Source organism: Macaca mulatta, chromosome 9, assembly GCF_049350105.2.
Source record: "Macaca mulatta isolate MMU2019108-1 chromosome 9, T2T-MMU8v2.0, whole genome shotgun sequence".
Classification (NCBI taxonomy): domain Eukaryota; kingdom Metazoa; phylum Chordata; class Mammalia; order Primates; family Cercopithecidae; genus Macaca; species Macaca mulatta.
Window position 1 is genome coordinate 16,776,531 of NC_133414.1, and position 258,470 is coordinate 17,035,000.

Genomic DNA, 258,470 nt, shown 5'->3' on the forward strand with positions numbered 1-258,470 from the left:
TTGTACTTTTGGTAGAGACGGGGTTTCGCCATAATGCCCAGGTTGGTCTCACACTCCTGGGCTGGAGCCATCCGCCCACCTCAGCCTTCCAAAGTGCTGGGGTTAGAGGCATGAGCCTCCGCACCTGGCTTTCATGCGTACCTGAGTCAGGATCCTGCAGAATCCCTGCTGTGACTTGGAAGGCACGTTGGGAAGCTGTGCTCCTGAGCTGCAGTTGTGGTGCTGAGGACTGAACGTTTGAATTAATGTATTGAATTAAGGTGCTTTGGCATTCAGTCTTTTCTTTGCTGGGGTGGGAGGGGGTGGCTATCATGGAGAACCTGTGGTCAGAGGGGAGGGCTGTGGTCAGCACTTCTCTCTCCCTCCTGTAGCTTCAGCCTCTCTGCTCACAGAAGTTTCTGCCCCCTCCCCTAACCTGGGCTTGGGAGTAAAGCAGGGATAGGGTCAGAGGGTGGGAGGGTGGCTGGAGTTCTCAGCACTGCTTTGTCCAAAGAAATCCTCCAAAATGCTCTCACTGTCTCTTGTGACCCTTTTTAAAGTGGACTAAGTGTTGTGGGGCCGGTTCCCAGGCATTTTCTTTCTGAATTCCGCACACTGACACCCTGTTACACCAGTATCCAATTCCGGAGAAGGCCTCTCCCTTTCTGATCCATTCAAAGGATTCTTAAGACTGACATTCTGAGACAGGGTCTCACTGTCATCCAGGCTGAAGTGCAGTGGTGCAATCTTGGCTCACTGCAGCCTCCACCTCCCAGGCTGCAGCGATCCTCCCACCTTAGCCTCCTGAGTTGCTGAGACTACAGGTGCGGGTCACCACACCCAAGTCATTTTTGCATTTTTTTTGGAGATAGGGTTTCCTTGTATTGCCCAGGCTGGTCTCAAACTCATGAACTCAAGTGATCTGCCCACCTTGGCCTCCCAAAGTGCTGGGATTATAGGCATGAGCCACCATGCAAGCGCCCCCCACCGTTTTTTTTTTTTTTGGTTTTGTTTTTGAGACAGAGTCTTAGTCTGTCACTTAGGCAGGAGTGCAGTGGCATGAACACAACTCACTGTAGGCTTGACCGGGCTCAAGTGATCCTCCCACCTCAGCCTCCTGAGTAACTGGCACTACAGGCGTGTGCCACCGTGCCCAGCTAATTTTTTTTTGGTAGAGACAGAGTCTCCCCATATTGCTCAGGCTGGTCTCAAACTCCTGGGCTCAAGCAATCCACCCATCTAGGCCTCCCAAAGTGCTGGGATTACAGGCGAGACTCACCACACCTGGCCAAGGCTAACTTTTTTTTTTTTTTTTTTTTTGAGACGGAGTCTCATTCCATGGCACATGCTGGAGTGCAGTGGTGGGATGTTGGCTCATTGCAAACTCCACCTCCCAGGTTCAAGTGATTCTCCTGCCTCAGCCTCCCAAGTAGCTGGGATTACAGGAGTGCGCCACCATGCCCGGCTAATTTTTGTATTTTTAGTAGAGACAGGGTTTCACCACGTTGGCCAGACTGGTCTCGAGCTCCTGACCTCAGGTGATTCATTCACCTTGGCCTTCCAAAATGCTGGGATTACAGGAGTGAGCCACTGCGCCCGGCCCAGGCTAACTTATTCTTAAGAGAGTGAAGGCTGAAGTTTGTAGTTCAGTCTGCACTTGACCTCCCTCAGGTCTCTGAACTCTTTGCCACATGTGGCTGCAACATTATTTAGCAAGAGGCATCCCCCTTCTGTGTTGTGTGGCCTCTTCAGCAAAGAGGTGCCTGAGAGTCCCCCCTGAATAATGACATATTTTCTCTAACAACCAAAATTTGTCGTTCAAAGATGCTTATGCTAATCTCAGCTGTAAGATCTCAGACAGTCCTAAGAGAAAGGCACGTTGAATCCACCCATTACCTATCCCCACAATCTTCTAGGGTTCCAGGGCTTTCACCCTGAGTGAAACCTACACTGCTTGTTCCCTTTTTTCATTATTTAGTGTGAGTGAAGCCAAAACTCAGTCATTTTCCGAGGTGGAGAAGTTTCATACAGATTTTGATGTCTGATATTCTATCTGCTTGCACTGTTAAATTTCTCAAATATGTATATTTGTTTTCTCAGCAAAATAGTAAGTTTATTGGGGAAACGAGGAATCACAGTTCGTCTTTCCATGGGAAGGAACCAGCTGCCCTGGGATCTCAGCAGCTTCACTGGTGAAGAGGATGGGAACATTTTCCGCCTAAGCAGAGGCTGTGGCTGCAGGGCTTGTTGGTGACAAGGACAAGGATAAGTCAAGACTTCCATAACTTGAACCAAGGAGGTGAATAGGAAGCTCCTGCTGTTAGAATTTCCTATTCACATCTTCAAAACTTTTACTGGCCAAGCGCAGTGGCTCACAACTGTAATCCCAGCACTTTGGGAGGCTGAGGCAGGAGGATCGTTTGAGGCCAGAAGTTCTACAGCAGCCTGGGCAACCATGTGAAGCTCTATCTCTACAAAAAGTAAAGATAAAATAAAAATTAGCCGACCGAGGTGGCATGCACCTGTGGTCCCAGATACTTGAGGGGTTGAGGCAGGAAGATTACCTGAGCCCGGGTGTTTGAGGGTGCAGTGAGCTGTGATCACTCCCCTGCCCTCCAGCCTGAGTGACAGAGCCAGACCCGTCTCGGAGAAGAAAAACCAAACTTTTTTACTGGGGCTTGATATTACTTGGAATAAAGAAGCCACAACAATATAATCACTCTGTTACTATCTAGACTATCAGCATACTAGCGATATGAATCATAACAAAAGTATAATACGATTTTATCTGTAGAGTCACACATTGAAACAACTGGGAGTAAACTTATCAAAGGAAACAGATAAGCGATTATCACACTTATGAATAATTTCACAAAGAATGCGGTGACTTCATTCACCAAGGATTTCTGGAATCCTGAATTCCAGGTCAATGGTAACGCCTCAGAGGACAGAGGGAGGAAAAGGATAGAATCATACCAAGGCATTTTTTAATTATTCCAAAGGTTATTCTCAAGTGCAAAAAAACCCGACATCATTGTTATTATGATGGTATTCCTGAAAATCAAGAGATTCTAATTCACACAAGAGATTCCATCCTTTGACAGCTGTCACGAAGGATACAATATTTTTAAAAAATTATTCAGTTGAAATAATTAAAGTTTGGTTGAAAAAGTCAAGATGTTATATGGGGGTCAGTTCAGCTCTATATTTTGTAGGTACATCAATCTGGAGTCTTAGGCACAAAGAATAGACATCCAAAGAAATCCAACTTGCGGCCAGCTGTGGTGGCTCACGCCTGTCATTCCAGCAATTTGGGAGGCTGAGGTGGGAGGGTTGCCTGAGGCCGGGAGTTTGAGACCAGCCTGGGCAATGTATCCACTGATGTTGTCTCATCCCAGGGATGATCTGAGGAGAGCTAGCTGCAGTATTACAGGAAAATGACATCTTTGAAAGATGACTGTCTTTCACATGAGGCCCTGAAAATGCTCTATGGCCAAGAATTCTCTCTGTTCTCTATTGCTACTTGTCTGAAGCTGTGCCTCTTCAGCTGTTACCCTTTAATCCAGAAAAAGGCAAACCTCGTCCCTGAGAAAGACCTTATATTCCTCTTCTCTTACTCAAGAAAAAGATGAAATTTTTACTGTCCTCTGTCCAAGAAAAATGTAACTGATCTTCAATGCAATTTGAGCTTTTCTCTGTTTCCAAGTAGATATTTTGTATTTGCCGTCATTATGCCCCACTTATGGGTCTCATGATCTCAAATGCGGAATTTCCCACTACTGGGCATTTGATATCATTTTAACCTTCTCTCTTACCTTCTCTGGCCTTTGAAGAGTGACTAATGTCATAGGACTCAAAAAAACCGACCTCAGAGAGTAGCTATCAAGTTATTTTTCTGAGGCTCGCAGGATCATTTAACATCACTATTACTGTGTTTCTGGAAGACATTTATAATTATGTTATACTATTTATAAAATGGTTAGCATTCTGGGAAACAAAACTTCCAGCTTTCCGTAATGAAAGCAGCTCTATTGAATAAGCATTGCAAAGTGGCAGAAAGCACAGTTCATAAATGAAATTACTCTGTTTCTTATAGTCTGTGAAATGACAGAAGAAATAACCTCACCAGTTGACTGTAAGGACCACAGGACACGCTCATAGCCCTTCTGGAAATGCAGGAGGTACTAAGTGTTAGCCACGGTTCCCAGCCCTGGAATTCATCTCTCTGAGGCAGCTGTGTGGGGTAGAGAGAATACTGCACTTCTGAACACAGCATGTGAGTTTCTGTGCAAATCCTGGGTCTTTGCCACTGTTTTGGTAAGAGTTCATTTCAGTGCCTTTGAATGCAAGAGTGGATTAACATCACCTGCCTTAGCTATAAAGCAGGGTAGCCATGAGAATCATAACACAATAATGTAATATGAGGCTGGGCATGGTAGCTCACGCCTGTAATCTCAGTACTTTGGGAGCCCGAGGCTGGCAGATCACCTGAGGCCAGGAGATGGAGACCAGTCTGGCCAACATGATGAAACTACTAAAAATACAAAAATTAGCCAGGCATGGTGGTGCACACCAGTAGTCCCAGCTACTTGGGAGGCTGAGGCAGGAGAATCGCTTGAAAATGGGAGGCTGCAGTGAGCTGAGATTGTCCCACTGCCCACCAGCCTGGGTGACAGAGCGAGACTCTGTCTCAACAAAAAAGGAACGTATTATAAGAAAGTAGAGTGTAAATATGAAACTCTTTAGGGAGTGATTATTATACTTTGTCTTGTACAGTTGGTTCCCTGGTTTTGAAACTGCCTTTGCAAAACCTGTAACAGAAAATGATGACAGTGAAAGAGATCTGATCCAACCAACCCCCATTTTGCCTTTAACTTCCAAGCAGCCCATAGTTATTCCTGAGCTTGGGGCAAGCTAACTTTGGGAGAAACTTAGTTTACAGTTTCGTTGATAATAGCCCTTTCTCCAAACTAAAGCATCTTTGTAAAGCTAATGAAAGACAATCAGGTTAGGAGGATGACAGGAAGCTGAGTTCTGCTAGGGTGTAGACAGAAACAGTTAGCAGCCATTGTTCCAGAGGCCACAAGATGTGCAACTTCCCCAATCACTCCTGCAAATAGCATCATATCATAGAATTTAAGATTGCCCTTTTGAGATGTCTTTTTCAGGTTTTTGCATGTCTGACAACTGACCAATGGCTTCACCTGGACCCACCAACCAGTCCTGGGGCTACACCCAGAAGCAGACTCAGTGCTCACAGTGACCATTCCCCACACCACTATGATTCCACCCCCAACCAATCAGCAGCACCCATTCCCTTGATTACCAAACTATCCTTGAAAAACCCTAGCCTCTGAATTTTCAGGGAGGCTGATTTGAATAATGATAAAACCCTGGTTTCCCATTCAGCCGGCTCTATGTGGGTAAAACTCTTTCTCTGTTGCAATTCGCCTGTCTTGATAAATCAGCTGCATCTGGGCAGCGGGCAAGAAGAACCCGCTGAGAGGTTACAGTTTCATTCCTCAGGTCTATTAACCAGGTTTTCCAGAGAAACAGAACCAGTCGGTGTGTATATAAAAGAAGATTAGGAGGAATGGGCTTACGAGATGACGGTGTTTGAGAAGTCCCACAATCTGCCATCTGCAAACTGAGACCCAAGAAAGCTGGTGGCATAACTCAGGCTGAAGACCTGAGAACCAGGGGGCCAGTGGGGGTAAGTCCCAGTCTAAGGGCAAAAAAAGATGAGATGAGATCACCCAGCTCAACAGCGAGGCAGAAAAACAAAAGGAGGCGAACTCCTTCTGTCTCTGTTTTTTGTTCCATTCGGGCCCTCAATGGATTGGATTTACAAGACAGAAACCCCCAAATTATGAATTTCAGAGATTATATAGGAACTACATCATAGCTGCCCCCATCCCTTCTAGAGACTTCGACAGAAACCTTAAACACTAACTGGTTTTTTTTTTTGGTGTTTTTTTGTTTGTTTGTTTGTTGTTTTTTGAGATGGAGTCTTGCTCTGTCACTCAGGCTGGAGTGCAATGGCGCGAGCTCGGCTCACTGCAACCTCTGCCTCCCAGGTTCAAGTTATTCTCCTGCCTCAGCCTCCCAAGTAGATGGGATTATAGGCACATATCACAACGTCGGCTAATTTTTTTGTATTTTTAGTAGAGACAGGGTTTTACCATGTTGGCCAGGCTGGTCTCGAACTCCTGACCTCAGGTGATCCACCCGTCCTGGCCTCCGAAAGTGCTGGGATTACAGGCGTGAGCCACTGTGCCCAGCCAGAAATGCTACCTTTCTAATGGAAACAACCATTGGGAAGAGAATGGGAAGGCCCTGTGTGTTACAGCAAATGCCAGTGCAGATCAATGAATGCAAAGGCGCAGCTCCAGGGGAGATAAACCCGCAAATCTCTCCGTAATAATTCACGATCTCTGTTTTCCAAGATGATTACTATTCCTTCATCCTTTAATCCAGTGTTAAACTAAGTGTAGCCTAAAGCGGCCTCCTTGTAAATTTGGCCTAAAGGTTTCTCCCGCAGAGGGAACTATAAAACAGGATGTACAAACAGATCGGAAACTACTCTTACCAATCACCGAGTTCCGGCCAGTCAAAGGGGCCAACTGTTTAAACTGCGTTCAAATGAGAGAAATGGCAAGTGGTAGCCAATCTGGCTGTCTCTGGACCTCACGTCACTTTCCTTTGCCTCTGACGGTGGCAGTGCCACAGCCTCTCTCAACCTATTCTGGTTCAGGGCGTAGGGTAGGCGCACCTGGCACTGATAACTTGAGTGTACCCTGAGAATGACCCTGTAAGGCAGGCACACCTGAATGTGTGTTCAGAGTCCATGCTAGGGAATCTGGGACTAGCCCACCCAGAGATCCATTCCTTTTCTATGAAAAACATTTGATCCCCGACCCTGGCCTGTGGAACGCAGGTTGTACCGGGGATTGAGACCGTTTGTTTTGGGTTAAATGAAGGTTGCCAGGTGGAATCTGTTAGAGGGAAGGTGTAAAGTGAAAATGCTATCGAAATCGCATGCATTTTGCAAGCGTTTGCAGTTTGCCTGCTTGGCCCACCACCACTGGACTCTCTCCCCTGTATGTAAGACCCCAATAAAACCCACGTCTCCTTCGCTGGTGTGGGATCCTGTCTTTGGCCTCTTGTACCTGATGCCATCCCTACTGAAATTAATAAGGGTCTGGCATGACAATGGGGCTGCCCGATTTGAGAATTGTTCTTTGCTCAATTAAACTGTTAAATTTGTCTAGAGTTTTCAATACTAGGTTGCCAGTAACTTTTGTCCAGGAAACTCTGGCTATGCAGAAACATGAAAACATTTATGTTGTTTCCTGACAGCAAGTGGAGTCGTAGAACTTGCTTGGATTTGGGGGTGAGGTTGACAGATGTTTGTAGGGTGATCCTGAGGTTTCTGGCCAAGGAAAATGTATGGTGAGACCATTTACTGGGATAGTACACAGGCAAAAACTAGAACTGTTTTTTTCTGATTTGTGGGGGAGTAGGGAATTCACAGGAAAACATGAAGACAATAAATAGAGTTTTAGGTGCTTGAGGATGCTCAGTCTGCAGTTTGAACTCAGTGGCAGTCCTGGGATGCAGATACGGACGTGGGAGTCCCAAACAGGCAGTGATGTGAAATTGCTTGGGCGAGATGGCAGGAATAACCTGGACCTTGGGAAGAGGATGGAGGGTAGAGCCAAGACATGGCGACGCAGAGTGTGTCCACCTTCACTTTTTCAACAGACCATTGTGAACAGGACAAAAGAGAGAAATCTGTTAGGTACTGCTGCCCAACTTGACACACTATTTCACATAAATGTCTCCCCAGCTGCAAATCTGGGGCGTAGCTGTTAATTGACCCCAGAAACAAAGAGAAAAATGAATCATTCCCCGAGGTACCCAAGGGAAGGTGCTACCAGGCTGTAAAGTAGCTTCGACGTTTCTAAAGCCGTGGTCTACAAGCCCATGTATGAGAATCAGCTAGGCAGTGTTTTTGTTTGTTTGTTTTGTTTTTAAATCAGTTTCGCCTACAGAGACCCTAATTCAATCAGTCTGTGGTGGGGCCCAAATGCTTTAGTACTTTTTTTCCAGCTCCCAGGGGATGCTAACATGTATCCATGGTTTGGATTCGTGTCCCTGCCAAATCTCATGTTGAAATGTGATCCCCAGTGTTGGAGGTGGGCCTGGTGGGAGGGGCTTGGATCACAGGGGTGCCTCTCATGAATGACTTGGTGCTGTTCCCTTGCTGATGAGTGAGTCCACGTGAGACATGGTTTAAAACTGAATGTCGCCTCACACTCTCTCTCTCGCTCCCACTCTGGCCATGTGTGATGCCTGCTCCTGCTCTGCCTTCCGCCATGATTGTAAACTCCCTGAGGCCTCACCAAGTAGATGCTGGTGCCATGCTTCCTCTACAGCCTGCAGAACCATAGCCAGTTAAACCTGTTTTCTTTATAAATCACCCAGCCTCGGGTATTCCTTTACGGCAACACAAGAATGGCCTAACACCCCAGGTTTGAGCAACAATCTTCTATAGTTACGCGTACATTTTCTTTTTTTACCATAGAACAACTCAATTCAAGAATTCAAGACCAGCTGCCATGTTTTACAAAGGTATTTCTTTGAGTAGCAAATTATGGTGATTGGGGACTTACCCTAACATTATTGCTTCATAGACAATGTCCTAATACATGTTTCTAGACAAATCTGTAAGAAAGTTGCACCTTCACAGAGCTCACTGGTTATCTTCAAACACCTGGAAAAACATCCCCTTTGAGCAAAGGAGAGATTACTCAGCTGAAGCTTGCAGAAAGCAGTACAATGGGGCTGGGCACCACGGCTCACGCCTATAATCCCAGCATTTTGGGAGGCTGAGGCGGGCAGATCACTTGAGGCCAGGAGTTCGAGACTGGCCTGGCCAACATGGTCATATTAGGGTTCTCTAGAGGGATATAATGGAATATATATACACATACACACACACACACATATATAGAGAGATATATATATAAAGGGGAGTTTGTTAAGTATTAACTCACATTATCATAAGGTCCCATAATAGGCCGTCTGCAGGCTGAGGAGCAAGGAGAGCCAGTCCGAGTTCCAAAACTGAAGAACTTGGAGCCTGATGTTCGAGGGCAGGAAGCCTCCAGCATGGGAGAAAGATGAAGACTGGAAGACTCCGCCAGTCTAGACCATCTACATTCCTCTGCCTGCTTGTATCCTAGCTGAGCTGGCGGCTGATTAGATGGTGCCCACCTGGATTGAGGGTGGGTCTACCTTTCCCAGCCCACTGACTCAAATGTTAACCTCCTTTGGTAACACCCTCACAGACACACCCAGGATCAATACTTTGCATCCTTCAGTCCAATCGAGTTGACACTCAGTAGTAACTATCACAATGGTGAAACCCCATCTCTACTAAACACACACAAGTTAGCCATGGTAGTACATGCATGTAGTCTCAGCTACTAGGAAGGCAGAGGCAGGAGAAGTACTTGAACCCAGGAGGCAGAGGTTTCAGTGAGCCAAGGTAGCGCCACTGTACTCCAGCCTGGGCAACAGAGTTAACACTCTGTCTCAAAACAAACAAACAAACAAACAAACAATAAGTAGTAGAATGGGGAAAAAGAGATGCCACTGTTTTGTCTACCATTTTCCCTAAAAAGTAGCTGAGAAGCAGCTTGTATAACCCCAAAATGACCATTGTCACACTAGAGCAACAGGATTAGGGAACTGTAAGATACTAGTAATAGTTCAGAGAAATAAGTTGTATTTGTAATTTATGACTTACAAAAACTTTGATGTGCCTTGTCTCACTTGAATTCAACTCACCCAGAGGTGAGGAGAGCAAATATCCCCAACGTCTTCCTAAAGCATCAGAAGTGAGTCACCTGTCTGTTGGTCAGAACCAGGCCTGACACCCAGAGCTGCTTCTCCAAGTGCTAGATTTTAATAATTAGCATGATGGCCAGGTGCGGTGGCTCAAGCCTGTAATCCCAGCACTTTGGGAGGCCGAGACGGGCAGATCACGAGGTCAGGAGATCGAGACCATCCTGGCTAACACGGTGAAACCCCATCTCTACTAAAAAATACAAAAAACTAGCCGGGCGAGGTGGCGGGCGCCTGTAGTCCCAGCTACTCGGGAGGCTGAGGCAGGAGAATGGCGTAAACCCAGGAGGCGGAGCTTGCAGTGAGCTGAGATCGCGCCACTGCACTCCAGCCTGGGCGACAGCACGAGACTCCATCTCAAAAAAAAAAAAAAAAAAGAAAAAAAAAAAAGAAAATAATTAGCACGGCTCACCATGCCTTAGACCCTCATTATGGAGTGCTGAATGGATACTGTAGACAGATGGCAGAGGGTACCAATGAGGTGACGGGGCAGCAGCCTACAGAGGTGGCGGCACACTGGGCCGGGGGTCGGGAGATAGGGCCCCACCTCCGTCTGATCACCCACTGCATGTGTGGAAAGGCCATCACAACACCTGTGGCTTCAGCCTTCCATTTCCTCTGCTGTGAGACCACCAAGCCTCTTTCAGGTTCTTCTATTCCTGTTCATCCTGTTAAGCTGCAAAAGCCTAACAATGCGAGAATTATTAGCCACTTAGAAGGTACCAGAATACCAACAGGAAACAAGTCACAGTGGCTGCGAAGAGTGGAAAGAACATTTGCCAGGTATTTTAGTGTGTATTTACATTTACAGCTTTGAAAATAAGGTTTTTTTTTTTTTTTTTTTGGCGGGGAGAAGACTTGCAATTTCTATTTCGACTGGAGTTTAGCTGGCTTTCTCCCTGATCTATGAGAGCAACTGCCTTTCTCCTTGTCACTGCCTTCTCCTGTTTTAAGGACCATGACAACCATCATGCCCTCTTCAAGTTCTCTGTGATGTCATAAAAGTCCCCAAGACATAATTGCAACGTGCTTTAACTATGGTGTCAATGCAGCAAGCAAGAAATCATGGAGTTGCAATATGGTTGAAAAATCACCCCCCATTTCTAACTTTACTCATTTTTATGAGGTCCTCTAGGTCTAGACACCTGCATAAGTGACGTCTACGAGAGGGTGAACATAAGAAATCACACTGAGTTTCTCGTGCTTGTGGCCTACGTACCATTCTGTGGCTTTTCTGGTTTCCTTCCGTTATGGTTCTGGTTTGATTTTCTTGGGTGTGATGCCTCTTTGTTTTTGCTTTTGTCTGTGCTAGTTTAGCCTAAATAAAGTTCCAAATACACAGGGTCAGTATCACTTAAATGATGTTGTGTATACCCTGGCAGAGCTTAGGACACACTGTTTTTTTCTTTTTTTTTTTTTTTTGAGATGGATCTTCGCTCATACTTCAATGGAGTGGGAGGAGGGGGTTAAAGTTTACAAAAATTGGAAAAATTACTGACAATTAGATACTGGCTTACTTGTTCAGAGAAATATTTTTTTTTTTTTTTTGAGATGGAGTCTTTGCTCTTTTTTTTTTTTGAGACGGAGTCTTTTGCTCAGGCTCGAGTGCAGTGGTGCGAACTCAGCTCACTGTAACCTCCGCCTCCTGGGTTCCAGTGATTCTCCTGCCTCAGCCTCCCTACAGGCATGCACCACCACCCCAGCTAATTTTGTATTTTTAATGGAGATGGGGTTTCTCCATGTTGGTCAGGCTGGTCTTGAACTCCCGACCTCAGGTTATCCACCCGCCTCGGCCTCCTAAAGCGCTGGGATTACAGGTGTGAGCCACCATGCCCGGCTAAACACTTTCATAAATTCCTCCCAAGTCCTGCAGCCAAACCTGCACCAAGAGAAGTTCTCTGATTTTTCTCCCCAACGAAGATTGCCCATCTCGCACCCTGAGTCACCACCACAGCCTGGTGAGCAATTTCACCTGGACTTTTCTGTCCTAATTAGGGGTTTCCATCTGAAGCCTCAAAAAGCTAAAAAAATCTTAATGAAATAAAAGTTATGATTTGGAGTTATCATTGCTAACATGGAAGGCCATTTAGAATACAGTATCTAGTGAGAGAAGAAGACTGAACGTGGAGTGGGCATCCTTGTGTAGAAGTATTTATATGGGTAAAGCACAAAATGTCAGCTATAGTTGTGTCTGGATGGTCGTTTTTGGTGACTGTGATTTTTAAATTCTTTTCATATTTCTACTTTCTGATTTTTCAAAGAATGATGAGTGTATTGTATAAAATACTCACTTTTTTGGACATTAGTGGAAAAATTGGTGAAGTGGAATATAGTTTGTTATTTAGTTCATAGTATTGTGCCAATGTTGATTTCTTACTTTTGACAAATGTCTCATGGTTCTGTAAGATGGTAACCCCAGGGAAGCTGGATGAAGGATAAAGGAACTCTCTGTACTATTTTTGCAACTTAAAATAATTTCAGAATAAAAAGGCTTAAAACGGTCAGGCGCGGTGGCTCACGACTATAATCTTAGCACTTTGGGAGGCCGAGGCGGGTGGATCATCTGAGGTCAGGAGTTCGAGTTCGAGACCAGGCTGGCCAACATGGCTAATATAAAAAATTAGCTGAGCGTGGTGGCCCGTGCCTGTAGCCCCAGCTACTCAGGAGGCTGAGGCAGGATAATCGCTTGAACTCGGGAGGTGGAAGTTCCAGTGAGCCGAGATCACGCCATTGTACTACAACCTGGGCAACACAGCGAGACTCTGTCTCATAAGGCTTAAATAAATAAGAATAAAAAATAAAAAATAAAAAATAAAAAGCAAGAGACTAGGTTTTGGAGTCAGGTAGACCTTGGTTCATGCATAGTTTGTTCCCTTCTAGTGGGCGGCATGCTGGAGTGGACTTAGGAGTGATGTTCTACAATTTCAGGGATTTTGCAGGTCAGTAACTAGACATAGTCATTTTTAACAATTAAATATTACAAGTTTACAATATACCAAAACAAAGGTAATTACTTAAAACTCATTTCCTATTTACTTGAGCCTATTAATGATTATCCGCAGTAGTTATGTTCTATAAAGTTGCCGGGAACACTGAACTAGTGAGTGCAATACTAGAACCCTTGCTTCTGGAGGAACTACAGAAGAAGGTATTTCCTGTGAAGGTTTAGTCCAGGCCTGCAGTTCTCCATGGCTACGCGGGAAAGGTGGGGGCCTCCTGAAATCCTCTGGACACAATATTTCCATCAACTGCTCAACATATAACCTTGTTTCATACCCTTCCATTTAAAGACATCTCATTTGATATCTATAGTCGGTTCATGAACATTGCACTCACGGCCAACAGCACTACAACTCATGCTCAATAACACACGATTTCTCCATAAGGCACATCCCGGCTTTCCCACGCTTAGGAACACTAGCCAGCACTTAAGCACTGTACTTGGAGGCCATTTTAAACAGTGAGATCACCAAGCAAAAGCATAAAAATGTAGAAAATGAAGCACAACATAGACTGTGCAAGGGACACCTGTGTACGGCGTCACAGGTGAACAAGAAGGCGAAGCATTGCTACGTTTGACCAAAGCTGAAAACGTGCATGTTGGGCAATGCATCTTTCATCCCTCTACACATCCCCATAAATGACCATGAAAACACAGTGAGTATTGATTTTGGTGCTGCAAAATACACAGTTGATCCTCACTATGCATGGATTCTGTCTTTGTGAATTCCCCTACTTGCTAGTTTCAGTTTAGTTTTTACTTGCTAAAACTAGCAAGTAGAAATTCGCAAAGATGCAATCCACGCATACCGAGGATTAGGTGTGTATTTTATTATCTGAGGTTATTTCCCTGCCTTGTATCTGTTTAGTGGAAATAGAACTGTGCTACCACGGATCTCTTCCCAACTCTTGTGTGCAGTGACTCAGGTCACCCTCGTAACTTGTAACTGACCACAGTGGGAGGATTTACACTACAGAAACTGGCAAATGCTACACATCGGGGCTTGATTTGTTGATTTTCTCCATCACTTTCTTAAACCTAGACAATAATGCAGATTCACCTTAAAACTGTATCATACCTGGAACCATTATACTGCAAATAATACAAAAAGTTGAGGAAATGTTCCAGTATTCAAAAACTACTGAATACTGATTCAGCAAAGTTGTCACTCCATGATTGATGAACAAATGACATTCTGAGGGCTTCAATTTCACCTTAATCATTAATACAATAAAATGACAAAATGAGGCCAGGTGTGGTGGCTCATGCCTGTAATCCCAGCACTTTGGGAGGCCAAGGCCGGTGGATCACTTGACGTCAGGAGTTCAAGACCAGCCTGGCCAACATGGCGAAGCCCTGTCTCTACTAAAAGAATACAAAAATTATCTGGACATGGTGGTGTGCACATGTAGTACCAGCTACTCAGGAGGCTGAGGCAGGAGAACCGCTTGAACCTGGGAGGTGGAGGTTGCAGTGAGCGGAGATCGTGCCACTGCACTCCAACCTGGCTGACAGAGTGAGATTCTGTCTCACAAAGAAAAAAAAAAAAAAAGACAAAATCATGTTTGAGCTACACTCTTGTCAATTGTAACAAGACAGGCTATGATAAAAATCTATGAAAGCATTGTGAGAACCAATCATCAAAGGGAATTTACCACGGAATATTATTTTTTTTTTTTGAGATAGAGTCTCACTCTGTTGTCCAGGCTGGAGTGCAGTGGCGTGATCTCGGCTCACTGCAACCTCTGCCTCCCGGGTTCAAGAGATTCTCCTGCCTCAGCCTCCCGAGTACCTGGGATTACAGGCATCTGCCACCACACCCGGCTAAATTTTGTATTTTTAGTGGAGAAGGGGTTTTACCATGTTGCCCAGGCTGATCTTGAACTCCTGACCTTAAGATATCCACTCACCTCAGCCTCCCAGAAGTGTTGGGATTACAGGCCTGAGCTGCCATGCCCAGCTTTATGTATTTCATTAGACAGATTATTATGTATTCCATTTGTAAGTTGTGTCCTATACATCCTTTATCAGGGACAATATAATTTAAGTGCATTCACTTCCAGAGAGCTGGCTGTTTAAGCCACGCACCACTGTTTCTAGCTGAGTGACCTCAATTAACCACTAAACCTCAACTTAAGTATAAAACAAAGAAGAATAAACAGTCCTTCCTTGAAAGATTTTGAGGATTGAATGCAATGATTTTTTCCAATACATTGTTTCCAGGTAGAGACTTCAGGAACCTCAGTCCCCTTTTCCCCACGCACCTCACCTGGGGGACAGACCCAGTGACACATTCATCCCTGTGCACGCCCACCCCTACTTTCCCAGAGTGGTCCTGTGTGCCTGGACTAAACCGTCACAGGTGGGGAAAACTCACCACTAGGGGGCGGGAGCAAGATGCCTTTGATGGCTGTGGTCCTTCAGACCATGTAACTGATTTGGAATACTGTGACATACTCGCTCTCCCACCCTCCGTGGGGAGAGAGAGGATAAATGTGTCAAGTCTGTGGCCATGGTGCTGCATTCAGAGAATCCCACTCTAGTGACCAGCATTGGCACCCTGAGAAAATGAGAACCCTTGAGCCCCAGTTTGGACAACTGTTAAAATGTGATTAAAATCTTCGGCCGACCCAGTTGCCCTTCTGCAAACTCACCTGCTTGTCGTCCTAGGCACACGGCATGCTGTGACTGCTGCTGGCTGTTTAATACATCGGGGCCCATCCAGGTGAGTCTCACCTAATGAGGAGTCAGCAAAGCAGCCTTCTCCACCCCCATCTTCCTGCCAGATCTCTCAGGATCAGCGTTTACAGTTAATGTGCTACCTGCCTTTCCCAGGTAACATGCATTAAACGAGGCTCTTCTAGAAACTGATGTTTTAAGGAGGTGATTCCATCAGCGGCAACCTTAGAGCTGCAAAGGACTGGGGTCAATGACAGCAGAGAGGTCGTCCGGCACTTCCTCCCTCGCCCCTCCTCATCTAGGTCTGGCCCTGGATTTTCCTGGAGGAGCAACTTCCTTATTCTTTTCAGGGGAGTTGACCGATGCCTTCTCCCTGGAGTCTTAGCCAGGTCTGCAAGGATGACCCTGCCACCTACTGGTGAGATGTTCGCTACCACGCAAAGGGCGTCTCACTCCTTAGCTCCCCAGGCTCCCATCTGGCTAGCTGTCCCACTGTCAAGAACTTGCTCAACTATTTTCCCCCTTAAAAGCCAAATAGGCAACATCACCACTTGAGAATGAAAATCATTCAAACCACCATGATTAGTTCTCTGCCTGCATGGAATTTACGAATACTGATTTTGTTGACTGTAAACATAGCTGGCTTAATTTATTTCTGCCAGTTATATCCCGACACCTCCATTAATTATTTTATTTTGATGAATAGTTTTACACATCTGGGAGGATTCTGGTCATTCTAATGATATCTTCTTGAAGCTCTTCCAAGATGGATTAATACTGACCATGAAACATCAGATTCTTCTAAAGTGCAGACATCCCTCTTTACCTGAAACACAGCAAAATGTTATCCGGTGTTCTTGAACAAAACTAAAGACAAAGGCGGATTTTTTATAGATTTTAACCCTAGAGGAAATTCCTAGGTGTCTAGGTGGTGGCTCTCCAAATACAAGTCTGACAACTGCATTGCAGACTGCTGCCAAGGAAACAATGACAAAGACCTTTTTTTATTTTTGAGACAGGATCTGCTCTCTTCCCCATATTGGAGTGCAGTAGTACCATCATGGCTCACTGAAGCCTGGTGACTTAAGCGACTGCAACCAGGTAATTAAAAAAAATTTTTTTTTGTAGAGATGGGCTCAAGTGATCCTGAGTTCAAGTGATCCTCCTGCTTCGGCCTCCCAGAGTGCTAGGATTACAGGTGTGAGTCACCATGCTTGGCCTGACAGTCTTAATAACAACTTTGAAACAGATAATGGCTCAGAATGAATGCAAATGACCACAAAGACAGTTTTCCTTTTCTTCAGAGTTTATTTTGAATTTTCATTTTTGGATAACCAAGCAGCTCTTTAAGAAGAATGCACAGAAGAGTCATTCTGGCACTTTTGGATAGTACATAAGATTTTTTTTTTTTTTAATTTTTTTAAGCGTCACATTCAGCCCACTTGCTCAATCCAGACTCCCACGTTGGGTGAGCAAGATGAGTCCATAGGATTCCAGAGTTAATACGTAACCGTATATACAAACAGCCAAAAAACCATAACGGTGCCACAGGGATGGAACAGGGAAGGGCATCTCTAACGTGTCCTCTAGTCTATCTTCGCTAAACAGAACCCACGTTACACATGATAACTAGAGAGCACACTGTGTTGAAATGAGGATGCTGACCCCAAATGGCACTTGGCAGCATGCAGTTTAAAGCAAAAGGGACATCCTTTAATAACTGTATAAAATCCAGGCAGTTTCATTAAACGAGTTAAGAAAACCAACAACAACAAAAAGCGAGGGACTGTCTGTTGTCACTGTAAAAAAGGCACTTGGAGTTAATGGGACCAGGATTGGAGGACTCTTAGCTGATACAGATTTCAGTACGATTTCATTAAAAGGCTTGGATGTTACGAGAGGACACTCGGCGGTTCCTGAAGGGAGACACTGAGATGGACTGCTGAGAAGCAGAACAGATGAACACAAAGGAATCAACTCTTTACAACCAAATTGCATTGAAGCGACAACAAAAAAAGGCAAACCCCAAAACGCAACCTAACCAAAGCAAAATCTAAGCAAAATCAGACAACGAAGCAGCGATGCATAGCTTTCCTTCGAGAGAACGCATACCTTGAGACGCTACGTGCCAACCTAAGTTCTCAATGACAGCTTCACAGTAGGATTATTGTGATAAAAATGACTCAAGCGATGCAAAAAGAGTTTCATCTGTTCCCAGAATCAGAGGGAGAACTGAGGTGATCGTTAGAGCGTAGCGACATCACGTGCGGTTTCTTAATGTCCCTGGTGGCGGATGCATCAAGTCCCCGGAAGGACATCTGGACACCACTTTCAGCCACCTCCTTGCAGGGGCGACATCCGCCAAAGTCATCCTTTATTCTGAGTAATAACTTTAATTCCCTTCTAACATTTACACGGCAAACAGGAATGCAGTAAACGTCCACGTCCGTCCCACGGCGGGGCTGCCGTTCTGTTTCCTCCACGAATGGGTACGCGCTTCCATGAGAAAGGATATTTGGCAATTTTATATTCCACAGTCAGGTGGCTCTGCGATAGCTCATTTAATGTTAAACGCCATCAGGGGCCTCTCCTCCCGTTTCTGCCAGGGGCTTTTCTTGTCTTCTCCTTGGTCATCATCATCATCGTCTTCCTCTTCCTCGTGGGCAGATCTTCTCTGATGGGGGCTGACGGCTGGCTCCGGGGGGGCGTCCGCAGTCCGTCTGGTTGTCTCCTCCTGCAGGCTGGGCAGCTGGCCACCACTTCTCCGAGCCGACCCCTCCAACAAGCATCGCAGGGCACTGTCCTCGGGGGTACAGACCGTGGTCCCACACTCGCTGCCACTCTGTTCCACGTCATCCAGGTACACGAGCTGCGTGTAGGCCGTGCTGTCTGGGGCCCGAGGCTCTTTCTGCTGGTGCTCTTGGACGGGCGGGTAGTTCTGCTGCAGAGACAAAGCATCTCCCCTTCCCTTCCGGGCAGATTTTGGTTCATTCATATCCACGCCAGAGTCCAAACTGGCATCATTACTTCCATTCCTTCCAGCTCTTTGGAGATCAATGTATGAATGTCTAACGTGAGCGTTGGACCTGCCATCCAAGGAGACGAACCACGCCCGGGGGTGTGGAAGTGGCTTCCCACCCCCAAGCTCCATCAGCGCCTTTTCAGTCAGGAGCTGCACCTCACTGTTCATCTGAGCCAAAGCCGCGTCGTTCAGGGAAGCTGGGATGGAGAGAGACTCCGACATGGATGCATTCTGAGGGCTCCACTCCCGGGTGCCTGCGTCCTGCAGGTGCTGCTGAGAGATGGCCTGGGAAGCCAGGGGCTGGGGCTGGATCTGCGAGGACGGGTGTGGGAAGATCCCGGCATGGGGACTGGACAGCTCAGCCTGTAGTCTTTCTAGTTCAAGCTGTTGATCAGCCGGGACGACCAGAGGCTGGCTGACATAGGAGTGGTCCCCGGGGAGTTTCATATAATGAGCCGGGATGACCAAGGCGGGCAGCACCTTCCTGTAAACGCTGTCATTGACCTGGTCGACAGAACTGCAGCAGATCAACTGGCCGGGCCGCGGGAAGGACGTAGGTCTCTCGAGGTGATCGACCGATCGTGACATCATACATTCAGTTGGTCTGCGGTCCAGCAGCTGTTCTTTCTCAGGCGATGAAGGTGCGGGATACAGATGTTCCTGAATGGTGAGTTTGCTTCCTGCAGACGCTGGACCTTCTCTGTCCTGCTTTTCAAATAAAGGCTGTGAGAGCACGGTGTTGTAACTACCCCTGTAGTCAGCATTGCCCGAGGACTCGTAGCCTTCTCTTTCCATAGATTTTCTTGCCTTTAAGGGAAAAACCTCCACTGACTTATGGTAGTCTTTCCCCAGCGTCCCGCTTGGCGTGAGGTTATCAAAGGAGATCTGGCTTTTATCCTCTTCCTTGCAAGACAGGAGCTCCTCCCGGGAGCTAAATTCCTGGGAGGTGCTGTAGGAGAGCTTGAGCATGGGGGTGTGCAGGTCCCCTTCCCCGCCAGGAGACATCATTTCCAAATGGACTCCACTCATCAGCTCCTTCGTGCCTGGGGCCTCGGGGCGGCCGTGGCTGGTGACGGACAGCGGGCCAGGGAATTCTGATGCTCGGCGCGAAAACAGCAAGTTGATGTGTGACATGGAGGTGGACTGGTCTCTTTTGGAACTCTCCAGTCCTGCAGGGAGCTGCAGTTTTCTGTGGTGCTGACGAGGTTTCAAGCACTTCCTCCTGCGACCAAAGACACAATCCAAACCCAAAGATTAGTGATTCTCACAATGGAAAAGTTTCAAGTTTCAGGTAAAATCCTAATTCTCAATTTCCACAGGGAGAAACAAGACAAAACAAGTCATCAGCAGCCAGAAGCCTTCTCACCCCACACCCTGTTCTTTTATTTTTTTGAGACAGCATCTTGCTCTGTCGCCCAGGTTGGAGTGCAGTGGTACGATCATAGCTCACTGCAGCCTCGACCTTGTGGGCTCAAGTGATCCTCCCACCTCATTCTCCCAAGCAGCTGGGACCACAGGCACACGCCACCATACCCACCTAATTTTTGATTTTTAGTTTTTTGTAGAGATGGGGTCTCCCTGTGTTGCCCAGGCTGGTCTTAAACTCCTGGCCTCAAGCAGTCCTCTCCCTTCGGCCTTCCAAAGTGCTAGGCCACCATGCCTGGCCCTTATCCTTATTTTAACCCAGAGTAGGATAATCCAGAGATTTCATCTTTTACTGTCTGGAAAGCCCTTTGCCTAAATGAATTAAATGTATGACATACATTTTTCTATGACTTAAAAAAGTCAACAACTTATTAAAGAGTGTCAAATGTGACTAAAATGCTTTGCATTTTTAAAAAGAAAATTTTCCTCTATAAAGCCTTTTTAAAATAGCTAAACTTAAAGGCTTTTATAAGCCAAATTACTTATTTCAAAGGGGTTCGTCAAGAGTTGACAATAAATATTCTTGCAAACTGATCAGACACAGCATCCAAATAAGAATTTTTTTTTTTTTTTTTTTTGACTGAGTTTTGCTCTGTCACCCAGGCTGGAGTACAGTGGTGCAATCTTGGCTCACTACAACCTCTGCCTTCTGGGTCCAAGCGATTCTCCTGCCTCAGCCTCTCGAGTAGCTGGGATTATAGGTGTGCGCCACCATGCCCAGCTAATTTTTATATTTTTGGTAGAAATGGAGTTTTGCCAAGTTGGCCAGGCTGGTCTCGAGCTTCTGACCTCAAGTGATCCGCCCACCTTGGCCTCCTAAAGTGCTGGGATCACAGTTGTGAGCCACCGTGCCCGGCCCAAATAAGAAGAGTTCTGTTTTGCCCTTGAGAGTATCATCTCTTAACCAGCGTTTAGGGATACTCTAAATAAATCATATGACCATTGTTAAACTCTTTTTCATAATTCCCCTTCTAAGCAATGTTATCCACGCAGCATGCTTTACACATACTATTTGTTAAGTTGCAACTTAGATCACAAATGTGAGTTCTTACTTTTTCATGGGAAGAAAAAGTACTTCAATTTAGAAAAATTAAAAAAAAAAAAAACCCACCTCCATATCAATGCTTCTAAGTATCAATTGCCCAAGAAATTGTGAATTAAAAAAGATATTGCCAAAATGGTAAAACTTTACCTGCAATAATATAAAAGGAGACACAGCAAAACCAAAAGTATGAAAGCCATTCCTCCTAAAATGGCCAAAAGAAACACCGTGTGATACGTGGTAATATCCTGTGTTACAACGGGACCTAGAAGGTCAGAAAATGGCATTTAGAGTTTTGAACACCTTTAACTCAAAAGAGGGATCATTCATTGAGAACACAGTGTCTTGTGCTTACTCTTCTTGGCTGGGGCATAGAGCAGTGGCCAGAGGAAAACACTCTTGGATCACGCACTTGGGGTACCACCAGCATTGCATTAGTGATTAGCACGACTATTATGGAAGCTCCCATGGCCAGGTGAACTTTGAATACTCAAAGACAAGATGTGGTTACGTCAAGGGCCCCCCACTAAGCGGAGAAGTGTGCCTCACTTGGTAGCATGTGCCTTCTTTGAAATACATGACCTTTTTATTTTAATTTTTTTTTTTTGAGACAGGGTCTCATTCTGTCACCCAGGCTGGAACACAGTGATATAATCATGGCTCACTGTAGCCTTGACCTCCTGGGTTCCATCAATCCTCCTGCCTCAGCCTCCAGAATAGCTGGGACTACAGGCGTGCACCACCACATCTGGCTAGTTTTTGTGTATTTTTTTAGAGGCAGTGCTCTCACTATGTTGCCCAGGAGGGTTTTGAACTCCTGAGTTCAAGCAATCTGCCTACCTCGGCCTATCAAAGTGCTGGGATTATAGGCATGAGCCACTGTGCCCAGCCATGTGATCTTTTAATGCAAGAAAATGAACGCATGATGATTTAATGACTGGGACTCTCACCTTCAGAAAGATGGCCTGACTATCTGGGAATTTTATATCGCAGGGGAGCAAAAAAAAAAAAAAACAACCCACAAAGTTTTATTCTTGCTTTTCCCGGGCAGTCAATCATTACTGTCTGGAGAGCCCTTAGTCTAAATAAACCAGTTTAAATGTATGACATAAATTTCCTGTGACTTAAAAAAGTCAACAACTTTTAAAACTTAATACAGGTATCAAATATGACTAAAATGATAACCATCTTTAAAAACAAGATCTTTTTTATGCCTTTTCAAAATAGCTAACCTTACATGGCCACAGATCTCTTTAGAACTTATACATAAGGTTACCAAAGGTAAAAATATTTTAAGTTTATGTTGTAAACAATCCCAAGAGGTAGCTTAACTCACATTTTATGTTCCATAGTAGTACAAATCTATCTTAATGTTACTAACAACAGATCAACGACAACAAAAACCTCCCCACATGCCAATATTTAGGTATTTATTAGTGTCCGAGTTTCCTGGCAGTGTATGGGTCATTTTGACATGGGTCAAAATGAACTGGTTCCTTTTTTTTTGAGATGGAGTCTTGCTCTGTCGCCCAGACTGGAGTGCAGTGGCCGGATCTCAGCTCACTGCAAGCTCCGCCTCCCGGGTTCACGCCATTCTCCTGCCTCAGCCTCCCGAGTAGCTGGGACTACAGGCACCCGTCACCTCGCCCGGCTAGTTTTTTGTATTTTTTAGTAGAGATGGGGTTTCACCATATTAGCCAGGATGGTCTCGATCTCCTGACCTTGTGATCCACCCGTCTCGGCCTCCCAAAGTGCTGGGATTACAGGCTTGAGCCACCGCGCCCGGCCATGAACTGGTTTCATATTATTTCAGAGTAGCATGGTTTTGATTACTAAACACCACAGACACCCATTTGCTTATTTTTGATTTTTGATATTCTAAGACACAGATTTCTTTAAAAATCTTCTTAAGGGGACAAATCTCCTAATTTAAGACCTAGATAAACCCAAGATTTACCAGTTTTTGAAAACAGTGATGTTACTTAAATTCACGAGAAACACCATTCTCTTTCAGATATAATTACTTCAGTGGAGTGGGAGGAGGGGGTTAAAGTTTACAAAAATTGGAAAAATAACTGACAATTAAATACTGGCTTACTTGTTCAGAGAAATAATTTTTTTTTTTTGAGATGGAGTCTTTGCTCTATCATCCAGGCTAGAGTACAGTGGTGTGAACTCAGCTCACTGCAATTTCCGCCTCCTGGGTTCAAGTGATTTTCCCGCCTCAGCCTCCTGAGTAGCTGGGATTATAGGTGCCCACCATCATGCCTGGCTAATTTTTGTATTTTTAGTAGAGATGGGGTTTCACCATCTTGGCCAGGCTGGTCTTGAACTCCTGACCTCGTGATCCACCTGCTTTGGCCTCCCAACGTGCTGGGATTACAGGCGTGAGCCACTGCGCCCGGCCCAGAGAAACAATTTTTTTTTATGCAAAGACAATTTCCACGGATGTACCAAAGCTTTGTCAGGAGTCACCAAGACACTTAGGGTACACGTAAAAATATTTCCAAATACTGATGCTTTGTCCTTTAAGTACTCCAAGCATTATTTTTTTTGTTTTGTTTTGTTTTGTTTTGAGACGGAGTCTCACTCTATCACCCAAGCTGGAGTGCAGTGGCATGATCTCGACTCACTGCAACCTCTGCCTCCCAGGTTCGAGCAATTCTCTTGCCTCAGCCTCCTGAGTAGCTGGGACTATAGGCGTGCGCCACCACGCCTGGCTAATTTTTTGTATTTTTAGTAGAGATGGGGTTTCAACGTGTTAGCCAGGATGGTCTTGATCTCCTGATCTCGTGATTCGCGCACCTTGGCTTCCCAAAGTGCTGGGATTATAGGCATATGCCACAGCGCCCGGCCAGCATTATTGTTTTAACCTCTGCCAGTGCAATTCTTTATAAAATTCACAGCTATATTTCACTTCCTTCTTAAACAAGGAGTTAAGGAACACAACCTACATTATTTTGTTGTTGCTTTTGAGTTCATAAAAGTCCAATATTAGTGTAATTTGTTGTTATAAAGGTGGGTTGTGAGATGACTGACATATGTATCCCCACATTAAATACCATTAGAGGCTGTAGTGGGTATGCTTTGTGTTACTTTTGAGATGGGGTCTCACTCTGTCATCCAGGCTGGAGTGCAGTGACATGATCATAGCTCACTGCAGCCTTGAACTCCTGAGCTCATGGGATCCTCCTGCCTCAGCCTCTCAAGTAGCTGGGACTACCGGTGAATGCTACCATCCCTGGCTAATTTAAAAAAAAATTTTAGAGATGGGGTCTTGCTGTATTGCCCAGGCTGGTCTTGAACTCCTGGGCTCAAGAGATCCTCCTGCCTTGACTCCCAAAGTGCTGGGATTACAGGTGTGAGTTACCATGCCCTGGCCGGTGTATGCTTTTTATAGCCTTGAGTCTCTTCCTTCACTGCTAGGAAGCTCTCAAGGGGACCTACGTCTGGCAGTTCCTTCATCCTGCCTTACAAAAGCATATAATGGCAGGGCACAGAGGGTCACGCCTGTAATTTCAGCACTTTGGGAGGCTAAGGCGGGTGGATCACCTGAGGTCAGAAGTTCAAGACCAGCCTGACTAACATGGTGAAACCCTACCTCTACTAAAATACAAAAATTAGCCAGGTGTGGTGGCGGACACCTGTAATCTCAGCTACTCTGGAGGCTGAGGCAGGAGAATCGCTTGAACCCAGGAGGCGGAGGTGGCAATGAGCTGAGATCATGCCATTGCACTCCAGCCTGGGCAACAGGAGCGAAACTCCATCTCAAAAAGCAAACAAACAACAACAACAACAAAACCAAAACATACACAAAAGCATATACTAATCTGCAAGATGGGAAAACTGATAGCTGAGACTGAAATACATCTAAAATTAAAGTTCACTTTAATGCATGGGCTTTATGGCATTTATTTTGGTACTTAAGATGTTTCTTTTCCTTCCTTTGTTCCTCTTCAGTCATAATCTAGGTATTTCAGATTCAGAGCGTGGGACATTTCTGTGCATGGTTCATGCTTATATCACGACAAAAACAATACCATCAAGGGAAACACATTACTCTTTTTTTTTTTTTTTTTTGAGATGGTGTCTCGCTCTGTCACCCAGGCTGCAGTGCAAGTGGCACAATCTTGGCTCACTGCAACCTCTGCCTCCTGGGTTCAAGCGATTCTCCTGCCTCAGCCTCCCAAGTAGCTGGGACTACAGGTGTGCGCCACCACACCCAGCTAATTTTTGTATTTTGAGTAGAGACGGGGTTACACCATGTTGGCTAGGATGGTCTCAAACTCCTGACCTCGTGGTCCGCCCTCCTCGGCCTCCCAAAGTGCTGGGATTACAGGCATGAGCCACTGCGCCCAGCTAAGGGAAACATATTACTTTTAAAACAGATGTGAAGTGTAAATTTTCTTAGCATGGTGATATAAAGTCATTGTGACACATTTTTCAACATCTGTTCAGGAAAGACCTCCGTCAAATCAGTTACTTTGTGAGTCTAAGTGCTAATTCCAGTGATAATTCCATTTGCTAAAATATTTGAACTTTCATTTCAGAACTGCCTTCATGGTTCATTTGCAAGAGACACCTTTTAATCACAGCACATTTCGACCTAGCTCAGTCACCTGCTTTATTCACCAGTCTTGAATGTGCATGACTTTTAGATGTGTTTAAAAAGAAAAATCATAAAGATTTGCCATTTGAGCATACAGATTTGCCACCAAGAAAGAGATTCACTAACGAAGGCTAAAGGCAGTGCAAATAATATAGATTCTAAAGGCAGCTTGAGCAACAGAAGCCATTGCTGGAAATAATTCTCCTGAGATGACTATTTTGAAAAAAAAAAAAAAGTTCTAGAATATTTATGGGTGTAACATAGGTTAAAAAAATAAACTGTTAGTCACATTCTGAAAGATATGCATTAATGGACATATCCTAAATGGAGGAGAAGATTCTCTTAGACACAAAGCAACTGGTTTGCGTTTAAGCCTTTTTGGAAATGTCCCACCAGGCTTTCTGCCCTCAATGGTGACTTCCCACTAGCATCTCTGTGGAGTGCTTTTCCCTACATATGTGCCTACACCAGGCCACAGCTGTTTCAGGAATTAGGGAGGAGATCTTGCTGGTCCCTGTGGGCTTTTGATGAAGAATTCCCTATGGCAGCTGTCTGAACCAAACAGGCACTCAAGACTATTTTCTATGCATTATTCTTACCCTAGATGGAATATTTCCAACCAGAAGTCCCCCACCCCCACGAAATACCTTCTTTCCATCATTTCATTTTCAGACTTTTAGCCATTTTTGAATAAGATGTGATCTCCCTGTTGAAGTTATTTCCAAAAGCATACTTAGCCTGAACCCTCAAAGACCAAAGCAACTGAGCCGCATCATCGCAAGTGTTGGCTCCGTGTTACCTGGGATGGGAGGGGACATGGCGGCCACCCAGTACCCCAACTGGGGGGCAATGTACGTCCACGTCAGCTGGCTGCCTTCCTGGTGCACAAGACCCAGACCGCTCTTCAGCCACGTTCCTGTGGAATTGAGAAAGAGATGTTAGCTACAAGCACACCAAGCTCCTTTGTAAGGCTTAAGCATATTGTAAAAGTCATCTTCAATATCTTAAATGTCATGTTTATGACCTGTAAGATAACTGAGGTGGCCAAAGTGTCATCTAGGGACCCCAGGCAGCTTTCTGGAGAAATTCTTTTCAATTTCCTTTCAGGGAAAGATGAGCAACTTTAGTGTTCCTTTGCCTTCTCAATTAAATTACTTTCAGCCACTTTATCAAACACCCCTCCTTCCAAACACAGACGATTTTAGCAGAAGCCTTTGGACCTCAGAAGCAGAATAAAGGTAGCATGATGGGGGCTGGTGGGAGTGAAAAGAGAGGGGGAAATCAGGCTCCATTCAAGCTCTTTGTCCTTCAGCAAATTTTCTATCCACAACTGCAGACTGGCTATATCAGAATTACCTAGGGGTGTTTTGAAAAAATAGATCCCTTCACCCCATCTTTGCAAATTCTCACCCAGTAACCCTGGCTTCGGTGAGCAGTTTTAAAAGCTTCCAGTTTGTTCCAATGCTGGGAAACGCCAACTACGTCAAGGTCTCTGCTGTGTCTCCCAGTTATTACATTAGCTAGCATCTGAGAGTAACGCGCACCTACTATGCACTAGCTATTTGCAGCATACGTGTCTTATAATACACCATCTATAATTCTCACCACAACACTGAAGACTGGTGAGTTACAAAACTTTTCCAAGGCCTCTCGGTGGCCAAGAGCGGAAAAGAACCTGGGGCTGCCTGACCTCGAGGCTGTGCTATTTCTTCTGCTCTACCACGCTGCATTTCCTAGCAACCTTCCCAGCATTTGATTGCATTTTTACTTTGTGAAGTTTCTAGGAGCAGACTCATTGAAGAGGATGAACTTGCCCAAGGTTGTTGGGCTATTTCCCAGCCAAAAATGGATGCCTTTCCTGGGCTCACCTGCAGAGAGCCTTGCTCTGAGGCCTGCGATGGCAGCTGTGGGGGCAGAAGGCCAGGGAGAGGCGGGGCGAACCTCTAGACGGCCCGCGCACCCACCCTGATCTATCAGCATGGAGATGTCGCAGCATACACAGGGCTCCTGCGCAGCTCACCTCCCTCCTATAGTCATCCCCACCTGAAATGGCCACGTGGGTGACCCTGTGGCTGTAAGGCCTAAATAGACCAGCTGTGCACCAAACGCAGGCATGTGTCATTTAACAGGGATACATTCTGAAAATGCATCGTTCATCGCTGTGTGAACATCATAGAGCGTCCTTATGCAAACCTAGATGGTGCTGCCTCCTGTACACCTGGGCTACACGGTCTAACCCATTGCTCCTAGGTTACAAACCCGTACACCATGTGACTACGCTGAATACCATAGGCCACCGTCACACACGGGGAAGTATCTGTGTATCTAAACATAGAAAGGGTACAGTAAAAATACAGAATTATAGTCTTAGGGGATCACCATTGTATATGTAGTTCATCATTGACCCAATCGTCATCCTGTGACTCATGCCTGTATTCTACCCAAATGCTCGCCTTGCTTAGCTACATGCCTCATGCAGAGGTGGCGGTAGTGGATTTTTTTTCCCCCTGAAGAAAGAAACAATACTTGGGCTGCTTCGAGGCCTTATCGGTTGCCATAGCAACATTCTAATGCAGTGGGTGGAAGAGGCCCTTGGTGATGCCTCCTCTGCAGCCGCTCCTCTGCTCACACGGCAGCCGCACACAGCGGGCAGGTGGGAGAGGTCGGGCATCAGCAAGGGCTCGGCATCGCCCCCTTCCCATGCCACAGGCTGGATCACTGTGCCAGCGGGTTTGGGCTCCAGAAAGAGCAGAATGTAAGCAAGGTTTTGCAAACGGGTATGAGGGAAGGGATGCCCGGTTCTGGTCCATTTCCCGAAGTGCACCCTTCTAGAGATCACCCTGTTCTACAGGGCTACTGTACTAGGGGAGCGACAACGTAAGATGTTTGACACATTGAGGAAAAGGGGCCAGGCATGGTGGCTCACGCCTATAATCCCAACGCTTTGGGAGGCCAAGACAGGAGGATCACTTGAAGCTAGGAGTTGGAGACCAGCCTGGGCAACAGTATACATACACCTCTTTAGTTCCTGCTAGGCAGTCTTTACAATGCATACCTCTATCCATTCTGTGACTCTGCCTGCAAATGTAGCTCTAACCTCATGTAGTTTTTCTCTCTTCCAAAAATCTACCCAGTCTTTCAAGATTCAAATCAAGCCCAGTGTTTTTCCAGAGGCCCTTCTAGGACACATGGGTCTTCCATGCCTCGGCACATCCTGGGCAAGTGTTACTGCATCATCCATTTGCCAAACACACATGTTGCCTTCGGTGGCCAGCCTGTGGCCCTCAGTCTTATCTCCTTTCTTAGACTGTAAACTCCATGGGTGTGGCCTGTGTCTTGTGTTGCTTTTGTCTTCTTCTCAGCGCCTAGAGATACGCATAGAGTAGGAACTCCAGAGAACTTCAGAATGAGTGGAAGCTACAGGTGCAATAAAAAATAATATCTGGTAACCTGTGAAAGGCTGGGTGTGGTAGGCAGGGAAGGATATCCCCATGGCAGTGTGACCATGCCTGGGATGCTGCCCTTTCAAACTAAAGGGAACAGAACCAGCCGGGAAAGAGCCTACCATGGCTAAAGTGCGACACTGTTCGGGGTTTCAACAATCGTGCTGTTACTGGCAAAAGCATTTCATGCTTTCCGTGTTTTGTGGGAGGAAATAAGCCCCAGGGAGTACGGGAATTAACAAATTGTGTACTAGAAACACATGCTTCTCATGGCGGAATCCTGATGCCACTGTGGGAGGCAGACAGTTTCACCACCAGAGCAGTGGACACCAGGGCCAGGATTCTTTTTTTTTTTTTTTTTTTTTTTGAGATGGAGTCTCGCTCTGTCGCCCAGGCTGGAGTGCAGTGGCCGGACCTCAGCTCACTGCAAGCTCTGCCTCCCGGGTTCACGCCATTCTCCTGCCTCAGCCTCCCGAGTAGCTGGGACTACAGGTGCCCACCACCTCGCCCGGCTAGTTTTTTGTATTTTTTAGTAGAGACGGGGTTTCACCATGTTAGCCAGGATGGTCTTGATCTCCTGACCTCACGATCCGCCTGTCTTGGCCTCCCAAGTGCTGGGATTACAGGCTTGAGCCACCGCGCCCGGCCTGGCCAGGATTCTTTACTGGTGGTACCAGATGGCAGAGCACACAGACCTCTGCAAAGTCTCTTCTGCTGAATATGGGATCACTGGGTGTTGCAACCAGGAAGGGTGCCCTTTCATCACATGGTGAGAGCCTCGGGTACTGCTGAGACACAGCAAGGGAGGAACCAGGTTGTTCCTGCTGCATGGACCAAAGAAAGCTCCACTGCAAGGCCTCTTAAGTCAGTCCACCTGCCCCTGAGTATGGAGACCGCGGGATGCTCCTGGGTGAGGACATCTGCCCAGAGGGCTGTCCTGCTTAAGCCTGTCTCCTTGGGATCTGACAGACAGCAGTCCCTAATGTGACAGCAGCCCAGCTGGGCTACCTGCTCAAGCCCCCTTCACCCTGAGCTTCTCTTTCTGCCCTTCCCAGACTCTTCCAGGGGCTTACCACTGCCTCTTAGTGTCCTCTGCACAAGCAGGCAGCCGAGGTGGCTGCTGGGACTTGCAGACTCAAGGCAAGGTCATGTGGTGAAGGCAAGCAGGACCTTACAGCCTCCTCCTTCCTCACCCCAGAAACCCGGGCTTCTTCCTGCAGAAGCCACACCGCTGCAGCTACACAACCTGGTCGTGCAGCCGGCATTTTAGGAGGTGGCTGGACAATGACATGTGCCTCTCTGTTCCAATCAATGCCTATGGCTGGGCCTGTTACCGGGACTGCACGTGTGTGAAGGTTACAGGGTGATCTCTCTGGCAGCATCAAGGAATGAAATTCTGCATTACTGAAATTTCTAGATAATTGATTATCAAATAGTTTTTAAAGCATTTGAACTCCCTCTTTAATGGATTCTTAGGCGGAAACTAACATATGAAACAGATAAAAGATAAGCTTCTCTGCATGAGGGCAAAGAGATGTCCCCCCACTCCCCACCAGAGCCATCCCCAGGACACCTCCTGAACCATCTGGGAGCTACTCTTCTATATAACCTGACTCTTTGCTGAAACTTGAAAAGGCCATTTATAAAAATTCTAAAAAGCATCATTTCCCCCTGTCCTGTGAATGTGAATACAATGTTGACTTTTCTTCATCCCTCAGGGTCATAATTATGATCAACTACAATGCTAGGTTCTGACATATGAATGTCCTTAAGAATACAGAGGTGGGGATTAAAAGTTGTTTGCTCCTGTGCTGAATACTGCCACCTACCCTCATGTTTATTTCTTTTTTTTTCTTCCTTATAACTTGTTATCAGTGTTCTGTTATCAACTCTGCTCCCTCACCACCACCAACCCCCCAGCTTCCCACCTGAAGCTGTATGCTACTGGGAAATACACGACTTTGTTACAATTCTGACTGAAATAACATATACAGGAAGTGTGAGGGACAGGAGGGCAAAATCAGATATGGAACAGTGATAAATCTCTATATACCTATATCTATTCTCTCTCTCTATATATATTTATATTTTATATATATATATATATATTTTTTTTTTTTTTTTTTCTGAGACGGAGTCCTGCTCTGTCGCCCAGGCTAGAGTGCGGTGGCTAGATCTCAGCTCACTGCAAGCTCCGCATCCCGGGTTCACACCATTCTACTGCCTCGGCCTCCCGGGGAGCTGGGACTACAGGTGCCTGCCACCATGCCCAGCTAATTTTTTGTATTTTTAGTAGAGATGGGGTTTCACTATGTTAACCAGGATGGTCTCAATCTCCTGACCTCGTGATCCGCCTGCCTCAGCCTCCCAAAGTGCTGGGATTACAGGCATGAGCCACCACGCCCAGCCATATATACATACATATATCTTTTAAGACAGAGTCTCGCTCTGTTGCCCAGGCTGGAGTGCAGTGGTGCAATCTCACCTCACTGCAACCTCTGTCTCCTGGGTTCAAGTGATTCTCCTGCCTCAGCCTCCTGAGTATCTGGGATTACAGGCACCTGCCACCACAACTGGCTAATTTTTTGTACTTTGTTTTTGTTTTTGTTTTTTGAGACGGAGTCTCACTCTGTCACCCAGGCTGGAGTGCAGTGGTGCAATCATGGCTCACTGCAGCCTCAGCCCCCTGTGTTCAAGGGATCCTTCCATCTCAGCCTCCCAAGTAGCTGGGACTACAGGCACATGCTACCATGCCCAACTAACTTTGTATTTTTTGTAGAGACAGAGTCTCAATATGTTGCCCAGGATGGTCTTGAACTTCTGTACCCAAGTGATCCTCCTTCCTCTGCCTCCCAAAGTGCTGGGATTATAGGCATCAGTCACCATGCCCAGCCTTGAGTTATTCTTTAGAGTTACACCTTACACAATGGAAAGACTCAAGAGATATTTTCAAGAATAAACAATTTGTTGAAATATCTTACTAATTTTTTGAAAATGAGTAATGCATCCAGCTGGCAAGGTTCATTGGGTGTAAAGCATCATGCATTCTTAATTTGGAAGCTACATTTAACTACAATGATTATTACACATAACAACTGACAGGCAAGGAAAGATATGTCCTGCAAGATCTGATGGTATCTCCCAGCAATCACCAAGTGTGCTGCTTTCCTGCTTGGTTACCAACCAGTAATGAAATCAACTTTTATTTGCAAAGTATAAAGAAAAGTGAGTTCAAAAATTTAACAAATGGCCATCAAAAGAGAAAAGAACTCTAAAATATGAAAAAGAGCTCAAAACAATGTCTGATTTGAATATGGTCTAAGGAGTTCAGAGTTACCTGGCTTTTCCTGTCACATTTTTTCTGCCTGGAAACTCCCCGATAGCAGCCAATTACCTTCTCACCACTGGGTAAGAAGCAAACAGACCTGATATTATAAGCACTATTGATTCTGAAAAGAAAATCATACCTGAAACTCACATGTTAAGAGATGCTTAAAATCTCTTTTTAAGAAAGAGATTAGCCAAACTACAAGAACAAAGTAGGAGTACTTTTTATTTATTTTTTTATTTTTTAAAGAGTCTTGCTCAGTCATTCAGGCTGGAGTGCAGTGTTGCTATCTTGGCTCACTGCAACCTCTGGTTCCTGGGCTTAAGCGATCCTCCCACTTCAGCCTCCTGAGTAGCTGGGACTACAGGTATGCACCACCACATCTGCCTAATTTTTGTATTTTAGTAGAGATGGGGTTTCACCATGCTGCTCAGGCTGGTCGCAAACTCCCGGGCTCAAGTGATCCTCCTGCCTCTTCCTCCCAAGGTGCTGGGGTTGCAGGCATGTGCCCCACGCCAGCCCAAGTGACTGTTCTTATGCTGAGATCTGTTAGCACGTCAGACCTCAGAATGCTGGGCAGATGAACACCCAGCCGAACAAAGGGTCAATGGACCATACAGATGACTTCCCTGGATTGACATGATTCTAAATGTGATTTCCCAGTCTGCCACTTCCTAGTCATGTGCGCTGAGGACATGCTGAGGATGACACAGAAGAGGAGCTGAACATCCCTGTGACATCGCTGAACCACTGGTGCAATCCTAGAGCCACCTGCCTCATGTTTCTTTGTCATGTAAACACTAAATGGCCTTGTCATTTAAACGCTTGTAGCTGGGTATTGTACTTCTTGCAGCTAATGTATTCTAATGGATGTATTTTTCCAGAAAGAGGCTGGAGTGAATTCTACTAGGTCTATACGCTGGGACTCGGAAAGAAATTCCACAGCCACTCAGAAATCCTATTGCCAAAAGTTCTATCAATGAAGACGTGACCGTCCACACTGTGAAATATAGCCATTTCTACTCCTACAGCTACATTCGTTCAGTGAAAGATTTGCGAACATTTAGGATGGGGGGCAAGGTCACTTGTGCTGGTGCAGGCATGGTCTCGGATGGGGAAACCTGCTGTTGTTTCATTTTTCAGCTGTGGGCTCTGCCTAATCACTAGCTTTCTTGGGCTGTCATGGCTCTGGCTGAATAATTAGCATGGAGTGAGCACTAGCTCATCTGAGGAATAATCTTAAGAGGTATGCACCTCTCAGATCCATGGCAAACCCTCATCATCATCAAAATCATCATCACCACCACCATCATCACCATCGTCATGACCATCATCACCATCATTGTCACCCCATCATTGTCACCCCATCACCATCACCTTATCACCATCACCATCATCACCATTGTCACCGTCATCACCATCATCACCACTGTCACCCCCATCACCATCATCATCACCACCATCATCACCATCACCATTATCACCACTGTCACTCCCATCACCATTATCAACATCACTATCATCACCATCACCATTATCACCACTGTCACTCCCATCACCATTATCAACATCGCCATCATCACCATCACCATTATCACCACTGTCACTCCCATCACCATGATCACCATCACCATCATCACCATCAGGCCTTTCCAGATCCCTGAACATGCTAGATTTCTCTAGAAAACAGATGACTTGCTTCCTAGGGCTTTCATCTGCATTAAGCAATAATCTCCATAAGTTTCTACCAACTGTATATATAGAATTATCAATACCTAAGTCTGTGTTATTGTGTGCTTTAACAAAATCAGCACAGAATCACATTAAAATCAAATAAAAAGCCATCAGCCCTTAACCCACATTCTTCAGTATGGCAGAAACAGTGACAATTTCTACATTTATGACACTGTGGGGTAGTCCTCTTTTTTTTCCAAATTAAAGTCGATGGCTTTGAGTAGCTAGGTTTCCTTCTTTGGAATTATTTTTCCATGAAATATGTCAGGAGTAAACATTCCTTGTTAATTATATAGCAAAGTATTTACCCAGTGGTCAATTATCTAATCATTCTTGTTGAAAGCAATCAAACTGAAGAGCAAAAGTTATGTGCAGATGGTTGGATTCTCATAGCTGTGGGCAAGTACATTTCAGGGCTGGTTTAAACAAGAATAAAATTAAGGGCAATTCATTGTAACCAATGACCTTCTGTTTGAAGCATGAAATCATGAATGTGTTGAATATTAGAAATTAACACGATGACTGTATTCAGCTGCAACACATTCCCTGGGTATTTTTAGGTAGTTTTTGAGAAAGATTCTTAAATTTGAGCAACTGATTTTTTTTCCTTTAAGCTTTAGCTGAGCTGTCATAAGACTTACTGAAACAAGTTTTAGGAAAGAAGCAGTTATGGGAAACCATAAAATACTGGCAGACTTATAGAAAGCTTATTCCTTAAATAGATAGCTAGAGGTATTAGGATACATAAGAGCATTAATAAAATTTAATGAGAGACTTCTGAATTTACAATAGATATATATATACATTTCCTGAAAGTAGGTCAGAATACAAGCTAATTAGTCCCATCTGGAGAGAAATTTTGTTAATTACCCACCGAGGCCAATACCCATCTTGCAATTACATGTCAGAAGGGACTGGGTGGGGAGCACACAAGGATTGCGGGTGGCACAGGCATTAGTCCCCTGCATTGGAAAAATCCTCAGAATAAAAGACAGCATAACAGATAATTTACAGAGAATAACTGGGTGTTCTCATAACAGAGAAATTACAAATCTGGAGACATGTGGTAGGACGCTTGCTAAAGAGCTTGTTGACATAGCGATCTTGCTAAGTGCAGGTTCTGATCCAGAGGTCTGGAGGAAAGCCTGAGAAGGCAGTTTTTTATCTTATCTTATCTTATCTTATTTTATTTTATTTTATTTGAGGCAGGTTCTCTCTCTGTCACTCAGGCTGGAGTGCAGTGGTGCAATCACAGCTCACTGCAGCTTCGAACTCCTGGCTCAAGTGATCTTCCCACCTCAGCCTCCTGAGTAGCTAGGACCACAGACACATGCCACCATGCCTGGCTAAATTTTTATTTTTTATAGAGATGGGGTCTTCCTATGTTACCTGAGCAGGTCTCAAACTCCTGAGTTCTAGCGATCTTCTTGCCTTGGCTTCTCAAAACACTGGGACTACAGGTGTGAGCCACTGTGCACAGCCCTGAGAACGCAGTTCCAACGAGCTCCAGTGATGCAGGTGCCGTTCATCAGCAGATCTCACTCGGAGTAGCAACGCCTCTCTAAATTATTTGCCCGTTTGTGGGTGTGGCAACTCTGTCAGACAGAATTGTCACACCCACAAAATGCCCTAATGCCATTTCCCACCACGTGGCTGTACTGCGTTCACTAGGTGGCTAGGGCTTGAAGCAACTTCAGAAATATGTCTGATATACTCAAGAAGGAATCTGGTCACTTGTCAGACTACAGGCCAGGGGTCAGTGCACTCAAATGCCTACAGATGGCTGGACGTGGTTGCTCATGCCGGCAACCTCAGCACTTTGGGAAGCCTAGGTGGAAGAGTCTCTTGTGCCTAGGAGTTTAAGATCAGTCCTGGCAACACAGCAAGACCACATCTCTACAAAAAATAAAAAATTAAAAAATTAGCTGGGCCATGGTCGCAGGTGCCTGTAGTCCCAGCTACTTAGGAGGTGGAGGCAGGAGGGTCGCTTGAGCCCAGGGGCTCGAGGCTGCAGTGAGCCATGGTCATGCCACTACACTCTAGCCTGGGTGACAAAATGAGACCATATCAAAACAACAACAACAACAACAAAAATTTCAAATGACTACAGACGCCATTGTGTCCTTGCCAAGAGGGACGTGTTGCTTAGTGACGTAGCTGGTCCCAAGCTTGAGACCTCTGCACTGACCATTGTTCCTGCCAGGGATGTCCTGTCCCCAAGATAAGCCTACGTTAGGATTCTGGGTGTTGTTAGGATCTCAGCTCAAATATCACTTCTCCAAAGGTTCTGACCAGCTAATGACTCTCTCCACCATCACTCTGCTTAATTGTTTCTCTGCCATCTGAAATAAACTAGCTAATTGTCGGTCTCCTTCTTCTAGAACAACAGCTTTGTAATTATAGGGCCCTTCCCCGGCTTGTTTTGCCATTGTTTTATCCCAAGAGCCTACAACAGAGTAATGTCTGGCACAGAGAAGATGTTCAATAAATATTTGCTGACCGAAGGAACTGTTTGATTTTTTTTTTCCTAAGTGAAGCCAGGAATAGAATTTCATGGGAAATCTTCCCATTTTTTAATGTTGGCAGTAAATTCAAACACAACAAACAAATATCCCCAAACCAACCGTATGGACCAAACAAAACACATCTGGGAACGGGTGGTTGTTCTGCATTCTCAGATCAGCCCATTATTCTATTCAACCACATTAAGTCTTGGCATTGAAGCAGGAATCCACAAAAATCTGATAAACTGGGAAAGGAAGGGGATTTGGAGTCTGAAGAAATCACGTTTTGTGTCTCCCCTTTCCCTAGGACATCCCATGAGTGTGGGAAACAGATGATTCTACTGAGCTAAAGTTCCTTTCTGATAAAGACCGGGGCCCCCCACCTCCAGGGCTGCTTTGGGAATAATGGTGTAAAATGTTGGTTTGTAGGAATACCTGTTTTTCTAATGGATAAGCTCAGCTAAGAACGAATAGATAAAAACTTTTTTTTTTTTTTTGGGCCGGGAGCGGTGGCTCACGCCTGTAATCCCAGCACTTTGGGAAGCTGAGGCGGGCGGATCACGAGGTCAGGAGATCGAGACCATCCTGGCTAACACAGTGAAACCCTATCTCTACTAAAAATACAAAAAATTATATTGTACATAATATACAATAAGAAATATACAAAAAATTGTAAATGATATACAATAAGAAAATAAGCCAATTAAAAATTGGGCAAGGCCAGGCACAGTGGCTTATGCCTGTGATCCCAGCACTTTGGGAAGCCAAGGTGGGCAGATCATGAGGTCAGGAGTTTGAGTCCAGCCTGGCCAATATGGCAAAACTCCCGTCTCTACTAAAAATACAAAAAGTAGCTGGGCATGGTGGTGCGTGCCTGTAGTCCCAGCTACGCAGGAGGCTGAGGCAGGAGAATGGTGTGAACCCAGGAGGTGGAGCTTGCAGTGAGCCGAGATCGCAAAGGAGGCTCTGTCTCAAAAAGAAAAAACAAAACAACAAAAAAACTTTTTTTTCCTAAAGGATCTAAGTTGTGATCCTATTTGTCTTCCCCTTCAATTTAGGAAAACTTCAAACTGCATACTGGAAATGGCTGGGCTGCAAGATACAACTACACATACACGGCATACTGCAGGGGCAAGCCAGACGCGTCTGTGGAAGCTTCTAGTGAAGTACATTCTGCACATGCCCGGTGTATTCAGGGTGTGTGTATACGTGTGTGCATAAAAATAATTTTAAAGGGGTGATTCAAAGGTAGTGGCAAAAAGAACCACGATGGCCTGGCATGGTGGCTCATGCCTGTAATCCCAGCAATTTGGGAGGCCAAGGTGGGTGGATCACGAGGTCAGCAGATCAAGACCATCGTGGCCAACATGGTGAAAAACCATCTCTACTAAAAATACAAAAAGCAGCTGGGCATGGTGGCATGTGCCTATAATCCCAGCTATTCGGGAGGCTGAGGCAGGAGAATGGCTTGAACCAGGGAGTCAGAGGTTGCAGCGAGCTGAGTTCGTGCCACTGCACTCCAGCCTGGTGACAGAGCAAGAGGAACCACGACATTAAAAATGTGATACATGGCTGGCAGTGTACTAGGTGCTTTATGTAAATGATCACACTTAGGTCTTATACAACCTTGGAAGGGAGATTTACAGATCTCATATTTGAGGCCAGAAGCATTAGGTCCACAGACATGAGTAATTTCCCAAGGACAGGCCCTCTCCTAACATTTACAGAACTTAAGAAGTTTCAGGCAGGATGAATGCACAAAACTACATTAGAAAGGAAAAAAAAAAAGTGTTGATCTTCTTTTAAAAAATCACGTGTTAAGTGAGTGCTAATATAAAAGAGATTATAGCTCACACAAAAATATAAAACCAAAACAAACTTACAAAAGAAACAAGAAACAAAGCTACAGTTTCAAAATAAATTTCAAATTAAAAACATCAACTGAATGGTGTACCTGATGACAAATTGTTACCCGTTGAGGGTCGTTGCCCAGGTTCTTGGCGTTTAGAACAAAGAATTGGACAAAACACACAAGCAAGGCAGCCAAAGCAGAGACTTATTTTAAATGAGAGTACCCTCCACAGAGTGGGAGCAGGCTACAGCAAGAGGCTCAGGAGCGTTGGTTACAGAACATTCTGAGGTGTAAATACCCTATAGCAGTTCCATACTGGTTCACTCTAGTAGCCCATAGCAGTCTATTTGGTTACGGGAGGGGAAAAGTAGGCTAGCAACCAGTCTGATCGATTGTGGGAGGTTTTTTTTTCTTTTTTTTTTTTTGAGACGGAGTCTTGCTCTGTCGCCCAGGCTGGAGTGCAGTGGCGAGATCTCGGCTCACTGCAAGCTCCACCTCCCAGGTTCACGCCATTCTCCTGCCTCAGCCTCCCGAGTAGCTGGGACTATAGGCGCCTGCCACCACACCCAGCTAATTTTCTTTTTTTTTTTTTTGTATTTTTAGTAGAGACGGGTTTTCGCCATGTTAGAATGGTCTGGATCTCCTGACCTTGTGATCTGCCTGCCTTGACCTCCCAAAAGTGCTGGGATTACAGGCGTGAGCCACTGTGCCCGGCTGATCAGAGGGACTTTTCATTTTCGAACTTCCAGGCAGCAACTGCCATGCACAAAAAGGAGAGGTTAAAAAGTAGCCCCTGAGCCGGGTGTGGTGGCCTGTAATCTCAGCAATTTGGGAGGCCGAGGTGGGCCAATTACCTGAGGACAGGAGTTTGAGATTAGCCTGGCCAACATGGCCAAATCCCGTCTCTACTAAAAATACAAAAATTGGCCGGGCGCGGTGGCTCACGTCTGTAATCCCAGCACTTTGGGAGGCCGAGGCGGGTGGATCATGAGGTCAGGAGTTCGAGACCATCCTGGCTAACATGGTGAAACCCCGTCTCTACTAAAATTACAAAAAATTAGCCGGGCATGGTGGCGTGCGCCTGTAGTCCCAGCTACTTGGGAAGCTGAGGCAGGAGAATGGCGTGAACCCGGGAGGTGGAGCGGAGCTTGCAGTGAGCCGAGATTGTGCCACTGCACTCCAGCCTGGGCGACAGAGCGAGACTCCGTCTCAAAAAAAAAAAAAAAAAAAATATTAGCTGGGTAGGTGCCTATAATACCAGCTACTTGAGAGGCTGAGACAGGAGAATGGCTTGAACCTGGAGGCAGAGGTTGCAGTGAGCCAAGACTGCGACACTGCACTCCACTGCACTCCAGCCTGGGTGACAGAGTGAGACTCCATCTCAAAAAAAAAAAAAAAAAAATCACACACTGCATGTGGGCTCAATAATAGCAGCGATGATGATGATAAGAGTGGCAAACACATATGGAGCCTTTTCCAAGGGCCAGGCTCTGTGGTAGGCGCACTCTCCATTCACAACAATTCTATGAGGGAGGGGCTGGGGCTATTATGATCCCCATTTTACAGCGGAGAAAACTGAAGCCCAGAGAGGAAAAAGGACTTGCTCAAGACCACACACCGAGTCACCGGAGGAGGAGCCAGCATTCAAGACCGAGCCGTCTCGGTGGCTGGGCTGCACGCGGCCTCTATTCTGTTCACGAATGCTATGAGCTGTGTCTCATTCAGTGCAATATTCACATCTATCAAAAATATTCTACCTTTTAATTACCCACTCAAGTGGAGGCAACTGGAACCAGGTGAGACTTAAAAGTACTGCATTCTGAAATAAAGTGGCTTTACTTTCCTAGTTCTTTTTCATCCAGGTTAACATTAGAATGAGTGTGTTAGATGCTGTCCTTAAAATCCAGGCCAGGCTGGGTGTGGTGGCTCACTACCTGTAATCCCAGCACTTTGGGAGGCTGAGGCAGGAGGATCACTTGAGGCCAGAAGTTCGAGACCACGCTGGCCAACATGGTGATACCCCCATCTCCACTAAAAATACAAAAATATGCTGGGTGTGGTGGCACATTCCTGTAGTCCCAGCTACTCGGGAGGCTGAGGCAGGATAACTCCTTGAACCTGGGAGGTGGAGTGAGACTCTGACTTGAAAAAAAAAATCCAGGTCAAATAGCAGCAAACTAAGAGGGCCTTGCGGCTCCTGGGTGACAGGGAAAGTCCACAGGAAGACACGAATTTGACACGGATAATCCACAAAGTGAATACTCCGTAAGTGGTGACTAAGAATGAAGTATAAAATAAAACCTCTACAACTCCAAGAGCACAAAAGAGGCTATACTAAGCATGGGAAACTGTAGTTCTACATAAAATGATACATTAAGAGACCTAAGTCCCTAAGAATAGGGTTTTTAAACGGAAGTGCCCCCTGAACCCCATTATACTAGAACTAATGGGATGCTATTATTTTCTGAAAGTTCTCATTTTTGGGGGAGACAAACACAAAAGACTTAATGATTCCTAGGAATGGATTGATCATACAAGATTATTTTTTGAGTTGCTAGGCAACGCTGAAAAACAAATGTCGATGTTCTGAGATCACGGCTTGGTTCTTCTCCCAGGGGCAGGAGCAGCGCTACCCGGCCTTCCTGCTCTCTGTCGGAGAACAGGAGCACAGAGACACTGCGATGCTGAGTCCACAGTGGCAACAGATACCAACTGGCATCTCCAAGGACCAACCACCACTGACGGCCTGGCTGCCAAGATCTTTGGCGAAACAAAGTTTTCACTGAACTGCCATCGCACCCAAACCAGTCCCAGGCTCTCCGTGTTCTTTGCTATCTGTGATCACTTCTATTGCTTTTTTTTGCGGGTACACTGCCCCCTTTTCCCCCTACCGGTCTCATTAAAGCCCCATTCACCCCTAAGGGATTTTGACATCTGGGAAAGTACAGACACTCGTCCTGAGAATTACTTCTTTATTTCTAAGCAATAGTCTTAACTCTGAATATTTCCACTGTAAAGAGGCCTATTTCCAATAACAGCTTTCTTAGGGATATGTTGATATTACCTTAGGTAAGTTGAATTCCTCCTTTGCTGAATGCCCTGAACTACTGCATCTGTTCTTTTTCAAAAAAATAAAAGATGATGCCTAAGGTTCTAAAATCACATCACACATCTACTCACAGACTTGGTAGAGAAATGAACTCCCTTCTTTCATTCTAACGTTTGGGAGCACAGTGCAGTAATGTTTATTCCTATAATCCAATCACTCACCTCAGTATTCCAATCTGGGTTACTTCACCTAGACATGTGGCTTGTGATATATAGAGACAAAGATAAGCTAATATAATAATGATTTCATTGAAGACTATTTTTCAAAGAGCAGATTTAGGTTCACGGCAAAACTGAACAGACCGTGCAGATATCCCACATAACAGCCCAGACTCAATATCCCCTACCAGAGAGGTGCCTTCGCTACAATTGATGAGCCTGCATTCACATGGCATTATCACCCAAAGCCCATCATTTACATGTTCAATAATACTTTCATTTTCTTCACGTTGCAAACATAATCTTGTGCTGTAAGAACTCCCACTCTTTGCTGCCCTTCCCCCCAACTCAATTAAAAACCCAATGAGGCCGGGCGCGGTGGCTCAAGCCTGTAATCCCAGCACTTTGGGAGGCCGAGACGGGCGGATCACGAGGTCGGGAGATCGAGACCATCCTGGCTAACATGGTGAAACCCCGTCTCTACTAAAAAATACAAAAAACTAGCCGGGCGCGGTGGCGGGCGCCTGTAGTCCCAGCTACTCGGGAGGCTGAGGCAGGAGAATGGCGGGAACCCGGGAGGCGGAGCTTGCAGCGAGCTGAGATCCGGCCACTGCACTCCAGCCTGGGCGGCAGAGCGAGACTCCGTCTCAAAAAAAAAAAAATAAAAATAAAAACCCAATGAATGGAAAAACAATCTTAGATCTGTATTTTAAATCACGCTCCACCTTCAAAGGTAAGTTGTCCGTGACTTAGGTAAAAGGACTAGTTAAACGGGCTCATCATAGCCGTAACATTCACCGTCTGAAGTGGAGACAAATCTACTACAGGCCAATTACGAGTGGGTATTCCTGAGAGCCTGACACGAATGCGTCGCGCATGGCAAGAGGCTGGCTCAGTAACCACCATTTCTATGGCAACCCACACACACTCTCCTGCTGTGTTTTGGAGAGGCAGTTAAAACTGGATTCCACGATGTAGCTTCCCTCTTAGAATACGCTTTTATTTCTATCATCTCCTTAGAATGCGAGTATCCAAATCCTATAATCCAGGTTGCCATTAAACAGCAGAAACTTATCAAATACAGGATCCATAAATCTTTATTTATTTATTTTGCCACTTGATGTCCATCGCTTTAAATTCAAACCACTGACCTGGTTTGCTTGTGACCATTCCCCAGGGCAACAAGTCAGACGTCAGTCTGACAACCTGTACATCAGACAGCCATCTGCTGCCCCAGTTACAGGATAAAGAAAGAGTAAATGTCTGTAAAATAGAGCTAACATGATCATCTCTTACTGTCCAGAAAGGCTCAGCTAAGAGGTATTTACCCTGACTAACAAAACTTCCTTTGCCAGACACGGGAAGGAAAACTGCTTCTTTCTTTTTTTTTTTTTTTTTGAGACGGAGTCTCGCTCTGTCGCCCAGGCTGGAGTGCAGTGGCACAATCTCGGCTCACTGCAAGCTCCGCTCCGCCTTCCGGGTTCACACCATTCTCCTGCCTCAGCTTCCCAAGTAGCTGGGACTACAGGCACCTGCCACCACGCCCGGCTAATTTTTTGTAATTTTAGTAGAGACGGGGTTTCACCATGTTAGCCAGGATGGTCTCGAACTCCTGACCTCGTGATCCGCCCGCCTCGGCCTCCCAAAGTGCTGGGATTACAGACGTGAGCCACCGTGCCCGGCTGGAAAACTGCTTCTTTCAAAGGTCAAATTGGTCACTGCACAATACATATTCACTTTATTTATTTATTTATTTATTTATTTCGAGACAGAGTCTCACTCTGTCACCCAGGCTGGAGTGCAATAGTGCAATCCTGGCTCACTGCAACCTCCACCTGCCAGGTTCAAGGGATTCTCAGCCTCAGGAGAAGCTGGGATTACAGGCACCCACCACCACACCCGGCTCCAGCTAATTTTTGTATTTTTAGTAGAGATGGGGTTTCACTGTGTTGGCCAGGCTGGTCTCGAACTCTTGACCTCAAGTGATCTGCCCACCTTGGCCTCTCAAAGTGCTGGGATTACAGGTGTGAGCCACTGTGCCTGGCTACAAATTCATTTTAATTCCTTCTCCTCACATACATCTTGACACCCGGGACACAGAGAGCACAATTAGATCATTACATATTCTGCTGATTCTTTCAGGAAAAGAGATCCACTAAATAGACTGCTTCTTTGCTCTACAAATCACAGTATTTTAACAAAATAGCTTTAACAAAACATGCCAATGTGACAAAAGTCTCGATTCCAGTATGGGTGGAATATCCTTTATCCAAGATGCTTGGGACCAGAAGTGTTTTGGATTTTGGAATATCTGCATGATACTTACCCACTGAACATACTTAATCTGAAAGTCCAAAATCCAAAATCCAAAATGCTCCAGTGAGCATTTCCTTTGGGCATGAACTTTGAGTATCATGATGGTCCTTAAAAAGTTTTGGATTTTGGGACATTTCAAACCTTGGATTTTCAGATTTGAGATGCTCAACTTATATACGCAAGTCGTGCTTCTTAAAAAAATTTATTTTAGGCTGGGCGTGGTAGCTCACGCCTGTAATCCCAGCACTTTGGGAGGCCGAGGCAGGCAGATCACTTGAGGCCAGGAGTTGGAGACCAGCCTAGTCAACATGGTGAAACCCCATCTCTACTAAAAATACAAAAATTAGCCTGGTGTGGTGGCACGCACCTGTAGTCCCAGCTAGTTGGGAGGCTGAGGCAAGAGAATCACTTGAACCCAGGAGGCGGAGATTGCAGTGATCTGAGATCATGCTATTGTACTCCAGCCTGGGTGACAGAGCGAGACTCCATCACACACACACACACACATACACAAAATCATTTTTATTGAGGGTCCATATAGCAATTAGACAACTCATGCTGTTGTAACATACTAAACACATTCAACGTTATTTGTATTCTAAGATGGTGTTAATCTAGTTGATCACCTTCTAATGAATATATAGGTTGAAATATGAAGATGCCAGTTTCAAGAATGGGAAATTATTTGCCTGTTCCAAAAGAAAAAAATTAAAAGACAACTGTGATAAATGGCAGCATCAAAAATTGATCCCACTCTCACGGGGTTTGAAAGGAAGCATCTCTAGGTCTCTCTCCTAAGAGTAAACTTTCAAATTTCCTGGCAGTCAAGGATTAAAGAGTGTGAGTTAGAGTTAAAACACAGATATACTGATTTAGTGTTAAAACGTGATTTTGAGGCAGGGTGGTGGCTCACAGTCATTGTAATCCCAGTGACTTGGGAGGCTGAGTTGGGAGGATCACTTGAGGGCAGGAGTCTGAGACCAGTTTGGGCAACACTGCAAGACCCTGTCTCCACAAAAAAAGAAATTTACAAATTAGCTAGGCATGGTGGTGCACACCTGTCATCCCAGCTACTCAGGAAGCTGAGGTAGGAGGATTTCCTGAACCCAGGAGTTCCAGCTCCGATTGTACCATTGCACTGCAGCCTGGGTGACAGAGCAGGACCCCTTCTTTAAACAAACACAAACAAACAAAAGCTACCACGTGATTGTACCATTTGAACAGAAGTCCCATCGAACCATAAAATAATTTCATCTTTCTTTACAGAGTTTGAGGTCTGGCCCTACAATGAAGGTGCTGTCACTCTGAGCATCAATTGTCAACCCTGGCAAAATACAGGGGGGCTGTCACCTAACAGGAAATATGGAAGTTATGGCTGTCAACCCTGGCAAAATACAGGGGGGCAGTCACCTAACAGGAAATATGGAAGTTATGGCTGTCTGGGCACCCCAGTTTGCTCCTGTGGAGTGTGGAATACACTGGCGCTGTAATATTAGAATGGAAAGAACGTTCTTTTAGAAGGCATTTAGACAAGAGGTCACAATTTTTTGTTTTTTTTTCCTGGAAGAGGCCAGATAGTAAATATTTTTGGTTTGTGGGGATATAAGTTTCTGTTGCAATGATTCAACCCTGCGTTGTAGTGCAAAAGCACGCACAGACAATATGCCAGCAGACAGGCCTGGCAGGGTTCCAGTGAAACTTTATTTAGGGATGCTTACATATGAATTTCATATAATTTTCATGTGGCATGAGATATTCCTCTTCTTTTGATTCTTTATTTCCCCCATATTTATTGACGTACAGTTGAAAAGCAAAAATTTTATATACTTAAGCTGTCTAACCTGATGTTTTGATACATACATCAAGCTAATTAACATATCCATCACTTTACAATTACCATTGTTTTTTCATCATCTTTCTCTCGGTGGTGAGAACGCTTTGAATCTACCCTCTTAGTAAATTTTAAGTATACGATACAGTCCTATTAACAACAGTTAGCAGGCTTTGCCTTAAGTCTCTGGAGCTTAATCATCCTGCAGAACTAAAACTTTGCACCCCTTGATCAACATTCCCCCATTTGATTCTTTTCTTCAATCATTTAAAAATGTAAAAATGATTCTTTGCTTTCAGGCCACAGTTGGCCAAACCCAATTTAGATGAAAAATTATTAATAGATTCACAAGTTGCTATCTGTGCTATTTCTGGCTGTTAAACAATTTGGAATTGGCAATTATTTTGATTTACCTCAACAATAGATAATTTAAAGTATTAAACAATTTGAGGTGATTGATTACCGTAATCATAAACAGCAACTAATTATTAAATTGTTTTATGTGCTTAAGATGTGTTGGCACATTCCCCATTTTTTTCCTGATCTAATACCGTCTTTAGAATTTTTTATTTAACTAAAATATTTTAATTTCTACTTAATAGTATAATTAAATGTAATAGCAACAAAAGTCTTAGGAAATATGCAGGTTTCTATTGAGTTTAATAAGTGAAAAAACATATGGTTTCTTTGAAATGTCCATCTTAAAGTTTTCAGAAAACATATTTTAATTCATTTGGTTATTTTTGAATGACTATCCACAAATGTTGGCTTTTTTCTGCATACATGCAATCTGTTACAACCAAGAATTTGGCAGTTACGTTTTTCACAGTAAATGCTAAGTTAAAAAGACCATTTAGGCCGGGCACGTTGGCTCACGCCTACAATTCCAGCCCTTTGGGAGGCTGAAATGGATCACTTGAGGCCAGGAATTTGAGACCAGCCTGGGCAACATGGTGAGAACTTGTCTTTACAGAAAATAAACAATAAAAAAATTAGCCAGGTGTGGTGGTGTGTGCCTGTAGTCCCAGGTACTCAGGGGGCTGGGGTGGGAGGATTGCTTTAGGCTGAGAGGTCGAGGCTGCAGTGATCTGTGACTGCACCACTGCACTCCAGTATGGCTGACAGTGTAAGACTCTGTTTCAAAAAAAAAAAAAAAAGGTGGAAATAGGTCGACTATACACAATGAAGATTCCCAATGTACCATCATGGGTAGTTTTTCTAGAAAGGAAACAGAGAATGGGCTAACTTATACTTCAGAGGCTTCCTAACAACGCGCACACCTCTGTCTTCACCAATTTCTGTATTGTATTCATTTCCTATTGCTGCTATAAAAAATTACCACAAGTATAGTGTCTTAAAACAGCACAGATTGACTTTCTTATATTCCTGGAGGTCAGAGGTCCAAAACCAGTTTCTCTGGTCTCAAGCCAAGGAGTCCGCAGAGCCGGTTCCTCCTGGAGGCTCAGAAGGGAGAATCTCTTCCTTGCTGATTTTGGCTTCCAGTGGCTGCCTGTATTCCTTGGCTTGGATCCCCTTCCCGCATTTCCAAAGTTCATGGCTCCAGCCTGTGCTCCCATCATCACTCTGCTGTCTCCTCCTCTGATTCTGGCTCCTCTTGCATCCTACTCATAAGAGCCCTTGTGATGGCCGTGGGCCCAACCAGAAAATCAATGAGAATCCCCCCATCTCCAGATTCTTCGTCACTTCCACCAAGTCCCTTGACCACATAAGGTAATATCCACAGGGCCCAGAGATGAGGATGTAGAGATCTTTCCACCTGCCATGGACATCAAAAACTTCTTTACGTAAGTTTGTTGTTTGTGAACTGTATATAAAGTCCACCGAGGAAAGCAAGGATGCTGCTTTTATACACCTGTGCCATATCGTTACAGTGCACACGACCCACACAGGAATCCCTAGGGACAGCTTCCTTATATTAGGAGCCCCAGCCTCCACATTCAAATACACTCACTAAAAAAGAGAAGGCAAAAATGAGGAGAAAATAAACAGCAGGGATGGAGGCTCCAAGATTAAAAAAAAAAATCCAATAGAACTATCCTCCCTCTAAACAAGAGCTTAAAGCATCATCCTTCTATAACGTGTACATATACTTATATACATAAAGGTAACTTCTATGTATACAGTCAACTTAAGTACAGATGCTATATCAAAGTATCTTAAATTGCCTTTTAAAGATACCTAAATTGGTTAGACGTGGTAGCTCATGCCTGTCATCCCAGGACTGAGGGAAGCAGAGGCGGGTGGATCACTTGAGCCCAGGAGTTCAAGACCAGCCTAGGCAACATAGTGAAACCCCATCTCTATTAAAAAAATACAAAAATTAGCCCGGGGTGGTGGTGGGAGCCTGTAATCCCAACTACTTGGGAGGCTGAAGCACTAGAATCGCTTGAACCTGGAAGATGGAGGTTGTAGTGAGCTGAGATCTTGCCACCACATGCCAGCTTGGATGACAGAGTGAGACTCCATCTCAAAAAACCCCCCAAAATTAGCTGGGCATGGTGACCACCCTTGTAGTCCCAGCTATTCAGGGGACTGAGGTGGGAGTATTGCTTCAGCTCTTGAGATCGAGACTGTAGTGAGCTATGACCACACCATTGCACTCTAGCCTGGGTGACAGAGGGAGACCTTGTCTCTGAAAAAGAAAAGAAAGCAAAAAAGCCTAAAATTATTCTCATGTGATTCAACCATTCGACAGACATTTTAGTTGGGTACCTAGCATTATGCCCGAAACTGTTCTTGATCACAAACATTCAAAGATAAATAGACTTGGTGAGGGCACAAGGAGTAACTGGTACCCGTGTAGACTTGGCGAGGGCGCAGGGAGTAACTGGTACCGGCACAGACTCGGTGAGGGTGCAGGGAGTGACCAGTACCCACACAGACTCAGGGAGGGCACAGGGAGTAACAGGTACCTGCACAGACTCAGGGAGGGCACAGGGAGTAACTGGCACCCACATACCATGCCGTTCCAGCTGCTAGGACCACTGCAGCGTGCACAACGTGCTCAGGATGAGGCCGGGGAGGGGACCGGAAAGGATCGGCTGTGCTCGTGAAAGTGACAAACTGTCATTTACTTTTGTGATGACTAATTTTGTCTGACAACCTGGCTAGGCCACAGTCCCCAGAAATGTGGCCAAATATGTCTGGATGTTACTAGGGAGATACTTGGTTTAGAAGAGATAAACTTTTCAACCAGTTGACTTTGCTTTTTTTTTCCTTTACTTTTTTTTTTTTTTTTGAGATGGTGTCTCACTCTGTTGTCCAAGCTGGAGTGCGGGGACGCGATCTCGGCCCACTGCAACCTCCGTATCCCGGCTTTAAGTGATTCTTCTGCCTCAGCCTCTGGAGTAGCTGGGATTATAGGCATGCACCACCACACCCAGTTAATTTTTTGTATTTTTAGTAGAGATGGGGGTTTCACCATATTGGCTAGGCTGGTCTCAAACTCTTGACCTCATGTGATCTGCCTGCCTTGGCCTCCCAAAGTGCTGGTATTACAGGCATGAGCCACAGTGCCCGGCCCAATCAGTTGACTTTGAGTGAAGCAGATCACTTTCCACAGTGAGGGAGGGCCTCATCTCATCAGTTGAGATGAGGCCTCCTGGAAGCCCAGCGTACCTGCCAGCCTACCTTGCAATTTTGGACTTGCCAGCCTTCCCAATTGTGTGAGCCAATTCCTTAAAATCAATCTCTCTCTCCAAATACATATATATATATATATATCTCCTATTGGCTCTGTTTCTTTAGAGAATCCTAATACACTCATTGTAACAACAGTGGGTACTATCATAATTGCCATTTCACAGTGGAAGAAACTAGACCAGAAAGGTTAAGGAACTTGGCCAGGGCCACAGAGCCAATGGGTGGCAGAGCTGGCATTCCACACCACTGTGTCCCCCAGATTCCCTGCTCTCACCCACACTCTCCACTGCTTCTCAGTGCATTGACCTGGGTGTGCTTGAGCGCCCCCTGGGAGGGCTAATGGGGACAGGCAGAATATACAAGAGGGTGTATATTCAGCTCTCTTACAAATGCAAATAGAGGTAAGTAATTTGCCCAACGTGGGACTCACAGTTTTATAAGCAGCAGAACCCAGGTTTTCAGGAAACAAAACACAAGCTCTTTCCATTCTCTTGTCCACTTTCTCTGTGTTTTTCTTTATCCATTTTCTTCCTCCCTTTAGATTTCTGACATTCTTCAGAGACTCTTAGTCACACATTCCTCAGCCTACTCCCTCCTGGAGGCCCAGTGTACCTCAGGTCCCCACCATGACCTTGATGCCCCCCAAATTATCAGGCTCGCAGAGAACACACACCATCAATAAAGGGCCCATCTCATTTGGTGCAGGATATGTGAACAGACAGCATCACAATCCACTTAACAATGTCAAGCTTACTACGGCTGGTAAAATCAATGCATTCCACACAAATAATTACAGAGTCTCTATTAATTATTTGGAAAGTAAAAATAAGACCGAACAAAAATCCCCTCCAAAAGCCCAAAAGACGTTTCTTTTCAAATATAATTCCTAGAACTCTGTTTTAACTGATTCAAGGAATTAGGTATCTTTGAAAATACACAGACATCAAAAATCTCCCGATTATCTTCATGCATGGTCTAACAGTTTTCAATTCTGAACTGGGTTATTTGAAAACTGATATTTTCTTTTTTTGAGACAGAGTCTTGCTCTGTCACCCAGGCTGGAGTGCAGTGATGCGATCTCGGCTCACTGCAACCTCTGCCTCCCAGGTTCAAGGGATCCTCTACCTCAGCCTCCCAAGTAGCTGGGATTATGGGCACGCACCACCACACCTGGCTAATTTTTTTGTATTTTTAGTAGAGATGGGGTCTCACCATGTTGGCCAGGCTGGTCTCAAACTCCTGACCTCAAGTGATCTGCCTGCCTCGCCTCCCAAAGTGCTGGGATTACAGGTGTGAGCCACCATGCCCGGCAGAAAATTGGTATTTTCAAGCTTGACTTTCAGGGCACTAGGAAGCAAAGGGGGATAACAGCCCCCATGCTGCCAAGACCCTCAGCCCAAGCACATGCTCCTGGGCTGGTATCATGAGTGGAAACCAATACAACTGTCTGGAGGGAAATCTGGAAATACGTTTTAAGTTTTAGAATTTTGTACATTTTGTAACTCAGCAATTCTTCTAAAAAGTCATCCTAAGGAAATAATCAAAGCTGTGCATGAAGATTTAGCTACAAAGATATTTTCTACAACACTGGTTAGAATAACAACTTTTTTTTCTTTTTTTCTTTTAGATGGAGTTTTGGTCTTGTTGCCCAGGCTGGAGTGCAATGGCATGATCTCGGCTCACCGCAACCTCCGCCTCCTGGGTTCAAGCGATTTTCCTGCCTCAGCCTCCCAAGTAGCTGAGACTACAGGCGTGAGCCACCACGCCCAGCTAATTTTTGTATTTTTAGTAGAGATGGGGTTTCATCATCTTGGCCAGGCTGGTCTCGAACTCCTGACCTCATGATCCACCCGCGTCTCCCTCCCGAAGTGCTGGGATTACAGGCGTGAGCCACCACGCCTGGCCAATAACATTTTTTGTAATTGCAGGGGATTGATGAACCAAAGTGAAGTATGATATATCCACAGGATGGAATACTATGGACTTATGAAAATTGATATGGCAGAATAATGATGCTATGGAAAGATGTTCATGCTATACAATTGTATTTTCATATATGTATTATTGAGTGAGTGAGTGAGTGAGTGAGTGAGTGAGTGAGTGAGTGAGTTGTCTTGCTCTGTTGCCGAGGAGGTGCAGCGGCCTGATCATAGCATCACAACTCACTGTGACTTTGAATTCCTGGGGTCAGGCAATCTTCCTGCCTCAGCCTCCCAAAGTGTTAGAATTTCAGGTGGGAGCCACTGCACCCAAACAGTACCCAGCACATGATCTCATTTCTGCTAAATATGCTTTGTAGAAGGCAACCTCTCAGACAGCCAGCACCAAGTGACCCCTACCTCCTGGTATTCACCCGCCTGTATAGTCTACTCTCAGTACTGGTCTATACCAGTGTGCGTCGGTGTGACCAACAGCCTACGGAAAGAAATGATGGTATGCTGCTTTTGAGATTAGGTTACGAAAGACTATGGCCTCATTCTGGGCACTTGGCCTTTTAAATTACTATATCTGTATGTATGTATGTATGTATGTATGTATGTATGTATGTATTTTTGAGACAGAATCTTGCTCTGTAACCCAGGCTGGAGTGAAGTGGTGCGATCTTGGCTCACTGCAGCCTCCACCTTCTGGGTTCAATTGATTCTTCTGCCTCAGCCTCCTGAGAAGCTGGGATTACAGGTACCCGCTGCCACACCTGGCTCCGCAGCATTTTGTATTTTTAGTAGAGATGGGGTTTTGCCATGTTGGCCAGGCTGGTCTTAGACTCCTGGCCTCAAGTGATCGACCCGCCTCAGTCTCCCAAAGTGCTGGGATTGCAGGTGTGAGCCACCACACCCGGCCTACTATATCATTTTTATTTACTCTTGGATCATTTGCTCAGGGGAAAGCAAACTGCTGTGTAGTAAGCAGCTCTACGGAGGGGCTCGCGTGGTAAGGAGATAAGGCCTCTGGTCAACAGCCGGCAAGGAAGTGAGGCCTGCCTTCAGCCGTGTGAGTCACACTCACTAGTCCTAGCTGAACCTTGCTGGAGATGACCACAGCCTTGAGTCACAGCTTGATAGCCGCTTTGTAAGAGACTCTTAGCCCTACCACCCAGCTCAGCAGTACCTGGATTCCTGACCCCCAGAAACTCTGAGGTACTGGAGCTCACTGTTGTTTTAAGTGGCTAACTTTTAGGGTGGTGTGTGACACAGCAGTTGATAACTAATACCTACGTGCACTGTGAAAGCCCTAGAAGGACAGAATTCAAGGTATATTAGTGGTTTTCTCTAGGTGGTAAGACTTATGGGTACTTTTTATTTTCTTTGTTTTGTACAGTTTTGGCAAATGTTTGTCCTTTTTCAGAAACCAGGAAAAAAAAAAATACCACACATGACCAAGAGCAACCATATGACCTTCTGATGAATAAAAGGATGAAGATTAGGAGAGCCAGTTTTAGCTCTAATAACGTTTACAGATTCTTTACGAGTAAATTAGGTTAAATGTGCAAAACAAAACAAATAAGAAAACAAACAAAAAATGAGTTCCCGAGAGAGGGCCTGAATGGCACGGGAAGGGTGCCGTCCCCACGAGAAACCACACAATGCAATGTGAGCAGCGGCATTCACTGACTTCAAGGAAAGGAGACTTCCATGAGCTTCTTAGAAGGAAAACCAAACAGTAACGAAGCCATCTGGTAGCCGATCGTCGGCACAGAACTCTTGCTTACCCAGCTTCTGGTCAAACCGCCACGCCGCGACATAGGCATTGTGCCTCAGGCTGCTCTGTGTGGCCAGGGGCACAGTGACATAGATGGGACCATCCACCAGCACCGGCGTTCCATTACTGCTCAGCAAGTGGACACTGACGGCTGTGACTGGGGTCAGGTCATGCCTGGTGCTGTTTCCTAGAAGGAAGAGGCATTTTCCATCATTTGCATGCAAAGTACCCACGTGGGCTGTGGAAACCTTTGCAAAAAAAATAAGTTGCAGCTACCATTTACCGAGTACAGCACCACCTATGTGCCAGGGACCGCATTAAGCACTTTACATACATAATCCTCACCACAACCCAGTTAGGCAGGTAAAATCATCACTTTACACATAAAGAAACAGGCTCAGACAGAGTAGTAATGGTAGGTGGCCTAAGGGCATACACTCAGTAGGGGCTGAGCTGGAATCTAGGCTCAGGTTTGTTTTTTTTGTTTTGTTTTTTGAGATGAAGTCTCGTTCTTTTGCCCAGGCTGGAGTGTAATGGCACAATCTCAACTCACTGTAACCTCCACCTCCTGTTCAAGCGATCCTCCTGCCTCAGCCTCCCAAGTAGCTGGGATTACAGGTGTCTGCCACCCTGACGGATAATTTTTGTATTTTTAGTAAAGATGGGGTTTTGCCATATTGACCAGGCTGGTCTTGAACTCCTGACCTCAGGTGATCCGCCCACCTTGGCAATCACAGGCCTGTGCTGGGATTACAGACTTGACCCACTGTGCCTGGCCAGGTTTGCTATTTTTCATTACTGTGTTTTGCTTTCAAAAATGATCTCAAAAGACAAGGTTTTTTCTATAACGTGAGACAAAGGTGTAAGTGGAAATCGCCGGAAGTAACTTTTACACAAAGTGAGCCCCAGGCACATGTTAATTACTTGGCAGATAACCTCAATAAAACCAAATGTTTTAGAGTAGAGGCTGCTTTTTATTAATATAGCAAATTTCTTCAAAGATTGCTTCAAAAATACTAACTTCTGCTAAAAAGTATGGTATTGAGGACTGGACTTGAAATATTTATGAGTTATTTTAGTTGCCATTGTTATTTTGGTCTGTTTAAAAGGACCTCAATACACCAATTACTCTCCATTAAAGGTCTTTGGTCCAGGCCAAAGCATTAATGACTGCCTACAGATAAATGAGAGAATGCTTATGAGACCGATATATTTATGCACTCAAGCAATCCATTTTACATTTTCCTCTAGTGAAATACAATATCCCACAAAATACGTTCTGTCATAATTTTACATCTTTCTTTGAGCAGAATAACAAAAACACAGTGATAAAAAACTTAAGCTGCATTAGAATACAATCTATAGGATAATTTTTTTTTTATATTCAGTTACTTATATACTTACCTATCTACCAACCTGAGCTAATGTAAACCTCCAATCTGGTCTACATTTAAACATTTAAAGCAAACCTAGTGAATTTAAGAGTCTCAGCAACAAATTACAGCTAAATCCTTCATACAGCAATTTCTACACAGCTAATGCCACTCTACCTTTTATCATTCATACCCATCTCTGTTTTTTAATGAAGGCAAAGGTGTGGGAATGGAGATTTCATGGAAAGATCCAAGTTGGAATCTGAGATCCAAGTTTTGAAATCTTTTAGTCTGGTTATGTCATTTTACGGTAAAAAAACAACCAACAAAACTCAGAATTTACCATGTTTGTGGTCCAAAGATTTTGTGTCTTGAAACATAAATGTGCCAGCGGCTCAAAGTTGATACAGAAGCAAGGCCAGGTCTACAATTTACCGCTCTAGGTTCTGTTAGACCCTCTCGAGAAGATGGAACTTACAACTACAGAAATGCTGGCCAGGCGCGGTGGCGCATGCCTGTAATCCTGGCACTTTGGCAGGCCGAGGCGGGTTGCTTGAGCCCAGGAGTTCAAGAACAGCTTGGGCAACATAGTGAAACCCCGTTTCTACAAAAAAATACAAAAAATTAGCTGGGCATGGTGGTGCATGCCTACAGTTCCAGCTACTGAGGAGGCTGAAGTGCGAGGATCACTTGAGCCTGGGAAGTGAAGGCTGCAGTGAGCTATGATCACACCACTGCAATCCAGCCTGGGTGACAGAGTGAGACCCTGTCTCAAAACAAAACCAAACCACACACACAAAAAGAGAAACTACAGAGACATTAAATAGCTTACTAGACAGTATAAACACCTGAGAGAAAATGTTTTCCATCAGGGAGTGCTGTTTCTTTCATCAAACTCTAGGCAGCATGTCCCAGTAGGCAGGTAGCAGGTAGGTAGAGGAGAAAAGCCCTAGAAATGGTGTCACCCTTCTCCTCCCTCATCACCTTTCAACTCTCCCTTCCTGCACATTCCCAGTCCAGGAAGAAGGAGTCCCAGTACCAGATCTGCCACTCACTGCCTATGTCACCTCCAAAAGTGACTTCGTTCCTCTGGGGTCTGTTTTTCTTACCTTCAGAACTAAGGAGGGTAGACTAGATGCCTTCCTGCATCTATGGAAGTAAGTATACTCAGCCTGAAACATTCAGAAGTAATAGAGCACTGCAGAAACGAGCAAATTAATGGACAGCAATGTGCATTAGGTTCATGGAATTTCATGTCCCTTTAATGTCCTCTAGCTGTCTTAAGACATTGTGGGGAATTAGATCTGCTTTCTTGAGGCCTCTTTCCTTCCTCAGGGCTCCATTAAATGCCTGCTTCTCTGTGCCTTCTGAATGACTCTCCCTCTATGTACCCATGTTGTTTATTCTGCAACTTTTTTTTTTTGTTTTTGAGACAGAGTCTCGCTCTGTCACCCAGGGTGGAGTGTAGTGGTGCAATCTTGGCTCATTGCAGCCTCCGCCTTTTCAGTTCAAGCAATTTTTCTGCTTCAGCCTCCTGAGTAGCTGGGACTATAGGCACACGCCACCATGCCTGGCTAATTTTTTTTTTCTTTTTTTGTATTTTTAGTAGAGATGAGGTTGGTCAGGCTGGTCTTGAACTCCTGACCTCAAGTGATCCACCCACCTCGGCCTCCCAAAATGCTGGGATTACAGGCGTGAGCCATCGCGCCCGGCTGATTCTGCAACAATTCACATTTTGAAGGGCTGAACTATTTTCCGTCTCTTTGTTACGAAACTCCAATTTTACACAGAATACTGAGTTCTATATAGAAAGTGGCTTTCCTTCCTGTTCCACCTGGATGTTGCCTGGCTCCCTTTAAGTCTGCATAAAGACAAGCAGGTGGCAGGCAAATGCAGCGGAATCGTGTTGCGGGGCGGAATACCACTGGCCCAAGCGAGGAGAGGAGCTGTATCACCTTGGGTCATCCACCTGGTCACTTGCCACGTGACAGGTTCTGTTCCGCTGACATTTAAGGTTCTGTTAGGCTCTGTATTCTACCAACTTTGTGGAATTGCAGGAAAAGTCTGCACTTGTCATTTTATTGACTCCTCTCTGTCTTCCTGGAGTTATTAGTGAAAGCAATTTTTGTAAAACCCCTTGGGAACACCACAGAACATTCTGTGCTTTCTCAGCAGCCGGGGGAAGAGTGCAATGCTCTCTGGTGAGAGGAGGGGGTCCCCAGGAGCTAGAAAGAGAAGATGCTTCTCTACTTACAACTCTCGATCCACCCTCTAAACTAAACACCACAGCCTTCATGGTACCCCCAGAAAACAGCCCTTCGGAGCCTTTTCCAGTCTCTTCCGCAGCCTGTTTCTATCCACCTTCACTGAACTCTGGTTATGACTCTAGTCATTTCCTGGATCTTCAGGAGATGAACTTGTGTCTTCTCCCAAAGACACATCTGGTCCAGGCACGCTCTCTTTAGGCTGTGAGCTCTTAGACGCCTTTAGTAAAACAGGAGGTAAATGACTGTGGGCAAAAGACAAGCTGTGGGCAAACTGACCCTGGGGGCCGGCACAGAGCTGGTGAGTTACTGAGGTGCCTGTGCTCAAGGGAGCCCAGGTTCCAAGTCCCCGAGGGTGCCTGTGAATTCACTATGGGTGGATGCCTTCGCTGCTAGGTCTCTGAGAAATCCTAGCCATTTCTAGGTCAAGTCATTCATTCTTTCCATGGTAGAGAAGTTTCATGTCACCTTGCAAAGCCCTTTCTCTTCCCTCTGAAATCACGGAATGATTTTAAAATAAAACAAACTCCTCTAAAATCGATAGTTCTGTCTTTGTGTTCTTTTTCCCCCTTTTCTCAGACTGCCTAATTTATTCAAGAGCTACTGGAAGTGGGACACAGAAAAAAATTAATGAGTCCCAAGCACGGAGGCTGTCCCTCCAAGTCAGCGTTTTGTGGATCCTGCACCATTTTGTCCAGGAGGCTGGTAGCTGGTTATGATATTTTAAACCTTTGTTGTTTTTTTTTTGTTTGTTTGTTTTTGAGACAGAGTCTAGATCTGTTGCCCAGGCTGGAGGGCAGTGGCACGATCTCAGCTCACTGCAACCTCCACCTCCCAGGTTCAAGCGATTCTCCTGCCTCAGCTTCCCGAGTAGCTGGGACTACAGGCACCTGCCACCACGCCCAGCTAATTTTTGTATTTTTAGCAGACGCAGCATTTCATCATGTTGGCCAGGCTGGTCTCAAACTCCTGACCTCAAATGATCCATCCACCTTGGCCTCCCAAAGTGCTGGGATTACAGGCATGAGCCACCGCACCTAGCCTTAAACCACTTCTTCATGCTCCCCAAAACAAGACTTTTCTCCCAGACTGGCACATTTCAAGTAATAGTCAACATTTTTTTCCTAATAATGTTTACTTAACATGACAGCTATGCCATCTTTCTGATGACAAAGTACCGACATATTTGCTGACATGTTAATCACATCCTCATCAGCACACAAAAATTAAAGGAGAAACATTCTGGAAAACAGAGGGAAGAAAAATGAGTAACAAATCACCAGGTTGCCTTTATGTCTAACCAGAAACTTATTAACATGCTACAAAATGGATCAAATATTTCAGGTTTAAAAGCTTTTTCAGAATAATCAGTTTATGTAAAGTACTGGAAAATTAAGTGAAATTCAATCCAAGTATCCCTGGGAAATGCAGTAAGTTACTCACCTAGCAGAATGGAACTCAGAACGGCCTTTGATTTAAAATTTTAATGCAGTGATTAGTCGAAAGTGTGGTGGAAAGGAAAGCAGGGTAGACAAGAAAATAATTCAGGACTCCAGAATCCTGACACCTCTTCCACCAGGAGGACTGGGGACCACTCCAGTGCGAAGGGGTCCAGAGAATGGTGCAGTTGGACATAATCAGAGGTGGAAGGTACCTGTCAAGCGTCTTTCTCCGATAAAGAATTATCACCTATTTTCTGGTGGACGGCTTTTAGTTTCTCTGATCTTTTAGCTGTGGCATACCGGAAGAGTGATACTGACCCAGCTGACTTAGAGACCTGCCAGGGGAGGGTGGATTCCAAAGCAAATTCAAAGCCTGGCCACTCTATGCCCAGTTGAGGGCAGAGAGAGCAAGTGCAGAGAAAGAAGTGACGTGGGAAAGAGCTGGGTGGGCATAGATGGCAGAGGGAGGAGGCTCCCATCCTAAGTGGCCCCCATGCTGGTGGGGCACGGAGCCAAGGTATGCCTGTCTCTGAGTTGGACCAAGCGCCACCTCTTCCCCTCCTGGCTGTAGCATGGGTGAGTGGGGTGGTGTGTCTCTACCAGCCCCACCCACCCACAGGCTACCCTCTCAAATGGGGGCTTGTGGCATGAGGCAGAGGGCAGCTGGGCCAAAACCCTTAACTCTGATTTTACACTTAAAAAAAAAATTGCAATTTCAATGACAAGAATTTCTCTGAATTGAATATACTTAGTCCACCAAAGGAGAGCTCAGAAAAGGTGCTTAAGGCAATTGGTAACAGCAGAAAAGCTTGAGGAGACCAACGCGCTAACATGTAATTCTGCAGGGCTTGTACCGATGGAACACAGTTGCAATGCACTTGAACTTGTACCAAGAATTCCCCTTCCGCAACTTCAGTGCCTTTCTCCCACGTAGTGCTGCAACTTCCAATCATACCTAAAATCCACATGTAAAGACGGAAACACAGAAACTCCCACTGAAAAGAGAAAAGACTCCAATTACCTGTTCCATTTCCGTCTAATCCTCGCAAATAAGGAAAACTGTCCACCTCCGAGGGGGAGCTGGCGGCCGTGAGAAACGCGGTCAGGTCACTGTAGCTGGTGTTCTCCGGCAACCTCAGAGCCCTTCTCTGGAAATGAACGCGAGGCTGTGGCCGGGCACCTGCAGAGATTAACCTCTGAGTTACCTCCCCCAGGAGCAGTTTCTGTTTTTAGAAAATGCAAAACCAGGAAGTGCCTCTCCAAGGTTTCAGCACGCCTCCCCCACCCTGCTCCCTCTCACAAGGCCTCCCTTCCCCCATTCATGCAGGACGCAGAGATGTGACAACATGCTATTATGGGGAGAGAAATAATAGCCCATTGTCACATTTGTTTTGACACAGGATGTTATTTAGGTTTTTAACAAAAAGCTTTTTCCAAGTTCTATGTGCAAGCAGTCTTGTCACTGCCCGGCATTTGCCTGTGGATCTGGGTAGCATTTTGGGAAAGTCCATGTAAATAAAACAAGTAGATGACAATTAATCTCTTTACACAAACAATGTAAGAGATACTCTTTGATACTGCTGCAAACCCATCTTTAATCTCCCTGGAAAAATCTGGTTTAACGTCATGAACCAAACTGAAGGAGGGCAAGGGAATTCACTGTGCAACCTTGAAAAGAATTGCACACGATACCCCAGCGGCAATTAACCTTCTCTTTCTGTGGGAGCTGCCATTCGTCATCATCCAGTCTATTCTGGAGGCGTGCTTCCTACTTGTGATGGATTATGTCACAGAATTTATGACGAGACTTTTGAAATGATGCAAAATGATGCTTCTTCACCAAACTCAACTCCTTTGTGTAGGAGGATGGGTTGGGCCGACAGACCCTAGACAGTTGTGTTGTGCCATCATCTGCAGCTTAACTTCGCTCCAAATTTTCTTTTTGAGACGGAGTTTTGCTCTTGTTGCCCAGGCTGGAGTGCAGTGGTGACTTCAACTCACTGCAACCTCTGCCTCCCGTTCAAGCGATTCCCCTGCCTCAGCCTCCCAAGTAGCTGGGATACAGGCGCCCACCACCACACCCAGGTAATTTTTAGATTTTTAGTAGAGGCGGGGTTTCACCATGTTGGCCAGGCTGGTCTCGAACTCCTGACCTCATGTGATCCACCCACCTCAGCTTCCCAAAGTGCTGGGATTACAGGTGTGAGCCACCGTGCCCAGCCCAGATGTTGTTTTGATCATAAAACCTGAACTTTTTTTAACCTAATGCTGCAGTAATATTTGCAAGACGTAAAGGTGCTAGGTAATTTTGTGCAAACCTGCCAAAGCATTGTTAAGAGAAATGCTGTAGATCCAACCCCAGGCTTGAGGCAGACCACATTCCACCTGTGCTCCGCTGGGGGTTCCTTCTCCTGGCCCCCTGCTATCCTGCTTCAACAGCCCTGCCCAGAGCCGGTGGGCTTTATCCCCACTCCAGGGTTCCTTTTAACTCTGGATCAAAGAACTTGGAAGGAGTAAATAAGCCTATCTAGACGTGTTCTAGAATAAGGGAGTTTTAGAGCTCCAAGAATCCACTAGTCCAAGCCTCTCTTAAAGGTGAGGCCACTGAGGCCCAAAGGAATTCCACAGATTTACGTCTGGGGCAGCCTCTCTTGGCTACATACTGCCTAACTGGCAGGGAGTCACAATGCTCCCTCTTCCTTCTAAAAACTACCAGCTAGACTTCGCCAGGGGCTGGTTCTCCACTCTGTGAAATCCAGGCCCAGGTGTAGAGCCCAGCGAGCAGGTGCCCAAAATCATGGGCGTCCTATCTAACTCCTGTCATCTCTGCTGAAACTAAACAGACATAGACACTGGTCCAGCTCCAGACCATCAATTCCCTTTCTTTATCCCTAAAACAAACCCACAGCGACACACCAGCCTCTGGGGATCTGGGTATTTTAACATTATTCTATTCTTCTTAGTTTGGTCTTACTTTCCCTCGATGTTACAGAATACTCATGTCTTACTCCTGCCACCTCCTTGGTCTGCGGAGAGTTCAAACTCTTTAGGTACCCCACAAGTGCTGTGTGTCCTGCCAGGGGCAGTCTGTTTCTGGTCCATTCTCCCCCTTGCCCACACACGGCACACAGCTTGCTTTTCTTCTCCCTTTCCACGCTGCCCTCCGGGTTGGAAGGTCAAAGCCAGCATTCTTTCTCAACTCCTCATTCCGGATGTTATAACAACATTCATTGCTTCAGTATTTTTTTCAGTGATCAGGAAATATACGTTCTCTACTGGTTTTCAGGCCAAACAATGCTGCTAATAGCATTCAGTGAACAAGCCCCTATGTAGAGGCCTGGGTCTCCCACGGTGGAAAAGTAAAGCACACTGCTCATAGGAAGAGAAGAAGAACGGTGAGTCTATATGCAACGGAGCAAAGAGAGGGTCCTGGCAGAGGCAGAAGCTGGGCTGGTGCCCCCAGAACAGGGAAGGAGAAGTGCACCCCTCCAGGCCTTAGGAGGAGCCCCTGTGAGATGGGCTGGCAGAGACCTGTGTGACAGTAATGGGGCACAGAAACCTCCTCCGACTGGACTGAGGGTTGCTGAAAGACAAGGGGAGCCTGGGAATGGGCCCAGGATACATATCCTAGCCAGGACTTACGCGGACTGGCCCGGGACCCAGAGAACCAGAAACCCAGGCTGCTCTCCCCAGCTCTCAGGGCCCTGGTGTCTCACCCCGATCCTCTCCTTTTCGTGCCTTCTCGAGCAAATCAAGTGTTACATGCATTTGGGTGGGAAACACATCTCTCTCCCTTCCCTGCCTCTGCTCCGCCTCTCTCCCCACTTGTGCAGGAGAATTTGGTCCCTGGCCAGACATCCAGGGTCTATCTGCTGGGGCTGGGGGCTGGGGTAGGTAGCAGGCTATGCTGGGGCAGATCCTCACGGAAAGGATACGGCCGCTGCAGCCCGGGACTGGCACGACATGGGTGCCATCCACGAGGGGCCAAACATGCCACCACAAAGTACAGGCGACACCTATGGTGACGAAAATGACGGAAGTAGCACATGAGGAATTTAAGAGTGCAAGCTATGCTAAGCCACGGCACAAATAAAATCGAAAGAGGGTATGCATGGGGTTGGGGGAGCGGTTACATGCTTAAGCCTGCCTTCATGTACTAAAGCTGCTAAATAGTTCTGTACTTCAGAAAGGAATATGATTGGGTGGGGGTGGCAGGGCAGGCAGTGGATAAGCCTGTAGGGCTCCATCCCCATCCCCAAAATACTCAACTCTGGTTTCCCAAAAATACAGGGGTCCCTGCTTCCTCCCGCTGCCTTTCTTTCTTTTTTCTTTTCTTTTTTTTGAGATGGAGTCTCACTCTGTTGCCCAGGCTGGAGTGCAGTGGCACAATCTCGACTCACTGCAACCTCTGCCTCCTGGATTCAAACAATTCTCCTGCCTCAGCCTCCTGAGTAGCTAGGATTACAGGTGCCCACCCCCACATCTGGCTAATTTTTGTATTTTTAGTAGAGACGGGGTTTCAACATGTTGACCAGGCTGGTCTCGAACTCCTGACCTCAGGTGATCTGCCTGCCTCAGCCTTCCAACTCTCTGGATTTCAAAAGCTGTTCTTCCCTCTTCTCTTCTGCCCCTAACCACCTCCAAGGTCAATCCGAGCCTCTAATTTAACTTTTGCTTATTCATTGCAAGACTTGCCTCAACCAACTGTTTTTGCCTTTGTCAGCAATCTCTTTCTCTATAGTCTTTTCCTCCTCAACCAACAAAAATACTCCAGTCTACAACAATAACAAGCAAACATCACTTTAACTCTGTTATCCCCATAAGCGAAAGCCTTCTGTCCTTCCATCAAGCTCCAGTGATGTGGCTTCTGCCCACAATGCATGCTGCCCTTGGAGACATCGACTGTATGATCTGCAAACCCCATGACCACAGCTCAGCCTCCATCCTCGTCGACCTCTTCACAATGGCTGACACTGTTTGCCACTCCTGCCCACAATCCCCTTCTTCCTTGGGATTCATGGTACTGTACTCTGGTTCTCTCCAGTGTCTGCCTGCTGTTTCCTTTACAAGTCCTTCCTTTCTCGTCCTACCTCTGGATGAAACAGCTCCCAGAGGGCTACCACCCATCGCCTCTGCCATTTCTGTGCTTTGCTCACTCCCTGTGGGTTCCCTTTCACTGCTACTGTCTTGGCTGGTACCACCCCCTCTAGCCTTGAATTCTTTTCTAAGCTCCATGCCTGGATTTTCCTCTGCCTTCTAGACACTTCTACCCAGATGCCCATCTGACACTCTAAAATTATCATCTACCTTCTCTCTCACCTAATAATATTCCAGTCTCCCCATCACCCAGTTTTGAGTCTAGGTCACCAACATCATTCTCCCTATCTATCATCCTACACATTCACTCAAGTGCCAAGACTGGTCAGTCTTCCCTTACCAACATTTCCTGCATCATATTTCTCTCTCTTTTTGCATTCAACAGCATATGTTACCTTATACTGCCTCTCACCTCAACTATTGTGAAAGCCTCCTATCCAGGCCATCTGCTTCAGCCTAACTCCCTTTTCATCTACTGACACTGTGACTGTTCAAAGATACTACTCAAATCATGTCCTTTCCCTGCCCAGAAACCACCAACGGATCTCTCCCACTTACCAAATTAACAATGATGACAAAAGCAACAACAAACATGAATAGACCAATATAGACCCAAACTACAACTACACCTCTTCTCTAAGTGAGAGGCATAGATCAGTGCTTTAGAATTTACAAAGTGCATAAATAAAAATATGTTATTTAATATTTACAACACCCCTGTGAAGAAGGAACCCTCTGCTCTCTTTACGGATAATGAACTACAGCTCAAAGAAGTAAATGACTTGCCCAAAGTCATTCTGCTTATAAGAGGTAGAAAGGAATTATTTTAATTCTAACTCTGTATCCCTTCCTAGCATACCATACCTACCTCAAAATAGATGCTCTACTGACTGTCAACCAGTTCTCATCCTCTGGCCAAACAGGACTGCATGACTAAGTCTGATTCTTTCTTTCCTTTTTTTTTTTTTTTTGAGACAAGGTCTTGCTCTGTCACCCAGACTGGAGTACAATGATGCCATCACAGTTCACTGCAGACTTGACCTCCTGGGCTCAAGTGATCTTCCTACCTCAGCCTACCGGGTAGCTGGGACTACAGGCACATGCCACCACACCTGGCTAATTTTTATATTTTTTTGTAGAGATGAGGTTTTGTCATGTTGCCCAGTCTGGGTCTCAAACTCCTAGGCTCAAGTCATCTGCCTGCCACAGCCTTCCAAAGTGCTGGGATTACAGGTGTGAACTACCACACCTGGCCTCTCTGTGTATACACATTCATGCATCTTCATTTCTGAAACTTCTTCCCCTCATCCTATAGCTCATCCAAAATGCATGTCAAAAACTACCTCTTCTATGCAGCCTTTGTTAATCCTACCCTAAGCTCTACTTGAATCTCTCTTGTAGCACTGCTCTATGTCCTGCATTATAATTATTTGTATATTTGTTCACCTGCCTAATGAAGAGCATCATGAGAACATGGGTAGTGGAATCACTTAGCTCCAGGTTTAAATCTTTCCTCTACCACCTTCTAGTTGAGTGATTTGGGCTTCAGGTTCTTTATCTTTAAAATGGGTATGAATCATGCCTGTCTCATAATACGGCTGTTGTGATGTTGGTTCAGAACACATATGGCTGGTGTCTAACAGTGTCTCCTGGATAAGCACTGCTTTCCCATCTCCTCTTCCCATTATAGACTGAAGCTCCTTAAACCAGGTGTTCTGTGAAATGCATGGCACTATGTTCTGCATACAGCTGGTGCTCAATGATACTTATGTGAAGATGAGTTACACCTCGCAACTCACTATGTTCCAGTAATGCTCTGTCTCCACTCCAACTAGATCAGGGGTCCTCCATCTCAGCACCGTTCACATTTTGAGCGAGGTAGTTCTTCGTTGGGGGGGTGTCTCATGCATTGCAGCATGTTTAATTGCATCCCTGACCTCTACCCACTAGATGTCTGTAGCAGCCCCCAAAATATCTCCAGACCTCACAACATGTCTCTGCGGTGGGGGTGGGGGTGGTGGTGGGGAATCACTCCCAGTTCTGAACCACTGCACTATATATCCTGAGCACCTTCACAAAATCCAAATGACTGGCGCTGAGAATCTCCCTGCAACGGGTCTACGACTGCAAAGAGGAGCGGGGAACGTCTTTGTATTCATGGAACGCAAGAGAGGAGAAGGCATTTCCCTCTTTGTTTCTTTCTGTGTCTTACACGGTTTCTCTACCTGAATCTCTGTTCCTCTCCCAACCTAGCATAAGAACAAAGACGTTTAAAAACCATGCTAATACTAAGTGTTTGGAGGGCGGGATGAAGATTTCTGAGTCAATCCCAGAAGATGAAGTTTAAGGGAAACCAAGGGTTGCCACCTGAGAGGAAAGAAAACTGAAGCCGGAGGGTGGCAGAGGTTTTCTGTTTTCTGCCCTGGAGCTCTTTTCTAAGATGCCATTTAGCCTCCTTAAATGGATCCGTGAAGACTTGAGCCAGTAATCTTGGGGATAATGATACTTTCTCTTCTTCCCTGAATCAGAGTCAAGGAAATCTCTTCTGAGAGCTTTCATCACCTCTTGATGAGTTTATCACATCATCCTTCTTTTCTTACATGTTTAACTCCCTAAAACATCAATAACATTCATTACCCTAAAAAAGAAAAGGGTCGAGAAGGGAGTCACGGAAATGGCTTGATTATCATAGTGTTTTAAGTGCTAGAATAAGAGGGTAATGATGAAACTACAAGATAAACTTCAAGAGAGAGAGTGGCCAGCTGCCCAGGAGAAAAGAAGTTCCCGGGCTGGTATCTGTGAACTGTGTCTTGAAGGTTGAGAGGCAGAGAAGTGACAGCATCTACAAAGGGGCACAGATAGAGAAAGTCTAGCATGTCTGGGGAAGTGAAGGAACTCTCTGTGAGCTACGTGGGTTCCAGGGGCAGATGGAGAGACTTAGGAAAAACTTGGTAAGTCCCGATCAAGAGTTTGAGGCCGGGTGTGGTGGCTGATTCTTGTAATCCCAGTGCTTTAGGAGGCTGAGGCAGGAGGAATGCTTGAGGCCAGGAGTTTCAGAATAGCCTGGGCAACATAGTCAGACCCCATCTCTACAAAAAATTTCAAAAATTAGCTGGGTGTGGTGGCACACGCCTGAAGTCCAAGCTACTCTGGAGGCACAGGCAAGAGAATCATTTGAGCCTGGGAGTTTGAGGCTACAGTGAGTTATGATTACACTGCTGCACTCCAGCCCATGCAACAGAGTAAGATCCTGTCAATGAATCAATCAATCAATGAGTTTGGACTTGCGTGGGCCCGCAGGGGAGAGTGAATGGGAGTTACTGGTATGGAAGTGAAAGATTCCGATTTGTTTTTGCCCAATTCTGACAGCAGGTGGAGTATGGCCGTGGGTGCAGAGAGTCTGATGTCAGAGTGATTAGGCAGGAGGTTGCTATGAAATTATTTAAGTGAGAAATGCTCCAGATAAAGACAGCAGCTCTGGGGGTCCTCACAGAAAAGGCAGCTGGAGTGGAAAGCGATTTTTGAAATAAGAGATAGGCAGCGCAGGAAGAACCCAGGAAAGAGATTGAGAAGCAATGAATGGAGAGACGGCCAGAGAAAGGATGAAGACATCCAGGAAGGTGGGACCAGATAGGGTGGTGAAGCCGCAGGGAAGTCAGGTAGGAGAAGTGGCCACTAGGTCATGTAACTCTAGCTCTGCTGAGCTCAGCAAGAGGGATTTCTAAAGATCATGTGAGGCAACGTAAAAGGGAGTTTAAAGACATGTGCATGGTGAGGGGAGGTATCTCCAAGGTTCGGGAGAAGATTGTGACTTGAAGGAGAAATAGGGCTTAAGAAGGGTTTTGATCTGAATAGCAAAGCCTTCAGTGATTTTGAGAGCTGAGAAAAAACTAGAAGAGATGAAAGACTCAGCATAAATGCGGGGAGGTGTGAGAGGACGCGATAAGGAATGGGCTCCAATGAGAATCTGAAGGGGTTCACAGTGGGGCAGAGAAACTGCAGGAGGACACCATCATGTCCTCTTAAGAAAGGGGGCAGGAGGCATCAGAGAAATGCAGATCAAAACCACAATGAGATACCATCTCACGCCAGTAAGAATGGCGATCATTAAAAAGTCAGGAAACAACAGGTGCTGGAGAGGCTGTGGAGAAATAGGAACACTTTTACACTGTTGGTGGGATTGTAAACTAGTTCAACCATTGTGGAAGACAGTGTGGCGATTCTCAAGGATCTAGAACTAGAAATACCATATGACCCAGCTATCCCATTACTGGGTATATACCCAAAGGATTATAAATCATGCTGCTATAAGACACATGCACACGTATGTTTATTGCGGCACTATTCACAATAGCAAAGACTTGGAACCAACCCAAATGTCCATCAGTGACAGACTGGATTAAGAAAATGTAGCAAATATACACCACGGAATACTATGCAGCTATAAAAAGGATGAGTTCATGTCCTTTGTAGGGACATGGATGCAGCTGGAAACCATCCTTCTCAGCAAACTATCACAAGAACAGAAAACCAAACACCGCATGTTCTCACTCATAGGTGGGAACTGAACAATGAGAATACTTGGACACAGGAAGGGGAACATCACACATCGGGGCCTGCTGTGGGGTTGGGGGAGCGGGGAGGGATTACATTAGGAGATATACCTAATGTAAATGACGAGTTAATGGGTGCAGCACACCAACATGGCACATGTATACAGACGTAACAAACCTGCATGTTGCGCACATGTACCCCAGAACTTAAAGTATGATTAAAAAATAAATAAATAAATAATTAATAAGTGAATTCCATATAAGAATTTTTTTTTTTTTTTGAGATGAAGTCTCACTCTGTCACCTAGGCTGGAGTGCAGTGGTGTGATCTTGGATTACTGCAACCTCCACCTCCAAGGTTTAAGTGATTCTCCTGCCTCAGCCTCCAAAGTAGCTGGGAATACAGGCATGTGCCAGCATGCCTGGCTAAGTTTGTTGTTGTTGCTTTTTTTTTTTTGTATTTTTAGTAGAGATGGTGTTTCATCATGTTGGCCAGGTTGGTCTCCAATGCCTGACCTCAAATGATCCACCCACCTCGGCTTCCCAAAGTGCTGGGATGACAGGCATGAGCCGTAGTATTTTAGTAGGTGGCCCAAAACTGACTGTTGTTTCTCTTTTTAATTATTAAACATACCAAAAATAATGAAAAGAGTAAATTTCAAATGTCTCACTATAAAAAATGTTAGGTAAGCGGGGTGATAGATGGGTTAATGTGCTTGATTTAATCAATCCACCTTGTATACAGACATCACATCACACTGTACACCATAAACATATACAATAATGCATCCATCAAAAATAACAATAAAAACTGAAAAAATATTAAACATACCTTGGAATCCTGATACTATTTGGACGACATCTTCATATACCATTAGAGTGGCAGAGCGTTCTGGAAGCAGGCCAAGGCTCAGAGAAGAAAATACTGCAGGAAAAAGAAATGGATAGAAGGGGATTTTATATTTACTTTTAAGTGCCCACTCTAATTTTTGGGATACTCTGCAGTTTTTGTATTTTCTGATTTCAAATCAATTAATAAGATTAATTTTTAGTTAGATTAGCAAAAGATCTTCAAAATGCTACAAGTGTATTGCAATATCTCATATAACAATTACTTGCCCTACAATGGTCAACTTTTTGCATTTGTTAGAAGTTTTCTTTTTTTTTTTCTTTTTTCCGAGACAGAGTCTTGCTCTGTCGCCCAGGCTGGAATGCAGTGGTGAGATCTCAGCTCACTCTAACCTCCGCCTCCCAGGTTCAAGCGATTCTCCTGCCTCAGCCTTCCGAGTAGCTGAGATGACAGGCACCTGCCACCATGCCCTGCTAATTTTTGTAGTTTTGGTAGAGAAAGGGTTTCACTGTGTTGGTGAGGCTGGTCTCGAACTCCTGACCTTGTGATCCACTGGCCTTGGCCTCCCAAAGTGTTGGGATTATAGGCGTGAGCCACTGCACCCGGTCAGAAGTTTTCAGTAAAGTAACTAAGCCTCTTCACATTAGGAGTATATGAAAGTTATCATGTATACACTACATGAATTTAGAATATATAATGTTAGATGTTAACATTAAGAATGGCTTTAAAAATATGTGTCTAGGTTAATGTGTACCTCATGGTAAAAGAATATTCCCCCAACCCTGGGAACTAATAACATGATAGAAACTGTGCTTTTCATTTTTATTTTTTTGAGACAGGGTCTCACTCTGTCACTCAGGCTGGAGTGCAGTAGCACAGTTAGAGCTCACTGCAGCCTCGACCTCCCAGGCTCAAGTATCCCTGTTGCCTTAGTCTCTCAAATAGCTGGGACCATGGGCGTGCACCACTGCACCCAGCTAATTTTTAAAATTTTTTGTAGAGATGGGGTCTCCCTATGTTGCCCAGGTTAGTCTCAAACTCCTGGGCTCAAGCAATCCTTCCACCTTTGCCCTCCAAAGTCCTGGGATTATAGGCGGGAGCCACTGCACCTAGCCAAGTTATGCTATTTTAAAATTCTTGCTTAAGTAACTGGATTTCTAAAAAATTTTAGAAACCCCACAAATTTCTGGGTAAAACATATGAATTTAAGAGAAAAACAAATAAATGCATTATAGAATAATAATCATCACTCACATTACTGAATCTTTACTAACAGGCCAAACATTATCCTAAGTGCTTTAATTTCAGTAATTTATTTAAGCCTCAAAACAGCTCTATGAAGTAGGCATTATTATTATTATTTTTGAGACAGAGTTTCATTCTTGTTGCCCAGGCTGGAGAGCAATGGCGTGATCTCGGCTCACTGCAACCTCCGCCTCCCAGGTTCAAGTGATTCTCTGGCCTCAGCCTCCTGAGTAGCTGGGATTAGAGGCACCTGCCACCATGCCCAGCTAATTAAAAAAAAAAATATTTTTAGTAGAGACAAGGTTTCACCACGTTGGCCAGGCTGGTTTCAGACTCCTGACCTCAAGTGATCCATCTGCCTTGGCCTCCCCAAGTGCTAGGATTACAGGCATCAGCCAACGTGCCCGGCACCTGAAGTAGGTATTATTAACACGCCCATTTCACAGGTAAGGAAACAGGTTTATAGATGAGGAAGTAACTCGCCCAATATCCCACAGCTAATAAATGCCAGGGCTAGGATTTAAACTCTGGAGTTCTCAACCACTCTGAGACATGGAAAAGTTGGCCTAGAGAGGTAAACGACGTTCTGGGAAAACATCAGGATCTTGAAGGTAAGTGCTAAGACGATCAGTCACTTCACAGTGCTGGCTCTTTTTTTTTTTTTTTGAGATGGAGTTTCGTTCTTGTTACCCAGGCTGGAGTGCAGTGGTGCAATCTTGGCTCACTGCAGCCTCTGCCTCCCATGTTCAAGCGATTCTCCTGCCTCAGCCTCCTGAGTAGCTGCAATTACAGGCGTGCATCACCATGCCTGGCTAATTGTGTATTTTTAGTAGTGATGGAGTTTCGCCATGTTGGCCAGGCTGGTCTTGAACTCCTGGCCTCAAGTGATCTGACCGCCTCGGCCTCCCAAAGTGCTGGGATTACAGGCATGGGCCACCGTGCCCGGTCAAGCAGTGCTGGCTCTTAATAGTGCCATAGGGCACCAGTGAGTTGGCTGTGGATGTGACCTCTTTTCACTCATCCTCCACACAGTCAGTTTATTTAGCTATCATCATATACAAGGCTCAGATCTACATCCTGGGTGGAACACAGCAGTGTTAGAAGCAGCCTGTGCCTTCAAGAGTTATGCATTGCAAGGGGACTAGACTTGAAACAAATAGCTGTATGACAAGCAGAATGGGACAGATACCAGGAAAAAGACAAGAATAGCACCTTGGTGATGCAGAAACAGCCTGGGAGTTCCTTGAATATTAAACACAGAGTGACCCCATGACCCAGCAATTCCACTCCTAGGTATAAACCCGAGAACTGAAAACCTACGTTCATACAGCAACTCACACATCAATGTTTGCAGCAGCATTATCCGTAACAGCTGAAAAGTGGAGACAACACACATAAATGTCTATTGGCTGGTGAATGGATCAAGTGTGGTGTTGTCTATATGAGGGAATATTATTCACCCGTGAAAGGGAAGGTGGTACTGCCACATGCTACAATGTGGATGAATCTTGAAAACATCAGGCTAAGTGAAAGACGCCAGACACAAAAGGCCACGTACTCCAAGATTCCAGTTATATGGATGTGCAGAATAAGCAAATCTACAGAGACAGAGGGGAGATTAGTGGTTGCCAGGGGCTGGGATGTGTGAGAAAGGGTGAGTCAGTGCTAATGGGTACGGGGTTTTAGGGGTGAGGAAATATTCCGCAATTAGTCATTGCTGCATGAGCATGTCGTAGGTAAACTATTACCAGCGATCCTTTCATCTAAGGGCACAGGGCACCTCCTGGCGAGGAGGAAAGGGCAGGATTGTCCTAGCAGATGCTGCTGGTAGGAAGCAGCACACCTCAAAACCCAGGCTGGGGTTACACTCCATGCCCTCCTAAGTGAGGATGCCTGGGCCTTCCTGCTCCATTCCAGAGCTCCCGTGGCGACTGCCGACATTTACAAGGCCCTGACCACCTCTGAGCTGACCGGTGTGGGGGGCTCGGAGCTCCAAAATCACCTGTGATCATCCCCTGAGAGGTGCGTGACCATTGCAGTGTGTTTTGAAAATATTTCTCACCTAAAATATTTGGTACTTTCATATATAAGGCAGCTGCTCTGGCAAATTGTTTCTCAGACCTTATTTCCTAAAGAAGAAAAAAATGATTTCTCATTTTACTTTTTTAGACTGTTTCTTTGAATTCTAAAACACATGATTTCTTGTAACAAGCCTGGTACCGGCAGGGACTTCCCGGGGCAGAGGACAGGGACTAGGGATGCAATCAACGCAGTGCCCAGGTGGGTGGAGGCAGCAGAGAGATGGAGATCCCTGGGTAATGCTGCTTTTTTCGCATCATAGAGAGGAAGCTGATTGATGTCTGGAGGTGCTCTTCACACCAAGTAGATTTTTTTTTTTTTTGATACCTAGAGGGGAAGGAACATCTCATTCTACCCGGGACGGGCAGGGAGATTTCCTGAGGCAGAAAACAGTCTGGCTGGGCTTTATGAGATAAAAGAAAAGTTTGCCGGCTTGGTGCGGTGGCTCATGCCTGTAATCTCAGCACTTTAGGAGGCCAAGGCGGGCGGATCACAAGGTCAAGAGATCGAGACCATCCTGGCCAACATGACGAAACCCGGTCTCTGCTAAAAATACAAAAATTAGCTGAGCGTGGTGGCGGGCACCTGTAGTCCTAGCTACTTGGCAGGCTGAGGCAGGAGAATCGCTTGAACTTGGGAGGTGGAAGTTGCAGTGAGCCAAGATCGCGCCACTGTATTCCAGCCTGGTGACAGAGTGAGATTCCGTCTCAAAACAAAAACAAAACTTAGCCGGGTGTAGTGGCGCGCACCTGTAATCCCAGCTACTTGGGATGGTGAGGCAGGAGAATCACTTGAACCCAGGAAGCAGAGGTTGTAGTGAGCTGAGATCGCGCCACTGCACTCCAGCCTGAGTGACAGAGTGAGACTCCATCTCAAAAAAAAAAAAAAAAAAAAAGAAGACAAGTTTGCCAAGAGGACAATGCAGACAAACACAGACAGGGTAGAAATGCCAGACTCCTTCCCAGAATGACACATTGCCCAGGGTGGCCGACCATGACATACGGAAGGGGGAGGTGGCCAGGGGAGGAGGCTCTGTCACGTTTACTTCACCCTGAGGCCATCGAAGGATTTTAGGCAGGTACATATTTTAATACACAAACTGGACATATATATTTTAATACATGAATGCTCAGTCATACTGTGGGTGGTCTGAGGGGTAGAACCACCTGGCTGGAGGCCATTGCCATAGTCCTGGACCATCACTAAGGACCTGGGCCAGGGCGATGGCTGCAGAGACAGCAATAATTAAGATGGAGAATGACAGCCTTTAGTGGATGGATTGCATCTCCTATGGCTAAGTTTATTCTTGCCTGCCTGCCACAGATGGAGGGTGTTTTCCTTACGCTGGGTTCCTCCCTCTCCTCCCTTCCTTGAAAGCGAAAAAAACCTCAAAACATCCTCCAGGAACTATTGTTAAGGATGAAAAAGGAAATGCATTTCCGGGTTTCATAAGAATGCTCATGTACACACAAGCGGTGTGCTGCACACGTGTGGGAAAGAAGGCATTTTTTAGTTTCAAATTTTCAACATATTTTAGAAGAGGCTCCCAGCTCTTCTTGCTTCCTTGTCCAGCTATCTGAAATACCAGAAGTGTTAGTCTTCACCTCCAAAAAGACGCACAAAAGCAAGTTGACTCTGCTTTTCACAATAGGCTAAATTTTATTGTCTAAATTTTGGAGATGCTTCCTGTTAAGTTCTAGTTAAGAGTATAACATGGTTTGGATCTGTGTCCCTGCCCAAATCTCATGTCGAATTGTAACCCCCAGTGTTGGAGGTGGGGCCCGATGGGACGTGATTGGATCATGGGGGCAGTTTCTCATGAATGGTTTAGCACCATCTTCTGGTGCTATTCTTGTGATCGTGAGTGAGTTCTCACGAGATCTAGTTGTTTAAAGGTGTGTAGCACCTTTACCCTCTCTCCCTCCTACTCTGGCCATGTGAAACGTCTCACTCCCCCTTTGCCTTCTGCAATGATTGGAAGCTTCCTGAAGCCTCCCCAGAAGCAGAAGATGCCATTCCTCCTGTATGTCCTCCAGAACTGTGGGCCAGTTACACCTCTTTTCTTTATAAATTACTCAGTCTCAGTTATTTCTTTATAGTGGACTAATACAGAGTATCTTTATTATATTGAAAAGGCAAGCACAGAAAAATAATCAAAGACATGGGAAGATTCTTAGGAATTATTTAGAGCAATTAACTGGATTTCAGAAACAAACACAAACTCAGAAAGTGTTGATGGGCCGATATGTGTGGGGCCGGCCAGGGGTGGGCAGGCCTGGGACCCAGGTGTCTTCACGTCTTGTCCAAAACTCAATGAAACTTCATTATTCCTGTGACTTGACTCATTTGTAATAGTACAGATATCAGCCGGGCACAGTGGCTCATGCCTGTAATCCCAGCACTTTGGGAGGCCGAGGTAGGTGGATCACCTGAGGTCAGGAGTTCAAGACCAGCCTGGCCAACATGGCAAAACCCCATCTCCACTAAAAATACAAAATTAGCAGGGCATGGTAGTGCGTTCCTATAATCTCAGCTACTCGGGAGGCTGAGGCAGGAGAATTCTTGAACCTGGGAGGTGGAGATCGCAGTGAGCCAAGATCACACCACTGCACTCCAGCCTGGGCGACAGAATGAGACTCTGTCTCAAAAAATAAAAAAATAAAAAAACGGTATGATGGGAATGGTTTTTCTCAAAAGACCATGTTAACAGAGTCAAAATGAATGTGATCAAAACGCAGTAGCTGCTCATTATTCACCAATTCTGTATTTGTAAACCTCCCTATTTGCTAAAGCTTATTTGTAACTCCCAGATGTATTCAGGGTCCAGCTTTTCACGTTTTTAAGCATTCTGTTGGTGATTTTGCTATTTACTTATTTATTTTTAGAGACAGTCTCGCTGTGTCACCCTGGCTGGAGTGCAGTGGCTCCATCCCAGCTCACTGCAGCCTCCACATCCTGGATTCCAGCTCCTCTCGCCTCAGCCTCCAGAGTTGCTGGGATTACAGGCTGATTCCACCGTTTCAAATGACCCCTAGCGTAGTGCTCTCTAATATTCCTAAGCAGGAGAAGGTTGTGACTGTGCCTTATGGAGAAAACACGTGTGTTCCATCAGCTTTGTTGGGGCATGAGTTATGGTGCTACGGGCTGAGTCCAATGCTAATGAATCAACAATCTACATATCAAATAAGATTTCTTTAAACAAAGACAACATAAAACAAAGGCATGTACTATTGATCAGCTCATGAAAACGCTGTGACCAGAGGCTCACAGGAACCCAGCCCTGCATTTCCCTTGTAGCAGTGGTTCAGCAGTATTTGCTCACTCCATGTTTGAGGTGGCTGTGGACCATAACTACTGCGAACAACGAGAATTGACTGATGACCTTTGTGCAGCTGTTCTCCTGAAACAGGCAGAGACAGCCTAAATGTCCCTCAGTGATTTCCAGTGACTTCTCAGCATGGATGATGGGAGTGTCAAATGCTTCCTTTATTTTAATTGATTTTATTATTTTTTGAGACAGGGTCTTGTTCTGTCACCCAGGCTGGAGTGCAGTGGCACCATCTCAGCTCACTGCAGCCTCGACTCTAACGTTCCCTTGGATGTAACCTAGTAAAGGCCACCTGTCCTGTTGTGCAGGCCCTCCTGGGGTCCTGTCGCAGGTCCACTGCCCTCCACTCTCTGCTGGAGCTCATAGTTAACACTGATGATGAGCCAAACTAAACCTCTAGCCCAGATCTCTCTCTTGAACCCCAAGTTCATTTCAAACTAAATGCCAAAAATCCTCACTTGGTGTCTCCGCGGCAATTTCAACTAAATATACCCTAAACTTAGCATACAATCAATGACCCCTACACCCGTTCCTCTCCTCCCATTTCCCCAGGCTCCATGCATATTTGCCTAAGCCTGAAGCTTGGGAAGAGGGAGTCACAGAGGGAGGGAGGAAGGGAGGATACTTCTTTAATCCACGACGTCAGCGTAGTCAACTTTGGGAAAACGGGGTGTAGCCAGTTCCCCAACTCCACAGCTTGCCCCTGCCGGGACCACCTGCTCTACCACCAGCCAAAACCTGAGGTCCAACTCACATTCCTTCTATTTCATCCTTTTCCTTCCCTCTCTCCTGTCCATTCTCCACGACCTGTTTAATATCTCTCAGGTTTGTCCCCTTTTCTTAAGAACTCTCCTAGATGATCTCCATTGTATCTATAACAAATCCACTTTCCATAGCTCACAAAGCAGTGGCCTCGAACTTTCTAAATATTTTTATTCACAGTATCTGGTGGAGGGGGAGAGGGGTTTGCTCGTTAAAATGCAAATTCCCCTCCCCATATTGAATGGTGGAGTTCTGGGATCCGTATGTTTTTATTTTATTTCATTTTATTCTTGAAGCAGGGTCTTGTTCTGTTGCCCAGGCTGGAGTGCAGTGGTGTGATCACGGCTCACTGCAGTCTCGAACTCCCAGACTCAAGCAATCCTCCCACCTCAGCCTCTTGAGTAGCTGGGACTAAAGGTGCACACCACGATGCCTGACCAATTATAACATTTTTTATAGAGATGCAGTCTCACTATGTTGCCCAGGCTGATTTCAGACTCCTGGCCTTACGTGATCCTCCCACCGGCCAATGCCCTCTGTGTTAGAGAAAGATGAGGAACGCCTTACCAGGTAACCGGATTGGCTTCCACGGGGCAGAGTTTGGCACGTAGGCATGCTTCGAGGCAGTGACGATCAACTGACTGCCCAGCTTATATTGGAACTTGATAAAGGCGACGCCATCGGTCCCCGAGGTGCCAGAGGTGATGGAGGCCTGGTTGGTGAAGATCTCAATGAGCGCGTCCGCTACAGGCTGGTGGGTGCTGGCGTCGCTGACGTGCACCTTTAGCGTCACCTCTGGAGGTAGAGAAAGCACAAAGAACAGCTGCTGTCAATGGGAAACATCCACAGCAACTCTGGTATGACTGTGACGGGAGGTGGAAGGAGGGCTCTGTAAGGACATCTAGGTTGACATTCAAAATATGCAGTTTTTACCAGGGACATTTTTTCCTTAGAGGTCTGCTTTTTACTTCACACAATTTCCTATTTTCTTCAAAACCACAGCCTGTCCCAGACTGCTTTCTTCTTTACTCCTTCCTGCTCACATGATCAAGAGAAAAATTCTATACCTTAAGACATTGGGCAACCAACGCAACACTTCGTGTGTGTGTGTGTGTGTGTGTGTGTGTGTGGAAACAGTTTCACTCTGTTGCACAGGCTGGAGTACAGGGGCGTGATCATGGCTCACTGCAGCCTCAACCTCCTGGGCTCAACTGATCCTCCCACCTCAGCCTCCTGAGTAGCTGGGACTACAAGTGTGTGCCACCACACTGGGCTAATTTTTGCAGAGATAGGGTTTTGCCATGTTGCACAGGCTGGTTTCAAACTCCTCAGGCTCAAGTGATCTGCCCGCCTCAGCCTCCCAGAGTGCTGAGGTTACAGGTGTGCCCTACTGTGCCTGGACAACAATATTCTTTCAATGTGGTTTGGGCTACCATAATAAGGGCACAGTGGGCTGTGGTATTTATAGGCGTATCTTTCTTTAGTCCTGGGAAATGTGGCAGAAGTAACCCAGGATTGTGCACCGGTAATCACAAAGACTAGACTGAAAGGAAGTGAAAACTACTGTTAAAAGGGAGGACCCAAAGAGTAGAACAAGAGAAGGTTAGAAAAGAATTAAAAAAAAAAAAAAAAAAAAAGCAAACATTCGAAAAGACAGATGAAGTCAAGTTAGGAATATTGGCAAAAACAGATCATGAAAGTGGGAAACAAACAGAATGTTACAAATTGCTAAAAAATTAAAATAGAATGGCTAACTTACATTTACTCAGGCAAGGGATAGTTATTGAACGTTTACTCTGTGCCTAGAATTGTAACTACACAGCTACAGTGAAGGAGAGGATGCCTGAGTAAACAGGGAAGTACCATGGCTGAGGGGGAACAGCATGCATGGAGGCTCAGAGGCAGGAAGACGCCATGTTTCCTGGAGAAACAATGGCAGGTTCTGAAATCTGGATGGAGAGCGTGAGAGGCGTAGGAGGTTGCAGAGGCAATTAAGGCCAGATCACGCATGGCTTTATGAGCTCCCTAAAAGGATTATTATTTATTCTAAAGGCAATGTGAAGTCACAAAAGTTTTAAGAGGGGAGTGGAGATCAAATTTATGTTATAGAAACATGTGGCTCTGGGTGAAGAATGGGCTGAGGAAGAGGTAAGGCTGGAGAATAAGCATTCAATTAAGAGGACTCTGTGATAACCCCGGACCGAGATGGTGGTAGACTAGACTCCGGCAGAACAATCACGTCAAGGGTGCTGATTCCAGAACTATGTGGGGGAGCAACTCCGATGTTCATCCTGCTCCCATAAACCCTATTTGCTTACGTAGGAAGAGAGCAGCTGGTGCCCGGTGATGTATGTCCACCTGGCCACTTGCAGGCACCACGTGCCATGCTTTTTGAGCTGTCTCTGATCTGAAAGACTTGGGATAGGAAGGTGGGGCAAGGACTAGCAAAGAGGAGGTGGCCAAGGAGGCTCGTGTTCATAGCACTTTCCAGAGTGGGGCTCAGTGGAGTGCTCATCAATGAGCTGACTGCAGGCTGGCTGGGTACAGAGCAGCCTGAGAGCGAGGATGAGGAAGGAGGGCTGAGTCATCCTTGCAGGTATTGCCCAGTGGCACACACTCTGGAGTTCTGCAATTCTCACCGGAGGTTTGAACCTCAGCTCCACTGTGTGTCAACCATGTAGCCTTAGGCAGTTTATTTATTGTCTCTAGGCCTCAGTTTTCCCATTTGCAAACTGGGAATGATAAACACGCATAGCTCAACATATAGGTAGAAACATTTAGTGTAATGCCTGGCGGAGTAAGCACCGACACAAGCTACTGCAATTGCGTCATTCCAATCATGATGATTGTAAACTTTCCAACATGGTGCTTGTGGATACCAGATTTGGGGTTCAGAGAGGAGAGTTAGAAAGAAGAAATATAAAAAACAAAAGGGACAGGTGAGACAACCCTCTCAGAGAGTATTCATACTTTTTTTTGTTTGTTTGTTTAGATGGCGTTTCACTCGTCACCAAGGCTGGAGTGCAATAGCGTGATCTCAGCTCACTGTAACCTCTGCCTCCTGGGTTCAAGCAATTCTCCTGCCTCAGCCTCCCAAGTAGCTGGGATTACAGGCACCCACCACCATGCCCCACTAATTTTTTGTACTTTTAGTAGAGACAGGGTTTCACCATGTTGGCAAGGCTGCTCTTGAACTCCTGACGTCAGGTGATCCACCTGCCTCGAGCTCCCAAAGTGCTAGGATTACAGACGTGAGCCACCACACCTGGCCTGAGTATTGATACCTTTATATCCAGAGTTCTATCCTACACTGGGGCAACCACATTGAGAAGAACTTCTTTTGGTTTGAGAATCTCCACCTTGGTAACTTGCCAACTAGCTGTCTCATGATACTAAAGCAAATTCGTACTTCAATACTGCAAATTTCAGTCAGTCATTTTTCACCCATTTTTTCCACATGCTGATTTAATACATTTCTTGTGTAGATAACCATAGACAAGAGCTAAAGAATCCCAGACCTAGCCAAAGCATCTTCCTGCCTTTGAGGAGCTTTGAGCTACGGGTGTGTACCAAATAAATCTCTTAAAATGTTTTAGAAAGAACAAATAAATGCTACAGAAACCAACCTTGGCTACTTCATACTATAGGAGAAAACTAGTACCCAAAAAGGCACAAGTCAGCATCATGAAAATCAAGGATATGATATTACAGAATACATTTAGTCAATTCTCCCCAATCCAGTCGGGATGTGCACGACACACACACACACATTTTCTTCTTTCTTTTCTTTTCTTTTTTTTTTTTTTTTTTTTGAGACAGAGTTTCGCCCTGTCCCTAGGCTGGAGTGCAGTGGCGCGATCTTGGCTTACTGCAACCTTTGCCTCCCAGGTTCAAGCTATTCTCCTGCCTCAGCCACCTGAGTAGCTGGGACCACAAGCGTCCGCCAGCACACCCACCTAATTTTTGTATTTTTAGTAGAGATGGGGTTTCACCATGTTGGCTAGGATAGTCTCAATCTCTTGACCTTGTGATCCACCTGCCTTGGTCTCCCCAAGTGCTAGGATTACAGGTGTGAGCCAGCGCACCCGGTTCCCCCACACACATTTTCTTATTTAATTTGGTCCTCTGTGTCCCCAAGTAGTATACTATTCCTTTTTTAAATTTTAAATTTTTATTTATTTCCATAGGTTTTAGGGGAACACGTGGTGTTTGGTTACATGAGTAAGTTCTTTAGTGATGATTTCTGAGATTTTGGTGCACCCATCACCCAAGTAGTGTACACTGTACCCAGTGTGTAGTCTTTTATCCCTCACCCTCTTCCACCCTTTTCCCTGAGTCCCCAAAGTCCACTGTATCATTCTCATGCCTTTGCATCCTCATAACTTAGCTCCCACTCATGAGTGAGAACATACGATGTTTGGTTTTCCATTCCTGAGTTACTTCACTTAGAATAATGGTCTCCAATTCCATCCAGGTTGCTGCAAATGTAATTATTTCACTCCTTTTATGGCTGATTAGTATTCTGCAGTATATATATACCACATTTTCTTTATCCACTCATTGACTGATGGGCATTTGGGCTGGTTCCATATTTTTTGCAATTGCAAACTGTGCTGCTATAAACATGCATGTGCAAGCATCTTTTTTCACATAATAACTTTTTTTGTTCTGGGTAGATACCACTAGTGGGACTGCTGGATAAAATGGTGATCCCTTTTTTTTTCATAGGTTTTTGGGGAGCAGGTGGTCTTTGGTTACATAAGCAAGTTCTTTAGTGGTGATTTGTGAGATTTTGGTGCACCTATCACCCCAGCAGTATACACTGAACGCAGTGTGTAGTCTTTACCTAAGTAGTATACTAAATTATAACATAAATTAACTCATGGTGCATTAATAACCACATAGCAGAAATCCTGCATTGATGATTTATGCAATTTTATGGAAATGCAACATTTACTAACAATTGGGATTACAAGGTCTTCACTGTTTGCTGAGAAGGCAAAAACTGCTGAGATTTGAGGGAAAAAAATATGAATAAACAAAGAAAGGGGGAGTTCCACTCTAATCAATGCTCTAGATTCTACCACTTGAATTTCTTCTAATATGGGAAGCATAGTTTAAGTTCTACAATTATATACTTTAAAAGAGAGTGTTTAGTTCTTTGCTTGGTATAATCAGAGACGACCAAAGGTCAGTATGATTTGGTAATTCTTACAGCCCACGGGGGCATCATTGTTATAGAATAACACTGAGAATGGGACTCTCCGTTCAACAGCAAACAAAACTACCCCCAACTAAATGACAACCAGGGCAGCTGTCATCTGACTGGGCGAGGCATTAGTTGCTACATGACTCGCATTTATAGGAAGATCCCATAAATGGTCCCAGACCTAAATACGCCTTAGGATACACTCTTTGCTGCTCAGTGAGTGCTGAGGACCCTGCTGAGTTGGTCACCTGAAGACTGCACTAAACCCAGACTGGGACATCCTTTTCTCACTCTATACTCTGCACATCCATCACCAAAGTCTGCTCATTTTGACTGCAAACTCCGCATCTCAAAGCAGGCCTTTCTTTTGTACCCTTGTGAACACTGCCCTATTTCCAGGCCTTCACCATCCATCACCCACACTGCTGCTCAGCCACTTTACAAAAACGGTCACCCTCTTCAGACCTGAGCCCTGAGATCCCACTGAGGCCAGAGGGAGCTATCCAATACACTCAGCTGACCTCTCCCTGTCTCCCTCAAACCCTTTGATGTGCCCCACTGTCACCTGTACCGGGGTAGCAAATTCAGCCCGGCCCTCAGGCCAAATGTGGCCTGCTGCCTGCTTTTGCATATAGTCCATGAAAATTATATGGAATTTAAATTTCAGTGTTCATAAAGTTTTATTGGAACACAGCCACGCCCCATCATTTGCATCTAGTCTATGGGCTGGTTTTGCATTGCAACAGCTGACTTTAGAGGTTGCCACGGAGACCATAAGGGCTACAAAGCCTGAACTTGGTACTTTTGGCCCTTTAGAGAAAAAGGAAGGCCACGTGGCTCACGCCTGTAATCCCAGCACTTTGGGAGGCAGAGGTGGGCGGGTCACGAGGTCAAGAGTTTCGGACCAGTGTGGCCAACAGAGTGAAACCCCGTCTCTACTAAAAATACAAAAATTAGCTGGATGTGGTAGCACACGCCTGTAGTCCCAGCTACTCGGGAGGCTGAGGCGGGAGAATTGCTTGAACTCAGGAGGCAGAAGTTGCAGTGAGCCCAGACAAACAAACAAACAAACAAAAAGTCGTCACACTCAAGGGACAGGATCCATCCCAGAAGCCTCCTGTCCTGCACCAGCCGCCCCACCTGAACCCACGCCCTGCCCTCGGCTCCTCCTTCCTGTGCCTTCCTGCCACAGCTCCTCGCCTTTGACGGCAATGTCTTTCTACACTTCCCTTCCATGTTGCTGATTCCTCTTTTTCCTTTAAAAGGTCATAGTAAGGTGGATTCAAGAAAGTGCTCCGGCCGGACTCGGCAACCCTGCATTTCCCTGAAGCTCTCCAGACACATGGTCTCTGTTTCTTGTCCATTTCCATTTCCATTTCTGTCTGTTTCACCTTGCAACTCTGGGGGTATATGACGGAGACCAGACCCCTGACCTTCACGAGCTTTGGCTTTAGAGATTAAATACATACCGAAGTGTCATTCTGAACTGGAAGAAGTGCCTCGGGGAAAAGTGGGTGACATAAGGCAGAACGGGGTACCTATTTTCAACTCGGTGGTCAACTTTCAACTCCTTCTTGAGGAGGCATCATTTTAGCTTAGGCCTGGAAGAGATACAGGGACCAGCCAGGCAAAGGGGCGTCCTGAGATGAGAACGACCAGGTTGTTTACCACTGAATTAAAACCCCCATGGAGAGAGCTTAGTGCAGGGGCCCTCGTGCCTGAAGATGAGGGGTCTGGGCCACCCATGTACTGCTGTTTTGTTTGTTTAGAGTCATAGCTCACTACAGGCTTGACCTCCCAGGCTCAAGCGATCCTCCCACCTCAGCATCCCAAGTAGCTGGGACCACAGGCATGCACCACCACATCCAGCTAATTTTTGTATTTTTGTAGAGACGGGGTTTTGCCCTGTTGCCCAGGCTGATCTCAGACTCCTGGTCTCAAGCAATCCTCCTGCCTCAACCTCCCAAAGTGATGGGATTATATGCATGAGCCACCACATCCAGCCATACCACTATTTTACAGTGTCTGGGGTGGCCCATGAACCCCTCAAGAACAGGGGCTCATTTTTAAAAAATTCAATTTATAACCATAAGTCCTAGCTCATACCTAGAGCCAGCAGGTGGTCAATAAAAGTCTGCAAAATGAATGCCAGGGTGAAACTAACCATCTCTTAACACAACACTATCCGAGATAGGGGTCATTAGCCACATGTGAGCATACACACTTGTTTAAATTAATTAAAATGAAAATGTAAAAACCGAGCTCCTATATAACACTAGGCTCATTGTAAGCGCTCAACAGCCACAACTGGCTAGCGGTTCCTGCACTGGAGAGTGCAGACTGGATATTTCTATCACTGCAGAAAGTTCCTTTGGACAATTCTGATCTCCGAATCTGAGTCAAGAAATCCATGGTATCCAAATGGCTCAAGGAACTCCCAAGGAAAATCTATCTGAGCGTGACTCTGAAGTGGTGTCTTCGCAGCCCTTGTGGGTCAGACCTTCACTCAAGTCCTTCAGTGGCTTAAAAGGCCCTGTGTGACCTCTTCCCATCCCTCCTCCCCAGCTATATCACCTCCCGCCCTCACCTGCTACTTTCCCCATTCAGGGACTTGCAGGGAGGCCAGGTACGGTGAACATGCTCTGCTCCGATTGTGCCCTGGCCTGGCGCAGACTCCCCCAGACGCCCATCCATGCAGCTGAGACCCACACCTCCCTGTCTTTGCTTCAGTACCACCTCCTCGATGAGGCCATCCTATCACTGATTACTCTTTTGTAAACATTTTCAATGTGGAAATTCTAGAATGCATATATTTTAGTCTGTTTAGCCTGCTATAACAAAGTCCTATAAACTGGGAAGCTGATAAACAATAGAAATGTATATCTCAAGTTCAGGTAGCTGGTTAGTCCAGCGTTAGGGCAGATGAGGTATCTGGTGACGGTTCACCTTTTCACTGCATCCTCATGTGGTGGAAGGAATGAGGGGGCTCTCTGGGGTCTCTTAAGCACACTAATCCCATGCACAAGGGCTCTCCCCTCATGACCTGATCTCCTCCCAAAAGACCCCCCACCTCCTAATACCTTCACCTTGGGGGTTAAGATTTCCATATATGAACTTGAGGGGAAAACAAACATCCAGAACACAGAAACATAAAAGTAGAAAGAACAGTACAAAGACCCTCTTCCCAAACCTGTCCTGATAAGAAGTTTCAAATAGTGTCATCTTTCTACCATTCTTTCCTTCACGCATTGCTCCCTCCATCCCCACTTTTTTGCTGGAACATTTTCAAGCAAATTCCAGATGTTATATTAGGTTATATTATTTCCCTGTAAATTTTTTGTTGTTGTTGTTTCTTGAGACAGGATCTGGCTCTGTTACCCAGGCTGGAGTGCAGTGGCACGATCTTGGCTCACTGTAACTTCCCCAACCCGGGCTCAAATGATCCTCCCACCTCAGCCTCCCAAGTAGGTGGGATTACAGGGACACGCCACCACCAAGCCAGGCTAATTTTTTGTATTTTTAGTAGAGACGCGGGTTTTGCCACATTGCCCAGGCTGGTCTTGAACTCCTGGACTCAAGCAATCCGCCTGTCTCGTTCTTCCAACATGCTGGGATTACAGGGGTGAGCCACTGCACCCAACCACCATAAATACTCCCACTTAAAACAGAAAAGAATTTTTTTAAAAACTACCACCAAAGCACAATTATCATGCCTAATTAAATAGTAATCTCCTTATATCATCTAATACCCAGCACATACTCAATTTTTTTGATTGCCTAAAAACATTTTTTAAATAATTCTTACTATTCTGTCTAAAATGTCAACCCCAACCCCACCGCAAACTTCTGATATTCTCCTGCTCTGCTTTTGCTTTTTATGCATGACATTGATCGATTATAACATGCTCATCACTTATACGTTTATTAAACATTAAACACTACCAGATGGAAACTCTGAGACAGTTATTTTGTATTTCTGTTTTCTTCTCCATTCATGCATCCTAAGCATATAGAATAGTGTCTGGCACACAGTAAGCACCTAATGTAGATGCTGAATTAATCTCTAAAACGAGTAGGCATTTCTGGGTATCTTCTGATCCATGGCCTAAGTATTCCTGTGTTTTGTTATTGTTCCATTTATGTCTTATAACTACTTTAAAAATAGATACTACAGCGATCCATTTGAAAAGTATTAATCAATCCAGATAACTAACTGTAAATAATCAGAAAATATTTATTGACCAGCTACTATATGCTTAGCATGATACCAGGTACTGCAGGGAGATTAAAAAAGAAGAAAAAAAGACATGGCTCCTGTTTTTAAGTAGTTTACAGTTTTGTGGGAAGGAAAGATCAACACATGTGCCAGAAGGCAGAAAGAATGAAACTGGCTAGGAATTTGTAAAAAAAAAAAAATATATATATATATATATATATATGTGTGTGTGTGTGTGTGTGTATGTGTGTGTGTATATATATATATAGAGAGAGAGAGAGAAAGAGAGCAAAGATGAGGTTAATCTGATCTGGAGTTTCCATGCAAAAACAGAATCAAAGACACAAACAAGATCTGAACACATTCATAGAGGTGGGGGGGATCATCAAAAGATTTAAGGAAGGGTATGGTGTGAACACTGATACTAGGAAAGGGTTGTGGCTATTTGGGTAAGCACCGCATGCAAACTGGCCCTGATTGTGGTTTACGGAGGTCAGGGAGGAATGCTTCTTGGAACAGATGAAATTGAAGCTGGTGCTGGAAGGGTGGGTACCACAGGCAGATGAGTTTTTGTGGCATCTTCTGAAATAGTCTTCCTCCCTTTAAGGAATTCCAGATGCTCATTTTCCCAGCCTCCCCTGTAGCTAAGAAGGAGCAAAAATGGGCTGTGGTTCTGCTAAGCTGTGGCTCTGCTCATTCTGGTTGGCAGAATTTGATGTGGAAGTCAGCAGCATGAAGAAGCGGGGCTTTTTTCTGGTCAAAGGGACCACAGAGGAGGCATCTGGTTGGGGGCAGCAGGGGTGCTCCCGGAAGAGTCACACCACACAGCTCAGATACTGTTCTGGCTGTGAGCCTTCTCCTCCCACAAGTTCTGTGCACTACCCAAAAGCTGTAATAAATGTCTTTTCTCATTAAACCAGCTAGATGGGCAGTGCTGCTCGCCCTGCTCGGGTTCTGTGCTATCCCGGCATGATTCTATCCAGCTGGGGACCATCTCTTTGAAACTGCACCTCACGGCTCTCCTTCCACCCTGCACCTTCCTTCTCTGTACCCACCATGGGCTCCAGTACTGCCTGCCTGCCCAAGGTGGCGGACCCTGGGAGTTTGTGCTCACACCTCTTCTCGCTACACACTCTCATCCATGAATTTATTTCGCCATCAGGGATTCAGCCATCGCCTCTCCAATTTTTATCAGCCAAGTGCAGAGCCAAGAAGGAAGAAATGAGTGCTCGGGAATTCTTCCCCTACCACGATTCAGAGCTCCTCGGCTCTTGGCAAACATGAAGACTGTGGTTCTGTAGGCACAAACTGGTCCATTTTAAGTAGTACAAAGAGCATCTGCTTTGTGGGTAGAAAACTAAACATCATCTTTTAGTCCAGCATTATCTTTTAGTCATTTCCTTTCTAACTGCCACAGATTTAGAACTAAATGCAACAAGGCTGTTTCCAATTGTTGGCTTGGGAGGAGGCGCCTCTAAGTAGCGAGTTAAGAGCGAACAAGAGGAAGGAATTAGGGTGCATAATTTACAGGCACATGGAAGAATCTCCCTGTCAGTATTTGGCAAAACTGCCAGCAAACACTGAGAGACCATGGGAAGGCATGCCTTGTTTTTTGTTTCTGTTTTGTTTTGTTTTTTGAGATGGAGTTTTGCTCTTGTTGCCCAGGCTGGAGTGCAGTAGCGCAATCTCGGCTCACTGCAACCTCCACCTCCTGGGTTCAAGCGATTCTCTTGCCTCAGCCTCCTAAGTAACTGGATTACAGGCACCTGACACCATGCCCAGCTAATTTTTTTTTTTTTTTGTAAGGTAGAGACGGGGGGGGTTTCACTATGTTGGCCAGGCTGGTCTTGAACTCCTGACCTCAGGTGATCTACCGGCCTCGGCCTCCCAAAGTGCTAGGATTATAGGCGTGAGCCACCACGCCCGGCCAGCATGTCTTGCTTTTAATTCCCACTTCGTCAAATAATAATGCATACTTTTTGTTATTTTTCTATAAATGATAGGATGCATTTATTTTACAACTTTGCCTCCAAACTCCAAAACATGTACTATTCCAAAACATAAAATATTTTGTGGTTTTTCTGGGACCAAAGCTGGGAGTACAACTTCCACCTGCTTTCTGCACAGTCTGCCCTTCTCATTTCTCATATCTATTCTAACAAACTCTGGCTGTGTCTTAAAAGGGAAAGTAAAGTTTGTGGGCTCCATTTTAAAAATGCGTTTGTTTTGCTTGTTTGTTTCCGTGAAGTTTTTGGCTTCCTCTAAGCGCTTTTCATTCCCTTTTCTATTTCCTCAAATTGGCCTTTGTTCTAGGATTTTCATTTTTTCTTTCCTTTTGGTTTTTAGAGCTGTCGGTTTCCACAGCAACCCACCCTAGTAGTGGGGAACCCAGCATTTTATGGGTTGGCCACTGGGTCTGGGTAGAAGAAAGGTCCATTCCCACGGAGCAGACCACGCAAATGCTCTCACCCCAAGTAGCCCAGCACTCCTGTGGCTGCCTGGGCCAGGGAGGCCAGCTGAAAAGGAATCACTCTCCTTAGCACCATGATTAGCTATATTTAACCCCAATTTAGGGAGTTACAATGGCTCTTCATCTCAATAAAACACCAGAAAACTGCTTGATCACTTAAAAACGTTTTCCAAATAAGAGGTTATTGTAAAAATGTTACCTGACCTTTGATCTACCAGGTTTTGCCCCATGTTACTTGGTGCTAGAATTTTACAATATCAGTATGTGCATTGAATTTCCATGTCTTTATAAAGCATGTTCCAGGATATCTAATGCATGAAGCAGTGGCTTTCTATTTCTACTTCTTTCATAAACGTAAGAGGTTTTACTTTGTAATCTGATGAAATTAGGATGCACTCTGTTACACTAGAGTTTTCGTGTAATTTTTTTCCAGACTCACACAGTGCACATGCGGCTTGTATTGTTCTATTTTATTTTCTACCCCAAATTTAGCCAATCATGTCCTCCAAGCAAATTATATTTGTATATTTTAAAGACTGGTATACTCTACATGTTATGTAACATGTAACAGATTATTTAATATGTATCTCATAATATATACTTTATTAATCTATAATACATCTCAAGAATCTGTTACAACTTGTACATCCCAGGACTCCCTGACAAGCCATTTCTAGCTGCACTAAAGCATTTGGCAATCCTTGCGTTTCATTCTGAAAACAACATTCAGTTTGATGTCCTGCAAAGATCAAAACTTCCGTCACCCAGAAGAGAAAGGACCATGCCGGCACACTTCAGAGAGACGAATACGCTGGGCACTAGAAACCCCCCGAGCTCCCCGGGCCCCCTCTCCACATGGGTACCTTTCACTCCTGATTGTACCAAGAGATCCCCTGAACCTCTCTATGGATCTGTGGCCCCAGTGTCTGGTACAGAACTCCCACCTATGTGGGGTTCTTTTTTGGAAACGTGTTCCTTAAATTTCAGTGGAGGATTATAGTCTCTAGACATCCATTTGAATGACCTCATTGGAGACGCATGGAAGAGATAAATGTGCTGGAACTTAGAGTACCACTGTGTGCCTTTCTGTGTTCTATCATCGCGGGCAACTGACGCTTATGCTAAACCTCATGAAACGGCAGCTTCAGTTTGAAATAGGAGGAGAGGAGATCACAGTAGAGTGCTATTTACACTGGTGGCTCCTACCGGCTGCCCATCCTCTGAAGGGCGTGCATTTAGAGCTTCCTTTCTTTCCTTTCTCTTTCCTTTCTCTTTCCTTTCTCCTTCCTTTCTCCTTCCTCTCTCCTTCCTTTCTCCTTCCTCTCTCCTTCCTTTCCCCTCCCTCCCTCCCTCTCCCCCCTCCACCTCCCCCCTCCCTCCCTCCCTCCCTCCCTTCTTTCCCCTTCCTCCCTTCCTCCCTTCACTCTCTCTCTCTCTCTCTCTCTCTTCTTTCTCTCTCTCTTTCTTTCTTTCATGGAGTCTTGTTGTGTCACCCAGGTTGGAGTGCAGAGGCACGATCTTGGCTCACTGGCACCTCCGCCTACCAGGTTCAAGCAATTCTCCCTACCTCAGCCTCCCGCGTAGCTGGGATTATGGGAGCCCACCACCACACCTGGTTAATTTTTGTATTTTTAGTAGAGACGAGGCTTTGCCATATTGCCCAGGCTGGTCTCCAGCTCCTAACCTCAAACGGTCCACCCACCCTGGCTTCCCAAAATGCTGGGATTACAGACATGAGCCACCGCACCCGGCCGCTATCACGGTCTTGATAGAACTTGCGCATGACATACTCTTCCTCACCCCAATCCCTGCATCTCTCTATCCCTCTGATGCATAAAATACTGTCTTGGCAGTGCTACGAGGATATCTCTGGGCAAACAATCAGTGGATTTCTGCCCCTTCCCGTAAGAAATTTCTATGAGGATGAAATTGATGATCATCCTATTAACAACACTTAACAACCAACAGCACCATGTTACCAAGAATGTTGAACTACACAATAACAAAGATTCATAGAAGTTCAGCAATTAAAGAGATCACGCTAGAGACATTTAGACATACACTGATTTTATACTTTATTGAAGTGATGGGATATCTTTCCCTCATTTTAAACACTCCATAATGGAAACTGAAAATGTAATACTCAAATACCAACAATCTCCTACAGCTTTGTGGCTCAGAATCCTGTTACCCTAATAAGTTAAACAGCAGAAGTTCATTCTCTATTCCTGAACCTGGTACAAAATGAGGTTTTCTAGGGCTGGTTCCATATGCATGGGCTGGTTCCATATGCATGTAATGCTAGAAGAGCAACTATAAAATAGCTATGTTCTTGCAACTAATCAAGGGTTATTTAGGTAAATATGCCAGGATAATTTGAAAACTGTTGCTGGACATACCTGCTCCAACTGTACAATTTACACATACGACAAAGTGTTTACAAGCAAAATTAATGTTCACAAGCAAAATTAACAGAATGTTCCTACAATCTCATCTAAAAAAGTTATCTCATGAGATATACATCTGACAGCAAACTCCCAGTCTTCTTTCTTTTTCTTTTTTGAGACAGAGTTTCACTCTTGTCACCCAGGCTGGAGTTCAATGGCGCAATCTTGGCTCTCTGCAACCTGCAACCTTCACCTCCTAGGTTCAAGCAATTCTCCTGTCTCAGCCTCCCCAGTAGCTGGGATTCCAGGTGCCTGCCACCACGCCTGGCTAATTTTGTATTTTTAGTAGAGATGGGGTTTCCCCATGTTGGCCAGTCTGATCTCAAACTCCTGACCTCAGGTGATCTGCCTGCCTCGGCCTCCCAAAGTGCTCGGATTATAGACATGAGCCACCATGCCCGGCCATGAATTAACCAATCTTCTTGATGTAGTATCAGAAATACTTAGATGTAGCTTTAAAGGACTATATGAAAATAGGATTATTGTACTTATCTCGAGAAACTTCTCCAAAATACTCAAACCAATTTAAAATAAAAGAATGTAACTGTTCAAAAGAAATAAGAATCAAAGCACCAAAACGACGCTACATATGGCTCCAAAAAACAAAAGCAAAAGTCATAGTTCCAACTTTTAAGAACTTTTCCATAAAAAGCAATGCATATTCATAAAGCTAATATCCTTACTGTTTTCAGACACAGTAAAGTATCTAGTGACTATATCAAGGAAATGTAAATATGGTAAATGTGTTTACCCTGCTCTACTGAACAAGAAAATGATGGTGATGCAACACTGTGGAGATCAGAGGACCCACAAGGATTTCTAAAGAAATGACCACAACAAGCCACCCCAACATGCTTCTGTTTTGTTGGTATTTTATTTACTTATTTGTTTTGGGACACAGTCTCACTGTGTCACCCAGGCTGGAGTGCAGTGGCATGATCTCGGCTCACTGCAACCTCCACCTCCCAGGTTCAAGCGATTCCCCTGCCTCAGCCTCCTGGGTAGCTGGGACTACAGGCACGCACCACCACGCCTGGTGAATTTTTGTATTTTTAGTGGAGACGGAGTTTCGCCATGTTGGTCAGGCTGGTCTCAAACTCCTAACCTAAGGTGATCCGCTTGCTTCAGCCTTCCAAAGTGCTGGGATTACAGGTGTGAGTCACTGCACCAGGCCAGTTTTGTTGGTGTTTTAAATTTTTCATGAAGGCACAAAGTCCCCTTGTGAGACTCTGGAAGAATCTGGGAACTGCTAAGGTAATGAGCAGTATTAAGCATGTCTATGAAATTAATGTACACACCTTAGCCAAGCTTCAAAGATCTGTTGGAAGGCACCAGTGGAACGGTTGCCAAGGCAACCTAACCTGGTTGGGGAAAGATTCTCTGTGTGTCTTGGGTGTTTCCAGATCTGTCTTTATCTACAGATATGCATTTACAGTTTTATTTTTAATTATTTTATTTTTATTTATTTTTTTGTCTAGGGCTGTCACAAGAGTAAAATTACATACTTGTTTTGAAAAAGCAGCTTTAAGATTATGATGATGATTTTTAGCAAGTCATTTCTCTCTCTGGGAAGAGATCAGTTAGAAAGTGCTATGTGGGAGCCAGTAGTGAAGAAATTGACTCACTAATTATTTCAGAATTAAAAAAAAAATGGGCAGGGCGCGGTGGCTCACGCCTGTAATCCCAGCACTTTGGAGGCCGAGGTGGGCGGATCACGAGGTCAGGAAATCGAGACCGTCCTGGCTAACACGATGAAACCCTGTCTCTACTAAAAATACAAAAAAAAAATTAGCCAGGCATGGTGACAGGCGCTTGTAGTCCCAGCTACTCGGGAGGCTGAGGCAGGAGAATGGCGTGAACCTGGGAGGCGGAGCTTGCAGTGAGCCAAGATCACGCCACTGCACTCCAGCCTGGGCAACAGAGCGAGACTCAGTCTCAAAAAACAAAAAGGGCAAAAAAGGCAAGCTGAAGGGGCTTGCTGAAAAACTATGAATGGCCTAAGTGTGTGATGCTCTCTAACACTTGAAGTATTACAAAACAAGATAAAGGTCCCTGGAGCAGCTGAAGTCAGTGCAGTGCTTAAATCATACACATATGGGCTTATCTTTTCCAAGAAAGATATTAAACAGGCTACAGTGAAGCTATTATTGAAGTTTTCTTTTCTGTTTCAGATGAAGCTGAAATATTTCAAGGCACTTTAGCATTTACGTTACAAATATTCCTCCTGGGGACTGTGCACAGAATGCACATTTCACGACTGCATGGTCTGGGGCTGGTTTCTAGGCTCCTCACTTAACCAGTCATGTGGTCTTGGCCAAGTTCACAGCCTCCTTGACCTGTCATTTCTGTGTCCAGAAAATATGGATACCAACTGTCTTGAAAACACCGTAAGACTGATGGGTGAACTGCCTGGTGGTGACTTTGTAAGGTGTCTGCTGGCAACAAAAGTATTCCTGATCTTTCCCCACTTGCAAGCATTCCACTAACTTTATTTGGTGAAACAAAATCTCCAAAGCACCCTTTTCCCCTAAAAAGCTTCTTAATTAAGAAAGCTCCCTCCGCAAAAAAAAAAAAAAAAAAAAAAAAAAAAGAGAGAGAGAGAGAGAAAAACATAGTATGCTATTCAGAGTGCAGGGCTTTGGACTGACAACCTAGAGTTGATGGTCATCTCTGCCCCTTCTGGCTTACTGCTCTTAAGCAGAGTTTTCTCATCTGTAAGAAGTGGGGTAATGGCCCTGCCATAATAATCTCAGAGCTGTAGTGAGATCACAAGGGTACAGCGCTTCCCACACCCTGCAGCTGTGCACAGTGAGAGCTTAATCACTGCTAGCCATTTTTCTAATTAGCTGATTGTTTCCCAACATTTGACTCCTGAATGAGGATCACACCAAGGGTCTACAGAAAGGTTACAAAAGACCTCCTGAGAAAGCTCATGGAAGGAGCTGACCATGCCTGGCTATGGTTCTTGGAAGATTCTTTTTTCTCTCTCTCATACCCACTGTGAACAATTCCCAAGGACATGGAGAGCTGGAGGAACGGCAGAAGCCATTGGCAGGACAATTCCCCATGGGTCTCTTAAGCACTTCTTTACATACCGTGGGCAAGATACTGACTGTGCTCTCTGTTCTGAGCTGTCTCTTCAAGGATGTTTCTGTTTTTGAGACGGAGTCTGGCTCTGTTGCCCAGGCTGGAGGGCAGTGACGCGATCTCGGCTCACTACAACCTCTGTCTTCTTGGTTCAAGCAATTTTCCTGCCTCAGCCTCTCGAGTAGCTGGAATTACAGGCAGCCCCCACGCCCAGCTATTTTTTTTTTTTTTTTGTATTTTTAGTAGAGACAGGGTTTTGCCATGTTGGCCAGGCTGGTCTTGAGCTCCTGACCTCAGGTAATCCACCCGCCTTGGCCTCCCAAAGTGCTGGGATTACAGGCATGAACCACCGCACCCAGCCCTCTTCAAGGAGGTTTCTTTAGTGAACAGCTATGCAAGACAGAGAGGTGTCTCCCTCTAGAGCAAAGAGTAGGTATGCTTGGTGCCTCTCGGAAAAGATATGGGTCCCTAAAGCTCAGGGTTTCTCTCCTATAAAGTGAGCCGTTGCATGTGCAGGTAGCCTCTGGCCCTCTTTGCATTGCTCCTGTGGGAAATGGGGTTCGGGGAACTGGAGCAAGAATGCTGACACTCTGGCTACTACTGCTGCTGTGAGTAATAAACATCCCTTATCTCTGACCAGGAAGTATCATGTCTCCACCAACTTCTATCAAACCGTGCTAGGCTGGCTCATTAGCTTCCAAGCTCGGCAGAATCTCAGACTTTTCATAATTCTTGGGTCACTAAGGAACCCATGGAACAGTATGAAGACATTTAGGCAGGAGAGGAGTGGACTAGGGTCCTAGAGAAGAAATAAGGGAGTCAGAGAAAAGAAAAGAGATAAGACAGTCCCAATTTTTGGGTAATGTCTTTTTGTTTAAAGAAGTGGGTTTTCGAATTCTTAAATCACCCTCTGCTGGGGATGGCCAAGATTGCCCATTTCCCTTAGTAAATTCTACCTATTCCTGCTCTTTACGCCACACTTAGACCCCCCGCCTGCCAGCCACTCAGCTCCATTAGTTTAACATGTTGTTCTTGGCCAGGTGTGGTGGCTTACACCTGTAATCCCTGCATTTCGGGAGGCCAAGGTGGGTGGATCACCTGAGGTCAGGCGTTCGAGACCAGCCTGGTCAACATGGTGAACCCCCATCTGTACTAAAAATACAAAAAATTAGCTGGGCGTGGTGGCAGGCACCTGCAATTCCACCTACTCGGGAGGCTGAGGCAGCAGAATTGCTTAAACACAAGAGGTGAAGGTTGCCGTGAGCCGAAAGTGTGCCACTGCATTGCAGCCTGGGCAACAAGAGTAAAACTCCATCTCAAAAAAACAAAACAAAACAAAAAACCAGAAAAACCCCCCAAAACAAACGAAAAACCCATGTCATTCTAGAATGTGCCACATGAGTCCATCCTTCCAAGAGGCAGAATCTGAAGGTTTTCCACTCCAAGTATTAGTGGGTGTTTGTTTTTATAGCACTGATCATTTTAGTTCCCTTTTAAACCTGAAGGGTTGCACAGCCGCATTTAGGTCATCACAAGCAGTAACTCCAGGAGCAGAATTAAAGTGATATGCTAATTAGGTTTCCAGTTGCCACTCATTTAACATTCAAAAATGTGCATGTGTTTAGTGAAATACCATTTCTGCTTTCTACATCTGATTGAACAAATTCTGTATTAATGGTAAAGTATGGTAAACTCTGCTGACGCCTACAAGTCATGAAACCTTACAATATCCTGATTAAGGTCGAACATGGTGGCTCACACCTATAATCCCAGCACTTTGGGAGGCCGAGGCAGGTGGATCACCTGAGGTCAGGAGTTTGAGACCAGCCTGGCCAATATGGTGAAACCCTGTCTCTACTAAAAATACAAAAATTAGCCAGGCATGGTGGCAGGTACCTGTAATCCCAGCTACTTTGGAGGCTGAGGCAAGAGAATCGCTTGAACCCAGGAGGCGGAGGTTGCAGTGAGCCAAGATCGTGCCACTGCACTCCAGCCTGGGTGACAAGAGCAAAGCTCCATCTCAAAATAAATAAATAAATAAATAAATAAATAAATAAATAAAGTCCTGATTTACCTCAATATTTATGAAATTCATGAAATATTTTTATAATTTATAGGAGTTTTCTAAGAACTTTAAAACCACACACAATTGAAATTTCCTGCTTCATCTATGGGGGGATAAAATTTAACTATTCTGAACAGCGCAGCACTGTTCTGGGTGATTTTTTTCCATAGCGAACATCAGCATACAGTATTTTCCACACAGTTTACGTTTCTAGAATGGTTCTTAGTTCGTGTCAAATGGAGCAACCTTTCGTCTTTTAACCTTTATAGCTCATGTCCAGGCAGCAACATCAATACAGGGGCTGGATTTCCCTCTCTTGCCTGGAGAAATAAGAGTTCCAGCCACCCCTTCACTGCCATCTCAATTCATAATGCTGTAACAGACAATGGGAAGTTGTTTTTCCAAGTGGCAGCACACAGGCTCTACCATATTTTGTCTCACACTTGCACGTTGATGCTATTTTCAATTATCCTTCACACTGGTGTTCTTACATGTCACCTGCCAAATGGGTCACAGACGTATATACCGTACCAAATAATCACTTGGCTCAGACCAAGAACTGAAGTTAGGAGAGTTGCAGGGTCAATGATGACGTGCCCCAGAGCGCCCATCAGTTAAAGGAGTTAGGAGTACAAGCGTGGGCAGAAAAGTCTACGTATGAAAGAGATTAGGTCAAGCCCGTTGCTGACCTGCCCTCCTTGCGCGGGAGCCACATCGAGAAAGTGTCGTTCATGCCACAGGCATGCAGGGACAGGACGATTCCCCCGGGGTGATGGTGCATCTTCCCAATGGAACAAACCCAAAGAGACTGGCAATGGAGAAAAAGTTACAGAAAGTCAGAGGCTTTCTCCCCAAAGGATGAAACAACGAGCTTTTGGATGTGCTGTAATCCTCAACCCTTCATTCTGCAAGATGAGGAACTTGAGGTTTTCCTTCAAGGTTATGTAGCTACTCATAACTGAGATGGGACTGTCAGGGTGAGTAGGTGTATTAACTGTGTCTTTGTGTTCTCTAATTTTGATGCTTTGACATCTTAGAGCTTTGCTGGGCATGTAGGGACTGCCCCTCCCATCACTAATTCCTGGAGATCGTAAACTACTGCTCCGTGAGCATGACTTTCACCTGCAGCCTGTCAATCAGAGCCCACTCCCCAGCCACATCCCCTAGGGGCTGTTACATTCCAGGCCACCCTTCCCTGCCCTGATCATGCCAGGGCCTGGTACCAGGCAACTGGGGTGAGCTCCTGTGTCCCAGAACCCATCACAATTAGTCAAATTAGCCAACCCTAAACCTGCCGCGGCCGCATACCCTGCCTTGTCCATTCCTTACTGAGAAAATCACAATAAAGGGTCCTGCCCACATTTTCTCCTGCTCCCTTGGCCTCCTGGTCGGCCCTGGTGTTTCTCTGTGTGGTCTTGCCTGGTGTGGCGTGGCCCTCCTCTTGGGAACTGTGGGTAACTTTTCTTTTAACTTCCCTTCCTCTCTCCCTTCATTGCTCCCTTCCTTCCTCCCTTTCACTCTCTCTCTTTCCCTCTCTTTTTTCTCTCTTCAGAGTCTCACTCTGTTGCCCAGGCTGGAGCGCAGTGGCACAATCTCGGCTCACTGCAACCTCTGCCTTCCAGGCTCAAGCGATTCTGCCTCCTGAGCCTCAGCCTCCTGAGTAGCTGGGATTACAGGCACGTGTCACCACACCTGGCTAATTTTTGTATTTAGCAGAGATAGGGTTTCCCATGTTGGCCAGGCTAGTCTCAAACTCCTTGACCTCAAGTGATGCGCCTGCCTCAGCCTCCCAAAGTGCTGGGATTACAGTTGTGAGCCACCATGCCTGGCTGAGTAACTATCTTCTCCATAGCTGCCCATCCTCTATTGGTCTGTTGGCCTCACCACACCTGAATAATAACAAAACTTATAATTTAAAATAGTAGATGACTCGAGGTTTTCCCAGTGAAGATACGTCATGAACAAAGTACTGGTGCAGAACTAGTTTTATTTATACTTGCTGCAAGGAAGATCTTTGTAAAAGTTTAGACTGCATGAATAAACAGTACATTCTAGATCACAGAAAATATTTGTCCAGAGAGAGGAAATGTCTGGTCAGGTAAGCACAATAAAAGACTCAGTATCAGACCTGATGAACCTCTCAAGTCACCTTCCCAACTCTATAATGTCTATAAAAGAAACGAATGGAGGGCTGGGTGCTGTGGCTCACACCTATAATCCCAGTAACTCAGGAGACTGAGCGGGAGGATTGATCGCTTGATGCCAGGAGTTCAAGACCAACCTGGGTGAGACCGTGTCTTTACATAAAATTAAAAGTTTAGCCTGGTGCGCTGTGCATGCCTGTAGTCCCAGTTACTCAGGAGGCTGAGGTGGGAAAAATGGCTTGAGGCCAGAAGTTTGAGGCTGCAGTGAGAAGTGATTGCACCACTGTACTCCAGCCTAGGTGACAGAGTGAGATCTGTCTAAAAAAAAGGATAGGAAGAGTAAATGAAAAATTTCAGATTTTGGACAGCAAAAATTCACTGAAGATTTTTGAGCAGGGAAGTGATAAATTGTACATCCAATATGCAAATTGGACTGCCACAGAAGGACACCGTGGGGTGAACCATGGTGGAAGTCCAGCCCTAAAATCAGAGAAAGGCTTGCTGGTGCCCATGCGCCTGTGCGCAAACACGGGGACAGACATAGGAGGAAGACTAACGTCAAACTTCAGATCTTCTCTCAACACAGGCGAGGAGAGTGGCCTGGGCAGAGATCTTAGTGGAACTGCTCCCAAAATATCATCAGAACGGGGTCTGACAGCATGGACATGACCATGCAGAGGAATCGCACAAATAGAGTACGATCCATGGATAACGTGATAAATGTATCACGGGCATGGGGCTCGTGTGCAACTTGACTGTATGTTTCTTGCTGGGGCAGGCCTCTATCTTCACATTCAGATGTGCATTTATCTGACATGATTGAGAAGATTTTAAATTTCAGATTTCAATTCAGGTGTTTCACTGAGGCTATGACAGGTAAAGTATTTGGGGTTCTTTGAAAAAGTCAAATTAAAATATTTAAATTGTGCAGAGGAAAAATGCTTGTATCATTGTCATCAGTATCAATGTAATTTATTTAGCCCTTTTAGGATTAGCCATTCTATTTTTTTTTTTTTTTGAGACAGGGTCTTGCTCTGTTGCCCAGGCTGTAGTGCAATGGCATGATCTCAGCTCACTGTCACCTCTGCCTCCTGGGTACAAGCGATTCTCCTGCCTCAGTCTCCCAAGTAGCTGGGACTACAGGCATGCACCACCACACCTGGCTAATTTTTTGTATTTTTAGTAGAGACGGGGTTTTACTGTGTTGGCCAGGCTGGTCTCAAACTCCTGACCTCAGGTGATCCACCCGCCTCAGCCTCCCAAAGTGCTGGGATTACAGGTGTGAGCCACTGTGCCCGGCATAGCCATTCTTTTTCAATGGACAGTCACTACCATCAGATTTAAGGTGAAGAATCTCAAGGATCATGACCATCAGATTTAAGGTGAAGAATCTCAAGGATGACCCCCCAAAAATATAAATGAGGTCAGTGGCTGAAAGCCACATCTTAAGCACAACTGTCTGCACCCGGAGAAGCAGCAGTTCCATCCGGGTTCTTTTTCTTCTGCTCAATTAGGTCCTATCCACCTTCTCACCGGAACTAAGTCCAGCTGACACCCATCATGACTAACGCTCCTGCCAGACCAAGCTTCCTAGAGCACGACTTTCCATCACGCCACATGCCCTTCAAAAACACTCAGTGATTCTGGAGACAAGGAACCCTCTCCAGGGCTTTCGGTCAGGGCAGTTGACAGGTGCGGATATCCACTTAGATCCAGGGTACAGTCGAAAGGCTCTCTGCTGGGTGACCTTATTTCCTGCTTCCATGTGCTGACCCAGGAACATGAGGATGACACCATCAGCCCACCAGCAAGAGGGCAAATACCTTGACTTGTTTTTCAGAAAGTTGGAATCTGCACAAACCCTGCAAATTCCCATTTGCTTGCAGGGTGCAACTGCATGTCATATACACAGGCCATATGGGGGCTGAACCTGCAACCCTGACATGACACAGATGAGATTCTAACAGGCTGAGCTAACAGGCCATACACAGGATTAAATAGTGAAGATTTCATCTTAAAGTAGAAAGTGACTTGAGGCCGGGCGGGGTGGCTCACACCTGTAATCCCTGCATTTTGGCAGGTTGAGGCAGGTGGATCACCTGAGGGCAGGAGTTCGAGACCAGCCCGGCCAACATGGTGAAACACCATCTCTACTAAAAATACGAAAAATTAGCCAGGTGTGGTGACAGGCTTCTGTAATCCCAACTACTCAGGAGGTTGAGGCAGGAGAATCGAGCGAGCCGAGATTACATCACTGCACTCCAGCCTGGGCAACGAGAGCGAAACTCCGTCTCCAAACAAACAAACAAAAAAAGCAACTTGAAGAAGATCTCAAAACAATTCTACCATCCCAAAACCATGGGTATATTCTTCCAATATTGTGATGTTTCCTTTCTAATCAACCAACAAGTCTTACTTAGTAGCACAGAGGCAATGTGGGGGAATTAAAACCTTTTTTATTTTTTTGAGACGGGGTTTTGTTCTGTTTCCCAGGCTGCAGTACAGTGGCTATAGCTCACTGCAGCCTCGAATTCTTGGGCTCAAGCGATCCTCCTACCTCAGCCTCCCAAGTAATGGGACCAAAGGCACATGACACCATACTGGGCTCATTTTTTATTTTTTAAGTTTTTTGTAGAGATGTGGTCCAGCCATGTTGCCCATGCTGGTCTTAACCTCCTGGCCTCAAGTAATCCACCTCGGCTCTCAAAGTGTTGGGATTACAGGCATCAGCCACCGGGCTCAGAAAAATTTTCCTTTCATTAGGAAATGTTAAACAACGTTGTCATTCTCATGCTGTCCAGATTAACATCTGTCTTTCAAAATCAGTGGTTGTCAGGCACACAATCCAACTACAACGCATTATACCCCACTTGCAAGTATATAATCAGAGTACATAGGATTTACTTAGGAAGGACATATACTCTAATGCCAGAAAGCAAAAGCAAAATTGCTACCTCATTGTGAAAATTAATAAATGCTAGGGGGAGGTTACAAAAGGAAATCTTGTAAATAGACAAACATCTGCTAACATTGAGTTTTCAAAAGTAGAAAGTTTTTAAAGATACCGAACAGCTCGGACATCTTATCTTGACAAACTCTATTTTATTTTATTTCTATTATTTTTTGAATGGAGTCTTGCTCCATTGCCCAGGCTGGAGTACAGTGGCATGATTTTGGCTCACTGAAACCTCCGCCTCCCGGGTTCAAGCAATTCTACTGTCTCAGCCTCCCAAGTGCACATTGCGCCACTGCACTCCAGTCTGGGCAACAAGAGCGAAACTCTGTCTCAAAAAAAAAAAAAGAAAAAAACCCAAAAACCAAAAAAAATCCATGTCATTCTAGCGTGTGCCACATGGGTCCAGCCTTCCAAGAAGCAGAATCTGAGGGTTTTCCATTCCAAGCATTAGTGGGTATTAGGGTTTGTTTTTACAGCACTGATCATTTTACTTCCTTTTTAAACCTGAAGGGTTGCAAAGCCACATTATTTAGGTCATCACAAGCAGTAATCGAGGAGCAGACACCACACCCAACAAATTTTTGCATTTTTAGTAAAGATGGGGGTTTCACCATGTTGGCCAGGCTGGTCTCGAACTCCTGACCTCATGTGATCCACCTGCCTCAGCCTGTCAATGTGCTGGGATTAGAGATGGGAGACACGGCACCCAGTTAACAAAGCCTATTTTAATCAGTATTTCCATAAATTGTTATTTCTACAACTTAAAAAACCTAATATAATCTTAGCACGAACAACTATTCCTTATTGCAAACCTGGTCCTACTTTGTATTTTGAATATTCAGCTTTCTTGCTCATTTATTACATAATCTGTAAGCAATAAATTAATGGATGTATATAATATAAATACAAACTTAAACATAATACAAATTAAGAACAAGCAGAAACCAACTTTAACTCATTATTATTTTTGAGACAGGGCATTATTCTGTTGCCCAGGCTGGAGTGCAGGGGCATGATCATGGCTCACCGAGGCCTCCGCCTCCCAAGCTCAAGCGATTCTCCCACCTCAGCCTCCTGAGTTGCTGGGACTATACGCACACACCACCATGTCTGGTTGTTATTTTTATTTTTTATAGAGATGGGGTCTCTCTATGTTGCCCAGGCTGGTCTTGAACGCCTGGTCTCATGCAATCCTCCTGCCTTGGCGTCCCAGTGTTGGGATTCCGGCGTAAACCACTGTGCCTGGGCAAGTTTATATTATTTTTTTAATGCACATATTTACTGAAATAACCAATGAGCTGAACATTGGCTCACAACTCATGATTTAAAAGCTATGTAAAGCAAACCACAGCATTCAAAGTCTTGGCTGCCAACTGCCCACATTTAAAATGAAATACTCAATAGCATGTGAACCTGAATCTACAAAAAAACAAAGTATTTGGAGGGGAAGAATCTAATCCCACCTAACTTCTAAAGACTTTCCTTGGGACTTGCAGGAAATCTGCATTTTTTATGCCTTCTTTTCTCCAATGTGAAAAACAAATGAATTAAAATCACAGGTAATATTTATCTGTGCTGCTAATATTTAAACATAGCAAACTTTCAGTGATCATTAAATTATTTTTGCTTAGTGATTGGGTAAATGTTCAATTAGGAAGAAAGAACACAAAAGGTATGTTTAATTTTAACCTCTAATCTCTTAACGTTTGTAGGTCTCTGGTATTTGTTGTTGAGTAACAAATACAAGTCGTCTTTGGGTGTAGGACGCACTAGCCTAAAAGTAAAAGAGTTGGCTTAACTAGCCAGTGATACTTGACGGTTAAATTTTCTTTCTGGCCTTGAAAAACCAAATACATAAAAGAATGGCCAGTTTCCAGTTTCTGTTGCGATGCATGTGTGGGGGTGGGTGCAGACTGGGGGAAAGTGTTTGGTGAGGGAGGAATTTGGTGGGTAAGAGGAACGAAAAAAATTTTTAAATCCCCAAACAACATCTTATATATGTACAGCATAATCTAGTTTCCAATAAATCATCACACGGTTTCTCTTATTTGATCTTAATAATAATGTCGTGACACAGGTTAGAGCAGGTAATACCTGTGGGTTGTTGTAAAGGAAAGGGTGACCTAAGAAGGTTAAACTTGCCCTACAAATGGCAGAGCTGAGATGCAAACCGGTCTAGTCTTGTGACCCACTGCCTTGAATGCAGAGTACCGTGACCAGCCTGGCCCCTTTCCCACAGCCTAACCTGTTCTGCAACCCAACACCAAATGTTCTCTCCAACTGACCTGTCTTTAAAATGAAAACTCCTTCTAGTATAAAGACCCACTGGGGCCGGGCGCACTGGCTCATGCCTGTAATCTCAGCACTCTGCAAGGCCGAGGCAGGAGGAACACTTGAGATCAGGAGTTGGAGACCAGACTGGCCAACATGGTGAAACCCTATTTCTACTACAAATACTAAAAAATGAGCCAGGCGTGGTGGCGCGTGCCTGTAGTCCCAGCTACTCGGGGGGCTGAGGCAGAAAGAACTGTTTGAACCTGGGAGGCGGAGGATGCAGTGAGCGACAGAGTGAGACTGTCTGAAAAAAAAGAAAAAAAAAAAAAAAGACCCATTGAGTTTAAGCCTCCAGAGGGTCTCCTCCTTCCCTTTCCATCTCTCTGTAGCTGGAAAGCAGCTCTGTGGCAGGATGGACCCTAAGCAGGTGGTTCTTGGAGCAGGACTGGGAGGACAGAGCCCTCCAGGAGGGGCTGAGTCCAGGCCAGTAAGAGATACAGGGAACCTAGGACTGCTGGAATGATGGGCTGCTGGGGCGCACCTCTGTTCCCAGCCTTATCCCTGCTCTTAATGCAGTTAGAGCCTGATAGGCCCACCCACAGGCTGCTGCTCCCATGCCTCAAACAATACGCATTTACAGTTGTTGCCTTTGAAAAGAAAAACAGGCCACTTATTTTACACTCAGGGTCTAAGCATTTCTGTTTGCAGAGACTGGGCAGGATTCCGTATCTTTACAAGCACATGCTTTCTGCAGCATGGGTGTATTCTGGATGTATTTGTTGCAAGATTGTCTATTTTTGCATTTGACATTTCAATGAATTAGAGGGGAGGAAAAAGATAGGAGAAAAAAATTAAGCCTATATTTACCCTTGTAGTTATTTTGGACCCACTTGCTGCAAAGGTAGGGAATGGCATGGGAAGGCTCTACTCTGCAGGAAGTAACCTTTACCTTCCCTGGGTAAACGCTTTTGTTTCCTTCAAACAGATCGGATCGCTCTCCCAGCATTAAAAATGAGAAATAAATTTAGCTTCATCTCCATATATCCTGGGATTTCCCCTTAAATACGCTCTACAGCATTCTTCTGAGTGGCTTAGTATGAAATGCAGTCCCTGGTTTCTTCCTGCCCCACAGCCCCCTAGTAAGCCGCCCCACCCCACCTGGGAGACATAGAGTGGGAGGTGGTTGCTCTCAAGATAAAGGAGGCATCATGTTTTCCCCCGGAAGAACAGAAGCCCCGGAGGCCCAGGAGAGAAAGGAGAATTCTCCTCTGCCTAGCCTTTTCTGTGCATGTGACAGGGTATTTTCTCTCATTCACAGTCAGTATGGCTTTGCCAACAGCTCCAAGAAAAATGATGCTTAGGGGGTGCTAGTCCAAGGTGCCCATGAAACTGAAGGCTTCATCCTACATGTGAATGTTGCTCCTATATTATGTGATTATTTACTGTTACAGTGAGGTATGTGAGATTAGCCCCATTTTTAAAGACAAGGAAACCGGCTTGGAGAAGGTGAGTGACCTGCCCATGGCACCCAGCTGGCACCCAGCAGATCTGAGATCGAAGCGTGCATCTTCGAAATCTTGTGCACTTCCTGTTATACCATGGCTGCCTCCCATTCAAGTTCCAGGCACCACCTTGTGAATCCGACCAGATCGGGTCTTCGAAAGAGAGGATCAAAAGCCCCCTGCCTATAAAAGTTAGTTTGAAAGAAAAATAGGAAAGAAAACATGCTTCAAGTTCTAAACAAAGCAGCAAGGTTGGAAATGGAGGGGATGCTGCTCCCTCCAACTGTCACTCCGAGTCTAAAGCCCTGTTGCTCGCTCGCTGCTGAACTCCAAAACGAGTCTGCTGCTATGGTGGGCAGCTTTCCAATATTTTTTAAGCCTCTGAACCCTTTAAAGACAAAATGTTATGCTGACACTAAGTAAAAGCGGAGCTTGCTCTGGTTAGAGCCAGTGAGGCAACTTTGGGGGTATGCACAAGCCTCGGAGGGCTCCACATTCTCAGGGACCTCTCCCGTCCTCCATACCCCCAGGGCTATGCAGCTCAGACTGTGGCTCACAGAGGTGCCTGGCTGCAAGCTGAACTGTTCGTTACTCTTTTTAAAACTTTGGCACCAGAATGTAAATCAACTACTGAGTTCAGCACTTTTTTTTTTTTTTTTTTGAAACGATATTTTGCTCTTGTTGCCCAGGCTGGAGTGCAGTGGTGCAATCTTGGCTCACTGCAAACTCCACTTCCCAGGTTTAAGCGATTCTCCTGCCTCAGCCTCCCGAGTAGCTGGGATTACAGGCGCCCACCACCACGCCTGGTTAATTTTTTATTTTTAGTAGAGATGGGGTTTCACCATGTTGGCCAGGCTGGTCTCGAACTCCTGACCTCAGGTGATCCACCCACCTTGGCCTCTTCAAGTTCCAAACAAAGCAGCAAGGGTATGCTCACTCCGACTGCCACTCTGAGTCTACAGCCCTGTTGCTCGCTCGCTGCTGAACTCCAAACGAGTCTGCTGCTCTGGTCGGGAGCTTTCCAATATTTTTTAAGCCTCTGAACCCTTTAAAGATAAAATGCTATGCTGACACTAAGTAAAAGTAGAACTTGCTCTACTTCCAAAGTGCTGGGATTACAGGGTTGAGCCACTGCGCGTGGCCTTGCACTTTTTTATTCTCTACTTTTGAGTGAGATGTTCTTGATGAAGCAAGCAGACCCCTGATTTCCATTCTGGCTTGGGCTCTGCATCTCCCTGTGTGCCAGGAACAAAGCACTGGCCCAGAAACCAGCTCCAGAGAGATGTAGAGTCCCATGGCACTGGATGGGAGCACGATTCCACCTCCGTGGAAACACATCGAGAATTCCCACTCTGACCCACAGGAATACCCCTCCATGCTGCTTTGCAGCAGTAAACCTCCTGTCCCAGGGCTCAGCAGCCTCAGGAGGAAAACTCCAGCACTGGTGGCTGAAATGCTTTCAGGGTTTGCCACTCACTTCCCAGCCCTGGGCAGTCAGCCCATTCCATGCCTGTGTGGCTCTGGATATTAGAAAATCCTTTCTTTCCTTGACCTAAAATTTTCCCTCTTGGAAATTCTCTGTCCTCGTTGTCTTAACTCTGGTACCAAGGGTCCAAGATTAACACTTAATCTTCTTTCTAAAGAACCAGCCTAGAAAGAACTTGAAGACGAAAATATATAAACCATGGACTGCCTTTAAATCAATTAGAGATACTGTAACAAGCCAACTTTCTTACAATAAGGGAACTGACCACTTTTAAAATGCAGGAGAGATCTGAGCACTGGTAGGTTTCTAACTCGTGAGTTTTTGCAGATTTCCAAGTTTTTCATAAGAAAGCACATCCAAACGCTGAGGAAAATGGAGGGGCATACATAAACATCCCGAGGGTGAAGGAAAACAGCTCCCCACGGTGAATAATGCCATTCACGGTTCACATTGTCATCCTTAATTTGGAAGAAATAAAATATGTTTATGGAAACTGCTTTAAGATTTGCAAGAGAGTGTGATCAGAGAAAAGCAAGCCTCCATCTTCCCGAGGCGAGGGTTGGTCTGTTTCCTGCCAGGACAGAAGAGAACTTCGTGGGAATCCACACGCTCTGTACAAGGCGGAATCACTCCCCACTTCCTCAGTCTGCACAGTGCAAGGCAACGACGGGATCTGGCCTCTCCTCCTCTTATCTTTCCTGAAGCCTTTTCTGTGTTGCTGGCAGATATTTCCTGTTGACACTGTGCCTCCCCAGTCAGTTTCCACTGCCAGAACCCCATAATGTGAAGCGTGGCACGCCAAGCGTCTGGTCATGCGGTATCTGGTAGGATAAGCCGTCACCCTACAACTGGGAAAGGATTTCAAAACAGGAGGCCACGCCGTGTGTTATTATAACAAAGGGCTGAATGCACGTCACCATCACCGCTGAGATCTTAACATTCCTAGCAAAAAAGAAATCTCCATGTGGCATGTTTTAGAGCTCTTATTTAACCGGACTGACCAAATATCCAATTCTCAAACACGGTAGACCCCAGGCACTCGCAGATCTTAACTTCGGCGGTTTTATCTATTTCTATGTCTCTTTGAGGCTGGCCATACAGGGAAGACTGTCATTTGCCTGGGGTGTCAATCAAGCCCTTTGTATAAGGAACACAGATTACTGGGTCCATCTGGCCAACTGTCCAATACCCCTGGCTTGACCTAAAATTGGGACCGAGGTGTTCTCGATGAAGCAAGCCGACTCCTGATTTCCATTTTGGCCTGGGCTCTGCATTTCCTTGCGTGACAGGAACAAATAATGGGATGCTGCAGCTTTCTGCATCCCATTGTTTCGGGGGAAAGAGTTCAAGGACTCCAGCACTCTTCTTGTTTGCTGGGGCGGATCAAGGCATTTCATCCCAACTCCAAAGATGCCAACCCCGAAATGGCACACATTTCTGGCGTGCCCAGGTGGGGGGTCGGGGAGTATCTGCTGCCACATTCCTGTCACTTCTCATGAGCCCAGGAGCAACTCCCAAGCCAGCACCCCGGCCACCCCGGCCTGGCCTGGCCTGCAGAGAGGGGGCTGGTCGGTGCTGTCTGGGTGCCCTGTCTCTCCGGTTCCTCCAGGATGGGTGGCTGAGTTTTACCTGGGCCTTGCCTTTCCTCACATCAGATGGTACAATCTCAGACTCCAGTTTGGAATTCGGGATAAGGTCACCGTCAGGCCTTTTTATTATTTTTTAAAACCAACCTCATTGAGGTATAATTTAGATATACTAAAGTCCATCCATTTTAATGAAGTGTGCAGTTTAATGAGGTTGGACACACATATACACCTGTGTAATCCCTACCACAACGAAGACAGACAGACAGCATTTCCGCCTGTCCTTGGATCCATCTAATACGGAAAGGCAGAGGGGTTCCACTCTGCAGCCAAGCTGTTCTGTCACGTCCTGGCTGTGATGGGCGCAAGTTATCTCCTCTTCCTTTGTCTTGGTTTCTCCCATCTGCAAAACGGGTCGAGTATTAATATCGAAAACACTGTACTTTGAGTGCTAGTTGTGCGGTTTGATATGTGTGGAACATTCACATCTGTGCAGGCCCGTGGCTAGCCTTTCACGGTGTGGGCTGTTGTTACCATCATCGTTATTATGAGAAATGGCTGAGCTTCCTTCTCAATGACAATTTCTCTACTGTAGAGGGTGCTTGTGACAGCACCCTGGAGAATCAGCTTTTAATACCACATTAACCCCTTCTTCTAACAGACTCAAAACTTGCATCCGGGCAAATACTTATTCACAAAGGTCTCAGCAAATCTCTTCGACCCAAAGAATTTACTATATTCTCACTAATCAAGATCACAGAAACCTTGATCATGCTAGCAAGCCATCGCCTTACCTCCCTGAGACTCAGCTGGTGTCCCCCCAACTCCCTAGTCCCAAGCTCAGACCTTAAGAAGCTCTAATGTCCTCTTTATTGGAGACAAGGAGGGGCTGGAGAGGTGTGTTATTTTTACCTCTTTCCCCTTGCCCTTGTCCCCTATCAATATAAGGTAGAAAATACAGAAAAAATATAAAGAAACAGAAAGAAAAATATAATCCCACATACACAACCCCAGCTCCCAGAAGCCACTAAACCTAACATCTTAGTGTATTTCCCCCAGGTATGTTTTTGTGCAAATTTTTCTTTACCTAGCAGGGAGGTTATGTTACATATATATTTTTACAGTTTTAACTTCACTTTAGCATGTAATTATTTTCCCTGGTCACTAAACCTCACGTTACAGATAACTTACCCTTTCATCTTACGGATAGGTCATATAATTATTCCCCATTTTGAACTCACAAGTTGTTTCCAGGTTTTCATCACTCTAAGTTTACAACAAGCACCCTTGTGCACGATGGTTTATCTTATTTGAACGACTGGGATTTCTGGGTTTGCTGAGCAGTTATATTTTCTGTTGAGAGTGTCAGACTGCCTCTGGAATGCTTGAGATGCACCAGGGGTGGTGCCCCAGGAGGGCAGCGCGTGGCCTTCATCTCTCACCAGGCCATTCGCGCTGCGTGTGTTTGTTCTATGGCATCCCGCATGGTAAAGTCAACAACTGTCAGGTGACAGCCTTTGTGGGACCCTGCTCGTAGGAGAGCAATCCTGGGGTGAGTCCATGTGTCTGGCTACCCTGGTTCTAAGAAACCATTCCAGTTTGCAGGCTCCAGACCTTCCAAGATGCTGACGTAGTGATGATAGAATGCACAGGACACCTCCATCCAATAACTTTTGTGCTTGCCTTTCAATAAGCAGGAAGGCCCAGGTGGAATCCCAGAAATCCATTTCTGATCTCCAAGGTGAGATGCCAGGTTCTTACCTGACCGGCAGAAATCCACACGTTGGATAATACACCGTGGTGGCATAACTGTGGCAAAACGGGCATTCAACGTTCACTTCCGGTAGGAATACAAGTGTGAATGGCCCCTCCGCGGGGAAATCTGGCAACAACCATCACCAAAGTCACCAACGCACATGTGCTTTGACAAGCGGTTTTACTTTAAAAGATGTATTCCACAGACAGACTTATGCATCCTCCAACACAATGTAAAAAGAGAAGACAGTTCTCCCCATCTGCAGCCCCACAGTGGGTCCGGGTGATGCAAGGACTGAAGAGTTGACCAGCGCTGGAGCTGCCCCGGCTCTGTCTAGTAGGAGAGCTTCCCAGACAGAGCTCCTCTGGGAGAAGAAAAAAAAAAATGACAAGGTGGCAACAGTTGTGTAGGAAAAAAATATAGGCCTTTCCCAGTCACGGAAACAGGACGCAGGGAGGGGCCCTCAGACAAAGAAAAGAGATGCAGAAAGGCGTATGTTGGAAGCAAGATGTGCAGACACTGAGGAAAGGCAGGGCCAGGAAGTCATGACCGGAGAGAGGCAGGGGTCGCATTCAGCTCTAGAGACTTGAATGCCACGGATAAGGGCTGGGTTTATCCTACAGGCCAGGGGTCACTAACATGAAGCATAAAACTACTTATAAACATTGCTATCTAAAAATGAAGTCTGGTTGTGCTTTTATTTTATTTTATTTATTTTATTTTATTTTATTTTATTTTAGATGGAGACTTGCTCTGTCACCCACACTGGAGTGCAGTGGTATGATCTTGGCTCCTGTGACCTCTACCTACCAGGTTCAAGTGATTTTCTTGCCTCATCCTCCCTACTAGCTGGGATTACAGGCATGCACCACCATACCCGGCTAATTTTTGTATTTTTAGTAGAGACGGGGTTTCACCATATTGGCCAGGCTGGTCTTAAACTTCTGACCTTGTGATCCATCCGCCTCAGCCTCCCAAAATGCTGGGATTACAGGCGTGAGCCACCGTGCCCAGCCTGCACTGATATTTTATACAGACACATCTGGCATCATGTAATTCAAAAATATATACCCACTAGGGTCCATGCTCAATTTTATTATTTATTCATGCATTCATTTATTTTTTGAGACAGGGTCCTGCTCTGTTGCCCAGGCTGGAGTGCAGTGGCATGATCATGGCTTACTGCAGCTGCCACCTCCTGGGCTCAACCAATTCTCCTGCCTCAGCCTCCTGAGTAGCTGGGACTACAGGCATGTGCTACCACACCTGGCTAATTTTTAAAACATTCTTTTGCAGAGATGGGGGGGGGGGTCTCACTATGTTGCCCAAGTTGTTCTTGAACTCTTGGGCTCAAGGTCCTCCCGCCTGCCTTCCCAAAGCGCTAGCATTATAGGGATGAGCCCCTGCACCTGGCCTCACACTCAATATTATCACTAGAGGTATGTAATCACAAAATTCTGGAGCCACATGGTCTTGGCAATAAAGACAGCTGAAATGTGACCAGCAGGAGAGGGGCGTGATGAGCTGTGGTGTTAGGAAGAACAGCAGGAGCCAGAGATTCTTCAGGAGCCAGAGATTCGGGAATCCTCCTGGGTGGAGCTGCAGTTCTACTTGGTCCTTCCCGGAAGGGAACAGCTACTGAGCTCAGTGATCAGTCCCAGTGCTGCACCGGGAACGGGTCACGAAGCTGGTTACTTATCTGCGTGCGGTAAGTCTAAACCAAAAAAGGCAATCAACTTCGGCCTCTTGCAGAGAAATGCATTTGCCTTCCTCCAAGTAGGCTGTGTCCTCTAAGATGCTCCCTTTTGGACCCCGGGTGACAGGAATCTTGGGCCAAATCCCCTACCAAATGCTGGAGCTGGTTCCCATCAGTACGTAGGCCAGTTGTTTTAAGAGCTGGAGGTGTGTGCAGTCTCATGCTTCCTCTGTTAGACTGTGTTTAATTCTATTTCCTCCCTTTCAAGTGCGTTTAATATTTTAATTCTCATCCCCTCCCTTTAAGACCTTATAGGTCTCTAGACATGGGGCTGTCAACGGAGCACAGCACCCTAGCCTAGATACTAGAGATGTGGAGACCCTCACTATTTGGGGATCATACCTGTGCCTCTCTCACTACAGCTGAAGATGAGGCAGTTCCATGCTGTTACCGGCAAAGTTGTGACATCCTGATCCTTAGAGTCACAAGAGGGAAACTCAGGCCTGCTCATAGTTCCAAGAGGGTTTGTAAACACTTTAGAGGGGACCAAAGGAGTAGAAGAAGGTCAAGAAGATCACAAAGTCACCAGTGTGACATCCACTGCCTTCCATACTTCGCCCTACAGAAGGCCATCAATGTGCTCAGAGAATAGCCAGGAATGTTGAGTTGCAGGTGACATGTCTGGAGGGATACAGGCTGACTCCACAGGGTGGAAAGGAGACACGGCACATATGTCCGTTTCTACAGCATGCCTGTGGAGGTGACGAGCTTTCAACTGAGTCATGGGATGTCCACCTCTTTTTCCATCGGTTGTTCATTCCAGCAGAAAAGTCCACGTTCACCAGAGAAGAAAAATGATACGTCTCCCTCCCCTCCCCCAAGTAGGAAGTGTCCAGGTGGGAGCTAAGCTATGAGGACACAAAGGCATAAGAAAGATACAATGGGGCCGGGCGCGGTGGCTCAAGCCTGTAATCCCAGCACTTTGGGAGGCCGAGACGGGCGGATCACGAGGTCGGGAGATCGAGACCATCCTGGCTAACACGGTGAAACCCCGTCTCTACTAAAAAAATACAAAAAACTAGCCGGGCGACGTGGCGGGCGCCTGTAGTCCCAGCTACTCGGGAGGCTGAGGCAGGAGAATGGCGTAAACCTGGGAGGCGGAGCTTGCAGTGAGCTGAGATCCGGCCACTGCACTCTAGCCTGGGCAGCAGAGTGAGACTCCGTCTCAAAAAAAAAAAAAAAGAAAGATACAATGGACTTTGGGGACTCAGAGGGAAGGATGGGATGGGGGTGAGGGATAAAAGAAAGAAAAAGTGTCCAGGGATTTATTTTTATTTTTATATTTTTTATTTTATTTTATTTTTTTATTTTTTTTTTGAGACGGAGTCTTGCTCCAGTCTGTCGCCCGGGCTGGAGTGCAGTGGCCGGATCTCAGCTCACTGCAAGCTCCGCCTCCTGGGTTTACGCCATTCTCCTGCCTCAGCCTCCCGTGTAGCTGGGACTACAGGCACCTGCCACCTCGCCCAGCTAGTATTTTGTATTTTTTAGTAGAGACAGGGTTTCACCGTGTTAGCCAGGATGGTCTCGATCTCCTGACCTTGTGATCCGCCCATCTCAGCCTCCCAAAGTGCTGGGATTACAGGCTTGAGCCACTGCGCCTGGCCTTAATTTTTATTTTTTAACATGGAGTCTCACCCTATTGTCCAGGCTGGAGTGTAATGGCATGATCTTGGCTCACTGCAACCTCCACGTCCCAGGTTCAAGAGACTCTCGTGTCTCGGCCTCCTGAGTAGCTAGAATTACAGCCATGGGCAACCACAGTCAGCTAATTTTTGTCTGTTTTGTAGAGATGGGGTTTCACCATGTTGGCCGGGCTGGTCTCGAACTCCTGACCTCAGGTGGTCTGCCCACCTTGGCCTCCCAAAGTGCTGGGATTACAGGCATGAGCCATCGCACCTGGTCTGTCCAGGGATTTTGAACCCAGATCGTCTCAAAAATCAGGTGGAGGTGGAGGAACCAACAAAAACAGACACAATCCCTTCATCCAAGAACTCAAGGAAGGGACAGAACACGTATAAAAGGTTTTGTAAAACTCTTCTCCATCTGTAACTCTTTTACTAAAAAAGAACATCAGGTAAAAACACTTATCTATAATTTAAAATATTCAAAAATTAGATTGACTTTTTAAATTTTTATTTCTTTCCAATTGTTATTTTGGCTTCAGGGGTTTGTGACATGAGTAAATTGCATGTTACATGAGTAAATCGCATGTCCTGGGAATTTAGTGTACAGTTATTTTGTCGCCCAGGTAATGAGCATAGTCCCTGAGGGGTAGTATTTCTATCCTCACCCTCCTCCTACCCTCTACCGTCAAGTCGGTCCTGGTGTCTGTTCCTTTCTTTGTGTTCATGTGTACTCAGTGTTTAGCTCCCACTTATAAGTGAGAACATGTGGTATTTGGTTTCCTGGCCCTGCATTAATACAGGCAGGATAATGGCTTCCAGTTGATCCATGTTGCTGCAAAGCACATGGTTTCATTCTTTTTTATGGCTGCATAGTATTCCATGGCATATATGTATCACATTGTCTTCTTCCAGTCCACTGTTTGATGGCATCTAAGATGATTTCAGATTTTTGCTATTGTGAATAGTGCTGCGATGAACATATGCACACATGTGTCTTTATGGCAGAACGATTTATATTCCTTTAGGTATAAATGGAATGGGATTGCCAGGTCGAATGGCAGTTCTAAGTTCTTTGAGAAATCTCCGAACTGAAATTTCCAAATTGCTTTCCAATAGTGGCTGAACTAATTTACATTTCCACCAGCACTGTATAAGTGTTCCTTTTTCTCCACAACCTCGCCAGCATGTTATTTTCTGACTTCTTAATAACAGCCATTCTGACTGGTATGAGATGGTATCTTATTGTGGTTTTGATCTGCATTTCTCTAATGATAAGCGTTTTTTTCACGTTTGTTGGCCATGTGTATGTCTTCTTTTGAGAAGTGAGATTGGCCATTTTAGACCACACAATAAGTTTGCACATAATAACTCTCATCTAATTTTAACTTAACAATGGTGCTAACATTATGCGGCAGAAAGACTTTCACTCTGTCTAACACAAATTCTGCCTGGGTACTGTAACTGAAACGAGTTTAATGGGGATGTAACATGGGTAAATTCTGTGTTGACCTTGGCATTCAAAGCCAGGATCACTGTCACATTTACATTGGCTTATCTGACATCTGGTCATTTGGGGCCTGATTGAAGAGAGCCACCTAGCAGAATATCCTGATATGTTCAAGTTTGCTACTTGGGAAAGACAGTAGGGATAATACGGCATGTGTTTTTTGGAATATTCAAAGCACAAATACTAGATGCTTTAAATAAGAGAGAAGACGGTGCATACGAATTCCCCGCAGGAGAATTTCTGCTTAGAGAAGTGCAGGTTAACTGGAAACTCCAGTAGACCTTGGGCCTTGATTTCCTGAAAGTGAACCCACATTTGTGTTCAAGGGTCTTGAGAAACAAGCTGTGTTCTCGCGTGGGCTGTCTGCCCTCTCCCGTTCCTAGAAGGACACCTCTCTGAAATACTTACAAACACTTAACAATGAGAAGCCACAGTATCAAAACACCTCATGTCTCAGAAGCCACCAAACAGATTTTTTGAAAGCTTTTTTTTACAACTGAAACTATGCCCTGGTTTCACAGTCAAATAGTGGGTTTCCAATTTTCTAACACTTTCACTAAAATAAAAACTTTTTTGGCAAACATCAACCACGAAGAAAAACCAAAAGACAAACATTCTGAGTTTTTCTAAGCCTAAAATTGTGATATATGCAAATACTGGCGTTCCTGGTCAGAAGCCTAAACCCTTTAATGAAAACAGAAAAGAAAGCTGAGGCTTCCAAACCAAAATGGTTTGAGCATTAAGTCAAAAAGAAAGACTGTGTTGCCTGTATTTCACATCATTACAAGCTCATAAAACTACCCAGTCTCAGATGCTCTGCAAGATAAAATGCTTAAGATAGAAATTCACCTGATAGTGGTTTTCAACTCTTTAGTCATGCAAGGAACACACACAGCACTGGTTTTTATCTTATATTATTTGTCATGTAGTTGAGAAACAAATAGTAGATACTGTTGCTGACTTTGAGCCAAGACAGCCACATATGATTATGTGCCATGGTGCTAAATTCTGCAGGAAATAAAATTCTAATGGTTCTAATTCCTTTCACATGAACTTGTTCACTGTGTCTCCATGCTCTGGTGGAAACCTCAGGCCTGATACAAGCATGGGTTATTATATCTTTTAAACCCTTTGCAGAGATTAGAAGGCTGCAGAAAAATACCACTGGGGGTTAAAAACAGCTTTCTGAAATTGTTCTAAATGGACAAATAATGCGTTGCTTTCTTTGACAGCTGTTCAATAACTGAATACAGCTGGAGGGGCCGTCGGCTGCCAAGGGATTTCTACTTGGTTCACGACCAGGTTTTCTTTTCCAGAATGCTTTCCAACACTCGAACTAGTCTTATTTATGTTAAGTGTATTTTTAAAAGAGGAATTTATTTTAATTATTTTCCATCCTGCTCCACCCATGTTACATAAAATAGTCTGCAGAGTTAAAGAAATTGTCTTAAGGGTTTGCATTCCCCTCACCTGAACTGTAGCTGGAGCTAGGTGGAGTTAGGGCCAATTATCTCTAAGGTACTCCCAAAAGGACACTGTATTCATTCAGCTGCACTGATCTCCAGCTGGTACTATCAGTCATTGTTCCCAAACCCATTTAATAGTATCTATTCGTGTTTCAAGCCGACAGCCTGAAGGACGACAGGGTTCTTCCAGACGTAGCAAGGAAGCTGTTCACCAAGTAGCCCTCCAGAGTGGGGTCATTTTGGTAAATTCACCTCAGTGTCTGGGGTCTGGTCCTTAGTCCTGATAGAGATCTTGCCCCCAGAATGGACTTATCTTCATCAGCCATCAGAGACTGATTGATGCAAACAAATAACCAAAGTCTTCATTTGCAATAAAAAGTACACCTTTTTTTTTTTGGCTGGGGGCAGTGACTCACGCCTGTAATCCCAGCACTTTGGGAGACCGAGGTGGGTAGATCACTTGAGGCCAGGAGTTCGAGACCAGCCTGGCCAACATGGTGAAACCCTGTCTCTACTAAATATACAAAAATTAGGTGAGTGTGGTGGTGCATGCCTGTAATCCCAGCTACTAGGGAGGCTGAGGCATGAGAATCGCTTGAACTTGGGAAGGGGAGGTTGTAGTGAGCCGAAATCGTGCCACTGCACTCCAGCCTGGGCAACACGGCAAGACTCTGTCTCAAAATAAATAAATAAATAAATAAAACTTAAATTACAAGGCCGGTGCAGAGGCTCATGCCTGTAATCCCAGCACTTTGGGGGGCTGAGGCAGGCAGATCACTAGGTCAGGAGTTCAAGACCAGCCTGGCCAACATGGTGAAACCCCCCCGCCGCCTCTATTAAAAATACAAAAATTAGCTTGGCGTGGTGGCGAACGTCTGTAATCCCAGCTACTAGGGAGGCTGAGGCAGGGGAACTGCTTGAACCTGGAAGGTGGAGGTTGCAGTGAGCCGGGATCACGCCATTGCACTCCAGCCTGGGCGACAAGAGCAAGATTCTGTCTCAAAAAGATAATAATGATAAATAAAATAAAATTACACAATAATGTACACCTCTTTTTAAGATGGCAATGGTATCATCATACAATCAGTATGTTCTCTCCCCTGCAGGCAGATCTATTCGAGAAGCCATTTTATAATCAGAAATGTACTTGGTGGGCATATAGAATTAGAAAAAGGAGAGCTAATTATAGGATTCAAAACATTTTAATGGCATCAGGCTAAAATAGCCCAATGCATACACTTCCACAATCAGAACAGTTTTGTGAAAAGGACCTGGTATTTTACAACCTCTGTGTTAGGATTTTACTTAAAGTAAGTGAGAAGCAATGAGAGTTGGAAGGAAGGAACACAGTATTAGGATTGCGGTGCCATACAGTGCCTAGTCTACTTTCAACAATTAAAAAAACAATCCGTAAACACAGTGCAGTTTAAAAGCCATAGCATCTACTTGCCAGGAAAGACTTCTACTTCCAGTGCTACTAAAAATATAACAGTGAAAAAGTCCACACAGAGCATAAACCATTTCAAAACGGAGCATCAAAAATGGAAAGGATGCTGGTTAGCCCATTTGCCAGCCCTGCAATCAACTTTTAGCTCTAATTCCTGAAATTCATAAATAGATGGCAAGCAAAGTGGCTCTTAGCAAGATAAATCTGAGCCTTAAACTCCACCCCAGCATGTGTAAAATATAGGATGGAAATTAACATTCATAATGCCTGGTTCTGATTAACGGAGAATTTAACACTGCGGCATCTACTTGCCACATACGCAACTGAGACCCAACTTCCTTTCCTTCTCCATCTTTTCCTAAAGGAAGATGAAGTGATTCAAGCAGAGAAGTCCAAACTCAGCAGGGCTTGCTTGGGGTAGACCCTCCAGGCAATGCAGGTCCTTCCCCCATCCTCAAATGACACACTCTTGAGGAGCAGCTCCCTCCCATTCTCTCTGTGGAGGAAACATTCTTTCTGTTTTGTAACCAAATATATTCTATCCCCGTAATGTATTGGGAATGTTCCAAATGTTTATCATCTTCTCCCAGCAATCAGCTACCTCTAGACTACACTGAAGTATTTTTTGTGGCATCAGCTCCAGCCAACCTGCAGCCTCCTGCACTAGCCGGCCATCCTGCACAGTTGGCTGAGATTTACTATTGGTTTTCAGTGGTGGCTTTACTCACACTGCACACGTCTAACCAAGGAATGTTTACAGGTTTCCCACTGACAATCTTAAAATCTTCTTAACCACCAGCGTGGATTAAAAAGCCTTAGATTCAAGAGTGAGGGGGAAAAAAAGAGTCCACAAGAAAAGGACAAAAAAACCAAAGCAGCCCCACCATCTATATCTTTGTTGTCATGATAGGAACCACAACTTAGTCACGGATTTAGTAGCAAATCGCAGGCAGACCAACTTGTACTAAATAAGGGCTTTTACACTTCCAATCACTGAGTAGAAACATCTGCAGTGACTCGTTACAGCCAGCACTTGCCCTCCGCATTCGAGGATTCCCAACAAAATGGAAAAAGCAAGGTGAGTGACAAGACTTGCGAAAAGCTAGAGGCACATCACGTGTGTCTAATGATAAATATCTAATGGGAACAAACTGGCTAATAATGAGATGAGCTCCCCACTCCTTTCCTCCTTCCCTGGCAGCCGGGAGAGTTTTGGTGCAAAACGTCCTCTTTGGTGCAAAATGTATGCACAGAAAACACTCTACCATTTCCAGCTGTTCTTTCTGAAGCAGACAGAACTTTTAAGGACACTTAAAGGCCAGGGCCGGGACTCACAACTGTAATTCCAGCACTTTAGGAGGCCGTGGTGGGCAGACCGATTGAGCCCAGGAGTTCGAGATCAGCCTAGGCTACAAGGCAAAACCTCGTCTCCACAAAAAATACTAAAATTAAAACTAGGCAGGTGCGCTAGCCCTAGTCTGCAGTCCCAGCTACTTGCGAGGCTGAGGTGGGAGGATCACTTGAGCCCCGGCAGCTGAGTCTGCAGTGAGCTATGATGGAGCCACCGTACTACAGCTTGAGCGACGGAGCGATACTCCATCTCTAAAAAACAAAACAAAAAAACTCCATCTTTTCTTTGCTTCTTTTTCAGGCCATTCTGTGGACCCCAAATACTTCTAGCTTATGTCAGGGGCTTCCCATTATGCTGGAACTCACTTCCTGAGAGCTTACTGCGTTCCGTGGGCCCCATGGAATAGAATGAAGCTTTGATATTGGCTAAATCCTGGCATGCACCTCCCATTTGTCTTATCTCCATGTTACACGCTTATCTTAGCCCACAGTCGTGCTTGGTTTCCATATCCAGTCAGGCCAGGAAGTGAATGACGGGCCACACTGGGTGTGAATGCGGTAGAGAAGTGCTGTTTCACTCCAACCTGGGTGAAGATGAGTCATACGAAGTAAAAAGAAAGGGCGCTGCCAAGTCCATCATTCTATCCTCTCGCATTGATTTTGAACAATTCAGACTCTTACTCGTAAACCACATTTCTGACTCTGACTTCAACCCAGTACACATTAAACATCGCTACATCAAACTGCATTGTAAATACCCCAAGGAGGTTCAAGACTAGGAAATCCATCATGAACTCTTCAGCAAAAGAAATATAATCATTTTCCTCTGCAGCTAATTACTCCCTAATTTATCTGTTGGGAAAGTTTAGATTCTTCTATTTTATGTTGCATTAATAACTCAAGAGTCACCAGAGGGCTTAGGTTCTCTGCCTCCCCTGTAACCCATCATTTCACTCAGTCATTTCACTCATAGATCGCTTGGTGAAGTAGGCTCAGGAAGTAATTAAAAATTAGTCTCAAACGGCTGCCTTTGGTGAGAGGAAGAGTTTCCCACAATTCTTTTTTTTTGTTTATTTTGAGATGGCGTCTCACTCTGTCATCCAGGCTGGAGTGCAGTGACATGCTCCTGACTTACTGCAACCTCCAACTCCTGGGTTCAAGCGATTCTCCTGTCTCAGCCTCCCAGGTAGCTGGGATTACAGGTGCCTGCCATCATACCCAGCTAATTTTTGTATTTTTAGTAGAGATGGGGTTTTGGCATGTTGGCCAGGCTGGTTTTGAACTCCTGACCTCAAGTGATCCACCCACCTTGGCCTCCCAAAGTGCTGGGATTACAGGCATGGGCCACCATGCCCAGGCTAGTTCTTGTTTTTGTTGGTCAGGAGGACACAGCCACATGTTGTGGTTTGTCACCACCAAAATGTGGCAACGAATGTACACAAATGGCCAACCATCTCTCTCCTCCCTCAAGTACTGATTAAAAATTAATGTGAGCTGTAAGTTTTAGATCAAGCAGTCCCTTAAAAAAATTAACCAAGATCAAATCCCTAGGAAGTAGGATAGTATGGTGGCCAACAGCTCTGGAGTCAGATTACCTGGGTTTAAATCCAATCCCAGCTCTACCCATTATCAGCTGTGTAAGCTTGAGCAAAAGCCAGTTACCTACCCCTCTAGGCCACTCACCTCATCGATTATTAGGGGAACAAACAAGTCAATGTTGAAAACTGTGCCTGGCATGTGCTAAGTGCTCACTAGATGCTAGTGACTATTATTATTTCTATAAGAATGTCACAAATACAACTGGGCACGGTGGCTCACCTCTGTTATCTCAGCACTTTGGAAGGCCAAGGCAGGGAGATCGCTTGAGCCCAGTAGTTCAAGACCAGTGTGGGCAACAGGGTGAAACCCCATCTCTACAAAAAAACCACAGAAATTAGCTGGGCATACTAGCACATGCCTATAATCCCAGCTACTCAGGAGGCTGAGGCAGGAGGATCGCCTGAGCCTAGGAGGTCAAGGCTGCAGTGAGCCATGACTGCGCCACTGCAGTCTAGCCTGGGAGACAAAACAAGACCCTGTCTCTAAATAAATAAATAAGGAATATGACAAATGCCACATGTTCTCACTCATAAATGTAAGCTAAACATTGAGAACACATGGACATAAGGAAGGAAACAACAGACACAGGGGCCTACTTGAGGGTGCAGGTTGACAGGAAGGAGAGAAACGGAAAAACTATTTATTTGGTACTATGCCTATTACCTGGGTGACAAAATCATCTGCACACTAAACCCTCCCACCCCTGTGACACACAATTTGCCCCTGTCACAAACCTGTACATGTATCCCCTGCATCTAAAATAAAAGTTAAAAAAAAAAAAAAAAAATCAGAGATTACCTAACTGGTAATCTCAGTCCGAAATTCTCAGTCCGAAAACTTGCCTCAGAACACTGTAGATAGAAATAATGATGTTGCCAGTGTTTAAATCCACCAGGTACTTTTGCAGCCTTCAAAAAAACCCAAAAAACAAACAAACAAAAAAACCTTTCTAAAAATAAATATTAAATGACTGTTTATTTTTCACTTTTTCCGAGATGGAGTTTTGCTCTTGTCGCCCAGGCTGGAGTGCAATGGTGTGATCTTGGCTCACTGCAACCGCCACCTCCTGGGTTCAAGAGATTCTCCTGCCTCAGCCTCCTGAGTAGTTGGGATCAAGAGGCGCCCGCCACCAAACCCAGCTAATTTTTTGTATTTTTAGTAGAGATGGGGTTCTACCATGTTGGACAGGCTGGTCTCAAACTCCTGACATCAGGTGATCCACCCGCCTCGGCCTCCCAAAGTGTTGGGATTACAGGCATGAGCCATGACGCTTGGCCTGTTGTTTATTTAAATCAGGAACTGAGCTATTCTGAACAAGATGCCTTGTAGTTTAACCCTTGATACAGAGCGACGCGGATGCCTGGAGAACTACGGGGGCAACATGCTGTTTCTGTAACTTGCTCTGCTCACGCAATAGCATTAGCCCAAGCTCGGGTTTTCCTGAGCTGCAGTAGTGCAGGCATCTGGCTGCTTCTACCTGGTTGACGTCACTACTCTTCTTTCATCAGCTTCCTTGATTTCCTCACCTATTTTTGGCTCCAATTGTCTAGACTTGGGGATCTGGCAACCTCATGTTCACACAGCACAGGCCCTGGCAACCATCCTCACCTCAAGTTTTAGGCCCTAGCAAATACAGGTATCCCCAGGGCACCACCAGACTGGGCCAGCCTTCATCCTGCCTCCGACTATCAGGATGGACATCAGAAATCTCGGGTCCATCATTGGGCTTCTTTTGACAGATGTGTCATCCTGGCAAACATGCAAAACAAGTCTGTAAAGAGGCTAAGTTACACCAAGAACCTGTGGCTCAGCGGTTAAGTAATCCACTCTCAGTCACACCGCACATAAACAGCGCTGCTGAAGCCACTGGGCAGCGGGTCACTGCTGCTGACATGGTGACAGGTGGGAGGACACCCTCAGATGTGGTGATGTCAAGAAGAAGGTTGAGAATCAAAATGTTAAAGAACTCTGTGAACAGCCAAGTACTGCGTATTTTTAGTAGATATTCATGTGTATGTTTAAAGGAGGGAAACTAACCTGAACTACAAACTGAAAACTTATAAATAAAGTGCTGACCAACCAGCCAGACTCAACAGATGCAGACTGCAGGGAAACCTCTATTGATCTAGTCACCAATTTCCACTTGCGGTTCTATTTGGCTCCAGAGGTGAAATTCAATTCAGAATTAGCTGGGCCACGCCAGGCTTGGTGGCGCACACTTGTAATCCCAGCAGTTTGTGAGGCCAAGGCAGGAGGACTGCTTGAGTGCCTAGGAGTTGGTGACCACCCTGGGCAACACGGTGAAGATTAGCCAGGCACACCTGTGCACGTCTGGCATCCCAGCTACTCAGGAGAATGAGGTGGGAGGATGCCACGAGCCCAGGAAGTTGAAGCTGCAGTGAAACGTGATCATGCCACTGCACTCCAGCAAGGGCAGCAGGGCGATACTGTCTCATTAAAAAAATAATAATAATAATAACAAAAAAGAATGAGCTGATCCAATAAGAACAAATAACACAGCTTTTTCAGGGAATGCTGGGGACAGGGATACATACGACCCTAGGAACCTACGGGAAGCCATTTTCAGATCACAAGGGGAGTCCGCCTTAGAATAAAATTGAGAACTAAGTAGACAGAAAGAAACCAGAACCTTCAGTCACACTGCTAAGCCCTGCCAAGCTTCGTCTCAGGCCTGCACACTACCTTTGGCTTTTTAGTCTCATAAATCAATGCTCCCTTTATCGTTTAAGCCACTGTTAAGTTGTTTCTGACAAACTTAAAGAGGAGTTTTGTGGAATACATTTAAGATAAGCACTTTCTTGCATAGTATGGCACTGCAAATCACTGAACATTATACGTTTAATTCTTCTGGTAAACATCTTCCCTGTCAGGGCTAGATGTGGTGGCTCACACCTGTAATCCCAGCACTTTGGGAGGCTGAGGCAGGTGGATCACTTGAAATCAGGAGTTCGAGATCAGCCTGACCAACATAGTGAAACCCCATCTCTACTAAAAATACAAAAATTAGCCTGGCATGGTGGTGCATGCCTGTAATCCCAGCTACTAGGGATGAAGCAGGAGAATCACCTGAATTTGGGAGGTGGAGGTTGCAGTGAGCCAAGATCGCACCACTGCACTCCAGCCTGGGCAACAGACCAAAACTTTGTCTCAAAAAAAAAAAAAAAAAAAAATTCCCGTCAGAAATGGTGGGTATAAATGGTAAGTTTCAGACTACTCCAGATTGAATTATTTTACCCCAGTGTCAAAATCACGATCCTCTCATATTTTTAAAGGTAAACACATGCATTTCTTCGGGAGTGACGGAATAGGTAAATGTAAGTAAAAAATAAAAAGCAGACATGATGGTCAAGGGCAGAGAGACGACAGATACTCAGATTTCATCAGTTAGCACAGAACTTCTTTCGGTCCTTATTAATAACATTGCCCTAAAAATAAGTGGTGTGCAACCAATTGAAAGCTGTTCAGTTTATTTCTGACACAAACGTAAATGTTACCCACAGGCAGCCTTTTATTCACCCTTTCCACTATGGCCTAAAAAGCGTTCCTGAACACCCGGGAAGTTTTGAAGCCTCTGAAGCATATTTTCTTCTTATTCTTCTTTTTTTTTTTTTTTTGAGACGGAGCCTCACTCTGTCACCCAGGCCGGAGTGCAGTGGCGCAATCCTGGCTCACTGCAACCTCCGCCTCCTGGGTTTGAGTGATTCTCCTGCCTCAGCCTCCTGAGTAGCTGGGATTAAAGGCGTGTGCCACCACACCTGGCTAATTTTTATTTTTTATTTTTGAGATGGAGTCCTCACTGCATTGCCCAGGCTGGAGTGTAGTGGCGCAATCTCGGCTCACTGAACCTCCGTCTCCTGGGTTCAAGAAATTCTCCTGCCTCAGTTTCCCGAGTAGCTGGGATTACAGGTGCATGCTACCATGCCCAGCTAATTTTTGTATTTTTAGCAGAAACAGGGTTTCACTGTGTTGGCCAGGCTGGTCTCAAACTCCTGACCTCATGTGATCCACCCTCCTCGGCCTCCCAAAGTGCTGGGATTACAGGAGTGAGCCACCACACCCGGCCTGCAGCATGTTTTCACACACACGCATGCATATATGATTTCCCTGAAACCCAACAACATCCCTGTGGAGGGGAGGCGTCAGGCAACTGCAAACGAAGAAACTGAGGCCTAGAAAAGTTGAACACTTTCCTCAAAATTACAGGACTCAAAATTGAGAGGAACCAGAAGTTGGAAGACCCTGGTCTTCTAACTGAAGTTCAAAGGACCTTGTACCGTACCACCTGGCCTCCCCTGGACAGTTCTGGAAGTATCTGCCACCTATGAACACAGATGGGCACAGCAGGCCTGTGCTGGACACCAAAGGCGTGTTTCTGAGACCTTATACAAGGGCAGAAGATTAAGAAACAGGCAATCTGGACAATCTAAAAAATGCAACCACCAATATCAGAACATTAAAACTTAGCTCTAGAAATACTCTTTTATCATACTCCTGGTTCCAGCAGCCACTCCTTATCCCCGTGGGCCCAAAGTTTTAGGGAGTGCCTGGAATACTCCACACCCAAAACACAAACACAGACTGATTACAGGACCAATGATTGATTGATAGATAGATAGATAGATAGATAGATAGATAGATAGATAGATAGAAAGAAAACAATTAAGATTCAAAACCTCAGGTATTATCTAGAGCACCTAAAATTTAAGCCTTGCATTTTGTTTTTTGTTTTTGAGACAGTCTTGCTCTGTTACTCAGGATGGAGTGCAATGGCACGATCTTGGCTCACTGCAACCTCTGCCTCCCAGGTTCAGCCAATTCTTGTGCCTCAGCCTCCCAGGTAGTAGCTGGGATTACAGGTGTGCGCCACCATGCCCAGGTAATTTTTTGCATTTTTAGTAGAGACAGGGTTTCGCAACATGTTGACCCAGTTGGTCTCGAACTCCTGAACTCAGGCAATCTGCCTGCCTCTGCCTCCCAGAGTGCTAGGATTATAGGAGTGAGCTACCACGCCAGGCCAGGACTTGCATTTTGAAGCACTTGTATTTTATGTTCACCTTTTAAGAAATACTAACCAAGCAGCAATCCAGTATTTTCCTTTCTAGGACATGAGACGGAACATTTGGTTTACTTGGAATTTGTTTGAGAAACGCCCAATGGTTCTCTTTTATTTTTTCAAGTCAGTGAGTTTCTATACTTCTCAATGTTGCATGGGCACCAACAGTAAGGGGGCTACATTCTTCCATAAAGGGACAGGTTCTGGGGGGATGCTTGGCAACGCTTTCTCTTGTCAAATCCATCAATGGTTTTCCAATCAACACATGGAAGCAATGATAGAAATATAAGGTCTTCACACAGTACAGTTTGCCAACCTGTAATGATGAGTGTCATGAATTAATGCATACATGTAGCATTTCTCATAGAAAGCAGGTTGCAGAGAGTCATTGCACTGACTACAGTGGGTCTCAGGCAATGCAACTGCTCTGTTCCGTTATCTGCAGTGATCTCGCTTTTTTCTCTCCTCCAGATCCTCTTCCAGAATTGAACTGAGAAATGGGTATACTGTGAGCAAAGTATTTCAGTGAATCTGTCTGGGAATGGGGAGGAAGAGCTTGGAACCCCTGGGCAATCTAATGGTATTTATGATAATGAAGAGTGAACATAATCTATTAAAGCGTGTTCCAGGCAAAGCAATGTCATTCCCTCTGACATCCTCAACACAGAGCCCACTACAGAGCCTGCACACCAAATACCTCCTGTGGCGCAACTCTTCCCTTTACCATCACCAACCCCATCCACTCCATGAGACAGGAAGAATGGCTTGCCCCTTAAACCTACTCCTGGAAGTCCACAGCTACTCTCCTTACAGTCCTGAGACCCCATTCTCAGCTCCTTTCAGAGTCCGCTCAACATTTTCCTTCCTGGGCTTCTAGCACTTGGGTCCTGGGAACTGGGACTGCTCATGCTTTAAAAACTCTTTCTGGGCCAGGCGCGGTGGCTCACGCCTGTAATCCCAGCACTTTGGGAGGCCGAGGCAGGTGGATCACCTGAGGTCAGGAGTTCAAGAGCAACCTGAACTCCTGATGATGAAACCCCGTTTCTACTAAAAATACAAAAATTAGCTGGGTGTGATGGCGTGCACCTGTAGTCCCAGCTACCTGGGAGGCTAGGACAGGAGAACTGCCTGAACCCAGGAGGCAGAGGTTGCAGTGAGCTGAGATCATGCAACTGCACTTCAGCCTGAGCGACAGAGTGAGACTCCGTCTCAAAAAACAAACAAGCAACCAAAACAACTCTTTCTGGCTGGAAACGGTGACTCACACCTGTAATCCCAGCACTTTGGGAGGCTGAGTCGGGAGGATTATCTGAGGCCAGGAGTTCAAGACCAGCCTGGCCAACATAATGAGATCCCCACTTTTACAAAAAAATCTAAAAAATATAGCTGGGTGTGGTGGCATAGGCCTGTCATCAGTCCCAGCTACTCGGGGGACTGAGATGGGAAGATGGCTTGAGCCTCGGAGGCAGAGGTTGCAGTGGAGTGATTGTGCCACTCCACTCTAGCCTGGGTGACAGAGTGAGACCTTGTCTCAAAAAAGAAAAAAAGAAAAGAAAACTAAAAAAAAAAACCTATTTCCATTCGCTCCTCCACCTATATTGGCCATCTTTTCCCTGCTCCTTGTGGGGTCATCTCAGAGCTCAAGGTCTCGACCTCAGCCTTCCTTCCAGAATCACTAGCCCAGGCTTTCACTGTTGCCTCCTGAATCTCCAAAGCCCCTTCCCTTGGGGAATGTCTCCTCCCAGATCCACAGCGCCTGACCCTCCAGTATATTCCCAGCCCTAAACATGGACATGCAAATGAACTCACCCAGATGTCATGGCTCCGTTATTCTGGCCTAAGACTGGACTTCTCTTTACATATCCCCTTGAGGAGTGATTCAACTGCCATAACCCTTTTCTCTACCCCCTATTCCCCTTTTTAATGAGAAATTGGAAAATAGAAAACATCCTCTAACCTTGGGCTTTTGACCTTGGCTCTGAGATGAAAGAGGAGATACCATCATCTCCCTGCATGCCATTTACTGGCTCGGAAATACTCCCAAATCACTGCTGCTCTGGCAATCAGGAGATCTGAGGGTAACTGATTTACAAAAACTTCAATGAATGAAACATTTGGTGGTTAACCGCTAAAGTTATTAACCTTACTCTGGTTTATAATCTTCAGGAATGGTTAACTAAAATTAACCCAACTCAACAGTGTGTTTGCAGAACATTCACACTATACTGAAAGAAGCCAAACAAAAGAAAGATTTCCAATCCTCAACATGGGTTTCCCAAACTGCCTTCAGAGGACATCAGCAGCTCCTAGAGCAGGGGGAAAAGGTGTACAAACACATCTGAGGGACCCTGGGTTAAACAAAGATACTTTTCTTGGAGGTGGCACATCTCAGAGATTTCAACACACCGATGGGAGCTGTGAAACCCCAGATCTTCTAACGCAGGTTCAAAGCTGTTACTGTACCATCTTGAGTCTCCAAAATGGTTTGGAATGTACTCCCTGCCACTGGAGAGTGGCTGAATACACTTTATGCTATAGAAATGTTTCTTGAAGGTTGTATGAGTTCAGAACTTGCAGTTCATGAGCATGGCTTCCCAAAGTGCTTTCCAAGTTGCAGCAGAAATTCTACAAAATCCTGATGCAAGATACACATAAAGGCCCAGTGCAGTGGCTCACGCCTGCAATCCTAGCACTTTGGGAGGCCGAAGAGGGCAGATCACTTGGGTCCAGGAGTTTGAGACCAGCCTGGGCAACAGGGTGAAACCCCATCTCTACAAAATATACAAAAATCAGCCACGCATGATGGCGCTTACCTATGTAGTCTCAGCTACTTGGAAGGCTGAGGCAGGAGGATTGCCTGAGCCCAGGAGGTGGAATTTGCAGTGAGCAGAGATCATGCCACTGCATTCCAGCCTGGGCGACAGAGTGAGACCCTGTCTCAAACAAAACAAAACAAACAAACAAAAAAACAAAAAAATGCACAAAAACAGATTTAAACACTGTGATAAGAAGTCAACACGCACACTCAAACACGTTACCTCATTTTAACAGTATTTTCATTACTTTGTAAGAAGAAATATAATTGAATAAACATACATGAACAAATGCTGCTTTCAAAAATCTGTTTAATAAGTATGCACAAAAGAAAAGGTTTTCTGGTATTAAATAACCACAATCTGAAACTGCCTTATCAGGATTTTCAAATAGAAGGAAAACAAAACATGGGCCAAGGGAGATTATTAAATGTTAAACAGGAATGAAACATTTTACAAATAGCGTGCTTCTATTTAGCAATAATGTCGAGATTTGACAAATAAAAATGCTGAACTTGTTTGATTCACAGCCTGAAAGTGACAGGGGACTTTCAGCCGTCTTCAATTTCAGGCTAGACTCCAGAACACATTCTTTGTGCGTTAGGTTCACTTTTCAGCAGAGGCAAACAGTGTGTACAACCACGCTTTATCTTTGTTTCCATGAAAATGGAGTAAAAGTGTGTGTGTATACTGATACTCTGCTTTTTTTCTAATACAGATTAAAAAGGGAAGGAGGAGTAGGAATACATCCTTAAGACCGATAATAAAGATGAAGCTCATTTTTATCTTCTACCTAGAGTCAAGTTTCTGACTTGTCTAAGCTTTCATTATTTACCTTGCGAAGAATTCTTTTAATCCCTGCAACCGCCCTCAGATTTTTTTTTTTACCCAATAATCAGGAACTTAATACAGCTTCTGGTGTCAGAGGTCCTTATGAGTGACAACTGTGAAATGTTTGATTTATACACAAGACAACAATGTCGTATTCTGAGAGAGAAGAGAATAATAATGAAAAAGATGTTCCTCAGAGCATGGTACCCTCAGAAATAGAGTTAAGGGACAGAGAAACCTAGAGCTATGCCAGGATGAAAAGCCACCATCTGTGTGGCATCTGCCACCCCCAGGTTGCCGGGGCTTGTGGTATTATCCACACATTCCTCCTGAGGCATAGCTGGGCTGAAAAAGACCCAGACTTTTTTGTAAAAAAAGGACCAAATAGGGCAGTTTTATCATACAATATATTTGCCCTTTACATGTGAAATGGAAAAGGCTCTGATCTCATACTCTAAAATCAGTGGTTGTCAACATACGGGGTTGTGGTGTTTGTAAGAGCACAAAACCACATACAAACATTTTCTGGGGGCTGCAAAAATCTGTGTCCCATGTACTTCTTGAATTTTAAAATGTAGCTTTTCTATTTCATATTAATATTTCTGAAAAGGGGATATGTTTTATAATCTACACGGACATACGATGTGGTTGTGTCTGGCCAGAAATGCTTCCTTAGAACCAAGGAAATACTGTACATGCCACTTATTATTTTCAGTTCCATGGAAATACGATTATAGTTAATAAAATGTCAATTAAATGTAAAGTATTAGTACGCTGACAGAACGAACATGTTTTCTCACAGAACTAACATAAGAGGCTTCCCTCCCCAAGGATACGATGATTGCAATGACTAAATGACTATGGGGCCACCTACAAACTGTTTTGATAATAGTTCTTAAACTCAAGGACTCAGGATCACTGTCCACCGTGAATTTTCTTTTTCTTTTTTCTGTTTTTTTGAGACAGGCTCTTGCTCTGCTGCCCGGCTGAGTACAGTGGTGTGATCACAATTTACTGCAGCCTCGATCTCTTGGGCTCAAGTGATCCTCCCACCTCAGCCTCCCAAGTAGCTGGGACTACAGTTGGCTAATTTTTTTGTTTTTGGTAGAGGTGGGGTCTCACTATGTCGCCCAGACTGGCCTTGAACTCCTGGACGCAAGCAATCCTCCTGCCGTGGCCTCCCAAAGTGTCAGGATTATATGTGTGAGCCACCGAACCTGGTTGCTATCACCTTTATACAAAATAATTCAGGTCTGTGTTTCAAGGAGCCAGAACTGGAACAACTAGAGGATAAATCCCTAAGAAAGAAATATAAGCAAGCGGTATTTGATCTATAGTTTGATATTAGAACCTTAAATTGTGCTGGTATTCCTAAATTATAGTTCATTTCATCTTTTTGGTGGCTTAAACTGAAAAGATAGTAAGAGTATCTTTAGTTTCAATATATCAGAGGCCATTGGAAATAGGGGGCAAAACCAGCACTTTAATAAGTAGTAGGGGCCGGGTGCGGTGGCTCACGCCTGTACTCCCAGCACTTTGGGAGGCCAAGGCGAGCAGATCACTTGAGGTCAGGAATTTGAGAACAGCCTGGCCAATGTGGTGAAACCCCGACTCTACTAAAAAAATACAAAAGTTAGCTGGGTGTGGTGGTGCGTGCCTGTAGTCTCAGCTACTAGGGAGGCTGAGGCAGGAGAATCACTTGAACCTGGGAGGCAGAGGCTGCAGTGAGCCAAGATCGTGCCACTGTACTCCAGCCTGGGTGACAGAGCGAGACTCCATCTTAACAACAAAAAACAAAAAACAAAAAAACTCTTTATCAAGACTGTTATGGCTCACTAATCACAGTGCCAAATAAATTCCTACTTAAAAAACAAAGCATTCTTCTTAGCAAGCATACTACAAATGGCCCAATTAAACGCCTTTCACTTCTGAAACCTGAGGTATGATCCAGACAAGGATGATCTCATCAAAGTTTTAGAGCTACAGAAACAAAGTCTTCACCACGATTTTACATATTCAAACATAAATTTAGTACAGGAGAAATTTAATAGTTCTATAATCTTAACACTGGTGTCTCTCAAAACACTAGCAGAATTTAATCTTGTTCTAATTCAAACCTGGAAGAGTTGAGAAAAGTCACTTATTTGCATGCTGTTTCCAACAGTATAAAAATAAACAATATACATTATGTGCCTATCAAACTAAAAAATGAATACCAATTAATAAAGGAAACAGCAATTAGCAAAGTCATTAGTTTATATTCCTTCTTTTGCTTCTGCAGCTGGGGCTAATGATCTGTTTTGACAACTTTTACCTGTATTATACTTAATGCTGATAAATAAATTCACGATACAGACCTAGTATTTTATATCAATTTTTACCTGAAATAAAAGGAGACCAAGGACATTTGTGAGGAATATAGTCTCATAGTATTAAGAGACCCAAAATTCAAATACAACACGTATTTTCTCCTATTTAACTTGTACTTTTAGCTAACAAGCAACATATCTAAAACCTCTTCATTTCCACCCCTGTACCAACAGTTAGCTTTCTTCTCAGGACTTTTCTGTTTGTAGTGATGTCTCTGCAATGGGATATTTTATTTTTTTGAGACAGTCTCTTTGTCACCCAGGCTGGAATGCAGTAGAGTGATCTTGGCCCCGTGCAACCTCTACCTCCCAGGTTCAAGTGATTCTCCTGCCTCAGCCTCCCAAGTAGCTGGGATCACAGGCGTGCACCACCACGCCTAGCTAATTGTTTATGTTTTTAGCAGAGATGGGGTTTCGCCATGTTGGCCAGGCTGGTCTTGAACTCCTGACCTCAAGTGATCCACCTGCCTTGGCCTCCCAAATTGTTGGGATTACAGGCATGAGCCATCGCGCCCAGCCCTAGATTACAGTTTTGAGGGCAGCTGTTAAGGTTAAGCATTTTAAGCCCGTAAATGACTCAATTGTAAAATATCCACACCTGGCGGATATTTTATTTTTTAATAAACTTTCAAATTTAGAATAGCTTTTGATTTACAAAAAAAACCTGCAGAGACAATAATGAGAATTCCTACGTACCTCTCACCCAGTTTCTGGTTATTAAGACTTTACATTAGCATATGTTGCAATTACTGAACCAATATGGATGTATTATTATTAACTAGAGCTATACTTCATTCAGATTTCCTTAGCCTTTTCCCCCCAATTTTCCTTTTCTGTTCCAGGGTCCTTTCTGAGTACCGCATCACATTTAGTCATCACAGCACCTTAGCTCCTCTTGGCTATGACAGTTTCTCGGACTGTCCTTGTTTCTGATGACCATGCCAGTCCTGAAGAGCGCTGCTCAGGTAGTTTGTAGGATGTCCCTCAATGTGGGCGTTTTTCTGACGTTTTGTTTATGATCTGACATCATGACAGAATGGAAGACAAGGGCAGTGAAGTACCATTCTCATGACATTGTATCTAGGGTCCTGCTGTCCACAGTATCAACTGCTGCTCTGTTGACCTCGGTCATCTGGCTGGGGTAGTGTTCATCAGACTTAGTTACTCCTCCTACGCCCCACCCCTTTCCCTTCCCACCTTTGTCGGGAAGGCCACACTTAATGGGGGAAGACTTATGCTCCCTATATTAGTCCGCCTTCACGCTGCTGATAAAGACATACCCGAGACTGGGTAATTTATAACGAAAAAGAGGCTTAATGGACTCACAGTTCCACGTGGCTGGGGAGGCCTCACAATCATAGCAGAAGGTGAAAAGCACGTCTTACATGGTGGCAGACGAGAGAGAATGAGAGCTGAGCAAAAGGGGTTTCCCCTTATAAAACCATCAGATCTCATGAGACTTATGCACTATCACGAGAACAGCATGGGGGAAAAGCCCCCATGATTCAATTACCTCCCACCGGGTCCCTCCCACAACATGTGGGAATTGTGGGAGCTACAATTCAAGATGAGAATTGGGTAGGTGGGGACACAGCCAAACCATAACACCCCCCTTCCTGAGGGCAGAGTACAGACATGCATTACTTGGAATTCTTCTGTGTAGGTGACTGTCTCTGCTCCCCATCAGTAAATGGGAGATGAGTCATTTATTTTTATGTGTATGGACTCCTGGATACCCACAGTTAATTTTTGGGAAGAGGGATGAAGGGATTTTGTTGTTGCTTAGACATGTGTGTGGCAGAAACTCCAAGGATGGGCATGACGGGGGCCTGTTGATGGGATGCAGGAGAGTCATGGGCCTCCCTCTGCCTACGAGGCTTTGCTCACACACTGGTCTCACGTCCCACTACGTTGAAATTTCTGCCTCAATAAACTTATAAAGTACTGTGCATTGTGAAACTTTGGGTTCAAACTGCAAACACTGAACCCACTATGTCAAAGGCCCAACTGTCTATATTAGCACCCCTCGCTCATCCTAAATCCCCACCTCCACGCAGCCACGGATCCCATGCGTGACACCTTCACGCACCGTGAGCTGGCATCCGGTTAGGAGAATGGTGGCGATTCGCAGCCCACTCCACAACCTCTCTCCTGGAGTTCTGCATACTTGGATGCATGTGATAAATGGGTTTTCAGTCTGAGGAGTGGTTTGGAGTAAACAATTCTGCAGGTCTTGATAATGAGTTTATTTGGATACTGACAGCAGAGTGACAAAGAGCACCTCCCTATAACATCAGCAAGGTGACATGCAGAAGCTATCCAGGGTGCTCCATGAGCCCAGAGGAAAGAATGTCACTCAGGAGTTGACAACTGAGATGATGGGCTACACCAACAAGGGTGTGAGATGGAGGGTGGGGAGGGCATGGGCTTTCATGCAAGATGACATCAACATTTCATGGTCAATAAGGCCCTCCCAGAATAAAAGTCTAATGATTTCAAATTTGCAATCTTGTCTATGCCAGTAGGTCTCAAGCTTTTTAAGTGGCAGAACACCTACAAGTGATAGTGAGACACGCACTGACATCAAACATAAAGACGTTTACAGTTTGGGGTTGGATAGAATTTATTTGGACGGTCTAGTAGTGACATGCACCATGGACTAGAAACCTGTATAGGAGACAAAAGCTTTAAACTGTAATGTTTCCCAGGAAAAATTGGGACAGCTCCCCCTAAATTCCGTTTTTAGTATGAAAACACCTCTGCTTAGCTTACAAAAAGTCCTATTTGAGAACTACTGGTTTATACTAATTTGTATAACATACTTTGCTTTCAATGGACTGAAGGGTATGCTTGAGAAGCCACTCTCTGTCTAAATGACTACAAAATCCAAATGAGCAAAGTATAAAATAGAGGTTTCATAATATAGACCTTTAAAACTTTATTCGAGAGTTTTTTCCTCCCCGCAGTTGCTGGCAATAGCCACTGCTGTATGTTTAGCTCTACTATTTCGCATTAATGAAGATTTCTGATCAGATCCATGGAATTATTTAAGAGTTTAACGTGGAAGACTTTGCTCATGGTAAAAACAAATTAATTAATTCAATCTGCCTTAAAAGTCACAGGAAGAAAGTATCAGAGAGGAAAAAGTGATACCATCCCAGCACAGGAACAAGCCCAGCTGTGCCAAAGTTAACAGCGAGTATGCAGAGCTGGAGACAAGCCAGCAGGGAAACCTGGGACTTCTGAGGACGCTCTTAATATACCCTGGCACACCACGAGGGGAAAGGGAGCCTTCTGTAAAGACAAAGAGGTGGGACACCACTGCCCACACAGAGGGAGGCTCGCAGGTTGCATGTTCATTTGCTCATGAAGGTCGGCTTCCTTCCCTATCTGACCCCAGGCAAACACAGGGCCACCACGGCAGTCTGCCATGGCCAGAATGCAGCTCAGATAACCCTCGATCCCAGCATCAGAATCCCAGAGGTTATTACTGGATCCCAGAGCTCCTGATCCACTAGCTCTGCAGCAGGACCCAGGAATCCACATCTTTAACTAGCAACCCAGGACCTGGATGCAGAAGGTCTTTATGCTACTTTGATTCACATCATGAAATTGGGGCTACAAACCCTAAGCAATCTATGGGCCAGGCCATCCTGAGAGTCGTTTCTCAACTTTTATCAATAGGACGGATTTGTCAACCTAACTGGGTGGCACACCCTGACTGGCAGAGGGTCTCATTAGGAGCCTAGTGCTACCAGTTGTTGTGTAACTGTTAACAGGTGTTGCTGGCTGGCTTTGGTGGCTCACATCCGTAATCCCAGCACTATGGGAAGCCAAGGCAGGCAGATCGCCTGCAGTCAGGAGTTCGAGACCAGCCTGGCCAATATGGCGAAACCTTGTCCCTACTAAAAATACAAAAATTAGCTGGTTGTGGTAGCGCGCCTGTAGTCTCAGCTTCTTGGGAGGTTGAGGAGGGAGGATTGCTTGAACCTGGGAAGCAGAGGTTGCAATGAGCCAAGATTGCACCACTGCACTCCAGCCTGGGCGACAGAGCGAGCCTCTGTCTCAAACAAACAAACAAACAAAACACAAAACAGGTGTTGCTGCAACAGGCTTTTGTCAGTTAGTACTTACACCTAATTTGATTCAGTTTCACATGCATCATTTTCACTAGCCCAGGTTACCACCACCAAAGTTATATCAACAAACTGCACAGCACAAAAGATTAGTGACAAACAGAAAATAGACATGAATTTTAATTCAGATTCCAGGCACTCTAGATGACAAGTCAGACCCTCTCCAGGCACATTTATCAATGATTTTAAAATGCAATCAGCGCCTACACGGATTTTTGATCATTTGGGACCCTACCGAATGTACCTGGAAGACCGACCTCGGAGTCATGGCCCAGGGTGAAACCTGCCATGTGTTTAACCCGTGAGCAAAGGTTCTGTCCTCACCATGCACACCCCACATTGGCACTGGGAGAACACTTCAAGACAGCACAAGAGGCTGCACCTGAGTGGGTCCCCACCCTGGCTGAATACTACAATCACTGGAGGAGACCTGAAATAATTACCTGTGGGCAGGCCCCACCAGGCCAAGTGCTCAGAATCTTGGGTGAGTCCTGGGCATCATTTTGCTTTAAAATGCTCCCCAGAGTCTGGGCAACATAGCAAAACCCCCTCACTTAAAAAAAATAAAAATTTAAAAACTAGCTGAGTGACGTAGCATGTGCCTGCAGTCTCAGTTACACAGGAGGCTGAGATGGGAGGATCGCTTGAGACCAGGAGTTTGAGGCTATAGTGACCTATGATTGCACCACTGCACTCCAGCCTGGACGACAGAGCAAGATTCATCTCTAAAAATAAAATAAAATGCTCCCCAGGTAATGATAATGTCCCAGGCTTGGGCCCCAAAAGGAATGTTTGTTCCTAAGACAGTCTCAAAAGTGAGCACTGTTTCCCCTGCTCTGCCTAACAAATGGAATGTTTAAGAAATTCTTGCTGAACTACACTGAACACATTTAAAGATCAGACAGGCCGGGCGCGGTGGCTCACACCTGTCATCCCAGCACTTTGGGAGGCCGAGGCGGGCGGATCACAAGGTCAGAAGATCGAGACCATCTTGGCTAACACGGTGAAACCCCGTCTTTACTAAAAATACAAAAAATTAGCCGGGCGTGGTGGCGGGTGCCTGCAGTCCCAGCTACTTGGAGGCTAAGGCAGGAGAATGGCATGAACCCGGGAGGTGGAGCTTGCAGTGAGCCGAGATCGCGCCACTGCACTCCAGCCTGGGCGACACAGCCAGACTCCATCTCGAAGAAAAAAAAAAAAAATCAGACTACTTCCATTTCTATAACAGGCAAGAAACCTCAGGGATGCAACATTGAGTTGTCATTTGTGATCTCATCTCTGCAACTGTATGACTTTGTAACAATTAGTGTCAGACCTTCATCTTTAAAGAGGTGCCATGAAAAAGCACGGCCTTCTCACCGATCCTACTAAAAAGTTTAGGGTTGAGAAGTTTGCTAAAAGTGCAGCTGAGATTTAAATTGGCAAAAACAGGAGCTTCCACCAAAGAGTAGGCTCTCTGTCTGAAACATCACCAGGACTGAATATTGAGATCGAAAAACTGTTAATCCCAGCAAGTGTCTTCTGCCAGTTAAAAGGGTGGCTATATTTGAGCCCAGGAGTTTGAGAACAGCCTGGGCAACATAGCAAGACCTAGTCTCAAAAAAAAAAAATAAATAAACAAAATTATCCAGGCGTGGTGGCGTGGTCCTGTAGTCCCAATCCCAGTCACTTGGGAGGATGAGGTGGGAGGATCGCTTGAGCCCAGGTCAAGGCTGCAGTGACCAAAATTGCACCATTGCACTCCAGCCTAGGTGACAGAGCAACACTGTTTCCGACGACAAAAAAAAAAAGATGTCCAGGTACATTCAAATTTCAGATGATGAACAAATAATTTTGTGTAAATATGTCTCATGCAAAATTTGGAATATCTTTACATTAAAATTTTATTTGTTGCTTATCTGAAATGCAAATACAATTGGTGTCCTGTATTATAACTGGCTACCCTAGGGATAACAGCCCCAAAATAAATTGTCTAGCTATGTTGTCCTGTGTTTCAGACTTTGTTACTTTGTCTCAGTGGAAAAGGATGACAGTATTACCGGATAAAAACATTTGCAAATCTCATGTTTGTTTCCCAACAAAATGCTTTGATATTCATAGGCAGAGGGGCCACCTAAGAATAAGCAGAATACTCGTCTCACAATTACTTTTCAAAGAGCGGAGTTCTTCAGCCCTGAACAAAGGACACAGCAGAAAGGAAACACAGCTGAGCAAATCGATGGAACAAAGGAAGCATTCAACTCACACCTTGCATCATATACGCACAAAACTTCAGCTATCTGTAGAAGCCAGAAATGATGATGAAATTTGATCTGTTTAATCTTGTAACTATGAAGTTCCACTTCCTATTTTTTGCTCCTGTGGGAGGTGAGGGGAAGACACACAGTAGAACTTAGGGAGAGAAGAGAAGGAAGGAAATTGGTACGATCACATTGACTTTTTCAGAAAACACTGCGCAGGACCAGATGAGTGAGTGGCAGTTCTGGCCCTAAGGAGAGACAGACATGAAGACGTGCACCGGCAATTGCAATCCGGGGCAGGAAGTGTCTGGACCCTCAGCACCTAGAACAGTGCTTGGATCACTGTGCCATTCCATAAATATTTTCTGATTAAATAGCAAAGCTAAGCACAAAGACCTGGGATGGGAGAACCAGAAGGGACAGCACCCATAGGGGACAACACATGATGCTTTAGGAAGAGTGAAAATGACTCCATCAAGCAAAAGCACCCTAGAGGAATGGCCTGTATAAAGGCAGGGTGGCAGGGGAGTGAGGATATATGTCATCAGTGAGGACATCCAGACAACAGCCACTGCACAGGCCGGTGGTCAGGAGGGAGGTCTGCATGGGGGACTGCCTTGGGCATCCATCCAGGAGTGGGCTGGGAACTGAAGCCCTGGTGCAGAGAGGATGCTCTAGAGAGGTCGGGCCTGGGATCCTAGGCCACGTCTTCCTCAAGCAAAGGACAGGGTGCCCATCAGAAAATATACCGGTTCCTGGGCTCTAGAAAGCCGAGGAGAGCAAGGGTGCAAAGGAGACTAAGAAAGGACAGACCAGCTGCATGAGGAAAGCCTAGAGAGGCCCTTGCCTCGGATAGCAGAACAGACTCCTGGGGTGATGGAGGCTCCAGTGTATGAGGTTAGCAGACCCAGAAACGTCCACTGGATTTGGGGAAACAGGTTACTGTGATGTGACATGGAAGGGACAGACAGCAGAGGGCTAAGGCATGAGTTCCCCTTAAGCAAGGGGAAAGACTGTATAGACAGCAGCTTTTCTGGCAATGGAGTGAAGGAAATTAACAGGTGGAGGGGCTCTCACATCAAAGAGGGGCTGTTTCACAGGTCTTTTTTATCTGTTTGTTTAGAGACAGGGTTTTCTTGTCACCCAGGCTGGAGTGCGGTGATCTCAGCTCACTGCAGCCTCCAACTCCTACGCCCAAGTGATTCTCCTGCCTCAGCTTCCCAAGGAGCTGGGACTACCGGTGTGTATCACCATGCCTGGTTAATTTATTTTTAATTTTTGTAGACACTGAGTCTTCTTCCTGTGTGGCCCAGGCTGGTCTTGAACTCCTGGCTTTAAGCAATCTTCCCGCCTGGCCTCCTGAAGTATTGGGATTACAGGTGTGAGCCACTACGCCCAGCCCACAGGTATGTTCTTATGGTGGGAGAGGCCTCAAGATCTGTATAAAATGAAGAAGAGATGGAGCCACAGGCAGGAAAATGATTATACAGCTCCCGAATGAAAGCTCAAATGCTCTGAGCAGGAACTCACAGATCCCTTTTCTCAACTTCCTTTCCCTGGTATTCCATCCAGGAGATCCAGATGCCCTGTAGCACAAACAAGCCGTGGTCCATCTGGACTACAGTCCACTCCTGATGTCCAGGCTCTTATCTGGCTGAGTGACTCTTCTAATACAGAAGGAGTGGAAATGAGCGTTTCAAGCGGTACGGGTCCAGGACGCCCAACTCCACTTAATTCATTTAAAGACACAGAACAAAAATCAAAGCCCTGTGAACCAGGAAGACAAGTGTTCACAAGGATGGCCATTTAAGTGATCCTCCAGAGTCTTCTGACATTCTGCAAGCAGCCGAGAATCTCCAGGGAGATCAATTACTAAAAAGTCACTGGAGAATTCCATCGCTTCAGCAGTGCCTGAGCCACCTTCTACAGAGGGACAAAAGACACAGAGAGAGGGGTAGCTGGCAGAGCCGGCCCCTGTGCTATCTGGGCGTGGTGCAAAAAACAAGGCTTTTTGCTACGTCAACTGTAGTAAAAGGGATCTCAGGAAGACCTAGCCATTCGTTAAAATTAAACAATTTTTTTGAAGGAATGGGAAAATCAGGCATTCTGCATCTCTGAGCAACAACAGTCAACTATTATTTCTTTCAATGAGCCCCAAAGAGCACTCATAAAAGACTTATTCAAGATGGCATTTGCACAATACTAAAAGATCACACGAACAGAAACTCATAAAAATGTGCAAGTTTTATAGTTGATAACAGTCGAACTCCATTTAACAAGAAAAAGCATAAAAGAGTGGGTTAACATGAAGCACCAACTGGACCTCAGACAACAGCAGTATTTCTGTTGCTCCCTGAAGCAGTTTTCATTGGGTTGGATATCGATGCAGTCTGACTGCAGGTGACTAGAAGCAAATGAAAGATAGCCAGGCCCAAAGTCCATAGACAGCATCGTTAAGACCTAATGAGAGTGTCTTAGGCATATAATAAGTACGCAATAAAATATTTTCATTGTTATGAATGGAGTCACCAAGTATTTATCTAAAAAAAGCTGCAGAATTTGGCTGGGCACAGTGGCTCACACCTGTAATGCCAGCACTTTGGGAGGCCGAGGCGGGCAGATGACAAGGTCAAGAGATGGAGACCATCCTGGCCAACATGGTGAATCCCTGTCTCTACTAAAAATACAAAAATTAGCTGGGCGTGGTGGCGCGCACCTGTAGCCCCAGCTACCTGGAGGCTAAGGCAGGAATATCACTTGAACCTGGGAGGCAGATGTTGCAATGAGCCGAGATTGCACCACTGCACTCCAGCCTGGGCAACAGAGCGAAACTCCATCTCGAAAAAAAAAAAAAAGAAAAGAAAAAGCTGCAGAATTCCTTCCACATGATTTGCGTTCTACCCCAATGCTTGACATACTAAATCCACCACCTCTCTTGAAGCTAGGTTTTGAATAAAATGAGAATGACATTTTCTTTCTTTTCTTTTTTTTTTGAGACAGAGTCTCACTCTGTCACTCAGGCTGCAGTGCAATGGCACAAACTTGGCTCACTGCAATATCCACTTCCCGGGTTCAAGCGATTCTCCTGGTTTAGCCTCCCAAGTAGCTGGGATTACAAGCACCTGCCACCATGCCCGGCTAATTTTTTGTATTTTTAGTAGAGATGGGGTTTCACCATGTTGGCCAGGCTGGTCTTGAACTCCTGACCTGAGGTGATCCGCCTGCCTCAGTCTCCCAAAGTGCTGGGATTACAGGCGTGAGCCACTGTGCCCGGCAGAGAATGACATTTTCTAGGTAGCCTTTTTTTTGGTTTAATGTAGAGACAGGGTGTCACCATGCTGCCCAGGCTGGTCTTGAACTCCTGGGTTCAAGTGATCCTCCCGCCTCAGCCTCCCAAAGTGCTGGGATTACAGGCGTGAGCCCCTATGCTCAGCCTCTAGGTAGCTTTCTTAAATTGAGATGTTAAAAGTCTAAGGAAAGAGGAGTGCCTTGTTTACCTGTGGGCAGGACTGACTGCAGTGTTAACTAGGGCCCCTTGCAGTCACCAGGGTCTATGATGGCATCCTGGCTCTGCCCCTCTCTGTTGCTAACCATCAAGCCCTGATGTGCAGCCCTGCTACTTCGAGTGTGGTCCACTAACCAGCAGCAATCAGTCTCATCAGGGAGCTTGTTAAGAGTACAGCCTCTCAGGGGCCACATCGGACTCTGAATTTGAATCTGCATTTAACAAGATCCCCAGCTGATTCCCATCCATGCTTCACGAAGCAGTAGTTACAGCAGCAAGAGAAGCTGGCTGAGTGAATTGCTGCCCCATTCCAAAAAGCCATCGGGAGGACGGGTAGCAGCTGCAGGAAGTGACTTTCACTGTACTCCATTTCATTTGATCACACTTTCATTTTATTGACCTTTTCTCTAAAGCAACGGAGCTGTTTTCCTCTGTTTTATTCATAACTCTTAATTTTTAAAAGTAGTCTGGCTTCATGCTACCATCTCAAATTGTATCAACTTTAAAGTATTTACATGCATCGGGCGGGAGGAAACAGAAAACATTTTTCACATTCGATTTATATCCGATTATAGAGGTTTTTGTGTTTTTCCACAACAGTTGTTAACTTGTTAGCAAACCTGTGTTTTCACAGCAAGCTAGGAAGTCCCTTAGATCATTATCCAGAAAAATGGCACGTAATTAGAACTTCACAGAAAGGTGCCCTGGAAAATACAGAACAGGGCTAAAGGTACACACCTGCAGACAGGTGTTCTACAACAAGGCTAAGTGCACATCTGTTCACCTGGAACAGCAATCTTGCTTACTAATTAACTGCATGCAATAAACTGTGAACTCAGGAAGGGTGAGAGCCATGCACGTAACTAATACTGCCTGACAAAGAGTAGGAGGGGTTCAATAAATATCCATGAATGAGCGAATCGATGAATATCACTTAAAACAGGCTCTTCCTACAACACTCTGCTCCTTCCCTTTCAATTCCTGTAAAGGCCAGAATATTAAAGGAACCTCCAAGACATTCTTGATTGCTAAGAGGCCACTCGCCACACCAAAGATGGCTCGTCCAGGGTAGCCCTCATGAGGACCACTAAAAGGCTTTTCCCACCAGGAAGTAAATCACTCTATGCCATCATAAAGATGTTCAGCATCAGCTTCCCTATCCTGAACACTTTTAGGACTTGGAAAGGGAAATGTGGCACCGATCTGGGTGTAAATGGCTTCACTCAACAATGTTCATAATCTCTTTCTGCCCCTGCTGAAATTCTGTTGAAAGAGGTGGAACTTTCTGTACCCTTTTGGTTGCTGTGATGTGGACACTCCTTCGTTAACTGAAAAGGCAACAACAAGAACGAGGAAAGAAAGTAAAAGAGATCAGCCACAAACACAACTAAGGGTGTTCTAAACAAATCACACGAGATTAGCAGAGGAGGCGGGCTGGAGGAAAATTCATGCTGGAAAAGCTAGGCGTTTTGATGTCCAAATATCTGGTTGAAGATGAACCAGCCAAGCAGAATAAATGGGTGAAGAAGAATGATAATAATCTGTGAGAGGGAGATAGATCAGCCACGGCACCCGGTTCACAGAATTAGAATAACACCCCTACGCATGATGCTCCCGTGGTATGATGCCTGAGTTCACTAGCAAAAGCTCAGCAACCCACTGATAATTTTGAAAACAAACAAACAAAAAAACAGGATGCTCTTTTTCAAATACTTCATAAACTTTGAATTCGTGGTTGTGGCTGATGTCTTTACTCCCTTGTCCCATCCAAAAGCTACAATCCACATGGATGGCCATGTGGTCTTGAAAGCACTTCATCTCCTTCTCTACGTGATTAATTTTTTTTTTTTTTTTTTGAGACGGAATCTCACTCTCGCCCAGGCTGGAGTGCAGTGGTGTGATCTCGGCTCCCTGCAACCTCTGCCTCCCTCCTGGATTCATGCGATTCTCCTTCCTCACCCTCGCCAGTAGCTGGGACTACAGGCACGTGCTACCACACTCACCTAATTTTTTGTATTTTTAGTAGAGAGGGGGTTTCACTGTGTTAGCCAGAATGGTCTCGATCTCCTGATCTCGTGATCCACCTGCCTCAGCCTCCCAAAGTGCTGGGATTACAGGTGTGAGCCACTGCACCTGGCCAATTCTGTCTTTTTTTTTTTTTTTTTTTTTTTTTGAGACAGAGTCTCTGTCGCCCAGGTTGGAGTGCAGTGGTGCCATCACGGCTCACCGCAACCTCTGCCTCCCAGGTTCGAGTGATACTCCCGCCTCAGCCTCCCCAGTAGCTGGAATTACAGGTGTGCACCACCATGACTGGCTGATTTTTGTATCTTTAATAGGGACAGGGTTTCACCATGTTATGCAGGCTGGTCTCGAACTCCTGACCTCGAGCGATCTGCCTGCTTCAGCCTCCTACAGTGCTGAGATTACAGGTGTGAGCCACCATGCCCGTCCTTCCTTCTTTACATGATTAATTCTTAGCCCTCAGACTCCAGCTCAAAAGTCACTTCCCTGGGAAGCCCCCCTTGACTGCCCCTTTCTCATTGCCTCCTCTGTCCCCTGACATGCTTTTCTCACACCTAGACTGCTTCACTCATTCTCCTTTTCTTTACCTTTGCTTCCTCCATAGGAACTCGAGCCTCTGAAAAGCAAGGACTGGGTCTTAATTCTTTATATCTTTGCTCAGATCAGAAAAATGACTGTCTGTGCTCACTTCATTATGAGTATGTGAACTATGCTTTGTGAGACCAGGAACTGGGTGGGCCCGGACTGAAGAGTCCTTGCACAGGAATCATGACTGAACCCGAATGTGGGTGCATAAACCCCCAAGAGAGATGAGCTGAGAGGAGAGAGGAAGAGGTCGTGTGTGGGATGAACACCTCCACGCTGCACCAGCCAAATGACTTTGAACACCTTTTCTTGGTCTAAAAAAGGAATCATATCTCTCCTGAATACCTCTCAGGATGATGAGGAGCAAAACAGAGAATGGATCTGAAAGCACTTGAAAATCTATAAAGGACCATGCAAATCTATAATAATGACAGCAATTTGGTGGTGAAAGGTAAGGAAGGTAGGGACGATGGATGGATGGATGGATGGATGGATGGATGGATGGATGGATGGATGGACGGATGGGATGGATGCATGGATGGATGGATGGATGGATGGATGGATGGATGGATGGATGGACGGATGGGATGGATGCATGGATGGATGGATGGATGGATGGATGGATGGATGGATGGATGGATGGATGGATGGAATGGATGGATGGATGGATAGATGGAGAGTGGCTCATCAGCCACAAAACAGCTATGTTCCCACAAAAACTAAAAATAAATTTAAGGCCAGGTGTGGTGGCTCATGCTTGTAATCTCAACACTTTGGGAGACCAAGGCAGGCGGATCTCTTAAGCCTGGGAGTTCAAGACCAGCCTGAACAACATGGCAAAACTTCGTCTCTACAAAAAAACACAAAAATTGGCCAGGTGCGGTGGCTCACGTCTGTAATCCCAGCACTTTGGGAGGCCAAGGTGGGTGGATCACCTGAGCTTAGGAGTTCGAGACCATACCGGGCAACATGGTGAAACCCTATCTCTATTAAAAATACAAAAAAAATTAGTTGGGCATGGTGGCACATACCTGTAGTCCCATCTACTTGGGAGGCTGAGGCAGGAGAATTGTGTGAACCCGGGAGATGGAAGTTGCAACGAGCCGAAATCATGCCACTGCACTCCAGCCTGGGCAACAGAACAGGGCTCCGTATCAAAATACATAAATAAATAAAATTAAATTAAAATTTAAAAAACAGAAGGAAAGGGTTGACAAGTATCTAACTTCGAATGTTGCTAGTCCATTCTCTCATGGACTTTAAGAAGTCTGAGTTCAGAAGTAAGAACATGAAACAGGAATGGGCCTCATCCAATTAATAAAATGTCTAATGAGTGCACATAAATAATACCCAGGGTCCAAAAGCTAGTAGCTCCTCCCTCATGTTTACTTGGCATTTATGAAGCACTTTAACATGTATTGATTTAGAATGCCCAAGTTTAATATTTAATGTGGCATCTAATAGATTTCCATCAAGACACAGAAAGAAACATTCTAACAGTACAGGCAGTGATTTTAAGTTTTAAATAAAGGCAAATGAGGTTCAAGTAGGTGAAGAAAATTGTTTCAAAAAGTCGTGGGGAAAGTACACAATGAAAGTCTTTTGTCTATTTCAAATCCAACTAAAAACACAAGTTACAGCACAAGAATCAGTTCTAAAGAGAATACAAAGTGTGTGTTAAAAGCCATTTGAATCGTTCGCTCTGCCAGGAGGTGAATGGGCTAAAAGGCTCACTCTCAGAGTTTAATTTCACCACGTAATCTTTAGGTTTAGAGTAAAGGGAAGCAAATGCATCCCTAAAACTATGCGCTGAGCATATGTGCTGTGTGCAAATGAAGTCACTGAGAAAGGATAGACTTAATTTTGCTACCAGCAACATTTGGACAATCCGTGGATGCAGGGCCTGGAGAGCAAAGCCACATTTTAAAAGGGCGCTCTGTGCTCCGGCAGATGGGCTACAGACTTGACCAGACTGCAGCCACTGTGTCTTCCACTTACACCAGTTGCATGCATTAACTTTTCTATTCCTTAACCATATGCCTTATCACACATTCAAAAACATGTCCAGCAGATGGTAGATAACAAAGAGAAGAGGGCGAGAAGTGAAAAACCTTGTTCCAAAGGAGGCATCTAAAAACCAATCACCTCCAACCTCTGATGAGAAGGGAATATTGTGAAGCATCAAATGCCATTAAACACCCAAAGTTTGACGCCATCCTTAAGAAGCAGATATTGACTTTTTGGATCACAATACTTGGAATAACATGCATACATTTTTCTAATACTGTTATGTTTTCTTAACTCAGAATAATCACATATTTTCATAATACCATAAACATTGACATAATAATAGATTGGCAATTCCCAGAATATTACTTCCTGTCACGTGAAACCCTAAATAGACGTATGGCTCTACACTGAGGAATCAGACTGAATGAACATTATCTCATGAGCACTGAAGCAAGAAAAATGTCCTGAGTTCAGAAAACATCATCTCTTTTTATAAAATCTCTATTTGAAGAGAAACAACAGAAGGGCTATTTACACCACTAATTCTGTCTCCATGCAGAGTCCAAAGAAGCCGGACAAAGGGCGTGGGAAAATACCTCCAGGAAAAACGCAGCAGTGTAGACAGCAGGGGAAGAGTACCAGGTGCCACTGTTCTCTGCACAGTACAACTCCTACAATGCAGGCAGCTCAGAAACACAATGAAAGTTAGGAAAGACCACAGGAGAGAGGAAACAAGAGGGACGAAAGGGAGGAACCTGAAGTAAAGGGAGGGACCTGACTCCAACACTCCGTTCTGCCCTGATCCCAAACATGGACCCTGAAAACAGCTCAGCTCCATTGCATCAGCCCATGGGCATGCACACTCATCTGAAATGCCAAATGAAAAACAAGCTTTAACACCATCGCACAGCAACTCAGAATGAACGTCATCAACACCAGGCATTGTCCTTCCAAAGTCCCTTCTGGGACATGGACAGCCCAGGTGTGTGCCTGCTGAGCCAGTGAATAGAGTGCAACCAAGTCACACCTGGTGGCCCAAAACTCTCGCCATGCTTGCACTCCAGGTCCCTCCCTACCTCTGAAGTGGCTCCTGGAGCTCTGCATAAAAAGTGGTGGGCAGGCCGGGCATGGTGGCTCACACCTGTAATCCCAGCACTTTGGGAGGCTGAGGTGGGCGGACACCTGAGGTCGGGAGTTTGAGACCAGCCTGGCCCACATGGTGAAACCCCATCTCCACTAAAAATATAAAAATTAGCCAAGCGTGGTGGCGCGTGCCTGAGGTCTCAGCTACTCGGGAGGCTGAGCCAGGAGAATTGCTTGAACCCAGGAAGCAGAGCTTGCAGTGCACCGAGATCACACCACTACATTCCAGCCTGGGTGACAGAGAGAGACCCTGTCTCAAAAAAAAGTGGTGGACAGTGGAACTTTCAAGGCAATGAACTTGGCAACTGTCTCCCTTCAAGTCTCAAGAAGAGGCCTGGGGAGCCAGGCCCAGGGAAGCACTGAGTCTGATCTGTAAGTCCTTTCTCCAACGGCATTTCACATAAAGAGAAGAAACAGGCTGGGGGCTGCAGCTCCCGCTGACCCAGCACCATGGGCCTCAGAATTGCTTTGACATCTTGAACTTTCGTTCTACAACAGGTACTGCTCCTGGAATAACGATACTTTCACTAAGACCTGTCAACAGACAATAGGTGAATGGTACGAGCAGAGGAAATAAGGAAATAATCCTATCCTGTCTAACTTTATAAATGAGAGACCTGTAGGAGCAGTTCGTTCAATCTGGAGGCATTTCAGTTTTTCCAGTAGACCAGCTCTTGATATGATCAATGCTGATTCAAATTTTCTGACTTCTGGAATAGATATGCTTAGAACTTAACTTTTTAAAGTTATGAGAATACTTTGAAAAAATGACTCAATATATTAATGACTCAAAAGAGTTAATGAAGTGTCCCAAGTAACATCTAGACGCTGCTTAGGGATTAATAGATGCTAGCTTTGTTTGTCTGTTTGAGACAGGGTCTTGCTCTGACACCCAGGCTGGAGTGCAGTGGCACAATCATGGGCCCACTGCAGCCTAGACCTTTCAGGCTCAAGCAATTCTCCTGCCTCAGCCTCCTGAGTACAGGCGCATGCCGCCATGCCCAGCTAATTTTTGTATTTTTTGTACAGACGGGGTCTCACTATGTTTCCCAGGCTGGTCTTGAACTCCTGGGCTCAAGTGATTCACCCACTTCAGCCTCCCAAGGTGTTGGGACTACAGGCATTAGCCACCAAGGCCAGCCCTGGCTTTTGTTTGTGTATCAACAGTTGCACCTTCCAAATGGCAAATGCACCTGGGTTTCCTTTAAAGAGGGGAACAGAGCCAGGCGTGGTGGTTCATGCCTGTAATCCCAACACTTTGGGAGTCTGAGGCAGGTGGATCACCTGAGGTCAGGAGTTTGAAACCAGCCTGGCCAACTTGGTGAAACCCTCTCTCTACTCAAACTACAAAATTAGCTAAGCGTGGTGCTGCACACGTGTAGTCCCAGCTACTCGAGAGGCTGAGGTAGGAGAATTGCTTGAACCCAGGAGGTGGAGGTTGCAGTGAGCCGAGATCGCGCCACTGCACTTCAGCCTGGGCCACAGAGCGAGACTCGGTCTCAAAAAATAAATAAAGAAATAAAATAAATAAATAAAGAGTGAACAGGCATTAAAACAGTCCCATATCACCTCCAGCTCTACACATGTGGCATGCAAATATTAAACTCTAAAAGGGTTTCTACTTCCTCTCTCTCCCATTCCTTCTTTACCCTGACACACACACACATACACACATACACACGAATATACATGAATTCATACATAAATACACATGCACACACACCTACCCACACCATAGCTTATCTGGTAGGTGTGTGATAAAGTGGTACTACATAATCAAATAGGATATTCATTGAGATAATTTTATCATTTGGTGGGCTAACAGAATAAAGAAAAATACAAGTTTGGATTAAGACATTATAGAAAATAAACATAAACATCATAGTGAAACCTCAACTTTGGTTTCTAACAATGCTTCCGCATTCAAAAACTCAAGCCATTTATAGCTGGAAAGTAAAATGAATGTGCTATATTTTAAAAATCAGTTCATATATATAAATACATACATACATACACGCCCTCAAAATGGCTAAAATTTAAAGAACTAACAATACCTTATGTTTATGAGAAACAGAAGAAAGAAAAAATTTCTCATATATTTTCAAGGGGAGTATAGAAAGATACAACCAATTTGGGAAAAAGTCTAGAAGTTTCTTATGAACGGAATTAGTCACCTACCCTATGATCTAGCAAGGGCACTCCTAGGTATGTTCTGGAGAGAAATGAAAAATATGTCCATGGAAGAATTGTCTAAACTGTTCACACAACTACAGATAGAACAGCCAAACACTAGAAATAACTTGAGTGCCCAGCAATGGAAGAATGGGTAAACTGGAATATTCATACAGAAGAACGTTTTTCAGCAACAAAAGGAAACAAACTACTACTGATACAGTAGTATCAGTACTGGATGATATGGGATAAATGGATGGATCTGGGCCTGGTTGTGGTGGCTCACGTCTGTAATCCCAGCACTTTGGGAGGCCGAGGCAGGTGGATCACCTGAGGTCAAGAGTTCGAGACCAGCCTGGCCAACATGGTGAAACCTTGTCTCTACTGAAAATACAAAAATTGGCCAGGTGTGGTGGTGGGTACCTGTAATCCCAACTACTCAGGAGGCTGAGGCAGGAGAATCGCTTGAACCTGGGAGGCAGAGGTTGCAGTGAGCAAAGATCATGCCACTGCCCTCCAGCCTGGGCAATAAGTGAGACTCTGTCTCAAAAAAAAAAAAAAAAAAAAAAAAAAAAAAAAAAAAAAAAAAGGCGGGCACAGTGGCTCATGCCTGTAATCCCAGCACTTTGGGAAATCGAGGCAGGTAGATCACCTGAGGTCAGGCGTTCACGACCAGCCTGGCCAACATGGCGAAACCCCATCTCTACTAAAAAAATACAAAAAATATTAGCCGAGCATTGTGGCGGGCACCTGTAATCCCAGCTACTCGGGAGGCTAAGGCAGGAGAATGGTGTGAATCTGGGAGGCGGAGCTTGCAGTGAGCCGAGACCGCACCATTGCACTCCAGCCCGAGCAACAGAGCGAGACTCCATCTCAAAATAAATAAATAAGTAAACCAAAAACAAATGGATGGATCTCAAAAAACCCATGGTGTATAAAAGAAACCAGAGTACCAGAGCACATAGTGTCAATTTATATGAAGTTCTAAAACAGACAGAAAACTAATCTGCGGTAGAAAATAATCAGAACTGTGATTGCCCTGAAGAGTAGAGGCAGGGATTTACTAGGAAAGGAATGAGGGACTGTTTTGGAATGATGGAAATATTCGGTACCTTGATAAGGTTTTGAGCTGCACATGTGTATACCTAGGTTAGCACTTAATATTTGTCAATGTCCTGGTATGTAAATTTCCCTAAGAGGAAAAAAAAGCATAAGTAAATATGGAACACTAATTAATGAGATACATGCTGAAGTATTTGTTTAGGGGAAAGAGTACTGATACCTGAGACATACTTTAAAATGCATAGAATATGATTAATGGATGGACAAAAGGATGAATAAATGAGTAGGTAATAAGGCAAGTAAAATAAAATGTTAATTATAGAGCCTAAGTGATGTGTATGGGTATTCACTGCAAAATGTTTCCATTTCTTTGTATGACTGATATTTTCATGAGATAAACTGGAAAAAAATAAACTGATTACAGTCCCATAATACCATCTATCACTTTAAAATTAGTTTTCTGAGTCTTTGTATAAGCAAAGAGGAAGTAGAAGGATTTTTATTTTTTGAGACAAGGTCTTGCTCTGTCACCCAGGCTGGAGTACACTGACATGATCATGGCTCACTATAGTCTCCAACGCCTGGGCTTGAGCGAGATTCTCGCCTCAGCCTCCCAAGAAGCTGGGACCACAGGTGCCTGCCACCATGCCCAGCTAATTTTTAAATTTTGTGTAGAGACAAGGTCTCCTTATGTTTTCCAGGCTGGTCTTGAACTCCTGGGCTCAAGCGATCCTCCTGCCTTAGCCTCCCAAACTGTTGGGATTATAGCCATGAGCCACTGTGCCTGTCTAGAAGATTTTTTTTAAAAGAAAGAAAAATATTAAACTCTTACAAGTTCAAATACCAAATAAATACTGGTATTTCACACTTATTTTAGAGCAAAGAAAGCCCTCACTCTATGCCAAAAGGAGAAAAAAGGCATCTCATTACGCTTTATGAATTCAATCACACCTGAATGTTTTACACGTAACCTCATCCTTCCCTTCCTCAACCCATCAATCGCTGGGTTCAAACACGTTTCTCTTCTTATATAAACAGTTTGCCAAATATTAATGGGCTCCGAACACACAAGCCAGAAGATTCCCCCAATCCCAGCTGGGTATAAACCCAAATCCCACTCTGTTCTATTGGACCTCCCTAAGAGTTCATGAGAGTTATTGTTGGGAGCTTCTTATCTCTTCTGCGTCTCTTCTTATCTTATCTGCATGGATCACATGCAGTATCAAGTACCAAGCTTTGCTCATAAAAGATGCTCAAGGTTGCCTTTTCATGGTTCAAGGGCAAACAGGAACCACACATGGGGTGTTTTCATCTCTGTTCATGAAAATTACGAGGCCCATGAAAAGCCCCTTATTTACACTGGTAAAATGCTATGAGGACCAACATTGTGTGAAATTATAATGTAATCCTCTAAGTCAGAGAGCAGCACAGCTGGGGGGCGAAGTCCAGGCTGTCTCCTACATAACAGTAGACTCTTCCAATTAATGTGCAACTTTGGGCAAGTCGTTTAACTTCTTTGCACCTCACAGTCCTCTTCTATAAAGGGAGACTGATATTTACGCTGCATGCGATTGATGTGAAGATTAAATAAGATGATCTGTCAAGCTCCTTTGCATACTGTCTGGCATGTAAGAAGCACCCAGCACATGTTTGCTATCCGTCATTGTTAGTTTTACGTGTCCACGTGAATGAAGCTGACAGTGCCTATGTCTATTGTATCAATTTAACATTACGTACAGCGGACAAATCAATATTGACAATTCCAAGAATTTAATAAATCACAGTTATCTAAACGAACTCCACTCCCAGGGCCTCAAAGTCAACATACAAAAACTCAGCACCACTTTAAACACAGACTTCAGGACTGCAGAAACTGCCTGTTTTCCTTGCAATGTGTGTCCGTGGTGGGTTCTAAAGTCTCAGGGAGGCAAGGGACAGGGAAGTCACTTGTCCGGAATCCGAGAGGACACCCTCAGCAGTCTTTTTCCTCCTTCTCAACATCCTCAAAGGCAGAGAAATGGGCCTCCCGGTACCCTCTGGCCATCTGATAGAGGGTCATGATCCATCCTCGACATTTTAGCTGGGCAGGCAGAATGAGTCCTCCAAAGACATCCACGCCCTCATCCCTGGAACTTGTCAATATGTTGTGTTAAGAAGTGACTGCAGAGGTCATTAGGGCTATGAATATCCAGATAAAGAGATTATCCTGAATGAACCCCTAAAAGCAGGGAACTTTCTCCAGCTGTAGCCAGAGAGACATGGCAGAAGGGTAAGTCAGAGCGACTGGACGTGCAGGAGGCCTGGGTGCACGCGTGCTGGTTTGGCAATGGAAGAGGCAAGGTGACGAGGAATACAGGTGGCCTTATGGAAGTCAGAAAGGCTTCTGGCCAAGACAACAAAGCAACAGGGACTCAGTCCTGAATTGGCAAGGAACTGAATTCTAACAACAACTTGGTTGAGTTTGGAAATGAATTCTTCTCTAGAGCCTCCAAAAAGGAACATGGCCCAGCTGATGTTTTGTTGTTGTTGTTGTTTGTTTGTTTGTTTTGTTCTGTTGCTCAGGTTGGAGTGCAATCATGTGATCATGGCTCACTGCAGCTTCAACCTCCCAGGCTCAAGCAATCCTCTCACCTCAGCCTCTTGAGTAGCTGGGACCACAGGTGTGTACCACCATGCCTGGCTCATTTTTTTATTATTTGTAGAGATGAAGTCCTGCTACATTGCACAGGGTGGTCTTAAATGCCTGAGTTCAAGCAATCTTCCCACCTTGGCTTCCCAAAGTCTTGAGATTGCAGGTGTAAGCCACCACACCTGGCCCCGATGCTTGGATTTTGATGTTGTGAGACCCCAACCAGAGACTTAGTTGAACCCTACTGTCTATACCCAAGCTTCTGACCCATGTAAAATGCGAGACAATAATGGGTGGCTAAATTGCTCCATTTGTGGCAGTTTGTTAAGTTAGCAATGGAAAACTAACGCAATGAAAATATCAGAAGTTCCCTAACATGTTTCCCTTTTTTCCCTCTAGATCAAATACTCTCTGGAATTGAACCATCTTTCACAAACAAGACTTCGAAGCTACCCCTTTAGCAGCTACCCTTAAAAAAAAAAATCCTGGATTTCCTCCTTCTGATTAGCTCAGTTTAGCTATTCCAGGGCTGAGCTTGTCATGACCAGGGACAATGTGGTTTCTGTCACAGGGGTGGGTGGGCACAGAGGAGTGCCAGTCCAGCCCAACGCCAGCAAACATCATGAATGGGTAACAGTATCATATGGATAAGCAGAGCATACGACGCCAGGAGACCTGATTTCAAGCTCTCCTTTGAATGTATCTGGCATCTAGGGCCAACCACAATCATCTAAGTATGGTCAGATCAGTTCACGATACAGTAAGATTATGCCCCAATCTGCTTTCTAGAAACCACGCCTTCATCAAGGCAGCCCAACATCAGCCTGGCGGTTCTGGTAGCCAAGCCACACTTTCTACTTTTTACCTGATTAGTGTTACAGTCACCTGAAAGATCTAAGTCTTTTTCCCATGGATTAAAATAAAATTAACCCATTCTATGCTGCAACTTTGTTACTGCCATAGTTACTGCCCACAAGAGGGTTATTATATTTTTTATCTAAATTTGGATCTAACTTTTGCAAGCCCTCTTCTTACCTTTATGTTATAAGAAATTATAATCAATGTCCTCATCCAAATAATTAATAAAATATGATTAATTATAAAGGCTAAATTGTTAATAATTAAACAACTAAGATAATAGCAAATGTTACTTATAATAAAATGTTAAGATACAAGGTACACGTGCTTTAATTCTGTTAATATACATTTCCCTTAGAATACACTTCTTATTGATTCCTCTGTGAGAGAAGAGATTTAAGCCATAATTGCGGTGCAAGGAAACCACACCACAACCACACTCAAATAATGTCAGAATAAAGAGGAAGAGAGTGAACATCATTCATTGAGACTGGGCTACTAATGGCTGTTCTTGAAATCAGAAGTCTTGCCAGGCATAGCAGCTCATGCCTGTAATCCCAGCACTTTGGGAGGCCGAGGTGGGTGGATCACCTAAGGTCAGAAGTTCGAGACCAGCCTGGCCAACATGGTGAAACCCTGTCTCTACCAAAAATACAAAAACTAGCCAGGTGAGGTGGTGTGCACCTGTAGTCCCAACTACTTGGGAGGGTGAGGCAAGAGAATTGCTTGAACTCAGGAGGCAAAGGTTGCAGTGAGCCGAGATCATGCCACTGCACTCCAGCCTGGGCGACAGAGCAAGACTCTGTCTCAGAAAAAAAAAAATCATAAATCTTACTGATAGGACTCACTTTATGGATTGGGGACAACTTTAATAAAAGCGTTCAGTGCTCTTTATTCAGCTCTGCCAAAATGACATTAAAACTCTTTCCCCCAATACAAATTCAATCATTTTCCTGTTCAAATTCTGAGCTCAAGATAGTACATCTAAGAAAATAAAAATATTCATCTGATGTGGAACTAGCTGAGCCTTTTCTCATTAAATGTATGCCTCTCTATCCTTGCAGGAGTATAGATTAAAACAAGACAAACAAAATGATAAAACAATCTCTGGTAAACTCAATTCTCACTTCCAAGGTAATCTTTTCCTAAGCCAATTGTTACTTCCCCAAATTCCAAAAGATCTTACTAGCTCACACATTTCAATGTCCTTATATATTTCATATAAGAGCTCAAAATGTGGATGAACATATGAAATCCGCATTTGATCATCTTTTCTTCCCATCCAGTTTAAGGAATATAAGACAGCTGGACCTAATTCTTCCATCATTATTATTCAGAGATTCCCAATGACGATGAAAATCACTAAAGCACCAGTATTGTCCAGTCTGTGCTGTAGCTACTTTAAATATTTGATCAACTGGGGCCTCTTCTACTTAATTTGCAACTTTTAGGAACACTGAGTGATGGACTACATGCTTATGCTCCTTGAAATAAGACTTCTGCATCCCACTGTGTGTAACTCCTTGAAATATCTAGAAATCAACGTTACTGGCCACCGTGGTGGCTCACACCTATAATCCCAGCACTTTGGGAGGCTGAGGTCAGGAGTTTGAGACCAGGCTGGCCTGTCTCTACTAAACCCAAGATGGGGTGAAACCCCGTCTCTACTAAAAATACAAAAATTAGTCAGGCGTGGTGGCGGGTGCCTGTAATCCCAGCTACTGGTGAGACTGAGGCAGGAGAATCTCTTGAACCCAGGAGGCAGAGGCTGCAGTGAGCTGACAGGGCGCCACTGCACTCCAGCCTGGGCGACAGAGTGAGACTCTATCTCAAAAACAAAAAGAGAAACATTACCGACAACCAGTAGCTGAACGTTTTTTGAGTCATACAAGAGTTAGTGGGTTTCATCTGAATCAAGAGACTCATGCCTAATTACATAAAAACTACCATCTTGATGTCCTTCTCACTTTAGGCATTTATTTTTCCACTCATTTTCCAATAGGACTGTAAACTTTCCGAGGTAAGAATTGCGAAATAATCAAGCTTATGCAAAAAATATAATGCCCCCTCCCCAACAGACCACCTCGTTTTGTCCAATAAGTATTTTGCACACTGTCTTCATACAGCAGATGCTAAGATCTAGGAACTTGATTTCAAGAGCAGGAAAGAGGACAGCTACAAATGAAGGAAGTGAGGGTGTAGAGCAACCCTGGAAAGGAGGATAAAGGAAATGTTCTAGAGGAGATGATTTGAACTGGGAAGAGAAGGAGACCATGGGAAAGGCATTGGAGGACAGGCACGGAGGTCCTAAAGGCCAGGCTTAGTCATCCAGGCTTCACACTTCAGGCAAAAGGGACATTCTTCGCATTATTCTGCAGGACAGGAATGTGAATTAAATGGTGCTTGAAGACAGACAACATGGAAGAGAGTTTTGAGTTGAAAGAACAAATTAAAACTGAGAGACATGAAGAAAATGCTGTCTTTAGCAAGGACCTGAGGAGGGCTAAGGCAGACATGCAGTGGAAAGTAGGAGAAATGAATGAACAGCATGTCTAAGCTATGAGAGAGAGACAAGGATGCTACCTTAACCTCTGGCAAGGTCATCGGCCTTAAAATAACTGAGTGATTCACTCCCTTCCTCCATTATTTATCTACCTTTTGGGCAAAGCCCAGAAATCGAGAAGGTTCAGGCTTCTCTGCAGCTCTAAGTTCAGTTTCCTGGCAGGAGGCTGATGGCAGGACACTTCATCATCCTTCTCCTTCCCCTAGACATGAGGTTGGATGGAGTCCCATATGACTCCACCAAGCCATCAGCGGCCCCTTCAGCTTCTGTTCCAGACCCTGCCTGAATGTCACCTGTCTCCCCTCTCTGGGACCCACTGAACTGGATTCTTTTGCTCCCAAATGAGATGAAAATTGCAGGAGAGCAAGCAACTCCTCCCTTCCTCTATTCCCCAACAGATGCAGCGCCAAGGCCTGCCCAGGTGGTTCCACAGTGCTCCTCCCTCATCAGCATGGGGGCTTCTCAGATTGTTCAAATGGCCCTGGGCCCTGGAGCTGGTGGGGTGCATCTGCTTGACAGAGGCGGAGAAATCTCAGAGGGGCCATGCTGAGTCTTGGGAAGGACAACTGGGAGGCCATTCAAGTCAGGTGGGTGGAGGGTGGGGGGGCAGTCCCTAACATTTCATTACATAAAGGCAGAAGGGATTATGGCAACATCCCATCCCAGTTTTCTTTTACTTCATTTGCTTACTAATACATATGTTTCAACGAAAATTAGAGCACAGCCAAAAAGCCAGCAAGACTTCAGAAAGTGGCTTTTGGCAGGGGTTTCAGAGGCTACATGTTCTCCCTACAGGTGTGAATCCCAGCTCTGGAACACAGCACACTCAATGTACCCAAACATAAGAAAAGTCATAGCCCACTTTTCCTTCCTCATCTGGAAGGAAAACAGTTATTCTGGTGATGGTGGGTGTCCTTGAGGTGGTTCACAATGATCCTTGTCATGGCTTCAGTTTGGTGGAATTTTGTTAAACCGATGCGAGAACGCCATGCACTTTTCTAAATGTAACTTCTCTAGCTTGGTTCCAAAAAGCAGTTCATGCTGCATCACTGTCCTGTGTGGGCGAATCTCAATTCACAGTTCTTAGGGGTTAGGGTCTGTGTTAGTTTCCTACTGCTGCCATAACAAATGATCAAACAACTCAGTGGCTAGAAGCAACACACACTTATCATCTTACAGTTCCGGAGGTCGGAAGTCCAAACTCAGTTTCACTGGGCTAAAGCCAAGATGTCAGATTGGTTTCCTTGACTTTTCTGGTTTCTAGAAGCTGCCTGCATTACTTGGCTCCTGGCCTCCTCCTCCATTTGCAAAGCTATCCATGTAGCATCTTCAGTCTCTCTCTGACTTGGACCCCTTGCTTCTATTAGTACATCTCCTCTGACTTTGACCTTCCTGCTTCCCTCTTGTGATTGATTACAATGGGCCCAGCTGGATGATAATTGGGACTAATCTTCCCATCTCAAGATCCTTAAGGGAATCACCTGGCCAAAGTCTCTTTAGCCACGTAAAGTCACATACGGATTCCAGGGATTAGGACATAGACATTCTGGGGGCCATTATTCTACTACCACAACATCTGTGTGGCCAGAGAGCACACTTACCTTAGGTCACCTGGCCTGGGTTTCCTCATCTCCAGAACAAAGAAAATCAACTCGATCCCCAGTATCTTTCTGACACTAACATTTGCTACATAAATTTATCTATGAGATTTCTACTGCACGGATTTTAAGGAAGAGAAGGGATGTAAGCAGACACTCAGATTTCGAGTCTGGTTAACAGAGAAGCAGGAATGCTGGGCTCCAGAAGGAAGGACAAGGAGTTTGAGGTAAACCTAGAGTACTGAAGTGGAGGTGTCTACCAGCTCGCTGGACATAAAGAGATGGAGCTATGACATCAACTAAAGATGTGAAAGCCACAGTCATCCATCCACAGGGGCTTAATTCCCAGAATTTACAAAGATTAATAGATTCTGAAAAGGGTAAATGAAAGAAAGAAAAGGACTGGGCATGGTGGCTCACATCTGTAATCCCAGCACTTTGGGAGGCCTAGGCGGGCGGACTTTCTGAGGTCAGGAGGTCAAGACTAGCCTGGCCAACATGGTGAAGTCCCATCTCTACTAAAAATACAAAAATTAGCCAGGTGTGGTGGCATGCACCTGTAATTCCAGCTACTAGGGAGGCCTAGGCAGGAGGATCATTTCAACCTGGGAGGCGGAGGGTGCAGTGATGCAGTGAGCTGAGATTGCACCACTGCACTCAGCCTGGGGGACAGAGTGAGACTCTGTCAAAAAATAAAAAAAAAGAGAGAGACACAGAGAGAAAGACAGACAGACAGAAAGAAAGATGAGCAAATGTTCGCAGACAGACTTGAATCTAGGAGTAAGAGGAGCTAGCGAATGAAACAGAGGCTTGGTCAGAGAAGGTGGAGTCATCTGACATATGCTGACTCAGCTGTTTAGGGGAACTAATCCTGAAGCCCTTTCTAAAGTGGTTAGTTGCCTCAAATTTTGCCTGTTTACAAGTTAGATTTATTTTTTTAATAATGGTTTTCTTAATTCAGGGTATGCTATTGGGTTACACTGTAGAATTTCTCTTTAAAAAAGTTATTTCATACAGTTCATTGGTTGGGTACTGAAATGTAATTTCATTTATTTATTTGAGATGGAGTTTCAGTCTGTTGCCCAGGCTGGAGTGCAGTGGCATGATCTCCACTCACTACAACCTCTGCCTCCCAAGTTCAAGCAATTCTCCTGCCTCAGCCTCCTGAGTAGCTGGGATTACAGGCGCCCGCCATCACGCTCAGCTACGTTTTGTATTTTTAGTAGAGATGAGGTTTTACCATGTTGGCCAGGCTGGTCTTGAACTCCTGGGCTCAAGCAATCCACCCACCTCAACTTCCCAAAGTGCTGGGATTACATGCATAAGCTACTGTGCCCGGCCTGAAACTTAATTTCTAAAATACATTTAAAATATATTCAGTTCTGTGTTTCCTGGAGTTGAATAATTTAGCTAGAACTGTTGTCTTTATGAGTCCTAAAGTCATATTTGGTGATGTTAAGTGAAAATGACTTGTGAAAAAAACTTCTCTATAACTTGATCAAACTATAACAGCATTACTGATGTGTATAATTTCCACTAAACATGTTTCACAAAAAGTACACAAGGTATTTGTCGTCACAAGACAAATTCCTCTAAATCTCTGCAATATGCTTTATTCAACTTTTTCTTCATGATACAGCTTTATACATACCTGCTGTCTATCCAGTTTATTTCCGTATGTTTTCTTGGTAAGCAGTGTTTACTAAAAGTAGGAAATTAATATTTACTAAAAATTCCAAATTAGTATTTGCCAGCAATAATAAAGATGCACAGTTAGATTTACTGAGATGTCAGTAATTTGGTTAAAATAAAGAATTGATTAAAACTGAGAAAGTATTAATACTTGAAAGCTATTTGTTTAGAAATGCATGCACTATTTTCCTTCTTTTGGTTTAGATGTTGCTGGGCGCGGTGGCTCAAGCCTGTAATCCCAGCACCTTGGGAGGCCGAGACGGGCGGATCACGAGGTCGGGAGATCGAGACCATCCTGGTTAACAAGGTGAAACCCTGTCTCTACTAAAAAATACAAAAAACTAGCCGAGCGAGGTGGCGGGCGCCTGTAGTCCCAGCTACTCGGGAGGCTGAGGCAGGAGAATGGCGTGAACCCGGGAGGCGGAGCTTGCAGTGAGCTGAGATCCGGCCACTGCACTCCAGCCTGGGTGACAGAGCGAGACTCCGTCTCAAAAAAAAAAAAAAACAAAACAAACAAAAAAAATACTTGAAAGCTATTTGTTTAGAAATGCATGCACTATTTTCCTTCTTTTGGTTTAGATGTTAAGGTAACAACCTATAAGTTACGAAGTATTATAGGCAAGTACAAATAAGATACAAAAATAATTCATGAAGTCATTTCAAAGACTTTTCCAGAAATTCCCTAGACATTACTGTTGCTCCTGCATAAAGCCCTCACACCTGGCTTGCGAGGAAGCCCAGCGGCCTCTGTGAGTCCAGCTCCTGCGGTTTCCCAGGACATGAGCCCATGAATTTTATTTAGAAGTCATGCTCTTAATACAATGTCTCCATACGTTAGGCTTGTTGGACGAACCTCCTGATACCTTACATGGCTTCGTGGTCTTTCAACAGATCCCAGTGTTCTAATAACTGAAGTTTGAGTTTGGCAAAGAATGAACCTCTTAGAGAAGAGAGAGAGCCAATCATTCACCTCAAATGTTATAAGAGATTGCAGCTTTTCTGAGATGAGCAAAAAGCTAGCACGTCATCGCAAAACACCTTGCACGTTCAGCACCGGGTTTGCCTCAAACACCTGCTAGATATCTAGCAACAAAATAAACATCATCCAATACGATGTCTGAGCATGAAGTTCTCAACCTAGCTCTGACCTTCCTTTTGGCACATAAATAAGAGTCCTGGGCTTCAAAAACACATCCCTAAAGAGTACATCTGCACAGCTTACTGCTCTTCTAGGACAGCCCTCTCTATTGAACCCAGCCTCATCACAGTTTCGTAAAAGAGGTGAAGAAAATCAAAATGGGTCAATACTTTTGAACCACAGCTTTTGAAAAATTCCCAGAAAATAGATTCGATACTATAAATGCTCAAGAGCAACTGAGAGGAAACACTTAATAAAAACAGTCATAGTCTAGAGCTAGTTCAAATTCATGATGAACAAAGCCAGCCCTCACTGTGACAACTGATGGTGGCACTGGAAATCACTTTGCTGATCTGAAGCAGCTATGGGAAGAGAGTCTGAAGCCAAACCTCCAATTTGATCTTGAATATATAAAAAGCAAAGTAATGCCAAGAAATTTTGCAGATGCTAGTTTCCTCAGATGACATAAAGACTCATTTAACAAAAAAGGTGTCATTTAGTTCCAGCAATCTAGTTGCAATACTACAGTATATGATTTCTGTCTGTTTGAGGTCTCTAAGTAGTTTTACCAAAGTAATTTCCAAATCCTGTTGGTGCACAATATGTATGTGCAATGCTTGTTCAAAAAATGATTCAAACAAGAGATTCTACATAAAAGCAAAATTTTTACAAATTAGTTTTTGGGAAAGGTAAACATTGAACTTTTCTCTTAAAATGCAAGCCAATGATGATGACTAAAGGTTGCGTTATGGTGTAGGTATTAGCTATGGTTGATGCTTACTTACTCAGCACCATCTGAGCACCAAGTGTATGCATAACAACCTATAATTTACTGTAGAAAATGTAAAGTGAAATCAGATGCAGCATTTGTCTTCCTCGTGTATATGATCCAGGAGAGCAGAGAACACATGAATTTTAAAACTACGTCATACTATAGCAAGTGAACGTTAAGATGCTTTGAAGAACTCAGTGAGTTGGGACTGACCTTCTAATGTTAAAGGAGAAATTGTCCATTCCCTTAAAAATGCTGCTAGCTCAAAATCTGGATGCCAGGCAGTGAGACCTGATTTCTAATAGAACTCCTGAGCTCAAGGCTTTAAAAAGCCATCCTTACAGTAGATAACAACAAAGAAGTAATGCAAGTGGAATACTATGCCAAGATACTTGATCTCCCACTCCAACCATAACCTAAACTAAGCCACTGCTAGCCACGGCAGAAACCGCTTCTCATGCTGACCATTTGTCTCCCATTACACATAATATTCCATTCCTGAGAGGCAGATTTTTAGAAGCAAGAGCTGGGTAAAACGTGGTCTTAGACCTAAACCTGTTATATATACATTGAATATACATGTATACATTGAAGACATGCCATCCTTTCTCTATTTCAGAAGTGCATGAATTTAATATTTCCATATATTGGTATTTCAAGTGCAAAACGAAAAATTCAACTTGCTCTTTAAAATTAATGGTCTCGCTGAAGTGCAAATATCATTCTCTAAAATAGCTGATTCAAAAAGCAGTAGGGTATTAATAAAAGAAGCTACAATGCAACACTGATGATCTAATGTCCTAAACATTTGTTTCCTACACGAAGAGAAATATAGGTCTTTTTGTATTTTGTGGCTGTCTGCTCTTCCATGATATGCATTACTAAAACTATACACAGTTCATAACGGTCATATTCTACCATGGCCATAGAAGCAGCAATGCATTTAAGATATTCCAGGAAATGATACTGCAAGTGCCAGATATGAAAACCTTCAACTCAACATGTAGGCAACAAAACTCAACCCAACAGACTGTTGGCAGAGCCTTTCCTCCCCGTGACAACATCGTGGTGGAAGCCCGGGCGTCTCTGCTCTCAGGCACCCTGAGCGGGTTAGCCGAGGAAAGGGGGTCCCAGCAAGGAGACCCTCGGATGCAGCACTCCTCGTTTCTTCGGCCTGCAGGGCCAACTTTGCAGGACACACACCCTTCTGCCGGGACAGGCCTCAGGCTTGGAAACCGGGGGTTCTACAGGGCTGCAGGGAGCTCCCTCGCGGAGACCTGAGCCCCCAGCAAAAGCCCAGGCAGTGGTGCGCTGCTGGGTGAATGCAGAGGCTCATCTGCGGGCCTCAGTGGCCCTTTTGAAAACGCCAGCAACAGAGGAGCCCTCGACGCTGTCCCTACAAAAATGTGCCAAGGAAGCTTTAGGGTGGGGCGGGGGGGACCCCTCAAAAAACGCTGATTTTAAAAACAAAAGACAGGCTCGTGGCCATTCTCAGAGGCGACCACGTTACCCCCGGGGCTGGAAAGCAGATTTGTGGAGGCCAAAGACGAGACAAAAGGCACGAGCTGGCGACAAACAGACCTGGAAAGGATTTTTTTTTTTTTTTTTTTTTTTGGTGAGCGATGAGGGCCTCCCAGTTCAATTCTTTCTCCCCTTCCAGAGACTATTCCTGGGCCGCTAAGCAAATCCCTTATGGTCTGGAAGAGACGTCAGATAGGCAGGGGGAGAGAACCCCCCAAACTTTCCCAAACTGCGGCAGGCTAGTGGCTGATGGCGGGCAGCGGCCGCGGACCTCGGGGTCCCGGGACACAGGGGGCACCCCGGGGCGGCGGCCGTCCCCTCCCGCCACAACAAAAGGGCCCAGCGCAGCCCAGCAGCTGGGGCTTCCCAGACCCAAGCCCGGCGCGGGGAGGCTGGAGTGCGATCCGGCGGCGCGCCCTGGGCGGCCCCTCTGTCCGCGGCTGCATCGGAGACACAGCTGCGTGTCCCAGGCGCGGCATAAAGGGGACCCCCGAGCGCATCCAGACGAGCCCCCGCCGCAGCGGCGACAGCAGCTGGAGCTGCGCGTGCCCCCCGCCCGACCCAGCCCCGACCCCTGGCCCCGGCCCCCGGCCCCCGACCCCGGCCCCCGGCCCCAGAAGCCTCTGCCCAGGTCACCCCGCGTCCCCGGCCCGCGCCGCCCCCTCGGGAGCGCGTTGCAGGGGGGCTGCAGGCCCGGAGGCTCCCGCTGCGGCTCGGGCTGCGCCGCCACCACGCGGCCAGGGACCCTCCCGCCGCCGCCTGCGCCGCCTCCGCGCCAGGCCCGGCGCGACACAAAGCCCCCGGCCCCGCCGCCGCCCACCGACCTTGCGCTCCCGCGCCGGGCTCCCGCAGCGTCTTGGTCACCGCCTTCCAGACGTGGCAGCCCAGCAGGCACAGCAGCAGCGCCGCGGACCTGCTCATCTCCGCCGCAGGGCCGGCGGCGGCTCGGGCTAGCGGAGAGCGGGCCGGGCGGCGGCGCGTCACGGGCGGCCGGGCGCCGCGCCCCCCTCCATGTCGCTGGCTCCGCGCGCCGGGCCCGCCGCCCGATTGGCCCGGCCCCGCCGCCCCGGCCGCTCCCTCCCGCGCACCGCGCCGGGTTTCCCCGAAGAGCCGCGGCGGCGGCGGCTGCTGCTCCGCCAGTTCCTTAACCCCTTCCTGCCCCGCCCGCCGCCGCCGCCGCCGCTGCCGCTGCCCCTGCCCGCGTCCAGGCCCCGGGCCCGTGGTGCCACCTGGCGGCCGCCGCGCCGAGGGAGCCCCCGCCCGGCGCCGCTGCCTCGCACCCCCCGCCCGAAACCCCGGCAACACGGCTCGCCCCATCCCCGCAGCCCCGCAGAAGAGCCAGACCTGCCTTTCAGGGCGGAGCCCTTTTCATCACACCAGGCCACCCGAGGGGCCGCAGGAGACATGGTATCTGGATGTAACCCCCCCGCCCCCATGCCATCCTAATATAGTTGTGTCCCCTAATGTAGATTTCACACCCAGTGTTAAAGATCCGCAAGAACACTCCCTAAGCCAGTATAGACTGCAGTAGGCCTGCAGTACCTACGTGTTGGCGGGTGGACAGCTTCAGGTGGAATGGTACTTGGATAGTTCTAGGGGTTAGGGCGGGGAGGAAATCCACCTCTTTTGAGGCCCTAGGTGCTTTAAAAATTTCTGTCCTATTAAAGAAAATAGATTATTCCATGACACGTGTGAAAGCGCAGCAAAGAAGACCCTCTTTGGAACCAAGGCAATAGGTATAGGCGCTACCATGGGATTCTGCAGTGGGGGAGAAAGGTTGAGTTCAACTCTGAATACAGCAGGAACAAGTGGGGATTTATAACCGAGGACCAGGGTGGGAGGCAGGGAATGGAAAATTACTAAGAGGAAGCATCGGGGGAAGGGGGATTCTAACAGGATTCTTGAAGATCAGACAGACCCTGGCAGGGCTGGGGCGGGACGGGGTGGACGGGGAAGCTGATCAGATATCCAGGGTGGGGGATTCTTGAAACTGACTTAGCAGGGTTCTTCCTGAAAGTAGATTTTACAAGGAAGGGCACAACTGGGCCTAGAAGAAGGTTCCGGAGCCTGACTGTAGTTCGGTCAATCAGACTCTTTGTCCATCTTCACAATACATGATCTAAGAGGTAGTTAGCATTATCCCCATTCACAAATGAGAAAAGAGGCTAAGGAGGGTTAAGGAATTTGTCCAAAAGTGCACACCTGGTCAGTGGCAGAGCCGAGATGCTAATAAGAACGTCAGTCTGACCCTAAAATTGAAACTCTTCACAAAAACCTCCAGACTTGGCTGGGTGTGATGGTTCATGCCTGTAATCCCAACACTTTGGGAGGCTGAGGCAGGTGGATGGCCTGCGTTCAGGAGTTAAGAGACCAGCTGGGACAACATGGTGAAACCCTGCTTCTACCAAAAATACAAAAAATTAGCCAGGCACGGTGGTGCATGCCTGTGGTCCCAGCTACTTAGGAGGCTGAGGTGGGAGGATCACTTGAACCTGGGAGGGGGGAGGTTGCAGTGAGCCAAGATCGTGCCACTGCACTCCAGCCTGGATGACAGAATGAGACCCTGTCTCAAAACACACCCCCCCGCCAAAAGAAAAACCTCTAGACTTTCATTGAGCCTAGGGACCCCCTCCATCCCAACCTCAACTTTTCTTTCTCTCAACCTACTCCTGTCTGTATGCCTTCCACACAACCTTCATGTCCCTCTCCACCTTCTCTTCCAACTAGCGCTGCGGTGACCTTCCGATTTCCACTGGGGACCTAGAAAAATCCACTCCGGACCCATCATCTACCCCACACTGCTTCCAGAACACCAGGCCAGAAGGAGGGTTATTACTGTAATTTCATTAATTGAGCATTAAGACATGGCAGGCACTGTACCAAAAAAAGAATGAAGGATGGCACTTGCCCAGTTGGCTTATAAAAGACAAATGACTGTAAGACATGAGAAAAACTAGGATGTACAGAAGCCCATATGGGTTTTATAGTCACCCTTAGGACCAGTGCTGCAATTTGTGCAAATCGCATACCTGCACAGGGTGACAGCAGTCAGGAAGGCAGAAAGAAATAAGGACTGCTGGATTCCCTCCTTCTTCTGACTCCTGCACCAAAGCCTTGCTGTGGTTCCAGAGGCCACCTGAGAGTCAGAGAAAAGAAATGAATGGGATGGCAGTCTAGCTCAACTCTCAACTCCAGCTTGAATGCCAGCCTGCAGGGACACAGAGAGTCCAGGCCAGAAAGATGGCTTCATGGAATGTGGTGGTCTTGAAGTTTTTAAGTCATTTTTTGAGAGTAGGGGGCTGCTTCTAAGAGAAGCGGTACGAAGGTCAAACAGAGTTGACACTTCTGACTTCACGTCCATGAGGAAGCGCCTTTGACAGGGATGTTGGTTATAAGAGACAGGACCAGTCTGAGCGAAATGATAATTGTAATAGTCATAATCAAGAACCAGGTTGAGGTCAGGTATGGCCACTTCGTGCTTTTGGGGGACAGCAAATCCATTTTAATCCTAGCACTTTGGGAGGCTGAGGTAGGAGGATCACTTGAGCCCAGGAGTTTGAGACCAGCCTGAGCAACAAAGTAAAGCCCTTGCTCTGCCAAAAAATATATATATATAAAATATATATATTATATATATATTATATATGTAATATATATTAATAATAATAATAATAAATTAGCTGGGTGCAATGGCATGCACCTGTAGTCCCAGCTTCTCAGGAGGCTGAGGCAGGAGGATTGCTTGAGCCCAGGAAGTCAAGGTTGCTGTGAGCTATGATTTTGCCTGTGAACAGCCATTGCACTTTTGCCTAGGTGACAGTGTGAGACTTTGTCTCAAAAAAAAAAAAAAAAAAAAAGAAAAGAAACAGGTTGATTATTAGGAGAGCACCTAGGTCTCCTGTAAAACTCTGAGATATAAAGTGTGGTCTTCTGTGAACCCCTGCTTCAAGATCTCTCTCCTTTTTGGACCAAACCATTGTATACCTTCCATGCATTGTTGATTTATATATTTGCCTGTAACTCTTGCTTTCCTAAAATGTATAAAACCAAACTGTAATTTTTAACTGCCTCGGGTGCACTTTCTCAGGACTCCTTGAGACTGTTTTTCCCGGGGCTATGGTCACTCATACTGGCTATTTAGAATAAACCTCTATAAAATACAAAATAATAATAAAGTGTGATCTTAACAAGGGATGAAGAAAACTAGTATTTAGGGGTTCCTAATATATGGCACTCACTGAACTGGAGCTATTTCCTCATAACAACTTATTTGGTAGGTATCATTATTTCCATTTCACAAATGAACAAACAGAGGCTTGGTGCCATTAAACAACTTGCCCAAAATACAAAGATCTGATAAGTGCAAATTCCCTGTACCATGTTACTTCTGAGAATAAATTTTATGCAAACGATTCAAATTACCTCTAGGAGTGTCCAAATTGTTTGAACAACCTGCTCTAATCCCAGTGAGGTTCGAATCTAGTGAATACTATGGTGCCAGTGTTCATTTCCTGGCTTTGACAGTGTACTACAGTTTTATAAGATGTTACAATTGGGGGAAGCTGGGGGAAGGGTATATGTGACCTCTCTGTACTATTTTTGTAACTTTTTATGAGTCTATAATTATTTCAGATAGAAATATTTAAAATAGAAAAAAAATCCCATTCTATGCCATTTTTCTAAGTCTTATTGTTTACTCAAAACACTGGTGTTTGTGATCTTAGTAGAGAGTTCTAGAACGTTTCAGGGTGGAAGAAATCTTAATAAACTGAATCAAGTCGGGTTCACAATCTTAACTGTATCAAGCTTGTCCAACCTGCCTTATTTTGTTGTTGTTGTTGCTGTTTCTGTTGTTCTGTTCTGTTTTAGACTTTTAGCAGCCTAAAGCCATCATTTTTAATTTCCATCTCTAGTGATAAGTGGAAAAGAGGGATGAGGAAGGGGCTTTACTGGCTCAACCAAAAATAGAAACGAAGAACCCATGACTGTATTGTCTCCCTTGGACAGCCGTGCGAGATGCTCAGGTCTGATGGCAGTGGTTGTTATTATCATGTACAACAATACTTTCCAGGATGAATTGGAACTTTAGAAGTTTATGTACCCTCATAGCAACACTGAGCCTTATCTAAATAGTTTCAGAAACACCGCTCCCATCCCATTTTGCAGATGCCCTTATGAAACAGAAAGAGATTAAACAATTTGCACAGTACATTCTGCAGGCCAGTCTCAAAGCCAAAAACAGGGCTGGGGCCCCAGGGAGCATTATCTCATCACCCGGGTATTTTCCAGTTACCTGGGTGGGAGGCTGTAGGGAACACAGATTCTGCTACATCACTCAAACAAACATACTTGCATATCATGTAGCCAGAATTATGTAAGAATTAAATAATCACACTTATCCTTTACAGGAATAAAAAAATATGGTTTACCTTTTCTCATGTTCCAATCATGATCATCAGACACCCACTCAGTAACTAAGGGGAAAAAATGACTTGTGGAGGAGTATTTGCAGAACAATGGAAGTTAGCAGTGTTCTTTCCCTCTAGAACTTTTCCTGTTGCTCTTACTAAAATCTCACATTGTTTGACTAGAGATGAATTATGACTGTACTCTGGCTTTGAAATTTGAAATTGCTTAGAAGTTGCTTAACTGTGCAGCATTTGATTTCAATTTTCCAGGCCTGTGCCAAAAAAAAAAAGAAAAAGAAGAAAAAAAAGTCATGCCATATACAGAACTTTTCCTGTTTGAATTTTCCAGAGACCTTGATTTCAGGGGCTCTGTGTCAAGGTTTCTTAGCCCAAGATTATTTATTCTATCGAAATCTTTCCTGATGTTGGTCCCATGTGGTAGATTTTTTTTTTTTTTTTTTTTTTTTTTTTTTTTTGAGACAGAGTTTCACTCTTGTTGCTCAGGCTGGAGCGTAATGGCGCAATCTTAGCTCACTGCAACCTCCGGCCTCCTGGGTTCAAGAGATTCTCCTGCGTCAGCCTCCTGAGTAGCTGGGATTACAGGCATGCCCCAGCATGCCTGGTATTTTTAGTAGAGACAAGGTTTCTTCATGTTGGTCAGGCTGGTCTTGAACTCCCGACCTCAGGCGATCCACCCGCCTCGCCTCCCAAAGTGCTGGGATTACAGACATGAGCCACTGCGTCAACCCCGTGGTGGAATTAATTGTCTGGGTTTGCTTGGAGAGGTATTGTTCTTCCTTCTTCCCTTTCTCCCCTGAGCCCCTGCCCCCCAGTCTGCCCCTGAGTGAGAAGCTTCCAGTAAACAACAGAATTTTATGAGGATTGTACAGATAAGGAATTATGTCATGGTCATTGCTGCTTCTGTTTGCTGGCACTTTTATTTAAGTTAGAATGTACCCACAGATAGAAATTGTTACAGTCCGGCATTTTTTTGTTTTTGAAGCTATTTGCATCTATATAAAAAAGAAAAAACAAACCAAAAAATAAGGTAACAAAATTATTGTCAAGCGACTGATGTGTTTAAGTGATCCCTAACCCTCCCCTTTTTCCTCTGCGTGATTCAGGCCTCATATTTTAATCGCTGTGGCTTTCCAATAAGCTCTTTCAAAAGCATCTTTCATTTTTTCCTACAACCTCCCTTCTCGCATATAGGTTTTCAGCCAGGAGAGGCTTTTCTTTTCTTTTCTTTTCTTTTCTTTTCTTTTCTTTTCTTTTCTTTTCTTTTCAGGTGGAGTCTCACTCTGTCTCCCAGGCTGAAGTGCAGTGCCGTGATCTCGGCTCACTGCAACCTCCACCTCCCAGGTTCAAGAGATTCTCCTGCCTCAGCCTCCCTAGTAGCTGGCATTACAGGCGTGCGCCACCACACCCAGCTAATTTTTTTGTATTTTTAGTAGAGATGGGGTTTCCCCATGTTGGCCAGGCTGGTCTCGAACTCCTGACTTCAAGTGATCCACCCGCCTCAGCCTCCCAAAGTTCTGGGATTACAGGTGTGAGCCACTGCGCCTGTCCCAGGAGAGGCATCTTATTCAGGAAATAATTTTGAATTATTTGGGAGATGCTGAGAGTGTACATCAGCCTGCAGGATTGAATTTCAGATTATGCCATTTGGTCCTGTGATTTCAGATCCCGTCTTAGAGTTCTACCTTGTGCATCCTCTAATAACTCAAAGAATCTGGGACACATCCCAGGCGCTTGATCAATAGATTTGGCTTTTGGAAAGAGTATTCAGAGGCTAGTGGCTAATGGAGAATTGAGTTGCTCAGTAATTCATTTTAAGCCAATATGCTCTTTTGGCAAGCCCGTTCCATTAGAGCAAGTAGAAGTTTCCAGCTCTATTCTTTGCTGACCCATTGAATTTTTTAAATTTATTTTTTTGTTTTATTTTTTGAGACGGTGTCTTGTTCTGTCACCCAGGCTGGAGTGCAGTGGTGCAATCTCAGCTCTTTGCAACCTCCATTTCCCGGGCTCAAACGATTCTCCTGCCTCTGTCTCCTGAGTAACTGGGATCACAGGCACGTTCCGCCACGCCCGGCTAATTTTTTGTATTTTTAGTAGAGATAGGGTTTCACCATGTTGGTCAGGCTGGTCTCGAACTCCTGACCTCAAATGATCCACCCGCTTTGGCCTCCCAAAGTGGTGGGATTACAGGTGTGAGCCAACATGTCCAGCCAGTTAACCCATTGAATTTACTGTCATATAGACAAAAAGTGCAAGGCACGACAGTAAGCTTCCATGTTCTTCAGAAATGCAGAAAGGGACATGAAGCAAGGCAGAGAATAGAAATATGTTTTGTTTTTTATTTTTTTTAATAGAAAACTTAAAAGAGTTAAGGAAAAGAGAGGAAGACAATGGAGAAAATGGAGAAGGTAATTAGCATCAGTTGAACTTTTGTTTTCTGGCTGACTGTACCTGAACCAGGGGGAAAGTTGCAGAAATTCCACTAATCTCCCATTAATTTTCAAGTTCGATCTTTGAATGGTACTTTCTTATTCTTTTATTTTGCTTTCTCTTCATTTCTTCTCAGTGTAATTATAATGCTTTTGAATCAAAGCTGCCTACTGTCAGAACCTTTCTCTTAATATCCTAGTCCTGTTTAATCACTAAACAAAGAGAATCCTGGCCGGGCGCGGTGGCTCACGCCTGTAATCCCAGCACTTTGGGAGGCCGAGGCGGGCGGATCACAAGGTCAGGAGATCGAGACCACGGTGAAACCCCATCTCTACTAAAAAATACAAAAAATTAGCTGGGCGCGGTGGCGGGCGCCTGTAGTCCCAGCTACTCAGGAGGCTGAGGCAGGAGAATGGCGTGAACCCGGGAGGCGGAGCTTGCAGTGAGCCAAGATCGCGCCACTGCACTCCAGCCCGGGCGACAGAGCGAGACTCCGTCTCAAAAAAAAACAAAAAACAAAGAGAATCCTTCATTAGAGTTCCCATAAATATGGAAATGGGGGTGAAGAGATGATTTTTCTGGGCAAATTATACAATACGTTTAGATGCATTTGCTTTGAATACGTATGGCCCTAGGAGAGCCATTTGTGTATAAAATGAGTCTTAACCAGGAGTGCTTTGGCTGCTGGTGTCATTTTCTACTAGCTTCTCCCCCACCCCTTTTTTGAGACAGGTCTCACTCTGTCACCCAGGCTGGAGCGCAGTGGTATAATCATAGCTCACTATAACCTCAAACTCCTGGGCTCAAGTGATCCTCCTACTTCAACCTCCCAAGTAACTGGGACTATAGGTGTGTGCCACCACAGCCAGCTAATTAAAAAAAAAATTGTAGAGATGAGAGTGCTGCTATTTTGCCCAGGCTAGACTTGAACTTGTGTCCTCAAGCAATCCTCCTTCCTTGGCCTCCCAAAACTCTGGGATCAGAGGTGTGAACCGCCAGACCTGGCCTACTATCTTTCCTTTAGCCTGAGACTTCAGTGGATAAGAGGAACTTCATTGGTATATTTTAAGGTTTCATAAAAATGTCAGTTAATATTTTTTGGTTGTATTCTTCTATTAATAAAATCTTCGGAAAGTGAGCCAAAAAGGAGACAACAACAACAAAATAATAAAAATCAGCCCAGACTTCCTACTTTCCTGTTGGGAAGCATGAGGTGAAAACCAATGGTTTTCCTCAAAAAAGAAAGAGGAGAGAAAAATAATCAGTCCCTCATAATCCTTGAAAGGTCTGGTTTTATGTACAAATTTGAGTCCTTGGTTTTACAAATGGATTTTCTGTCTCGAATGTTTATTTGTAAGTCAATGGCATTTCTCATTTAACGTTATAAATACTGGTTGTTAACCCCTCTGCCCAGTAATGTGTTTGAATGTAGGGCAAATAGTACCAATCTAAATATACCTAAAGCCCATTTATACTTTTGCTGAAGGACAATTGTATTCCTGAGAGTCTTGGGGTAAGCAGAGGTTCCTTCATGTAAGGGGCTCCAGTTCCTGGGAACTGTGAGTCTTCTACTGATTTGGAAATAAAGATGTAAGTAGTAACTTTTTTTTTTTTTTGAGATGGGGTCTTGCTTTGTTGCCCAGGTTGGGGTACAGTGGTGCAATCAAAGCTGACTGAAGCCTTGAACTCCTGGGCTCAAGCAATCCTCCCACCTTAGCCTCTGCAGTTGCTGGGACTACTCCACCATGCCTGGCTAAATTTTTAAAATTTTTTGTAGGGTGGGGTCTTACTATGTTGCCCGGGCTGGTCTCAAACTTCTGGGCTCAAGTGATCCTCCTGCGTCAGCCTTCCAAAGTTCTCAGGTTACAGATGTGAGCCACCATGCCTGGCTAGTACATTTAAAACTTAAATCACCACAGTCTGAAAGAGATTTTGCTTTTTCTGTACATAGGGTAGCACCTCCATCAGTAAGGGCTAGCGTGATGGAAAGAGAAACCTCTCTAGCTTCTTACACAGTCTACAGGGAATTAGGTGCTTACAAAAATCTGCGAAGGGGACAGAGGAGGGGCTCTAGGAAAATCTTCCAGAACAGCCCCCTCTCCTGGGATCCTGCTCCTGTGCCCCAGTCAGGAAGGCTGGGAAGCTGGGTTGTGCTTCAGAAGTTTCTTTTCTTTTCTTTTCGAGATGGAGTCTCGCTCTGTTACCCAGGCTGGAGACCAGTGGTGTGATCTTGGCTCACTGCAGCCTCTGCGTCCTGGATTCAAGTGATCCTCCTGCTTCAGCTTCCTGAGTAGCTGGGACTACAGGCACACACCACCATTGCTGGCTAATTTTTTGGCATTTTTAGTAGCGATGGGGTTTCACCGTGTTTCCCAAGCTGGTCTTGAACTCCTGGTCTCAAGTGATCCGCCCACCTTGGCCTCCCAAACTGCTGGGATTACAAGTGTGAGCCAGGGCGCCCGGCCTGCAGAGGTTTCATTTAGGAGCCTGCACTCTTGCTGTGGCCAGGGATCAGGAAGCCAGGCTCCTGCTACCCTCCTTGCCAGTGACCAGACACAGGGAAGCTACCCCTGCAGAAAAACCCAGCACATCCTGCAGCAGGGAGACAGTCTTGTCTCTCTTTGCTTTCCAAATCTCTACCAAGAGCATCCACTTGGCAGAACCCGACTCCTGCCCAGAAGCCTGGCTGTGAGGAAGTCTGGAAATATCATTAAAAAGAGCAGAAAAATGCAGCGTCTGGAGCACAAGATGGCACAGGGAAGAAGCAGGCACTGATTCTGAACGCCAGCTCCTATCTTCCCAGAGCCTCCGAGTCTAGTGGTTGCATATTGCATCTTGTCTATCACCCCAGTTCTAGGTACCAAGACAACTACATATACCCTGTGGGCCCTTTATGACGGCTCTAGTATCTTTCTTGTCTTTCTTTCTCTTTCTTTCTTGCTTGCTTGCTTTCTTCCTTCTTTCCTTCCTTCCTTCCTTCCTTCCTTCCTTTCTTTCTTTCTTTTCTTCCTTCCTACCTTTCCTTCCTTCCTTCCTTCCTTCCTTTCTTTTCTTCCTTCCTACCTTTCCTTCCTTCCTTCTTTCCTTCCTTCCTTCCTTCCTTTCTTTCTTTCTTTCTTTCTTTCTTTCTTTCTTTCTTTCTTTCTTTCTTTCTTTCTTTCTTTCTTTCTTTCTTTTTCTTTCTTGCCTGCCTTTCTTTCTTTCCTTCTTCCTTCTTTCCTTCTTTTCTTTCGTTTCTTTCTTTTCTTTCGTTTCTTTCTTTTTCTTTTCTTTTTTTCTCTCTTTCTTGCCTGCCTTTCTTTCTTTCCTCCTTCCTTCTTTCTTTCTTGCCTGCCTTTTTTCTTTTCTTCTTCCTTCTTTCCTTTCATTTCTTTCTTTTTCTTTTCTTTCTTTCTCTCTTTCTCTCTCTTTCTTTCTTTTTTTCTTTCTTTCTTGCCTGCCTTCCTTCCTTCCTTTCTTTCCTTCTTCCTTCTTCCTTCTTTCCTTCTTTTCTTTCTTTCTTTTCCCTTCCTTCCTTCCTTCCTTCCTTCCTTCCTTCCTTCCTTTCTCCTTCCTTCCTTCCTTCCTTCCTTCCTTCCTTCCTTCCTTCCTTCCTTCCTTCCTTCCTTCCTTCCTTTCAAAACAGAGTCTTACACTTGTCGCCCAGACTGGAGTGCAATGCCACGATCACGGCTCACTGAAACCTCCGCCTCCTGGGTTCAAGTGATTTTCCTGCCTCAGCCTCCTGAGCAGCTGGAATTACAGACGTGCGCCACCATGCCCAGCTACTTTTTGTATTTTCAATAGAGACAGGGTTTCACCATGTTGGCCAGGCTTGTCCCAAACTCCTGACCTCAGGTGATCTGCCCACCTTGGCCTCTAAAAGTACTGGGATTACAGGTGTGAGCCATCGAGCCCAGCCTTTCCTGCATTTCTGAAAATGAAAAGCAATGATAGGAATCATGGAATCCCAGAATGCTAGAACTCAAAAGAATTTGAAGGAACTGGCCCATTCCCACCATTTCTCAAATAAGAAAGTAGAAAATTTGAGCAGGATGATGGAGCAGCCAAAGATCGCCCAGCTAGTCTGGGTGATACTGGCTACCTTTGCAGAAGGGAGGAACAGGCTCTTTTAGTATCTGCCCTAGAGGAGGTACCTCCAGACCCGACAATAAAGGTGTGCTCTGGCACTCAAGGTCCTCTTGAGCCCTTGTGTGTAGTAGTAGGGGTACTTAGGAGTCCAATATTCCTTCAGACCTTTAGTTTGATCATGTCATTTTTGTAAAATTTGGAAGGCGGGGGAAGGAGGATCACTTGAGCCCAGGAATTTGAGAACAGCCTGGGAAACAAAGCGAGACCTCCTCTCTACCAAAAAAAAAAAAAAAAAAAAAAAAAAAAGGTTTTAATTAGCCAGACAGAGTAGCTTCCACCTGTGGTCCCAGTTACCTGAGAGGCTAAGGTGGGAGGATCCCTTGAGCCCAGGAGTTTGAGGCTGCAGTAAGCTATGATCGCACCACTGCACTCCAGCGTGCGTGACAGAGTGTGACTCTGTCTCAAAAAAAAAAAGAAAAAAAAGAAAAAGAAAATCCTCCTGGCCACCCTATCTAAAGTAACCCTTCTCCTCCCGGTTATATGATATCATTCTATGGTCTTCCTAACAATCTCACTGTCTAAGATGCTCTTCATTGTTCACTTGTTTATTCAGCTTCTTGCAGTCCACTTCCCTGACCCATACTAAAATATCAGCTCCATGAGGGCAGGGCTTTTGTCTCACTCTCTGCCATATTCCCAGCACCTAGAAAAAATGTTTGGCACAGAGTAGATGCTCGATAGCTTCAGCCGAAGGGGAAAATCATGTCTGACCTTGAAGGAATACTTCCTTTCAGTTTATCTACACATACCTCTGAGCTCAAGACCACCTGGGCAACACAAACAGACCCCATCTTGACGAAAACTACTTGGGCATAGTGGTGCATGTCTGTGATCCCAGCCACTCAGGAGGCCGAGGCAGGAGGATCACTTGAGCCTGGGAGATTGAGGTTTCACTGAATGGAGATTGTGCCACTGCACTCTAGCCTGGTTGAGAGAGCAAGACTCTTCTTAAAAAAAAAAAAAAAAAAAACCACTGCTACATTGGATTAATTAACAACCCAGCAAGTATTTCTTGAGTCCTCATTACGGGCCCAAAGTTTAAAAAGGTAACCCAAGACCCTCTTTAGTCTGAGCTCATCCCAGAGACGCCACTTCAGATAAGCAGGCAGCACATCTTGAGCCCTGAATTAACCTTGAGATTTCCCACTTAGGGATCTTTGCCGATGCCCCCCTTCTTCCTGGTCTGCCTTCCCCATTCCTTCTCGTCCTTCAAGTCACACCTGTGCTGTGACCTCCATAGCTCTCCGTGATCTCTGGCAGGTAAGGTTCATTCCATGCATTAACTGCTTTGTACAGTTAGTGTCATTACAGGTTGCCACTTGCTGGAAATCACTGCTTTATACACGTAGGTTAGACCACATATAGAAAAGATATCTAGCCAGATTCTAAACCGAGGTGGGGTCTACATTGCCTAAAATGCAGGCGTTCTGTCTCTAATGCTCAAAAACCACGACATCCAGCACTGTTATGTGGGAATGTTTGCATAAACTTTTGACCTCTGAAAGTACACTATTCTTGGGTTCTGACGTCAATATTTAGCGTAAAGTTTTGTGTATGCAATAACTCTCTAGATTCTTCTTCTTAAAAGCGGGCATCCCTCAGTCATTTAAAATAAACTCAAAAGAACCAGGTGCTCATTCCTGTAATGCCAGCACTTTGGGAGGCCAAGGCAGGAGGATTCCTTGAGGTCAGGAGTTTGAGACCAGCCTAGGCAACATAACGAGACGTGTCTCTATGAAAAATTTTAAAAATTAGCCAGATGTGGTGGCACGTGCCTGTATTCCCAGCTACCCGGGAGGCTGAGGCAGGAGGATCACTGGAGCCCAGGAGTTCAAGGCTGCAGTAAGCTATGATCGGACCACTGCACTCCAGCCTGGGTGACAGAGTGAAACCTCAATTTTAAATAATAATAAGAAACTCAATGTATCTGAAAATATGACTTTGGTATCTTTTACACATCAAGGTCTTTTCTTCCCTACTGCCAAAGGGATCATCTTTTTCTCCATCTCTATGGCTTCCTCAAGATCTCAACAATGCCCTGCCCAAAGTTTGCTGTCTTTTTCATTTTCTTTCTTTTTTTCTTTTTTTGAGATGGAGTCTTGCTCTGTCTCCCAGTCTGGAGTGCACTGGTGCGATCTTGGCTCACTGCAACCTCCGCCTCCCGGGTTCCAGCGATTCTCCCACCTTGGCCTCCCAAGTAGCTGGGATTACAGGCACGTGCCACCAGGGGCCTGCCTAATTCTTTGTATTTTTAGTAGAGACGGGGTTTCACCCTGTTGGCCGGGCTGATCTCAAACTCCTGAACTCAAGTCATCCGCCCAGCTCGGCCTCCCGAAATACTGGGATTACAGGCGTGAGCCACTGTGCCCGGCCTAAAGTTGACCTTCAGTAATGCCACTGACATACCTATTGGCTGTTATAAATAGACTTCATTGATAAGAAACAATTCAGACCAAACGTATATTGTCACGTGGAAAACTAACTGTTGGTGCATGTATCACCTTATTCAGGAATAATTCTTTCTACTCTATTTTTTAAAAAGTGTTGTATAACAGCAACATTTTGTCCAATTAGAAGTATTGTCTTTCAAATAAATATTTTTGATTCACCACTCTTTAAGACATAGGCAATCCATCTGCCCAGACCCTTCTCCCAAGAATCTGACCTTCCCTTGGGTGAGGGTGTTGGCAGATCTATGGGAAGTGGTCTAGGGTATATTTCCCTGAAGACAATCGTTTGTCCTGGCAAGAAGGATGATGGGAGAGAGGGACCTAGGGAATGTAGTCTGAAGGCAGAGGTCCCTGAAAAAGAAGGGAATGGGGTATAAGTCAGACAGAAGAGCCTGGGTTCCCACTTTGTACCAACCAACAGCTGACTCCCAGGAACTCGATGGGACAGCATCAAACAGGAGCATAAAAATGTATGGTTCCTGGCTGGGCATGGTGGCTCATGCCTGTAATCCCAGCACTTTGGGAGGCTGAGGTGGGCAGATCACTTGAGGTCAGGAGTTTGAGACCAGCCTGATCAAAATGATGAAACCCGTCTCTACCAAAAATACAAAAATTTTAGCCAGACGTGGTGGCATGCACCTGTAGTCCCAGCTACTCTGGAGGCTGAGGCAGGAGAATTGCTTGAACCCAGGAGGTGGAGGTTGCGGTGAGCTGAGATCACGCCATTGCACTCCAGCCTGGGTGACAGCGCGAGACTCTGTCTCAAAGACAAAGAAAAAAAAGGATTCTTTCTAAGCTATTATTCCTGAAACTCCTGGGTGCCAGGAATGAAGGAAATTGATGCCTCCTTGACTGCAGGAGGGTGGAAATCAGTAGTCTCGGAGCTCCTCTCCTGGGTCTGTGAAGGGGGAGCCTCAGGTAAGATGAGGGCTGAGAGAATAGCCAGGCTTTACTTTTTTTTTTTAAACTTTTATTTTTTATTTTTTTGAGACAGAGTCTCTCTCTGTTGCCCAGGCTGAAGTGCAGTGGTACAATCTCAGCTCACTTCAACCTCCACCTCCTGGGTTCAAGCAGTTCTCCTGCCTCAGCCTCCCAAGTAGCTGGAAGGAATTACAAGCTCCTGCCACCATGCCCAGCTAATTTTTGTATTTTTAGTAGTGATGAAGTTTCACCAAGTTGGCCAGGCTGGTCTCGAACTCCTGATCTCAGACTTTCGGCCCACCTCAGCCTCCCAAAGTGCTGGGATTACAGGCGTGAACCACCGTGCCCAGGCTATTTTTTGTTTTTTAGTAAAGTGCAGGCTGAGGGCTGGCACGAAAGTCAGGAGGGACAAAGGCATTAGCACCACAATCTAGAGTCTTCAATGTTAACATATGTACAAATCCACGTTTTCCAAAACAGCTAAGTTGTCAAAACATGAGAATGATTGCCCCCTTAGCAAGACCACAAAGAGTGAAATGTAATCTGGAATTGGTTCTTTTATAAATATCATTACCCAAAATGTGTTACAAATTGAAGCGGGAATATAGGGGGAAAAAATAAAGCATTTAATTTTCTTACTGTCCTTGAAACTTTATGTGAAGCCTTGGCTAAGACCTGAAGTCTAGAGCAGGTACTTGGGAAGGACAGAATCTTGAATGTGATCGCTAGAGTGTCTTTTTTTTTTTTTTTTGAGATGGAGTCTCACTCTGTCGCCCAGGCTGGAGTGCAGTGGCGCCATCTCAGCTCACTGCAAACACCGCCTCCTGGGTTCATGCCATTCTCCTGCCTCAGCCTCCCGAGTAGCTGGGACTACAGGCGCCTACCACCACGCCTGGCTAATTTTTTGTATTTTTAGTAGAGACGGGGTTTCACAGTGTTAGCCAGGATGGTCTCGATCTCCTGACCTCGTGTTCCACCCGCGTTGGCCTCCCAAAATGCTGGGAACACAGGCGTGAGCCACCACACCCGGCCCAACTACAGTGTATCTTAACTATGAACGTCCAAATCATTACCATTAACATTTGCCCCCCCAAACATTCACACCCACGCCACAAATACATTTATGGCCTAGCTTTTTTCCCCTAAAGTTTGCATAAGTATAAAATATCTTAAAATCTGGGAGAGATGGAAATAGTACTTAGAGAGGAGAAGTTATACATGAGTCACAAACAGGCAGAAATGGGGCTAGCCACCCAGGAGGGAGGATGGGAGACACTTTAACTGGGTGAATTGAATTTCAAATCTGTCTCGAAAGTTCTGAAACAAATCTGCATACGTCAGAACAAACTGTTCAACTTCTACTCCATAGGGCGGCTGCAGTTGTGGTTTGGGTATGGTATACATTTATTGTTTTGCTTGCATAGCATCCAATTCCTTTTGATTTGGTAATGGAACCCATATCTCCCTAAAGGATCCACCTTTGCTTTCCTCCCAGCCCAGGTGGCTTAGGGCTGGCTCTAAGGGTGGGCATGTGATCCAGGTCTGGCCAATTAGCATGCACACCTCCCTCTGTCTTCAGGCACATTTCAGGCGTGGGAGTATGATTCAGTCAAAGTCAGACTCAATTCCAGAGTCTTTTTTTTTGGAAACTCTTAAGAGAGAGGCAGGCTTTTCCAACTGGAATTGATGAGAGGAGAGGATAAAAGCTGGCCAGGTGCTGGCAGCCCTCTTGCCACCATGAGGTAAGAATATAAGCAATGAACTGCAAATAGAGGAAAGCAGAAGGAGGAGATGGAGAGAGGGAGATGAGCCCCTGAATCCAGCCAGGATCTGAAGCTAGTTCCCCCTTGGATTTTCATGTCGTGAGCCAATAAACTCCTTTTGGTTTTCCTTAAGCAATTTGGAATTGGGCTTTTCCTATTTACAACAGAAAGAATGTGATATGCAGTTGGAGAACAGAGGTAGGGGGTGAGGTGGCATCTACTGAACTTCCCATTGCCCACGGACCGTAGCTGTTATCATTGCCACAGGCAAGGAGCAGCTGCATTCATGCATAAAAGTGAAGATGCAGATAGATACTGAGTTATGATAAGAGAACAGCCAGGCACCGTGGCTCATCCCTGTGCTCCCAGCACTCTGGGAGGCTGAGGCAGGAGGATCGCTTGAACCCGGGGGTTTGAGACCAGCCTGGGCAACATAATGAGACCTAATTTCTACAAAAAATAAACAAAATTAGCTGGGCATGATGGCACATGCCCGTAGACTCAGCTACTCAGGGGGCTGAGGTGGGAAGATCCCTTGAGTCCAGGAAGTTGAGGCTGTAGTTAGCTGAGATCATGCAGTAAAGAAGAACTTTCCAGAAGACTAGACTTTCTGTGAGGCACTTTGAGCATATTTCCCATGTAAATAAGCACAAGAAAGACATGCAGCAGGAAAACCAGCAACTCAGAATGTGGTGGCCACTCACTTCTTTCATTCTTACTTCCCACCAGCTGAAGACAGTCCCAAAAGCATAAAGATTCTTATGTATTAGACTCTACATTTTTTTTTAATTTTTTTTGAGTTAGGGTCTCAGTCTGTCACCCACGCTGGAGTGCAGTGCCACGATCACTGCTCACTGTCAAGTGATCCTCCCGCCTCAGCCTCCTGAGTAGCTGGGACTACAGGCATGCACCACCATGTCCAACTAATTTTTGTATTTTTTAAAAAATAGAGACGGGCTTTCACCACGTTGCCCAGGCTGGTCTTGAACTTCTGGGCTCAAGTAATCCTCTAGCCTAGACTTCCCAAATTGCTAGAATTACAGGCGTGAACCACCATGCCCAGCCTGGAGTCTACATTTTTACATGGTGTAAAACTTAACCTGCCTAGCACAGTTTTCTCTTTTTGCTTCTCACACATACACACATCCGTCACAGACCTCATCAGTGACCGATCTGCCCTTTCACTCCCATAGTGGGAACCTTAGTGTTTTTCGCACCCGACTTCACAATACACTGCCACTTATGAGCTGCCTTCTGAGTCACAGAAATGAGTCTTTATTTTGTGGGGTAAATCACAAAAGCCAGACCTAATATGGTAAACATTCTAGAATTCAACCTTCGCTGAAAACTAAGTTTTCAACTATGAACGTTAATCCTGGCCAATAAAAATAGAGATCGCCATAGAGGAGTTAATTAAACATAATAAACAGGCAGAACAGGAAGCTGCTATTTTTCCTGTCTCCAGAGCTTCTATTACGGAGGAAGGAAGGGCTAATCTGTAAAGAACCAGGAACTTGAGAAGAATAGGAGGCTCGATAGCAAGAACTGAGTGTTTGGCAGAGAAGAAAAAGCAGAGTCACAGATTTAATCCTCAGTAGGGGGGTGGTTTCAGCCCCCCACCTGGTGGGACAGGAAGGGAACAGAAAACCGTGTTTGCGCAGATCAGTTAGTTACAGAGTTTATGATATGAAACGGCAAAGTTTATGGTTACAACGTGACACCAGGATTTGTGGGTAGGTGTCCCCAAATAGCTTTTGGTGACTAGATAACACATTTCAAAGAGCTTTGAAGACTGAAAATAATAAATGCAGGGAAGGATATTATACGGAGAAAGAGGATGGGTGGAGGGAGGAGAGGGGAATATGGATGAAGGATTAGAAAGTGAAGTCTTCTTAGTGTTGAAGTTGTTAAAGACAACTCATTAAGCAACCTAAAAGAAAATGCAGTCCACTCCAATGATTTAAATAGTCCTGGGATTTGGAATTGCTTAAAAAGACTCAGTATAAGAGTGGACAGAAGCTGCAGTGGCTCAGGCCTGTAATCCCAGCACTTTGGGAGGCTGAGGCAGGTGGATCGCTTGAGCCCAGGAGTTCAAAACCAACCTGGGCAACATAGTGAGACCCCGTCTCTACAAAAAATACTGAAATTAGCTGGAAATGGTGGCGCATGCGTGTGGGCCCAGCTACTCGGGAGGCTGAGGTGGGAGGATTTCTTGAGCCTGGGAGGTTGAGGCTGCAGCGAGGTGAGCTGTGATTGTGCCACTGCACTCCAGCCTGGGTGACCAGAACAAGACTGTCTCAAAAAAGAAAAAGTGGACAGATGATTTCGACATGATTTTACAAAGATCCAATGCCCTTCTCCCAAATACAGAGTCCCATGAAGGTCAAAACAGGCAAGACAAGCGTGAAACAAGAAGGGAATCATCTTTCCACAAGTCTGGAAAATTCCACACATGGAATGGCATTTGAAGAGTGGTTGTAGGAAGACCAAGACGGCCCTCTGCTAAAAGCGAAGCTGCTGGGAGGCAGGAGCAGGACACATCGTGCCTTCCCTGGGGACAGGCCTTGTGCTGCTCCCCCACAACCTGAAGATAGCTGCTCACATCTGCTCCGTTCCTCCCCCACTGAGTGCACCATCTGTCCCTTTGACAGGAGAAGAGAAGCCAGAGAGGAAGGCACAGAGGAACAGCCACAGACAGAACCCCACAAGGGACTGCAGGGATAACCCCGCGTCTGAGGAATAAACCCTGGGAAAATGCCTCATCCTAAGTTGGTTGATGTTAAGCGAGGGAGAGGGATAAAAACAAAATCTTTCCTGTAATTCTGAAGCTTGTCTCTAAAGTAATCCCTTGTGCTGAGGTCCTGAGAGCTGGAAGGCAGGTAATTATAAAGACAAGGAGGCTTAAGGAAAATCTGAAGAGAGAGAAGGGCAGAATGAGATTTTACCACCATAATACATGGTGCATTTATCTATTGATGCATCAGAAATTCGGAAAGAGACAAGGCACAGTGGCTCATGCCTATAATCCCAGCACTTTGGGAGGCTCAAGGGGAGGATCCCTTGAGCCCAAGAGTTTGAGGCTGCAGCCAGCTATGATTGCACCATTGTACTCCAGCCTGGACAACAGAATGAGATCCTGTCTCTAAAAAAAAAAGTAGAAAGATGCAGGTTAGCTGATGAGCATCTGACAGGAACTGCAGCCATTTAGGAGGAAAAAGAAATCCAGTGTTCTATGGTCGACCAAGAAGCAGCTACATTTATTCATAAAAGTAAATATGCAAATAGATATTGAGTTATGGTAAGAGAACAGCCGGGCACAGTGGCTCATTCCTGTAATCCCAGCATTTTGGGAGGCTGAGGCAGAAGGGTCACTTGAACCCAGGGGTTTGAGGCCAGCCTAAGCAACATAATGAGACCTAATCTCTACAAAAAAATATAAATAAATAAATAAACAACATTGGCTGGGCATGGTGGCATGTGCCTGTAGTCTCAGCTACTCGGGAGGCTGAGGTGAGAGGATCACGTGAGTCCAGGAGGTTGAGGCTGCAGCAAGCTGAGATGGCACCACCGCACTTCAGCCTGGGCAACAGAGCAAGACCCAGTATCAGAGAGAGAGACAGAGAGAGAGAGAAGAAAACAATAAAAGAAAAAAACAAGAATATTTAAGCAAGTTTTAGGGTTGCAGTAATTCAAACAACCATGTAAATAAAATTGAAATGAGTTGGGTTTAAATCTTCCCTATCCAAAGCAGCATAGTAGCCAAAATGGAACCGCTTGGCACGTGAATTCTTCTTCTTCTTCTTTATTTATTTCTGAGATGGAGTTTCTCTCTAGTTGCTCAGGTTGGAGTGCAGTGGCACGATCTCAAAGCTTACTGCAATTTCTGCCTCCCAGGTTCAAGCAATTCTCCTGCCTCAGCCTCCCAAGTAGCTGAGATTACAGGTGCCCACCTCCAAGTCCAGCTAATTTTTTTTTGTATTTTTAGTGGTAGAGACAGGGTTTCACCGTGTTGGCCAGGCTGGTCTCAAACTCCTGACCACAAGTGATCCACCTGTCTTAGCTTCCCAAAGTGCTGGAATTACAGGCGTGAGCCACTGCGCCCGGCCTGTGGAGAATTATTTTTCAAGGAAAAGATGACAACACTGAATTGGGTTGTTCTACTACTTCAAGAGGTTCTCTCTTCCCAGCTTCTTTGGGAGAACTGGAGTCAGAGGCCCTGCCTCCTTTGCATGACTTTTGCGAGGGTCCTTTCTCCTTCAGACTCAGTTTCCTCATTTCTGGAAAATGGGAAGCCAAGTGCCATAGCACACAGCCATAGTCCTAGCTACCCAGGAGGCTGAGACAGGAGGATCACCTGAGCCTATGAATTTGGGGCTACTGTGCACCATGATTGTACCCGTGAATAGCCACTGCACTCCAGCTTGGGCAACAGAGTAAGACCCCATTTCTTTAAAAATTTATTTATTTTTTGAAACAGAGTTTTGCTCTATTGTTCAGGCTGGAGTGCAGTGGTGCCACCTCAGCTCACTGCAACCTCTGCATCCTGGGTTCAAATGATTCTCATGCCTCAGCCTCTGGAGTAGCTGGGATTATAGGCATGCACCACCATGCCTGGCTAATTTTTTGTATTTTTAGTAGAGGTGGAGTTTCACCATGTTGCTCAGGCTGGTCTCGAACTCCTGACCTGAGGTGAACCACCCGCCTCTGTCTCCCAAAGTGCTGGGATTATGGGCTTGAGCCACCATGCCTGGCCTCATAGATGTACTGCATATCTGTTTATGTACTATGTGTACATCTGCTTTATGTATAAAAACAGTTAGATTTTTTGCTCCTCAGGAACCACTTTCCGCCTCTTGGAGGTAATACTGTCCCCAAGAATTATGTTCTAAAGGGAGAATGTACAGAAACGTAGTCATCCTAAATCATCTCAAACTCACTTAGGTGTCCTATTTCATTTCTTCTTTTGCCTGATTTATTGGATTCTTTGCATGTACCTACTTGCCAGGACCTCAAAGTAAATTCTCTGCAACAGGGCCAGGTGTGGTGGCTTATGCCTGTAATTCCAGCACTTTGGGAGGCCTAGGTGGGAGGATCACTGAAGCCCAAGAGCTCAAGACCAACCTGGAAAACATGGTTGGATCTCATTTCTATAATACAAAAAAAAAAAAAAAAAATAGCCAGGTGTGGTGATGCATGCCTGTAGTTCCAGCTACTTGGGAGGCTGGGGTGGGAGGATTTCTTGAGCCTGGGAGGTTGAGGCTGTAGTGAACCAAGATCAATCGTGCCACTGCCCTCCAGCCTGGGCGACACAGCAAAACCCTGTCTCAATAGAAAGAAAGAGGGATAGATAGATAGATTCTCTTCAACAACTCACTTCTTTTGAGAGGCTAAAGGGTATAATATGAGTCTGGTAGATTCACACTTCTTGCCCAGTCTTGCCCTCCATCCTTCTGAGCAGCTGTTAAGCCCTATGACACTCCCCAGTGCAATGTCTGTCTGCTCATCTCCACCTGAGTCTGCCTTCCGGGGAGCGCTGAATCCACAATGCAGGCCACCATGTGGAGCTGCCTGTCCAGAGGCGGACTTTCTTTTTCTTTAGGGAAACCTCAGTTCTGTTCTTATGGCCTTTTAACCGAGTGAATCAGGCCCCCCAAAGTATCAAGGATAATCTCCCTAAGTTAGAGTTAACTGATTATGGACTTACAATCCCATCTGCAAAATACTTTCACAGCAATACCTAGCTCAGTGATTGACTGAGTAAAGGGACTGTAACCTGGCCAAACTGGCCCTGAAACTCACTATCCACCCTTTGTCAGCTTGACACCCGTAAACATTTCCTTAAGCCATACTTAATCTCTAAACAAAAACAAAGACAAGCTCATACTTCTGCCTCACATGATACAATCATCCTGCATAGAACCAAAAGCATACGAACCCTTTCCCCAGAAGACGATGCCAAGTTCTTGAGTGATGTTCACTCTTTCGCTTTGATATCTTGTATCTTAAACACTGTTATATAAAGTTAACTATTATTAATACATGTTATGTTAGATGATAAGAGAAGAGAGAAGGAAGAACATGAAATATTTGAATACAAATATATGTGGCTGGGCACAGTGGCTCACGCCTGTAATCCCAGCACATGGTGAGGCTGACGCGGGTGGATCACCTGAGGTCAGGAGTTTGAGACCAGCCTGGCCAATGTGGTGAAACCCTGTCTTTACTAAAACTACAAAATTAGTCGGGCATAGTGGTGCATGGTGGTGTAATCCCAGCTACTCGGGAGGCTGAGGCAGGAGAATCGCTTGAACCCAGAAGGCGGAGGTTGCAGCGAGCTGAGGCCACGCCATTGTATTGCAGCCCAGGCGACAAGAGTGAAACTGTCTCAAAAAACAGAACCAAAAACAAAACAAACAAAACAAAAAAAAACATACACTCCAAAATAAGGAAGAAATGCTCATAACAATTACAGACATCATTTCTGCAACTGGTCATAGCTGGTATTGATAGCTACCTTCTCCCACTACCCATTCCATATTCCCTTTACCCTCAGCAAACACCTCAGCCAGTCATGGTTCTTTGCCTGATAGAATGACCCAAGCCTTCATTTCTGAAAGGTCTGACCCGTTAGCAGTCCTACCTGAATTAAGTCATTAAAATTTTCAATGGACTTTGATCACCAGGTGTGTTGGCACTCAGAAACACCCTAAGGGATCGCCTGTGTTCCAGACAATCCCTTCCTTCCCTCTATTGTATAACAGCAACCCAATTATCCTTGGAAATCAGAATGGATCACCCTAGCCAGAACAGTAACCCCGTTCTTTTCTGGATGATTTAGAGACATGAGAAATCCAAAGTGACCTGGTGGCAGTCTCAAATTCTAGTTGAGTGGAATCGTTGTTGTGTCACCTAGTGGAAGGGATGAAACCCTGAAATATAGGATATGAGCATCTGGATTGATGTCCCCGAAAATCTTGGGTCCCCATATGTCCCTGAACCCTCTGACTTTGCAGAAGTGGCCTGCTCCTCTAGCAAAGGCTGGTGTTTCTTCATGGAAACTGCACCAGAGAACTATGTTGCATGAGACAGCCTGAAGGACACTCTATTCAACAAGACAGCAAGGAACATAGTGCTGAGGGTGGTCTCGGCATCCTATGAAGCTCAGTGGTTGGCTGTCTTCTTAAAGATCACACTGATAGGAGATGCTGGTGGAGAATGGGGTTCTCCAGTAGAGATTATAGAGGTCAAGTGGCAGCAGGTAGACATTGGGACGCAGGTAAGCACCTCATCTTATTTATTTATTTTTTCTTTTTGAGATGGAGTCTCGCTCTGTTGCCCAGGCTGGACTGCAGTGGCACGATCTTGGCTCACTGAAACCTCTCCTCCTAGGTTCAAGTGATTCTCCCGCCTCAGCTTCCTGAGTAGCTGGGATTACGGGTACACCCCACCATGCCCTGCTAATTTTTGTATTTTTAGTAGAGACGGGGTTTTGCCATGTTGCACAGGCTGGTCTTGAACTCCTGACCTCAAGCAATCTGCCTGCCTCAGCATCCCAAACTGTTGGGATTACAGGCGTGAGCCACCGCGCCTGGCCAGCACCTCATCTTAATGAGTGGTACGAACAGAGTAGCAGCCAGGGTGGCCTGGTGCCATGCTTGTCCTGCCATGAAAAACCAAGGTCCCAGAATTTGCCATGTGTCCTCCACTATGGCCCCTGCCTGTGAACAGGCTCAAACTCCTAAGTGCATTCTACCTCTGACATATGAAATAGAGGTCTGTTTGCCACCAGTTAGTCTCCAGTATTAGAAGCAAGGGCACACTTAATTTTTGCTTTCTTCTTTTTCTTCATCCTCTTCTTCTTTTTTTTTTTTTTTTTTGGTTCTTAACTTTTTTATTAACAGACCCAAAGCATAGAATTTTGTTCCAATTTGCTGAGAATAATGACTTCCAGCTTCACCCATGTCCCTGCAAAGAACATGAACTCATTCTTTTTTATGGCTGCATAGTATTCCATGGCATATACATACTATTCTTCTAATAGCAATATTGATAGTAAAAATAAAACAAACTGCTTTATCTTGATTATGAGATAAACTGTAATGATCTCAAGAACTAAAACACTTTTGCAGCAGGTCAGCAATGGCCAGAACAGTTTGGTTAAATTTTATTCATTTTTTAAAAATCATAATATATAAATACACTGGGAAAGCTGACATTTGTTCTCCCAGGGAGAAATGATCAAGGCAGAATTTTGAGAAGTTCTCTGTGCATCTCGGGGAGGAGGAGTGAAGGGGAAAGGGACAGAATTGCCATGAAGCAATTTCTTTTTGCCGTGTCTGGGAAAGCCAGAAGAATTTGCCAAAAGACAATCTTCCCGAAGGACTAACTCCCTGGCTCTCCTCCCCCACGCTCTGCCTTTTCTTCTGTTCATAGTACAGTTGTTGCTCTCTGGTGCTTATAGTTGTGAGTTATTTCCGTGAATGAGGTTGAATAACTCAACTAAATTATACCATTCTCTCCATTCTCTCCTCTGGGTTCTGAAATTAAGAATACACACAGGAATCAAATGGGATAAATTTGTAAGCTTTTCGTCTGTGCTTGGGCCTGTGGTCTGAGTGGGCTTCTTACTGTTTACTTCCTACATTGAGCAAACTCCCAGACAGGGTGTGGGATGACTGCAGGCTGCTCCCACAGGGCAGGTCTATGCGGATGTGCATTCTGCATGGATGATGTGGGGGAAGAAGGTGGATTCATGCACTGGCTCTCCACCCCCACACTCTGCCTTTTCTTCTGCTCATAGTGCAGTCTGTAGCTTTCTGGTGCTTACAGTTGTGAGTTATTTCGTGCAGCTTGAAGGGCAGCAGTGCCCAAGACAAAGCCAAAGAGATGTGCTGTTGATGAGCATAACTTGTACTGAATTTACCAGTCCTGAAGACAAACATGGAATAATGCTTTAGACTGTCACTACCTCACCAAACATGTTTGCATGTTTGCAAATAGCATCAAACATAGAGAAGAGCTAGCGGGTAGACTTTCTCTTTTTAAAAAAAATTTTTTTGAGACAGTCTCGCTCTATCACCCAGGCTGGAGTGCGGTGGCATGATCTCGGTTCACTGCAAGCTCTATCTCCTGGGCTCAAACGATCCTCCTACCTCAGCCTCCCAAGGATCTGGGACTACAGGCACGTGCCACCACGCCAGGCTGGTCTCAAACTCCTGAGTTCAAGCAATCTTCATGTTTAATGCTCCAAACAAATCAACCAACTTGAAATAAAATGAATGCCAACAAAATGGAAATGACCAAGAGAATCATGCACGTCCATACCATGGATTATTTTGTGCCTATTAAAACAATCTTTCTTAGGAACTTTTAATAACTTGAGAAAATGCTCGTGTTATAATTTTAATGTGACGAAAATAGGGCCCTTTTACAATCTCGTACTGTGAGAGCTGGTTTCTGTTCCTTTGTCACCTCCAAGTCCCAGACATTTTGACTATGTAACATGTTGACTATGTAAAAATGCTTAAAAAAGAATAGAAGGAAACATGAAAATAAGTTCACGTGGCTACCTCTTGATGGTGAGGATAAGTAATTTTTGGTTAGTTTATATTTACCCTCTATTCAGCAAAATTTCTGAAATGTTTGCATTAATGGCAAAATAAAATTTCCAGTTTCTAGATAAGTTTGGTTGACATATGTTTAAAAACAAAGTGGGCCAGACATGGTGGACCACGCTTATGATCCCAGCACTTTGGGAGGCTGAGGCAAGAGGACTGCTTGAGGCCAGGAGTTCAAGACCAGCCTGGGCAACATGGTAAGACCCCTATCTCCACAAAACATAAAAAAAATTAGCCAAGTATGGTGGCACATGCCTGTGGTCCCAGCAACTTGGGAGGCTGAGGCAGGAGTATCACCTGATACAACCCAGGAGGTTGAGGCTGAAGTGAGTTGTGATCGTGCCACTGTACTCCAGCCTGGAAGACAGAGATAGAGCCTGTTGGAAAAATACCTATTAAAAATAAATAAATAAATAAAACCGAAGTGTTTCCACAGGTAATTCTTTTCACAAACTTGATGGTGATTTGGGATTCCATAATTAGGCCAATTATTTCTGATTGTTGACATTAAAATGCCGAGCTGACCTAAGCTGTTCATGAAATTTATTCAAACAAACCAACCCAATTTGAAATGTAACTGGAGGGTCTATAAAAACCTCACTAAAACTGATAATGATACAAAAAAAACCTGACAGCTTTTTCTTTATAATTCCTGTTGTTTAGGAGAAATTAAAGTTGCTTGGGAACAATGTTAACTTAACAGGTGATCAAAGTAATGCAGATTAAAAAACAATGATTGCCTTTGTTTGCTTATCAACTTGTCATAGATTTAAAATAAAGATATCCCTTTATAGGTGGGGCCTCAGCAAATAGACCCTTTCATCCCATGACCTCAGGCATAAAAGTTAGGTCAACTTTTTGGGAAAGCAATTTGACATTACATATCAGTATTTGCAAAATAGAATCCTAACTGCATAAAAAATTTATATAACAAAGTCTTAAAATAAATCTTCCAAAATGCTAGTAGAAACCATCTCTGAGAGGTAGGAGTTAAGATATTTTAATATTCTTTTTAATTAAAAAATTATTTTCATAGCAAAAAACTGGAATCAACCCAAGTGCCCGACAACAGGAGAATGGATGAATATCCACACAGCGGAATATCACAGAGCAGTCCAAATGCACTGCTATAATGACATGGAACACTGCGGCTACATTTTACTAATATATTAAGTGAAAAACTAAGTTTAAAAAGGTTGTGTTTCGTATGAATTCGTTTTTCACATTGAACATTAAAAAACACAAGTAGATGTTTGTGCTAGAGTTCTCTAAAGAAACAGAACTAATAAAATGTGTGTATAAATATAATACTATAAAATGATTTATATTTTATATAAATATAAAAAGATACTTATTACAAGGAATTAGCTCACATGATCATGGAGACTGGCAAGTCCAAAATCTACAAGGTTGGAGACCCAGGACTGCCAATGCTGTAGTTCAAGTTCAATGGCAGGCTGCTGTAGAGCCAGGAAGAGCTCATGCTGTAGAGGAAGTCCAAAGGCCGCCTGCTGGAGAATCCCCTCTAGCTCAGAGGAGGCCCATCTTTTTGTTCTATTCAGGCCTTCAACCAATTGGATGAGGTCCACCCACATTATGGAGGCAATCTGCTTTACTCAAAGTCCATCAATTTAAATGTTAATCTCATGCAAAAACACCTTCACAAAAGCACCTGGAAGAACATTTGATCAAATATTTGTGTGCCCTGTGGCCCAACCAAGTTGACAGGTAAAATTAACCATCACAATGTGTGCATATAAATACATATATATGTACAGATGTATATATACACACATATGTGTGTGTGCGTGTATAGACAAATATATATATAAAGGCAAACAATACAAAGAAAAACAAAATAATGATAGTTCCTGAATTAAGGATGATAGTCATCTCAGCTGAGAGGAGGCAGAGAAACGAGATGGGACAGGACCACGTAGGCTATGGTTGGGGTCCTCGCTCTTGCTTTGGGTGATGTGTTCCCAAGTGATTGTTACATTATTAAAAATTATAAAATAAGGCCAGGCACGGTGGCTCACGCCTGTAATCCCAGTACTTTGGGAGGCTGAGGTGGGCGGATCACGAGGTCAGGAGATAGAAACCATCCTGGCTAACATGGTGAAACCCCGTCTCCACTAAAAAATTAGCCAGGCGTGGTGACAAGGGCCTGTAATCCCAGCTACTTGGGAGGCTGAGGCAGGAGAATCGCTTGAACCTGGGAGGCGGCGGTTGCAGTGAGCCAAGATCGTGCCACTGCACTCTAGCCTGGGTGACAAAATGAGACTCTGTCTCAAAATAATAATAATAACAATAATAATAAAAATATAAGCAAGTCATGCTAGACCAATGATGAGCATGTCTGTCAGGAAGCAAGGATTAATCAAGCCCATTCTATGCAACTGAAGTCACTGAGTTTTTCCTTTATGTTTTTTCTACATTTCCTAAAATATCTACAGTGACTGTGTATCTCTTGTAGTCAGAAGACACAGTAAAACGTTGTTCTTTTTAAAATCCTGTGCTATATAGGGAATGTTGATGAGCTAATTATGTATAATTTGGTATTCGAGATTATATGCTTTGTTTTCTTGTTCATGAAAGTACAGTTGACACTTGATACTGGCTCAGTTGAAACTTGACCCAATGTGGAGCGAGCAGTTGAACTCGGTCTCTCTTGTCCTCTTGTTCCATTTCACTAAGATAATGCCTCTCCCCAACCCACAAGCATCAACAAATGGGCTGTCACCAAGTACCCATCATTGTCATCAACTCACATGGAGCCCAATAAACTCATCATAAGTGTCCCTGTCAGGGCCTTTTGTGGGGACACATGCCACTGAATTCCAAATCACTATCCTAGATCTGCTTATAACAGTTTACAGAGTGAGAGGAGAAAAAGATAGAAAGGGGCCAGGCGTGGTGACTTACACCTGTGATCCCAGCACTTTGGGAAGTCAAGGTGGGTGGATCACGGGGTCAGGAGATTGAGACCATCCTGGCTAACACGGTGAAAGCTCGTCCCTACTAAAAATACAAAAAAACTAGCTGGGTGTAGTAGCGTGCACCTCTCGTCCCAGCTACTCGGGAGGCTGAGGCAGGAGAATAGCTTGAACCTGGGAGGCAGAGGTTGCAATGAGGTAAGATCCTGCTACTGCACACCAGCCTGGGTGACAGAGGAAGACTCCAACTCCAAAAAGAAAAAAAAAAAAGATAGAAAGAAAAGTATAAAATCACTAGTCACTAGTCTAAAATAAAATCATAACCATGTAGTAAAAAATAAAATTTTTTTCCCACTTCAGGTTTCCAGGAAAAACATAAAAGAAATAGGGACAGAGTATGCCACCTGTTTTCCTTGGCTTCTCTCTTTTTAGCAAAAGTGAGTCTGTCTCTCTCTCTCTCACACACACACACACACACACGCACACACACACACACACGCATAGGAGTACACATTTAAAATAAGAGACATACTGAGGGGAGGATCAAGATGGCGGAATAGAAGCTTACACTGTCCATCCCTGCAGCCCAACCACACTCAAACACCAAATTTTAACAATTATCTGCACACAGAAAAGCACCGTCTCAAGAAGAGAAAATCAGGTGAGCAATCACAGTACTTAGTTTTAACTTCATATTTCTAAAAGAGGCATTGAGGAAGGCAGGGGAGACAGTCTCGAATCACCAATGCCCCCGCTCCCTCATCCCCTGGCAGTGGCCACACAGAACAGAGAATCTGTGTACTTTGGGGAGGGAGAGTGAAGCAACTGGAGGACTTCACATTGAACTCATTGCTGTCCTGACAGAGTGGAGAATAAAGCCATGCTAGGCTCAGCCAACACCTGCGCACAGAAGGAGCATTTGGACCAGCCCTAGCCAGAAGGGAATTGCCCATTCCAGTGGTTGGAACTTGAGTTTCTCTGCAAGCTTTGCTGGAGGGGCTGAAGAGCTCTGGGGTCCTAGGTAAAATTGAATGGCAGTCTACAATGCAAGGAATGCAATTCTTAGGCAACTCCTAGTGCTAGGCTGGGCCTAGAGCCAGGAACTAGGGTGGTACATGTCCTAGGGAGACACCAGCTGGCACAGCTAAGGGAGTGCTTGTGCTATCCCTCCCCCATCCCTAGGCAGTACAGCTCACAGCAACTAAAGTGACCCCTTTCTTCTGCTTAAGGAGAGGAGAGTTAAGAGTGAAGAGGACTTTGTCTTGCATTTTGGATACCAGCTCAGCCACAGTAGGATAGGGCACTGGCCAGAGTTGTGAGGCCCCCATTCTAGGCCCTAGCTCCCAGGCAACATTTCCAGACACACCCTAGGCCAAAAGGGAACCAGTTGCCTTGAAGGGAAGGACTCAGTCCTGGCAGCATTCATTATCTGCTGATGAATGAGACCTTGGGCCCTTAATAACCAGCAGTGATAACAAGGCATTGCATCGAGGGCCTTGGTGAGCCTCTAAGACTTGCTGGCTTCAGGTGAGACCCAGCATATCACTAGCCATGGTGGCTACGGTGAAAAACTCCTTGTGTTTGAGAAAAGCAGAGGCAAAAGTAAAGGGGACTTTGTCTTGCATCCCAGGTACCAGCTCAGCCACAGGGGTATAGAGCAACAGGCGGGCTCTTGAAGGTCCCCCAGACCAGGCCTAGGCTCTTGGACAGCATTTCTGCACATCCCCTGGGCCAGAAGGAAGCCCCCTTCCCTGAAGAGTGAGTCCCAGGCCTGGCAGCATTCACCACAAGCCGGTAGAAGAGCCCCCAGGCTTTCAGTGAGCATTAACAGTGGCCTGGAAGAACCCCTTGTGGACTGGTGGTGGTGGTGGCTGCAGGAGAGACTCCTCTGCCTGTGGAAAGGAGAGGAAAGTGCAGGAAGGACTTTGTTCTGTGGCTTGAGTGCCAGCTTAGCCACAGTAGAATAGAACATCAGGTAAATTGCTAAGGTTTCTAACTGCAATCCCTGGCTCCCAGACAGAATCTCTGGACATGCCTGAGGCCTGGGGGAACCTCATGCCTGAGGTTCCTGGGGGAACCCTGAAGGGAAGGGGCTTGGTCCAGGCCCAATGCTGTTTGGCTTCAGGTGTGACCCAGCACAGACCCAGGGGTGGTGTTTACTGGGGTGTCTGCATCGCCACCTTCCCATTTCCAAGTGTTTCAGCACAGAGAGAAACTCTGTTAGTTTGGGTGAAAATAAAAGAAAAGAATAAGAGTCCCTACCTGGCAATCCAGAGAACTCTTCCAGATCTTATCCAAGACCACTAAGGCAGTACCTCTATGAGTCTGCAAAATCCCCAGTGTTCCTGGGCTTGGGGCCCAAGTCCCTTCAAATATCTGGAAAAGAAGGACAGGCACAAACAAGCTTAGACTGTGAAGAGTACAATAAATACCTAAGTCTTCAATGCCCATACACTGATGAACATCTGAAAGTATCAACACCATCAAAGAAAACATGACCTCACCAAATGAACTAAACAAGTCACCCAGGGGCCAAACCTGGAGAAGCAGAGATATACGACCTTTCAGACACAGAGTTCAAACTTGCTGTTTTGAGAAAACTCAAAGAAAGACAAGATAACAAAGAGAAGGAATTCAGAATTCTATCAGATAAACCTAAGAGAAATTGAAATAAAGAATCAAGTAGTCATTCTAGAGTTGAAAAATGCATCAGAGTCTCTTAACAGCAGAATTGAGCAAGCAGATGAAAGAATTAGTGAGCTTGAAGACGGGCTATTTGAAAATACACAGTCAGGGGAGACAAAAGAAAAAAGAATAAAAAGTAACGAGGCAAACCTACATGATCTAGAAAATAGCCTCAAAAGGGCAAATCTGAGTCATTGGCCTTAAAGAGGAGATAAAGAAAGAGATAGGGGTAGAAATTTTACTCAAAGGGACAATAACAGAGAATTTCCCAAACCTAAAAAAAGATATCAACATTTAAGTACAAGAAGGTTATAGAACACTAAACAGATTTAACCCAAAGAAGACTCCCTTAAGGCATTTAACAATCAAACTCCCAAAGGTCAAGGATAAAGAAAGGATCCTAAAAGCAGCACCAGAAAGGAAATAAATAACATACAATGGAGCTCCAATATGTCTGGCAGCAGACTTTTTAGTGAAAACCTCACAGGTCAGGAGACAGTGGCATGACATATTTAAAGTGCTGAAGGAATAAACCTTTACCCTAGAATAGTATGTATGGTGAAAATATCCTTTAAGCCTGAAGGAGAAATAAAGACCTTCCCAGACAAACAAAAGCTGAAGGATTTCATCTACACCAGACCTGTCCTACCAGAAGTGCTAAAGGGATTTCTTCAATCTGAAAGAAAATGATGTTAGACTGGATAAAGAAAAAAGTACATAGACATACATAGACAACATGGAATACTACGCAGTCATAAAAAAGAACAAGATCATGTCTTTTGCAGGAACATGGATGAAGCTGGAGGCCCTCATCCTTAGCAAACTAATGCAGGAATAGAAAACCAAATACTGCATGTTCTCACTTATAAATAGGAGCTAAATGATGAGGACACATGGACACAAAGAGGGGAACAACAGATACTGGGGCCCACTTGAGGATGAAGGATGGGAGGAGAAAGAGGATCACAAAAGTGACTATTGGGTACTACACTTAGTACCTGGGTGATGAAATAATCTGTACAAAAATCCCCCATGATACCAGTCTACCTATAACAAACCTGCACATGTACCTGTGAACCTAAAATACAAGGTTAAAAAAAAAAAAAAAAAGAAAGTGATGTTAATGAGCAAGAATAAATCACCTGAAGCTACAAAACTCACTGGCAATAGTAAGTATACAGAAAACCACAGAACAGTATAATACTGTAATTGTGGAGTGTAAACTACTTTTAACTTAAGTAGGAAGACTAAATGATAAACTAATCAAAAATAATACTACATAAACTTTTCAAGACACAGACAGTAAAATAAGACATGATAAGAAACAACAAAAAGTTAAAAGTAAAGAGATAAAGTTAAAGTATAGAGTTTTTTTAGATTTCTTTTTGCATATTTGTTTAAGCAATCAGTGTTAAGTTGTTATCAGCTCAAAATAATGGGATATAAGATACTACCTGCAAGCCTCATGGTGAACTTAAATTGAAAAACATACAATGGATACACACAAACTAAAAAGGAAGACATTGAAGCATACCACCAGAGAAAATCACCTTCACTGAAAGGAAGACATGAAGAAAGGAAAGAAGGAAAAGGAGAGTGTAAAACATGCAGAAAACAACAACAAAAAAAGGCAGGAATAAGTTCCTGCTTATCAGTAATAACGGTGAATGTAAATGGACTAACCTCTCCAATCAAAAGACACAGAGTGGCTGAATGGATGAAAAAATAAGATCCAATGATCTGTTGCCTATGAGAAATACACTTCACCTTTAAAGATACACAGAGACTGAAAATAATGGGATGGAAAAAGATATTCCATGCCAATGGAAACCAGAAAAGAGCAGGAGTGGCTATGCTTACATAGACAAAATAGATTTCAAGACAAAAACTGTAAGAAGAGACAAAGAAGGTCATTATGTAATGATAAAGGAATAAATTCAGTAAGAGTATATAACAATTTTAGATACATATATACCTAATACTGGAGTACCCAGGTATATAAAGCAAATCTTGTTAGAGCTAAGGAGAGAGATAGGCCCTGATACATTAATAACTGGAGACTTCAACACCCCACTTTCAGCATTTGACAGATCTCTTAGACAGAAAATCAACAAAGAAACATTGGGCTTAATCTGCATTATAGAATGAATGGACCTAATAGATATTTATAGAACATTTTATCCAATGGCTGCAGATCACAAATTTTTCTCCTTAGCACATAGATCATTCTCAAGGATAGGCCATATGTTAGGTTACCAAACAAGTCTTAAAACATTCAAAAGAATCGAAATAATATCAAGCATCTACTCTGACCACAATGGGATAAAACTAGAAATCAATAACAAGAGGAGTTTTTGGAAACTATACAGATGCATGGAAATTAAACAATATGCCCCTGAATGACTACTGGGCCAATACAGAAGTTAAGAAGAAAATTGAAAAATTTCTTGAAATAAATGATAATGGAAACACAACATACCAAAACCTACGGGACATAGCAAAAGCAGTACTAAGAGGGAAATTTGTAACTAGAAGTGCCTACATCAAAAAAGAAGAAAAACTTCAAATAAATAACATGCTGCATCTTAAAGAACTAGAAAAGCAAGAGGAAACCAAACTCAAAACTAGTAGAAGAAAAGAAATAGTAAAGATCAGAGCAGAAACAAACAAATTTGAAATGAAGAAAACAATGCAAAACATCAATTAAATGAGTTGGTTTTTAAAAAATATAAATAAAATTGACAAACCTTTAGCCAGACTAAGAAAAAAAATACAAGACTCAAATAAATAAAATCAAAGATGAAAAAGGATATGCTACAACCGACACCACAGAAATTCAAGGGATCATTAGTGGTTAATATTAACAACTATATGCCAATAAATTCAAAAATCTAGAAGAAATGGATAAATTCCTAGACACATACAACCTATCAAGATTGAACCAAGATTGAAGCCATAATAAAAAGCATCCCAGTAAAGAAAAGCCCAGAACCCGATGGCTTCACTGCTGAATTTTACCAAACATTTAAAGAACTAATACGAATCCTACTCAAGCCGTTACAAAAAATACAGGAAGAGGGAAATTTCCAAACTCATTATACAAGGCCTGTATTACCCTAATACAAAAACCATACAAAGACACATCAAAAAAAGAAAAATACAGGCCAATATCTCTGATGAATATTAATGTAAAAATCCTTCACAAAATACTAGCAAACTGAATTCAACAATACATTGAAAAGATCATTCATCGAGACCAAGTGGGATTTATCCCAGGGATGCAAGAATGGTTCAACATATGCAAATCAATCACTGTGATACATCATATCAGCAGATGGCCAAAACTATGTGATCATTTCAATTGATGCCAAAAAAAAAAAAAAAACATTCAATAAAGTTCAACATCTCTTGATAAAAACCCTGAAAACACTGGGTGAGAAGGAACATACCTTAACATAATCAAAGCCATATACAAAGACCCTCAGCTAGTATCATACTGAATGGGGGAAAACCGAAAGCCTTTCCTCTAAGATCTAGAACAAGATAAGGATGCCCACATTCACCAACAGAGTTCTGGAAGTCCTAGCTAGAGCAATCAGACAAGAAAAAAGAAGTAAAGGGGATCCAAACTGGAAAAGAAGAAGTCAAATTATCCTTGTTTGTAGATGACATGATTAAATACTTGGAAAAAAACCTAAAGACTGTACCAAAAAGCTATTAGAACGGAAAAACACATTCAGTAAAGTTGCAATATACAAAATCAACATTGAAAAACAAGTAGCATTTCTATATGCCAACAGTGAACAATGTGAAAAAGAAATTTAAAAAGTAATCCCATTTACAATAGCCACAATACAATTAAATATCTAGGAATTAACCAATAAAGTGAAATATCTTGACAATGAAAACTGTAAAACACTGAAGAAAAAATTGAAAAGGACACAAAAAGTGGAAAGATATTTCATGTACATGAATTGGAAGAATGAATATTGTTAAAATGTGCATACTACCTGAAGCAATCTACAGATTCAATGTGATTCCTCTCAAAATACCAATGACATTCTTCATAGAAATAGGAAAAATGAACCTAAAATTTATTTGCAACCATAAAAGACCCAGAATAGCCAAAGCTATCCTGAGCAAAAAGAACAAAACTGAAAGAATCACATTACCTGACTTTGAATTATGCTACAGAGTTATAGTAAGCAAAACAGCATGGTATTGACATAAAAACAGACACACAGACCAATGGAACAGAATAGAGAACCCAGAAACAAATCCATACACCTACAGTGAATTCATTTTTGACAAAGGTGCCAAGAACATACATTGGGGAAAAGACAGTCTTTTCAATAAATGGTGCTGGGAAAACTGAATATCCACATGCAGAAGAATGAAACTAGACCCCTACCTCTCACTGTACACAAAACTGTATACAAAAATAAAAACAAAATGGATCAAAGACTTAACTCTAAGACCTAAATCTATGAAACACCTACAAGAAAATGTTGGAGAAACCCTGTAGGCCATTGGCTTGGGCAAAAATTTCTTGGGTAATACCTGACAAGTACAGGCAACCAAAGTAAAAAATGGACAAATGGGATTACCCCAAGTTAAAAAGCTTCTACACAGTGAAGGAAATAATCAAAAAAGTGAAGATACAACCCACAGAATGGGAGAAAATATTTGCAGACTACCTCTCTGACAAAGGATTAATAACCAGAATATATGGAGAGCTCAACCAATGGTATGGAAAAAAATCTAATAATCCCATTAAAAATGGGCAAAAGATCTTAATAGATATTTCTCAAAAGAAGACATACAAATGTCAAACAGGCATATGAAAAGGTGCCCAACATCATTGATCATCAGAGAAATGCATATCAAAACTACAATGAGCTATCATCTCAACCCAGTTAAAATGGCTTTTATTCAAAAGTCAGGCAATAACAAATGCTAGCAAAGATGTGGAGTAAAAGAAACTCTCATACACTATTTGTAGGAGTATAAATTAGTACAACCATTATGGAGAATACTTTGGAGGTTCCCCAAAAAACTGAAAATAGAGATACTATACGATCTAGCCATCCCACTGCCTGCTGGGTATATACTGAAAAAAAAGTAAATCGGTGTAGCAAAGAGACAGCTGCACTCCCATATTTGTTCCAGTACTGCTCACAATAGCCAAGATTTGGAAGCAATCTAAGTGTCCATCAACAGATGAATGGATAAAGAAAACGTGGTGCATATACACAATGAAATACTATTCAGCCGTAAAAAAGACTGAGTTTCTGCCATCTGCAACAACATGGGTGGAACTGGAGGTGATCATGTTAAGTCAAATAAACCAGGTACAGAAAGATAAACATCACATTTCCCACTTATTTGTGGGATTCAAAAGCAAAACAGTTGAACTCATGGAGATAGAGAATAGAGGGATGGTTACCAGAGGCTGGGAATGAGATGGGGATGGTTAGTGGGTACAAAAAATGTATAGTTAGAAAGAATGAATAAGACCTTGTATTTGATAGCACAGCGGGGGAACTATAGTCAATGATAATTGTACATTTAAAAATAACTAAGAGTACTGGGTTGTTTGTAACACAAAGCATAAATGCTTGAGGGGTTAGATAACCCGTTTTCCATGGTGTGATTACTACACTTACATGCTTGTACTAAAATATCTTATGTACCCCATCAATACATACACCTACCATGTACCCACAAAAATTAAAAAAAGAGAGATGTACTAATGATGTAATGTGATTTTTAAAACGCTGATTGTAAGTGGATCACTTTGTGGATGTCACAATTGTGGGGTCTCCAATAGATAGCCACTTACATGTAAAATGACAGTTGCCACTGGCAAGTCTAGAAATCAAGGAATTAAGAAAATTCACTCCAGTTCAAGTTCAGAGTCTAGTTGTCTCTGGTTTCTGTGTTTTCCCAGGATACCTACGGTGGTCAGTTATGGCCAAAGGAGGCCTACCATGGTTCAGGCCACATGGAAGATCCAACCCATTCTAGTGAGGTAAACTGTTTTTAAAATAAAATCTCAGATGGTGGTTTCCTGAGTGTCAAAGTGGGTTGAGGGTTCAGTCCTCCAGAGAGCAATTATGCCTACTTCTGCTGATGTTTTTTTAGGAGACAATTCCTGGCTGTGGTTTTCCAGAGTGAATCTACGTCCCAGGGCTTCCTGGGGACGCAGTGATGATGGGTGCCACTCGCTACTTGTAGTCATAGTCACACTTCCCTGCTATTTCTCCCACTAGGACAAGGACTTTTCTCTCCTTGATGCTTTCTGTGAAGCGGTAGCATCATGTGCCTTGTGATCTGACTTCTGCCCTCTGAAGCTCCTGGTTTTGCTGCTCATCTTCTCTGCTATGGGTCACCTGGCATCAGTAGGTGCCCCAAGGTAACAACTGGCCTCTGTGTTCCACTTACCCTAATTGAACTTGTGTTCTGGCCTCAGAAAACTTACAACCTCACTATTTTGTAAGTTCATGTATGCATGCATATAAAAAAAGGGTGATTTTTATATTTTATCTAGGACTTTTAGTGTGAAGGTTTTGGGCTATCTTATCTACACTGTATTTCCAGAAACTGAAGTCCTATTTCTTGGATTTTTTTTTTTTAAGTTCTGATGTTTGCTTGATTATGGGCAGCACAGACTTTTTAGCATACTGCCCTAAGAAGTGGGGAAATAAATGAGGGAGGAAGCTGGGTTAGAAAGTGTCAAGCAGAGGGGAAGTGAGGAAGAGCCAGTGGACTTACCCAGAGTCCCCAGGTGATGGGGATAGCCGGGTGGAAGCCATAGACAGAGTGGCTGTGTGCGTGTGTGTGTCTGCATGTGTGCGGCGTAGGTAGAGTGGATGCTGGATGGCAGGCTGTGCTAGACAGCCTGGCAATTGTTGCTGTCCTATACAAACAGCAATGAGGCTTGTTGAAATTGCTTGAGTGAAATGGCATCAGTACTTAGGAGGCAGAAAGGTAGGATCTGCTATGACTTCGGATGATGACAAGGGCCCAGATGAAGCCACCTTAGAAGGAGATGTAGGAGAGTGCTTGGGAAGGAACAAGGTGGCAGGCTAGGAACAAGAGGCCAAGAAAACGTCCTGACATGGACATTAGAACTCATGGCTCCAAGTCTTGGATCTGGGGCCAGTGAGTCCTCTGGGAAGCTGCTTGATCTCTTGGGACGACAACTTCCGCATCTGTCCAATGAAGGTTTAACCAAATATCTGTTGGGTCCCTTTCAGCTTCAATTTTACCAATCCATGATTAGATACGAAAAGGACAAAGAGGAGGTGGAGGTAGTTGTTCTTTCAGCACGTGAGATGATGCCATTTTCACCTTATACTATTTACACATGTAGGCTTTAGGGGTATATGTGGGAAATGACATAGAATATGACAAAAAAATCTTTTTTAGGTTCAAAAATCAAATATTTTTTTTGAGATGGAGTCTTGCTCTATAGCCAGGCTGGAGTGCAGTGGCGTGACCTCGGCTCACTGCAACCTCCGTCTCCCGAGTTCAAGCAACTCCCCTGCCTCAGCCTCCCAAGTAGCTAGGGCTCCAGGTGCCTGCCACCACACCTGGCTAATTGTTTTGTACTTTTAGTAGAGATGGGGTTTCACCATCTTGGCCAGGCTGGTCTTGAACTCCTGACCTCGTGATCCACCCGCCTGGGCTTCCCAAAGTGCTGGGATTACAGGCGTGAGCCACCATGCCCAGTCAAAAATCAATTTTTAAAAGTATCGTGCTCACCAAGTGCATTAACTCAAGTCTGAATTGACTAATTTATTATTATTATTATTATTATTATTATTATTATTATTATTTTGAGACAAGGTCTTGCTCTGTTGCTCAGGTGGGAGTGCAGTGGTGCTGTCACGGCTCACCATAGTCTTGACCTCCTGGGCTCAGGTGATTCTCCTGCCTCAGTCTCCTGAGTAGCTGGTACTACAAGGGTGCACCACCATGTCTGGCTAATTTTGTTTTTCGGTAGAGATAGAATCCACTATGATACCCAGGCTGGTCTCAAACTCGTGCCCTCAGACAATCCTCCTACCTTTGCCTCTTGAAGTGAGCCTCTACGTCTGGTCCTTATTATTATTATTTACTCAATAAATATGTACAGAGGTTTGATTTTGTGCCTCGCCCCATTCTAGCTGCTGAGTGTGAACCGTGAACAAGCCCTGGTTTCTAGTGGAGGGCACAGCCTTCACAGGCCATGTCAAATTGTTTAGCAATTATTCACACGATGTCTTCTCTCTCTGGCCTCCATAGTTAGACTGAAAGCGCCTTAAAATTAGGGGCCATAGTTTATACTTCTGACCATCATGTTCTGTGGACCATGGTGATAAGACACTGGTATCTGTAAAAGATCAGGCTGGTGGAAATGTATACATGATTTCATTTTTATCTCACAACTACTTGGTGAAGGACAACCGTCAGCATCCCTGTCTACTTCCAGTCATGAGGCAGAGATAAGGGGCAGGTTAGCATGAGATGAAGGACCCATGTCTTAACTCTTTGGACAGTGTTAGTTTTATGAGACTGGCCACCTTCAACTTGACATGTCAGCAAGCAACCTAGGCTATGGGGCAGTCTAGGATGGTGATTAAGAGCACAAGTTTTGGAGTCAGACAGATCTGGGTTCAAGTTAATGCCTGAGCTGTCCTCCTCGTCTACAAAGTGTGGTTAATGGTGTCCCCCTCTGAGGGTATTGTGAGGATTTGCACCACAACTGCCAAATGGGTAACAATTCAACAAGGGCTTACTATTATTTTTCCTATCTTGATGGAAATTCAGGAGTCAATGATGAGAGTGAGAAGCACTGGGGATAGAGTAGCAGCTGGATTCGAGATGATCATCGCTTTCATTAGAAGTCCCCTTTGTCATTTTGCATTCTTGCCCTTTGCTCTGCATTCAGAAGTTAGACTGCTTTCTCTAATCTGGTCTATGATTTCTCTGCAATGCTAAAACTTGCAATGCTTGGATCCCATGTTGATGCATATATAGGCGCATAGACCAATGGAACAGAATAGAGAACCCAGAAATAAACCCAAATACTTACAGCCAACTGATTTTCGACAAAGCAAACTAAAACATAAAGTGGGGGAAAGGGCACTGTTTTCAACAAATGGTGCTGGGATAATTGGCTAGTCACATGTAGGAGAATGAAACTGGATCTTCATTTCTCACCTTATAAAAAATCAACTCAAGATGGATTAAAAGCTTAAACCTAAGACCTGAAACTATAAAAACTCTGGAAGATAACATCAGAAAAACCCTTTTAGACATTGGCTTAGGCAAGGATTTCATGACCAAAAACGCAAAAACAAATGCAATAAAAACAAAGATAAATCGCTAGGGCCTAATTAAACTAAAGAGCTTTTGCATGGCAAAAGGAACAGTTAGCAGAGTAAACAGACAACCCATGGAGTGGGAGAAAATCTTCAGAATCTATACATCTGACAAAGGACTAATATCCAGAATCTACAACGAACTCAAACAAATCAGCATGGTTCTTGATATTCTTCTATTTGTCCTTTACATTTTTGTTGATCCCAGAATATCTGTTTTAAAGTTTCTTTTGGGCAGAGACATGGCACATATACTTAGTTTACTTTGTGTGCTTATTGTTATTCCATCACTGGTATTGGGTTTTATTTATTTATTTTAGATTCAGGGTGTACATGTGTATGTTTGTCATACAGATATATTGCATAATGCTGAGGTTTGGGCTTCTAGCGTACCCATCACCCAAAAAGTGAAACTTGTACTCAACTGGTAATTTTTGTAACCCTCATCTTCTTCCTGACTTCTCCCATGTTGGAGTCCCCAGTGTCTTTTATTTATTTATTTATTTATTTATTTATTTATTTATTAAAGCTCTATCAGGCACGGTGGCTCATGCCTGTAATCCCAGCACTTTGGGACGCCGAGGTGGGCGGATCACCTGAGGTCAGGAGTTTGAGACCAGCCTGGCCAACATGGTGAAACCTCATCTCTATGAAAAATAAAAAAATTAGCTGGGCATGGTGGTGGGCGCCTATCATCCCAACAACTCAGGAGGCTGAGGCAGAATTGCTTGAACCTGGGAGGTGGAGGTTGCAGTAAGCTGAGATCATGCCACTGCACTCCAGCCTGGCTGACAGAGTGAGACTCCATCTCAAAAACAACAACAAAAAACTTCTGTCTTTTTCTATACGAAATATTAGCCTTGGTACATACCATTGGATTTATTGTAATTTAATTAAACAAATATATTTTGAAGACCTACTAGGGTAAATCTTTGAGGACAAATAACATGAGGTCCCTGTTCTTAAGTAGTCTGGAGGACTGGTGATGTGGATTTAGATTTCCCTCTATGTCCACCCAAGCCCCTACTTCATTGGCAATTGGCAGGATTCTTGCTTAAACAAAGTTTAGAGTTTAGAATGCTATACACAGGATCACTAAGCTCTCCGGGTTTTGCTTTGTCTTTTATATGTGCAAAATCTTCCTCTTTCTTTCATCCCCTATTACTCTTGTGATGGCGTAAAACACATGAACAGCTAAAACCAGGTATTACTTGTCTCTTGGCTAGGTTTCTAACTGGAATTCCCCTCGTGTGATCCTCCATAAAACAGAATATTTAACAGTTGCCTGGCTTCATGTTTTGATGAATAATCACTGATATATATATATATATATTTCTCTGAAATATCATTTAAACTTTCTACTGGAATTGGCTGGTAGTTTCCACAGTTGCTCACATTCTTGCTGATTACTCTTGAATAGATCCTTTTGTTTTGCTGGCTCTCCTTGTGTAAACCGTCTTTATTTTCATTAGAGAGTCTATTACAGGTACAATTACCTATGACTATTAGAATAATTTCTTATTCCAGCCGGCAGAGAACTAACTGCTGATTCTCTTGTTTTTGGCATCTAAGTGCTAAGAAAGTGTACACAGCCTGACTTAGAATTGTGGACTTTGTGTTTGGAAAACTGTAAAGCATTTAACATCTCTGGTGACTCATGAGAATGCCTCATGCTCCTCAAAACATCATTTTCATTACAGGAATCTCCTGTTATTCCCTAAATTGGTTTTCTTCTTAAGCCAGTAATTTATTGGTTTTCTTCTTGAACCAATAAACTTACTTATTTCACTGAATCATTTAATTACAAAACATAATGTTGCCTCAGTTTTGCTGTTGAATGATTCAATATTTTTAACTTGAAACTCTTTCTATGTGAAATAAAAAAAGCTATTTTGATTCACTCAAACAAATGGTAATTTGTGAATTTGAAAAAAAGCAGATTAAATAACACAAGCAAAAATACAAAATTGTTGTTTTGGCAATTTATACAGCCATCCCTCCAAACCCGGTTTCTTAAATTTTTCACTTTCCAAACAATATTGAGTTGTTCTAAATGACACAATTAAAGCTAAGATAATAGCTTTGATTTTGTCAAAATGTATTGGAAATTCTCCACTCTTTCTTGGCTTTTAAGGAGAAAGGACTTAAGGGCTACTTGGATTTACTAGTGACTAGTAGGTTTTTGTAGTACCGATGGAAGATGGGCATAGAGGATTGGAAGATGTCTAGAGAATTTTGAATTTAGATGCATAAGAAAGTGCATAGAGTTCACGTGTGGTGGCTTACGCCTGAAATCCCAGCACTTTGGGAAGCCAAGGTGGGTGGATAGCTTGAGGTCAGGAGTTCAAGACCACCCTGACCAACATGGCGAAACCCCGTCTCTACTAAAAATATAAAAAAAGTAGTTGGGCGTGGTGGCACGTGCCTGTAGTCCCAGCTACTCTGGAGGCTGAGGCACGAGAATCACTCAAGCCAAGGTCGTGCCACTGCACTCCAGTCTGGGTGACAAAGCAAGACTCCATCTCGAACAAAAACAAACAACCAAACAAAAAAAAAAGTGCATAGACATTCAGCAGGGATAAAAAATCTCTTAGAAGAAGAAGAGTTTCAAGGGGCTTTTCATTTTGTATTTTAAGGGAATACGGAAAAGACAAGGAGAAATGGTAAGCAGGTGCCATGAGAAGTGGGACTTTAGGGTGAGCAATGAATTAAGAGAGGAAGCCTTTGTGTGGTATAATGCAATTTCTCCTTTGCTGCCTCCTACTGGGATGTTTAGTAAACACTCATCTTACTTTTCTAATCTCTTTGAAGTTGTATATGTTCCTTTTCTTTGTGCCACTCTGCTAAGACCAGTATCAAGGTGGCCTGGTTTAATTAGGTTTAATTTCAGATTTCTCATTGTATTAGTTTGCTGGAGCTATGTAAACAAAATGTGGCAGACTGGGTGACTTAAACCACAGAAATTGATTTTCTCACATTTCCAGAGGCTGGAAGTCCAAGATCAAGGTGCTTACAGGGTTGGGGGCCTTTGAGGCCCCTCTCTCTGGCATGTCAAATGACAACCTTCTTTCTGCCTCTTCACAAGGTTATGCATGCACCCGTGGTGTCTCTGAGTCCTTATCTCCTTTTCTTACAAGGACACCAGTCAGATTAGCCTAGGGCTCAGCCTAATAGCCTCATTTTAACTCAGTTATCTCTTTCAAGGCCCTATCCCCAACTATAGTCATGTTTTGAGGTTCTGGGGATTAGGGCTCCAACATATGAATTGTGGGGGAACGTAATTCAGTCCATAACATGGTCCTCAGGCAGGGCATGGTGACTCAAGCCTGTAATCCCAGCACTTTGGGAGGCCGAGGGAGGCAGATCACCTGAGGTCAGGAGTTCGAGACCAGCCTGGTCAACATGGTGAAACCCCCCTTTACTAAAAAATACAAAAAATTAGCCGGGTATGGTGGTGCACACCTGTAATCCCAGCTACTTGGGAGGCTGAGGCAGGAGAATCACTTGAACCCGGGAGGTGGAGGTTGCAGTGAGCTGAGATTGCACCATTGTACTCCAGTTTGGGTGACAGAGCAAGGCTCCGTCCCCCACCCCCGCCAAAAAAGAAACATATAGTTCATAGAAATCTAGGGCATTTACTAACCAATTCAGGAGCATGGATAGAGTTAGAAGAAATCTTGGAGAACATCTAATCCACTCTCACTGTATCGCTAAGAAGTATAAAGCAGTAAAAAGTCACGAATTGCCCAAGTTTACTGGCTACCACTCTGTTTCCTTCAGTGGGATTGTGAATACTTATTTTATTCTTCATATTTCAGCTCAGCCATTATTACTTTCTATAATTGCTTTTCTGACCAATTTGCTTAGTTTTTCTTTGTGCTATCTCTCCAAACATTTTTTTTTTAATCAAAATTTGAATGTATTTGCTTTTGTGTAGGTTTTCCACAACCTGAAGAATTTTGGATAAAGTCTTCAGGAATTTCTAGACAATCTAAGGCATGCACTAAAAAACTTCACTGAGCTTTCCACTTGGGCATCAGATGGAAAAAAAATGCTCCTTCATGTCTATATTACTTATTTAGGGAGAATGCTTATCTCATGCTATTTATTTCCACGGAGTAGGGGGGAATTTTAATTCTCCAGGAGGAAAAAACACAGGAGGAACTACTGTCTGCTCTTTTATCTGAGGGAGGAAGTGACTTATTTAATCAGTGAGACTGGAAAAAGGAACTGAGTATGAATAACTTAACTCTTTCCCTTTTCCTCTGGCTTACTTGCCCAAAAGCGTATTGGTTTCTGCCTCAGTTTTCCATGAGGCAAGCACACACAGTCTATCTTGTAAATTATGGAATTGTTTCCCTCTTTCCTCACTCTTATGGTCAAATATGTGTTAGGCAGCACTTTGGATGAACAGTGCCTGCTCTGCAGATGAAAATTCTCCCTTGGGAAAGTTGTCCCAAGGTTTAGACTTCAGATAGAATATTAGAGAGCTCTTTTTAACCCTTTTCCCATTTAGAAAAAAGTGCAGCTCACTGCTAGCACTCATTTTATTTTATTTTATTTATTTTATATATATATATATTTTAAAGACAGGGTCTCACTCTATTGCCCACGCTGGAGTGCAATGACACAATCTTGGCTCATTGCAACCTCTGTCTCCTGGATTCAAGCGATTCTCCTGTCTCAGCCTCCCGAGTAGCTGGGACTACAGATGCCCGCCACCATACCTGGCTAATTTTGTATTTTTAGTAGAGACAGGGTTTCACCATATTGGCCAGTCTGGTCTCGAACTCCTGACCTGAAGTGATCTGCCTGCCTCGTCCTCCCAAAATGCTGGGATTACAGGCATGAGTCACCACACCCAGCCTCATTTGATTTTATATAAACACATTCTTGGAGGCTGAAGCCAATCTGACTGATTTTCAATGTTAAAATAAAATATAAAAACTGTTGTGGGGCTGGGCGCGGTGTTCTCAAGCCTGTAATCCCAGCACTTTGGGAGGCCGAGGCAGGCAGATCATGAGGTCAGGAGTTCGAGGCCAGCCTGACCAACATGGCGAAATCCTGTCTCTACTAAAAATACAAAAATTATCCAGGTGTGGTGGTGGACACCTATAATTCCAGTTACTCAGGAGGCTGAGGCAGGAGAATCGCTTGAACCCGGCAGGAGGAGGTTGCAGGGAGCCAAGATTGCACCACTGCACTCCAGTCTGGGCAACAAGAGCGAAACTCTGTCTCAAAAAAAACCCCCAAAAAACAAAAAACTGTTCTTGGAGTTATTTCTAAACAGAACTAACATAAAAATTGTCTGAATCGTCAGAATTGTCTATTTTAGAAAAATGGGATTCATTAAATGAATCCGTGACCAACAACTGTTCTAGAACAATGTTAACATCATGCATAGGAATGCTGTACTTCCTAGGATTTGACATTTTCAGCGATCGAGAATTTCTACGTTTCGTAGATGGAAATACCACTACTAAAGCCAGAATGCTAAAAATAGAATGATGTCTTTTGTTTCCAAGGTTGATGTACTAGAGCTATGTGAAAATAATAATACAAGTGATATTTCATGGCAGAGTTATCTCAGGACAAACGAGAGCTGCCAGAGAGTATTTTCAGGGCAAATGGGAAATGGGTTAATCTGAGATTAGACATTTTTCTCAAACTCAGCCTTATCAGAAATGAAGTTATTATATTTCTTTCTGTTCATTTTATTTTTACACAGACAGTTTTGTTTAAAACATACTTTCTCAGGAATTTCTATAGATATTTAGCTTTCTTCATGTTCTCTCAGAGGAAAAGAACCTACTTCAAGGCATCTGTAAAATCTATGAATACAACGGAACAGAACCTTATTGTGCAGAAATTATACTCATCGAAGGTAAGGATATCTTCTTAAATTCTGGATTTCTTCCAGATTTCTATTCTGAAACATTTTGCTTTATTTCAGTGAAATTATAGTATTTTGGGTAACTTGTGAATCTTGATATTCTGGCAGGAATTTATCTTATCGAAGTGAAGAATTGTGTTAATCAAAGCAGCCAATAATAAGTAACAATAACAATGAATTTTCAAAGCAAGATTTATAATACACAGAGGTCATTGTTCAAATGAGACCAAAACATGTCCAAATTTGATTTTCAAATACATATTTACAAACGTGTTTGTAGTAAACGTTTTGAATTTTAATGGTCAGTTGAAGAAAAGCATATACTGTATTTGCTTCTAGTCCTGGGAACTTTTCTGGGACTGAGATAAAATATCAGTCAGTTTTAACAGTGCAAGCCAGCTAACATTATTGAAGTTATTATTTTAATCTCTATTTCTTTAGTTACATTCTCATTTTCCCCCTGAACTCATCTGTGGGAAGAAATGTTTGATTAAATATACTCAAAGTCAGAACAATGTAAAAGGAAGCAAAATAAATTTCTGTATTTCTTTCTTTCTTTCTTTCTTTTTTTTTTTTTGAGATGAAGTCTTGCTCTGTTGCCCAGGCTGGAGTGCAGTGGCATGATCTCGGCTCACTGTAAGCTCTGCCTCCTGGGTTCACATCATTCTCCTGCCTCAGCCTCCCGAGTAGCTTGGACTACAGGTATCTGCCACCATGCCTGGCTAATTTTTTTTGTATTTTTAGTAGAGATGGGGTTTCACCGTGTTAGCCAGGATGGTCTCGATCTTCTGACCTCATGATCCTCCCGCCTTGGCCTCCCAAGACATTGGGCTCAAGAGGCATTATAATCCCCTGTTAGGGTCAACACAAAGGAAACCATACCTAGGCACAACATAATAAAAGTGCTAAAGGAAATGGAAAGCCAATAAGAAAGCCCTAAAAGCAGCCAGAGGATAATAAAACATATGACCCCCAAAGAAGCAACAATAAGACTGACAGCTGACCTCAAAACAGAAATAATGAAAGCCAGAATTCAGTGCAAAGTTATTTTCCTAGTGATGAAAAAAAATTAACTGGAAACCTAGAATTCTATAGCCAGTAAAAATATCCTTTAAAAATTATTATAAAATATTTTTAGAGAGAATGTATTACCAGCATATATGTACTAAAAGAAAAAAGACTAATAAAATGAATTCACCACTGTCAAGACAGATCAAGGGAAAAAATGGAAGGAAGGAAGCGAGAAAAAGAGACAAGGAGAAGGTACAACCAGGATCAAGAATAAAAAGGGAATGTCACCATAGATCTTATGGTTATTAAAAAATATGTTGACAGACCTTATGAAGAGCTTTTTAGCAATAAATTGGAAAAGTATGTAAATACCTCAAAAAAGATAACTTACCCAAAATGACAGAATAAGCAGTAGAAAAACAAAATAATATTATGTATATCAACTACTTAGAATCTATCATTTAAAACTTTCCAACAGGCTGGGAATGGTGGCTCACGCCTGTAATCCCAGCACTTTGGGAGGCCAAGATGGGCGGGTCATGAGGTCAGGAGATCAAGACCATCCTGGCTAACATGGTGAAATCCTGTCTCTACTAAAAATACAAAAAAATTAGCCAGGTATGGTGGCAGGCACCTGTGGTCTTAGCTATCTGGGAGGCTGATGCAGGAGAATGGCATGAACCCAGGAGGTGGAGCTTGTAGTGAGCCACCATCATGCCACTGCACTCGAGCATGGGCAACAGAGCGAGACTCCATCTCAAAAATAATAATAATAATAAATTAAAAAATAAAATAAAACCTTGCAACATAGAAAAATATATATCATATGGTTTTACTAATAAATTATTCCAAACATTTAAGAAAAAGGCAATATCAATCTTAAGCAAACTCTACCAGCGGATAAAAAAGGGAATGTTTTTCAAGTTTTTAAATGAGTCTGGTATAACTTTAATACAAAATCTGACAAGTATGTTAGAAGAAAAAACAATTGTAGGCAAATACTTTTCATGAACATAGAAGCAAAATCCAAAACAAAATTATTGCAAATTTAGTCCAATTATATAAAGAAGGATAATAAATCTTGACCAAGTGAGGTTTATTCCTAGAATGCAAAATTAGCTTAAAATTTTAAAAGCAGCCTATGTAATCCACTAAATTAACTAATAAGGAAAGAAAACATATGATTATCTTAATACATACAGAAAAATCAATTGATAAAATTTCTAATGAAAGAAAATCTCAGTAAAATAGGAGTAGAATGGGACTTTCTTAATCTGGTAACAGGCAACTACTAAAAAACCCTACAGGTAACATTAGACTTAGTGGTGAAATCATGACTGCTTTCTCCCTATATTTCTCCACTAACATTATTTCTATCCACCATTGTACTAGAGGTCATAGTCAATGCAATAAGGTATGTATAAGGCATAAAACAAGAAATCAAAAGTATAAAGATCATAAAGAAAGAAGTAAATTGCCATTTTCCCATATTACATGATTATATGTATAGAACAATCTAAAAGAATGTCACTGAGCACTCTTCATGCTATTCATCTAAGAGCATGAATGAATTTTTGATGAATTGCTCTTTGATGAATAGAGCAATTCATAAAAAATTCATTTTGTATAACAAAATTCATTTGTTATCAAATTATTGGACATAACATGTGAATTTAACAATATTTTTTGAGATGGGATTTCATTGTCACTCAGGCTGGAATCTAGTGGTGATATGGTTTGGCTGTGTCCTCACTCAAATCTCATCTTGAATCGTAGCTCCCATAATTCCCCTGTGTGGTGGGAGGGACCCAGTGGGAGATAACTGAATGATGGGGGAAGTTTCCCCCATACTGTTCTCGTTGTAGTAAATAAGTCTTACAAGATCTCATGGTTCTATAAGGGGAAACCCCTTTTGCTTGACTCTCATTCCCTCTTGTCTGCCACCATGTAAGATGTACCTTTTGCCATGATTGTGAGGCCTCCCCAGCCATGTGGAACTGTGAGTCTATTAAACCTCTTTTTCTTTACAAATTACCCAGTCTCAGGTATGTCTTTATCCTCACCGTGAAAATGAACAAATACAAGTGGTGTGATCACAGCTCACTGAAGCCTTGACCTCCCCGAGCTCAAGCGATCCTCCCAGCTCAGCCTCTTGAGTAGCTGGGACTACAGGCACCTGATGCCATGCCCAGCTAATTTTTTTGTATTTTTGCAGAGACAGGGTTCCGCTATGCTGCTCAAGCTGGTTTTGAACTCCAGGGCTCAAGCTGTCCTCCCACCTCAGCCTCCCAAAGTGTTAGGATTACAGGCCTGAGCCACAGCACCTGACTCTAACAATTATTTAACATATGAATTTAACATGTCACTTACAGCTCATAACTAATGAGTGACTTATTTATTAAATATAGAAAAAACTTCTACAAATCATTTACAAAAATGTGCATATATACACACAACCCGATAGAAAAAATGGGCTTGAGTAGGCACCTCAAACAAGAGCACATCTACTAGGTCAGTGAAAACATCAGTATGTGCTCATCTCATTATTAACCAGGTTAAAAAAATAAAACCACAGTGTGGTTCGACTGTATAGCTACCAGAATGGTCAAAATTAAAATGACAAATTTGATATCATTTATCAAATGTTGGCGAAAGAATAAAGCAATTGTATCCCTTGTGTGCTGTTGGTGGGAACGGAAACTCCAGCCATCCCTTTGGCAAATCGTCAGTGTTCTCTAAAGCTGAACATGTGCATTCTCTGTGACGAGGTGACTGTGACCTGGTTTTTCCTGGACAGTTTTGATTTATGCATACTTTCTCAAAATGCTGTTCAGTTCAGTATTTGTCCTGGACTTCTTCATTTTTGAATAAAATTTTGTCATTAATGGTTGCATTAAAATAATCCAGGATAGGTTTGGTGGACTTCGACTTGATTCTTCTAACTTTAACCCATGATCTTGTGTAGTAGCATGGAACACACATGCAGTTTACATAGAGTTGGTACTTAATACATTTTTTTCTCTTAAAGGCAATCAGGGATAACATGCCTTTCTTTCCCTATCTCTCTGCCGATGCCGCATAACTAAAATTTCTCTTTGATGAATAGCATGAAGAGTGCTCACTGACAAAAAAAAAAAAGCCAAAAAAACAAAAAAAACGAAAAAAGTGTAGGAATAATTTTCTTCTTCCAGTCTTGAATTATAGTGAAAGAAGTTCTCGAAATGCTGCCCCTGCTGGCCATTTGATATAACAACAGCCAACTGTGCCATAGCCCTTAGGTGTTAGCCTGAAAGAAGCTGGAAGTCATTAAACTGCCAGTTGGCATAGACAGTAGGAAAGTTGAGAAACTAGAGGTTAGATGTACTTGAAATAGCAGAAAGTAGAGGCTGAGCCGTCTCGTTAAAGAATAAATGAATAGTAGTCAAAATGATTTTGCTACTGTGACTGTTATGTATTACATGATGTAAATCTACAACTGTGCATTTATTTGTCGTTATTTGGTAATACTTTTTTATTTCACAATAAATTCTCTTGGGAGCAATGAGCTCAAATGAGTGGAAATGCCTATTTAATAAAAAATAAAGTACTATGTTTCAGTTTCTGAAGGAAGTTGATGGCAAATGTATTACAGTGAGTCCTGAAATAAGGTCATTTTTTTCAACATCATTGTAACATTGATGAGGAAAAAAAAAAATGGACTCCCAACTGGGGCCATTGTCTGTGTAGAGTTTGCATGTTATCCCCATGTTTGTGTGGGTTTTCTCTAGATATTCTGATTTCCTCCCACATCCCAAAGATGTGCACATTGGGGTCATTGATTTGTTTATATGGTCCCAGTCTGAGTGAGTGTAGGTACGTGTTTGAGTGTGCCCTGAGACAGGATGCCATCTTGCCCAGCAATGGTTTCCACCTTGCATCCTGAAATGCTGGGATAAGGTCTTACCACCTGTGACCCTAACCTGGAATACTGGAGTAAATAATCATCCTGCTTGGTTTTATTAACCTTTCTCAAATGTATGTATAGCTCACACTTATTTCAATGTTTAATATTAGCATTTTGGGGTCTTTATTTAGAAATTTGGTGATTTTTTTTTTTTTTTGAGACGGAGTCTTGCTCTGTCACCCAGGCTGGAGTGCAGTGGCCGGATCTCAGCTCACTGCAAGCTCCGCCTCCCGGGTTTACGCCATTCTCCTGCCTCAGCCTCCCGAGTAGCTGGGACTACAGGCGCCCGCCACCTCGCCCGGCTATTTTTTTGTATTTTTTAGTAGAGACGGGGTTTCACCGTGTTAGCCGGGATCGTCTCTCGATCTCCTGACCTCGTGATCCGCCCGTCTCGGCCTCCCAAAGTGCTGGGATTACAGGCTTGAGCCACCGCGCCCGGCCGGTGATGTTTTTATAACCAGAAATATGTCATAGGAAGTTAACTCTTGTTCATATCAATTAGCCTATGGTCAAGCTGGTTTCATTCTATGTTGTTTTGATTAAAGTTGCTTTGTCCAAGAACTATTGATGATGTTAAGTGATGATTTACTGTGTTTTCAAAAAATATTTGTTGACTTCAACTATCCATCACAGGGCATCACTGATCACAGTGGTATCACTGATCACACAACAACCTGAAGAAACAAATGGTCTGAAGAACTATTCTATATATTAATACATTGAAGTGGTAGCTATCTTAGGAAGGACAGACACAAGAAGTCACAAAAGGGCAGTTTACATGGCACTCACGAAGCATGACTTTTCATGAAGATCAAATGTAAATATGTGTGGTACATTGCAAAGTAGTTTTACTCCTTTTGTCCTGGTTGGAGTGCAGTGGCACTATCATGGCTCACTGCAGCCTCAACCTCCCCAGCCTCCTGGGGCTCAGGTGATCCTCCCACCTCAGCCTCCCCAGTAGCTGAGACTACAGGCATGCGTTACTACTCCCGACTAATTTTTCTATTTTTTTTGTAAAGACAGGGTCTCACTGTGTTGTCCAGGCTGGTCTCAAACTCCTGGTCTCAAGTCATCTGCTCACTTTAGCATCCCCAAACGCTGAGATTCCAGGCGTGAGCCGCCGTACCTAGGCTTTACTCATTTTTAAATTTCAAATGTTCTTGTGCAAACACATAAAGGGAAGTGATAGCTGTCAGTGAGTTGGCTTCATTAGCAGAACAGGAACTTTGCAAACAGTTAAATGATGCTTGTTTTATAGCAATGTCATCAATATCTCAAAGAGAGAATGATTTTAATAAGGGCTGAATTTTATCTCGAATTCACAGAATTAAAGTAAAGCTTTTAAAATTCATTCTATCAAAGGGAAATGATATGATATGATGATTAATGCTATTATAAATTCCTTTAAAACATTCAACATCAAAGATAATATTTTCATAATGATAACAGATACAAATTTTGATTGCATTGGGGTGAAAACAATATTCTTTTTAAGAAACCTATAGAGTAAAAATGTAGCTGGAATTGTTTGCAGTGCGCACATGGTTTGTTAATGTGTGAAAAATGTGCTATTCTTTTGTACATGAAAGGAAACTATTAGGAGAGTGAAAAGACAAGGAAAAGAATGGAAGAAAATATTTGTGAGTCATATATCTGATAAAGGATTAATATCCAGAATATATAAATAGCTCCTACAACTCAAGAACAACAACAACAGCAACAAAATAACCCAATTAAAAAATGTGCAAAGGACTCAGATAGGCATTTCTTCAACGAAGATATCCAAATGACCATTAAGCACATGAAACATTAGTAGTTATCAGGGAAATCTAAATAACAGCCACAGTGAAGTGCCATTTAACACTCATTAGTATGGCTATTTAAAAAATATTATTATACTTTAAGTTCTGGGGTATATGTGCAGAACATGCAGTTTTGTTACATAAGTACACACATGCCATGGTGGTTTGCTGCATCCGTCAACCCGTCATCTACGTTAGGTATTTCTCCTAATGTTATCCCTCCCTTTGCCCCCTACCCCCGACAGGCCCTGGTGTGTGATGTTCCCCTCCTTGTGTCCATGTGTTCTCATTGTTCAGCTCCCACTTATGAGTGAGGACATGTGGTGTTTTGTTTTCCATTCTTGTGTTAGTTTGCTGAGAATGATGATTTCCAGCTTCATCCATGTCCCTGCAAAGGACATGAACTCATCTTTTTTTATGACTCCACAGTATTCCATGGTGTATATGTGCCACATTTTCTTTATCCAGTCTATCATTGATGGGTATTTGGGTTGGTTCCAAGTCTTTGCTATTGTGAATCGTAGTATGGTTATTATTTTTAAAATGGAAAAGAATAAGTGTTGGCAAGGATGTGGAGAGATTAAAACCCTCATACACTGCTAGTGGGACTGTAAAATGGTGCAGACACTGTGAAAAACAGTATGTGGGTTCCTCAAAAAGTGAAACAAAGAATTACCCTATGATCCAGCCATTCTACTTGTAGGTATACACCCCCCAAAATTGAAAGCAGGAACTTAAACAGATACTTGTGTACAAATGGTCATAGTTGCATATTTACAACTGCCAAAACATGGAAACAATACACTATCCATCGACAGATGAATCGATAAACACAATGTGGTCTATCCATATGATGGAATATTATTATCTTCAAAAGGAGTGAAATTCGGATATATGCTACAACATGGATGAATCTTGAAAACAGTATGTTAAGTGAAAAAGCCGGATACAAAAAAAAAAAAAAAAAACCAAAACCCAAATCTTGTTTGACCACGTTTATGAGGTATCTACAACAGGCAAATTTATAACCAATAGAATAGAGGTTACCAGTCACTGGTTGCAGGGGGAAAACAGAGAGTTTTAATGGGCACAGAATTTCTGTTTGGGAGGGTCACAAGTTCTGGAAGTAGATAGTAGTGATGGTTGAACAACACTATGAATGTACTTAACCCCACTGAATTAGTATGGTTAAAATGGTAATTTTTTGCTGTGTATATTTCACTACAATAAACAAGTGGTTTTCTACCAATCTAAATGGAAGATACACTTGTCAAAATTTTATAGACATAAATACGATCTTTCTCTATTTGCTGTCCATCATGATCAAGTTTTAGAAATGTTTGTCCATTTGAATAATTACTTTGTTAATCAACCTAAGTGTCCTGCAATACTATTAGACATTTTGGAAGAGAATCTCTGAATTTTTGTTGCGTTCTGCTCAGAATCTGTCAGAAACCTTAATGAAAAGTTTCAAAAATTGATCACCAAAACCTGAAGCTTTTAAAAACTTAGCAAATTGCAGTTATTGAAAATCAGGCTCATTCCTGTAGCCCCAGCTACTTGAAGGCTGAGGTGAGAGGATGGCTTGAGCCCAGGAGTTTGAGTCCAGCCTGGGAAACATAGCGAGACCCTGCTATTAAAAAAAAGAAAAAGAAAAAAAATCAAGCTTGTACTCAGAAAGGCACTGAAACTCATCCCTGTAAAAGCAGTGAGATGGAGGGGAATTGAACAGATTCAATGACGAGAACTCAAATGTTGAATAAGATTTAATTTTGAAATTCTAAAATACTACTTTGGGCATACTGACATGTTTGATAGAATTTTCAATTTTAACTGGATATGTTTATATTTTATATCAGAAATAAATGTAATTGACCAGACATGTTGGCTCATGCCTGTAATCCCAGCACTGTGGGAGGCCAAGGTGGGTTGATTGCTTGAGTCTGGAAGTTTGAGATCAGCCTGAGCAACATGGCGAAACCCTGTCTCTACTAAATATACAAAAATGAGTTGGGTGTGGTGGCACACACCTGTGGTTCCAACTACTCAGGAGGGTGAGGTGGAAAGATCGCTTGAGTCCGGGAGGCAGAGGTTGCAGTAAGCTGAGATCACGACTGCACACTCCAGCCTGGATGACAGAATAAGACCCTCTCAAAAAAAGAAAGAAAGAAAAGGAAGGAAGGAAGGAAGGAAGGAAGGAAGGAAGGAAGGAAGGAAGGAAGGAAGGAAGGGAAAGAAGGAAGGAACAAAGGAAGGAAGGAAGGAAAAACAAGGAAGGAAGGAAGGAAGGGGAACTGAGAAGGCCTATAATTTTGTTGCAAATATATGTGGCAAAATAATAAAAATAATTATAAATAGAGACAACTTATTTTCTGAGTTTTGCTTATAAAAGTATTTGTTGAGAAAAGCATTCTGAATAGAGACAAAAGACAGAATCTGTGGGAAATACCGGGCATAAATATTTGTACATTTCAATATGACAAAGACTAAAATTGAGATTATCCATCATTTCATAGATGTTCTGAGTTTACAAGACACTGCAGCATCCACAGAGAGAGCATTTTCTGAATTAAAAATACATTCTATGGAGAAGAGTCAGTTGAAGGCATCAACAACCAAATTAGCATAAGATGCAACTTTGATAAAATTTTGCGAGCAATTTTACAAAAAATATTAATAACACCATATTAAAAAATATATATATTCTTCAGAAAAAATACTAGATGTGGCCAAAACTAATTTATATATGTGAATGTGTATTAAGAAAAGTCATGGAGGTTGCTGTGAGCTGAGATCATGCCACTGCACTCCAGAATGGGCAACAGAGCAAGACTTTCTCCAAAAAAAAGAGAGTCATTCCGGTTTTTCAAAAAAATTCAGATTTTCAATATAGTTTTTAAAATTTCACTTTAATCTACACAGATTTAGGCTCTTTTAGTACTTTAGAAGGAATTTTAATTTTGAAAACTAGTTTTGAGTCAAAATCTTTTTATAGGTCTACCAATGTATTAAATCAATCTGATGGTCAAAAAATAAATGTTATTTTATAAATCACCTCTCTCTCTCTCTCTCTCTCTCCCCCCCCCCTTTTCTTCTTTCTTTCTTTCCTCTTTTTTTTTTGACAAAGTTTTGCTCTGTTGCCCAGACTGGAGTGCAGTGGTGTGAACTCACTCACTGCAACCTTCACCTCCTGGGTTCAAGTGATTCTCCTGCCTCAGCCTCCCGAGTAGCTGGGATTACAGGTGCCCACCCCACCCCCCACCCCCAGGATAATTTTTGTAGTTTTAGTAGAGATGGGCTTTCACCATATTGGCCAGGCTGGTCTCGAACTCCTGACCTTGTGATCTGCCCGCCTTGGCCTCCCAAAGCACCCTTTAGTTTCAAGAGTGTCCCAGTTTGGCTGACTTAAATATATGCTCACTTTATCCATGACCCAGCAATTCTAGTTCCATGACCCAGTAATTCTATTTTAGCTGAGTATAGGCCCAGCTAAAATGACCACATGCAAGCAACAGAAGACGTGCCTAAGAATGTTCATAGGAGATTATTTCTAACAGCTGTAAACTGAAAACAAGCAAATAATCATCAAAAAAGACAATGGGTAAGGAGATCATGGTCACCTGTGGCTGCATATTAGAATCAGCTGACAGGCTTTCGGACCGCATTTCCAAGGCTTCCTCCCTCAGCCTTAGAGACACACTGCTAACACCATCCTCCGGAAGTTACTAGAACCCTGGAGCCCGCGCCTCGCCTCCTCAATATCCTCCTCATCAAAACCGTGCAGAGTGAAGCCAGACACAGACTTGCCTTGTCAATCACTTCTGTGGCTTCCCTTCTCTTCGCCGGTCCTTTTCGGATCCTGCTACTTAGCGGTGCAGTTTTGCAATGAGACACACGGGCCAGGCCAGATTCCACCTCAGCTCTTTAAGGGCTGGGACTAAGCTTTTATCATTCTCAGGTCCTTATTCTTTAGGAAGGATTAGGGCAGACTTGCAAGGAAGAGCTTAAATTTTCCTCAAATGAGTGCAATTAATTCTCTTTGCAACTTTGAAGCCGGCTGGCTCCTCCCCTCACAGATATTAGTAACAAAATCAGCAGCACCGCGTCCTTTTGTACCCTCCCCGAACAGGGAGGAAGAAGTATTTCCAATCCCGGTTTAGGCCCAGCAAGGGAGGGGCTGCTAGGATTTTTTGTTTGTTTAAACAAACTACTAATCTTTTGCCAACTGCTATACTACTATAATTTTATCCACAGATACTTTTAAAATATCCTTTGTTCTTCAATACAGACAGACCTTAACAAGGTCTGGTGCTGCTCTCCCAGTCTTCATTTACCAAGGAAATTTTTTGTTTATGTAATTCGAATTATATAATTCGAAAACATGTTAGTGATTATTAGGCTGGTGCAAAAGTAATTGCGGTTTTTGCCATTGAAAATAATGACAAAAACCGCAATCACTTCTGCACCAACCATCTCATCCTTTTCGCAGATGGAAAAATTAACGTTTGGAAATGCAAAGTGATTTGCCGTTTCAGTCCCCACTCCACTGTTAAGTTAGAACCAAGCAGTGTGCCCGAGCACTTGCAAAAATATTCTGGAGCCAATCCGTGCCATGGTCGGTGACGCCATGAGGAAACTGACACCTGTGGGAGACAGATGCCATTCCTGCATCTGTGGGAATAATGACGCCATGTTGAAATCGACAATGGTTAGGCTCTTCACACCACAGAAACAGACAAATGCTACAAACTCGGGTTCTCTCTCCCTGAAAGCGGCTTGCTAAGCATCCACACCATTTTGAAGTAAAGGTATTTTAAGAGTGCCTCTGTGAGTCAAATTATAATAGTGTGGCAGTTTGTAAAAGTTTAGTAGTTTGTTTTAAAAAAAAAAAACCATGAATTGAAATACAGATTTTACATTATTGCTATGTTACACGTTCCACTTTAATATTTTAATTAGTGTTAAGGAATAAAGTAAATAAGTTAATTATAAAAGCTATTCTGAGGCTTATATTGTGCTTGTATTTTATGCTTTACTTGGGCCTACTTTTTCCAGACTTTAGGACATTTCCAGGTTTTCTGTGTAGAATTAGTTGAGGTTCAGTAGATGGCGCTACTACAATGTTTTTAGTCATTTCAGAACTGTTGCTTTCTGGGATACTAATGGGAAACTTAACAGATACAGAACAGGAGTGGGGAGGGAAACCCAGTCTCTTAACAAGTTCTAGGCTGGTTACAACTAGGACTCTAAGTCTCATTTTTTTTTTTTTTTTTCAAATTCTAACATTCTGTGCCTGGAGTGTAGAGATATATTGTGAAAGCATCTGTCGATGGGCATTTACGTTTGACATCCATCATCTGAGCATCTGAAGGTGTTCTGCCAATAATATATTCTCTCCAGGTCTTGTAGTTTAGATGGGTAGATGAATCCTCCCACAAATCCTCCACTGCTCTTTTTACACAGAAAGTAATAAAGTCCAGAGAGGTCCTGTTTCTCTGCGAATTGAATTTTTACACCCGGAAAGCTGCCTTTTGATGAAAAACAACAACAGTTGATGTTATAAGAAAGATAAACTCTTTTTGATGAGCGAGCATGTGACGAGCTGACTGGCCGCCGTTTCTTTCTTGCTACTCCTTGGCCCATCACTGAAGCTGCCTAGTAGTCATCATCTTGTTCATTTTTTTCCTCTTATTTTGTTTTGTTATGAAATATTTGAGGAGTACAAAATAGGGTAGAAAAAACATAACAAATATATATCACTTACCATTGAGCTTAAGAAAGAAAAAATGGCGCACATATTGTAACACCCCGTGGATTAGTATCATGTACATTCCCTGTCCTTCCTCCCTAGCAGGGTTTACTTTTTTCCATTTGTGTCTTTGTTATCTGTCATACTTAATTTGTCTTTTTTGCACATACTTTTCTTCATTCAACGTTACGTTTTGGAAAATTATCCATGTTAATACTTATTTTATTCATGTTTATATTTGCACAGTATTCCACTGAGTGTTTCGCACTTCATTTAAGCCATTCTTCCATTGATAATGTTTATATTGCATCAAATTTTCCATTTTTACATACAACATGCATTCTTATTTATGTAAGATATTCCTGTAAACCTATATATTTTATGTACCTTAAATATTTCATAATAACAAAACATAAAAATAGTATTTGCAGTTCTTGCGGACACTTTATCTTCACATTGCCTCATTAAATGCAGTTTGTGTTATTTTTGTTGTTGCTGTTATTTTTTGTGTGTTTGTTTGTTTTTGAGACAGGGTCTCCCTCTGTCACCCAGGCTGAAGTACAGTGGTGCAATGTTGGCTCACTGCAACCTCCGCCTCCCGGATTCAAGTGATTCTTCCACCTCAGCCTCCTGAGTAGCTAGGATTACAGGTGCATGCTACTGCAGCCCACAGCCCGGCTAATTTTTATATTTTTAGTAGAGATGGGGTTACACTATATTGGCCAGGCTGGTCTCGAACTCCCGACCTCAGGTGATCTGCCTGCCTCAGCCTCCCAAAGTGCTGGGATTACAGGTGTGAACCACCACCCCTGGCCTGTAGCTTGTTATTTCTTGTAAGAGTCAATAATTTTAAAATATTAGAAGATAATAGACTGGAAGCTTAAAAAGCCATTTGAGGGTGATTCAGCTTCTTAGAGCTTCAGTCTTCTAAAATCTGAGAAGTCGGGGCCAGGTGCGGTGGCTCACGCCTATAATTCCAACACTTTGGGAGGTCCAGGCAGGTGGAGCACTTGAGGTCAGGAGTTTGAGATTAGCCTGGCCAACATGGTAAAATACCTTCTCTGCTAAAAATACAAAAATTGGCCAAGCATGGTGGTGCACACCTGTAATCCCAGCTACTCAGGAGGCTGAAGCAGGAGAATTGCTTGAACTCAGGAGGGGGAGTTGCAGTGAGTCAAGATCGTGCCACTGCACTCCAGTCTGGGTGACAGAGCGAGAGTCTATTTCAATAAATAAATAAATAAATAATAAATAGACCTAGAAGTGGAATGGTAGCATTACATATTCACATATTCTACTTCAAAATGCCAAATAGCTCTTCGAAGTAGTGGCAACAACCTCTACTTCTACTTGTGGTTGAGAGCTCCAGGTGTTCATCATCCTCCCCAAGCCCCTGCTCTTAAACTTTTTGATATTGAAAAGTTTGAATATATACAAAAATAGAGAGATTAATGGACTTATGGTCCTGTCATTTGATTATAACAGTTCCTAATTCACAGCCAGTCTTGAATCATATATACCCATCACACTCCTGCAGGTTATTTGAAGCAAATCTCAATTCCAGGATAACGCTCTGAAAGATAAGGACTCTTTAGTTTTTATTTTTTTTTATTATTTATTTATTTATTTGAGATGGAGTCTCTTTCTGTCGCCCAGGCTGGAGTGCAGTGGCGCGATCTCGGCTCCCTGCAATGTCCACCTCCCAGGTTCACAGCATTCTCCTGCCTCAGCATCCTGAGTAGCTGGGACTACAGGCGCCCGCCACCACGCCCGGATAATTTTTTGTATTTTTAGTAGAGACGGGGTTTCACCGTGTTAGCCAGGATGGTCTTGATCTCCTGACCTTGTGATCCGCCCGCCTTGGCCTCCCAAAGTGCTGGGATTACAGGTGTGAGCCACTGCGCCCTGCCTTATTTTTATTTTTTGAGACAAGGTTTCACTCTGTCACCCAGGCTGCCGTGCAGTAGTATGATCACACCTCACTGCAACCTCAACCTCTCAGGCTCCAGTGATCCTCCCACTTCAGCCTCCTGAGTAGCTGGGGCTACAGGCACATGCCACCATGCCCAACTAATTTTTAAATTTTTTGTAGAGATAGGGTCTCCCTATGTTGTTCAGGTTGGTCTGAAACTCCTGAGCTCAAGTGATCCTCCCTCAGGTTCCCAAAAGTGGTGGCTCACGCCTATAAAGGCATGACCTACTGCACCCAGCCAGGACTCTTTATTTTAAACATAATCAAAACACCATGACTACACTGAAAAAAATAATCATCAGTCTTTCCTTGTTGAAATAAAATAACCAGCCATGGTTCAAATTTCACAATTGTCTCATAACTTTTTTTTTTTTTTTTTTTTTTTGAGATGGAGTCTTGCTCTGTCACCCAGGCTGCAGTGCAGTGGCGCGATCTCGGCTCACTGCAAGCTCCACCTCCTGGGTTCATGCCATTCTCCTGTCTCAGCCTCCCGAGTAGCTGGGACTACAGGCGCTCGCCACCACGCCCAACTAATTTTTTGTATTTTTAGTAGAGATGCGGTTTCACCGTGTTAGCCAGGATAGTCTCGATCTCCTGACCTTGTGATCCACCCTCCTTGGCCTCCCAAAATGCTGGGATTACAGGCGTGAGCCACCGTGCCCAGTCGTCTCATAACGTTTTTATGGTTGGCTTGACTCACATCCAAAATAAGATCCATAAATCTCAATTGTTGATGTCTTTCTTCAATATATTTTAATTGGTGGGTTCCCTCCCCATCTCTCTTTTTTTTGGTTGGTATTTATTTATTGAAAAACAAAAACAGGATTGTTTGTTCTACAGAGCAGAGGTCCTAAACCCCAGGTCACAGAGTGGTGCTAGTCCGTGGCCTGTTAAGAATTGGGCAGGCACAGCAGGAGGTGAGTGGTGGGGGAGTGAGTGAAGCTTCATCTGTGTTTACAGCCGCTCGCCATTGCTCACATTACTGCCTGAGCTCTGCCTCCTGTCAGATCAGTGTGGCATTAGATTCTCATAGGAGTAGGAACCTTATTGTGAGCTGCGCATGTCATAGATCTAGGTTGCACACTCCTTATGAGAATCTAATGCCTGATGGTCTGTCACCGTCTCCTATCACTGCAAAATGGGATCATCTAGTTGTAGGAAAACAAGCTCAGGGCTCCCACTGATTCTATATTATGGTGAGTTTTATAATTATATCACTATCATCTGAGGTCAGGAGTTCAAGACCAGCCTGGCCAATAAGATGAAAGTCCATCTCTACTAAAAATACAAAAATTAGCCCGGCGCGGTAGTGTGCACCTGTAATCCCAGCTACTTGGGAGGCTGAGGCAGGAGAATTGCTCGAACCCAGAAGGTGGAGGTTGCAGTGAACCGACATCATGCCACTGCCCTCCAGCCTGGGCGACAGAGCAAGACTCTGACTCAAAAAAAGAAAAAAATATTTTATTATATATTACGATGTAATAATAGAAATAAAGTGCACAATAAATGTAAAGCACTTGACTTGTCCCAAAACCAACTGGGGGCAGGCCCACTCCAACCGCCCAGCCACTCGGACCGCTTCAGCGGTCTGTGAAAAAATTGTCTTCCATGAAACTGGTCCCTGGTGCCAAAAAGGTCACGGACCGCTGCTGCAGAGTTTCTCGTAGCATGGATCTCAGTGAGTACGTGGTGTGGAACATGCTCCTCTCTCTCTGTGTGTTCTGAAAACTGGTGTCAGATTTTGATCAGATTTGTGTTCAATTTTGTTTTGATCCCATAGTTTGCAAAGTGCCCTTGTACCTCCTTTCAGAACGTCTTTCCAGCCAAGGAATTTGGAATTCCCTGCTAGGACAAAGGTCATGTTTCAAACAATGAGAGGCAACATTCCCCATTATACATATACACGTTCTACGTGATTTTTCACTTCTTTCTTTTCCTACATTTGATGACAGTCTTGGGGAGTGGGGGGAGTTGTCAGATTGAAACATTTACTACATCCAAATAATAATTTCTGAGCCAAAGCCTACTCCCCGTGTGCTCTGGATCCTGCTCCTTCTCCAATGGTAATCTAATTTTACCTTTGATTCCATCCAGTACATACAGGATTGGAGTCCAGGAAACTGAAAAATTATCTTTTATATTATCTTTTATTGTTCTCTTTAATTAATAAAAAATAAACCAGACATCCTTCCAAGTTTCCAGGCTATTTGGCTGGGTGAGGAGAAGGCAGAATAAACACAGTGAACGTTAATTGCTCAAAAAAAAAAAAAAAAAAAAAAGCACCTCAAATCCAGAAAATATAGTATTTTCTCACTCCATTCTTGGTTAAAATTCAGTCTCAGTGAACAATTTGTTACCCCAAACAATTAAAGTCTGTAATATTGTTGAAGTTTAATTCATCTCATTTTTTTTCTTTAAATTTATCTATATCCTTTTTTTCTTTAAATGCCTCCCTTAAATTCTGGATAGAGAATTGACAATTGATTTGAGAAGTGGAAGAAACATAAAGGAGAAAAGGGAGGCTTCTGGTTTAATTGGATGTAAAGTTCATAAAACCGGAATGAAACTGTGCTTTTCATGCTTGGCTTAGGTGCCTAAGACATTTCAAATGATCACTGCAAATATAAATAGAATAGGGGGAAATCGCTCTATTCTTTTCTAAGCCTTGGGTTGGTTTCCGGGGGAATATTAACACACACAGACTACAGACTCCTTTTACAAAGCTGGGCATTTTCACACATGCAAATACAGTTTTGGGTGCTGGTGAGCATTATTTGAGTGGTTGCTTGCTATCATTTTTTAAAAAAATAATCATTTTCAATTATCTTTATTCATCTATTTTATTTTTTTAGAGACAGGGCCTTCCTCTGTCTCCCAGGCCAGAGTGCAGTGGTGCAATCATAGTTCACTGTAGCCTCCAACTCCTGGGCTCAAGCAATCCTCCTGCCTCAGCCTCCTGAGTAGCTGGGACTACAGGCATGCACCACGCCGGGCTCTTCTTGTTTAAATTCACTTCAGTTAAATATTTTTTAAAAAACAGAATCTAAATATTTAATAGTAAATAATGGGATAACATTGATTAAAATTGTTCTTAACTTCAAGACCGATAACTGTATACACAAACATATAAAGTATTTTGCAGGATGGATGGTAATATTAACTTTCTTTGTGACTCAGTGTTCAGCTTTGCAAAGTCATGTTAGCTAAATTGCTGAAGAGTTTCATTGATAGAAATTATGAAACCATCCTTGAATACCAAGAGTTCACTAGCAGGCAAGCAATCCGTATTTCACACAGCTGGAAGATGTGAGGAGATAAGGAGTAAAGGCTGTGGTGTGTTTACGACCGCTGATCATCACACAAACTTCAGATATAAGAATGCGTTAAAACAATTTTTCTCCCAAGTTTTTGTTACATACTTTAAGATGGACATTATCTGCGGAATCACCTTTTAGAATGGAGATGAGCAACTTTACAGATAACAATACTACTAGTAATTCTTCAGTTTTGTGGGTCAGCCACCAGAGGGCAATATTTTCTCTCTCTTTCTCTTTCTTCCTCTCCCTGCCCATCTGTCTTTCTCTCCCTCTCTTCTTTTTCTCTCCATTTCCCTCCCTTCCCTTCTCCCTCTCGCTTTCTTTCTCTCCCTCTCTCTTCTCTCTCTCCATTTCCCTCCCACTCTCTCTGCCTTTCTCTTCTTTTTTTTCCTCCATTTCCCTTTCTCTCTCTCGCTGTTTCTCTCTTTCCCTGTCTTTCTCTCCCCCATTCCTCTCTCCCCCATTCCTCTCTCCCCCACCCATCTCTTTCTGTCCTCATCTCTCTCTCTCTCTCTCTCTCTCTGTCACACAGACACACACACACACACACACACTGCATACTTCATGGAGATAACTTATCCCTTAGGAGGACTGACCTAGTTCTGCCTGTTCCCAGTGCCCGTCCATCACTTTCTTGCTCCGTGTGCTCTGGTCTGGGCTGTCCTCAGAGCATTCTCTCTGGTCTCCTGGATTCTAATCTTTTAGGGTGCTGCCAGGAGAGGTATTCTGACCACATATCTTTCCTGTTTAAGATCCTTCAAGGACAGAGTCTCTCTGGGATTCAGACACATTTGGGCAGGTCTCTGTCTTAGCCACTTACCCCATGGAACTGTCATGATTGATTTATGTGCCCATCTTCCACACTGGCATAGGAACTCGTCTAGGACGGAGACCTGGCAGCAAATATTGTTTCTGGTAGCCTCAATTCCTAGCAGGATGCCAGACACATAGTACACTGTGGCCTCAGTAATTAACCAGTCATAGTTGAGGAACTCTATGTCTTGAACCTGTAGCATTTTGTCAAATACGTATGTGTTGACTCGCCCTCTCTGCCAGCCTCTGATTCACACCAAAGGAGGCTAAGGAGGGGCTTGAATCCCTGCATCAACCGGGGCTTCCCCTTGTTATATTCACTTAAAGAGGGCTCGCGGGTTAACCATTGCTTTAAACATACATTTATAGATTTTAAAAATTAGGCCAAATGCAGTGATTCACACCTGTGATGCCAGCACCTTGGGAGGCCAAGGTGGGAGGATCACTTGGTGCCAGGAGTTTGAGTCCAGCCTGAGCAAAATAGCGAGACCCCCATCTCCACTAAAAACTTAAAAATTAGCTGAGCGTCGTGGTGCATACCTGTAGTCCCAACTACTCAGAAGGCTGAAGCAGGAGGATCACTTGATCCGAGGAGATCAAGGCTGCAGTGAGCTATAATCATGCCACTGCACCCCAGTCTGAGCAATAGAGCAAGACCTTGTCTTGAAAAAAAAGATTAAAAAATAAAAATATACAATTAATAAAATATAAACATAAATAAAAATGGACCACCTTAGCAGGGATTAGTTGACAGCTGAGAGCAGGAAGATCTGGGCTGGAGACTGGGAAGGTTGGGGTGTGCCTGGGAGAGGCTGGGGTTGGGGGCAGGGGACAAAGTATCCCCAACAAGGTTTCCAGTGAAATCTTTTTTTTTTTTTTTGAGACGGAGTCTGGCTCTGTAGCCCAGGCTGGAGTGCAGTGGTGCGATTTCGGCTCACTGCAAGCTCCGCCTCCTGGGTCCACACCATTCTCCTGCCTCAGCCTCCCGACTAGCTGGGACTACAGGCGCCCGCCACAGCGCCTGGCTAATTTTTTGTATTTTTAGTAGAGACGGGGTTTCACCGTGGTCTCGATCTCCTGACCTTGTGATCCACCCGCCTCGGCCTCCCAAAGTGCTGGGATGATAGGCGTGAGCCACCGCGCCGACCCCAGTGAAATCTTTAACGTTCACCACCAAGGCAGTGCTGGACTCGGTTTCACCACTAGCAGCCTCTCCTTGACCATTTTTGACACATGTTTTACTTTGAGCAAGAAAATTAAGATATATGGTTTCGTTTTAAAAGTCATAGTTCTTTTTTACCTGGCAACACACACATACGGTAAACGGAAGTCCAAACGGTACAAAGCGGGTAGAATAAAAGCTTTAAAAATGGCAAGCAAGGCTGGATGCAGTGGCTCATGCCTGTAATCCCAGCACTTTGGGAGGCCGAGGTAGGTGAATCACCTGAGGTCAGGAGTTCGAGACCAGTCTGGCCAACATGGCGAAACCTTGTCTCTACTAAAAATACAAAAATTATCTGGGCATTGTGGCGCGCGCCTATACGCCCAGTTACTTGGGAAGTTGAGGCAGGAGGATCACTTAAACCTGGGGGGTGGAGGTTGCAGTGAGCTGAGACCTCGCCATTGCACTCCAGCCTGGGCAACAGAGTAAGACTCCATCTCAAATTAAAAAATGAAAAAGGCATGCAAAATATCTCTTGCTTTAATTTGTCTATTTCATCTTGCTTAGTTTTTCTTTTTCTTTATTTTAAATGCCTCCCCAAAGCTTGAAACAATTTTGTTTTCAAAAAGATTGGTCTACAGCCATAAGAGTTTCTAAAACATTACCGATGAGCATTTTAAGGATGTCCTATCTAAAATGTGGTTATGCAGTCATTTGTATTTATACATCTCCTTCTCAAGCCTGGGTAAACAAAGCTCATCAGAGCACTTACCAAAGTCAGCGGAGAGCAGCTGGTATAGGGTGCGTGTCAGGAATTAGTGTGGCAGGTGAATCAGATGTCTACCATTTGCACCAATTGCTGCAAAATCAAAGATAGATCAAAGCCCTCAGAATGGCTGGTCTGAGCTTGCAAACTTTTCCTTTTCACATGTTGCTGGCAAGTGCTATTCAGGGTGAAAAAGATCTGGGAGAGAACAAAAATGATTATTCTGTTTTGTCTAGATGTAGAAACTCTGCCCTAGACTCCTTTGAGTTTAGAAGAAAAGGTGAAAGTTATTGCTAGATCTAAAGAAGTCCTGGTTGGGAAAGATCTCAAGACGAAAAATTTTCATGGCATGTTGATATTTCAAAGATGTAATATGAGGAGGCTTTTATATTTTGGATTTGAATGAGTACGGCCACTTCATATTTACTCCATTTTAAGGATATAAATTCTTAAAGGGTGTTGACAATTTAAACATTTCTTAATGTGGTCTCAATTGCATTATTTAAAAAGCTGTTGAAATGGAAAAAGGAGTTCAGACTGGAGACACGTCGAGGATCTAGAGAAAAATCCAGTGTTCAAAGGCATGTGATAAAATGAATGGGAAGGAAATATTTGGAGATAAAAACCAAAGAACCCAATATAGAAGAGGATTTTTATGGCCATCTGAAGCTCCTACAGCATGTCAATCTGAACAGTTATGGTCCAAGATGAAAGTGTTTAGCACACTGCTCAGTAAATATTATTGTTGATGATGAAAAGTTTCTTATGGAGAAAAAGGGAATTTTGTGGATGAAGACAATGAAAATTGTGAGGCAACATGTCCAAAGATCTTGAAGGGCTGTGAAAATTTTTTGAAATATAGCTAAAAAGTAAACTGTTTTCTCCAACTATGCAATAAGAATTTGGAGTGACATAATATAATTTATATTATATAGTATCTATAAGTATAATTATATATTATATATTTATATTTATATTATATAGTATATATAAGTATAATTATATGCTTTGTATTTATATTATATAGTTATATAATTATAATATAACTATAAATATTATAATTTATATTATAATTATATATAATATACAATTATAAATTATATATTAAATAAATATATATTTTAAAAATATAATTATATAAATTATATATATTAAAATATTATAATTATAAATATAATTATAAGTATAATTATATAACTATATAATATAAATTATATTTACTATATAATTCTATACTATATAATTATAATTATATAATGGCAAACAATTTAATTAACTTTTGCCTAAAACATTCCAAACAGAAATAACAATTTATACTAATTAAAAATTTACTGACATAAACTGTTCAGTGATTCACATAAACCTGGTAAAGACATGTGTGATTAATAATTATTTAGACTTGGGCTGAGGTGGGAGGATCACTTGAAGCCAGGAGTTCAAGACCAGCCTGGGCAACCTAGCAGGACTCCATCTCTACGAAGGAAATTTAAAAATTAGCCAGGCATGGTGGTGTGCACCTGCAGTCCCAGATACTCAGGAGGCTGAGGCAGGTGGATTACTTGAGCCCAGGAATTTGAGACCAATCTGGGCAAAATAGTGAGACCTGGTCTCTACAAAAAGAATTTAAAAATTAGCCAGGCATGGTAGCGTGTGCCTGTCAGCTAAGCAGGAGGCTGAGATGGGAGGATTGCTTGAACTCAGGAGTTTGGGAGTGCAGTAGGCTATGATCGCACCATTGCACTCCAGCCTGAGTGACACAGCAAGACCCTGTCTCCCCCACCCCCCAAAAAAGAAGCCTCTCAAAGTTGGTTTCTTCCATTGGTATTCTTTTTTTTCTAGGGAGCATCCCTTGTGTTCCAGTATTTACATGAAGGTAATGCCTTGCTGTTTTTCCATTTTAAGTGCGCAAAATTTGTGGTAGGGGAGTCCAGAATGAAAAAAACGATGACAATTTCAAAAGCAGACCTTTTATTTTAGAACTTTGCCCTCGATTTCATTTTATGGCCAAAGTCCAACTGGCCAACCTCTCTAATCCTGCACTGCCTTCTGTGATTTTGTTTGGGATGAAGGATCAGAGGAGACGGTTGACAGAGAGCTGACTTTGAGGCCAGCAGTGGGGCAAGCTGGGAGATAGAGCCCCCCTTCCCTTCACCACGGGAAATGCAGGCAAATCCTACACCGTTTTGTTTTCATTCTCACTGATGGCAGAAGAATGCCTATCCCTTGGGGTTTATACTCATTTTGTGTGCTCTCCAAATCTCCCCACTTATCTTTAGACAGACTCCCAACAACCCTCTGGACAGAACTCCAAAGGAAAGAGTTCGCGGACCCACGTTGTGCTGGGGAATGACGCAGCTCACTTTTTCACAGGAGGGAAATCTGGGAAGTGTTTAGTCAGTTTCACTGTGACAGGCAGGATATCAGCGGGAACCAGGTCATGACAGAAACCACACCCTGCTCTCCTCCCGTACACAGTAAGAAGCAAGCCTCAGCCAGCCAGCGTAGACTCAGAAACAGAGGGTGAGGAAGAGCTCCAAACACTGTTTTGTTTCCTTTTTTGCATGGTTGAGCTTGTAGAAGTAGGGGTAGGAGAAAAAGAAAAAAAGAGAGAAAGAGGTGAGAAGGAAAAGGATCCAAGGCTAAAGCCAGGTGCAGTGGGTCCTGCCTATAATCCCAGCCCTTTGGGAGCCTGAGGCGGGAGGATCACTTGAGCCCAGAAGTTCAAGACCAGCCTAGGCACCATAGTGAAATCCCGTCTCTACAAAAAATACAAACATTAGCCAGGTGTGGTGGTACATGACTGTAGTCCCGGCTACTCAGGAGGCTGGGGTGGGAGGATTGCTTGAGCTGGGGAAGTCAAGGCTGCAGTGAGCCATGATCATGCTGCTGCACTCCAGCCTGGGTGACAGAGCAAGATTCTGTCTCAAAAACAAAATGAAACAAAACAAAATTCTGGCTTGAGAACTTTCCAGCTCTGCCTCTACTTACCTTTCTAGTGTCATGGCTCCACACTCTGTTTGCTCATCTGGGAATCCCAGCCTTACTGAACTTCTTTCAGCTTCTGCAGCCAGCCATGCTCTTTCTGGCCTCTAGCTTTGCTATGTGCTGTTCCAGCCTGGCGCTTTGCCCCTTCCCCAGCCCCTTCCCCAGCCCCTACAGTCCTTTACCTGATCTGCTCTGATTGATCCTCCAGTCCTTGGCGACTGAGTCACTTCCCTCTGCAGGGAAGTCCTTGTGGGTTCTCCTCTGAGGTGCTGCCTCAGCAACCATCATCTTCTCCACTGCAGAGGGTGTCTCCCTGTTCCTAGGGGAGGCCTGAGCACCCCATTGTATGTGTCCTTTCTTGCCCCACCCTCAGAAGCAACCAGAGTAACAACCAACGAGTTTATTCATTATTTATTATTTACTTATTTTTTTGAGACAGAGTCTTCCTCTGTCGCCCCGGCTAGAGTGCCGTGGCGCGATCTCAGCTCACTGCGACCTCTGCCTCCCAGGTTCAAGCAATTCTCCTGCCTCGGCCTCCCAAGTAGCTGGGATTATAGGTGCCCAGCACCACGCTGGCTAATTTTTGTATTTTTTAGTAGAGATGGGGTTTCACCATGTTGGCCAAGCTGGTGTTGAACTCCCAACCTCAGGTGATCCGCCCCCATGGCCTCCCAAAGTGCTAGAATTATAGGCATGAGCCATCATGACCCACCTGTTTTTAAAGTATATGTAAATTTGGCAGTACAAGTGCAATTTTTTTTACATGCATAGTGGTTAAGTCAGGGCTTTTATGGTGTCCATTACCCAGATGATGTAGATTGTACTCACTAGAGTGATGTCTCATCATTCACCCCTCCCACTCCCTCATCCTTCGAGTCTCCACCGTCTGTTATTCCATGCTCTACGTCCATGGGTACACGTGATTTTTTAAGCATCTTCTTATGAATGAGAACATGCAATATTTGTTTTTCTCTGTCTAGCCTGTTTCAGTTAAAATAATGACCTCCAGTTCCATCCATGTTGTTGCAAAAGGGATAATTTCATTCTTTTTTATGGCTAAATAGTATTCTATGGTGTATATGTACCACATTTCCTTTATCCAGTCATCTGGTGATGGACACTTAAGTGGATTCCCTATCTTTGCTAATGTGAATTGTGCTGTGATCAACAGACCGGTACAGGTATTTTTTTTTAATCCTTTTTTTTTTTTTTTTTTTTGAGTGGAAGTCTTGCTCTTGTCGCCCAGACTGGAGTGTAATGGCACAATCTCAGCTCACTGCAACCTCCGCCTCCTGGGTTCAAGAGATTCTCCTGCCTCAGACTCCCGAGTAGCTGGGATTACAGGTGCCTGCCACTAAGCATGGCTAATTTTGGGGTTTCACCATGTTGGCCAGGCTGGTCTTGGACTCCTGACCTCAGGTGATCCACCCACCTCGGCCTCCCAAAATGCTGGGATTACAGGCGTGGGCTACCACGCCCCACCAATGCAGGTATCTTTTTGATATATCCATTTCATTTTCTTCGGGTAGATATCCAGTACTGGGATTGCTGGATCGAAGGGCAGCTCTATTTTTAGTTCTTTGAGAAATCTCCACACTCTTTTCCATAGAGATTATACTAATTGTCATTCCCACCAACAGCGGATCAGCATTCCCTTCTCTCTGCAGCTCAATGAATTTGTTGACTGAAGGCATGTTCTTTGCTTTCTAGGAGTTTAGAATCTGTTTGATGCAAGAGCTGAAAATGACACAGAACGAATAGAATTGTAAAGCAGGCCGCTCAGTGAGTTCCTCCAGGGAGTGAATTTTTGTAAAGATCTTGCCCAAATTTAGCTAGAGCCTAGAAGACAAGGTAGACAGTGTTGCGAGATGAGAAGTAAGCAAGGATCCAATTATGAGGCCTTGGTGAGCAACTTGAAAGAGTTTGATGTCACTGGAGAACAAGGAGAAGACAAGGAATAGCCGTCAGGAAGGGAAATTGGCCATTACGCACACCCCATCTGTAGATTCCAATGCTAATTAGCCTCTTCGCAGTTTTCAGACTCATCTGGATTTGTCACAGCCCAGCTCTGCCCTTTATCCACTGGGTTGACCTTATGCAAGTCAGTTAGGATCCACAAACATCAATATCCTGGTATGATTAACAGGAATTACAACAAAACCAACTTTATAGGGAGTTGTGAGATTTAAAAAGACATAAGTACAGTACTTAGCATGTGACTGGAACAGAATATAAAGGTAAATTATAATGGCAGCAGTCAGTAGTGGTACTACTACAGTAGTAGCAGCAGTAGCGGTAGTTTTAGTAATAACAATAGTGGTACAGATACTCTTTTAAATAATAGCATATAGGAGCTGCCCCCAGGATTGCTACTCTGGGAGTGTGTATTTGCACATACAATTTCCTGAGGGCAGACTGCTGTGAAGTCTCCTCTCCGGGCTTCCTCTGTCACTGGCCTGGGATTGACAGCTGTTCAGCAGGGAGATCACAGAGCTGAAGGACCCACATGAAGAAGTGGGATCTGGAGGTGAGAAGGAAAGGGGAGGGTCAGAAGAGCCTGGAAGTCTAGGGAGAAAGAGGCTTTTCCTCCTGCATTTGGTGGATAGCCATGTTTGCCCCCAGCATAGCTGGCATGCAGGCACACATGTTAGCATGCAAGATTACACCTGTGAACAGACATGCACACACACATCCCTGATAAAATCTAGGGGAGGGACTTTTGTGACAGAGTCCAAAAGCTATTCCTAGATCTCCCCCATCCCCATGTGGACCATGTTATAGATTAAAATGCACTTTAAATGTAAGCCACAGGACCACATTTCATGCATTTTCCTGTGCACTATTTGAGGGTGTGCATTTGGGCTCATGCAACACAGTTCTCCTCTCTCCAGCACTGCAGGGAGGTGGAGTCAGACATGTTGTTATTACTGCCACTGTCCTTGATTCGATGTAAATGTAGGAGGGACCCTCTACTGAAGTTATGAGAGTTCTGGATCACCTTGGGTGATCAAAGTGGAGACACAAGGTGTGAAAAATGGAGGTCAACTTGGGGTCAATCCTCCCTGGAAATGTGTTTCTATATTAGAAACCCACCTTATCTAAAGAGCTATGAGAAAAGGCAGTCATTGTTGGATGCTAGGCCGTACACCCTCAAAGCTCTATGACCTGTCTAGCCTCTCTCCCCATCCTTACACATCCCCACTCCCCAAAGTCATTAGACTCTTCCTTACCTCTGCTATTTAACTGTGAATCTTTTCTCGTTTTTCTTTTTCTTTCTTTTTTTTTTTTTCATTTTTTGAGACAGAGTTTCACTTTTGTTGCCCAGGCTGGAATGCAAAGGCATGGTCTCGGCTCACTGCAACCTCCACCTCCAGGGTTCAAGCAATTCTCCTGCCTCAGCTTCCCGAGTAGCTGGGATTACAGGTGTGTGCCACCACGCTCAGCTAATTTTTCTTTTATTTTTAGTAGAGATGGGGTTTCTTCTTGTTGGTCAGGCTGGTCTCGAATCCCTGATCTCAGGTGATCTGCCCGCCTCCACCTCCCAAAGTGCTGGGATTAAGGCGTGAGCCACTGCACCCCACTTATGAATCTTTTTTTCTTAAGAGATTGGCACAGAGAAAGATTATTGGAACGATTTCAGTTTTTTCCTCCTTAGGAAGAAAAGACCAATGTGCTTTTGTCTCATGGCCCATTTCAGCTCGACATTACTGTGCATACTCCTGGCCTGACACCATTCAGAACCTGTAGCAAAGGTGGAGTCACTTCCAGGCACAAGAGTAGCAACTGGCTCCGTGCTCAGCTTGCAGAAATAACTTTCCTTTCTTTTCAAATTCAGGGCCAGAGATTTCTAAGCTCTGGAGGTGAACTGTGGATAGCATGGCAAGTTAAGTGAGAAACAGGGTGAGCTGTAGCCATAACACGCATGACAGCAAAATGGGTAAAGAGGATAGAAAGCCTCACACGAGAATTCTGCTGGGGCACCTGAGGCTTCAGTATGATTTAGGGACATGGGTGTCAAAGTTTTAAAAGATAAAGGGATTTTAATGTAAAATGAAGTAAGAATATATTGTTTTTTTTAAAATGAGTGCTAAACTCCATGAGTTCTTTTCCTTTTATCCAAATTGATTTAATTTTCAATATTGATTTCAAAGACTGCAGTGTTTGCATGTTTGGATGATGTTGTGATGAAAACACATTTACCGAGACCCTGTGATTGTTCTGCAAAATGAAGAGGAGCTGCAGAGGACTGTCCTAGGCAAGGCCAACTTGCCTGTAAGAGCTTTGGGAAACATTTGGTACTTCGAAGACAGAGGAAGTTAAGCTATGGCTAAAGTACTTGCAGAAAGAGCATATGAAAGTACAGGGGCAACCTAGAGATGCAGCAATCAGACTATTCTAGAATAAGAGCTGACTTCTGGTTTACTGCCAACTTTGTAAACTATGGGTTTGCATGCAAACAGTGATATGGCTGGGCACGGTAGGTCACGCCTGTAATCCTAGCATTTTGGGAGACCGAGAAGGGCGGATCGCTTGATGCCAGGAGTTCGAGACCAGCCTCTCTAACAGGGTGAAACCCCATCTCTACTAAAAATGCAACAACAACAAAATTAGCTGGGTGTGGTGGTGTGTGCCTGATAAGAGTTCAGTTCTCTGCCTGTAGCCATCTGCAAACTGAAGTCTGTGGATAAGCACCCCATAAATTGTAACATGAACAACCCATCCTCCAGTTTTAGAGGGAAGTCAGCTTACACCAGTTGCACAGATAACAGGTTTTCAAGAAGGAGAGAAATTGTTATGAACACACTCCCTTCTTTCTTCCTGAGCTCCCTGCTGTGCAGCAGGAATTGGCAAAAACAATGACAAATCATCTCCAGTTTCTGCAAATCACTCTCCCTAAGAGCTAAAATCAACTGTGCAAACCCCTTCCAAGCTACGTAGGAGTGTCATGTTTAGACCATTCATCACTGTCCCTTACACTGGAGGGGTTTTTCGTGGATGGTGTTACTTCCTGAGCCAGCCTTTTCACTGTCACCAAGATTTATGCCTTATTATTCTCTTGGCTAAAAGGTTCCTCAAATTTCCTAAGGTCTTTTTCTTCCAACAGGATGAGTAGGAAGAGGATAACTCCTATTCGGAACTGTGCTTTATTTTTTTCTTTGAATTGTGAGTGATCTATGCTCTTCCTCCTCTTCAGTTGTCACCATAATTGATGGGCTTCTAGATATATTGGTTCAATGAAGACTCTATCAAGATGACACCAACTGGGGCATTTGGTTTAGTCCTTGAAAAAAGTAGTTAATTTAGTGGAGAAAACATTGATTCAACTGCTGATTGATTGAATAGAATTTGTCAGAGTAACCCCTGAACTGTGAGCACATAACCCAAGGAACATGCTACTTCAGTGTTATGGCAAGGAAACCTGGAAACTTTTCAAAATCTCTCCTTAATAGGGTACCTTCCTCCCATACACTCCTGTAGCACAGCAATTCTAGTCTTATTTCTGCCAAGTCAAATGTGCTTGTAACTATCCTCTATGTTTTTTTGTGAACCAGCTTTCAGACTAAGTTAAATATGAGGTCTGAGAACTTAGTCCTAACAACCCCTTTTAATGAATACCTAGTAAACTGTGTTCACTGGGCCTTATATCATAGACTATCCAACCTGAGGATCCATTAGGTTGGAAGAGTAGTTGACTTAAAACCCAACACAAATGCCATGGCAGACCCTGTAGGTAGCCTATTAACTTATCATTTCTCTAGCCGCCTTTACAAACCAAGATGTTGTGCCATATGGTTGCAATGTGCTTCGTGGATCGTCCACTATCCCAGGAGTGAATGCTGGCATGACAATTTCGCACCCCTTCTTACACCAGGTTGAGGTATGGGTTTGGTGCATAACTGTAGTCAATGAGACATGAGAGGGACTCTGCTGGAAACATTCTGAGAACGTCTTCCTGCCCTAATAAAAATGGATACAAAAGCAGCCTGGGCAACATAGTGAGACCCCATCTCTAAAAAAAAAAAAAAAGTTTAAAAGTTGACTGAGTGTAGTGATGCACACCTGTGGTCCCGGCTACTGGGGAGGCTGAGGTGGGAGGATTGCTTGAGCCCAGGAGATGGAGGCTACTGTGATCTGTGATTGCACCACTGCACTCCAGCCTGGACAACACTGCAAGACTCTGTCTCTAAAATAAATAGATAAATAAAATAGATACAGGAGGAACAATGGTCCTTTTCTGCCTCTGGACAAGTCTGTGAGTTTGGAAGCTACTGTAGCCTTTTTGCCACCATTGGTGGAGGAGGAAGAATGGGGCCAGGAGTGGCATGGTTGGGGGCGGGTTCCAGCAAGCCGAGGATGACAGAGGAGAAAGTGAAAAGAAACTTCTACCTTTGAAGGTATGACAGAAGTGGAGGTGTGATATAAAATGTTGTGTCTTAGATGTGGGGCAGAGGAAACTATTCCGATGCAAATTTGCCTATAATGGGCTTGACCCTGCCAGCTCATAAAATTAAGGTGCTGTGATTTAGAAGAGAACTTGGGGTAAGATATTTTTATGGAGTCGTAGAACTGCTGTAGATCAACAAACACAAGACTGGGAATCTCAGTAGCTTTGGGAAAGATTATTTTGGAATGACTTTATTTCTTCTTATTTTGGGACAGAGGTGTGACGAGGGGATTCTCTGTGGTTGAGTGTCTGAATTTTTGTGTATCCAAAGGGAACAGAGAAATCTCTGAGCTGGAGATTCACACCCAGTGTTTAGTCATTTTTCAGCAGGCAACACTAGATTCTGGTCACAAATCTCTGAGGAAAATAGTCACCTTCCCTCAGCCCCATTCACTTAGCCCTTTAAGAGGTGGGAAGCATCTCCCAATTTTCTTTGCCCCCCTTCTCCTGAATTACTTTGTCTGGTAGAGCGAGAGAGTACAGCTGACAATCTGTGTTTTCTCTTGTGTGGGAGCAGCCTCCCTTTGATCACAGCCCTTGACTTGATGGCAGCTGGCCACATCCCAAAAGGAAGAAACAGGATAGGGCAGGTCATATTTATTTTAGAGGAAGCGAAAAGGGTGGGGAGAACCTTGACAGCAGATGAACACGTATGTCATGGGGCAGGATGAGGTAGAAGCCTGGAAAACGTAAAACAGAAAGACAGGATTGAAAGACTCTATCATCCCAAAGTGTCACCGTTCATAAGGACCAGAAACACCACCAGGATGGATGCATACGCTTTTGTGAGATTTTGTGACGGCCAGGGGAAGGGTGGCCAGAAATCAAAGGATTCACTTCCCTCACTAGCACAGTTTCCCAGTCCTGAATTCCCTGTGCATTATGATAACTGGATTCTTGTTTAATTCCTTGCAATGCCAACACTAACACACACTGTGCATTAGGGAAATACTGTAGATAGGCCTTCTCCCAAACAGCTGTCTCTTGTCTTGTTTTGAAAGCATGACCTTATGTAAATCAACAGGAAAATCCCTGTGCCTGTCTCCTGGAGCAAAGAGTAGCCCTGTAACCCCCTTTCCATGAAGTGGAACTGAAGTCATTGCAGGTGCACTGAAGGACCCTGCTGTGGGCCCTCAGGGAGCCATCTGTTTGTTAGAGAATGGGATGGCCTTTGCTTTGGGAGACACAGATGGGTGGGCAGTTGGCTTTTAGGCCAGGTCAGGTCACTAAGCTTGTTTCCTCTGCAACTGTAATCAAATAACTCATGCCTGACTCTGGTTAAAGAACTTTTTATTTAGAAAATATTTGCTATCATGGGAGGATGCTGTGTGGGTTGCATGCATCTCATCGCTCATCTCTGATTTAGAATTTAGAGATTCCTCAGAGATTTTTGATTTGGTTGGGTGTTCCATTTTCTGTGTCTGGACAGGTTGACTTGCTGCAAATATAGAGAAATAATTTTCCTCCCAAATGGCTCTCTCTTTTTTTTTTTTGGAAATGGAGTCTTGCTCTATCACCTAGGCTGGAGTGCAGTGGCGTGATCTTGGCTCACTGCAAGCTCCGCCTCCCGGATTCACAACATTCTCCTGCCTCAGCCTCCCCAACAGCTGGGACTACAGGTGCCCGCCACCATGCCCAGCTAATTTTTTTGTATTTTTAGTAGAGACAGGGTTTCACCATGTTAGCCAGGATGGTCTCGATCTCCTGACATCATGATCCACCAGCCTCGGGGCCTCCCAAAGTGCTGGGTGTGTGAGCCACCGCACCCGGCCTGTCTTTTTTATTTTTATTTTTTGAAATAGGGTCTTGCTGTGTTACCCAGGCTGGCCTTGAACTTCTGGCCTCAAGAGATCCTCCCTCCTCAGCCTTCCAGGTAGCTGAGATTATAGGTGTGAGCTCCTATGCCCACCTTGGTTCTCTGTCTTGAATGATGAAAATGTGAATTGCTGAACCTGGAGTAAACTGGGTTTGAGGAATGAAAAGGACATTTTAATTATTAAACAAATAATTCCTACAAGTAAAATTCCTTCAAGAGATTCTGGAGGACTATTGATGAAATTCTGTCATTTTGTTAAATACTGAAAAAATATGTCCTATTATTTTAATCCTTCTAACATTGCCTTTTGAGCAACAGATGTATAGAAACATTTCTACATCAGTACATTTGAGTTTAATGAATGAATAATATTTGGGTGAAGTGTTTTGTTTAGGTGTTCCTCCTTCTTGCTTCTTGGTAACACAAACCAAAAATAAAACCCTAAGCCCCCCATCTGACTGAATAGACCCCTTCTCTCAGCCAACGGGAATCTACAGAAAAGACTAGTTCTGGCTGTGATGGGAAGGGAGGGTCAGGCAGGCTTCATTCTACCCTCCTCTCTTTGGTATTCAGGCACAACTGACTAGCATTAACATTAAAACAGATTTTAAGATGGACGGAACAGACTTTTGTAGCAGTAAGATACTAAATTCAAACCTGACTCTAGGTTGCATCACATGACAGATAGCAGACCCTGAAAGAAATCAAAGTATTTTTACCCCAAAATATATTTGACATATTTTGAAATGGTAAGTAAGGGAAACTTACATTCTGTAAAGAATTCCTTTCCCTTTCTAGGTCTTTTCCTGATCCTGAAGAAATGAGCTGAGAGTCTAGCATCTTTGAAAAGTCCAAATAGAAAACATTTGCCATCTATTGCCTCAAGAGTGGCCACCTATGAGACTTCATCTACAAAATAAGAACTTTGGTCTCCAGAACCCCTTATCTTAACCCACACACTCCTCCAAGTCTTTAGATAATAACTTAATTCTTTCAACAAATTGCCAATCAGAACATCTTTGAATCCACCTATGACATGTAATCTCCTCCCCTGCCCTGCTGCTGAGAGGGGTTCCACCTTTCCAGACTGAACCAATGTATACTTTAGTATTGATTGATGTCTTATGTCTCCCTAAAATGTATAAAACCAAGCTTAACCCAGCCACCTTGGACACATGTTCTCAGGACCTCCTGAGGCTGTGCCATGGGTCAGGGTCCTTACCTTTGGCTCAGAATAAATCTTTTCAAATATTTCATGGAGTTTGACTTTTTTTTTTTTTTTGGTCAACAGTCACTATGAAGAAAAGATGTTACAAACCCAGTACTCATTGTGTCTTCATTGTAGACAATTTCTGTGCTCAATGTAGAAGAATCTGGATATGATGTCAAAGTCTAAACTTGGTACACAAAAGCACTAGAAAGTTTGATATGCTTTGCAGGAAAGATTGTTTGCTTTATTAGTTTATTAATTGTGAGATTTAATTAAATAGTAAGAACTCACAATACTATTTTATTTTTTATAATGTTACTGGCATGTACTTATTGTAATGGCATGTACTTACTGTAGAACATTTTAAAAATTCAGAAAACATAAAGAAAAGAATAAGTACTACCAGCAATCTGAATTTTCAAAAAATAAACACTACTAAAATTTTGGTATGCTTCCTTTCAGTGTTTTTATATACACATAAATAACTACAAAATTTATACCATATTTTATATATAATTTTGTGTTCTATTTTTTGCATAATAATCCTACAGTGCTTTTAAATTATTAAAATTTAATTTTCTTTTTTTATTATACTTTAAGTTCTAGGGTACATGTGTACAACATGCAGGTTTGTCACATATGTATACATGTGCCATATTGGTGTGCTGCACCCATTAACTCATCATTTACATTAGGTATATCTCCTAATGCTATCCCTCCTCCCTCCCCCCTCCCCACAATAGGCCCTGGTGTGTGATGTTCCCCTTCCTGTGTCCAAGTGATCTCATTGTTCAATTCCCATCTGTGAGTGAGAACGTGCGGTGTTTGGTTTTCTGTTCTTGCGATAGTTTGCTGAGAATGATGGTCGTAAAATTTAATTTTCAAGAAACCTTTTGGGAATTATCTGGAGTATATCAGGTCATTCAGTTTATATTTGTTAAAGTTAAGAAAGTTTATGATTCTGTGTTTTGTGAAGGAAGCTTCCTTTATTGTAATTTCCTTTTTTTCTTTTTCTTTTTCTTTTTTTTTTTTGAGATGGAGTCTCACTCTATCACTAGGCTGGAGTGCAGTGGCACGATCTCAGCTCACTGCAACCTCTGCCTCCCAGGTTCAAGCGATTCTTCTGCCTCAGCCTCTCAAGTAGCTGGGACTACAGGTGCATGCCACTACGCCTGGCTAATTTTTGTATTTTTAGTAGAGATGGGGTTTCACCATGTTAGCCAGGATGGTCTTGACCTCTTGACCTTGTGATCCGCCCACCTTAGCCTCCCAAAGTGCTGGGATTACAGGTGTGAGCCACCACGCCCGGCTACTGTAATTTCCCTAATCAAACAAGAGTTATATGAAGATCCAATGTCTTCTCCGTGATTTTATTATTATTTTTTTCCTAAAAGTCACTTAACATAACCTTTGAACTTGAAATTCTTAAGAGACATTCACTGAAGTCATATGAATTCATTGTTCCTGTTCTGAAAAATATATTTTTCGAAATGAGGTTTAAGCAATAATTCATTGATGTCTGAAGTTCACACAAGATGGCTTGGCCAAAATCCTGCCAGCCAGATTGCCTCCTGGTTAAGGGAAGACCTCTACCAGGGCTCCAAGATCCTTTTTAAGCTCTTTGCAGGAAGGGCCCTGTCTAATACCCATATTATCATAGGAGCGCAAGGAATGTGTATGGCATGACTGAATAGCTTGTTTGGCTTACAGAAGGTGAGGGCATCTTCTGCCCTGAAGGAGGGGAAAAGAGGTAGAAATGAACAGAGAATCAAAGAGAGAAAGAAATCATAGAAAGGAGAAACCAAACAGAAGGAAGTTGTGGTAGTTATTAAATATATGTATAAATTGTTTAACACTCCTCCCATTGGGTGGGGGGTGTCTTTGTCCCCTTCCCTTGAATCCAGGCAGATTCTGTGACTTGCTTGTAATCAAGAGAATGCAGTGGAGGTGGCACTTTTAACTTCCGAGGTTTGGTCATAAGAGGAAGTGCAGCTTTCATCTTGTCTAATGAGACATTTGTTTTTGGAGCTCTGAGCTGCCATGTAGAAAATGTGACCACCCAGAGGCCTCCATGTTGTAAGGAAGCCCAAGCCACTGGGGGAGGCCTTGGCTGTTGGTCCGATCAACATCCCCAGCTGAGGCCCAATGGACCACCAGCTTCAACCCCCTTGGGTGACCAAGACAGACACCCCACTTGATTCCAGCCTCCAGCCATCCAGTCACTCCCCGTGCTTGAGTCTTCACAGTTGAGGCCACAGGCATCTCGGAACAGAAACCAGCCACTGTGTCCTTTTTGAATTCCTGACCCCTAGAATTTATGAGCATAATAAAATGGTGGCTTTGCTCCACTAGGTTTTTGAGTGGTTTGTTACACAACAATAAATAGAAGGGAAACAAAAAAATGGATTGGGTCTGGGGAGGATGTGGAAAATCTTCCAGAGTATATTTCTCTCTGAACTTGTTATGTAGTAAGCTGTCAAGGAAATAAAAAATAGTGAAATAATTTTATGATATAGAAGAATGAACAGTGCTTGATTATGTTTCAAAGCACCTCAATCATCTTTTTTTTTCCATTTAAAATGATATTAAATATATCTATTACGTAGTAAATAAATTATTCATAATAATAATAATAAAACAATTTTTCAAGGCTAATTGTTTTATTCTTGGTTAATACAAGAGAAGCAGACACCAGAGGTTATTCTTTAAACACTAAAAGAGGGTGTTATAGGAGCACAGAAGGCTTGATGGAAAAATACATAAATAAAAGAGGGTGCTATTTGGGATGATAAAAATATTTAGTAATAAATTCTAAATTTTCTGAGTGAAAAAAGGAAAACTAAGACCTTAAAATCCTGCTCCTTACTTTTATACATATCTTTTATTGAGTACCCACTATATGCCAGGTTTTCTGCCAGGTGTGGGGGCTACAGAGATGAATAGGAAATGAACCCTGTTAATTGTAGCAGGCGTTGGCACTGTGGTTAGCATTGCCTTTAAAAATATCTGCTCTTTTTACTTTATGACTCAGATCAAATCCGTAACTCATCCTTTTAAGAAATGATAAACGAAAGCATTGACTTTTACCTGTCACAGCCCCAGCATATCTGAGCCCATCAGGTAATTTGGGTAGAACATAAGGGCCTGTGAGCCTTCATTCAAAGTTCAAGGAAGAATTGCAAATCATGTTTTTTGAGTAACTGGACTGAATGTTTGTGTTTCTCCTTCAACCCAATTCATACATACGCTGAAATCCTAACTGCCAATGTGAGGCTATTTGGAGGTGGGAGCTTTGGGAAGTAATTAGTTTAGTTGAAGTTGTAAGGGTAGGGCCCCCATGATGGGATTAGTTCCTTATTATAAGAGGAATGGACACAAGGAGCTTGCACTCTCCACTGCAGGAGGATACAGTGAGAAGGGGACCGTATGTAAGCCAGGGAGGGAGCCCTCCTCAGAACCTGGCCATGCCAGCCCCTGGTCTGTATATGTAAGGTCTGTAAGAACATGATCAGTGCTTTTCTCCTATTTCCATCCTAGGAAGAGTCGGATAGAGTGCCTGGCACCCGAAAAGCTCTCATGAATGATTTCTTAAATGAAATTCTTCCTGCTATTTTTATACTTTATTAAAATAACAATATCCTTGGAAAGCCTTTCTTCCTTTCTATGTTGTTTCCTTTTTTCTTATGATTTCTATAAAATATTTTATTTTTACAAGTAATTTAAATTTAACATTAAATCTATTGTTCATGGATGTAATAGTTTGAAAGCACATAGTTTGAAAGCTGGAATAGTGTTAAAAGACTTACAACAAAAACAGTGGACTGGTGATCCCACCTTCATTTTTCCCTCCCCACACTGCTTCACAGAAGCAATCACTTTCAACTTTTCAGTGCTTTCATGTGGTTTCTGAGGAGAGGTGCTATTGGACTTTAGTACCCTTTGATATTGCCTTCTGTATATAATCCTAAAATACTGTAACCCTAAGCAATGACTTAAAAGATAATTTTATATTTGATACTAAAAGCAGACAAATTGAAAGATGTAGAAAAGTAAAAACAAATGGTAATTCTATTAACCAGGAATAAATTTTTCTACATATAATGGTGTGTTTTCTTCTTTTTTAACAAAATTGAGACTATATATACTTGATATATACACAATTTGAGATATGTGCAATTTGAATCATGTCATTAAAATTTTTTTCCAGAATATTTTTTTGGTGATCATAATATTTCTTTAAGTAATAAACTCAATGTTGAGGATTTTTAGATTGCTTCTAAATTTTCCTGGTCCTAAAAATGCAATCATAAATATCACCACCATTATATGTAAGCCTTTTCTCAGTCTGATCTTTTCCCTGAGATGACCTAGAGTCCTAGAAAGGAAGATTCAAGGGGATGTAATTGTTCCCTGCCCTGGTACAAGGGTGGTAGGCAACAGATTCTTACTTGGTATTTCTAGATTGTTTTCCAGGGATTTTACACCAAATTACACCAAAGGAAATGGTGGGAATGTTTGGATCCTCAATAGAATGATGGGTTTGAGGTATATATTAGAGAGTAGTGATCATTCTGAAATATTCTGACATTTGTAACCACAGAGCTTCACATAAACCCTGGGGTAAGACTGGAGAAGTGGATTATTAAAGGAATGACTTGTGAGTTGTCAAAAAGAAAGCAGTGCTCACCAGCAGCTGTTCCCTAAGAACAAGTTGGTCATACTAACTTCTTTTGGTGACAGAGTTTGTAGGGAATTATATAGTGTTTCTGGATTTAAACAAGGGATTTGACAAGATTACTCATGTTAAACTCATGGGTGAAATGGAGGAACATAGAGAAATATAACCCTAATATGAAAGGTAAAAAGGATGTGGTTTTTACACTCTAGAACTTAAACTTGAGCAGAAGTCATAGGGAAACCTATTTTAGCTTAACAGTAAGACTCTTAGTGCAAGGCCGGGTGTGGTGGCTCATGCCTGAAATCCCAGCACTTTGGGAGGCTGAGACAGGAGGATCATCTGAGGTCAGAAGCTGGAGACCAGCCTGGCCAACATGGTGAAACCCCATCTCTACTAAAAAATACAAAAATTAGTCAGACATGGTGGTGGGCAGCTGTAATCCCAGCTACTCGGGAGACTGAGGCAGGAGTATCTCTTGAACCTGGGAGGCGGAGTTTGCAGTGAGCCAAGATTTTGCCACTGCATGCCAGCCTGAGTGACAGAGTGAGACTCTGTCTCAAAACCAACAACAACAACAGCAACAACAAACAAGACTCTTCGTGCAGAAGCAACTGCTCCGAGAGGGAAATAAAAACGCCTCTATTGTTGGAGATAATTAAATGCAGGTTGACTAACACTTGTTCAGGGAGGCCAAGAGGGGATGTGAGTACTGGATACATGTTAGAATCCAATGACCTTTATTTTGGAGTCTTTAGGATTTGTGATTTTTTTTTTTCTTTTGAGATGGGATCTTACTGTGTTGCCCAGGCTGGCTTCATTGCAGCCTCGAACTCCTGGGTTCAAGCAATTCTCCTGCCTCAGCCTCCTGAGCAGCCAGGACTACGGGTGCACACCACCATGCCTGGATAATTTTTAAATTGTTTTGTAGAGACGGGGTCTTGCTATGTTGCTCAGACTTGTCTTGGACTCCTGGGCTCAAGTGATCCTCCTGCCTTGGCCTCCCAAAGTGCTGGGATTACAGGTGTGAGCCACTGCACCCAGCCAGGATCTGTGATTTTTGCTATAGCCAGAGGCATGGTTGGATGAGATATGCCCCAGTTCCCAGATATGGTTTGTGCCACATAATCAAGCCATGTTCTCATGGGCAGGTCACCATGGGTATTAAAAAAGAGTGCCAATGGATATGGGTAAAGCTGTCTTAATCACAGGAACAGTCTAAAGAAACAGTAAAGAAACATGTGTCCTACTCATAGTGACTCAACGTCTCATCACACTAAGTCCTGGACAGCTTGGGTATAGTTAAAAGCCATTTTCCTGGGTGGATCACCAGGCTGCTCAGCAGGGGGCAATACAGCACAGTTCAAGAAGGCTATAATGTCACCCTAACATCACAGACCAGTCAAGGTGATCTTAACCTGAGGGCAGAAGGATGCACTCAGAGATCATGTTAGGTTCCTGTCTGTCTCGTAATTCCAAGACACAGTAACTCAGTGACCCAGAAAAAAACAAGGATTTCCCATGAAACCGGGACTCTGAGCCAAAGCTGACCACCCACTGTCATCAAGTCCCTTGGGCAGGGGAGCAACGTTCTTTGTCTCCCAACCCTACAAGTAGCAGCTCTGGCCTCTTGGCCTCAGAGCTTCTGCGTGTGCTCTCCGAATGCTTGGGGAGGAAATAGCCTGAACTTTGGATGTGGCTAATAGCATTCTCATGACTTTCTCACTCGAGGCTTGCCCCATCACCCGTACTGATCAGGGCTGGAAGTTTGGAGTCTGGATGGCTGACTTCCTGCAGACAGAGCTGAGAGGCTGAGCCACAGCCAGCAATTCACGGAGGTCACCAGGTCATTGTTCTCTTCTGTGTTCTTGTCCCCTGAAGCAGCATTTTGAGTAAACAGCTCTTTCCTCTCACAAACCAAGACATGAAAAATATTTCTGGGGTCCAGCTTGCTGCTTTCCTGGTCCTGTTTCCTGTGCTCTGTTCGTACATTCCCTCTGATTTCTGTCCTTTTAGGGTGTATCGTCATGACTAATAGGAAGAGAGCAAATAGGCTACAACACTAATACTACTCCATTTCGGGAAGGGTCTAAGTTACAGGAATCTTTTGTGTTTGGAAAGATACTGTGTTTTCTTAAAGGTATTTCCCTTGCAGCAATCAAGATTTTTAAAAATTCCACAAAGAAATATTTCCATTCTTGGTCATGCTTGAGATCATGCATCACTTAGAATTGGATGAACATAATTAAAACAAGCAGGAGATTCAAATGCATGCAGGAATATCAAGACTTCTGAATGCCAGTGCAGGAATATAAAGTTGGCATCTCTCATCAGCAATGCCTCTGTTCTGTTTTCCCAGCTTTATTGACTCCATCAATGGCTACACACGTCTGCACAACCAACAGGCCGGCATGCAATTGCTAACTCTACACAGATCCCCAGATTTTTGATGATGTTGATTTCTTTACGTAGGACAAACAAACATAAAATGCTTGGAGGAAAAAAATGTTCTTAGAATGTAAATAACATTTTGCATACCAGTCTGGCTGCTGCAATGATTAAAACTCATTCTGTTTCTTGTTTATTCCAAGTTCATTGCTTAGAAACCACTGAACACAGAGATGCAGAATAAGTTATCTACTCTTTTAGCCTTCTCTTTGTCAATCATTTATGTGATTATTTTCCTTTTTTTTCTTTTTACTTAATGTGTGTTTCCAGAGGTGGAAAAATTTGGTATTTTTCATCCTCTGTCTCCCAGTTCATTGATCTGAACTCAATGGCAATGATTTCATTATTTTGAGATTCAATTCCTCAGGGGCATCTTGGCTTCATCAGGCTCTCATTATTTCTTACCCAAATGTGTAAGAGTTTTCATAACAGTTCACCTGAATATAAGTTGTTTTTCGCTTGATATTTTTAAGACTCTCTCTCTCTTTGATTTTGTCTTTCAGCAGTTTGGCTATGATAGGTATACATATGGATGTGTTTGTATTTATGCTACTTGGATTTGTTAAGCTTTTTGGATCTATAGATTAATGTTTTTCATCAAATTTATGAAGTTGGTTGCCATCAGCTCTTCAAATATTTTTTCCTGCCTCCTCCCCCGCCTTTTGTCTCTCTTTTTTCTTCTTGGGTCCCCAGTAAGTGTATGCTGATACTTGATATTGTCACCCAAGTCCCTGGGCCTCTGAATATTTTTTTTTCAAACTCATTTCTCTCTGTTCTTCAGAGAGAATAATTTCTATTATTCTATTTTCAAGACTATTGATTATTCTGACATTTCAAATATTCTGCTGAAGCCCTTTATTAAATTTTTCATTTCAGTTATGCTTTTCAACTTCAAAATTTCCATTTGGTTCTGCCTTGTAATTGCTTCAATCTCTTCATTGAGATTTCCTAAGCCCTGAGTCATTGTCATCGTACTTCCCTTTAATTATCTTAAACATGATTTTCTTTAGTTCTTTAAGTATATTTTTGACTGCTACTTTGGAATCTTTCCCTGCTAACTCCAACATCTTGGGGGTGCTCAGAGATAGTTCTCTTGTCAGCCCTTTTCTTCCTGAGTGTAAGTCATGTCTTCTTGTGTCTTTGCAAGTCTCATTGAAGATCTAACTTTTTTTCTGAGGGTTGTTGTGGTGGTGATGTTTCTGGTTTTTCTTTAGTAATTTGCCTTGAAGGAATCTGTAAATTCTGCCCCCCCAGCATTGCGCAGACACTGCTTTTCTTGCTTTTATTTCTAAGTCTGGTTTTTGAGTAGTTGCTCCTTTGTTTGCACAGCTTATGGTCCAGCTGAAGATCCACCAGTGGTTGTGCTCCAACACCTCAAGCCTATAAGAAGCAAATTCAGGCCGGGTGCAGTGGCTCACACCTATGGTCGTAGCACTTTGGGAGACTGAGGCTGGTGGATCACTTGAGGTCAGGAGTTTGAGACCAACCTGGCCAACATGGTGAAATGCCATCTCTACTAAAAATGCAAAGATTAGCCAGGTGTGGTGGTGCACACCTGCAATCCCAGCTACTTGGAAGGCTGAAGCAGGAGAATCATTTGAACCTGGGAAGCAGAGGTTGCTGTGAGCCGAGATTGTGCCACTGCACTCCAGCCTGAGTGAAAAAGCGAGAGTCTCTCTCAAAATAAATAAGTAATAAATGAATAAAAATAAAAAAGCAATTTCAAACTTCAAGCTATTACATCTGCCTAGGCTTTTATTCCTGCATGCTCTTTTATGTCTCCTCTGTGCATGGGAACAGGATCTGTACAATGGCTTGAGATGTGTGAATGGCTTGGGTTCTGGTCTCTGCTGTACGTTCAAATCGCCTCTTATCAACCTGGGATATACGGAATGCTTGCCAAGTTTCCTAGGGCTGTGTCATCGCTTGGAAATCCCTGTTAAACCCCAAGCAATCTGCCTACCTGTTGTTCCCAAGCCAGACATCAACCTCAGACTACTGGAGTCACTGGCTCTTCCTTTCACTTGTCAATGTGAACAAAGACCCCATTAACCGGCAATGCTTCAGGTAAAGGAAACTCACTCTGAAGGCAACTGCAAAGCTGCTGGTTTCCATGGCACCTGAAGAGTTTGGGGGGTGGGGAGAGATGGGAGCAGCCCTGGCCAAGAAAGCCACTGTTCTTATCCAAAAGTTAGTAGTATTCACAAATAAATGCTTTTTAATGTGCTATATGACTTTGATTAAATTTCAGAAGACAGGAGTTGGTGGGTTTTGCCAGTTTTGTCCAGTTTTATAGTTGCTTTTGGGAGTAAGGATTTGTTGACCTGTCACTCCGTCGTGCTGGAAGTCAGATGCCTCTCTCTGGCTTCATGTTTACCACTTTCCCCTCATTCACTCTGCTCTGGCCCCACTGACATTCTTGTATATGTTGAGCATACTAAGTCAATTTCTCCTGCATGTCTTGGTGGTGGTTAATTTTATGTGTCAGCTTGTCTGAGCTAAGAGCTGCCCAGAGAGCTTGTAAAACATGATCTTTAGATGTGTCTGTAAGAGTGTTTCCAGGAAAGATTAGCATTTGTATCTGTAGATCGAGTAAAGGTGATCCCCTCTCACCAACATTGGGGGGCTGGGAGGATCATCCAGTTGGTTGAGGGCACCAAATAGAACAAAAAAGTAGAGAAAGGACACATTTTTGCCTCTCTTTTGTTAAGTTGGGCCATCCATCTTCTCCTGCCCTTGGATATCAGAGCATCCAATCCTGAACCTTCAGATTCTGGGGCTTAGACAGGCACCCCTGCCTCCCTGCTTCTCCCCAGTTCTCGGGTCTTTGACCTCAGACTAAGAGTTACATCAGGGGCTCCCCTGGCTCTCAGACCTTTAGACTTGGACTGAACTATGTAACTGGCATTCCTGGTTCTCCAGTTTGCAGGTGGCATATTGTGAGATTTGGTCTTCATAACCTCATGAGCCAATTCCTATAATAAATCTCCTCTTGGCCGGTGTTGTGGCTCATGCCTGTAATCCCAGCACTTGGAGAGGCCAAGGCAGGCAGATTGCTTGAGCCCAGGAATTTGAGACCAGCCTAGGCAGCACGGTGAAAACCCATCTCTACAAAAGATTAACTGGGCATGGTGGCGTGCACCTGCAGTCCCAGCCACTTGGGAGGCTGAAGTGGGAGGACCATCTGAGACCAGGAGGTAAAGGCTGCAGTGAACCATGATCATGCCACTGCACTCTATCCTGGATGACAGAGTGAGACACTCTCTCAGGAAAAAACAAAACAAAACAAAACAAACAAACCAAAAAACCTCCTGTTAGGTCTCTCTGTCTATCCTGTTGGTTCTTTTTCTCTGGAGAAACCTGAGTAATACAACTTTTATACTTTAAGTTTCTGGGAAAGTTCTTTCTCCATATCTTACTTCATTATTTCTTTATCTTTCTCATTATTCAGATTTCAGTTCAAATGCCACCTTCTCAGAAAGGCCTTCCTTAACCATCTCTTTAAAATAGCCTTTTGCTCTCTCTTCAGATCCATCTCTTTATCTTGCTTTATTTTCCTCATAGGAAACATCAGTATTATGTTATTCATCATTTTTTAGTTATCTTTTTTCTCAAGCTTCAAAAAGTAGGAATTTTGTCCCGTTTACAGCTGTATCCCCAGCACCCAGAACAGTTCCCAGCATATAGTATATCTCAACAAGCATTTGTTGAGTGAGTTGACAACGAAGTTGAACTTTGTCCTCTACATATGCCTGAAAGTCATTTTTCTTATTTGAGTTTCTTCTCATATGTAGAGGACAAAATTTGACGCATGCCTGAAAGTCATTTTTCTTTTTCTTGTTCTGAAAATGTTTGCTTATGTCCAGTCTTAAAATTGGAGCTCTTTCAGGACACCACAAATGTCTTCACAGACAATGGGAGTTTTTTCTCAAGTACAAGGCAAGAGTGGATGCACTAAGGAACAGAAAACTTGTGCTGCATTGATTGATAGGAAGATGCAGGAGATCACTCACTTGAGCGTCCTTAGGTGTGATGTTTGTTTGCAAAAGTGGTAGGAAACCCACCTTCCTCCAGAGCTCACTGTTCTGTTTCTTCTCCTTTTCCTTCCCCACCCCAACTTTGGCATATAAACAAATCCACATCTCACCAATCTAAGTTGCAGTGGAGGTTTGCTATAAAGACAGACAAAATGACATGGACACAATAATAGAAAGATTTATAGAACAATCAGAGAGACGAAAGAGAAGTAGAAAGAGCACAGTTAAGAGAAAGGGCACTTGGACGATGGTCCAGATTCTTCGCAAAGGGTAGGAATTTACCTGTTTTCTGAACGGGGAAGGCAAGGTCAGAATGGGAGGATGCAGGGAAAGGTGCTGTTATGACAGTGGGTAGAAAATTTTATGATGGCTGGCTTAGTCCATTTTCACACTGCTATACAGAAAAACCCAAGACAGGGCAATTTACAAAGGAAAGCGGTTTAATTGAATCGCAGTTCTACATGGCTGGGGGGCTTCGGGAAACTTACAATCATGGTGGAGGGCGAAGGAGAAGCAGGCATCTTCTTCACAGTGTGGCAGGAGAGAGAAGAGTGAAGGAGGAACTTCCAAACACTTATAAAATCATCAGCTATCGTGAGAAGTCACTCACTACCATGAGAATAGCATGGGGTAAACAGTTCCCATGATCCAGTCACCTCCCTCCCTCAACACGTGGGGATTACAGGTCCCTCCCTCAACACATGGAGATTGCAATTCGAGATGAGATTTGGGTGGGGACACAGAGACAAACCGTGTCAGTGGCCCACCGAAGGGGGTCCTGATGTGTTCTTCTTGGTGGAAGAAGGTGGGCTAGGAGCAAGACAGGTGCTTCCAAGAAAGTCGAGCCTGGTGTGAATTCTAGAGGATTGGCTGGGGGTTAGCTCTAGGTTTGGTGGGGAGCAAGGGGTAGGATATTCCAAGCAGAATAAGTAGGCAGCAAATAGCAAGGAAGAAACAATCCCCTACATAATTGCTTTCCAACATTGGTCTTCAGAATTATGATTGTTTAGTTCAATGTGATCGGTATCTTAGCTCTGAGCACACAGCTGCTGAACATGAGAGAACGAGGCCCCCAGACAGGCTACATGGTGAGGGAAGCCAGCCTAAGTTTAAAATGTCCACAGGTAATATTCTGAAATGACAGTTCACAGAGATATTTGAATGATGCTTGCATTGACACTTTATTATGAAATCTGTATTACACTTATTTGCGGAGATGATTTCTCTACCATTTCCTACAGGAAGGACATATAGAGTGTTTTTGTTTTGTTTTGTTTGCCCCAATGAATTGTCATATGTTTTGTCTATTCATTTAGATGAGACTTTACTGAGGCACTTGACCATTAAAATCAGTAATAAAAATAGGGAAGTGTGTTCAGAGTAGTCTGGTGAACTTTGATTAAATGAGAAATTAAGCTGGGAGCAGTAGTGCACGCCTGAAGTACCAGCTACTCCGGAGGCCGAGGTGGGAGGATTGTTTGAGGCCATGAGTTCAAGGCTGCAGTGAGCTGTGATCATGTCTCTGCACTCTGGCAGCCTGGGCGACAGAGCAAGACTCCGTCTCCTAAAGAAATAAGTAATACATGAGGAATGCTACTCCAAGAGACCCCCGAGTCATTGCTAAACCAGGTTGGCCTCAAGCGAGGGTTGAGCGTTAGGCAAGTTCAGCACTGTGCCTTCCAGTAATGGCTTCTTCTCTGACTCTATTAGTTTTCTGACTGCAGTTAAAATAACATTTATTGCTTTCTGCTTAATGTTCTAGAACAGATGATCAGGAAGCCATGAAAGCAGAGACAATGGTACTTCTAAAATCAGTGCAATGTCCTAACCAGTCTTCCCCCGACTTGCTGTAACTGGTTAAAGGCAGAGGAGATAGCGTATCAAGCTGCCTTATGCCTGCCTTGAAGTGTGCCATTGGAGTTACAGCGTGGGCTAGAGAGTTAGAGCCTGAAAACAGTCTCGTCTAGAGAGGCTTAGGAGTGGTACAGACGGAGACTACTGGGGAGGGGCTGCTGGTGGAAATCCAGGACCTGCAACTCCAGTGAATCTCCGTGTGGAGCTGGATTGGGGAATGGTGGAAATAGGATGGTATCAGCCATTTTTCTTCCCTGTGCAATTTTCTTTTCTTTTTCCTGCAGGAAGGAACCCTGAGCACTCATTTGTCTCACTGCTTTCTCCTTAGGAACCAGCAATGTTGCTGACAGGGACACCTCAGGATGTGAACTGCTGGGCTTCAGCCTTGTCCAGTAAGTCCTATTTCACCTAATTCCATCTCCTTTTCAATATGTGGTCTTCACATTTAACCTACGGTTGTTTTCTTCTACAGGAAACATACGACGATCTTAAGACCACGTATCCAGACGTTGCTTTTTGACTTGTCGGTGTACAGATTCTTCCCTCCATCTGCCTCCCAAGAGTATTTTGGGAAAATGAATTGCACATGGCATCTGCTCAGATGGGCCCATGGGCTCCTGGTGGCAGGCAGGCCCCTAGGAGATCTGGGTTAAATGTGACTCGCCAGATCCTACGTACTGCACCTTTGAAAGGGCTCTCCCATCTTCTCTTTGAAATGTTTCTCTTCTCTTCCCCTCTCTCTGTTGCCATAACCATGCCTTTCTTATCTCAACTCTCATCCACGCCTGGATTTCGGCAGTAATCTGACGAGCAAGCTGGCCTGACTTCCTGCTTAGAAATGTGAAGTGGCTTCTTATTTTCTCATCGTTTCTTCCTGCCTAGCTTTCATATCCTTCCTTGTCTGACCCCACACTACCCCTCCAAGGATGTTAGTGCAGTATACTTCATCACAGACCCTCTGCTCTGACTGGACTGATGGCCTCACTCACCCCAAGGCCTTTCCCGCAAAGCCTTGCTTGCTGTCTGATTTTATTTTGGCGGGGGGATGTCTTTTTCCTTCCCTTCTGCCTGGTCACATCTTCCCTGGCCTTCATGACCCCATCTTCCAGGAAGCCTCTGTGGATATCCCTGCTTCCATTCACCTGCGGACTTCTCTGCGGCTTTGTGACGATACCAGCAACTCCATGCAGTTTTGCATTGACTTCTATTGCCCTCTACTAGTTTTTGGAGCTTGGCTTTTCAGTTTTAAAATGTTAATGACGATGATTCTAGTACACACTTAGTCGGTGGGTTAAAAGTGTCCCCAGTGGTCCTGGGCCCATACTAATTCTTGACAAATGCTTGCCGCTTGATTAAGTCTGTACTGTCAGCACTAAGGGAGATTGCAGTCAGTTTCACAAATATATCACTTGTTTCCTTCTTCATGGTTACTCTAAGATACTTTATTTATTTATTTATTTAGTTTTTGAGGCGGAGTCTCCCTCTGATGCCCAGGCTGGAGTGCAGTGGCAGGATCTCGGCTCACTGCAACCTCCGCCTCCCGGGTTCAAACAGTTCTGCCTCCTCAGCCTTCCGAATAGCTGGGACTACAAGTGCGTACCACCACACCCAGCTAATTTTTGTATTTTCAGTGGAGACAGCGTTTCACCATGTTGGCCAGGGTGATCTCTGTCTCTTGACCTTGTGATCCATCCACCACGGCCTCCCAAAGTGCTGGGATTACAGGCGTGAGCCACCACTTTTAACATCTATAGGGGACTGTGTGTTTCGGCATGATAGGGGCAGGATGAAGTGACTTGAGCTATTCATTTGGAAATTGTTTTGCATGATACAATCACTCTTGTGACCAGAGTTCTCTCATTTCC

The 258,470-nt window shown here is 44.0% G+C and overlaps 1 protein-coding gene across 1 annotated transcript; it reads right to left on the bottom strand.

Moving 5' to 3' along the window:
- Positions 1 to 16,859: 16,859 nt before the first annotated feature.
- On the bottom strand, positions 16,860 to 163,935 carry FAM171A1 (family with sequence similarity 171 member A1). The gene is made up of 8 exons (XM_028826015.2): positions 163,805 to 163,935; positions 76,867 to 77,094; positions 68,868 to 68,960; positions 59,407 to 59,565; positions 53,317 to 53,493; positions 26,469 to 26,585; positions 21,211 to 21,325; positions 16,860 to 19,815 (listed from the first exon to the last, which is right to left on the bottom strand). Exons 1-8 carry the CDS (start codon positions 163,899 to 163,901, stop codon positions 18,129 to 18,131), a joined length of 2,673 nt encoding a protein of 890 aa, XP_028681848.2. The 5' UTR covers positions 163,902 to 163,935; the 3' UTR covers positions 16,860 to 18,128.
- Between the last annotated feature and the right edge of the window lie 94,535 nt (positions 163,936 to 258,470).

Coding starts and splice junctions, on each gene's coding strand:
- FAM171A1 (XM_028826015.2), bottom strand. CDS start 163,901: ATGAGCAGGTCCGCGGCGCTGCTGCTGTGCCTGCTGGGCTGCCACGTC. Junction 26,586..53,316: donor GCGGTTTGACCAGAAGCTGG/GTAAGCAAGAGT, acceptor TCAATTCCACAG/GAACGTGGCTGAAGAGCGGT. Junction 19,816..21,210: donor CTCCTTTTATATTATTGCAG/GTAAAGTTTTAC, acceptor CTTTGGTCGCAG/GAGGAAGTGCTTGAAACCTC.